The sequence below is a fragment of the Eublepharis macularius genome, chromosome 2, assembly GCF_028583425.1.
Source record: "Eublepharis macularius isolate TG4126 chromosome 2, MPM_Emac_v1.0, whole genome shotgun sequence".
NCBI lineage: Eukaryota > Metazoa > Chordata > Lepidosauria > Squamata > Eublepharidae > Eublepharis > Eublepharis macularius.
Genome location: NC_072791.1, coordinates 140,187,190 through 140,438,553, shown reverse-complemented (window position 1 = coordinate 140,438,553; position 251,364 = coordinate 140,187,190). Strand labels below are relative to the sequence as shown.

Genomic DNA, 251,364 nt, shown 5'->3' with positions numbered 1-251,364 from the left:
AAGTTGGTCTTCTGTTTCTCAATGAATTTCACATTACTAGGTTTTTCTCCATGTAAGTCACATATGTCACTGAAAGTAATTGAAGGAGCTGGTGTCCACTCGCACCTCACCCTGTAGTCTATTTATTGACATGTGCCTGAGTAGTGTTGTGCTTCTTGGTCTCTTCAATTAAAAGTTGAGGTACTAAAATTCACATACTTCACTTGGTAAATGTCTGATGATGTCCTTTCAGCCCAGCTGTTGTCAATCTGCTTTTCTTTCAGTAAACTACAAATCAACACTTAAATCTTGCTAATTTTCAAGGATGTGCAATCTGACCTTGCACAATCCTAATTTCCTAATTTCACTGGTGTACTTTTGTTCATTATCTCAGTTATCGCTGTGTGTGGTGGTATAGATATGTAGCTATAAAATAGCAATTTAAATCCATAATTCTAAGAAAAATAGAACAGGAAATTTTCAAAGATTAATATCAGATCAATGAAGAACAAATTATAAAATAAACAGTAAAATGTGCTGATGCAAATTTTGTGGCAGTGAAAGGAGTACATGAGAAAATAATGCTAAAAGTGCCAGAACAGTTGCAGTTGGGCAACCTTTTTTTTGTGATATAATTCTTTTACCCATGCCTCTTCATGTCCTCTGTGTTCCTACTGCAGTGGTAGTTGGGTGCTATCACTATGTGGTGGTTTAACTTTGCCACCTCAGTTGTGTTTAAATTGTAAAATGTCACTAAATCTCCACTCAAAAGTGACCAGGTTGGTAGCAGCACCACACTAATAATAATAAAAATAACAACATTCAATTTATATACCGCCCTTCAGGACAACTTAATGCCCACTCAGAGCAGTTTACAAAGTATGTCATTATTATCCCCACAACAAAACACCCTGTGAGGTTGAGGGAGCTCCAGAGAACTGTGACTAGCCCAAGGTCACCCAGCTGGCTTCAAGTGGAGAATCAAACCTGGCTCTCCAGATTAGAGTCCTGCGCTCTTAACCACTACAGCAAACTGACATCATTATTGATGTCTAAAATCTTGGAAGTTAGAAATAAAAATGTGGTTTTGAAATCACATATGCTGAAAAAATTGAAGTGTTAAGATTTAGAGAGCCAGTTTGGTGTAGTGGTTAAGAGCAACAGGACTCTGGAGAACCAGTTTTGATTCCCCACTCCTCCACTTGAAGCCAGCTGGGTGATCTTGGGTCAGTCACAGCACTCCAGAGCGCTCTCAGCCCCACCCATCTCACAGGGTGATTGTTATGGGGATAATGACAGACTTTGTAAACCACTCTGAGTGGGTGTTAAGTTGTCCTGAAGGGCGGTATATAAATCGAACGTTATTTCATGAATTGAGGGAGTGGGTTGACTTGTGCTTCCAGGATGTTTTGAGAGAGAAAAATACCAGCGACTATATAGTCTGGGTCCCAGGTTTAATGATCAGTAATTATGTCCAAGATAGTCTCTGCATAGTTGTATTCTTCCTTTGATGAATGTTTTCATTAAAATCTTAGCTCTTCCGCCCTTCCTCAAAATAGACATTGACGTTGCAAAAAATTACATTCATCAGCCAATGATCCACTCATGTATCAATTAAAAACAATTAAACAACCTTTAAAAAGTCATTTTTAAAGTTGTAATGGTGTGTTTAAAAACCGATCGTATTGGTGCTACTGCTAAGTCCTTTTTTGCAGGTATAGGAGATTTTACTGGTGATGTATTTGCCAGCCTGTCTGCAAGGATGGTATTGTAGTGCAAGAGATTTGTACTGACTACTTGGTCAAATACTCAAGTATACTATGTACTTGATCATAATTGTTTTGGCACAAAAAGGTTCCGTCCTTGTGGGGGTGGGCAGCTGGAAAGAAATTAATGAAGGAAAGTGGCCACACTGTGTGCTCAGAGATGAAAGCTTAGAAGTGCATTTGGAAAATGATGCTGGCTTTAAAGATGAATAATGAGATGGAAACATTGCCTTTAAAAGAAACGTCATTAATTGATCCTCTTAATTAACCCTGAATGTTCACTGTGCCACCTGCTGGCATTTGCTCACCAGAAATTCCACTAATGTAAATTACTTCTTTCTGCAAAGTATTTCCTTACCATGACACACAGCTCAATAGCACCCGCCCCACAAAAGCCAGTGTAGTATAGTGGATAGAATTTCAGACTAGGATCTGGGAAACCCAGGTTCATACCCACAGACTGCTGTGGAAGCTCACTGGCTGGCTTTGGGCCAGTCACACATTCTCAGCCTAAACTACTTCACTGGGTTGTTGTGAGGACAAAAGAGAGGCAAGGAGGAGGATGTAAGCTGTTTTGGGTTCTCATTGTAGGAAAAGGTGGGATATAAATGAAGTAAATAATAAATATAATTGAAAAGCAGGGGCAGATAAAAGGTAAGTTGGATGGTGAGTGGGAAGGAGAGAAGGAAGCAGGGAAAGGTGAGGATTATGGTTGCAACTCTACAGGAACCACTTAGAGTTCTCTTGGAATTGCAGATTTTACATTTGGCAGATTTGATGAGCACACTCTATGGCATCACATCCTCCACTGAGCTTCCTCCCCAAACCCCACATTCCCCAAGCACCAACCACAAACCTCCAGGAATTTACCAAGCCAGAGTTGGCAACCCTAAAGAGGATATGGAGCTGCCAAGAGGAGGGAAAGAAGAAATAGTGTGGGAAGAGGATACAGAGAAAAGTGAGGTGCCTCCTACAAGTCTTTGCAGGTTCTCTACTGAACAACTGGGCCCAGCTCAGCCAGCACCACATAACTGGGCCATAATTTTTTCTGGTAGGGGCTGCCAGGGGGAGAGATGGAGGAAAAGATGAAGGGAGGTCAGACAAAGGTAAGTGGCTGGGGGGGGGGGGTGGAAAGGAGACAAGGAAGCAAGAAAAGGTTATGAGGGCTTTCAGAGAAGAGAAAGAGGAAATAGTGCCAGAGAAGAAAATGAGATGCCCCCCACAAGTTCTGGTCGGTCTCTGTCTTGTCTCCTCTAAGCTTAATGTTCGTCTTCGTTCTGTGCAGTCCCACATTGGGACTGCATGCACAGGCCAGCCACTGAGAGATTTCCTTAGCTTTAAAAATCTGTTAAAGGGGGACACTCACCCTACTGCGCAGGCACAGTAAACTTCCTGCCAAAACATAGTTGCTAGGGGGAACACCCTCAGATTCCCTCAGTTCTTTTTTCGCCACCATTGAGAGAGGTTCATCTTAGCGTTGTTCACTGTTCATCATCATCATGTCACAAGGATCATTATTTTAAAAATGTTCTCAGTGTGGGACTAAAATGACCCAGACTGATAAACATCTTTGCCTTCTTTATTTATATCAAGGTCATAATGTTTCTGGGTATAAACATTGTCAAAGTTTCACTCCGAAGGCTAGGAGTGTTAGAGCCTTTCGTTTAAAAGCAGCCCTATGGGAGAAAGCATTATTGGGCCAGGAAAAACCAGCAGCACATAAATCCACTGCAAAAGGGCTGTTGTCCATTACTGAACCTTCCACCTCAGTTCCATCAGGATGACCTTCAGATCCGAAGAAACATTGATCATCGGCTTCAGGGCGATCTCCTTTGGACATTCAATCCAGAACCAGTGATCCTTTGTATAGTCAAACTCCTGATGGGAGAAAGCAATGCTCCTTGGGTCTGCACCAGACAGAACAGGCTACTTCAGAGCTATTTGGATTTTGACCTAAGTAAACCATGCATACCACATTAACATGATCCTTTGCGTCTGGCCTTCTACATATCTTGACTTGACACTGGACCATAATGTTGTTTCACACCATACCCAAAATGATCAATCACGACAAAGATAAAAATAGTGCTATTAAGCAATCTGGCTTTGCAGAATGACACCTCAAATAACCTGAATCAGCCTAGATCCAAAGCAGCAGGATTACACTTTTATCTGGAACAATAATCTGCTAAAATGCAAAACTAGCAGATTTACCTATCTGCTTTCACCACTTCCCTTAGTTTCACTGCAAGCTAGCATCAAAACTCAACACTCACCATTTTGTCAGTGTGCTTGCTCTTTGTGTTTTGCAGATTTGAACCCCTCCCTTAACTCCATCATGGCATCAGCAATCAAGATTCTTGATCCCGAGCCAGGAAGTAGGCCCAAAAGTGCTGAACAGAGAGCAGTGGTCAGGAACTCGCAAATGCTGGGCTGGATTTCAGGCTTTCCTAGTCCCTGTCTCAGAGCAGACTGTGCCTATTAAATATCATATTTCCTCTCAGAACAAAACCAGTTTAAATGCCAAAAAAAGATCTGGCTCTGGCTTGCTAAGTGCTAAATACAAAGGCATGTGCACATTGGTCCTTTCAGATCACAGCTGAATTATTTTTTTTCTGAGGTAGTGGTGGGAGGATCTAAGATAATATTAGCAGCAGAGGTTATATCCCAAGATTTTTATCTCTGCTCCTTGCCCACAAAAACTTTAAGGAAGTCCCACACCACTACAAAGTTCTCCCCTCCAAACAGACAGAACGTTATGAACAGACACCACTACCCCAGCAAGAAACTAACAAGATTAATATAAACTATTATTCATATATCTATATCTATATATGCAGCCAATGTAAAGCAGAGAACATTGATTGGGCCAAAATGGCCAGGATTTGGCTGCTGCCAGATGGGGGAGTGTTTCCCCACCTGGCAGTGGCACGATCAGGGCCATTTTGGCCACAATCCAGACAGAAAGGGGCCCCAATTGGCCATTTTGGGCACATTTTGGCCTGGATCGGGCCCCAAATGGCCCAGATTGGGTCGGTGCCAGGCAGGGGAGGGGTCCCCCACCAGGCACTGACCCAATCCTGGTGGTTTTGGCCCCGATCTGGGCCGTTTTGGACCCAATCCAGGCCAAAACGGGCCAAAAATGGCCAGTTTGGGCCTGGATCGGGGCTGATACGGCCGGGACTGGGTTGGTGCTGGATAGGAGAATCCTCCCCTGCCTGACACCGACCCGATCCCAGATGTTTCAGGCCTGATCCCGGCGGAAATGGGCTGGAAATGGCCAGAAACTGCTATTTTGGGCCCGTTTTGGCCAGGATTGGGTCGGTGCCTGGCAGGGGAGGGTTCCCCCACACAGCACCAACCTGATCCTGGCCGTTTCAACCCCAATCCAGGCCTAAACTGCCCAAAATGTCCAAAGGGGGCCTCCTGACTGTTGGGGGAACTGCCAGAATGGCATTCCTGCGTGTTCCCCCTGGAAATGAGCCCTGGGTTTAGTAGTATATTAAAGACCAACTAGATTTCCAAGGTAGGAGCTTTCAAGAGTCCAACCTCCCTTTTTCAGATACATTCAGAAGTGGAAATATGTGGTGTTTTATCCAGCCACCGTGTGAAGGATATTAAAAGTAGGTTGTAAGGTTTAATAATATTGTAATTAGTTTAATAGAGTTAGGGCATGAAAAGCAGAAAATCAGTATCTTTAGTGCAAGAAGAATCCTATGTTCCTATTAAGCCCTGAGGGGAGCCATTGTTTCAAAAGGCTACTGATCACAAAATGTATCTACAAGACTACAGTCATTATCCCAAACACACCAAACAATGCATTGTCTACAGCCAAGCTCTATGCTACAAGCGCATCTGCTCCAATCCCTCTGGCAGAGATTCTCACCTGCTTGATCTACCACAACAATTTCTGGAATTACAATACTCAATGGACGTAGTAAGAAAACAGATCAACAAAGCCAGAATGATGCCGAAGTATGATCTGCTACAAGATAAGCTTAAACAGAACAACTACAGAATGCCACTAGTAGTCACATACAACTTCCAACTCAAACCAGTTCAATGCATCATTAATGACCTGCAATCTGCTGGACAATGATACTGCTCTCTCAAAAGCATTGTCCACAGACAGCCCCACAACCTTAAACAACTTCTCACTCACAACAATGCACTTCCCAACATAGACATGAACTCTGGGACCAGGGCTGCAATAAACTAAAATGCCAGTTCTGACCCTAACACCACCAGCTATACCATCTCAGGCTCATTCACGTGTTCTTCTTCCAACATTATATATACCATCAAGTGTCAACAGTGCCCTTCAGCTCTCTATATTGTACAAATAAGTCAGTCTCTTTACAAAAGAATGAATGGACATAAATCTGATGTTAAATATCACAACATACAAAAACTGGTGGGAGAACATTTTAATCTTCCACGACATGCCATACCTAATTTAAGAGTAGCAGTTCTCAAGCAGAGAAACTTCAAAGGAAATTACAACGCACGATTGTTGAAATTTAGTTTTTTGCAAATTCAGAACAATGTAATCCCTCCCCCCCCCCCAAACCCGGGCTTAATAGCGACATTGGATTATTCACATTCTTCTAAGTTCATTTAAGTCAATGGGCTTAGAAAGGAGTAACACTACTTAGGATGGTACTACCAGGCATTTATATTTTTATTTTCATAAGTATGCCAAATAATTGTATACTAACTAAATGATAACATATGGATTTTATGCTGTTAAAGCAATACAATGGGTTTGGATTGGATAAGGAAGTACTACATATATTTCATCGTCTCTAAAATGTCCAGGGTTTTCTTTTCCAGGAAAATAACCAAGAAAAAATGTATATTCCTGTAGCTTTAAAATTTCTAGACATGTTTTATCTGTACATACAATATCACTTTCCAGGCAGGAAATTAGTAGTTTTCCATGAAAAACAAGGATGTTCACTTGCGATAAGTTGCTTTAATAATAAAAACAATCAACTCAGGAGCCCATAAGTTTGCTATACAGAACAATTCCTCTGTATTTAGCAACTATTAAAAGTTAATTCTCTCTCTCTCTCTCTCTCTCTCTCTCTCTCTCTCTCTCTCTCTCTCTCTCTGGCTGCAGTGAAGTAGTAGGAAGGGCAAAGAGTTCATATAGCTCACAGTTCACCCTATAGTTCACCCTACAGTTCACAGTTCATATAGCTCACAGTTCACCCTATTTCCCCCTTATGTACATACACAGTAGTTCTATTTCCTATAGCAGGTCACAGAGGTCTGCATTCAAATACTGCCACTTTATTTTTAAACTGAGTACCTTAGCAAAAGATCCTTGACAGCTAAGAAAAGCTATGTGCTCCGTCCGCACTAGATCCCCCTAGCACTGCTGACACATTGCTCTTCTGCAAACCAGACAGAAGTGAGACTATCACTGTTGTTCAACATGGCATTATAGTCCCATAATGCCTTTCTCTGTGGCAAAGGCAAAAGTGGGTGCTGCATTATTGTGCCCCCTATGGCAATCCTAAGCAAAAATGTTTGAACATTTTAAATTATTTAAATAATCTTAATTTTTATTTGCCCTTTAGCAAAACAGTGAAATACATTTTTTTTTAAAAAAAAAAATTAAGACAAAGACATCTAGAGGTATAAGCAATCAATTTGGGTAAAATTATGCCAGTTAGCTGTTTGGCAAGAAAGGGAGAAATGCTGAACCATGCTCTTTCTCCGAAACAGGTGATCTGTAGAATTTTAAACTTTTTGAATGGACTGTCTGGGTGGACAGGTAATAGGGCCGAGCAAGCGATGCAGGGTTTCCACAACTGCAGCAAGCAGGCTAGGTGAATCAATAATTTCTTGTTAATCCATCACACATGAGCCTGTGGCACTGAAAAAGCAAGAGAACATAAGAACATAAGAACATAAGCAAAGCCATGTTGGATCAGGCCAGTGGCCCATCCAGTCCAACATTCTGTCACACACAGTGGCTAGAAATCCAGTGCCATCTAAAGGACTGTCAGTGAGGCCAGGACACCAGATGCCCTCCCACTGCCTTCCTTCCAGCACCAAGACAACAGAGCACCACCTCCCCACAAAGAGAATACCATCTATCTCCTGTGGCTAATAGCCACTGATGGACCTCTGCTCCATATATTTGTCCAGTCCCCTCTTGAAGCTGGCAATGCTTGTAGCTGCCACCACCTCCTGTGGCAACGAATTCCATGTGTTTATCACCCTTTGTGTAAAGTAGTATTTTCTTCTATCTGTTCTAACCCGACTGCTCAATAATTTCATAGAGTGCCCACGAGTTCTTGAATTGTGAGAAAGGGAGAAAAACACATCTTTCTCTACCTTCTCTATCCCGTGCATTATCTTGTAAACCTCTATCATGTCTCCCCTCAGTCGTCTTTTCTCCAGGCTAAAGAGCCCCAAGCGCCTCAATCTTTCCTCATAGGGAAAGTGTTCCAACCCTTTAATCATTTTAGTTGCCCTTCTCTGTACTTTTTCCAGTGCTATGATATCTTTTTTAAGGTGTGGCGACCAGAACTGTACACAGTACTCCAAATGAGGCCTCACCATCGATTTATACAGAGGCATTATGATACCGGCTGATTTGTTTTCAATCCCTTTCCTAATAACCCCTAGCATAGCATTAGCTTTTTTTATGGCAGTCGCACACTGTGCTGACGTTTTTAGTGAGTTATCTATCATGACTCCAAGATCTCTCTCTTGGTCAGTCTCCGCCAGTTCAGACCCCATCAACTTGTATTTATATTTTGGATTTTTGGTTCCAATGTGCATTACTTTGCACTTGGCTACATTGAACCTCATTTGCCACATGGATGCCCACTCTTCTAGCCTCGACAGATCCCTTTGGAGTGCCTCACAATCCTCTCTGGCTTTCACCACCCTGAACAATTTCGTGTCATCTGCAAATTTAGCCACTTCACTGCTTAATCCCAATTCCAAATCATTAATAAACAAGTTAAAAAGCATTGGACCCAATACCGACCCCTGTGGCACCCCACTGCTCACCACCCTCCACTGTGAGAAGTGCCCGTTTATACTCACTCTCTGTTTCCTATTAATTAGCCAGTTTTCGATCCACAAGAGGACTTGGCCCTTTATCCCATAGCTAGGAAAGACAACTGAGGAAATACCTGGAATAACATGATTTGGAAGCAAAGTCACCTAGATTCTCTTAACAACCAACTCTGAATGGTGATACTCATGGAGAAGGCTAAGGTGGATGGGCCTTGTGGTCTTGACTCAACTCTTCCTTGTAGGCAGTAGAAACAAAAGTACTCCTCTAGACAGGCCTTATCTCTGCAGGGTTGCCAAATTAAAAGGAAAATATGGCCAAGCCCACTCATGTGACTTTAATTGCAGTTTGGTTATATGAAGCACCATACCACTGAGCCACAGCCCCTCTCCATAGTAGAAATCAGCAGGGAAAACTTTTTCACAGCATGGCCATAAGCATTAGAATTTGCTGCTGCCTCTGTGCTAAACTGCTGTTAAAGGCACAGCTTTAGACAGGGGTGGGGGCACAGAAAATTTGGGAAAGCTTTCAGGAAAAGGCGTTGGAAGCTTTAACATTCAGCACTCCTTCACATCTGACAAAAGACTGACTGATTCTCTTTCACATCTCTAGCTATGCTCTCCAGTAGAACCCACTTGTCTTAGCCTGCTGGCATGGTACAACTTATAACACCATTTTGAGAGCATGTTTTACTTCTCCGCATGGAAAAAGAAGCATCTCCCACTCACAAGCAGCATGTAGGCTACTTGTTTTTCATAGTTTCATAGCATTTCAGTAGAAACATTTCCACAACACTGGTTAACTCCTGATATAGAGACCTTTGTGTGGCCCGTTAAGTCTTTAAAAGGGCACATTGATGGAAGCCAATGGATACTTGTAGCTTACATCTCAAAGATCCCAGCATGAAAACTGACTTCACTGAAGTCAACATTGGCTAGAAGATTTCTACACTCCTATAAAGCATCTACCAATTTGTTTACCATTGGTCCTCTAGTTTTAGCTTCAAATTCACTTTCAACCCATCCTATTAAATAGGGCATTAGTACTACTGCAGAATTTCCAAGACTAATAAGTGATTGGCTGTATAAGAATCAGAACGATGATGGCTACTGCTTGCATCCTCTTAAATTAGCATGGGGTGAGGGGACACGTACTGAGCCAGGACACTGCCACTCAGACGGGAACGGGTCCTTACTTCTCATATTTGAAATAGCGACATCTAAACATGAAGCTGCCTTATACTCTCCTAGCCCAGAACTGCCAGCTGGCAGCAGCTTTGCAACAGTTCAGGCCAAGGTCTTTCCTAGCTTTGCAATCTGAGAGCCTCCTAAATTGAGATGCCAAGACCTGAACCTGGCAAGCCTCAGCTCTGCCACTGAGCTACGGGATCTTCGAAGCTGCATGTTATGGAATAGAAAATAAAGCAAGAATATGCAGTTGTGGTTTGAGTCCAAATCAACAACGATTTTCAGTGCAACCTTAGATATTCAGTTCCTCTGCATCTCAGGCTCTCCTTCCTTCAAGTTTAACATTTTAACTATTTAAATAGCATTTTCTTCATGACAGGATTTTTCTGTCTCTATGCACACCTAATGTGCTAAGCCCTAATTTCAGTCATAACATCTAGATGACACCATAATACAATGGTGCCAGGTTCAAGGGGGATCCCTCTACCTCAGTGAAACATCTGAGAGAAAGAAGAAAGGGACCAGAAACTTTGGTTGAAACAAGCCATACAACTTCAATAACAGCTGCTTTTGTGATTGTTATCCATCTCTGCTTGAGCACTTCTGCTCTGAAAGATGAAGCAGCTTCTGCTAATAGGTAGTGTGAGCAGCCAGTTCCCGCCATTGCAAAGTCCTCCCTTTAAATGAGCAGAGGATGCCACTTAGCTACAGGCTGCTGGATTGCCTGCATCATGCAATCCCAGTGATAATTCCTTTCACCAGGTCCTCTTTTCCCCAGAGCAGCTTGTCCAACAAGCTGCCTGCTACTGGGATGCATCTTGTAAATGGAGATGAGGACAACACAGTCCCACACGACAGGCTCAGGAAGGTGGAAGAGGAAAGTCTCATTGAAAACTGTAACTGACGTGAGAATCTTGGGTTTGGATTTCTGGTGCCGCTGCTTATGGAGGTTCCAGAAGACATCGATTCTTGCGTATATACCTGGAGCACAGAGAACATTAGGAGAAATGACAACAAGAGTCTCTGAATCTTGTCCCAAGATTGCAACAGTTCTGTGAACTGAGCAGAGATTTAAGAATAAATGTTCTGTATGTGATTAATCAATTTTAAGTGAAGTCGGGGAGTGAAGAATTTGTCCATTAATGGCAGCATCATAAAGCCACCCTCTGCCTTAGGTCCAGGAGACTGATATGTCAGGGCATAACTACAAGATACACCCAACATGTGTTGGGTCACAGGTGCAAGATCAGACTTTCAGACGTATATCAGGGGACTCACCTTGAAAAGTGCTCATTCTCTCCATGTTATGAGGGGGAGAAGGAGCCTCCAGTTTCACTCCCACCTCTTTTTTGCCAGCTGCTGTATCACTTGTTGGTGTATCATGTAGTATGGCCATCAGTGACAGACCAGAATAAGAGGGGAAAGTTAGGAGACTCAAGACTTGAGGTCTTCAGAGGCACATGAGTGAGTAATAAAATGTTAATGGGAAAACAGGTTGCAATAATAAACTAAGGATGGTTATAAATTTTCAACTGACATGTGAAAAAACAAAAGCATCTTACAGGAGATCTGAAATGCCTTCAGGAACTTTCTCACAGCACAGCAAAAAGATGAATCCCAGTTTTCATGTAAATCAAAAAGCAAGTTTCTAAATCTCATGGAGGCAGAGAGATGCCTGGAAATGTGTATCGGCTGAAGTCTCAGTGATCAAAGCTGGGATTCTACTTCAGTTCTCTTTCTTTCCTGTAACTTTTTATTGTCCAACATGCTCTTCTATCCACCTATCCTCCTTTCAGATACTACTGCTCTTTCTACACTAACACTACATTCATTCCCTTCAGTTCCATCTTCAGGCTTTTTCTATTATAGAGCAAGAAGTTGTTTCAAGAGCTAACAGCATTTAAAATACAGCCTGAAGTCTTAGGAGTAAGCTTGTCATATTAATACATTGGCAGGATGGTGGAGAGAATCATAATTTTTTTAGCCCTGCCCTTCACATTATTACTGCCCAAGGTCTGCTGAACTTTAATCTAGCTTTGATGACACAGAGGTCCATTGAAATCATGGCACACACTCTACAATATCTACATCTTCTCTACTACAAATCAGTCATATGTAAAGAGATGATCACGGGGGCAATAGCAAGTTAAAATATAATATCTAAATATTAACCAACTAAAAGAAAGATATTTACATTTTTCCGGACTATTGTACATGGAGACAGTTTTAACCTTTAGCAGCCCAACTTCTATCCTCTGAGAAAGAGGGAGACACTTCAGTGACACAAGCACCTCTCCAACAATGTCCTATAGAAAGGATAGATGACATAAAGTAAACATCTGTGCAAGTGAAGTGGCTCCACTACAGTATGTACCCTGTTTGGTCCTTTCTCTTTAACTTCCTGAGTTGCTTGTGATGTAGTAATTAGAGTGTCAGACTATGATTTGGAAAACCCAGATTCAAATCCTCACTCTGCCATGGAAGCTCACTACTGAGCTTGGGCCAGTCACACACACTTAACCTGATCTACCTCACAGAGTTGTTGTGAGGATAAAATGAAGGAAAGGAGCATTATGTAAGCTTTGGGTCTCCATTGGGAAGAAAAGGCAGGATATAAACAAAGTAAATAAATAAAACAATGGCTTTCAAACTTTCCATCTTCAGGTAATCTTTCCCACTCTGAGGAACGAATCCCTTTGTCTCTGTCATGGAATTCCTAAATACAGTGGATTGGATGACTTTTGTGTTCACCCAAAGTATTTGCCAAGCTTTTGGACATCATCCTCTGTGAACTGAGAGTATGTCCTTAGTGGCTGTACATTGCAGAGGAAGACTGGAAGTGGGCAAGCAAGCATCTTTCAGGAAGTTAGCACTTTGTGAGATTTGTAACACTATATTAACCATGTTTCCTTGTCAGGGGAAAATGAGCAGAAATGGGCAAAAATGGAGTAGCAACAAAAATATTGTAGCATATTGAAAAGACAAAGCTTGGAGTTATTGTATAATCTAACCTTACAAAAAATTGGACAAAAATGTATGGATCACTTTAATCACAATGTCCTTTTTTAACCATTAAGAAGTTCATTCTAGTTTCAGAGTAAACAATTACCCAAAGCTGTACTTCAGTATTCCCATTCCTGCATTCAGTGTTCATTTGTTATGGAATTACTTTCCATTTCCTTAAAGGTGTTGTGAGACCCCCTAAGAAGTGTAGCAGGACTTGAGCTGTAGGTCCCAAACTGTGGAAGGCCTAGTCAGGGCCGGTGCCAGAGGTTCTGGCGCCCGAGGCGGTGTGTGTGTGCTCTGCATGCGCGCACACGCCATGGACTGCGTGATGACATCATCGCAGATGTCATCACGTGCCGCAGGGGGGCTGGGCAGCTCACGGAGCCCCGAGCACAGAAGCTTCAAGCTGCTGCTGGGGCGGCGCACGGATGCTGCTCCATGCGCCGCCCCAGCAACAGCTCACAGCTTCTGCGCCCGGCTGGGGCAGAGGAGCGTGCAGCGGAGCCAGCCAGCCCCGTGCCACCGCCGCCACATGCCCCAGCCGAGCGCAGAAGCTGCGAGCCACTGCTGGGGCAACGCGCGGAGGCTGCTCCGTGCGCCACCCCAGCAACAGCTCACGGCTTCTGCAACCAGCTGGGGTGGAGGAGCATGCAGCAGATCTGGTGTGGCCGGCTGCAGCTGCTGCTGCAGCCAGCCAGCCAGCTCCGTGCTGCCACTGCCATGCACCCCAGCTGGGCGCACAAGCCGCGAGCCGCTGCTGGGGCAGCTCCCGGAGGCTGCGCCCGGAGGCTGCGCCCGGCTGGGGTGTGTGGCGGCGGCGGCGGCGACAGCACGGAGCTGGCTGGCTGCAGCAGTAGCTGCAGCCCAGTCATGCCAGCTTCGCTGCGCGCGCCTCTGCCCCCAACACCCCCTCCGGCGCCCCTCCAATGCCCGCGTGCCCGAGGCCACCGCCTACCTGGCCTCCATGGGCGAGCCGGCTCTGGGCCTAGTCCACAAAACTGCAGCCAAAGTATATTTCTCTGTTCATTCCCTGTAAATATTGTAAACAATCATGTATACCACAGAAGAATGACTAGGACACTGAATCATAGCTTTGGATGTTCATCATATGGGACCTTGAAAACTGGCCACCATAAAAGAAGTGAAGGACAGGTAGTTATCCACAGACCCCAACATTTAAACATAGTTGAATTAATTCTTTCCCCTAAAGCTATCAAGCCCTCCTAGTTATTAACATAGTATTATAATAGTGCCTAGATTAAACAGAGTGCTGAAGAGCACTTTGTATAAACTGGTTACTCTTAGCACACACTTTTACCATTGGGGCAGAAGAAGAGAGTATTTAAGGGGTTGAGTGTTCGTTCTAATTTTCCTGAGACCTGATTCATACATGAGAATGGGTATTACTTCCTAGTAGCTGGATCTCATGTGTCTCATGAATGATGAAACCAAATGGGGTTAGTGGGTGCATGTGGCTTACTTCACATGCCAGCATCATCGACTCACTTGGCAGAGAGATGTGCATAATAAACCATATGACCCTGGCAACCCAACATAGCTCATAAATCATGTCTCAGTGATTGAAAGAAATCTCTGTGCTATTAATCTGAAATAAAAGACATTCATCAATGTAAGTTTTGGACACATATAGCCACATAATTACCTTTGTTGCTCTGTGCAATTCTTCACAAAATTCCATACTTTGGAAAGTCTTTAATGCATTCAAGGCTACCCTCACCTCTCCCAGAGGCATATGCCGGGAATATCTGTCAAAGTGTTTAACCTGTGGAATAACAATAAATGTATATCTATATATTATATTGCCAGTGCTCCAAGAACTTTGTATGCATTATCTCAAGTAATTTTTAACATAACTCTGTAAGGTAGGATAGTAGTGTTCTTCTAGATGGTGAAATGAAGCTGAGAGAGAGGGCTTCCTTCCAATGAGATCACAGGCAAGGAGTTATTTGAACTTAAGAGTTCCATGTGTAGCTCAAGCTCTTAACCATCACAGTACACAAAAACTAAAAAAGAAAATGAAAAAAGTATTTCTGGCCATGTACCTATGTGTAGTCAAGTGCAGCATAAAATGGTGCAGTTCTCACTTTGAAATTTAACATGTTGACACCTGGACCGCAATTTTCCAGTAGGCAGCAAGTACATTTTCCAAGTGGATATTAGAAATGGATATTGTTGTTTCCTCAGTTTCCAGTTGTTGTTTCCAATTATTGTTCCTCAGTTTAATCTAGAAAGTCTGCACTCACTGGTCCAGCATACCTACAGGACCACCTCCCTCCCTATTTGCGTCCATGACAGCTTCCCTCATCTGAACAGGGTCTCTTGCAGGTGCCACCCTGCACATGGACAAAATCAACAGCAGCTCAAACATGGGCTTTCTCTGTAGTGGCCTCTTACTAATGCTGTCTTAAACTTGGCATTACCCTATTACATTGTTTATGGAAATGTCCTTGATACTGATTGTACTAATCTCACACCGTGTAATTCACCTTGAGTCTCAGTGAGAAAGGTGAACTATAAATAAATAAATAAATAAAAATGTCATACACGAGGTTTCTATGTGAATGTGCCCTCCATTGTTTCTGCATATTATCATGTGACCTTTCCTGATTGGCACTCAGTTTTTTGGAACATTTTATTACTAGCCTTCATGTAATTTATGCTTATTTAGCAATATCCATTATATTTGTATCCCATTCTTCTTCCAAGGAGCTGAGGGCAGTATTCATGATTCTCCATTTTACCCTCACAACAACCCAGTGAGGGAGGTTAGGCTGAGAGAATGTGAGAAATGGCCCAAGGAAATCCAGTGAACTTCACTGTAGAATGGAGATAGGATATCCAGAGTTTCAGGGGTGGGAAGGGGGAACAGCAGCACAACGGGGAAGGCAGGAAAGTTCTGTTCTGGGGCCAGAGTTGCACTCTTGATAATCTGGATCCAATAACAGAAACTAACCAGGATGGGAGAAAAATGTTTCAAGCAACTGAGCAGTAGAGGAGTAGGCAGGGTTTGGCTCTCCTCATCTGTGCACTTTACTTCGGAAAAAATACTTATATATGCCCTAAATACAAGTTTAGTTGGGAGAAACCCCAATTAAACTAGCTTTTAACATGTGACTTGAAGCTTACCTTTAAAAGGAGGGGGTGCAAATTGGCTCCTATGTGAGCACAGTGGCAGAAGGAGCATCTTCATTCCTTTCTTTATACCCTATATGCTTTAGCTAGCAGAGAAGGGCCCTGGTGGGAGGGCTATTTGTCTTATTGCTGGTACCACATGTCTCCCTGGGCATGATTATACAACACAGACAAATCCTGGGCAGATGCCTGGAACGGGAAGTAAGACAAATATCTCTCTTTCTAGGGCCCTTCTCGGCTAGTTTAAGCACACAGGGTGGAAAGGAGGAAATGAACGCGCACACAGCAACTGTCACATGTTAAAAGCAAGTTGATTTGGGGGTTCCCCCAATCAGACTCCTGTTTATTAAGTAAAGAGACCCTGAGTGAACACATGGATGCTCATGTCATACCTTGGCCTTTAAATCAAGCACGACCAAAGACTCACGCACTTACTTGGAATTGCCACAGGATGGAACTATCGCTCCAGCTGCAGCAAGATCAGACATAGACGTGGGAATCTGTCTGGCAGCAGGTTAATGACTGACAATCTCATGATGCCATCTAGTGCATACAGTAGCACTTGCATGAACAGTATTAAACTGAGGCCTTTTAGTTACAGGTATGTCTTTTTACTCTTTTGCAGTTTTTCTTCCTCATCTCACAGGTACCTTACCAAGACCTATGCCTCTTTAGGAAGATTTACTAATTAACTTTTTATTCAATTTACCTTAATTATAGATGGTTGTTGTGGATTTTCCGGGCTGTATAGCCGTGGTCTTGGCGTTGTTGTTCCTGATGTTTCGCCAGCAGCTGTGGCTGGCATCTTCAGAGGTGTAGCACCAAAAAACAGATCTCTCTGTGTCACAGTGTGGAATGCTACGCTGTGTGGTCCCGATGTAAACTTGTCCACAGCTGCAGGGTATGCGGTATACTCCTGCAGTGTAGCATCCAGACAAGAATAAAAGAACATGAAAGAAACTGCAGACTTGGCCATCCGGAAAAATCAGCAGTGGCTGAACATAGCCTCACTCAAACCGGACACAGTATCCTATTCCAGGACACTAAAATACTGGACAACACTTCCAACTACTTTGTCAGATTGCACAGGGAAGCCATTGAAATTCATAAGCATAAGCACAATTTCAATAGGAAAGAAGAGACTTTAAGAATGAATAGAGCATGGTTTCCAGTCCTGAAAAACACCAGGCTAACAAAATACTCTATACCCAACAATAGCCCTGCAGAGAAGATTAGCATATCAAACACCAATCCAAAAGAACCTCCTCAGGATACAGTGAAGCCTCCCTCCATTAGCATTCCACACCCTGGGAAACTCTTACAGGATGACTCAGCCCAACCCTACCTTCCTGAGTAGATATAAATTACCTGCCAACTTCTTTTCCACACTGTGACACTGAGAGATCTCTGTCTTTTGGTGCTATACCTCTGAAGATGCCAGCCACAGCTGCTGGTGAAATGTCAGGAACTACAACGCCAAGACCACGACTATACAGCCCGGAAAATCCACAACAACCATCGTTCTCCAGCCGTGAAAGCCTTCAACAATACTTTAGTTATAGTCTACCTTTCTCAAAGAGTGAAGGCAGATATAAAGGACCTACTATGAACCACACATAAAATCCCAAGAAACTTTAGTGGGTGGGTGTCACATGTCTATGGGCCAAATCACACAGCATATCTCATGATGATCGTTTTTTCATGAAATGCAACTGTAGGGAACTGTGAATTTCATTGTAGCGATGCTGCTATTTTCTTGATCCAAATTAAAATCCTGCCCACCCTGCACTGCTGCATTGAAGGAGACCTCCTTGGAATCATTTTGATCAAGCAAATGGTATGAAGAAAAAGGATTCAAAACATCCCACTCTCTTAAACAGGTAGCTGTAATTGCATTTCATTAAGACAAAAAAAAAATGGGAAATCTTGCAGCTTTGTTATTATCAGTAGCTAAGAGGACCATGAATATCATGTCCATTCTGCAATCACTCCATTGGCTACCTATTAGATACTGGGCTCAATTAAAGCATTGGCTATCACTTACAAAGCTCTTCATGGTCTAGTCTGAGACTAACAGTCTCCTACACATTACTTCTTTTATGAGTTCCCCATAGCAATCCTGTTCTCTGCACAGACACACATCAGATTGTAGATTAGGGTAAAGCACTGAGTCATTACTGACTCATGGGGGGACATCGCATTATGAGTCACGACGTTTTCTTGGCAGACTTTTTATGGGGTGGTTTGCCATAGCCTTCCCGAGTCATCTACACTTTACTCCCAAGAAACTGGGAATTCATTTTACCGACCTTGGAAGGATGGAAGGCTGAGTCAACCTTTAGCCAGCTACCTAAACCCAGTTTCCACCAGGATTGAACTCAGGTCGTGAGCAGAGCTTGGACTGCAGTACTGCAGTTTACCGATTAGCTTCTATTAAAAAACAAGAGTGTAAATGGGCTTGGAAAGCTGTTGCCAGGGGAGAAGGAGCTCCTGCCTTTCTCCCAAGCTTTTTTCCCTAAGCAAAAACAGTGAGGGATGGGAGGGTTTTCCCCTTTCTGCTGCCGCACGTGCACACAATACCTCCACATGGAGCCGCAGAAATGGGGAAATGTCTCCCCTCCTCACTGTTTTTAATGGGGAAAAAAGCTTGCGAGAAAGGCAGGAGCTTTTGCAAGCTGTTGTTTTTTATAGAAGCCAATCCCCAAGGTGATGTGTGTCTGTGCAACGTACAGGATGGCTCCGTGGAATACTTGTAAATGAAGTAACAGTGTAGAGAGACCCTAAGTCTCTAGAAGAAAATGGCTGAACTTCAAATTGTAAGTGTTGTAAGGATTTGTCGCCTAGCATAGGAATGTGTTACCAGAACTGAGTGAGAATACCTGCAGGACAGTTTCCAGACTCCTTAATCATTCGATCTTGAGAGACTGTTCTCAGCAGAGCTCTGCATTTTACTCTAAATTTCTCACAACTGTAATACCAATTAACAGCTTGATCCTGATTGGTTGCTATATTGACAGGTAGGCTGGCAAGGCCATGACGTGTGACTCAGTGAAGCCTAGAAATATGGATGATAGCAGTAGTACTGCTGGGAGCAGGAGTGCTGTTTCATTTTATTAGCCTTGTGTGTGGGTACACCCCATAAATGAACCAGAGATTAGAAAGTGTAGCCTTGAGAAAGGGAGAGCTTTCAGTCTCATAAATAACTTGAACTGTGTTCTGCCTACCAAGTCTCTGGAGTGGCTGTGGTTCAGTGCTCAGAACTGGGAGGTGTGAGGTGTGGGTTTATGCATGGTCCATCTTATCTACGGGATGACCTCTCTCCCTATGTTCCACCAGGGCCTTCTTCAGGGGTCACCTTGCACATGGGCAAAATCAACAGCTGTCCATACATGTGCACTCTCTATGGTGGCCCCCACCTTATGAAACAGCTTACCTGAAGAGGTCAGGAAAGCTCCCACTCTTCTGGATTTCCATAAACTATCCAAAACTAAAGCGCATGACATATTAGACCAGCAAAGCATCTCTCATTAAGCTCTATACTCCTCTTCCTCTTTTATTTCACCCATACTTTTTCTGTGCTTTATGCAGCAGCTGTTGGCACTCTAATACTGAACAGTCTAATTTCTTTATGATGCTTTTCATGCAGAAGACCAGGGAGTGTCCTTGGGGTAAGTGGCCCACCTCACAATTTTTTCTATAACATTAGCTTTGAGAATGGATTGCCTTATAATGGTCAAAAGTAGACATTGTTATTTTACACAGCATGTTATTCTAACCCCATATTTGCCAGGATTACACAGCCAAAGAGCACTTCCATGAATAAACTGGGTGAGATGCATGCTTAACTCTTCCTGAATTCGCATATTTTTCTTGTTTTCCTCAGGGGGTTATTTTTTGAGACTGGCTAGTGGAAGACACATTTTAAAATGATTGTGGAGGGGACAGAACTGAGGAAAAAGATAAGCATGTTCTTTATATTTCTCAGTTCTTCTCCTCAGTATGAATACGTCCTGCACACTTTTAACATCTTGCATGGCCTTAAAAAAAAGGGAGGAGGAGAATCCTCAGGTGGTATATTTTTGATTGGATGGGAGAGCATGAGAAACATTCTCCCGGTCCACATCCATTCCCTGTGAGCCCAGATATCACTGGTGTGTTGAACTCTAATGGCCCCTGTCTGTTTTCACCATAGATGGAGACAAACACAAGACTGAATTGCACAACACAGCCTCTGCTGCAATTCCCCACCTCCCACTTTCCATGAAAGAAGTCAACATAAGATTTTCCTATGTCCTACCCACTCCTTTTCTAAGGAGACCAGTTTTAGAACAGGAAACTTTCATGTAAACATTAGAGATGGGCATGAACCACAAAAAAAAAGGAACCATGAGGTTCGTGGGTTTTCACAAACCAGGCACCACGAACTGGGGCAAGTTTACGAACCAGTTCATGGATCGTGGGGTTTAAATGCCCCTTTCTGGCCGCTTGGTAGTGGCAGGGAAAGGGGCATTTGACATTTTAAAGGGCCCTTTCCTGCCTTGCAAGCAGCAGGTCCCTTTAAACTATCAGCGGGCAGGTGGCGTGGGGGGATCCCCCCTGCCACCTGCCAGCTGATAGTTTAAAGGGACCTGCCACTTGCAAGCAGCAGGGGAAGTTGATATGGCCATTTCCCTTGAGAAATGGCCATTTAAACTACCCCTTTAATATGACCCAAACGAACCAGTAGACCAGTTCGTGGAAGTTCATGAAAACGAGCTTCCACAAACCACTGGCTCACGAACCACGAACCAGCCGGGTTCTGCGTTTTTTGGGGTCGTAATTTGATTCATGCCCATCTCTAGTAAACATACCCTTGCTGTTGTTCTACAATATTATAAAATCACTTTATCCATCAGAACTCAGTTCAGGCATTGTAAATCTCAGAGCCAAGCTAGACATACAGGTTTTTAAACACAGTAGCTTTGGAGAGTAGCTGTTAAAAATAAAGGATACCTTAAATGGCCTCTGTGAGGGAAGGGGGGGCTTTTTCCTTCCCCCTCAAGCCATTTCCCCCCTGTTAAAATAGCAGGGGGGATTTTCCCCTCTGTTTTTTCTGCTCCACATGGAGTATTCTGTGCACATGGAACAGTAAAAACGAAGCATGGGGAGCTCCTCTCATGCTATTTTGACACACAGAAATGGCTTGAAGGGGGAAGGAAGAGCCCCTCCTTCCCTGTGGAGGCATTCTGAGGCCACTTTGGCTCTCTTATTTTTTAACTGCCATTTACTTTTTAACTGCTGTATGGCTGTGGAAACCTGAGTTTAAAAACCTGCACATCTAGCTTGGCCCTCAGTTTATTTGCGACAGGCACAAACCTCCTCCCATGCCAAGAATGGAGACAGAAATCTTCAGACTAACTTCAATTAATCATAATATCTGATTAACTAACTGAAATTTCTTTACTTCTCTGTAACTGGTATTTTGACCAGGACTTATGTTAAGAATCCCAAATATTGGAAAAGAAACAAAATCTGTTAGCTCATCAGACATCCTTGGAATCAAATTACATCTTCGCACATTGCACAAAGGAAGGAGGGAGGCAGTTAACCAATGTTCATACACATCATCTACAAACTGGTATTTGCTCATGATTGTTGAATTGAACCTATATCACAAACTTGGAAACTTTCAACATAGTTTTTTTTAAAAGACAAACAACACTCCCACCTCTAACTTGATGCTGCTCTTTGCCAACTCAGCCTCCTGCAGGGTGCAAGCAAACTGATCACCAAAAGTAGGGCTGGTACAGTTCCTGATCACCTGAGTCTGCCATTCATGGACAATGTGTTGGAGTCCAACGGACTGGGAGGATGCACAGCTCAGCAGCCTGACCTGGATGAAAATGTTCCTGCATCCTTGGCTGGGAAGGCCCAGCACTCCTGTGACCATCAAGAGCAGTTCCAGGCGGTTTTTGTTGTAGAGAAGTGAGAACCTCAGTTTGCCCTGGATTGGGTCGGGAACATCCTTATTATCATTACTGGCTGAGGCTGGCGAAAGGACAATCCCAAGTTTCCTAAGCTCCTTTTGGATTCTTTGGTTCTGGAGGAAAAAAGAATATTTTCTTAAATGGACTTTTTTGTTTAATATAATTTTTATTGGATGGGTTAACATACAATTAAGATTATAACAGTTACATTTTCCTTCGTTTCCCATGGTTATATGCTTCCCACCCCCTCCCCCTCCCCCTTTTCTGCGTTGACTTCCAACAGCACTCCAACCCCCCGTTTTCTAATCTTATTTCTAAATCCTAGTTGTCACTTTTTTATTACTGGTAAAGATCTAAACTGTATCTTATCTTGTTTAATAACTTTCAAAAGACCATAATTGTCCTTTAACATCCCATTTTTTCTCTAAATATTTTCTCAGTTTCCCCCAATCCTCAAAGTATCCCTTTGGATCTTGATCCCTCAGTTTTCTTGTTAATTTGTCCATTGCCTTGATACCGAAGGAATCACAGGAACTGACCAATGTTAAACACTATAGACCAATTTCGTTGATAAATAATTACATTTTCTTCAAAAAACAGTTCCATTTCATGTCTTGTTTTAATTGTGATTCTCAAGCCCTTAAACTGAAAGCTGAGCCCTTCTGGTAATTCCCATCTGTACCTGATATACTTCTTTCTTAACTTTTGGGCCAGCTCTCTATATTTTTTCCTCTCTTGGAGAATTCTTCTAGGCATCTCTTTCATTATCTTAATCCTGTTTCCATCCAGTGATAGGGGATTTACAAAATGTCTTTTAATAATTTCCTCTTTCATTCTTTTTGTTATTAGCTGCACAATAACATCTCTTGGTAGATTCTTTTGTTGTGCGTAGGCGGAATTGACCCTGTATACTAGATCCAAATTTGCTGTAATTTCTCCTGGCTGTTTATTCAGGAATTCTGCTAAAATATCCGTCATTTGTTCTTGCATATTTTGCGTAGTCAATTCTAACACGCCCTTAAATCTTAGTTGTCTTTCCATTGCTTTACATTCCATCACTGCCATCCTTTCCTGCATCACTTGGTTTTCTTGCTTTAGATTTGTAGCTAAATCATTAGTCTTCTGTTCTACTTCTTGCACCTTATTATTTGTTGCTTGTAGTTCATTTTTAATTCCATCCATATTTTTGGTCAATTCTGCTACTTCCGCCCTAATTATGTCCTTTAAATCCTTTGCCAAAGTTTCATGCATTTTTTGTATCGATTGACTCAGTTCTTTATAGCCTTCTGTAACTTTTTTTTCCAATCCTTCAATCGCTGCGTCTACTGAGGCTTGCCATTCCTTATCAGCTTTTTTCCCCGCCATTGTAGGACTCGGCTTGGAGCCATCCCACGTATCTGCTCTCCTTCTCAGATCCGTTTTGCCTTCTTTTCTTTCCTTCTCTTGGTATATTTCACTATCACTGGCCTCACTATTTTAAAAAAACTTTTTAATTTAGTCTCAACATGTCGGGTGCTATTTCTCTATGGTTGCTGGAATAGCTTCTTCCCTCAAATAAGATGGTGTGCTTCCTGTTCCTCTGGTCTCAATACTCTCACGTTGCTTCCTTTATTTTGCTTCCGGGTCTTCTTTCTTCTCGCTGTTCTTCCTGTTTCCTGGCTTCTTGTCTTCTCTAGGCAACAAGTTGTCTCCTCCCTCAGTCTCGTCCCGTCTCACAATATTGCCTGCGCTTTTCCCCAGCTTCCTCCACCTCTTCCGCCCCAGTTATCTCTCTTCTAACCGCAAGTATGCATAAACAATACTTTAAAAAAAATTTTATTGGATGAGGCAATATACAATAATTGATTAATATGTTAAACTTATCCAAATTAACCCTTCTACTTAGATATATACCCCCTCCCCTCCCCTCCCTCTTTTCTTTGTTGACTTCCAATAACACTCGAACCCCCCATTTATTCATAGCTATTATTATTACACTATATTGCTATCATGGATAAACAATACTTCTTATTGCTTTTTTAGTCCTTAAAAACTCGCCAGTATTAAATTTTTTTACTCAATAAATGTTCCTTGTTGTTTACTCTCTTAAATTAAGCCTTTAAAAAAACTTTTACTTTGGTCTTTTTGCCTCCGTTCTCATTTTAAAAGTCCGATAGCAATCTTTACCTTGTGCTGCTTTTTCAGGTTGTCTGTGTTGTTTCCTCCACTTATAAATGGTCAAAGCTGGTACTGAGGCTTGGTTTCTGACAATCTTATGCCAATCAAATGACTCCTGCGGTACTGCAGAGATAGTAGCTCACCCTTCTCTGAGGGGACCTCAAGGTGGTGGGGAGAATCCTTGATTCAGAACCCCCCCCCCCGCCACCAAGATCACACTCTCTCGGGGTCACATAGCGTTCAAGACCCCCTTCTCCCTGAAGGGGGGTCGGTAGCAGGCGTTGAAATGCCTCGCTTTCCAAAAAACAGTATCTCAGATAGCCCAGATCCCTAGGCTACTTCAGAGCGTCATTAATCCAAAACTGGAAGTCCAATATTTTCTTAAATGGACTTTCCACCAAAAAAAATTGCCCATTGCTAAGTAGAATAAATGGAGAAAATGAATAAAATGTCTATTGCCATTTCAGAAATTTAAAGTATTTTTTTTATAATTTAGTATCTGACAGGCTGAGCTTTTATCTATTGCACCATACAAGTACATGTACAGTCCTTCAAAAAGACCCAAAAAAAACCCACCAGCATTCAGTGAGTGGGCTGTCCCTTTAAAGGCTTGTGGAAGTGTCTAATGAATAGCTGAGTTTTATGACAGACAACTGCTTCAAGGACAATACTAAGCAAGCCTGACCTTCCCAGTATCTAAAAGAAAGTTGCTCTGAACTCCTCAGAAGAAGAGAAAAATGTATGTGTAATAAAAAATGGCTGTACAATCTTACAGCATTGAATAGATCTTTAACCATATGATGATATTCAGACCAGAGTACAGATGTTCAGAGGTATCTTTAAATAGTATTCACTGCCCAAATCAAGCCCTGCCAATCAAGCCCCCATCTTGACAATGTATTCATAATGCATTTGACAGAGGTACTTATTAATTTTCAAATCAGATTAACATGAACATTAAGATGTTAATTCATCACTTTAATTTTTTTAAAATGAAAACTTATTTCAAAAGAGCAAAAATACCATCCAGGCATTGGGTGTGGGTGGATGTATGATGTTGCAAGAGCCAAACTGGGCTGCCCACATGGACCAATCACTTTCCCCTGAACTCAGTCCTAGCTGCAGAATTACACATCTGTATACAACAGGGTAGGTGGACTACCATATGCAGTCATATATATGTGTGTGTGTGTTTGTCTGCACTCTGGAACTAGTGTACTTACCTTGAGATTGTAATAGGGATATTGTGCAATGTCAAGGAAAGATGACTGTATTCTTTTCCCCAGGAAGCCATTCTCTTGTGTTATCCCATTGCAAGCTTCATCGACATATTTTTTTTCTGTTAAGAACAAAAATCACTGAATGTACATTGTCAGAAACAGAGACTGTCCATAAGCATCATAGTCACGCAGAATTCACTAGCCCTGTTCACAAGTTACAGCAAATATTCATACAATCTGTATACAGTGTACATGTGATTTTTCTGTATATGTGCATTGAATAATTTTCATGTTACTTTCAATGCATGTACAGCTGAATGTGTGATTGAAATGCCACATTTATCCAGGTACTGGTCCCCAGTTTCATTTGTAATGTGAATGCACTTTGCCTCTTTCTTACAAAAAATGTACATGCAGGATGTACATGCATTCACTATAACATGTGAGCAGGTCTTCTGTAGTGGAGTGGGGTTAAAATCTCATATCCTCAGTAACAATGAGTTGAACAGTGAAAAAATATGATGTGCACACATCAGAAGAGCTGCCTCCAGGGAAGATGAGTGCATCCCTCACAAAATTAACAACAGCACATTTGTTGCTCTATGCATGATTCAGCTGGGGAGTCATTGCATGCTTTGTGTGGATATTGAGAATTCCATGTTATGCCCCACAGATTTGTATAAAACTACACATTTCCAGACTGAGGAAGCCATGACACTTAGGGCTTAATCAGACTTTATGAAGTGCACAGGGCTGATCCCTTATAATGTCTAGGCAAGCATAGCAAATGTCTGCTGAGGTAAAATCAGCATGGCTTCTGCAAATGGAAATCCCGCCTCACTAAACTTTTGCAGTTCTTTGAGAAAGTGCACAAGCATGTCAGTCACAGAACCCAGAAGATATGGTAGACTTGGACTTTCAAAAGGCTTTTGATAAGTTTCCTCACCAAAGACCTGAGTTAGTTTAGCAGTCTTGGAATAAGATGTGTCACCTTATGGATTAAAAATTGATTAAACAAGAGACTTCCGGTTTGGGATTAATGGAGATCTGATGAGCCTAGAGATCTGGGCTATCCGAGGCATTGTTTTTCTGGAAAATGAGGCGCTGAACTCCTGCTACCAACCCAACTTCAGGGAGAAGTTGGGCTTGAATGCTACACATCCCCGAGAGAGTGTGATGTCGGTGAGGGGCGGGGTTCTGAATCAAGGATTCTCCCCACCACCTTGAGGTCCCCTTGAAGAAGGGCGAGCTACTATCTCTGCAGTACCTCAGGAGTCATTTGATTGGCTTAAGATCGTCAGAAACCAAGCTTCAGTAACAGCTTTAGCCAACTATAAGTGAAGGAAACAGCACAGACAACCCACAGAATTGTCACAAGGTAAAGATCATTATCGAACTTTGTAAATTAAAACGGCAGTGATAAGACCAAGATAAAAATTTCAAAAGGACAGAATTTAACAGAGTAATTGACAAGGAACAATTGTTGAGTAAAATTTTTGGGCGCTGGTGAAGTTTTAAGGAATAAAAAAGTGAAAAGAAATATTGTTTATACATACTTGTGGTTAGAAGAGAGATAGCCAGCATGAGAGAGGAGGTGTGGACTAGGGGAAACATCGCAAGACGGGAAGTAAACAGGCGAGGAGACAACTTGGTGCCTAGAGAGGACAGCAGAGGGCAGTAAGTAAGAAGACCGACTGGAAGAAGGAAGACCCAGAAGCAAAACAAAGGAAACACTGGAGAGGCTACAAGGATTACAGGAACAGGAAGCACGCCACTTTAAGTGAGGTATGAAGCAAAGCTAGTAACCATAGAGAAGTGCCAGAGAAACCATAGAGAAAAAACACCCAACATTTTGGAATGAAGAGAAACTATTTTTAATTGCCAAATAAGAGACATTTAAAAATATTGAAAGAAGAGAAGAATAAAAGAAAAAATGGATTTAAGGAAAATAGCAGATACGTGGGGAGGCACAAAACCGAGTCCCACGATGGCTGGGAAAAAAGCAGATAAAGAATGGCAAGCCTCAGTAGATGCAGCGATTGAAGGATTAGAAAAAAAAGTTACGGAGAATCACAAAGAGCTGCTGCAAAAAATGCAAGAAATGCTTGCAAAAGATTTAAATGATATGAAAGATACTATTAAGGCGAAAGTAGCGGGACTGGCAAAAAACATTGATGGAATAAAAAAGGAATTGCAAGCAACTAACAACAAAGTTGAAGAGGTAGAGCAAAAAACTAAGGATATAGTGGTGAATATGAAGCAGGAAAACCAAGTGATGCAAGAAAGAATGGCAATGATGGAATGTAAGGTGACGGAGAGGCAACTTAGATTTTGGGGCGTGCAGGAATCGGATACACAAACTGTACAGGAACAAATGACAGAAATTCTGGCAGAATTCCTAGACAAAGAAACAGAGGAAATAACAGCAAATATGGATCTGGTATACAGAATTAATTCAGCTTATGCACAACAAAAAAGATACCAAGAGATATTATTGTGCAATTAGTAACAAAAAGAATGAAAGAGGAAATTATCAAAAGGCATTTTGAAAATCCCTTAACAGTGGAGGGAAACAGAATCAAGATAATGAAAGAGATGCCAAAAAGGATTCTCCAAGAAAGGAAAAAATATAGAGAATTGACCCAGAAACTAAGAGAAAAGGACATCGGATACAGATGGGAGATACCAGAAGGACTAAGTTTTTACTATGAAGCTTTAAGAGTCATTATCAAGACAAGAGAGCAGATGGAAAAGTTTTTTGAGGAAAATGCGGAGGATTTTCCCAGACCATTAAGAATGTAACATAATGGAATACAAATTACTATCGTGGAATGTAAATGGACTAAACTCACCCCAAAAGAGAAAAACAATATTTCATTGGCTAAAAAAACAAAATTGCAATATAATTTGTTTACAAGAGACACGTATCAAGGATCAAGACATTAAATATTTAAAAAACAAACAATTAGGAAAAGAATATATAACATCGTCCAAGCAAAAGAAAAAAGGAGTAGTGATTTATATTAAAGAGGCTATAGATTCTAATTTAATTTTTCAAGATCAGAATGGAAGGTATGTGGCTGTGGAAATTAATGTAAATGCTAAAAAAACATTGATAATAGGTCTTTATGCACCCAATGGTGCAAAAGACCAGTTTTTCAGAGAAATAATGGACAAATTGGATCAAGACTCTTATGACCAGACGATAATGGCTGGAGACTTCAATGGTGTTGTGGACTTACAAATAGACAGGAATATAAAGGGAGGTAACAAGAAATCTGGAAAGTTACCAAAAGTATTTTTTGAATTAGTCCAGCAAGAACAACTTGAGGATGTGTGGAGAAAAGAAAATCCTAAAGGCAAAGATTTTACATACTACTCTGCAAGGCATTCATCATTTTCAAGAATAGACATGATTTGGACATCAAAATAACTAGCTCTATGGACAAAAAAAGTGGAAATTTTGCCAAGGGTGAGTTCAGACCACAATCCAATACTATGGAAAGTGATAATGGGTCGGAGAAAAGTAAGATGGAGAATAAACGAAGATCTATTACAAGGTCAAGAAAATTTGAAGTATTTGAGAGAGGAGACAACGCAATTTTTTCGAATAAATAAAAACAATGAAGTTTCAATCCATATGGTATGGGATACATATAAGGCAGTAATAAGAGGAAATTTAATTTCACTAAATAAAAAGGACAAGAAAAGAAAGCAAGAGAAATGGCATGAAATACAGGAGAAATTGTATAAAAAAGAACAGGAACTAAAGAAAAAACCTGGGAAAAAATCAATAAGACAAGAGATCAAAATACTGCAGGAACAAATAAAAGCCATCAGTAACAAGGAACTAGAATGGAAATTAAAGGTATTAAAACAGAAATCATTTGAAGGAGCAAATAAACCAGGAAAGTACCTAGCCGGGCAACTGAAGAAGAAAAAGGAGAAGAAAATTATTAACAAGATAATAGAAGAAGGAAAAGAATTGAAAGACCAGCAAACAATTAAGTGTGCCTTTTACAAATATTATGCGAAATTATTTCAAAGGAAGGCAGTAAACTTGGAAGAAATAGACCGATATTTACAAAAAAGAGATTTATCAAAGATATCAGAAAAAATGAAGCAGAGACTGAATGCTCCAGTAACAGAGGAAGAAATTATACAAGTGATAGAAGCAGCAAAGATTGGAAAAGCACCAGGACCGGATGGGATCACAGCTAAATTTTATAAAGTAATGAAGGAAGACCTTGTACCGATATTAAAAAATATAATGAATGATATACTTCAAGGAAAAGAGCTTCCAGATACATGGAATGAAGCAAGCATTGCTCTGATCCCGAAAGAATCACAAGATTTGACAGATGTGAAAAATTATAGACCAATTTCACTTATAAATAATGACTATAAAATATTGGCAAGAATATTAGCAGACAGACTTAAAATATGGCTAATGGACTTTATAGGAGAGGACCAGGCTGGATTCCTACCAGACAACTAAAAGACAACTTGAGAGTGATTATAAATGCCATTGAATATTTTGACAAGCGACCAGATAAAGAAGTTGGCTTTTTCTTTGCAGGTGCAGAGAAGGCCTTTGACAACTTGAACTGGGACTTTATGTTCGCATCAATGGAAAAGATGGACTTAGGTAAAGAATTTATAGAAGCAGTAAAAACAATATATAAGGAACAAAGAGCGACAATCTGTGTCAATGACAACCTGACAGAGAAGTTTGAAATAAGGAACAGTACAAGACAAGGATGTCCACTATCACCATTCAGAGGAGTTAGCCGTGTTAGTCTGTAGTAGCAAAATCAAAAAGAGTCCAGTAGCACCTTTAAGACTAACCAATTTTATTGTAGCATAAGCTTTCGAGAATCAAGTTCTCTTCGTCAGATGCATGGTCTTAGAAATATTATTAAGGCAGATTAGAGAAGATGACAACATAAAAGGAATAAAAATAAAGGGATCTTCACATAAGTTGAGAGCTTTTGCAGATGATGTGATGTTTATAGCAGAAGATCCACTACAAACTTTGCCAAGACTACTGCATAAAATTAAGGAATTTGGAGATTTGGCAGGCTTTTTTATAAATAAAAAGAAGTCTGTCCGGGGTCTGAGCCCCAGCCCCCAGACTTGACAAAAGGGAACAGCAGGTCAGCCGGGCCGACGGGCAAACAGAGGGAGCAGCCAGCAGCCATCAGGTCCACTGGTCAGCCAGCAGACAGCAGGTTAACTGGTCAGCCAGCTGACAGCAGGTCAACTGGTCAGCCAGCAGACAGTAGGTCAACCTGTCTGACTGGCAAGCAGAGGGGACAGCAGGTCAACCCCTCCCATGGGCAAATGGAGCCAGAACCTGCCTGTGCCAGGGGCAAGGGGCAAAGGCCCAGGGCCTCAGGAGGCAGGGGGAGACAGAAGGAGGCCAGCGAGTCCCACTCCCCAGGGGAAGGAAAGGGGACTAAGCAAGGCAGAAGGGGGCAAGGGCAGAGGGATTGGGGGCCCAGCAGTCACCCACCCAAAGACCTTACCTGAGGAGGAGAAGCAGCAGCAGCCCCAACAACCCAAAGCCACAACCCAGCTAGAAAATAGTAGCCTGGCCCAGGAGTTGCCAAAAGCCAAGCCACTCCAGGTGGGGCTATTGGAGGCACTCTGCAGGAAGCCCTGGGCAACCAGCCAAGGAGCCGCAGCTGGACCCACCTTCAGCCATCAGCTCAGCCAGGGAGGCCGGGCTGCTAGCCAGGGGACTGCAGCTGGACAGGCCTTCAGCAATCAGCCAAGGCAGGGAGGCTGGGCAGCCAGGGAACAAGGCACAGCTGGTGCTGGTCAGTGGGGCCAGATCAGCTACCCCAGCTGCAACTGCTTGGTGCAGCCCAAGACCAAGCTGGAAGAGGGGTGGGACAGTAGAAGGAAGCCCTATAAAAGCTGGCTGGGAAGAGCCCTGTGGTGGTGGGTGTGAGTAGGAAGTGATGATGTGGAGTGAGAGCAGTGCGATGCAAGCGTGGAGGTTTGGAGGAGAGCTCTGGGAGGAAGAAGTGAAAGAGGACGCAGAGGGTAAGCGGGCCAGGTTGAGCAGGCCAGCGAGTGGACTGAGAGGGAGTCTGGGTGAGGTATACCGCCCCTCCTTCCACAGAGCAGGGTCCTGCGGAATTCCTGGCCCCCCTATGATGTCAGGAGCAGACTGCCCAGTGCCACGCCCAGTGGCAGCGGTGGCAAGCCCTGACAAAGTCAAAAATAATAACCAAGAATATGACCAAGAAGAAGCAACAGAAACTGAGTGAATTAACAAATTGTGAAGTGGTACACAAGACTAAATATTTGGGAATAGAGCTGACAGCAAAAAATATTGACCTATTCAAGAATAATTATGAAAAGCTCTGGACACAAATTGAAAGAGATATGATAAAATGGAATAAATTAAACTTATAGTGGTTTGGTCGGATTGCCACAGTTAAAATGAATGTGTTGCCTAGAATTATGTTTCTAATGCAAACAATACCAATCATAAAAGACAAAAAACAATTTGAAAAATGGCAGAAGAAGATATCGGAATTTGTGTGGGCAGGGAAGAAACCAAGAGTAAAGATGAAAGTACTTTGTGATGCTAAGGAAAGAGGTGGAATGCAATTACCTGATCTTCGACTTTACCCTGAGGCGATATGTCTAGTCTGGTTAAAAGAATGGGTGTCTTTAGCCAATCATAAATTGTTAACTTTGGAAGGCTATAACAAACTTTTTGGATGGCATGCGTATATGTGGTATGATAAGTACAAAATGGATTCAATGTTTCAGCACCACTATCTGAGAAGAAATTTATTGTTGACTTGGCTAAAATATAAAAAATGTATAGATCAGAAGAAACTACTGTGGATTATACCAGCTGAGGTGATCAACCCAAACCTAGAATATAAAGGGAAAGAATGGCTTACCCTCAAGGACTTAACAGAAGTAGTAGATAAGGAGGTAAAACTCAAACCAAATGAGGAGTTGCCATTTAAATATGGTTGGTTACAATATAGACAAATTAAAGACCTATTTGATACAGATCAAAGGAAGACAGGTTTTAGAACTAAGAATTCAGAATTCGAGGAACTTTTGTTAGGAGATAGTATTAATTTCTAAAATGTATAAATTGTTATTGAAATGGTTCACAGAAGATGAAACAGTCAAGGTACAAATGGTAAAGTGGGCAATAAACTGTAACAATGAAATAATGATGGAAGCATGGGAACAATTGTGGAAAAATACATTAAAAACATCAACATGTACCAGTATTAGAGAGAATGGCTATAAAATGTTATATAGATGGTATTTAACACTGAAAAAATTAGCCATAGCTAATAAGCAGCTATCCAATAAGTGTTGGAAATGTAAGGAGCATGAAGGTTCTCTATTTCATATGTGGTGGACTTGCCGTAAGGCTAGAGACTTTTGGGCTAAAATATGTGCTGAGATGTCTTTGATACTCCAGTATAATGTTGTTAAAAATCCAGAAATGTTGTTATTATCTTTGCACTTAGAAGATGTTAATAGAAATGACAAGACATTGCTATATTATATGATAATAGCAGCAAGAATATTATATGCTCAATACTGGAAGAAAGAAGAAATACCTGAAATTGAAGACTGGACAAACAAATTGTTGTACATGGCTGAAATGGACAAACTAACAAGAAACTTGAAGGATCAAGAACCAAAAATATTTTTGGAAGATTGGAAAAAGCTGAAAAAATATATGGAAAAGAAATGGGATGTTAAGGGACAATTATGGTCTTTTGAAGGGGTTTAATGATACTAAGTAAGATAAGATATAGTTAAGATCTTTACTAATAATAAGATAAGAACAACTATAATATAGAAATAATGTGATATTAATAGTGGGGGGTTCGAGTGCTGTTGGAAGTCCACATTGAAAAGGGGGAGGGGAGGGGGTGGGGAAATATACTTGTGGGAATTGAAATGGATTGTATTTGTGTTTTAATCTGACTATATATTGACCCATCCAATAAAATTTATTAATTAACAAAAAAAAATTGATTAAACGAGGAAGCAGAGAGAATGTATAAATGGAAAGTTCTTTTAAGAAATGGAAGTAAGCAGTAACATCGACATGGATTGGTGTTATGGCCAGTACTGTTTAATTTGTTTATAAATGTTCTGGAACTCAGAGTGAGAAGAGTAGGGGCCAAGTTTGCAGATGACACAAAATTATTCAGGATAATGAAAACCAAGGCCAACAGTGAAGAGCTCCAGGAGGAGCTCAACAACTTGGGTGAGTGGGCTACAATGTGGTAAATTAAATTTAATATAGGCAAAAAATTAGAACAAAAAAACTTTACTTCATCTGTAAGCTAATGGGGTCTGAACTTGCTGACACTGAGCGGGAAGGAAACCTTGAGTAGATATGGTCAATGAAAGTGTCAGTCCAGTGTGCTGCAACTCTGAAAAAGGCAAATTGTATTGCTAGGAATTATTAGGAAAGGGGCTGAAAATAAATCAGTCAATATTATAATGTCCCTGTATAGATCTATGGGGGAGCCTCATTTGGAACACTGTGTGCAGTTCTGATCACTGTATCTCAAAAAGGACATCGCAGACCTGGAAAGGTACAGAAGAGGGTAACCAAGATGATTAAGGGATTGGAGCACCTTTCTTATAAGGAAAAATTGAAGAGTCTGGGGCTTTTCAATTTAGAAAAGAGTTGACTAAAGTGGGACATGACAGAGGTTTATAAAATTATGCATGGTATAGAGACAGTGGACAGAGAGAACTTTTTCTCCCTCTTCCAAAATACTAGAACTCAAGGGCATCCAATGAAATTGATGGGCAGTATATTTAGGACAGAAAAAAAGGAAATACTCATTTATACAATGAGTGATTAAAATGTGGTATTCACTGCCAGAAGATGTAGTGATAGCCACAGGTACAGAAGATTTAAAAGCGGATTAGACTGATATGGAGGATAGTTCTATCAGTGGCTACTAGCCATAGTGACTTAAGAGATGCTCCACATTCAGAGGCAGTAAACTTCTGAATCCCAGTGCCAGAAGGCAACATCAGGTGAAGGCCTCTGCATCTATGCCCTGTTGCTGGCCTTCCAGAGTTAAGTGGTTGGCCAGTGTGTGAGACAAGATGCTGGACTAGATGGATTACTAATCTGATCCATTAAGACTCTTCTTATGTTCTTACGATAGGATGTTGCCAATATTGTGCATTGCCCTGCTCTGGGAGTAATTACATCATGTCACACATTGGATCCAACTAGACAAAATAAGAAGGAAAGGAAAGGGACATGCTAAGGCAGCAATTCCATGTGTCCTTTGTAATGTCTAATTAAGCTCTTCAACCACTTGTAAACTACTTTAACTTTCATGGCAGCCAGGGAACAAGGGATGTAGCCTCTAGGGGATTAACAGTGCAATCTTAAACAGAGTTCCACTCTACTAAATCCGTTAAAGCCAGTGGGGTTTAGACAGATGCAGGGTTTTTTTCTGGGAAAAGAGGTGGTGGAACTCAGTGGGTTGCCCTCGGAGAAAATGGTCACAATCTAAACTCCCCTCTGTCTGGAGATCAGGGGGTGGGGGCCCCAGCTATGTGACCAATTTCAAGAGGTTCCGGAACTCTGTTCCCCCGCATTCCAGCTGAAAAAAAGCCATGGACAGACGTAACTTTGAGTCTTTCTACACGTTGCAAATTACCTGGGGATGCTCAAACGCAGGATTTTATGCGTGATCCTCAAATCACATGAAGGTCATTAGGCTCCTTTGACTTGCCAATTTTTTGTAGCCTTCTTTGACTTGCCAATTTGTGTTTCTTTAAGGTGTGAGAAACTGTCCAGATCTGCATTTCAATGAATGGATGTGGGAGGAGGGGAAAGCTGGGATACTTTTAGCAGTTGAGGAGGAATTGATATCAAACTTGGGAAGATACTCATGGGGAGCAAACTGAAGTGTGACTGTGTGAGCGAGTGCATGGGAAGTTGGAGGGGGGACACATGAAATGAGGTTCACTTAAGTGTCTCTAGGCACTTTGTAATGTGTAGAGAGACTGTCTGTTTGGATTACACTGTTTGTGTCCTAATGCTAATTTCTAATCTGGGAGTGGACTCCTTTTTTCCATAATAAAATACTTTGGTGGTTTAAATGCCATATGATAAGGCAAATCCAAGTTTTTTGCTGATTAGGCAGGGGGTGGACAAAATTAAGAACTGGGGCCGCTGAGCAAGGGAGGGGAAACCAATGCTTTCTTCATGCTTCTTCATGCCGTTTTCTTATGCTAATCAACTTTGCAGGTGAATGCATGCAGATATTGTGGGGCAGCTCCAGAAGGTGATCTGCATCCATAAAACAGAGGGAAGGCTTAACCTCCTGTATCTTGATCTAAAGCAGACCTGATTCTGGACTGTTTTTGATTTTAGAATAAACATCCTGATCATAAACAGAAGTATTGTGGTACCTTTTTTATTTGATCATAAGCTTTTGTCTACAAAAATAGATCAACATGACTATTCCTCTAGAATTTGACAGTTTAGAGCTGAGAACAGGCAATTGCTTACTTCATTTCTTATATTATAACCAGCTCACCTTAATGAAAGGAAGGTGGGTTACCTTTCATAGTAATAATAATTGGATGTTTATCCCGATGAATTAGTGCTCCTGGCTAATGGAAACCAAATGGGAAGTCTTACAAAATGGCTTGTAAAAATAAAAAGCAATAAAGTATTCAAAGAAGAGAACACTCAGCCTTACACAAGGACGATAAGGAAATGTTCAGTCACTATTACAATTGCCTTATCAAAGAGACACAATGTCCAAAGTGGGAGGGCAGAAAGGTCACTTTGGGGGGGGGGGGACTGTCATATGGAAAGCCAGAAGGTATTATGTCAGTAGGATAATTTGAGGGGGCTTAAGTGGAGGCAGAGCAACCCCATGAATAAAGGCACCAAGCATGATACCCTTCTGTGGCTTGTCTGGTAGAAAACACAGTGACAGACAGAAACAAGAGATGCTTCAAATATTAAGCAGATAGAGGGAATCATTTTCTCTATAAGCAGCTCTTAACTGAAGAGTTTCTAACTTTTTTACAAGTAGGAAGAACAGTACTTGAATTTTGTTTGTGTGTAAATCCAGTGAATAGAGTAAAATTCACACAGCAGTAAAATACTACCTTTGTTATCCATGTACTTTACTTTAAGTCTCCACTATCCAGATCACGGAATAGTGGAGACTTAAAGTGGTATACATTTAATGCAAAACGCTTTGAAAAATTTCAAGATTCAGTTTTAAGTTCTTAAAAGCCAGGGTGGAGAACCAACTTGTATTACAAGGCAACTAGGTGGACCAGATGCTTTTCGAATCCCAGTTTAACAAGCTTTTTGAGATAAACAGAGTAACATCTGCACAATTGGGCTTAGCCCTTGATATATAGCCCTAGAAAAAAGAAAAGAAAAAATATGCCAGTATTCTTATATAAGGTTGGATCAATTTCCACCAATTCCCCCCTCAGGACTTGGGAGAATACCTCCCACGAAAGGTGCTGGTACTAGTGAGTACCACCACCACCACACACACACACACACACCCCTGTTGTTACTGAAACTTTTACCTTTCCTGGTTTTGCTGAGTTTCTGGTGTTCACAGAGCTGACAGGTTAAAATGATTAATGCCACCAACAGCAGAAGAATGGACAGGGCCAAAATACCATATTTCCATGTATCAGCAAAGGGTAGCTGAACACTCTGGAAGCAAAGCATTCTGGACCTTGCTTAGATCTTATCCCCTGTAGAAACAGAAAAGTCACGTCCACATTACTAGTGACCCATATGCAGATTCTGGGCATCCACTGTGTTAGATGTACACAATGCACTGAAAACCTGGGCAAAGGTATGGATTTATCTATGTAAGAGTAAATTGATGTAAGCAGTGCCTTTGCTTACATTACTTAGGCAAGCTTTGTGATATTATCAGGCTTTTTACTGTGTGCAAGGCAGGCATCTGAATATAATGGAGATGAGCACCAGCTAGAACCCTTCTATGGGTGGTGTGGCCGCCACAGGTGTAAATTGCAGCACATCTACAAGCTGGCATATGGTTTGCTGCATTCCCAAAAATACTATCTCACAATGCTAGGGGGGAAGGTCGGTGTCACTCAGCATGGGTTGCATTTCAACTTTTCCACATGGCCTCTCAGGAAAATAGCTTAAGGGCACCCAGTGCATCTCTCACAACCCCTGCTCCCTCTCAGCTTTCACTGGTTCCTTACTTGCTCAAATAGCAGACAGGGTCATTGTGAGACTGGTACTGGCATGCATAACTCCCACAGCTGTTTTCTGGAAGACTATGTGTAATGTCTAAACCTCTGCTTTCTCCGGTTCTGATGCTTCAGGCTTAGCACTAAGCCTGTGTCTAGAGCACAGAAAGCTGCCATGCTGAAGAGCTCTTCAGTGCAATTGTGCATATGAATCAATCTGCATCAATGCATACATGTGGATTCTGACCTCAATAGGGTTTGTTTCTGTGCCTGACCTTCAAGTGGTGCCTTATACTTCTTACCTCTCCAAGTCTCTTCCCAGTGACTTGCTTGGGATAACATCTCTAATGTTCTGAAGCGGCTAAAGTTACTCCTGCAACACCATAAAGGATGAATGGCCAAAATGCCTCTAGTATTTGGGGGATCTGTTCAGTCCTGTTTTGTGCAGATTTCTTGTTAATTTTGAAAAACATATATAGAGGAGCTTGGATGAGGCTTGCCAACCTCCAGGTGGAGCCTGGAGTTCTCCCAGAATTCCAACTGATCTTCAGACTACAGAGATCAGTTCCCCTAGAGGAAACGGCATCTTCAGGGGGTTGACTCTGGCATTATACCTTGCTGAGGTCCTTTCTCCCTCCCCCCCCCTCAAACTTCATTCCAAAATCTCCAGGAGTTTCCCAGAGCTGGCAATGCTAGCTTGGATCATATGACATTGTCCTCCTCATGCTTCCCTCCAGCTGCTGAGGAGGCTTTTTTCCCCTACAGAGCTCAATTCCTCTGCCCATAGGACTTCTATGTGTACAGTATCAGTGTTTCTCATGTAGCCCCTTTACACACAGAAATGCTGGCAGCAGAGGAAGCAATTTCCGTAGCAGAGGAAAGCCTCTGCAGTTGACAGAGAGAAGCACAAAAAATCCAATGTTATACAATCCAAGCCAATACATTTGCCAATACGTGGGTAGCAACCATGTGAAAAATCAGCATTTGGATAGGATTAGAAAGGAAACAAAGGCTGAAGTGAAAGTTTTAATGGAATCTTCAAGTGAAGGCAGATCAGCAAAGGAGGCTCTGTCAGTCAAGCTCAACACTGGAATACATTTACTTCCACTTGGGCAGTGGCAAACTTTGGCTCAGCTGGAGCATAAAATATGCTAGTCAAGAAAGCCTGATGTGAGAGCACTGACAATTATCAGTTGTTTTATGCAGAACTGGTGCAAGTTTTTCTGCAGCAGAGTGTATGTATCTCTGGTACTCAGTTTGCTAGTGCTATAGCAGCCCAAAGTGGGTATGAATAACAGAGCAGGCAGAAAGGAAAATGGAGGACTTAATAAGAACTCAATAGCCGAGTTGCATTCTAAGGGCATGTCCACTTGAGATTTTAATTTGGGGAAGGAAGGAATTGCAGGCCTCCTTAATTCACTGCTTCTGATTCTCAAAAGCCAGATGACTTAGCCGATATGGATGCCATACTTGTAATCAAGCAAACAGTTGCAGGTGGGGCATGAGGTGCGATAGTGCACAGAGTTTCCTCGTGCCATATTACACCTTCGTTTGTGCATATACTCCTCCCCAAATTTCCAGTTGCCCTCTAAAACACTAAATTATGTACATTAGCTTGTCAACCCATATACTCATGGCAAAACAAATATTTACATCATACTACACACATCACTGGACTGTTTCTCTGTTGAAGGAATGTGCCATATGTGAAACTACTTTACATAACAATGTGAAAAAGAAAAAAAACCAGTAACTTGGCCACCCCATAATAGCAATCCCAGGGATGGTCAGCCTAGATGCAAGCATTTGGACTGGGAAATCTTGTAAGGTACCTAGCATCCCACAAGGGGTTCCTGAAGCTCCCTACACACATACTGATTCTCACATTAATGCACATACAACCCCCTGCTACTGTTTAAATCGTACCTTTTCAGAACGTTTTCTTCCAAAGGGATCCCATGGAACTCTCAGCAAAAAAAGTAGTACAAAACTCCCAGTCCAGTAAGGACTGGCACACTGCACCAGAAAAACAAGTTCTACCTCATACAGCAAGAATGGAAGGATATCATTTATTTGGTTCCATCTTGCAGAGCTGAATAAATAGATCTTTATCTACTTTTCCTAGAGCAAAATGCATGCTTCTAGATGCTCCAAAGCACCTAGTTCTCTGCACTGCAGGCTACTTTCAGATTATAGGATTATACCCTTTAAATAAATGAGGTACTTTTTTGTCCCGATTTTATGCACAGCATTTATTGCTTGACTAACATGGTGAAAACTCAGGTTGTAGCCTGGTCCTACAGTAAAAGCTATTGTGCATTGTAAAGTAGGGCATTTGGACACCATAATAATGCCCAGTTAAATATCATGTTCAGTGTAGGAGTATATTCTGGTAATTTTCCAGAAATTAAAGTAACAGATTACCCAGGATCTAATTGCAAATACAGGAATTTAGCTATGAATGTCACAACAAGGGCTACTGTGGAATGAACATGGAAAGAGATATGTATCACAAAATATCATCATGATTGTTCTTAAGCATTTCTATAGCACTTTTTAGTGCAGAGATGAAATTGTCTCCTATCACTTTCACACATGCAAAAATATAAGGAAAGATGAGTTAAAATACACTGGGTGCCATTAGCCAGGGCGGTTTCCAGAAGAACTGTTATGTAAATCAGGCCTCAATAATTGTTTTTTAAAGTATAACTGTATGAGTGAATAATCAGGGAAAGAGACAAAGGAATGCTGACAGAATTTCTTTCTTCCTTGTCATACTTTTCTTTCACTGCCTTGCAGATCAAGCTCTTTCTGCAGCCATTCCACTGGTTAATTAAAGGTGGAAGATTGCCACTGGTCACTTGCTTATGGCCTAGTAGCAAGCTTCTCTTAAAGGTGTCTCACAGCACAGTCCTAAGAAAAATTACACCTTCCTGTACTCACTGGCTTGGATCCAGTGCAAAATTTCCACTTACCCTAGAACTCTTGCACAAACAGAAACACAAAGGAAACAATCAAACGTATTCTCATTTGCATTTCCACTTGCACAAGATCTTGTGCAACCAATTTGCTGGAGCTATAATATATAAAGAGGAAACCACTAGGTGTTGGACAAGATCTTATGCAACCAGAACTGCATTTGTGTTTCTGCTTGCGCATTGCTGAATTCAAGTCATGGACTTTGAAAAGTGTGACTCTGCTCAGGACATCACTGTCAGTCGTTTAGCATATGATTGGAAATGGCTGAGAAGTGCTGGCCTTGTTAAACTAGAACTCATCTACGATGAACAGTCAAATAGTGGTTTCCAAAAGGATTTTGCCCTTTTTCATATGTATGTACATGGTAGCTCCATGCACACTCTGGGGCACATTTGGTCAGGTGCAAAGGTCACAACATTACTTTAAAAGCAGGAAACGGCTCAATATTTGGTGTTAGAATGCAGCTTTATATTCTTATAGGCATATAAGTATGCTATATTTTATTAATGGATCTGCAGGTAATGTATGTTTGACATCTACAACAAACCAGCTACATATGGACTATATACTGTTGTTTGATCTGCACTGAAAATATTTACTGATGGAGATTACTGTAAGTAGACAGTGGCTTAAGGATCTCTTAAACACAGTAGGTATTTTCTGCTTTTCTTCTTGCTAGTTAGGCCTGTTGATTTTGACTCAATTAATGCTTTAAAGCACATTTACAATTGCTTAGAAAATCCATCTCTAATCCAGTTTAGAATTCCCAAATTAATTAATGCAAGATCTATGCAGAAGGGGAAAATTCACTTCTAATTGTGAAATGAACATGTTAAAGAGCAAATCTACATTCAATTGTGTTTTACTAGATTGTATACTTTGAAGTATACATGTAGCCAATCAAGTCAGTTAGCACAACTAATGCTTTGATGAACCTAGAAAGTTTATACCCAAGTATCAACTGAAGCAGGGGAGTAGCCTGCCCACCAGGTTACTCTGCCCCAGAGAACACAAAGCACTCATGCTTTAATGCTGGTTGACTTGCAAAGCATTCATTGATCCTGAAGATGCTTGCCAGGAATAGTAAAACAAAGAGGAGAGGGAAGGTTCAGTCCCAAAGGACAGAAAATCTAGTTGTGTTTGACCATAGCATTTCATTTCTTCTGCAGATACCCCACACATAGTAGCCAAACTGTTCTAGAAAAGCTAATGTATCCCCATAACCCCTTCAGGTGAGTTTGACAGCATAACTTTTTAAAATTTACTTCATTTATACCTATGACAGGCCTTTTCTTCTAATTGAGGGAACACACAAATGCTCTTGTAATTTTGGAAACTAGATTTGTTTCGAAATGTAAACTTTCCCCTCAACTGCCAGATGTTCCTATTATGGTAAATATAGAGGCTTTGGGTTTGCTGTTGTGAGGTAAATTTAGTATTGCATCTGAAGATATCACTGAAGCAAGAGGTTCAACAAAAGGTAAGAAGATTTACTTCTGTACAGGTGGTTTTTAAAAAACAGAACAGCAGCCCAGGTCTCCAGACACTTATAGAAGAAGCCTGGCTGAGTCTCAAGCTAGTTATGGTTTCAGATTGCGGTTTTAATTCCTTTTAATGCTTTCAGTTACAAATAGGGTTGCCAGGTCCCCTTATGCTCAGGGCAGGATGTGGAAAGCCTGGCACTTACCACACTGGTGCCCTCATGTGCATGTGCATGCTCCTGGCCTGTGCAATGACATCATTTCTGGGAAGCACTCTGCAGTGGGCTGAATAGGGCCCAATTTGGCCTGAATTGGGCCACTGCGGAGTGCAGGAGTGCTGCCAAGGCCATACAACAGGCCTTGGAGTCCTCCTGCACTCTGCAGTGGCCTGATTCAGGCCGAATTGGGTCATTGCTGCACACAGGAGCACTTCCAGGGTGGAACCACAGGCCCTGGAGTGCTCCTGTGCTCTGCAATGAACCAATTCAGGCTGAAATCAGCCTACTGCCACACGCAGGAGTGTGTCACACCACCCAAGAGTGCACCCCAGAAGGTGTGTTACTCTGCCTTTTTCCTCACCGGCCAGGTAAGCAGTAGTGGGGATGGAGGGTGGGAGTGGGGGGTCCTCCACCCCCAGCGGGGGACTGGCAACCCTCATTACAAGCAGGCTTTTCACTGCCTAGCCAACAGTTTGGATCCTCTCAGACACGGGACTCCACTCACATCAGGCTAGCATTTCCCAAGAGTCAGACTAAATAGCACCTGGTCTGCTTATCACCAAAGACAGGCCTTTAGACTGGGCACTCTGTGTTCTCCCAGAGGTAAAGTTAAACCAATCTGTCATGCCACCAGGCAGCCCAATATCTGGGCTGCAGCATTCTGTACCAACTGGAGTCTCCGAGTTGACTTTGAGGGGAGACCTATGTAGAGTGCATTACAGTAGTCAGGTCTCAATGTTACCATGATATGAATTCAGGTGGCCAAATCAGACTTATTAAAATGGGGGGAGTGCATCTTCTGGGCTAGACTGAGTTTATAGAAGGCATTTTTTGTAGATGCATTAACTTTCTTTTCTAGCAGTAGTGCTGGATCTAGACTCTTGACCAAGTCTGCAAGGGTTAACTGGACCCCATCAAAAGTGGAGAGCATAGATCCCTTCAAGATCTCCACTTTCCTTACCAACATCACTTGCGTCTTGTGTGGATCAAGTTCCAATTTGTTTGCTTTCAGCCATTTGACCACAACTGTCAGGCAGCAGCCCAAGATCTCTACTGCATCACCCAGTGATTTGGATAGTCAGACATTGAGCTGGGTGTCATCTGCATATTGATTACATCCAATTCCATAGATACAAATGATTTATCCTAAAGGCTTTACACAAATGTTAGAAAGCATGGGGGATAAGATTGTGCCTTGTGGAACTCCACAAGATAATTCCCATATTGAAAAAGTTTGTCTTCAAAAGTAACCCATTGAGTCCATTACTCTCTCTCTATGCTCTGCCACAGCAGCTTCACTCATCCGAACAGGGCCTTCTGCAGATACTACCCTACAAATGAGCAAAATCAACAGCTACCTGTATTCACATTCTTCACAGTGACCCCCACCTTATGGAACAGCCTACCAGAAGAGGTCAGGAAAGCTCACAAAGCCAAGCTACTAGTGACGCCTGACACAGGTTAGACACTTGTCAGCGTCCCTCAAGTTTTGGTGGGAAATGTAGGCGTCCTGGACTGGTCTTGCAGCTTGGCTCTCCATTTAATTGAAGTTTACAGAGCAGCAGTCTATGGGAGGGACAACATGCGGTCGGGAGGGGAGTGCAGGCATCAGGCTCTTTCCCAGAGCCCCCCTTCCTCTCCGCTGGGTGTGTGTGTGGGGGGGGGGGGAAGTTTCTGTACAATGGAGAGCCAAGCTGTAAGACCAGGACGCCTACATTTCCCATCAAAACTTGAGGGAAGCTGACAAGTGTCCAACCTGTGTCAGGCATCACTTGTAGCTTGGCTCTCACTCTCCTGGCTTTCCACAAACTTTGCAGAACCAAATTATTCAGGAATGCTTTCTTACATAGGTGATATGGCTGTGGTATAAGGAAATAATCGAAGAGATATGTGTTGGTGATTGTAGACTTTACTACTATGTACTATCTGTTGCTGCAGGTGTAGATGACTGGGGAAGGCAATGGCAAACCACCCCATAACCAAGTCTGCCAAGAAAATGTCGTGATGTGACATCTTCCCATGGGTCAGCAATGACTCGGTGCCTGCACCTTTACCTCTAAGTATGCTCTTAGTGGATAGTACTGCACTGTTTTGTTTCAGCATTTTTTCCTTCAGTTCTGTATTGAATTTCTGCTTGTTTTCAATTTCTGCTATCCTTACCTTATTGTATTTGCAAATGTCCTAGCCAATGTTCATATTGACTTATACTACATACTCTGCTTTGAGTCTCATTGAGAAAGTCAGACTATAAATAAAGTAAATAAATACTGGCACAAGATTTTGCCTCATATGATCAAAAAGCCACCTAAGTCTCCTGTAATCATATTATCCTCAGAAGTCCTACCTTACGTCTCAACTATATTATAGGATTCATCCAAGATACGGGATTGACATGTTTTCCAGCCCATCTCTCAGTAGCACTTGTATAGCATTTACACTGCAATCTTATGAAGAGTTACTCCAGTCAAAGTCCACTGAATTAATGAGCTTAGACTGGAGTAACTTTTCTTAGGATTGCACTGTTAGTCATTTGTATTAGTCTGATTCTAGTGAGCTCTTTTGAGAACTAATATAACAACTACTCAACCTGCTGTCAATGACAAGACATTCCACAACTAGCTTGCAGTTTTTACCACAAACTCATCAATGCGCTTTGGTACATGACTATTTAGAGCTGCAGCATTTGGGAGCATGGAAAAGTTTTTAGCAATCTATTTGATTTGGGTGTTTGTTTTAGGGGCCATTGAATCCACATGCCCTTGGAGCGTCCCAGTGTTGCACTAAATATTCGCTAAACACCCGGAAATATAGCGTCTTTCTAGTGCGATTTCTGAATCATGCTAGAAAGATGCTATACTTCCGGGTGTTTAGCGAACATTTAGCGCAATACCGGGACGTACCAAGGGTATGTGGATTTGCCCTAAGTTGCTTCCAGTTTATGACAACACATTAAATATTGAATTCTACATTACTCCTAGGAGCAGATCAAGTTTTAGCTACAAGTTCATAAGCTGAAATAGATCATAATTTCTGGAATCAAGTTGATCACATTCTTTACAGGCTTTTAAAAGTGATTAATCTGCATCTGGGTTTTGTGCAATAAAAATATGGCATTTAACATGCTATACTGACATCTAGTGGTTAATTCCTTCAAAAGATCATATGCAGACACAAGATACTAATCCTGGCACGAGGTCACAAAAGGGAGAAATCCCTCTATGCCAAGGGTCCACAACATGGTGCCCATGGGCACGATAGTGCCCACTGACACCTTTCCTGGTCCCCTCCAAATGTTTTTAAAATAAGAAAAGCCAGGTGGGACTTTTGCCCAACAACGCTTCTGATTGGCTGTGCCAATTTTTTAAAACATTGCTTCAAGCAGCTCCTGCCACCACAGCATAATCTATGGTGTGACTGGATATAAACTACCGCATCCATTGTGTAGCAGGCTCCACTTCCTGTGCCAGCCATTTTGTGGCAGTGCCCACCATGCTATGTCAGAATTCCAAAGGTGCCCACAGTTTCATAAAGGTCGGGGGCCCCTGTTCTACATTCTCTCTTCATATTTTGGCTGAATGGAGGTGGAGGGAGTGGTATAAAGGGCTGCTTCTACTGTAGCTTCTATTTGTTTCTTCCGAGGGTCTCTTGCAACCTGAGAATCTCCCAATCATTGTTTGTACAATAAAATATCCACCAGGAGTAAGTCCCCACTAGTGGCTCTCAACCTTTTTGAAACTTACTCTACTTTTTTATTTACAAAATTTATATCCTGTAGACCTCAAAGGTAGGCCTTGAAGGTAAAGGCATAGGCTACTGATAGTGGTTTCAGGTAAACAGAGGCCCTGGGAATAAAGGGGAGTGCAGAGCAGAGGAGGAGAGGGAAATGCAGTAGTTCCGCCCCCTTTTCTTCTTTTCCCACTGCTTTGAGGAGCAGGGCCTAGAGTCTTTTCTCCCAAGTTTGAACCTTGCAATCCATCTAAAAGTCATGACTAATTTTTGGGTGAAGAGCCACCGTTTGAGAAGCATTGGACTACACTGATGGTTTATCACGAGCCAAGATTAAAGGATAGTATTATGCTGAACTGTATCATAGCTAATGATCAAACTACAGAAGTTACCATCTGTGGTATATTACTCGGTAGAGTGTATGGGTCCAAGACATTCCTGCAATGAGTTCTTAAGCTGAAGAGGACCACAGCAAGGTTTAATTCCTTGTACTTTTTTTAAAAAAAGAGGGTATCTTTTGCAAGATAAAACTTTATTCAGATTTCTATAGAGTTACATCTGTTGATCAAAGCTCATGATGTTCACGTGTTGCATTTTCAGCAGAATACATGAAGTCAGAGATAGTAAGAGGGGGAACACAAAACTATGGCAACTAAATGAGTATTACCCCCATCTCACCCCATTAATCTTATCTAGAAGCTTCCAATACAGCTTCTCCTTGGTGAAGAGAGTTCCTTAAGTTACCTGCAAATAATCAGAAGTGCTTCATAAGACCTGCCCAAAGATGTATTCTACATTATTCTGCCTTTCCTCTTTCCTAGGTAGCAAGAAAACTCACTAATACTGTTTTATATAAAGCCAAACCCAGTAAACACTCAGATATCCAGAACTATTCTGAGCTACTGCAAAGCTGAGATGCTGAAAACACCTCTGAGACTGTTTATAGGTAAACTAGATTTGCTAAGTCCATTAAATTGGAATCAGAAGTCCACCATGATATGGTAAGCAAGTGTGGTTTACAAAAAAGAATCCTGACAGAAGAAAAAACTGTAGGAGCAGCCACACCCAGATTATGCCACTCAATAAATCACTTTAAGTCCAGGCTTTGACTCTTCCAGGGCCTTCAGTTCATCCTCTATTTCCGATGCCCAGTAGATATCGTACAAACTGCAACAGAATACAGTTCAAGTTAGCATCAATAGGGCTGACAGATAAAAGTTCAAGCATAGTGGTACAGAGTCCAAGGAATCAAAAAGGCTAAAATCATCCCAAGTCAAAAATGCTCTTCTCTGGATGACAGCATCTGGCCACCACACCTGTAACAATTCAGATGCACTCTTCTCCCTTGTGAATGCTGGAGACTGGTGTCCCAGACAGAAAGAACTATGTTTGTAAGGAAGAACTCTTGAGGTTTATTTGGGCAATTTTACTTCCAACCAATTCCAAGGAAATATTGTCATTCACAAGAATACCAAGATGCTACACTTGAAAGAGATATTGAAGATGCCAGAAGTTAGTAGCTCATTGAAATATTGTTTCCTCTTGGGATACCTGGAGTGATGGCCACTCATATAGGACCAGGGTCCTAAGAGGCATCAAAAGCAGGCTGCAATGGGGCATCCTCTGAATCCAACTGCAAGGGTGTCCTTAAGATCTACTCGGTATCTTTGAAGCCGTTTCTCCCTCCTCCACCCCCAACCCATTCAATGCCTAGCTCTGCAGGCAAGAGTTACTTACATCAGATGCTGCAGCTGACAGTTTGGATTTCTAACTGCTTCACAGAGCTTACGCACACCTTCGTCCTCCAGGGGGTTGTTGCTCAGATCCAGCTCTTTCAAGCACTGCTTAGCAGCTATGACAGTGGCCAGTTTGTCACAGCAAGCAGGTGTGAGTTCTGAGTTACCTAACCTAAAAGAAGGTAGAATAAGAATGAACCATAGCCACAAGTAAGCCATACATATGTCCCAACATACTTCCTTCATATTTTTAATTTTTACAGGTGCACAGGCAGGAACTTAAGACAAAACTAGCACCTTATTTTTATTGGTTTTTAGTCTGCAAGCGAGGGAGGGCAGGATATAAATCTAATAATAAATATGAACACCTTAAGTTCTGGCCTTATCTCCTCAAGACAAGGTCACTGCAAAGTGGCTATGCAGGGATCCCAGCTCCTTAAGTGAAGTAATTTTTTTAATATTTAATTTCTGTAATATTAAAGAGAGGGCAAGCAACTTAAATGCATCAAGAGATCCTTTCATGCCTCTGAAAGTTTAATCATTAGCATGCAAGAAATTTGCGTTCGGTGCACATCTAAGTTTGCCATGCAAGTTTTCTGCCACAGTCCCTCCCCTCCTCTCAACACACCCTTAAAAGAAAGCCCTTTCTAGCCCACAAGTATCAGCTAAGTATTACAAGTTCTGGGCCACATATGTTTAACCCTCAGAAATCAGAAAGAGCAGGGCACTATGATATCCTGTTCTTGTCTGGCTATGCTTCTTCACTCACCCAGGCCATTAAACTACCACACTGCTCAATGAGAAATCGTTTCAACCATGGCAGTTAGGAAACATGGACACTGAAAAGGTCTGCTAAGGCAATCTGAAGGAAAAATGGCACCAGAATCCCAAGCAGGGATTGGGATTCTAGCCCCACCATGTTTACAGAGGGGGCTGCTACAATACAACTGGACAGACGGGGTTTCAAGGAAAAAGGGGTAACATGGGGAAGGGGTTTAGCAACATCTGCAACCCAAAGCTCCTTGGAGAAAAGGCAGTATAAAAGTATACTGGACAGACAGATGGGAATCTGCAAGGTAACTTACCAGAGGGACTGTAAGGTGCAGTTGGGGTTCATCAGTCCTTCACAGATCTGCGCTACTCCCTCATCTTGAAGATTATTGCCACCTATATGTAACTCTTTAAAGGAACCGTTTTTGCTGAGAACAGACCCAACACTCTTACAGCAGGCTGCAGTCAAGCCACATTCTCTTAACCTACAGCAGACAAATCGGAGAGACCCATGACAATCCTGACAAGTTTGCAATACAACCAGTCTTCACCTGGGATCAACAGCTGTGTGTTGCTTCCCTAAAATCAATGAAGAAACTCTTCATTGGACTCTTATGCAGATTAACAACGCCCTCCCTTTTCATGGGTCTCAACTACCCACAACCATTTTGCTAGGTCTTGCTTCTCCATAGCAGCAAGTAGCTGTGTGGCATAAAAGGGGAGCACTGCGACTGCCTGTGCTAGAGAGAAGAGAACTGAAGCTATACGGTCACAAAGCAGGCTCCTGAAGCTAAACTGAGCCTCTTGATAAAACATTACATTTAATGACCAACACCTAAAATAAACAGAAGTGACAGAAGCCACCATCTACTTACCACAATGACTGGAGTGCAGCTTTTGGATCCTTCAGTCCTTGACACAGGTACTCCATTCCTTCATCTTTGAGATTATTTCCAATCAGGCTCATTTCCTTGAGAGTCTCTTTGGTAGCAATGACATGGGCAAGCTCCTTACAGCAAGCAGCCGAGAGATCACACTCCCATAACCTGGAAGAGTAATGAAGTGACGGGCTTCAGTGAGAAAGAATCAAAAACGTTTAAGACTTTATTTCATAATTAATATCATGTAAGACTCCTAAACCCTGTATAAAATGGACAGAGTCTGTCCAGGGCTACTTGTTTTAGCACAACTATATTCACCACTAAGAGAAGCCTTCATGTGTGTGAAGCAGAAACTTCCAAGCAAATGGGAATATATGTCCTTGACCTGAAAGCTCATTTAACCAGTATATGAACTTGTTCGATGCAGGCAACATCTAGTTCTGGCAGCCTGGCTACTATTAGTGCTAAACAGAGTTTCTGGTTTAGACCAACCAAGAAAGTCTGGTATGAGTAAAGACTGTTTCATGACAGCTTACCTTAGACAAGCTTCTGTTCTAGATAAACTACTTACCAAAGCTTTTCTAGTTTGCAATTTGGATTCAAAAGTCCCTTGCACAGATGTGCGGCACCTGCATCACCAATCTTATTCTCGCCTATGCAGAGTTCCTTCAAGGATGGCTTTGTGCTAAGAACAGTGCCAAGATCACCACAGCTGGAAGCTGTGATCCTACAGTTTTCCAGCCTGCCAGAAAAACAGAAGCAAAGGACAATGGTGAGTAAAGGACCTCCTCCTCTCATACTGTCCAAATATCTGACTCGTGCTCTCTGTCACCTGCCTTCAGAGGCAAGGTGGGTAGTAACCGGAGACAGGTCTTTAAATGAAGTGCATTTGGTTCTATCCATGCTAAAATGGATCCTGCCCCTCCAGCAATTTCTACAGTTAGAAACTGTGGTGCATAATGTCACAATGATATTAATTTGATCCATTTTTACATGCTGAATTATGGGGCAATCTGGATTTAAAAATTAGGAGGAAATCTGTTCTATGGAAGGCTTGGACAGATAGGGTTTTTTTTACTTTGGATCAACTGATAGGCTATGATGATAAGTTTTTATCATTTTCTCTGCTGAGATCTTAGATATGGATTAATATTGCCATTCAGCAAAAGCTGACAACTGTAGCACTTGTTGGTATCCAAGTATCACCCTGCAGCACTGAGTGTTTCAGAGTCTCCACCACTTTTGGAAACTCATTGAACCAATACAGAAAACCAGAGGAGTTAGCCGTGTTAGTCTGTAGTAGCAAAATCAAAAAGAGTCCAGTAGCACCTTTAAGACTAACCAACTTTATTGTAGCATAAGCTTTCGAGAATCACAGTTCTCTTCGTCAGATGCATCTGATGAAGAGCACTGTGATTCTCGAAAGCTTATGCTACAATAAAGTTGGTTAGTCTTAAAGGTGCTACTGAATGCAGAAAACAAAACCTATAATATTTCTTTATAGATATTTGATGTTGGTCAATAAATAGGATATGCAAAGTCTTAGCAACAAATAGAATAAAGACTTAGATCTTTCAATCTTGCCAAAGCAATGGGATAAGTCCTTAAATACTGTTTTTCCTATGATCCTTAAGCTGCAATTTAATCCAGCAAAAACCTATGTATATTGGACACCACTGCACTTTTTTGTAAAGGACTATGTACAGTGTCTAATTACTGGCATTGTAACTTACGAGACATATCTCATACGCACATGCTTTGGGTATGTCTAATTATTTGATCTTTTGGAGAGAAGGAAGTTATTACTCGTACCAGTTTTATATTAGAATGCCCATTATTTTTGAGAATGTTTATGTACTCTTAAACTATCTGCCTGTATCCTGGAAGTGATGGCTAGAAGACTTATATTAAAGCACTAGAAAGACAAATGCCCACCCTTATAATTCAATTGATTGATGATCTTACAACTTTAACAACATTCAGACATATGGTATATACGTGACAACTATGGATGAACTTATTTTGAGATATTTGGAAATCTTTTATAGATGCTTATATGTAGATCTTTCACTTTTGTCATTTTTATATTATATGAAGGTTGTTTTAATTTTTTTCCCTAATCGTTTTAATTCAAAATGGGGCTTTTCCAGAAGTGGCACCTTGCTTGTGGAATCCCTTCCCTTTGTGGTTTATCTGACACCTACAGGCATTTAATTAATGTGCTGATTTTAAACACTGTTTTAGTCTGGAAACTTATTTTAAGTGGTATATGATCTATTTTATGGTCAGTGTTTTTATGCAGAGCTTTTTTAAAATGCTGAATTTTAATTGATATGTTTTCTTTTCTTTTTTTCTTTTGTAAGCCACATTAGGCAGTTCCAGGAAGGGTGGCATAATTTTTTTAAAGTGAGTAAATATTATTTCTCTAGACAACCAACCAGTTGTCTTCAACTAAACAACACTTTCTATACCTGCTAGTTTCCAACAGACCCCTGGCAGGCCAAGGCTTTGAACCAATAAAACTGTGTTTTGCTAGTCAATGGGGATTACTGGAAGATTTGCCAGACAGCCTTCAATGACAGTGCCTCAACAAACGTGTACGAAAGTGGCTGTGAGGAAGACATGCAGTACGGGTTTCCACATGGTTGGCCGTGGCATTTTTCTGATCTCAAGTCAACTGGAATTGTACCTAGTCTGTTTCTAGTCATCATCACAAAGAGGTCATTGGAAGAGCAAGATAAAAATACAAAGTCAACCCGTCAGACCATGCTATTGCAGCAGCCTGCGCAGAAGAGCAAGTAAGAAATTTCTGAAGTCTCAAGTCTTCTGTGTGCAAAAAAGGGCACCTTGATTGTGGGCAACACACATGCTATTCCATGAAGCCCCAGATGAGAAAACACATCAGAAGCTGAGATAATCTGCAACTTACTGTAGTGACTGCAGGTTACAGTTAGCATCCAGCACACCCTCACACAGCTGTTTCACAGCTGCATCCCCCAGCTTGTTGTTGCTCAGGTTGAGTTCATTCAGAGATGTCTTGGTGCGCAGTGCAGCACTGAGAGCCTCTGTATTTCTTGCTGAGAGTTCACAATACTCCAATCTATGACAAAGCATAAGAGAAGCAAAGGCTTTACTAGATAAGAATGTGACTATTTTAAGTACTGAAGTACATTCTTGAGCTCTCTGAATATGCTCCTAGACACCAGTGTTGCTCTACTGGGTGTTCACTATACAGTTTTCATCACCATATGTTTCTGGGTTTAACATTCTTAGAATATTATCTAGTCACTTAATTAGATATATTTGTATCCCATTTTTCTCCTGCAAAGCAAGATTCAAAGTGGCTTACAAAAACCAAAACAACAACAAAAAAACCAGTCTAAAAAAACACAACACAAGCATGCAATAGAAGCAGCAGGTAGGAAGTGGGGCTAAGCAGCTGAAAAGAATTCAGCCCCTGATGGAACAGTCTCCCCTGGCAAGCAGCAACTATGTAAAGTGTTCTGAAAAGTACTCTACAAAAACTATTTCAAGCTATTAAATGCTATTAAATGCTATTAAAAGCTATTAAATGAAAATGAAAAGGAAAATTTTTGTTCATTATTAACCCAGAGGCAAGAGCCGTTTCCACAAGGAAGACTCACAATGAACTGTTGCATCTACTCCTCCCTCCCCTCTCCACCTATATATCTGACCAGTTTCTTCTTGCCCTCCATGCATCTGACGAAGAGAACTGTGATTCTTGAAAGCTTATGCTACAATAAAGTTGGTTAGTCTTAAAGGTGCTACTGGACTCTTTTTGAATGAACTGCACTGAAATTGATAAAGACATTTTTCAGCTGGAATGAGCTCAAGACATATTTGGTGCTGATACTCACTGAAGCTTCTGTAGTTGGCAGTTTGGGTCCAAAAGACCTTGGCAGAGTACATTGACACCTGAAGTGCCTAACCGGTTGTCTCCCAGGTGCAGCTCAGCCAGAGATGGTTTCGTACTGAGCACAGAACGGAGATTCTCACAGCAAGCTTTAGTCAAGTTGCAGTTCTGCAGCCTGCATGAACAGATCAAGACCAAGTGAGCCATTCCAGAACAAACTGTTTACACTTATGACTATATTCCCTGTCTTGCAGGCCTATACCAACTTTTGGAAAATTGTCAGCATAATCTGATGCAGTCTGGAATCATCTAATTTTAAAACAATTAGATTGTCTTTCAAGAATGCCAAAGCTCCATCTCTTGCCACATAACAGGTAGAAAAAGAAGTAAAGCTTCTCCCATCACAGCTACTCTATGCTAGAAAGCTTCATCTGTTGATTTGATCTTCTAGGTTAATGGTCTTGCAAGGCTAGCCCAGAGTTACTACCTTTTGTTAGATGCAACATACCTGCTACAAAATGCAGATGAGTTTCAGAAGAAAAAGAAATTGTATGTGCTAAGTAATACTACACAATAAGTATATAGGAAAAAGCTTCTGAACAAGCAAATCACACCTTTAACTACAGAAAGCAAGAAGAATAATAGACATGAAGTCATATTACTAGGAAGGCAATAACTGTATTGTCGAAGGCTTTCACGGCCGGAGAACGATGGTTGTTGTGGGTTTTCCGGGCTGTATTGCCGTGGTCTTGGCATTGTAGTTCCTGACGTTTCGCCAGCAGCTGTGGCTGGCATCTTCAGAGGTGTAGCACCAAAAGACAGAGATCTCTCAGTGTCTCAGTGACACTGAGAGATCTCTGTCTTTTGGTGCTACACCTCTGAAGATGCCAGCCACAGCTGCTGGCGAAACGTCAGGAACTACAATGCCAAGACCACGGCAATACAGCCCGGAAAACCCACAACAACCAAGGCAATAACTGTTCATTTCAAACTTCAATGCCTACCAAGTTTTTCAAACAGCAGCTTTCCTAACTGATCTTTTGTACAGTCACCAGAACACCATTTGAATTGCTAGTTGAAGCTAATAAACTCCTGGCTTTTGATGAGTGGCCATGCTTTTATCTGACAATAATTCCATTTCCTGAAGTACACCATTCCCATCTCTCCCGCACAGATGTAGCTGGGGAGAAGCTTACTTTGCCACATATAAAACCATAAAGTACATTTGGTGAACTCAACTCCTTTCACAGATTTTAACAGAGTCAATGCTATTCTATTTTACAGATATGACAAGCGGAACATTAAGGGGAATGAAGGATTACTATTACTATTGTCTCCACAGGCAAACCAGAGAGATACAGGGAACTGGTTACGCCATAAGGATTTCCTCTTGACTAGCAAGCCAATCTGATAAAAAGTTTGTCAGTAGTAGAGATCACCCAGTCCACCTATTTCAAGAGAAACCTTTCAGTCATAAGTGGTGGCCAAAATATAAGTAAAGATCACACTAGCTGAGCAGTAACAAAATGCTAATCATGCTGAACATTTTACTCCAACTATGCAAAAAAAATCCAAGCCACTTGATTACTCAACTTCAGATGGGAGAACCCTCTGAATTGTACAATGGAAGTTTCCGTCATATGTAAATTTTCAATTCAAGACAATTAAATTAAAAATGCCTCTACTGTGTGTTTGCATGGGGAGTACTGCAGATAATCTGGGAATTACCATAGTTTTTGAAGCTTACAACTTGGATTCATCAATCCTTTGCAGAGCTTCTCCAGGCCAGAGTCCCCCAGTTCATTGTTGTTCAGCTTCAGTTCAGTCAGATTCTGGTTGGCACTCAGAACAGAGGAGAGATCTTCACAGTGGCTACTCAAGAGGCTGCAGTCATCTAGCCTGAGAGAGAAGGTGGAAATGAGTGGCATTATTCTTAGCAGTCCAGTTCAGAGAAAGGTCCAGCATACATTGTACTCTTTAACCCAAACTGCATTAAAAGATTGCCAGGTTAGTTCAACAATGCCCTAATATAAATGGCATTCTTAATTAATACGATTACATCTACATGGACGTAATGATAAGAGCCAAACCCAGTTATATATATTGTTAGTTGTGCAGCTTTCTTAAGCAGTGTGATAGGTAATTCAACAGTTCCTATGGCATAATATTAAGTTACAGAATACACAAGACAAGAAGACTAAGAATGGCAGCCGCAGATAAGAGTGCTAACTGTGAGTGGCATCCCAAGCCCCAGGTTGGATCTCTGTCCATCAATCACACAAGTACCCCTCTTCTCCTGTCTTTGGCACCTGCAGGAGCTATGAGAACAAGCCAATAAGACAGATGATACACTAAAAACAGTACAAAGCGGCCAGCTCCCTCACTCCCCCCTTCAGAAGCTGCAGGAGTTAGTCAATCATAAGCTACCTGTGTACTGCAGTAGCAAATCATATTTACAAGATTCACACTTGAGATTCTCCATAATATATGGCAAGGAGAAGCTGTAGCATGATCCTTTTAAAAAGACTTGCTGTGGAACTATGCAATCCCAAGGACACTTTGCTGGGAGGAAGCTTCACTGTATAATATGAGACTGACTTCTTAGTAGACCTGCTTAGGAATGGTCCCAATGTGAAATGTCACCTGCCTGAGAAGCATTTCTAAATTTTCTCCCCCAAAGTGTTACTTTTTTATAGTCTACCTTTCTCACTGAGATACAAGATTACAACACAGCAAATGAAAATACAATATAATTGACAGCTAGGACATTTACTGAGCAAAGTATAACAGTGAATAACAGTTAGGACATTCAGGGAAGAAGATACAATAGGGAATAGTGGCAGAAATTTTTTTAAATAAGCATAAAGCCGAACACAGAGATAAAATCTATCCAAAACAAACTATAACTTAATTTTCATAGCATGTTTAGCAGTGTGGAAACTCGCTAGAAGGAGCATCTCAACATCAGCAGACAGTACCCAAAAGCGAAGCCTTCAGTCCTCGTCCCTACGAAGACACCTCTGAGCTATTTCTTATGACATAGTCCTGTAATGTGGGTAGAAAGCCCTCCTGAATAATCCAGGAGGCTTTCCTGACCAACTCAGACAGGGCATTCCATAAGATGGGGCTGCCACAGAGAAGCATGTCTGCAGGCAAAAAGCAACTGAAGCTCCACTAGAATGGATCTCTTCAAGTAGCCTGACCATATCCTCCCTTTTAAAAAAAAACATACAATTTACTGGAATTTTACTCACCTAATACTTTTGTACTGGTTCAGGGAAGGAAGAAGTTCTTTCCATTTTGATCCCCTGAACTCTTCACACTGGATATCAAGGTCCATTTTCAAAGCAACAGCTGCATAGGGGAAAAGATGAGAGAAATAGTGCCACATTTCCCTACAGGAAGCAAAAATCCCATTGTCTCCTTTCAAGCTAGTGGCATTGTGCTCTGTCGGCAACATTTACAACCTGTGCTATAGCTAAACAGGACTTCTCAACAGGCAGGGGTTGTTGCTCAAGAGCTCCATGCATAAAGCAGTTTGTGGCAAATGAAAGACCACTTGCATCTTAACCTAACACTACCCTAGAAGGACTTCTGTTACAACAGTTCTGCAGCACATTTAAGACTCATGCATTACCTTTGGATACCAACATGCAATTTATTACATTTACCAAAGGAATCCCTCCAAAAGGCACTGAACACGTACACTGATGTAATAGTCCCTTTTTTAAAGTTATTAATATGTATTGAAAAAGCAATAAAACATGTCCAAAAGACCATCACAAACAGGTGATCCATGCCTGCTGATCCATACCAACACACCAGCTATGGAACACCTTTTCCTCATCGATTCACCAAGAAATTGGTGAAAACATTAGCTAGCACATATTTTGCTTTGTTGATTGGTGCAAAGATATCAAGACATTTATTTTGTTTTGTTTGTTTCAGGGGGGCATTATAGAATGGACTGATAGTTATTTCATATTAAATAGGAAAATAGTTTCATTTCTGTATGAGAATTTTATTTTGATCATTTTATGGTTATTTATACATCCAATTACCGTTGTAAGCTGCCTTTGTCATTTTAAATATAATGACATGCACTATGCACATTAAATAAATAATGGAACTTGGTACCAAGCGCACAGCTTGGTTACCTAAGACTTTCTGCTGCTTAGAGAAAGTTGCTACCCTTGTGCTTGTGAGAATTATTAGCTTGCAGGCTTGCAGCTGATGCCTGGGAAAGAGAACAATGGAGTTTGTGCACAACGAACTGGATTTCTAATGGTCAGAGATGCTGTATGGAGCCAATCTTTGCTCTCAGCTAGCAAAATCAATTAGGCAGAAGTGCAGTGATCAGGCCCCAGAAACAATCTTAATACCACAGGGCTTCTGGCACCTAGCACAACTTTGTAGAGCACAGACAACTGTTGGCCAACAGACAGTTGAACAGTGATCTTAGTTCTAAGTTATCAGGTGCCAATTTCTGCCTATTCTTGATCCCTTGTTCTGCATTGAATCTCACCCAAACCTGTTTATCCAAATTCTGAAAGTATCTTGCCACCTATTACTCATCTCTGTTGAGGTGTCTGATGTTACTTGCATAGTAATTTAGTTACTCTACTAGGGCATGTGTGTTGTAAAAAGGTTTAAAATGAATAAATGAAAATAATCACAAATTTAGACTCCCCAAGAAAAAAATCTTATATCTCATTTCTTCTGACATACCTTGATAGTATCATTCACTGATATTTCAATAGCCTTTAGGCATTTGATTTTGTAAAAATCCACTTAAAAATTCTGTAAATGCTTTCAGGAATATTAATAGTTTAGCTTCACCGGGTAAGCTCAGTCATTTAGAATTATGCAAACTAGAGAAAGGAATTTCCTAAAGTTGACTAACAGCCGATGAGTTGGCAAAGAAAGCATATGCAACCAGTTCCAACAAGACCAACCCAAAACGATTTCCTTATGTAGTTACAGGCCTACAACTTTTGCTTCATAGCAAAGTTTCCTAGATCCAACACAGAAACAGAATGAGGTGATCTTTCAGGCATGTGTCATGGGCTTAATGACAAATGGCATTAATATTGTTTTGCCTTTATACCTATCATTATTGAAAACAGAATTTATCAAAACTTTACTACACTTGTAATGTAGTGTTACTCTGAGTTCCATGTTCCCCACACATTAACAAAAGCAGGCTCTGGCACCTACAATCCAAGGGAGGGTCAGTGTTTAACCCTTCCTAGACCCTACTATTTGTGAGTTGAAAAAAAATTACCTTCCCCAAGCTGCTATAACTTTCAGCTTGGAAAGAAGAAGAGGGAGAAGGGTGATGTTGAGCAGACAAATGGCAGAAAGGGAAATAGGTATTGCCTCCTCACCATGCCCCAATGTTACTTTACAGTTATAGGAAGGAGAAGAGATTAACTCAAGCATTTACTGCATATTCTTTAGTCTCGCCCTCAGACCAGGGGAAAAAAACTAGAGGAATAAAGCCATTAATCTCTTATACTATCACATTAAAAATATGGAAGAACATCTGTTCAAACCTAATCCCCGTTTCTCTTTACTCACTCTATTTTTCGGTTGCAACTACTGGCTTCTCAGTTTCCCCAAAAGAACTGATCTGATTGCATACTGCTCCCTTCCCCCGCAATATATTTGTATATACAATAGCAATTATAGATACTAGGCAACCATACCTCCAAGAGGTATCGCCTTGTACTTTATGTTGTCAGCAAAGCATGATTTAGTAGTCTGAGCTGCTGTAGCACAGTGGTTGCTGCGAAGAAGAGTGGTATATAAACACACGGTTGTTGTTATTGATCCACATGCTAAAGGAATTATTGGTTTCTTAAGCATGAAAATTCACTTTGCTATAGGAATAAATCCTAAATTACTACAGTAAGCACCACATAGTTTACAGCTTTGAAACACAACATTAAGACTAGAGAACCCTTTAGTCCTGTTGCTTCTTAAATCAAATGTTTCAGATATAGAAACCTTGTTACAATCTACCTCTTCCAGGAGAAAGCATTATTCTATGGGAAAGAAAACTTGTCTGCAACTCTATTCTGTGTTCCTCTCTAAACCTTTTTCTTAGGTTGGATTTAAATATGATGCTTACAAACACCCGCACAACACCTACATTGGCTACAGACTTCTGGCATGGACACATGTAGCTGCTTTGCACAGATAGCAGCCCAGCATAAACAAGGAGTACAAAGCCCCTTAGGTAGGTGGCTTTGCCACACCAGCATCATCATGTAAAAATCAGATCTTTTCAACTAACTGCAGATCAGGGGGCAACGTTATCAGTCATGAAACTGACACTTTTAGCAGCTATTCATTTGATATCTGTAGATGCACCAATGAAAAGATAAAGAGCATGGCCCTGTCCAAAACTAAGTGGCCACTGCCTGTTCCACCCAGTCAGCTCCCCTTTATTTCAGAGCAGTCTCCAGATTCGTTATATTCAGGACTTCCCTATAAGATTGTAATGTCAACAGGTTATAGCTATAGAATCCAGATTTAGTTATGTTCATATCTAAAGCAAAGCCAAAAACCTTTTAGACTGTTACTTTTTGTGAAACAGCTTGCAATTCTGTTTACACTTCAGATAAGTCAGTCCAATATAAAATTTGTGCTTGTAGACAGAAGGGTTGTGTTAGATGCTTTGTCTCTCCAACTAATGCCAACTACTCATTCTAGCTGGGTGGTCCAAAAGCAACTTTTGGAAAATTGGCTATGAACTTGTACCTAGAGTGAATCATGAAAAGGGAACTGACCAAGCATGAAAATCCCGTTGAGAGGAGCAGCATTAGCTAACAACAGGAAAGGACTGCAAAATCGACACAGAACAAAATTCAGAATCCCCATTCAGCATAAAACTGCCTGCTATGCAAACAAATTATAATGCAGATGTGACAGCACAGTGTAGATTACAGCTGGCCCATGACACACACAACATGAAGTACAGATGCTGGAAATGACCTCAGGAAAGTAAGTTACAGAAAGAATTTTTCCAGCACTCTTTCGAAACCAAAGTAAGCACTAGATTCCTACTTAGCCGCAAAGATTACCATGACAGTTGCCTAACTGGCAGCCGGCAGCAGATGGAATTTCACCTGGGACAGCAGAACAAGAAGCGCCTAAGGGCTGTGGTTAGATAGGCCAGCGGTGGCATTTACCAGAGGCGGAGAGTTTCATTCTTCCAGCACAAAAGTGCTTTATACGTAAGTAAGCAAGCAAGCAAGAGCCACGCCACCAAGCACTTTCCCCTCCTTCCTCTGGCAAAATCCACGGGCTTGCTCAGCAGTACCCTTGTGGGGAAGGGAGAGGGGACGGGCTCTCACAGTACCAGCTGCTGCAGTAGTAATGAACGGGGCGTCGTTCACTGAAACCAGCTGGCAACATTTTATTCAGAAGTTAAAAGTCAACCAAAAACAGCTAAAGTCCTGATCGGCGACTCTGGGTATTATAGTATATGAGGAGAAGGGCTGTGGAAGACGGAGCGTCTCTTGGCACACCAAACTTCTCCCCTTAAGCCAAAAGCGCTCGCCCGAGGCACTCAGCGTCTCATCCACACTGGGCTACGACGCGCAACGTCCCACGGACGAGAGAACTTTGCGCCTTGCCAAATCGGCCTCTAGCAGGCATCCTCCCCACGCATTCCCTGTCTAAAGCCCCGGTGCCATGGCCCTGCACTTCGGCTAGATACCTGACCGAAGGCGGCGCGTTAAGTAATGCTGAGGCCTGGCGAAAGATGGTGCGCTTACCAGATCGTCGGCCTCGGAAAAGGAGAAGCTGCGCTAGAGCCTGGCTATAAGCAAAGCGCCCCCTTATGTGACAGAAAGGCGGCCCCCGCCCGCAGCGCACACCTAATTGGAAGAGAGAAGGCAAACCTCGCATAGGGCGCGGCCTTCTCGGGGGCGGGGACGAGAAGATTTCGCTACAGGAAAGGCCAGGGACAGAGGCCCGCCTGTTCTAACCTAGGCGGGGCCCGCCAGCCCCCTCTTGGATCTTCCCAGAAACAGCACGGCTTGCTCCATTTTAGGATTCTGGTGACGCATCGCTTCCGGGTAGAAGCCTTTTCCTCGCATGACGGCCCGCTCTGCGCAGGCTGGGGAGGGGGGGGGGAGCGTGGGCGGGACTTGACAGGCTTTAAGACTTAACTTTTTTTACAGAGCAACTACGCGAACATTGGTTGTTGTGGGTTTTCCGGGCTGTATTGCCGTGGTCTTGGCATTGTAGTTCCTGACGTTTCGCCAGCAGCTGTGGCTGGCATCTTCAGAGGTGTAGCACCAAAAGACAGAGATCTCACTGAGATCTCACTGAGAGATCTCTGTCTTTTGGTGCTACACCTCTGAAGATGCCAGCCACAGCTGCTGGCAAAACGTCAGGAACTACAATGCCAAGACCACGGCAATACAGCCCGGAAAACTCACAACAACCATCGTTCTCCGGCCGTGAAAGCCTTCGACAATACGCGAACATTGTTAATACCGCCTGTTCCGGTAAAACAGACAAAAGTATTGTGACACCATAAAGACTAGCATTGTGTGGACTAGAACCCACTTCATCTAATCCACAAAAGCATATACTAGAAGAAATCTGTAAGGTTTCTTGCCAAACCTACCCAAATGTCTCAAAATGTCCTCTTCAAGTGAAAAATTGATGGTTAACATAAACAGGATAACAAAAGGCGTTTTGGGGAGTAAAGCAGTGTATTGCAACTTAATCCACTGACAAGCAATAACAAGCTGCACTTTTTCCTTAATTCGTCCTTTAAAAATTGTAGTTTTCAGTATGCTTGCAAAGAGATCTGATGTGTCAAGTTCCACCTAAGCAAACTGATTAACCCTAGGTTTCTAAATGGCTGTCAGTGGTAACACCTTCTTTGCAAAGTGATCAATGCTTCTAACTACAGAAGGAAAGAGCATTAGCTACCAGGGCCAGGGAAAATACTCCGGTGGAGATAATGAGGGTATTCATTTATTTGTGCTATTTATAGTCCACCTTTCTCACTGAGACTCAAGGTAGATTACACAGTGTAAATCAATGCAGTTAGTAGGATAGGACAGCCAATAAGCAATGTAATCATATTAGGTTCTGAAAATTAAAACCATGTAACAATCTGGAATAAAGAAATCTGTATTAACTTGGCATATTAAAGTATGCAAAGTGCCACTGACTCAGGAGCACAGAGGCTGTCCATTCCACCCATGACCCACCTTGCTCTGGACATGTTAAAAGGGCAAGGAAGAAAAAAGAGGGGGGGGGAACCCCACAAACTCAACCCAAACAAGCAGGGGGACAAAAGGGGTTAAGTAACAACCTAAAAAAGTGTGTGTGTGTGTGTGTATCTATCTATATCTATTAAATATTAAATATTTGTGTTGGTCATTGCACTGTACCATCATCTGTATCTTGAGATGTTTTAGCAAGTTTTAGAGTGTATATATATGTAGCCTGCCATTCAGTCCTTATGTTTTAAACTTGTTTTTATTCACATTGGTGCACATCTATAATAAATTTTTTAATATTTATACACACACACACACACACACACTTTTAGGTTGTTACTTAACCCCTTTTGTCCCCCCCCCATGTTAAAAGGGCATCAAGAAAGACAGTATATAAATCCATTATTTAATCGACAGCATTTGGTAATGGATTTAAGTTAGCCTGGACTACCTGTGTGGCATCAGGTATTTTTCATTCCTCCGTGGAAAATGAGTGACAGTGATCTTCCTCAGGTTATCTAAACAACAAAGCATTCTGAAGAGTAACATTACATATGTATTTTAAATTAACACAAAAGGATTTTTTAAAACTCATAGCATTATCAGATGTCTCATGCTACCTGACTAGAGTTTTATATATATTATAGTGTTTTATACTGCGTGACCTGCCTTGAGAAGGGCAGTTCAGTAAAGGTTTTCTGAGGGGTACTGTTTTTTATAAGATCTTAGCCTAAAGCATAAGTAATGCAGACACTGAAATGCAAACAGAAGAAACGGGTTAATTCTGACACGAATGACAGCCGTCCTGATTCAGGTCAAGCCCATTTTTACCCTTATGAGTTGGCGGGGAATGTGCGAGTCATCGTTCCCTGGGGCTTCCTTAAAACCACACCCTCTTTCCTTGCCGAGTGAGGCTCTCAAGCACTCCCATCCCTTGGAAATCCCCCACGAAGAACGCCAGAGCTGGGAACTTCGAGGGCTACCCTGGCATCGAAACTTAGGGTTTAAAAAAACTTTCATGAGCCCAGACTGCTTTTGCTTCCTGGAAAACGGCATCGCAATCCTTCCTCCTGCTGCCTTTCTTTAGTAAAAGAGCGTCCTCTTCAACTTCTCAGCTCAAGTGACGACGGCGGTCCAATTGAGATAAACTAGTTCCGGAATCGATTCGAGCCCGCGCGTCCACGCTGCTTTACTCCCCCCACCTCCATCTCACAGTTCTGCCTCCCAAAGCTTCTCTCGCAAGGCTGTGTGAAGCGGAAGTTCCTGGAAAGGTCAGGTAAAAACTTCCTCGGATGTATCCACTCAACCGCCAATGTTTGGACACAGAACACAGGAAATTCGAAGGGAGTGAATCTACGCTCTGAACACGGGTCTAGTAGAACCCTCAAGATGACCAAAATATTATCTTAGCATACTTTTACAGCAAACTTACAAATAGGATTACCTTTCAGGAATTACGAACATATATTTTTAATTAATCGATGACCCGATCATAAATGCAGCTAGGGTAAAATTAAATCAGTACCTTTTTTGTGGGGACTGGAGTGCCTATGGAACATTGTAAGGGGAAGAGGTGTTATGAAACTTAGGCGTTTGGCTGTTAATGTATGTGGCTCTATGATATCCCCCCTCCCCCCCCATGCACTCACTGTTACTATTTCTGAAACAACCTTCCTTTTCTTTCTCTCTCCTTCCCTGCCCCAATATCTGCAATAGCCGGCAAACTTCCATGTTTTTCTCCAGGTCCAGCGTTGTTGCTACAATTAATGATGAATTAACAGTGAACCTGCGAAGCCCAGAGTCCGGAACTCTGCGGGAACGATTTCCGAGTTCCCGGCAGATGGCGATTTAGTACCATCCTAGCTTACTCGTTCACATTCATCCTTACGTCATCGTCTAAAAGAACGGAACAATTATTAGATGCTGCCTCGCAACAAGTCTGATTGGCTACAAAGGCAGCGATTCAAGATATGACTGGTGGAACGTTGACGGTGTTCTCACAGAAGGAGGGGGCGATATTATCTAAGTTCCTGACCGTTATTTGAAATTACCCTGTGCTTGATCAATCTTACTATTACAATCCTGCCCTTTCTATAAGGAGCTCGGGGGGGGGGGGTGGTGGCGGGATTCATGGTTCTTCAGCCCTCTATTTTATTCTCACAGCAATTCTGTGAAGAAGGTCAGGTTGAGAAAAGCTAGCCCACAATCACCCAGAGATATGGACTCAGGTGTCCCTAGTCTTTGCCCAATCAACTATTACACCGCAGCCTGCATTCGTTCTTCTTCCCTCCACAGCTTCCTGTTAAGAACTCCGTTTCCTCACTGTACTATTCCCAGGGCCGGCGCGCCCATGGAGGCCAGGTAGGCGGTGGCCTCGGGCGCGCGGCCACTGGAGGGGCGCTGGAGGGGGTGTTGGGGGCGGAGGCACGCGCAGCAAAGCTGGCATGACTGGGCTGCAGCTACTGCTGCAGCCAGCCCGTTGCTGCCGCCGCCGCCGCCACCTCAGCTGGGCGCAGCCTCCGTGCGCCGCTCGAGCAGCGGCTCGCGGCTTCTGCGCCCAGCTGGGGTGCACGGCGGCGGTGGTGGCATGGAGCTGGCTGGATGGCTGCAGCAGCAGCTGCAGCCAGCCACGGCAGCTCTGCAGCGCGCTCCTCTGCCCCCACACGCCCCAGCCAGTCGCAGAAGCCGCGAGCCGCTGCTGGGGCATCGCGCCAAGCAGCCTCCGTGCGGCACCCGCCCCAGCAGCAGCTCGGGGCTTCTGCACAGGGCCGGCGCGCTGCCGCCGCCACACGCCCCAGCCGGGCGCAGCCTCTGCGCACCGCCCCAGCAGCGGCTCGCAGCTTGTGCACCCAGCTGGGGTGCGCGGTGGCGGCGGAAGGACGGGGCTGGCTGGCTGCAGCAGCAGCTGCAGCCAGCCACGCCAGCTCCGCTGCGCGCTCCTCCGCCCCAGCCGAGCGCAGAAGCCGTGAGCTGCTGCTGGGGCGGCGCACAGAGCAGCCTCCGCGCGCTGCTCCAGCAGCAGCTCGCAGCTTCTGCACTCGGCAGTCCTCCGTGCGCCGCCCAGCCCCGCTGCGGCACGTGATGACGTCTGCAATGACGTCATCACGCAGGCCGTGGCGGGCGCGCACATGCACGCCGCCGCGGGCGCCAAAACCTCTGGCACCGGCCCTGACTATTCCCCCAGTCACTCTAGATGAGTATGTGCTCCTACACAAACGGAGAGTGTCTGTTATTTGGGGAGAGAAGGGGTTATTTTTTCCAGACTGACGAATAATTGTAATGAAACACAAACGATTATATTCTTATATTTTCTATTTTTTCTAATAAAAAGTATTACATTGGTTTTATTCTTAGATTTTTCCTTGGAACTATGTGACTATTTGCAATCTCTGCCTATTTTGGAAAATAACAAAATCTACAGTGAAATCCTAAGAAGAATTACGCCAATCTAAGCTCATTGAAATAAATGGGTTTAGACTGGATTAACTCTGTTTAGGATTTCACTGTTAATAATCTAGAAGAGGCATTTTTCAAATGGAGAGAGGATTATCTGAGATGTAACTGCTTATATGGGAGGTCTCCCAGCCATCCCCTAGGTATTAAATAGTTTGTCCTCCATTGATTCTTTAGCTGAAAGCCAGTTTGGTGTAGTGGTTAAGAAGAGTAGCAGGACTCAAACCTGGAGAACCAGGTTTGATTCCCCACTCCTCTGCTTGAAGCTACCTGGGAGACCTTGGGTCAGTCACAGCTCTTCCAGAGCTCTCTCAGCTCCATCCACCTCACAGGGTGTTTTGTTGTGGGGATAATTATAACATACTTTGTAAACCACTCTGAGTGGGTGTTAAGTTATCCTGAAGGGCAGTATATAAATCCAATGTTATTATTATTATAGCTAGTAATGTGTCATCTAAATTACTCTCCAGTCTTCTTAATATAATAATATTTTCTCAGTTCTTGTCTGTTTAAGGGACTCATATGTCCCATTTCAGACTTGAAAGATCAGCTACTGATTTTTATATGTTAAAATCTTTGGTGCAATTTGATACCAGTTCCAGCCTCTACTCAGCACCTCCTAGCCAAATACAACGTATAAGATGCAGATACGAAGTCTTCACATCCTAAACATTCTCTCCCATCCCCAATATCCAACCTGATAAAAGAATTCCAGACAATTATTCAGTTGGTTCTAATATTAGCTGGGGTCTTTTTCCCCCCTCTTTGGATTTTTTGGACTAGCGTTGCTACCCACAAGATTTATTCATTTTCATTTATTGATTTAAAATATTTATATCCTGTTTTTCTCATCACAAAGCAGTTCACATCAAATTTAAAAACAAATATACATTAACATCAGCAGAACTACAAATAAAAGGAAGCAATCCACAACCTGTACTCATTGGTCACTAACAGCACTATAAATGGTTGTCATTTAGCACATGAAATGAGAGGCTATTTTGATGATCCCATTATAGGCTGGAGACTGGCATAGAATTCACAGACAAAACTTAGTGCTCTTTTTTAATTCATGTTTTTATTCATTCATACATACCCCATCTTTCTCCTCAGTGAGGATATAAAGTGGCTTACATCTTTCTCCTCTTCTTCATTTTATCCTCACAACAACCCTGTGAGGAAGAGTGTGACTGGCCCAAGGTCACTCAACAAGCTTCCATGGTAGAATGAGGATTCAAATGATCTCCCAGATTCTAGGCCAATACTCTAACCACTATGCTCTGTGGGCTCCCATGATGCTGTGTTTAATCACTTGTGCTTTGTTTGAACAATGTATAATCTCTGTATTCAAATTTAAGCCTGTTTTCAAATTTCTGCAACCTGTAGCTTAGTGTACTGTTCATTGAATGCCCTAGCTGTTGATTGTGTTGCCTTGCATTGTGTAATCCACCTAGAGACTTAGTGAGAAAGCCCATTCTGGGAGCAGCAAAGCCAGATGAGAGAGAGAGAGAGAGAGAGAAAGAGAGAGAGAGAGAGAGATCTCTTCAAAGAATTATGCTGTCATGGGGTTTGACTTCAAGATGGCAGCTAAAAGCCTTACTGAGGCTATTATCTTAAAATGAAATTATGAGAGAGCCTTGAAATAAAAACTTAATGAAAGTTGAAATCTGTGAGAGATTTTTAATGGCATAGAAATGGAATATCTTGCTATTATGTAAGTGAAGGTATAGGTCAAAGTTAGGGTTGCCAGCTCCAAGTTGGGAAATTCCTGGAGATTTGGGCGGTGAAACCTGGAGAAACCTGGAGAAAGTGGGGTTTGGGGAGGGAAAGGACCTTGGCATGGCATAATTCCATAGGGTCCACCCTCAAAAGTAGCCATTTTGTCCAGGTGAACTGATCTCTGTGGCCTGGAGACCAGTTGTAATTCTGGGAGATCTCCAGTCACTACCTGGAGACTGGCAACCCTAGTCAAAGTTGAAAATTATAGGAAAATTGCATTTTAGATTAAGTCATTTTGTTGATTATAACAAATATATCACAACAGATGAGGACAATCTTCAGTTTAGGTATGAACATAATGAGCAGCATTTAACTTTATTTCTGAATCATGTAGTAGTTATTGTACAGTGGGATCATAAACATTACATTACAGAAAATTCTTCTGCATATAATATTTACATAACATTGAGGAATGAGGAGAACAGGAAACCCCTTTCTCATCCTATAACTGTTGCCCAGTGGCATCAGTGCAGTCCTCTTTACACTACGTTCTGATGACTCATCAGTCACTAAGAACTTAAACATTTACCACCTGGCAGAAACTCAATGCAAAATAAAAATTAAACATGTATTTTATATCATAGTTCAACATATTGGTCTGAGCCATTGATTTAAGTACTGTAGAATATTAAAGCACATCCACTTACTCACAGAATTTAAAGGCTATGACCGTGCTAAGCCAACAACCTAGTGTGTAATTTTTGAAATGGAAATTTTATGGATTCTGTATTTATTAACAGCATCTTCATTTGTTTAGTGATACATTGTTCTGTGAAATAGCAGCCCCTCCTCTTACTATTGCCTGATATTGATTTTTGGAGCAGTTATTATCATTATTATCCTGATAAGTGGATCACATTCCATTGTACTAACATTTCTGATGATTTCCCAAGAGACTTTTATTTTTATTGTTTCTGTTGTAAAACACTCTTGTAGAAGTAGAATGTTCTGAATTGTTCCTAACATACAAAAAGCATCTGTAGGTGTCTCTGCTGCTTGTTGCATCTGGAATACAAAGCAAAAACAGTCTGGAAGATTTTGTCAGAAAGCACACTTCTTCCTTTTATTGACTAAGAAATGTTTACATGAGAAAAGGGTGTAAAGCAAACAAGAGCCATATGCCAGAACAACCTACAAGCTTTTCAAGGCTATATATTGCCTTTAAAAATGTGGGTTGATTGCATTGGCAGAATCCACTATTACAACAAAGGCCATCAGTAACAGCTGCTCTCCCACCTACTAAATACATAACCACTCTCATACATTTGGAGATGGGGATATGACTGAGGATTAATGTCTGGACATTAAAAAGAGTTTCAGAGGCTGTAGTCTTTTTTCCTGGGAATAAGCTCCATTGAATAAAATGGGGCTTACTTCCAAGTAGATATTGAAGCAGATGTGGCCAATGATGAATTAAAGGACCAGACTGTAGACACCATTAGCCCAAACTAGAAAAACTGACTGTATTCCAACAGTTCCTGGAATTGTGAATTATTTCACAGAGTATTTCCCACACCTTTTCTGAAACCCAAGACAAAATTAACTCATTTCATTTTGAATGGACGGGCTGTGGCTTAGAGCCAGAGCACATGCCTTGGCATATGGATGGTTCTAGGTTTGGTCTCCAGCTAAGCAGCATCACTAGCAGGTACTGGGAAAGGCCCTTCTTTGCCTGAAAACTTGGAAAGTTGGGGCCAGTCAGAAGAGACAGTAACGAGTTAGATGGACCAGTAGTCTGACTTAGCATAAGGTAACTTCAACCCAGAGTGTCAAAGAGGTGGTTCTTGGAATCAAGGGGGTTCTTAGGAAGTAGTGTTAAACAAGATGGTTCCCAAACCAGCAAAGGTCACAACATCACAATTCAGATTCACAAGTTAATTGGCTTGAGAATAAGGTTGCCAGCTCGAGGTTGGGAAATTCCTGGAGATTTGGGGGCGGGTGGAGCCTGGGGAGGGCATAGTTTGGGGAGGGAAGGGACCTCAGCAGAATATAATGCCACAGAGTCCACCTTCCAGAGCAGCCATTTTCTCCAGGAGAACTGCCTTCTATGGCCTGGAGATCAGTTATAATTCCGGGAGATCTTCAGCCACCACCTGGAAACTGGCAACCCTACTTGAGAAGGTCAAGATGGCGGCTACACTTCTGGTTTTCTGCAAACTATGTAAAACAGAACTGTCCAAGAGGGCATTTTTTATAAAGGAATAGGGATGCATTATAACAGAATGATTCAGGAAGACATTTCATTAGCGGGAACAGACCTGTGGACTATACTACCAATATGTATTATCTGTTGCTGTATGTTTTTATCTCGCTCTCACATCATTATAGTTCTGCTCATGTAATATCATTTATTGCCCTGCTCAACATGTCATGTTTAATATGTACGCCTTACTGCAGATTTCTGCTATGCTAGCCCTATTACACTGTTTGTTAGATATTTCATCATCCTATTGATTGTACTGACTTACATTATGTAGTATTCCTTTCAGTGAGAAAGGCCAACTATAAATAACAATATAAATAATGATTAGATGCTGAGCTTATTACTAGTGTGTTAATAATAGTCGTAATGCACCATACTAACGGGCAGACAAAAGTTATAGTTACTAGCTGATGCCTTGTTAAATGATGGTGGTTTACCCTGCCTCTTTGAAGCTTCAGGTGAGATTGCACACACCATGGGAACAAGGGACAAATAACCCCTGCCATAAGTACTTATCTGGGCTCGTGGGGCTTATAGTGAACATACATACTCAGGGATTGAGTGACGATGGAATATGCCTCCAGTGTGAATATACATATTCATGTGCTTGTGCTCATACACCCATAATGTATTGTCTATGCAGATGCAATAGATGCTTCAACTGCAGAAATTAGCCTCCTTCATAGTGTTAGTTCAAAGGTAATCATCACAGGAACAAAGCTGATTTCCTGTACCACCAAATTCATACACCTATTGTGGCTGGCTACCTGGCTATATATTCACAGGTGGTGCAAACATTCCTTACATGCCAATAGGGTTAAGTTTCTCCTTGCATCCCATGTCAACTAAAGTTGTTTTGTTAACTGGTACAGGGCACATTTACCAATGAGTAATATCCCTATTTCTCTGGGTCTCATGACCCTAACCTTGTGATTGGCTGATATGAAATGATTATTTGGGAAAGAAATAAGAAATTTCAGAATAATAACATTTGATTTATATGCCACCCTTCAGGACAATTTAACATCCACTCAGAGCAGTTTACAAAGTATGTCACTATTATCCCCACAACAAAACACCCTGTGAGGTTGAGGGAGCTCCAGAGAGCCATGACTAGCCCAAGGTTACCCAGGTGGCTTCAAGTGGAGGAGTGGGGAATCAAACCCAGTTCTCCAGATTAGAGTCCCGCTGCTCTTACCTACTACACTATAAACTACAAGCAGTTAAAATATTGAATTGAATGCATTGGTTTAATATTTGACCAATGATGAATTTAAGATGATCAGTTTAAGATTCTATGTATTATCTAGATATGAGTATAATATTTTTAATTGTTAAATCTTTTTGTTAAAGCTGCCAGTACTCTTATAGCCTTTTAAAATTATTTCTAACCAAATACACATTACTAGTACTATTGGTTTTCTAAAATAATTTCCCCTCCTCTCAAATAATATTTTTGTTTAATTTTTAATGTAATCCAGTAGAAAATAAAATGTGTTTAGTAAACATCTGTCTTTAAAAATCTTTTAATTATTGAAAACTTTGTAACTGATTGAGTTTCTAAAATAATGGGAATATTGATCTATGGGAAATATTTATCTGTGACACACAGTTTAGTGTACAACAATTTGTTTATTGTTTCCAGAGTGCTAAACATCAACAGCTCTGGAGAACCGAATAACATTTTTTAAAAAAACATGTGGTTTGCACTGGAATAATTCATCCCTTTAACAGAAACACGATCAGGACTTTTAATCTAAGGAGGAGAAACACTATATCATAGAGTGTGATTACTGAGGGATATTTCTGATGCTGTGCAGATGCTATTGATTATCTTGGAATATTGGTTCAAAGGAATATTAAGGACATGATTTCGTTGAATTTTAATAAATTGATCTCGGGTATATCCTTGAATTTGGATAGATGGGCAACCCTAAAGCTGTCACTATAGTGTAAAGTAAATACACTCAAAATGAATATTATACCTCAAATTAAATATGTTATGTGAGCAATCCCTTTTAATATACCTTATAGATATATTCATAAAATTAATACTTTGTTTTGGAAATTTATGTGGGATTCAATACCACCCAAGATTTCTTTAAAGAGGATGCAACTTTCAATTAATGAAGAAGGATTTGCAGTGCAATCCTAAAACCACTTTCCTGGGAGTAAGCCTCACTGAGTAGACTTAAATATGATTCTGAGTAGCCCTACTTAGGATTTCTCTCTGGCAGCTCAATCCTAAACTGTGAGGCAGTGCCACTGCTCGCATGTCGATGTAAATGTGGCTCTGCCCCACCGCTCCCTGTGGACTTTTTCAGGAAAGTCCCACCTGTGGCTGAGCTCAGCAAGGTGAGGCGCAGCCACTGCCAAGAGCATCCATCTGCCGTTCCCCTGGCACCCCCGCTCACACCAGCCAATGGCCACACCGCTCTCCTGACAGGCAGGTGAGGGGCAAGTGGAGCGCAGCCAACGGGGACTCCATGATCCCTGCTGCCCACCAACAGCCCCCTTCGGTCAGGGAGCAGACATCCCTGGTGGGGAGGGGGGCAGAGGTGACAGAGAAGGTCCTGATCGAACACTCACCCTCTCACTGTCCAGGCCCTGTTTCCAATGAGGGCCAGGCCAGTGGCTGCAGCTCAATGCACCTGCAAATCCCCCCCCCCTCAGCTGCTGCTGCTACCACGAGAAACAGGTTCCCCTCCCTGAAAAGTGGGACCAGAAAGCCTGCAGCACTTGGGAGCAGCCCCCAGGATCCAGAGAGGCAGGTGTGGGGGGGGGGCAGGTTCTTCAATGAGTGACAGGAATGCCCATTGGAAATCACACGAGAGGCCAAAAGAGAATGCAAAGTGCCCACAGACTTGTGGCAGTGCCATTTGAACACATCACTGCATCACAATTATGTGAGAACACGGGTTGGACCTCAAGAGCTACACCCTGGTCCAGGGTGCCCCCCCCCCCCCGCAGTGGACTGACAGCCCACAGGAGCAGAGAAACTGCTCTGAGGGCCACTATGTACCACCTCCCCATGCCAGATTTCCCAAGTCCATCCCTGCTTCCACAAACAGCAAAATGGAGGATGGTTCATCTTCCCAGTGGAGGAGCCCTGGAGATCCTAAGATGTTGGTCCACATCCCCACCTCCCAACAGTAACTTCTGCCTTCCCCTCTGCCTGACTTATCAGACGCCAGCAGCTCAGTCTGTCAAAGAATGAACGTCCTCAGTGGAGCCTCCCCCTCTGCCCTGCTAGACGTTCATGGGCCGCACTTCAATTCCCACCCCACTGCCTGAAGTTACATTGAGGGGAGGGAAGGGGGCAGGGAAGACGGACAAGGCGCCACTTGACACCTGCTTCTCCTGGCAGCAGAGCCCACCCCATCGACCCCAGCCCCAAGCCAGGAAAAATTTGTAGGGATGTGTGAGAAGATGTTCCGACATGGCGGCGGTGGCTACTGTCAATGTCAGGGGAGCAAGTGAACAGACAGAAGTTTCTTGTTTTTCAATATATATTTTATTAAACTGGAAAAGGTGCAGAGGTTCTCTGGACTTATTTCCTGCCAATGTGGCTGAGCCGCAGGCTGCCTTGGTAAACTACTCCCTGGGCTGGACCTGAACGGCACTCGTGGAGGCTTACAGGGGGCTCAGACAGCCATGCTTCTTGGTCTCCCGGATGAGTGGCGATCTGCCTGCAAGGGAAACAGACACATGTGTTGCACATGACACAGGCCAGTGTGCAGTCCAGCCCAATCTGCAGTGCCTGGGAAGGTGTCCATTGGTTGAATGCTGGGCGGCAACTCCACAGGTGCAGCTCACAACCACATGATGCATGGCCCTCTGGTGAGACAGTGCTCTGCCTTGGAGTGATCTTATTCTGTGAGGGAGAAAGTTAAGTGTTTGAGCACCCTCCAGCAACAGTGTTACAAACACCCAGTCAACCCAACCACTGGTCGTACTTCCTTCTCTGCCAGGAGGGGCCCCACCTGAGGGAATCTGATCAGAGCATCCATATGGGTAGCCATCCCCCATTGGCTGTGTCATGAATAGTTTTCTGGGTAACTGCCTCCATAGCAGGCAGGGCCTGCCGCCACTGCCCCCTCCCCTGCTGAGCCTCACCTGAAGAGGCTGGCAGTCAGGCAAGTTCAGGTGAGGGGGGCAGCTGGCACAAATCAGCAAGCCAGGTTAGCCACTGTCCTAGCTCCTTCTTACCTGTCAGTGCTCCCTTGCTCCTTACTGAACTGGAACTCCAGAGTCAGATAACATGCAAGGGACCTGGGTGGTTATTGTTACTTAGTCAGACATTCTGGACGTTGTCCTTCTTCCCTTGAGCGAGTGCAAAGTTCTCCCAGTTTTCACGCTACGTCCCCCCAGTGCACTCATGGTCCACCACTGTGATTACCCATTCTCCTGCCTCACACACAAAGTCCCTGTGGAAGGAGGCTGTTGGCCAGAGCCTCCAGCCTCCAACTACTTACCTGAGTTCATGAGTGGCGTAGCCGGAGGTTTTGTAGGGTACATGGGCAGGTGATTGGGCACAGGGAGGGGGGATTGCCCACCCTGGAAGCACACACAGATTGGTCTGCCTGGTAGTCACCATCCTATGCCCCCTTTGGGCCATGGGGCGGGGCTGGGCACAAAGAGAGGGGCCCAAGTTTTCCCGTTCAATGGGTGTCTATGAGCTATGCCTGCTTTTTTCATGGTGTAACTTTCAGCCTCTGCAGGGGGCGTTTCTAGACCTGGGGAAGCTTAGGAAGCCGACTAACTTGCGGCCCACCCCTACCCTGCCTCATCCAGCACCAGTGCAAGGACTTGTGCCTCACTTATGTGTTCGTACGGCTGCCTGGCGTCGCCATGGACGGCGGCCCACCCACGGTAGCAAGCCTTCCCACCCGCCAGCAGAAGGGAGGGTTACGCCAGTGTAAGTGCAAGTTGTGCCCATGTAAGCCTTAGTCCTCTTCCTATGCATTTTCCACCCCCATCCCCCCCACACACTTAGGATTGGGCTGTTGGTCTTCCAGACCTTAGTGCTTATCATCAGGCATATTAGTTAGCATTTACAAATTGTTGCGATCCTTCCTCTCACTTGGAGTATCCACCGTGGGCTCCTTTGGAGGCCTTTTTTTTGGAACCACTTTTTCAAATGGAATGCATTAGAGTATACCTATGTTAAAATGGGTTTTTTTCCTCCAACAATTACATCAGCTAGAGAAATACGGCATATAATATCATGGCAATATCAATTTGACCCGTTCTCACATGCTAAACTAACATTATGATCAAATCCTGATTTAAAAATTAGGAATCAATCTTTCTTATGGATGGCTTGGACAGATAAGGGAATTTTTTACTTTAGATCAATTGATAGGTAATTATGATGAGTTTTTGTCATTTTTCCAACTGTGGTTTAAATATGCTTTGCCAACTTCTGCCAAATGACAATATTTACAATTGCAACAGTTGTTGGTGTCCAAATGTGGTCCGGCAGCTCTGAGCATTTCAGAATCTCACCCACTTTTGGAGATTCTTATTGAATCAATACAGAAAGCAAAATCTACACTATTTGTATATAAATATTTGATGTCTGTTAATAAATATGATACACAGAATCTTAGAGATGAATGGAATAATGATCTGGAGTGTCCAATTTTATTAAAACAATGGGATATAAGGCCTTAAGCTACTATGGCTCTTAAGGTGCTACTATGAATCTTGTGACTTATTCAGCAAAATATTATCTTTAGGGTACATTGGACACCATAGCGTCTTTCTACTCAAAGTTTATGTACAGTGTCTGTTTATTTATTTATTTGATTTGATTTATACCCCGCCCTCCCCACAGATGGGTTCAGGGCGGCTAACAACATTAAAAAAATACATAAAAAGTCACAAAAACATAAAATCAATAATAATTTTTTAAAAGTCATTAAAATAGTCCAGGAGCAGGCTATTTAAACAAATATTGGGAGTCTGTATACAGGCATAGCAGATGGCCAAGGATAGCCAAGAAGAAGTGGTGGTCTTAGATGGAAGAAGGAGGACACCCGCTGGCACTCAGCCAAAGGCCTGGCAGAACATCTCTGTTTTACAGGCCCTGCAAAACTGTAACAGGTCCCACAGGGCCCGGATCTCCAGCTGGAGAGTGTTCCACCAGGCTGGGGCCAGGGCAGATAAAGCCAGACGGCCAGATGGATGTCCCTCGGGCCGGGGACCACCAGGAGTTGCTTGTCTGCAGAGTGCAACACCCTGCAGGGGACGTAATGGAAGAGACAGTCCCGCAGGTATGCAGGTCCCAGTCCGTGAAGGGCTTTAAACACCAAGGTTAGCACCTTGAACCAGATCCAGAACTCCACTGGGAGCCAGTGCAGCTGACACAGCACAGGATGAATGTGCGCTCAGATTGGCATTCCGGTAGGATGTGTGCTGCTGCATTCTGGACCAGCTGTAACTTCTGGGTCAGGCCCAAGGGCAGCCCAGTGTAGAGTGAGTTGCAGTAGTCTAGCCTGGAGGTGACTGTTGCATGGATTACTGTGGCCAGGTCCCAGGGCGAAAGATAGGGCGCCAGTTGCCTGCCCTGTCGAAGATGAAAAAAGGCAGACCTGGCAACGGTCACAACCTGGGCCTCCATTGAAAGTGTGGCATCCAAGGTCACACCCAGGCTCCTCACCTTCAGTGAAGGTTTCAGTTGTACCTCATGGAGGGCTGGTTGCTGGGTCCCCAGCTCAATCGCCCCACGACCCAGACACAGAACCTCCATCTTCAGGTGATTCAGGCTCAGGTGACTCTGATGTAACCATACCGTCACAGCCTCAAGACCCTTGGCCAAGGAATCTGGAGTGAGATCAGACTGGCCGTCCATCAGCAGATAGAGCTGAGTGTCATCTGCATACTGGTGAGAACCCAGCCCAAAGCTCAGGACTAACCAGGCGAGGGGGTGCATATAGATATTAAATAGCATCGGGGAAAGAATTGCCCCCTGAGGGATGCCGCATACCAAAGAATGGCAAGCGGACATCTGTTCCCCAAGTGCCACCCTCTGTCCCTGATTGCGAAGGAATTGCAGGGCCATTGCAGGGTTCAGCCATTGCAGGGCTGTTCCACGAATCCCCACATCGTCAAGGTGGTGGGTCAGAAGATTATGATCGACTGTGTCGAACACTGCTGTGAGATCTAAAAGTATCAGCAGTGCCGCCCTGCCCCGGTCCAGGTGTCGCCACAGATCGTCTGTGAGGGCGACCAGAGCTGTCTCTGTACCATGGCCAGGCCTGAAGCTGGATTGGAATGGATCTAGGATAGAGGCATCATCCAGGTATACCTGCAGCTGTTCTGCTACTGCCCTCTCAATTACCATACCCAGGAAAGGAAGATTCGAAACAGGGTGGTAATTGGCTGGATCAACAGGATCCAGTGATGGTTTCTTTAATAAGGGCCGCACCACTGCCTCCTTCAGTGAGTCTGGAAAAAACTCAGAACTCAGAGAAAGATGAATGATGTCAGCTAATGATGCCTGAATCTCATCACTGCCAGTTTTCACCAGCCATGATGGGCACGGGTCCAGTGGGCATGTGGTAGGTTTCACAGCATGCAGGACCCTGCCCACCTCCTCCTGGGAGAGTGGCCTGAACTGATCTAACATCAACCCTGAGGACGACCAAGGGGCCTCCAGTACACATACTGCATCAACCGTGGTGAACAGATCCCGGCGGAGTGACAAGATCTTATCCGCACAATAGTCTCGAAAAGCCTCACAGCTTATTACTGAATTTACATTTTTATTTGTCCCATGTGTGAGGGACGTTAAAGACCAAATCACTCTGGAAAGTTGTGCTGGGCGAGAACTAGTGGATGCAATGGAAGCTGCATAGTAGTCTCTCTTTGCAGCTTTCACTGCCATCTCATAGGCCTTGATAAACATCCTATAAGATGTTCTTATAACTGTTGGCAGTGTACCTCACAAAATGCATCTCTTAAGCATATGATTTGAGCATGTTTAGTCATTTGGCCCTTTTGGGAGGAAGTTATTAATCATATTAATTTTATGTTAGAAAACTCATTTATTTTTAAGGATGTTAAAGTACTGTTGCCTGTCTCTTGAAATCTAACCAATGGTCAATGGAAATGGACCCTTTATGCCCTTACAATTGCTAAAAGACTTATACTTCAATACTGGAAAGACAAAAGCCCACCTCCTGTAAATCACTGGATTGAAGACCTTATAAATTTATCAACATTTGAGCATATCTCATATAGAAGGCAACTGTGCATGGACTTATATTTAAATATTTGGAAATCTTTTATACATACCTATGTATGGATTTGCTGATAGTATTTTTGTAGGCAGCACTGTTTTCTTTTTCTTACTTTTCTTTTTCTCTCCTCTTTGCTTGTTTTTTTTTAAATTGCACTAATAAATAATTTTTTAAAAACCTAGGGAGGAGAAAAATGGACAGATAGGATATCTACATTTTAGCAGTTTTCACGACAATTTACAATGATGAAATTTGGCAGTTACAATGTAATGAGATATATAGAAGTTAACAATTGATTTTAGTGGAGAAAATAAGCCCAGTTTCCACTTTTGGAGCATTGCTGTCTTTCAAACAAAATTTTACATCAGGGTACTCTAAAAATTTCAAAGCAACCATGTATGCGTGGTGGTGGTATGGATATATGTGAAAGAACTAGCAAAGATCATGAATTTTCCTAGAGTTTCCAGATAGCATGTTCAGTTTTCAACACTGTACTTGATTATTTTTCAGACTGAAAACGACTCAAAATGCCAGTGACGTAAAAATATATTATGGAGAATGCGGGCATCGATCCCGCTACCTCTCGCATGCTAAGCGAGCGCTCTACCATTTGAGCTAATTCCCCTATTTACTGTTGAGATTGTCACTAGATGCTATTCTTCTGCAGTGCTTACAAAACCAGGTCTCTGTAGGGTCTTGTCGATCTTGCTCTTGCGTAGCACGAGTGATCTTTCCATTCTCCAGACTCTTCGTAACAAAACAAGAAGGGGACTGGTTGTCCTGCCACCCCGAAGGGGACTTGAGAACTAGACTACATTTCCCATGATGTCTCGGAGTGCGTCTGCGTGGCATGGTCCGCAGGCGGGGCAGTGAGGAGTTCTCTGTTGGGGGAGGTCTGTTGGCGTTACGCGAGGCTCTCAGCGCACAGCGGCATCTTCGGCCAGAGAAGGATGAAGAACGCGCCCGCGGAGGGAGGAGGGCTACCCGCCAGCTCCAGCACCGCTCTGAGGTAAGGAGAAACGAGCCGGCAGCGCCCGGGCTGTTGTCGCCGCCTTACCCTCGGTCAAGCGGTGCGGTGGCTGCTGCCAGGCGGGGGCTACGAGGGGCTGCCTGTTAGGCGAGGGGACCAGCGGCTGTTGTGCCTGTGGCGCCTGTCGGGCCGCAGGGGCGAATTCTGGGGTCTTTGGAAGGGGTCGGGCGCTTGGCGGGCGGACTGGGGTCGAGGTGAGTTTGTATTGGGGCCGAGAGAGGCTGCTGGCGACTCCCTATCCGAGGGTGTTGCGGGGCTGGGAGAGCCGCGAGCGGCTCTTCTGGTTGTGAGAAGGGGGGGACCCGCGTGTGCTGCCGAGGAGTGGCCGGCGGTGCGCTTGTGTTGTGTACGAGGCTGTGAGGAGGGTGTGTGCTCAGGAGTGGGAGTGCGGAATTTGTCTCCAGGGGACTTAGGCATGTTTACGAAGAAGAGGTGCCTTGTGCCAGTGGTGGAGGGCTGGAAGCGCTTCAGGTCTGAGATGCTGGGGGTGGCTCGTGGGATTCCATCGATATCTTGCCTGGCTTGGACCGGGAATAATGGAAAGCATTGAGTGGTTCAGCTATTAGGAGTAGAAGTTATAGCACACTGAAAGGTAAATAACGCGCAAAGTTGCGCTGCAGATGGCTTATATGTATGTTTAATTACACCCAGAGGGTGGTACGCGGGTGAATATGTTGCTAGTGGGACCCAGGTGAGCATATTACTGCTATTTAGATTTCATGCTTGCTGTGCTTACTAGGCACTTTGTAAGGAGAGAGAGGTTGCATACGAGAGTTCTATTATGGTTAAATTCCTAACACTGGAATAGAGAGGATGCATTTTCTTTATGAATAGGCTCCTCGGATATTAAAGAAGAGAACGCAGTATGTTGTTTCTGATACCCGGGGGATATCTCTGTAGCTGGTCTCATCAGCATACAAAAAGTTTGCTCTTCTCTACAAAGCATGTTGTAACAGCGGTATTTCAATTAAGGCTACTGCTTGTTACATTTTAACAGAAACCTGCAAACATTGATAGGTAATCCAAACCTTGTGCTGTGTGAAATGTTTGTGTGCTGGTCATGTCTGTGCCACATGGCTGTATACACTCACATAGTGGAAACTTTAAAACAGCTCATCATGAAGTTTTAGTTCTTCCTCTTACTAATAGTAGGTTTTAAACTTTTTGAAACATGAATGTTAATGTAGGATTATTTATTTATGTCATTTAGTGAAATAGATGAATTTTTATAATACAGATTATTTTTTAATGATTGGAGGAGACTGTTTATTGAAGACCTAGACTGAAATAATGTAATTTATTGATTTTGATTTAAATCTATTTTTACATGAGGAACTGTTGCAGTATGTTCTAAAACAATTAAAATTGTATGCAGCAAGATGGGCAGAGCTTACAAGCCAGAAAGCAGTGACCAATTTAACCAATTGTGTTACATTTCATTGGTTTTGTTGTAGCAAGTTCATTTCACATGATATCCATTGTGGATATCAATTGGCAATATAGTCAGGGGTCATTTTGTAGAAAAAGAGCTGGAGGAACTTATTAGAATAACTCATTAGTATATGCTACGCCCTTGCCATCACCAGAAGTGTGTCATTAGCATAACTGATTTGCACATGCCACACCCTTTGACATCACCTATCCTGGCTGTTTTGGACCCAATCCTGGCCATTCAGGGCTAAAATTGGGCCCAAAATGGCAAAAAGGGGCTGAAAATGGCTGAAAAGTGGCCCCAAATGGTCAGGATCGGGCCGCTGCTGAGTGGGGGAGTGATCCACCACCCATCAGAGGCCTGATCCAGGCCGTTTCAGCCCCAATCCAGGCTGAAACGGGCCCAAAAATGGCCGAGAGTCAGGTGGGCGGGGCCACCTGACATGTGTCCTCTTTGGGGAACTGCCAGAACTGCGTTCCTGTGTGTTCCCCCTCGAAATGAGCCCTGAATATAGTTATAATAGGATGGAATATCTGATGAGCCCATGAGGTATGTATGAATGAAACTCTCAAAACACTGAGTGCAACTTACAGAAATTAGGTAAGTCTAAGTCAGACCTTGACACATTTTCTTCAGTTTTATGAATCATCACAAAAATTTAAGCACCAGGCTTATATTTAAGCCTTCAGGAGTTTATATTGTTATAACCATACAATTTTTCATATTTTTCTCTTCATATTTTTAAAGCAATAGCAAAAGTGTTTTATCTGATAAATAAGCATGGTTGTCATCATAACAAGAAACTAATTTCTATTCCTCAATTAAATAAACTTTGCACTTCTGCTGAAAATCACCAAAAGGCGCTCTAGGTTAGGTGCCACAATGAAATTTCTTGCCTTCCTGGTACCTGGGATTTGTTGGGCTCTGGTCTAAGTGCTCTTTATGTTCCAGTGGTAAGTTTAGAGGATGCTATTTGCGCATCAGTGCCATTGAAATTGGTGGTTCAAGTTACATTAAACTAGCTAGATTGTATTGGCTTCAGATACTTTATGACTAACTTTAAATTAGAGCCTTCATATTTTCCAGAACGTGAAAGCATACCTAGTTTTTCTGTGTCTTGTACTTTGGGTATTCTACATTTGCATCTTTATATACTACTTTGTTCATGAGATCAGCAGGTATTTTCTTTTTGTATCTACTTTGCTTGGCAACAATTCACACATTTTATCCCGGTTTTTAATTAAACTGTTAAATTACACCTCTTGCCAAGTATGTTTCCGTTATATTATTATCAGCTACTTAAGTATTTCCCATAGTTATGCAGTTATTAAAGAGGTAATCTACTTGATATACTCTTTTGTAATAATGCTATATTGAACTTGCTTTTAAAATATACATGTTTGTGTTGTCAATTTGTGGCTCCAGTGCCCTTCTGACTAGTATAGGTTTTCACAACTGTTGGTTTATTAGTAGAGCCGATCTCTATGTATGATGGCTAGTCTTTTGTTCACTGCCTTTTTAGAGCTATAAGAATGTGAGAAGTTATGAAGTGCCTGGATTGGCTGCATCACATGGCTGTTGGTCTATAGTTGATTTTGTGGGCTGCATGTGGTACATATCCAGCTGAGTTGGTGATTAGCATGCACTGTGAAGTTTAGGAATAAGTGGTGCTACCTTAACCATGTTAACTGAAAATTGCTAATCTTACTCCTGTGTTTCTCATCAGGATTTTACCATTCTTTCCAATAATTCTTGGTTAAGGTGCTTCATTTTAGTTATCATATTTTAGCCTTGCAGATAATTTTGTTTTAATTTATCTAATTCCACTGCCTGCACATAATTCATGTGTGTTAAGGTGGCAATGAGCCTGGCAAGAGATCCACCTAGAGTAACAGTTACTCATCTTTAGAGTGTAACCACAAAGCTGTTATATTCCAAGAGAAACATTACAAAAATGTGGGTGGAGGCATTTCAAAAGCTTAATCATATAAGAAAGCAATTCATGTAAACAAGATAGATATGCTCAATTTTTTTTCTTTTGGAACTTCATTGAGAACATGCTCGCCATGTTGATCTAGAAGCTGATTCTCATCTGTGGTAGGTGAGCCACCACTCTGTCTTCATGCTTTACTTGTTTTTTGTCCATTACTGATCCCTGGGGCATTCTGCTTTAGTACTTTTCTCCACTGAATATAAAGGCTAACCTGCTGAGATATTCCCACTTAATTATCTTGTGAGGAAGGAAGCCTCCATAACTTTTCAACTTCCTTCCGTTGTCTTATGCTTTTTATTTCTTCCTTGCCCTGCTGATGGAGACGAGCCCATGGGCTTACCTGCGGCCTTTTTCTTTTGTTGTACCACTGTATTATGCATGTTCTCCTTATGCTTTTACTGTAGGCATAGTACATGGATAATACCTCTTTACTGAAATTCTTAAATCTAGTAAATAAGCTTAACAGGTAAAATGGGATTAGAGTAATTTTTGAGCCCTAAGAAATCATGTATAGTTGTAATGCAGTTTGCTCAGAGAAGATTAAAGTACTTTAAATTACTGCATAATATGTGTGATTCTTATTTCTATGAATTCTGTGGAAGACAAAAGTGTTTATGTGAATTATTGCAAGTGATGAAGTGTAAATGTGTCAGGGTATTAGTTGACTTTCTTCAAACCAGATTGTTGCCTCAAATATGCACATACAGCAGCCCTTTGTCTTTGCACTTGCAGTGGCTTTAGATGGATATAAGTCTTGTTGCATGCTTGATTTATTTACTATGTTGTATTATTTAAGTAGATGGGCATGTGTGAAAATTATGCCTGTTTTTGTTTGTTTTGTTACTGTTAATAATCTTTTCCTACAATTTTTTCTTTATTGCCCATTGTTAATAAGTAAACATTTAGTTTTGTACAGCACCCAGCTATGTTACATAGAGGTTTTTGCTGTGGTTTGGCCTTCAAACTGGAGTATTCTTAGAATATCAACATAATGTCTTTCCCAACCATGCTGGTATAGTGATCCGCAAGGTCAAATTTACTTGGTAAATACTTAAATATTAAAGAACATGACAAAGGAGGAGCAGTTGTCATGGAAAAATCTGACTACATTCAGTAGGCCTGAAGACAATTTTCCATTACTACTTTCTACAAACAACTAACCTGAGACCCCACTCAGAAATACCAAAATGAACAAAACAGGATTATAACAGAATTACCTGCATGCATACAGGGACAAATCTGTATCGACACACTACAGGAATCTTGACCAGGTACTTTTTAGTTTTTGCCCAAAATACACAAAACTGGCAACCCAGGACATCTTGTTGTATCAGGCATAGGCACAATCACTATTGGGGTGTCTGAATACATAGACTCCTTTCTCAGACCATATGCCATCAATACTCCCAAGTATGTGTGTGATGCCACAGACTTTGTGAGAAAAATATAATCTGTTGACAACTTTCCAGGTAACACTCTTTTGGCCACCATGGGTGTTAAGTCTCTGTACACCAGCATCTTCTCAAAAATTTACTACAAGTCATTAGGATCACCATCTTTGACAACACCATAGCTGACCTTACTACTAGACTATGCCAATCTGTCCTCACCAACAATTACTTCAGGTTGGTGAAGATTTATTCCTTCAGCCATGGGCACCCACATGGCATCACAATATGCTAACATTTTCATGGCTAACCTGGAGCAATGCTTCCTCAGCTCCCACTCATTAACACCTCTCTTGTACTTGAGATTTATTGATGACATTTTCATCATCTGGACACATGGGAAAGAAACACTGAAGAAATTTCACCAGGCCTTCAGCAGCTTCCTCCCCATCATCAATCTGACCATGAATCAATCCACACACAAAATATATTTTTCTACTGTACAAATATATGATGGAAGCTTAAGAACCACCTTATACTGAGAACTCTGGCAAATATATCGACATGCTTCCAGCCATTATCCTGAACACTCCAAACAATTCATCATCTACAACCAAACTCTACACAGCAGCCACATCTATTCCAATCCCTCTAACAGAGATTCTCACCTGTGGGATCTATAACAATCATTTTTGGAATTACAATACCCACATGATGTAGTAAGGAAATAGATTGAGAAAGCCAAAATGATATATCAAGGGATAACCTGCTACAAGATAGGCCCAAGAAAAATAAAATAGAATACCTCTGGTTTGCATACAGCTGTCAGCTCAAACCAATTCAGCATATCATTAATGACCTGCAGCCTATACTAGACAATGATACTCCTCTCTCAGAAGCATTGGGAGACAAACCTTTTCTTGTCCACAGACAGTCCACAACCTTAAACAATTTCTCACTGATAACACTATAATTCCTAATGCAGGCACGACCCTGGGATCAGGGCCTGCAACAAACCAAGATGCCATCTCTACACCCATATTCACTCAGATAACACATTCACTGGACATAACAACACTAGTTATATCATCTCAGGTCCATTCACTTGTTCACCTTCTAAAGTTACATATGCTATCAAGAATCAACAATGCCCTCTCACTCTCTACATTGGACAAACAGATCAGTCCCTACGCAAAAGAATAAAAGGAAATAAATCTGACTTTAAAAATCTCAACTTTGAAAAACCAGTGGGAGAACATTTTAATCTTCTAGGACAGGGGTGGGCAATTGTTTTGGCTCGGGGGCCACTTTGTGGGAGTGGAGGTTAGCGGAGGGCCACACCTTTTAAAATGATTGCATTCATTAGTTAACTTTGCATTTCAGAAAAAGTATAAATTGTATCATAAAAATCAATAAATATAAATTAAATAAAATACTGGTAGTTTTATTCAATTTGTTTACTGTTTTACTGTTGCAAAGACAAAATTGAAATTAACCAGATAAACCAGAAAAGCGCGTATCTACACTGCGCATGCGTATTGACGTAGCCGTCCTAGTGGAAAATACGAGACGAATCTTCGGTCGCGCACGGGAAGGAAATCTCGGTTCAAGGCGGATTTTTCTGACTGTCTTGGCGGGCCACAAAAAACTCTGCAGCGGGCCGCATGTGGCCCGCGGGCCGCAATTTGCCCACCCCTGTTCTAGGACATTTCATTGCTGACCTAATAATGGCAGTCCTCAAACAGAGAACCTTCGAGGGGAGATTACAACACGAGATTGCTGAACATGAATTTGGTCACAAATTCAAAACAATGGACCCCACCCCCAATCAGGGCTGAATAAGAACATAGAATTCTTTTCTCACTACAGATGTGTATTTTCTGCCTTTCCTACCCTAAGCATTTCTCCTCTTCTCTAATCAAACTGTGTTGTGCTTTTGTATCCTGAGCCTCTTCTTTGCAATGCCCCTCCCACTACTGGCTGAGATATAAAGGCTCAGGGATGTCCATTCCTGCTTGTGTCTGACAAAGGGAGCTTTGACTCTTGAAAGTTTTATACCCTGAAAAAAAAATTGGCCTTAAAGGTGCAACTGGACTTGAGTCTTGCTGTTCCACATAAATCAGTAAAATTGTAAAAGCCTGAGACTCAATTTTACAGGTTTCGTGACTCACTTTGTGGTTGGGATCCACAAGTTGAGAGAGACTGCCTTAATAATCCAGTGTCCAGGTTTTCTTCTGAGTTGCTCTGATTGTTTCCAAGGCAGGTTTGGAAGATTGCAGTAAAGGCATGTTGGCACGCTATGAGCATTTTTACAGGTCTCGCCCACATTAGCTCCCATTTTCCTTGACTCAGCCCCCACCTGCCACCATTCCCCCCACTAGAGGTTGTTTTTTTTTTTAATCCATCATGATGTATTGCTATAGCCCCTTAGAGATAGGGCAATTATTCTTTGTTTAATGGAATCCTGGAAAAGCCCTCCAGTAGCTTGTGGGGGTGGGGTGGCTGCAGAGGACTGATTCAAGCAGAGCTTAGAAAACCACCATGTATTTATATGAGCCATTGCTACTGCAAATCCCGCAGAATTCCCAACAGTAAATGGCAACTCTGTGGACAAATTGTTACCATGTGGAAACGACCACAGTTGGATAAGATTTGAAGCTTAGCCAAATTACTCAGATTTTTATATTTCTATTGGTCAGCATTTCCTGTTTTCTCAGGAGTTATCATATGAGAGAGAAAACTTAACTGTGCTATTTTTAGGAGATACTAAATGGACAAAGTGTAGCCTTATGCAAAGCTTACTTCTATAGGATAAAAATGTAAGGTACAATGGGCAATGAAAAAACTCTATCCTTAGCCAGTTGATACAGTTTTCTGAGACCAATGTGGTGCATATGTGTCTGTTATTGAAAGTCAGACTAATCATAATATGGAAGATCTGTGATGGGAATGCCTGATTTCTTTTTAAAAACCTTTAAATTAGGTTCTGGGAACTTCCAATGTGATTGTAGCAGTGGCTCTGGGGAAAGAACCCCTCCCCCACACCACTTATTTGATTCAATTGCTTTCCCCCAAAGCTGCTGCTAGTCCCCACAATGGGGGAAAAGTATACTTTGTTTCTTTCCTCCCCTAGCATCATTGCTTTGATAAAATTCATAGCGCTCTGTGGCTGTTTTAAGTTTAAAGATAACACAGGAGACCCAATCACAGATAAGCTGCATGATGTTTGGTTTGGCCTTATGTGATTTTCCCTTTCACCTGCAAGTTTGATTTGACTGGATATTTTGAACATAGTAATGTGCAGCATTGTAGAAGTAGGTAAGAACAGACAGACTAGGACAGAATATTAGCAAAACATTTTAAAGTTCCAATAAAATATTTCTCATACATCAGCCTTTGACACAGTAGACCATGCCATCCTGTTGAGGCATTTAGAAACAGAAGCGGGCATCAGAGGATGTGCCCTGGACTGATGTATTGTTGAAGGCTTTCACGGCCAGAGAACGATGGTTGTTGTGGATTTTCCGGGCTGTATAGCCGTGGTCTTGGCATGCCAAGACCACGGCTATACAGCCCGGAAAATCCACAACAACCAATGCCCTGGACTGGTTTAAATGGTTTCTTATGGAACAGTCTCAAAGGGTTATTGTTGGAGATCAGCTATCTCCAGAATGGGAACTATCTTGTGGGGTTCCGCAAGGCACATTCTTATCTCCCGTGTTATTCAATCTCTGCGTAAAACCTTTAGGAGAACTCATTTACAGCTTTGGAGTGGGATGTCATCAATATGCAGATGACACCCAACTTTATATTTCACTATCCAGGTTCCCACAGGATGCAGTAGAAATCTTAGATTGCTGCCTGACAGCCATGGTGAAATGGCTGAAAAATAACAAATTGAAATTGAACCCAGACAAGACTGAAGTGATGCTTGTTGGGACGGCAGAGATCTTGAAAGACATTGTACTCTCCACTTTCGATGGAGTTCGTCTGACCCTTGTAGACTCAGTTAAGAGCCTAGGGGTTATACTGGATCCCGCACTACTATTAGAAAAACAAGTTAAGGCAGCAGCAAAAAATGCTTACTACAATCTCACTCTAGCCTGGAAGATGGCTTCTTACATCGACATGGCTGACCTGGCCACCTGCTATGGTAACATCAAAACTTGACTATTGTAATTCACTATAAATTAGTCTCCCATCTAAGTTAACTAGGAGGCTCCAATTGGTGCAAAACACTGCAGCTCAACTGTTAGCAGGAGCGAGCAGGAGCATGAACATCACTCCCATCCTACAGTCACTCCATTGACTACCTATCAGTTACCGTGCTCAGTTCAAGGTATTGGTTATTACATACAAAGCTCTTCATGGCCTTGGTACAGCATACCTACGGGACCACCTCCTTTCCTATGTTCCTCCACAGAACTTCGCTCATCTGAACAGGGTCTCTTTCAGGTGCCTGCCTGCACATGGGCAAAATCAACAGCAGCCCACACACGGGGTTTCTCTGTGGTGGCCCCTACCCTGTGGAATGGCCTGCCTGAGGAGGTCAGGAGAGCCCCCACTCTTCTGGCTTTCTGCAAATGAAGCAAAACCAAATTATTCAAAAAGGCTTTTTACTCAGATAGAAGGGCTGTACTGTAGGGAGGGGGTCTCAGATGCTTTGTTGATGAGATAGGGACCATAGATTTCACCACTATGTTGCCTTGCTTTGAATATACTACCTATGCTTCATGTTAACTAATGTCAGTCCTAGAACTGATTGTTCTGTTGCAGCAATTCTTCAACTCTGTATTGGATCCTTGCTAATGCTATGTACTTGTAAAATCCTATGACATTGTTTATGGAAATGTCCTTAACACTTTGGAAATGACCTTGTTACTGTATGGAAATGTCCTTGATACTTGTACTCATCTCACACTATATAATCCTCCTTGAGTCTCAGTGAGAAAGGTGGACTATAAATGAAATATATAAATAAATAAAATTAAACTTGAGTTACTAGTATAAACGTTTTCTGTTACTCCTACTTTGGCTCAGAGTCTTACTGCAATTCAAGTTAAGCAGACAGAAAAATTAAATCTTATTAGATATTGTAGAAATTGGTATTTTTCAATGGAACTCTGTAGTTAAATCAGGCATGCATAACTGAAGGAAGTTTCCCATATGGGATCCAGCTGTGTTGAGATTATAGGACAAAACATCCATGGAAACTGGACTGTACATGGAAATAATCTGAAGCTATTCTTGTGGTTAGGCAGACCATTGTAAAAAATGGCTATGAACTATTTCCATGTATAGCCTGTCAAGGTTTTCCACACCATTCTCTATGCATGGAGGAAAAGAAGTGGCTAGTTCACATGTGTGAACCTACTTTGGAATTATATGGGTACTAAGATTTTATAGTAAGAACTAATGGATTATGTGGTAATTTGGGCTAGTATGCTTGCTAATTTTTCTGAAATAGGAATTTCATAAACTGATAATGGCAACTGACTATTAATGTTATAATATTCCAGACAGACCAGCGAGATAAGTTTTTATTTTGGAGACAAGCTGCTACTTTGCAGATTTTTTTAATAAACCTAACATTTTTATTTGTTACGTATGGTCCACCTTTCTCACTGAGACTCAAGGCAGATTACATTGTATAAGACAGTACAATTGGTGGCTGGGACATTCAATAAACAATACAATAGGGCATGCAGAAAACAAACACAAATTTGCATACGGAGCTGAAACAAAATATAAGGATTTTGGCATGACATATTAAATTATGTGGAAATTACTCTGTAGGAGCATTCTTACAGCAACAGACAGTGCACGGTAGTTTAGTCTATAGTTTCTATCCCTTTACAAAAAACATCACTCTGAACCATTTCCTTACAGCACAACAGTATTTCCTGTGTAAAAATGCCCTCCTGAATAATTCAGTTTTGCGTAGTTTGGTAAAAGCCAAGAGAGTGGGAGCTTTCCTGACCTCTTCCAACAGAACATGGATGGGCTTCTGTTGCAGCTGTGATCACAAAATACTCTTCAGTTTGCTACCTTCAGATGAGGGTAGAGGCTCATGAATGAGTCCTCTAAAATAATTTGCTTAGCTTTGAAAACAATTGTTAGTATATTTGATATTGCTGTGTAGGTCCCAGGAAATGAGACATACTATATCATCATCTGCTGGTGGAAGCTTGTCTTTTTCATTGCTGGAAATTCTAATAAAAGGCATTGCCTTCTCTTCTTTATGTAGTTGAAGCTGCACAGGTTTGTGTTTGTTACCTTTCTTTGTTTTGTTACGGTCTCCTCAGAGCCCTCATACAAGGTGCCTTCAGAGATATTTTTCCCCTGGAAAGAGGACTTAATGGAAATCAAGAATTTTTCTCTCTACTTCTGATATTTGGGCACTCTGCACAAAAGGAAAATAGCTCTTGGAATGACAATGTTTGCTGGTTTTGGGGATCCTGGCAAATGTCAGATACTGCATTTCTCTGGAAGCTGGCTGTGCTTGGTTTTTTCAATTTTGAGACACACAGCTGGTTTATGTTTTGGTCTGCTGTACTGTAGAACCACTAACTGTATGACTTACCTTATAGTTCATCAGTGCTTATACAGATGATATGTTTCAGTTTCAAAATGCGGAAGCTTTCTTATTCTCAAATTGTGCAAGATACACTTTTTTGTTGCTGATCATTTCTAGTGCACTATCCATTTCAGGGCTTTTGTGGCCCTGGAAGGCACTTACTGAGACCAGAGATGAAATTCTTAGAAGTGCAACTAGAACTGCAGAACTGAAGCATTGATTTCTGATATGTTACTTTCATAGACATCTATTGACACTCACCTTCAGCTTCACTGGTAACAAGCAAAGTACCCAAAGTGCCTGGTGCCATTTTGGAACCATTTAAAAGGGTTTAGTTTTTTTTTTAAGTTAAGGTTGAAGCCCCTCCCCTTTTGCTGGATGTAATTTTATCTCTTTACTATACATGGGTTAAATTGGGTTGGGAAGTAACTGCCAAAAAATTTTCTCAATTTCCAAAAGTGTACTGACTGACTTGGACAGCATACAGTTGTTTCATTTGTTCCTATCCTGATGTTAGAGCTTGGATAGGAACTACCCAGGAGAATCCAGACTGATAATGATGAGTGTAGTGGCAGGAATGACACTGTTCTAGCAGACATCAGCACAAAATGCTAACCGAGAGATAAAGTGCTGTTTAATGCTATTGATGGAAATTTAGTTTGAATGACAGAAAAGTAAAATCAAGGATGAAATTAACAGTTGTGATGACTTGTCTGCTAAACTTCTGATAATTAGACAGTAAAATAAATGGAATTTGTCTACACCTGCGTCTTGTTATAAATGTTTGTTTGTTTATTAGATTTTTAGTCTGCCCTCCCCTCCAGGCAGGCTCAGGGTGGAGTACAACATTTCAGTTTACATAAATAACAGTTAAAACAAATAAAACATTATACAAATAACATTAAAACAACTTTATACAATAAATACAATACAGCTCTTCAGACGGCAACAATAAAATACTACATTTCAGGACCTAGCTCATATATAAGATCATATATAGGGTGCTGGACAGATCTTTAGTGTGGCCAGTGGGGGCCCAACCTAGCCTCCACCATATGCCTGGCGGAACATCTCTTTCTTACAGGCCTGGCAGAAAGATAACAAATCCCGCCGGGCCCTGGTTTCCTCAGACAGAGAGTTCCACGAGGTTGGTGCCAGGACCAAAAAGGCCCTGGCTCTGGTCGAGGCCAGGTGGGCCTCCCTTGGGCCAGGGACCACCAACAGTTGTTTATTTGTTGAACGAAGCATCCTCTGGGGTACATATGGGGAGAGGAGGTCCTGCAGATATGCTGGGCCCAGTCTGCACAGAGCTGGGCCCAGTCCGCACAGAGCTGGGCCCAGCATATCTGTTCTTTAAAAGATGGCATTGGCATTTAATTTATTATTAAGGAGAACGGCTAATTGAGTAATAGCAATGGAACTGTTGGAGTATTTCTTATTCCAGGGAATCAGAGTTGTATGTGTAACTTGTGTTACAGACTCAAGTTATTTTAAACATTTTATTGCATGGCCCATATAAAATATATAGAGTGTCGTCCAACCATAGTTATCAATCTACCAAGTATGTTTTCATCGTACTAGCCCCTCAAGGCAGTATATGTTACTCTCTTCTCTCTATTATATTCTTACAAAGAATGCTATAAGCTAGTCTGGGCTGAGAGTGACTGGGCCAAGATCATCCATTAAGCTTTGTAGAACAGGGATCTGAACTCTCCTGTCCAAGTCTGTCAGTCTAACCAATATACTGCACTGGCTTGGCACTTTAGCTAAACATGTTTGAGCCCCACTGATTACAGCAAGCTAGGAATAAGCAGAAGCATAATTTTCTCTTTGGAAATCAGTAAGATTTAACCGTGCTTAACATTGGCTGAATTGTATCATAAATGGGATATAATGATGTCAAAGACAACTAATTATCCTTCTATGCTCTTGTTATTTCTAATATTTTGTGGCTATTTGATTTTGCTGTAGGAGTAAGAAAATATTGGGTATTTTAATGACACATAACCATCTAGAACTGGGAATGAAGCACTCTCCTATACATGGAGCATTGCTATACACTCCTCATACATTACTAACATGAAACAGCAGGATCCTCTACTGTTGAACAGATGAAGTATTTATATCCTTTCGTGCAGTACAAACTTTCCCTGTTTTGGAAGTTGTTTGGCATTAACCTGGGGGAAATGACCCTGAGGGATGTGGTGTATCCCTTGAAGAGGCCCAGAGGACATATAAATCCCAGATGGAATATTTCTCTTTGCGTTATGTAATTTTTGCTAAACTCAATTTTTGTTGGCCCAGTTATTCTTGACATTCTCATTCTCTCTTCTTGCAGATCTATCTATTGGTGAATCTATCCATAAATAACCTTCTGCATTAGCTGCCTCAGTTGACTTTTGTACTGTTTATACCTTCTGTTTCTTTTAGGAAGGAATACTACTAGCTTTCTTCAGTCCTTTCTGTTCCTTTTGTACTTGAGAAGCTATTATTTGCCGAATCAAGGAACAGAAGGGATAAAAGTGATGGCTCTAGACATCTTTTATTGTTGATCACTGAATGAATATGGGGCCATATGAAAGCTTTCCAGCTGCTGAAGTTCTCCCACATACTCTAATGTAGTTTAACCAGTGTCATAGAGCATGACATGTAGGAGTTCTTGGATATTTAAAGATAAGTAAACTTAACATCACAGCATTAGACTTTGTTCTGTAAATGTCACGTTCCCAGAATGTCAGACCCTACTGATATAATGGAAACAGAGCTGAATGCCAATGTGCTTTTTCAATTACCACTTTTATTTCTTTACTAATCACATTTTTGGAGCCATCCAGTCATTGCTGTGTGTGTGAGAGTGTGAGTATGAGATTTCCTGTATCCCGTAAGGTGGAGAAATGCAATAACTGAACAATATCTAAACATTGTTTAAATTCTCATTTCCTGTGCACAGGACTTTGTAGCAGTCATGTGAACCTGTAAACATCTGAATCTCCTGCTGTTCTAAAATCATAAAGTTTGTTGCTCATCTTGGGAATGATAAATGTTCTACTTGTTGATTTAGAATCATAGAATCATAGAGTTGGAAGGTGCCATACAGACCATCTAGTCCAACCCCCTGCCCAGTGCAGGATCAGCCTAAAGCATCTCTGACAAGTATTCATCCAGCCTTTTCTTGAAAACTGCCAGTGAAGGGGAGCTCACCACCTCCCATTTTAGTTCTGCTGTTTCATGGTGGCTTTGGTTTGCTTCTCTAATTTATTGCTGCTTTTTGATTATATTTTTTGTTTGTTTTATAATTCAAATTTGTTAGAAATAACATAAATAGACTAATTCTTTAAAGATGTTAAGTATAAACTAAAGGCAATGGAAAGCATATAACAACAACAACTGTGCTTATATAATATGATTAAAATATGATTTTAAACTTGGTTGTAATCTGCCCTGAGCCTGCTGATGTGGGAAGGGCAGAATATAAATTGAATATAAATAAATAAAATACCACTCTTCTAGACAGATTAGTGCCTCACCCGGAGCAGTGAACAAAGTCAGTGTTGTTATTATTCCCACAGTACAGCTGGGGAGCTGAGGCTGAGAGGAATGGCTTACCCAAGGCCACCTACTAAGATCATGGTAGTAGTGGGATTCAAACCAGTAGAGGGTTGATTTGCAGCTGAACCACTTAACCAGTGTGTTCAAATGAGAACATTTTGAAATGAATTAAAACTGGAGCATCCAAGTATGAACATTTGTACTCAAATAAGAACAATATATTTAATAGCAGGCATTATATAAAATTTTGGACAGAATTATTGCCTACCCAAGTTAACAGCATTTGTTCTTCCATCTATCTCATCATCAAGTTAATTTGGTAAGATGTTCATGAGCTTTGTCAGTCTAATTCAAATTTTAAAATGTGAAGCTTTATGTAGTCTCTTGGGAGTAATATGATACAAAAACACAAGCAGCAAAGAGTAGTGTTTTTCTCAATGTGTGATTGATGTTAGTTCCTTATGGAGAGTCTTGCTTGTTGATTTGGATCTCTACTGTCCCTGAGAATCTAGACACTCTTTGGAGATAAATAGGTTTTACCTGCTTCTCATAAAATTCCAATTTTTGGTAGAACACTAAGATGCTAACAATGTTGTCCATTTAACAGTGTAAATCCTCAGAGCAGATTCTGAAGGGTATGAACTATAGATTGTCAAACTACAATGATGTGTGTGTAGACTGCAGACAGCAATATATCTAGCCTGCCACTTGTTTAGGCTTAATGCATGCAGTGGTCTAGGATGAAAGTTCTTGGGCCAGTTCCTGTGAGGCACCTGGATTTTTACTACTCATAAGTTTTTTTTATTTTGTAGTAAAGCGCAGTTACTAGTGATGGGTTAAGCTTGGGATCATCTCCATACTTTCAGGTCAGTATAAGCAGTTCCAAGTCAAATGCAGGCTAGGTGTCATCATTTAAAATCTAAACCACTAATGGGATGGGGAGAGAGAGTGTGCGTGCATGTGCATGCACATTAATCAGCTTCAAGAAATACCACCTCAGTGATTTCCCCTAGATTACTAGTGAAAATAGACAAAATGAGTGATGAAGCAACCTGAACCTCCACACGCTGAATTGGTTTAATGACATTGTTAAGTAGCCAAATCTGCATTGCAGTATTGTGAGATCATCACTGGCTGGCATCACTCAAGCAAGAAGAAAGCTAGAGGAAGTGGTGCTGCAGAAGCCAAGAGGGGAAATGGTGGTGTACATGCCATTTACAAAAGGTATAATGAAATGGGTTTGGGAAAACATCCCCCAAAGTACCCTTGTCTTAAAAAAATTTGTGAGCAAATGTTTAGCTCATCCCTGTTGTCCTCAAGACAATGTTGAGTGTGCAGCGATTCCCCCTCCCCCCAAAAGTGGAAAAATCACAGAATGTTTGGCAGAACTCTGTTTCTTCAGAATCTTGGCTTTCAATTGCCAGAGACTATAGCTGAGAAAGATTTGGCCATAGGTTCCTAATGAGCTCATTTTTTAAAGACAAATTTTTGAATTCACAATAGCCTGATGACCTCCTGGGGTCATCATGGTTGTTCAAAGAGTAGAACATATGTTCTGTGTATTTTTATCTTACATCTTCCATGGCTGCAGACTAGATTTCAGATTCCTCCAACCTCGACTAAAACGAATAGATTAGGCCATATACCAAATTTATTGGCGTTCTTAAGTTGTAATTTTAAGTCATGGTCTTTTAATATATTTTTTGTTTGTTGTGCTGTTTATATTGTAAGCCTCCTTGAGAGCCATAAATATAATAAATAGGCAGTGTCATTTACTCCATGTGAACTAACATAAATATTCTCAGTTTGAATAATTTAATCCAAAAATTTAATTTGGGTTGTTTGTAAAACTCTGGAGTTTTGACACAGAAGTCTAGACTCCTCCTGTGCTGTTGCAAGTATAGCCTTCTTGAAGAAACGTGTCATAAAAGAATGGGTTAGTTATTTAACTCCAGCTGTACTTTTCTGGGAATTTTATGAACAATTGCTTTTACTACACCAAAGTTGAAATGTTTATTATAGGTAGCAGCATGTAAGATGAGGTTAATTTCTAGTGTAGTCCACTTCTTTATACTAGGCAAAGTATAAAAGGAATACATTTGATATTTGTGTGTAATGTTGTAAGACAAATGTGAGAGAAATATATCACCATATGTCTTGTTACCAGAATGTTCAAAGCTGGTTTAGATATGGATATGGATATTGAGAACTCTGTGTTTGATCCTTTAGCTGCATTGAAGTTCGGTGGTCTTGAAAGATCCTGTTTAGCCCTCATTAGGTCACGCATAAATTTCGTAACATCCATCATGCCACAGAAAACTTTGAAAAGTGGAAATATCTGATAAAATATCTTGTAAGAATAGTTGCTGAAACAGCAGCTCTGAAGATTGTTCAACTTTTCTGTGAATTAAATTTAGCTAGTTCCTTATTTGCCTTGACCTGGATGGCCCAGGCTAGCCTGATCTCTTCAGATCTTAGAAGCTTAAGCAGGGATCAGCTGGCCCTGATTAGTACTTGAATGGAAAGTCCAGGGTCACTATGCAAAGGCAGGCAATGGCAAACCACCTCTGAATGTATCATTTATTCTTTGTTACACATTTTACATCTTTTGAAAAATACCTGTTTTGCTGATGCTTTAAAAGGAAAGGCCACTGGATTGACAGAACAAGAGGATTAAAGTTGTGTCTAGCGTTGCTAGATCGTCTGGAAGGAATTGCAATGGTGGAATGAGATTGACTGTTACTTTTTCTATATCTTGCCTATGAAGAAGCCTTTGGGGCAAAACGGGACTGGACTTTTTGCATGCCGGTGAACCCCGTAGGCAGCGTACATTACTCAAGAGAAGACTTCTATAACCTGGATACTACATACCTGTGGAGAATCCTGGTTTTATATTGGACTATTAGGTCTTCCAAGCATTTTTTGTATTGTTTACATGTATTGCCTGAAGAAATCAGGTGACTTTTATACCACCGTTGATGTCTAAAGGAATTTTGTGATTTCATACCATCGCTGATATTTGTTATAAGACAATTTGTATGATGGAACAATTCATATGATGGATTTATTTGCACTGAGCACTTTAAGCACCTTAAATATATGAATTTGGGATAATTGTTGATTGCATTTTCCTAAGGGCTCTTTGTAACTTCTACTTGTTTGGTGCCCTTGGGACAGCTCTCTTGTTACCTTTGAATTAAAATCCTTAGCAATAGATATAGTTTGTTTTAACCAAGACTTATATGCACTGTTACAACTTCTGTGAAGTTTTGCACAGAAACATCACAGGCGGTACCGCTTGCATTTCAGGGTCATGTAACACCGCTGTTAACAATTTCCCATCTGTATATCTTTGTGTTTTCCTATATTTGCTAACTAAGGATTCATTTCATACATCTGATGAAATAGGCTCTAGCTATAGAAGATTTATGGAGCAGATTATTTTAAATGGCACAAGATTACTTTTTGGTTTTGCTACAATAGAATAACATGATTCTTCCCCTCTAGAATTTGTTTCTGGAATTAACTGTTTAATTTGTGTTAAGACTTCAGCAGTGCTTAGTCCAAGAGTCTATTTTCATCACTAGGATTGGAAGTAAAATACCTCTGAGGGCGTAAAGAGGGCCTTGCTATCACAACTGAATAATTGCAGTCTCCTAACTCCATGTACACTCAGTAGTTTGGGAGCTAGTTACATCTGAGCAAAAACGTAGTCAGGCTTTCCTTGCCAACTCCTTTCTTCCAAGGAAGGGGGGGGGCAGAGATCCCTGTCTACTACTGAATTTCTCTACTACCTCCTTTTGCAAATGTCAAGCCACTTTAAAAATGCAAACATGGCTTTAATCAATAAAGGCATTTTTAGAATTATGAATTTTAACCCCATTTCTTTTCATGCTTCTGTAACTTAGGTGCATCTGTTATAAGGAAAAGGGGAAGAGGAGTGGAGTTATGTCAGTATAATTTTGATGGCCTTGAGTGCATACATACCACCTGAAAAAGCAAGATGTGATTGGCTTCAATTTACTCCTTATATAGTGGGGGAACCTTTAAAAAGTGATTCCCCCTATTGGGCAGTCCTCCACAAGTGGCCAGATAGCTCCCAAAGGGAGGCAGGAACAGAGCAGAAGCAGTAACTGGAAAGGCAGCTGTGTTGTCCCAGGAAAGTAGCTTGTTTTGCTCTGCTGGTTTTAAGGGGATGTTTTTGCTCATATGCTCTTTAAGGTTACAGATCTTGTAGCTTTTAAGGGATCATGTTTTAACAAGGAAAGGGGTTGATAAATTACTTTTATTTGTGGCTGTTACATAAGAGCTTTACATCTTTTGAAAGAAATCATCATGTTTACTGTTTTTTATTATTGTTTGATTAAGCTTGCTGTATTGACAGCATAAGGCAGAGATCTTCTCAGCTAAATAGATACCTTGCCAGCTGCTGAAAAGTAGTTTGTTGCAGCCCCTGGAAGACCCAGGAAAAGGCTGTAAGAGAGAATGCTATGCAAGAGTAAAATATCTGGAAATGCTCAATTAACTGAACTTATGTGTTCTTTATGCAAAGGGAATTGGAACCAGTGCAGCTGTTAGATCTTTCCCAGTTCTCTGTTGACAGTGGCCAGGGAAGGAATGAAAAAGAAAGGGGATAACTTCCTTAAGTGGTCATGAGGAAGGAAATCTACCCTGTCCAGCATGGATCGTGGGTTTGTGTTACTTGAAAATGTGGGAGGGAGAGATGTGGCTCACAACATAGAAGGGGCACTTAGGAATGGAAGGCTGTGAGGTCATCCTCTTGGGAAGCAGTAGTTTGTCTTTTTGTGATGGCAATCATTATTTTTACCTTTTCCACAACGTCACTGCTATCAGACATGCATTTCTCTGCTTTAGAGCTATCTTTGTAACAATCTTTAGTTGAACTTTAGCAATAGTTTTACCGTGGTTTTGGGATATTTTCCTTCCTTTTAGCAAAGAGTTGTAACATGTTAATCCAGGCTTTTATGGAAATGTAGCCCATTAACCCTAGCCTTTTTTTCAGATCAGGAAAATAGCATGGCTTCAACCCCTTTTCCATGCGCTACAATCCTAATCTGAATTGGACCAATGCATGTCTGATTTTTCAAGAAAGACTGCTAGGAGCTCAGTCGATAGAATTTGCAGCATCTCACGTGGTTGAGCTCTATCTTAGGCAAGTGTGAGCCCTCAACTCTTTCTTGCCTTTGAAGGTTTAAACATTTTCTTTAACAAAGTTCTTTTATATATAATAAAGAATATACAAACTGAAGAAAAAAGAAACACTGTTAGAAAATAACATATCTAAGAACCTAGTATAGATGTAGTTAATTAGCAGAATAAACAACAACCAAACTTAGACAGTAACTGAAGTATTGGGGGGGGGAGTGTCACCCTTCAGTATAAGTGCCATTTAATATTAATTGAATCTGTTTTATCCAGGTCTTGTGTAGTGTTTATTATGATGAAGTTAGTATGGGACTATTTCTGTTATTTTTTATTCCATCAAGAGTGAACAGGAGCATGAACCTGTAAACAGGGGCTAGTGGTGTTGATGGGAGTAGCAGTTGTCCCGGGGGGCTGGAAGGAGAAGGCAAGGGAGATCTTTTGTGGAAGCTGTTGCTACTACAGATCTTAAGCTGCGACTTATTCAGCAAAAAATTATGTTTAGGGTATATTGGACACCACAGTGCCTTTATAGTAAAAGATTAAGTGCAGTGTCTGATTGTTGGCATTGTAACAAAATATGTGGTCTCTTAAGCATAGGTTTGGACCTGTCCTGTTATTCAGCCCTTTTGGGAGGAAGTCATTACTTATATTAATTTTGTATTAGAATGTTCATTTAATTTTGAAGATATTTATGTACTTTTAAACTATTTGCCTGTCTCATGGAACCTAACTGATGGTCAATAGAAATGGACCCTTCTGTGCCCTTATAATCATTAAAAGACTTATACTACAGCACTGGGAAGACAAAACCCACCTACTGTAATTCATTGGATTGAAGACCTTATAAATTTATCAAAATTTGAATGTATAGCATATAGACAACAATTACATGTGGACAATAAAATCCTTCTTTTACAAAGCAGCCTTGTTAGCTGCTTCTAACACTACGCACTTCTTGTCAAGAAAAAGCAAGGCAGGACATGTGTATTCTCAGATCATAAGGAAGGAAATGGAGATAACAATACGGATACACTATTTCCTCAGGAGAATTTGAAATTCTGGGCCATGTGAAATTGAGGTCGTAAAACAGGTCTCTTTTTCTCTAGAATAATGTCTCCAATATTCTAATGCACAACCAGTCCAAAACTACTTGTAATGCTGCATTATATAGCCCAGGTAAATCCTGTGTTCATGTTTGTAATATTTTTTTGAAGTGAGATTCTTTTAATAAGATGTGTGTTGAGCAGCAGGAGAGCACTTTGAAGACGAGACAGTGCTTATTTTTGTATGTTGCTTGTTTAAAATTAGCTTTTCTCACTAAGCTGAACCGTAGTTCACAGTAAATGCTAAAAAAGAGCATTCGTACTTCCTTTACATAGTGCGGTTTTAACAAGCATGCTTCTTCTCCTTCAAGGAGGACTGAAATAGTCTGACTGTTCTGAGTTTTAACCCATTAGTGTGGGCAGAATGATTCAGGGCGGCATGTTTGCCAGTGCAATGGTGATGTTAAAAAGCTTGTGCTTCACACTTAAAATGGGAGGGGTGGGTTTGGGAACAAAGCTGAACTTCCTATTTTCTTCCAGTCTAATGCTATAAAGCCTAGGCATGGCCATCAGCAGGAGCCTTTTGCCTTGAGCCAAAAGTCACTTGGTCTTCGGTTCTTAGCACATGCAGCCCATGGCCCATAATGGATGAGCGCACTGGACCCTGAACCTGTCTGGAATGTGGTTTGGTTTTATTTGAGTTGTATTTTGCTTAAGTTGTTTATTTAAACTGTACTTAGATATGTTTATAAGCAGTCTTGTGTTCTCACTGGGGTCATAAATTGCCTATATAAATTAAACTCTGGGTTTTGATAGAAGAGATGCCAGCAAGTTGCAGGCTGCTAGACAGTAATACCACAAACTGCCTGATTATCTAACCTTGTTCATTTTCATCTATGGGAATGGCAGAGAATAATGTGGAGGGTCACTGCCGATTATTCCAGCATTAAACCAGCAGCTGAACATTTCTTGTATAGTTGGTTGGAAAGAATTGCAGAACACATCTAAACAGATTGTCTCAGAAGAGGCTGCCAGAGATGAGTGTTCATATGTCTAGCCTCTAGTTCATGGGCTCTGATTCATGTGTCAAATCCATTCTACAGTAATTTCCTATGAATTATTACTCAGTGCTCATTTGCACAACCATCTTTATCATGTGATAATTGCTACTGTTATACAACAAAAAGTTACAACATAGCTGCCATGACTGGAGATTTTGTAGCATAAATGCAAAGTTACATTTAGAAGCAAACTTCTTGAATGTGTGTTACTTTATCCACAATACCTCCTGATCATGTAAATTTGGTCCATTCTAATGAGCCCTTTCCATGTTATGGCATACAATAAGTGAAAGAGATGATCTGCTGTTTGTTGCATGTAACTTGTAATGCCACTTTGTGACATCCCCTTTGGATGGTCATTATTCTGAATCCTGGAATAGGTAGTGTAAGCATGGAGGGTAAAAGGAAATGTCCAATAAATGTGTGATCATCTTAAACCAGGGTACTTGGGCCAGTTCAGATATTTGAAATCTGGTAATCATGTACGTGTGATGGAGCAGAAGGCTTGTTGCATGTATAATGTGACATGGGGTATGCCACATTCCTGCAGTCTTTCCATCCATTTTTTGAATTGGAAGGATGATACAAAATGACTTGGATTCCGTGGAAGATTTCCATAGGTTGGAAGAGAGGCAATTTTTGCTGATTGATCCCTCATGCTGTTCTTCTGTGTCCCCCAGGAGCAGCTTTGGGGAGCATTATGGGCCACAGCAGGGGGTGGGTGGGAAAATTGTGTTGTGCAGGCAGAAATGCCTTCAATCTGCAAACATTTTCAGTGGATGCTTGCACATCTGTAAGCATATGTATGTTTCATGTTGCTTGGTATGTGCAGTGGGGAGGCATACAGACAAGATTGTTAGATTTCAAGTATCTGAATTGATCTCGCATTACTTTGAAGTTGTTCCCAAGCCCTTTGCTTATGAACAGTTTATATAGTCAGCATTTGTCATCATAATCTAGCATTTTGAAGTGTTATGTGTTAAGTTTGTATAGAAAATGCTTTTGCTTGTTTCTTAGCCTTCTGGTCATACTCTTGTGGTTTTACATACTCATGAACAGGATGTAACAACGGTTGCATTTGATGAAGTGTAGAAGTTACCTACAAATAGAACATACTTTGCAGGCAAAGCAGGCCGATTACACTTGTCCAAATTGGAACACACGGTATGAATATTACCAATGCCTTGTATGAGGAAGCAGGAAAGGATAGTTTAGCAAATGATTAAAACAAGTTCGGGTCTTGTTGTAGTTGGAAAGCATTTGCTGTTGATTACCGAAACTCTAAAGTGCTCTTCCAGTTCCATTGAAACCGAGTCTAGTTGCTTGGTTTCTTTGAAAATGGAGAACAACTTGTGGTAAACAAAAACAGTGTATTATTTAGACAAACTGTCTCATACAGTTACAAATAGGACTAGCAGCAGTAGTTGAATATAGAGTATCCTAGATGTTATAGTTGGATTAACAAATCTCAGGCATTAAGTTGCCATAGAGCCTTGTATTTTCAGCAATGATTTTTCTCAGCTGTTCTTATTAGAAGTATGAAGCGAATATATCATTTCACATCAAAATGTTTTGTTTCAGGTCATAAAGATATATGTGTCTTGTCATTGCTTGTGTACTTTATAGCATTCAATAGGCCCTTGCAATTTTTCTCAGTGGAATAGTAGGAGAGCTTTGAGGAGCACTGGAAAAAAAACCTCCTATGAGTTAACAAATGCTTGGAATGCTTTGTAAGATAAGGCTTTAACCAGAGAAATGTATGTCAAAATTACAACATTATCTCTAGAAATAACAGATGGAGCAGTAGCCTTCTTAAAGGGACAAACTACTTCCATTCTTTCAAGTAATGATCTTCATGCTTCAGATGCTCCCATGCAGTATTTTTGTTTGTACTCATTTATTTCAGGAGTTGACATGTGTCTGAAATTGATTTGCTAAATCTCTTATCATTCCTGGGAAGGAAGATGCTCAGTATAGATTTGGTTAATCATTTTACCATGTTAGTTCATATTTCATTAATTTAGAAACTATGCAACTCAGTTAATGAGGATTAGTAGTGCTAGCCTCAACATAGGGTTACTGTCCAGAGAACTAGAAAGTAAACTGGCATGGGGAGAAATTCTAGGAACAATGAAGAGTTTGATATAATAAAGTAAAACTGAGGATTTACTTCCAAAAGGTAATGCAATTCATTTGTCTGTTTCTCTTTGCTGCAGGAAAACTACATTTTGGCATCCCAATGTTGTTGGTTTCCTAATGAATAGTATGCTATAGTAGTGAATGTGAAATGGAGATGACCTGTTCCATAGTCTTACATGTTTAATGTCTAAAAGGAACAGATTCACACGATTTAGATGGGAAGAAAGATTCCTACTGAAAGTAGCATATGCATCTGGCAGTTAAATATCTGTGGGAAATAATTCTGCATGCTCTGGGATTTTTAATGCTATATTAACATCCCCTAAAGCTTAATGATTAAGTGAAGCAGTATTTATTGTAAACCTGGTTTGGCTATAAATATGTGCTGGCTATTGAGGTTTAATTTGTTGCAGCTTCCTTTGTGGGATAGGAGCAGGGAATGTCTGTACTCACTGAGTTCTTAATGCAGTTCAGTATTTGGTATACATCTAGATGGATTATACTTAGTGCTTGTGTTTCGAAAAGAACTAATTGCATTCTGAAAACAGCATAACCTTTCTAGCTGGGTAATGCCGGGAGACTGCACACTTTGTGAGTTCTTTGAGCTCAATTAAAAAGGGCAGCAATAACAGAAAATCCCAAAAGTAAATATTTCATCCAGATGTTAATAATCTTAGTTTAAGCTTCTGCTTGAGTTGCATCAGAATGTGTGCCAGCCAGCCAGTTGAATCAGCAAGGGACCAGTGAAACCTTGCTTGTTGCCAAGACAGGAGGAATTCTTGTTAGAGTCTAGAGCTCACTACTGTTGTCTTGAAAAATAATTGGATCATTCCATTACAGAATGTATTTAAATAATTATGCATATTGTGTTTCTGCAGCAGGTAATAAAGATGGCTCTAAGCCAATCAAGTAATTGATATGGTGTATGCTTCAAGACCTCATGTGAACAAAAACTAAGTTACTGGTTATTTGGTGACTGCTGGGATAGGAGCAGGATTTAACAGCTCAGCCTTGCAACGCTTCTAAAAGAATCAAATTTCCTTTGTTCTGCATAAACCCTGTAAAATGTGGCTTGTAGAGGCATCATCAAGTGTTATTAGGACTCACTTAGCTCTAACTGCTGTCTATGCAGAATTGCCCAATTATCCCAATAAGCTTTGCCATTGTAGCATAAGATCTAGGTGGGGGCTAATAGCATGCATATTAACAAAAGAAACTAGGAGATGTTGAATACGTGCTCTGTTTTGACACTTTTTAGACAGGCATGCACATATATCCCATATTTACCCTAGAAGGAAAATCATGTCCAATGTATTACTATCATGGTATCCAAGAATTCCCCTCAGCACGTTACACAAGATATTGATGAAAAAGGTCTTAAGTTGATGGCCTGAGAAATCTTCCACCTTTTAACAAGCTTCTTGATGGAAGAACTTGAAAGCTTGCATGCTGTTATTTTTGTTTATCTCAATAAAAGATTTTTCATTTTGGATTTTGCTATGGACCAATAGAGCTATCTATTTTATAATCCTATGTTTCGTAGTAATGTCTACAGAGACATCCATAGAAAGGTTTTGAAAGGCCTTTAACAAGTAACATTCTTATACCCATCTCTTGCCCATGTTATCAGTCATTGCATAGTGTGTACTTTCTCTAATTCTCAAATTAGCGAGACCAAGCAATTTCCTGTTATAGCACAAGCTTTAATAATTAGCCAATAGAATGAATAGCCAATGCTTAAAGTTACAGTGCCCCCCATGAATGTATATATGTGTATTTTTAAAAGCTCATCAATTGTTTCTTGGAGTTCTTAGGACATTTCTTTAGTAATTTATATAGGTACTTGACTACATTTAAAGTTTCTAGCGGTTTGTACTCTGAAAGCAGAAAAAATTAATAATTAAAAGGAGTTGGGTTGAATAGGTATTTTCATGACGTTGACATTTTAGCAACTGCCAGAAAACGCTCAGGAAATTATCAATTAATTTGACAGGCTCTCATGTTGAGGCTCTGATCAAATCTTGGAATAGGGAGCTGTCCCAAGCCATAAACTCAAGAACTCTGAATTGTCCTTTCCCAATTTTAAGTTCAGTGTTGCTTCCTGGTTTATAATGGATCTACTGAAAATAAAACAGTTGAGATAATTAGGCTAGAGTTATTTTATTGTAGCAATTCTTAGTGAAAGTAGAAAGCTTATTTATCATTTCACTCAGAATGTTTTGTTATGACATTAAATATTATTAATTTTCTTTCATTAGTTATAGTCAGCCTTTCTCACTGAAACTAAAGGTGGATTAGACCATGTACATGCATTAACTTCTTGTCATTGCTTATATATGTAACTTGACACCCTTCAATGGGGATGAGTAGAGGAATTAATTTTTAATCATTTGCTTTTTTATTGACTCCAATATTAAATTAAATGGAACTTTTAAAAGGCATAATGGAATTATGAGAAATTGGGAAGAAATTACATAAGGGTTAAACATTAGTTTTTGATTGTAATGACAATCAGGATGGCTCCTATATTGTATGTCTAATCCTGACTATTGGCCCCAGAATGTGGAACAAAAATATTTTAGAGCCAAGTACAGGCTGAGAGAATTTTTCTGCAAAACTATGAGAACTCCTAGGGAGAAACTGGGAGAAGGGAACAGACAGAATATCCCTCCCTTACTAATTTTGCAGATCCCCCACTTGTTTTATTTTGTCACAAGAAACTGCCAAGAGGTTACAATTACATTTTGTGGGAAGAATGATTAGAAAAATATGGTGATTAAAATACAAAACCTGGAAGAACTGGCTCTAAAAATTTCCTTGCTCCTAGGGCCAGAGAAAATTTGTCAAGGCCTGAGTTAGAATTACGTTTGAGACGTAGATGTCTTTTCCTCAAATGATATTGACTTGATAGTCCTGGAAGTAGAATTTATCTATAGAGGTAATTTTAATAATGATGTAAGAAGACATCTGTGCATAAGAAAATTGTTCCCATTCTTAAAGTTGAAAAGCACTTGCATGCTATCACTCACACACTCTCACTTTTGTTAAACTGCTCTAATGGTGATAGGTAATGAGGGATTGTATCGTAAGTAAACAGTATCAGGAAGGGAGAATGTTGATGAATGATGTATTGTCGAAGGCTTTCACGGCCGGAGAACGATGGTTGTTGTGGGTTTTCCGGGCTGTATTGCCGTGGTCTTGGCATTGTAGTTCCTGACGTTTCGCCAGCAGCTGTGGCTGGCATCTTCAGAGGTGTAGCACCAAAAGACAGAGATCTCTCAGTGTCACAGTGTGGAAAAGATGTAGGTATCCCATTCCTGGATACCTTGGTCATCCGCAAAGCAAACTTTCAGTTAGGTCACAGGGTCTACAGGAAACCAACTCACACTGATCGGTACTTACACAAAAACTCCAATCACCACCCCCGACAGAAAAGAGGCATAATGAAAACATTAGTGGATCGTGCAAGACGGATATGTGAGCCGCACTTTCTCAATGAGGAAATTAATCATCTAAACCACGCACTTCAGGCAAATGGCTACTCCAGAAATGAAATCCGAAGAGCAATCAAACCCAGGATGAATCAAACAACCAAGGAAAAACAGTCTCCCACAGGAAAAGTGTTTTTGCCATATATCAAAGGAATTACTGATCAGATGGGAAAGCTTATGAAAAAGCATAACCTTCAAGCAGTATTCAGACCCACCCGAAAAATACAACAGATGCTACGATCAGCAAAAGACAGTAGAGACCCCCTAACCTCTGCAGGAGTATACCGTATACCCTGCAGCTGTGGACAAGTTTACATCGGGACCACAAAGCGTAGCATCCAGACAAGAATAAAAGAACATGAAAGACACTGCAGACTTGGACAACCGGAAAAATCAGCAGTGGCTGAACATAGCCTAACTCAAACAGGGCACAGTATCTTATTCCAGGACACCAAAATACTGGACAACACTTCCAACTACTTTGTCAGATTGCACAGGGAAGCCATTGAAATTCACAAGCATAAGCAAAACTTCAACAGGAAAGAAGAAACCTTAAGAATGAACCGAGCATGGTTGCCAGTTCTAAAAAACACCAGGCTAACAAAACACTCCACACCCGACAATAGCCCTGCAGAGAAGATTAGCACATCAAGTACCAATCCATATGCAAAAGAACCCCCTCAGGATACAGTGAAGCCTCCCGCCATTAGCATTCCACACCCTGGGAAACTCTTACAGGATGACTCAGCTCAACCCCACCCCTCCTGAGTAGATACAAATGACCTACATCTTTTCCACACTGTGACACTGAGAGATCTCTGTCTTTTGGTTCAAAGAAACAATATACCATGCAGACAAGCTTAATGTTCTTCATAGGCTGGGGCAATTTCCTGAATTAAAAATCAAAGTACTTTTTATATTTAGAAAAGCATTATGGATATGCAGCTGAATCCCTGCTTTTCTTCAGCTTAATATGCTTTAAAATGAGAAGATGAACATTGAATGGATATTACTGCTTCCATGTGAGTTTTTTTCTTCGTTTAGCTTCTCATGTTACATGGGAAAAAATACAGGCTCACTCTTGGAGCTTCATCCATTTTAGTTATTTTTTTTAAAAAAACCCTCTGAAAACAATGCTTGGCCAGTGTGCAATATACATACATGATCTTAAGATGATACACCTCATGAATGTATAGAATAGGGGTCCCCAACCTTTTTGAACCCGTGGGACCCTTTGGAATTGTGACTCAGGGTGGTGGGTCCTGTTGTTTTTAAACATTGAAATTCACAAGCATAAGCAAAACTTCAACAGGAAAGAAGAAACCTTAAGAATGAACAGAGCATGGTTTCCAGTTCTGAAAAACACCAGGCTAACAAAACATTCTGTCCCCGACAATAGCCCTGCAGAGAAGATTAGCACATCAAGTACCAATCCATATGCAAAAGAACCCCCTCAGGATACAGTGAAGCCTCCCGCCATTAGCATTCCACACCCTGGGAAACTCTTACAGGATGACTCAGCTCAACCCCACCCCTCCTGAGTAGATACAAATGACCTACATCTTTTCCACACTGTGACACTGAGAGATCTCTGTCTTTTGGTGCTACACCTCTGAAGATGCCAGCCACAGCTGCTGGCGAAACATCAGGAACTACAATGCCAAGACCACGGCAATACAGCCCGGAAAACCCACAACAACCATCAGTAGAAAAGGTGTTGGTGGGCACCATGGTGCCTACAGGTGCTGCGTTAAGGAGCCCTGGTATAGCATTTTATTTTCAGTCAGTCAGTATTGTGTCTGTGAAAGAAAATATATATTCTCATTTGAGGAGAAGAGTACATCTTGACTCTTGGGTACTCCTTCTGTCATGATTTCTGCAGGCAGGATATTAGGTAATTCTTTGCACCTCTGAGGAGAGGGAGTACCCCACCCTCAGTTCTTTTCCTGATTCTTCTGCAACTGCAGCTCCTTAGAGAAACTCTTAATGTCTTTTGGCTTTTTTCTCTGAGTAGTCCCTAGATCTAGTTTTCTTTCCCTCATGTACTTTTAATATTCTGTAGCCTTTGTCTCTGTTTAAAAGGTGAGTTCTCTCCCCACCATGTATTCATCCCCCTCATCCTCCATTTAAATGATCTGCAGCCTGAAACCCGGTGGTTATGTTGCTGGCATCTCCAACAGCAGAATTTGCCATGATAGTGAAAGGAGACTTTGGTGCTGTGATACCCATCAACAGAGGGCTGCTGAAACAAAGGGAGAGAAGTAAACCAGCCACTTGGAGTGATGTTACAGAGTGACAGGCAGGAACTGCAGTCCCATTTGTTCCAAGGAAGATTTTGGCACCCCACACCTCATGCCTTGCTGTAGGCATTACCAGCAGCCTGCATTGAGTGCCCCTTCCCCCACAGCCCAAATGTAAACCATTCAGAAAGTGGTCAATGAGTAGAGCAATCCTGCTGCTCCAGGCCCTTCGGGTTGGAGAGGAGATGTCTTCAGCCCTTGTGGGGTTTCAGAAGTGGATAACTGTTGTATCTTCTTGAATACCACAACACGCCAATTTTATATAAAATAAACACGTTTTTATTCAGCTTTCACTTGGGCTCATCCTGAATTTCTAGTCAGCCTCTCAGTCAAGCCTCAGCAGCCACCAGTTTTCTATAGGAGCTCTGAAGGGCCAAGACTCAAGAACACACAAAGCAGAAAGCTGTGCCCTAGATGCTGCTTGTACGTATTTATTTAATAATGAAATGGTCAGAAAAGAGCAGTCTAAGGAGTCACAGCCCTTCTTCAGGTGACCCTCTATCTTCCATCATTCTTCCTAAAAGCCAAACCACCCCGGAGAGCTTAGTTAGTTTGTGGGCCAGGGTCAGACCACTAGAAAGTCCTCATGGCCCACTAAGGCATCCACGGGGGGTTCATCACTCAGATCTCATTTGGGAAGGAGGTTTCCACTACTGAGTCAGGGAACTCCAAGTCTGAACTGAACAGGGAGGAAGGGGAACTCTCAAATGAGGGCCTTCCTCAGCAGACCCCCCTAGTTTCATAGGTTTTCTCACAGAGAGTTCCCTCCCTTACTGTACAGGGGCTTGAAGATTCTGCAACTTTCCACTGCTATAGGAGATCCAAAGCCCGTGGAGGATGTGGCCACAGAGGTGCTTGGTATGACAAAACTGTAGGCTCGTCCTTTGTCCTTCCTTCTTCACCAAAGGGGTCAAAGAGGAATGGATTGAGCCTTCGGTTCAACATTTCCACATCTGTCACACTAAGAAACATTACTCCTTTCATCCAAGGTTTTAACTTCTCAAGATTTTGGTGATGAGTGCCCCCAGTGACTAGCCTGGCCTCAGGTGTGACCTTACCTAAGGTCAGGGAGATCTCCTTAAAAGATTCTATAGACCAAACAAGTACACAGCCTAGCATAGCCCACCCAAGCCTGGATCAATTAAAACTGAAACTGACAGGCGTGAGATGGTTTGCTTTTTAAAGTGAACAAGAACAGAAAAAAGCATACATCTTGAAGTAAATATTAACACTTAAGCAGGAGTTGTGGGGTGTTAAATGTTATAAAGTACATGCACTCTCTCAGGCAGGTTCATGTCATATCTTAACAACACTCTGCTTTAACTAAGTTATACATATGGACCAGCAAAAGCCTGGTGGCCTGTTGTAACATCTCAATACACTCAGTTCCTTCAGCAAGGAAACTTAAACATCTGGCATCCCTTTAGAGTATCTCTTCTTTCTCAGCCTTCAGAACCTAACTTCTTCTGACAGCCTCCTCTGTCAAACTTTAACTTTTCTTAGTACAGCACTGATTGGCTGCAGTGTCTCTAGGAAATATTTCTGTGCTCTGCCTCTTGCACCAACTTTATAGGAATTACCAAAAATTTGGTAATATTCATGAGAGTGTACCAGCTTTGTCTGTTTGATCTTACAAACTAAAATCTGCATTGCTATTTTTCAAAACCATTGCCTCCATATGTGTCCTCTGATTTTTATCAGCCTACTCCAACTTTTCCCTGAGGAACTTATGTGAAATACTGGTGGGGTTTTCTTGGTCAAAACATAATGTTCTTAAATGTGTACAGGAAGAAACTTGTTATGAGATTGCTTCAAGACAGAAACTACACATTGGACAAATTTTAAGTTTTCATTTTTCGTGAGGCAAGCAGGGCAGCTGTTTAAAATGACACCAAATTAAAACTTTTCACTAAACTCCTCTCTTTATCAAAATGTAAATCTCTTGTTTGAAACTATCACAACACAATTTTGTCAAAACACAGTGGCAATTGATGGTGTAAATGAGGGCTTTAAAAGATTATTTTGGAAATTTTAAAAATGTTTATTACTGTGAAGCTACTCAGGTTCTTCAGCTCCTTGTTAAATGGATATTCTAATTTTGCAGGAAAGTAGCCCCTATACCAGGGCAGGATCAAGGGGGGCAGGGGGGTAGCCTGCCCCCAGCACTGCCAAAGAGGGGACGCTGGGCGCGGCTGCCAGCCACCCGGGAGCACGCCGCAGCTTGCTGCACGGGAGGCTGAGCGCAGGGTTGGGAGGCCCTCGCCAGCCCCGCTGATGGGGCTGCTGGCTTGCTGCCTGTGCAGGACCTCCCAGCCCTGCGTTCAGCCACCCGCGCAGCAAACCAGCTGCCCCAGTGCATGCCCTCGCTGCCGCTGCCAGCTCCACGGCACACTGTGCTGGGGCGGCCAGCTGCCGCGGGCTGCACAGGGCAGCGGGGCATGTGAACTGCGCGGAGGGCCTCCTAGCCCTGCGCTCAGCCGGCCATGCGGCACGATGCGCCACGGAGCTGATGGCGTCGTCGTCGTCGGTGTGCACTGGCTTGCTGCATGGGTGGGCATGCCTCCTGCCCTGCATGATGATGTCACAAAAGTGATGTCATCACGCAGTGCTGGAAGCGCACATGCATGCTGTGCACACACGCAGAGACCTGGGCAAGGGTTGCACTGGGTGCCCGTACCCCTAGATCCGGCTCTGCCCTATACTAAGCTGTTCATTCTTCATATATTTAAGTTTAATGTATGTGTGCGCACATGTGAGTGTGTATAAGCTACCTTTCAAGCCGAGGAAAAATATCCTTATTAACTAGGATAGTATAGTGAAGATATTACCAGTGTGGCTGATGGTCGCTTCCAATTTCTTGCTTCAATATTTTTTTCTTATAGTGTAATATTCATTAGTTGAGGATGAGAGGATCTGTCTTGCAGACTGGTTTTGGGTTGTTTGTTCATGCTATATATTTAAACTTTTTTTAAGTTTTCAAGTATTTGAGTAAGCAAAAATACACAATGAAAACATTTTGAAAGCTACACAAAATATTACTAGTCACATTTTAAGTTAATAGCGTTCAGCTTTTCTAGACCTGGAACTCATCTTTAATTCCCAGACAGCAGCATGGGAACTACTGAGTCATGTTACATGACTCATAACAAGATGAAAAGTTAGAGTTATGATCTCACTAGTGACAAGACAAGGACTGAAGGTAGCAGGCCAAGAGAACTGCTGGAGGAGGAAATGCAGGCACCAGGAGATGTTCTTCCCTGACCTTCCTCTTCCTTAATTGTTGTTGTGTAACAGCCCCCTTTTCTCAGTAGGCTCTTGCTTGACCAGGGTTCTATCTTACGGCATTTTAAAGCACACTTTATACCTTTGCAGTCCTGATGATGCCATCTCTTTCAGTCTGGTGCTCCATGGCTTTCCTTTTTCTTTTAAGCTCTGAGACTCTAGTGATGTTTTCTTTCTTGGGTTAGGTATGATTCAAATGTATCCTTAATATGCTAGTATAGTGTGTGTGCATTATTTATTTTTATTTATTTATTTGATTTATACCTCGCCCTTCCCACGAATGGGTATGGGATGGCTCACAACATCCATAAAATAAAAACTATAACATCAGTAGCAATCTTAAAACAGTTGTTAAAATAGTCCAGACGCCTTATACAAAGGCTACTTAGATAAACAATCAGGAGTCTGCATATAGGCATAACACATGGGCATAACACATGGCCGAGGGCAGTCACAGAAAAGGTGGTGGTCTTAGGTGGAAGGGGGGTGGGATGCCTGCTGGCCCTCAGCCCAAGGCCTGGTGGAACATCTCTGTTTTACAGGTCCTGTGGAATTGTAACAGGTCCCGCAGGGCCCGGATCTTCAGCAAGAAAGTGTTCCAACAGGCCGGGGCCAGGGCAGAAAAAGCCCTGGCCCTGGTCGAGGCCAGATGGATGTCCTTCGAGCTGGGGATCACCAGGAGTTGCTTGTCTACAGAGCACAGTGCCCTGCAGGGGACGTGACGTGTGTGTGACACTATATATTTAGATCTCCACTAGTCATCTAGATACAGAGATACATTTCCAGCATTTTATAGAAAATCAGTGATACTGTACAAATCAGATTTGGTCACTTAATGCTGTTTTAAAAGAAAATGATGGCTAGATCAGATCATTCTCCCTCTGAGGCGGAGGACATCTTGGGTGATTCCCACCGTCCAATCGGGGAGGCAGGAAGTTAACAATCTTGCTTCCTCTTCCTCTAGTAGGTGGGATCACCCTCTGATCTCCAGTTCTTTTCCTGCCTCAGGGGAGAGCAGTAGTGCTTAGGTTAGCTTAGCTACCCTGTCTACCAAGATTTTTTCCTTTCGACTCTATTCTTCCCTTAACCTTTCCTTTCTTGTTCCCTTCCTCATTTCTCTCTTACCTTGCACTTCTACCCTACTCCCTGTCCTTTCTGCGAGGAGCCCTAGTCTCCTCAAGAGTAAGAAATGGCCTGCAGGGAGTCATCCGACTCCGAAGAGTCCTTTATGGACAGAGTGGAGAACTGCAACGCCGGAGCTGTTCTTCCAGCGACGGGAGAAGGCTCTGACAGACCAGACGCGCCGCGGAGGCTCAATCGGTCCCCGGGAGAAGGCCCTTCCAGAGGAGAAGAACAGCCTTCCAACAAGCGCCCTCGTCTGCTGAGCAGGACGTCAGAGGGGGCAGCAAGAAGAGCCAGGTCGTCTGGAGGCGGCAGCAGAAATCGCGGCTCGGATTCGGCGGGAAAAACGGCCAGACGCGATTTCCCGCCAAAACGCATCTCCGTGGTTGCCAACCTCCCGGCGGGAGAATTTGAGCAAAACATCGCTTCTAACTCCCAGAGTCACTCAGAAGGCACTCCAGGAGCCCAAGTAAGTGGGGATGCGGAGACCCTTTCTTCTCAGATCCGGGCAGCCATCAGGGCGGCCCTCAGGGAAGAGATATGGTCAATTAGCCAGGGGCAGGCTTCGGGCTCTCATTCCCCAGCAGCCACCCCAATACAGCCTGCTTACCACGATCCTGCATCACAGAGAGCTTCATGGCCCACCAAGACGGCCAGAAAGCAGTCTCTTGGTCAGACAGTCACTAACACCTCTCCATGGCTGGATGAGGAGGGCACGGTGAGCGATGTATCGGAGGAGGGAGCATTCCTGTCCGAAGAAGAACGTGAGTCTGACTCCAACCTTCCCCAGCAGTCTAACAGGCTTTTCCTGTTTGAAGACTATAATTACTTGCTATCCAAAACCCTGTCTGCCCTTGACCTGAATGGGACAGCCGAAGGGGAAGAGGAGGGGGAAGAGGCCTCTAAGGCGTCTAGTCATAAGTCCAGACCTAAGGGAAATAGGGAATTCTTTCCCAGATCAGATATCCAAGCCAAAGTATTCCCTTTCCCAGACTACTTTGAGCGTCTACTTCGAGCAGAATGGGCTATGCCTGCGACGCCAAAGCAAATGCCTAGCCTTATAAAAAAATTGTATGTGTTACCTACCTTTGTAGATGAGTTCCTACAGGTACCCATCATCGACGCTCCGGTGGCGGCACTTCAATCCCAGGGACTCCTATCTGAGGATGGCCATGGCACCATTCGAGATGGTCTTGACAAAAAGGGTGAAGCGGTCCTGAAGAGGGCCCACGAGGCCATGGCAACAGCTATCAAAGCCTCAGCTATTGCTTCCATGGTCTCCAGAGCCTCGGTGGTGTGGGTCAGGAGACTGATTCAACTTCTTCCTGACAACGATAAACACCTGCGGGACGGAGCAGACAGAATTCTCAAGGCGTGCACCTTTGTGGCAGACGCTACGCTGGACACCCTTTCTCTCTCTTCCAGAGCTATGGCATCAACGACTGTGGCCAGACGCCTACTATGGCTGAGAGCGTGGCAGGCCGACGTCCAGGCTAAGCTGATAGTCGCCTCCTATCCCTTTCAGGGGAACAAGTTGTTTGGGGATCAGCTGGACAAGATCTTAGTGGAGACTAGGGACAAGAAGAAGGCACTCCTGAAGTCTCTAAAATTTGCCCCAAAGAGACCTTACAGCAATCAACCTTTCCGCTCTCAACACACTCTACCTAGAAGCAGACAAGATTACAAACGGCCTTGGAACCCACCCAGGAACCAGGGCAGGCGCTCCAACTTCGCTTCCAAATTCAGCCGCCCCCAAGGCTCTCGTGGAAACAGGCACGAGTCGGAGGATAAGGGGCAGAAGCCCTGACTATCAAGGGACCTCGGTGGGGGGCAGGCTGCTCCTCTTTCGACAGGCCTGGGTGGACTCAGAGGCGGATGCCTGGGCCTTAGAGATCGTTTCCAATGGCTACTCCATAGAATTCGCCTCCATTCCTCCAGAGCGCTTCGTTCCCTCACCCTCGAAGAAGGACCCGCACAAGAACACCATAACACTACAAGCCGTGCAGCACCTCCTAGATATACGGGCCATCGAGCCGGTACCACCACCAGAGAGAGGTCGCGGTGTATATTCAATATTCTTCACCGTGCCCAAACGGAACGGAGATTGGCGGGTCATTCTCGATCTCAAGTACATCAACAGGCATATTCTCCTGCGCCACTTCAGGATGGAGACTCTCAGATCAATTGCGGAGGCACTGCAAGAGGGAGAATTTCTGACTTCTATAGACTTGACAGAGGCTTATCTCCACGTGCCAATCTCTTCTTCTCATCGGAAGTTCCTCAGGTTTTACTTCCAGGGAGAACATTTCCAGTTCAGAGCACTTCCCTTTGGTCTGGCCACGGCACCCCGAGTGTTCACGAAACTCCTGGTGGTTCCCATAGTCAAGTTGCGAGAGAGGGGTATTCATGTACATCCATACCTCGACGATATCCTGCTGAGGTTCGCCTCCAGGCAGGACGCTATCAAGGACCTGGGATTTGCCCTGCGCTTCCTCGAGAGCCATGGGTCACCTGGCATCCATTCAAGCGGAACATATCAGAGGTGTTCAGAATGTTCATGCAGACTGGTTGAGCAGGGAAACACTGCACCCAGGGGAGTGGTCCATCAAGAAGGAAGTCTTCGAGACCCTAATAGAAAGTTTTGGCCGTCCAGAAGTGGACCTGTTCGCGACTCCAATGAACAGACATGTTCAGAGATTCTTCTCCAGATATTTCCATCCCCTGGCGGAGGACGCAGATGCCTCACAGCTCCCTGGCCGGAGGCTCTCCTGTACGCTTTTCCCCCTCTACCAGTACTTCCGCGACTGCTTCGGAGAATCATGGACCTGGGTGCCAGAGTCATTGTGGTAGCACCCTGGTGGCCGAGAAGACCGTGGTTCTCCACTCTTCAACAATTGTCTGTCGCCCCTCCATTACGTCTGCCGATCCTGCCGGATCTACTACAGCAAGGCCCGATCTGGCATCCTCGACCAGAGTGGTGGGCCCTAACCGGATGGAAGCTGAACGGAGCCACTTCCTAGGCCTAGACCTTCCTCTTCAGGTAGTGGACACCCTGATGGCGTCTAGAAAAGACTCCACCAAGCGGATCTACAACTGTACGTGGAAGGCGTTCCACAGATGGTGCCAACGGAAGAAGAAACAAGGAGCAGAATTGTCCTTACAATCTGTACTAGGGTTCCTTCAAGAAGGCCTAGATAGAGGCTTGAGCTCGACAACGCTAAAGAGACAGGTTGCGGCTATTGGCTCGATCTGGATGGACGAGAAGGGCACTTCCCTATCCTCTCACACGTTAATTCACAGATTCCTCAGAGGAGCTACGCTACTACAGCCCCCGACGGTTCGTTTTCCCACATGGAGGCTTAATGTGGTCCTTTCGGCCTTGACTAAGGCTCCCTTCGAGCCTCTCAGAGACATTCCTATTAGATGGCTGAAGCTCAAGACAATCTTCCTGGTAGCGATTACGTCAGCGCGCAGGATCTCGGAGCTCGGCGCCCTGTCTACTCGCCCTGATCTGTGCATCTTTCATAAAGATAAGGTGGTATTACGCACGGATCCAACTTTTCTGCCTAAAGCGTCTTCCGTCTTCCATTGCTCGCAGGAGATCAGCCTGCCATCCTTTGCACCTAATCCCGGGCACCCAAAGGAACGGGAATGGCACACTTTGGATGTGCGAAGAGCACTCAAGGCCTATCTAGTCCGGACGGAGGAATTCAGACGGTCAGATTCTCTATTCATTAATGTCTCCCGTCCCAAGAAGGGACAGCGCATGTCTCCGGCGGCCATAGCCTACAGTATCAAGTCGTGCATAGAGGAAGCCTACAGGACCCTCGGCCTGGATGCACCGCAAGGCATTACAGCACATTCCACCAGAAGTGCGGCTACCAACGCGGCTCTGAGAAAGAACGCGTCAGTGGAGGAGATATGCAAGGCCGCCACGTGGTCCTCTCTCTCTTCCTTCATCCGTCACTATCGCTTACATTCTAGCGCATCGGCTGACGCAGCGTTTGGACGGAGAGTGCTTCAACATGTGCTAACAGACGAAGAGGCATTCCCCCCCGATGCCTGACACACTGCTTTGGGAGCACCCAAGATGTCCTCCGCCTCAGAGGGAGAACGGCCCCTTGGATACTCACCGTGAAGGGTCCTTCTCCTCTGAGGACAGGAGGACATCTTGCCCTCCCATTGCTCTTCGTCCCACGCTGACAGCCCATGTTTTTCTGTTTCTATTTGTATTGTATTGCTCCCACAAGTCTGACTGCCTACAGTGGGAAGCGTACTGTTCTTTCCTGTGTATGAGTGTTTCTCGTAACTGCCTTATGCTGTTTTCTACGAGTTTTTCCTTACACGTTGAATGTTACTTACCTGTTTCAAGTTCTATCTTCTAGTTTAGTATGTTTCTTCAGTGAGGGAGTGAATGATACTGCTGAGGGGATTCACCCGAACTGGAGATCAGAGGGTGATCCCACCTACTAGAGGAAGAGGAAGCAAGATTGTTAACTTCCTGCCTCCCCGATTGGACGGTGGGAATCACCCAAGATGTCCTCCTGTCCTCAGAGAAGAAGGACCCTTCACGGTGAGTATCCAAGGGGCCGTTTACAGGGAAGAAAGAGAGGGTGAACTTCCCCGTTACTTGAAACTTAAAGAATTGAATTAATTTGTCCAGCTGCATAATTTCTGGTTCCATCTGCTTCTTCATAGCTGTAACCCAATGGCATTTTGTCCAGAGGGCTCCCATGTGTCTGAGCATTAACTTTTTGGAGCTCGTATTAGGCTTCTGGGGGAAAGAGGAGATGGGAAATATACTTGGGGGTTGGGCTGTGGCTCAGAGATAAAACATCTGATCTGCATGCAGAAGGTCCCAGGTTCAATCCCTGAAACCTCCAGTTTAAAGCATTAGAGAACGGCTGATGTGACAGACCCTGTCACTCTGGAGAGCCACTACCAGTCTGAGTAGACAGTATTTACTTTGGTAGACCAGTGGTCTGGCGGAGTGTAAGGCTGCTTCCTGTGTTTGTATGTGTCAGTAAACAGCTTCTTGAGGATAATATCTGAATTGTTCTTATTCTTTACAGAAAAACTGTGTTCAGTTTGCTTCAGCTCACATTTGGATGCAGCTATAAGAATAACTGAAAGCAACATCTTGAATAAAGATTTAAATGAATATTGTTAGTTCTGTAGTGTTAGCCCATCTGTTGTAGATACTCTTAAAGGCAGCTGCTTCTTAGCTGAATCTGACTGAAACAGTTGGGGGGATTTCCTGGCTCCCCCGCCCAGCTGTGCTGTTTTGATTATTCCTCTCTTTCCCTTCTTTGTACAATTTGTAAGTCCTTTTCTCAATCTACAGTGTTATATTATGTTCAAAGCAGAATGAGGTGTGTCTTATTAAGTGGGAGATGAATTGTAGCTCCAACTTTCAATTTTATGCTCACCATTGTATATTCCAAGTATTTTTCTGTAATGTTCGGCTAGTATTTGCAAGTGTTCTAGTAGAGAAAACCTTGCTTTGGTGTTCTCTTGAATCATAATAACTGCACTTATTTTAGTTAGTGCCATGCTCATAGTGGTGAAAGCCAATATATTTTAATCCCCGCAAGATAGCAGGGAAGCTGGGGCTGAGAGGAGTGGCTTACCCAAGGCCACCTACTGAGCTCATGGCAGTAGTGGGATTTGAACCAGCGGAGTACTGATTTGCAGCTCAGCCACTTAACTGCTGTGCTACAGCAGCTCATTAATATCTTTGAGCTAGAATGAAAATGTATATTAGCTACATTCTCCCTATGTCACCAAAATTTTAAACTGCTATACACTTTACAAAAATCTTGGAGAAATATTTAGAATTCTGATACAATATGGAATTTCTTTTTCCAAATTTCCTGTTTGGTTGATTATAGGTATGTTCATATTTTCTCCAAAATTGACATCATTTGCTCATGTTATAGTTTAGGAGCATACATTGATTACATTAAAACAGCAACCCAAATGAGGTACATGAAGTTATTTCTCTCAGACTCAGATTAATAGATATTGCTTTTCTGTAATGGACCAGTTACATACACTGTTATCCACTGATGCATTGGTAGCAAGGACAAGCCCTGTGCGATGTCAGCAGGAAAAACACAACATTAAGTGCAGTGTGAAAGCACAGTTGCTATGCTGCATTCAGCTGATTGTAAGCCAATAATAACTGCACAGTTCTAATGGATTCTGATGTGAAAATGTTTTAAATATTCTGATATGAAAATATGTTTTAAAAGTCAGCATTATAAAATTATGTTTTCCTGCTAAATATGCCGTGCAAGTAAATTAGTCTTTCTAATGGTCAAATTTTGGCACAGACATTTGTTTTTGTTAGTGTTCACTTACCACAACAGGAATTTCTTAAAATACCTGTAACATATAGCACAAGATATTCAAATTTTGGTCAAAAACTAAGTCACCATAACCAGCTCACATGAGAATATGCAAAAATAACATTAACATTAAAGAATCCTTTACATTGACAGTAAAGTACACGCAGTTTGGTGTAGTGGTTAAGAGCACGGGACTCTAATCTGGAGAGCCGGGTTTGATTCCCCACTCCTCCACAAAGCCAGCTGGGTGACCTTGGGCGAGTCACAGTTCTCTTGAGCTCTCTTAGCCCCACCCACCTCACAGGGTGATTGTTGTGGGGTAATAATAACACTTTGTAAACCGCTCTGAGTGGGCATTAAGTTGTCCTGAAGGGCGGTATATAAATCGAATGTTATTATTATTATTATTATATACTAACAAGTACCTATTCGTTAGCAATTGTGGACATTTTCTGTGAAGGAAGTATATTAATGAATATACCTTTGGATGCATAGAGTCCGCAAGGCATATTCTTGAAAAAGATCTCGAAACAAGGGAGCAAGCCAGCTCCTCGTACTGCACAGCCACAGGAGCAGTCTTCCTTCATCTGCAAAGGAAATAAAAAAGAGACAAGGTGTATTGACACTGTATGGAAATGTCTCATACTATGTAATCCTCCCTGAGTCTCAGCGAGAAAGGCAGGCAATAAATAAAAAAATAAAAAAATAAAGGATTCTTTAATGTTATTTTTGCATATTCTCATGAGTGAGCTGGTTACGGTAGGAATTTCCTATGTATTTTTCAGTGCTTTACTGTAACTCTCTGTTTGTTTGGCTTGTCAAAAACTAAGCAAATTTATCCATATATGTTTTTCATGAGGCAGTTTTTTAACCTTCCGGATTATTGGTATAATTTAAAATGATAATATTCCCCATGGTAGCAATATACACCTATAACAAATTAAATTGTCTCAAAGACATTGTGCTGCATCCACATGTTGTAAAACAGGAGTTCCCAGTGTGGTGCCGACCAACACATTTCCTAAGAGTTTCCCTACGTATTTTAAGAAAGTGGGTGGAGCCAGGTGGCGCTTTTGCCTTGCAGGGCTTCTCATTGGCCATTGAAGATCTTATCGGCTATGCATATTTTTAAAAATGTTGCTATGGCAGCATCTATCACTACAGCATAAGGATTTTCACTACATGCCTGAAGGCAAGCTGTGTATATTCAGGGAAGAATTTTTAAAATAATATGTTCATTTAAAAAGTTTCCCTGGTCTACAGAGTTGCTTCTTGAAATGTTGAAGAATTACTAGTAGTTATGCATCACCTCACTCACTGATATTCTGCAGTTGGCTCCACCTCCTGCAGCAGCCATTTTGTAGTTGCACCTGCCACTGTGTGTCAGAGTTCTAAGTGTGTCTGTAGGCTCAAAAAGATAGGGAACCCTTATCGTTGAATAATGTACAACCAAAAGTTCAATGCTGATTCAAACCTTCAACACAAGCCACTCATCGTAGTTACTTCAAAAGAAGTAAATAGTAACCATTTTTACATTGTATCTAGTTAATGATTTGCTGAATGCATGATTGAATTGATTTACAGAGCATAGCAAGAACTGAGTAATCCTGTTGAATTGAGCTGGGTAGGAACTTTTTAAATTCGTCTCCAGCTACCTCTTGTCTTGTCTAAGGCACAAAGGCTGTGAGATGACCCTTTATTTTGGAGAGGCACTTAATTCACTGTTTTGTGGCTGCAGAAATTGTAGCGGAACTGCTGGGCATCAAATATTACAGATGCCATTAGATTCAGATTTCAATTCCATCCTTTCACAATTGAGGGTATTTGGTGTAAATTTAATCCAGCACAACCCTACCAGGAGCCGAGAAGTAAAAGGAGCCTAGGGAGACTGTCAGGCAGTTGCCCCAGTCTTTTGCCAAGAATGCTTTCAGTGTGTTTGCTAAAGGGGCTCTAGCAGCATATCTCTTCTCTGTCTTTGGTCCTGTCTTGTCTCTGTGTCTTAGAAGTTCTGCCTTAGATTGATAAATATGGGATTGGGGTAAAAACATATTTTGGGACCAAGTTAATCTAAGATTGGTAGAGAGATGAGATTAAAAGGGGATGGTCACACTCATCTGCCAAATACAAGTCTCTTTCCCTTCCTGGTGTCTTTGGGAAGTTCTTAGGATGTCTGATACTGATTAGTGGTTAGAGTAAAAACTTTCTCAGGGCTTTAAACCTTCAGTTTAAAGAATAGATGCTCTCTTGGTAACACTAATCTTGAAAGTGTTACAGATACAGTATACAGAGGGCTGACTTTTGCAACATCAGCTTGAATTCAAAGAGATGATTATCTTCTCTGCACTCCTGTAACTGAAGGAAAAATATCCCACTGTTAACAGAGCAGTCAATCTGTTAGATATTAATGTAAAATTAAGAACAAAGAAGTTCAATGACTTGCTCATAGCAATTCAGATCCACAAAATGAAGAAAAAATAAAATGGAAACATCTGTTGTTCAAATACTGCAGAAGATATCCAAAGCTTTTTAAGTAGTGCAGTACTTGACAATATGCTAGTCATGGAGAGATCCAGCTTTATGGTTTCACCTGTATAAAATTTTTAAAAACGTAGTAAACTTTTTAAATATATGGAGATAGCAGCAAGAGGAGTGAGTATATGCAACAAAGTGAATGGTAGAATCCTGTCCAGATTAGACAGAATGGATAAATAAACTATATGAATATGTGTCAATGGCAAAATTAACATCTTATATAAATCCTAAATTAACATCTTATATAAATCCTAGAATTTCAGAAAAGTAAAGCATTTTTGATTATGTAGCTGAAAATTAAGACAAACTAAGAACAATCAATAAAATGGTTTAATTATGAAATAAGTAATTTAAAATGTTGAATATAAAATGCTGAATATAATGTATTTTAATATAAGTAAGTAAGAGGATGGAGAGGAGAAATAGTCTGTAGTTTATATGTTTTGTTATATTTAGTTATTCTTGGTTTATATAACCATGTTAAATAATTTTCTTTTTCTTTCAGTATTGTTTCTTATTATTATTCTGTTTTTCAAATAAAATATATTATCAGGAAAAAAAAGAAATGGTTATCTTTCTCTGCACCCATGTAACTGAAAGAAAAATATCCCACTGTTAACAGAGCAGTCAGGCTGTTAGATATTAATGCTAAATTAAGAACAAAGAAATTCAATGGCTTGCTCACAGCAATTCAGATCTGTGAAATGAAGAAAAAATAAAATGAAAAAATCTTTTGTTCAAATACTGATGCAGAAGATATCCAAAGCTTTTTAAGTAGTGCATTACTTGACAATATGCTAATCATGGAGAGATCTAGCTTTATGGTTTCACCTGTATAAAATAAATGGGAAACAGAGAAATGGACAGTGTTTAACTTATACCATCTTTTCCCCACCAGTTGTCCCATCTCTTTGTCCCCATTGCACATTATTGGAGGAGATAGTAGTTGACATCTAGGTCCTCACCATCATCATGCTGAGTACATCATAGAGTTTACTTTGTTACCCTTGTTCAAAATATTTAGGTATATGCTCCTCTCAATCCACTCTTCTCCAAGTAAAGGGTTCCTTCCTGAAGAAAAAAGGCTAGATGCATTACCCAAGGGATCTACAATTTTACACAAGATACTCCATCTCTGCCCCATTCTCAACCTAAGGAGAGGGATCAACAAGTACATCACACCAAGATGTTCAGGATGATGACTCTTGCATCTGTTTCTCCTTGTAACATCAGGAGTTTGGTTTGCTTCTGTCGAATTCAAAGATGCCTACTTCGACATTTTAGTCTGATCACAAGTTCCTCTTTTTTGTCTTAGAGGAAACCTAATACCAAGAACAAGAGGCTGGTCTCTCCATTGCCTTTAGGGGTTTTACCAAGTGCATGCAGTGGCAGCAGCACTTCTTAGACATCACACATGCCGTATCCTATCTTGCCTCTTCATTCCTCATGAAATGCAAACAGCTCTACATATCATGCCTACTCTTGGCCAGCATGTCAAGAGGGAAAAAGTCATACCTTTACCTTGTTAAGAACTTTTCAATTCATAGGAACATCTCCAGACTTTATGATGGCTGACCTCTCTTGGATAGAACTTGCATCATCTGCCTGGTGAAGTTTCTTTTCCCCATCATCCACTGTTAGAGGCCAGGCAGATCCAGCTGTTACTAGAACTTGTGCCAACCTTCATAGCTGTAGTTCAGCTCACCAGGTAAAGAACGAGAACTCTTTAGTGCTGGTTTAACCACAGTTGCCTGCTTCCTTGAGATTCCTTGAAAGAACTTATTCACATTCCATAAGCGGTGCTCAATACTCCTCAGTGGATTTGCTATTGCCATCTGTGCCAGGAAGTCCTTTTATACCACCATTACCTCAAACAATACTTATAACAGATACCTTATTGTGGAGATGGGATGCCACTGTGGCAGGCACAACTTCAGCCAACCATAGTCACCTCGAGAGATCTCAGCATCAATCATCTGGAGCTCCTGTCTACAAATTCGTTTGTCTACAAGTCTCTTCCCAGGCTTCAAGACAAAGTGCTGAAGCTGACCACAGAAAACATGATCATAAATAAGGTGACACAACATCCATCACCTTGAACCGCCCGCCTGCTACCTGTGGGTGACCTCTGTCAAGTATGGTGTCGCTCTGACCACCATCCATATGGCAGCTAAAGATGACACTCTGGTTGACTCCCTCAGTTGCGGGAGGTGGTTAAGCATTAGCGGTCTCTGAACAACATTTACCTGCAGTCAGTATTCCTTCACTGGGACACACTAAAAACAAGGGTAACTAAAAACCTGTCTTTGCTACAGCACCAACCTAGAGCACATTTTAAAGCCTACTCCATGATAGTAATGGCAACAGACAAACAATATTTCTTTGCCACCATTGCATCTGCACAGTGTAGACCAGCAGAACTCTTTTTGGGTGGTCAGGGACCTAGTGAGCTTTGGCCTTTCAGGGTTGCAATGGGAGGCATTGTTTTGTGCTGTTTTGGGTCCTACATTGAGAGTAGGTGGTGCTGGGGAACTGCTGCTCCAACCTTTGTCCACTGGCCTATGGGTTTCAGTAGCGTTGTATCTTGTCTCCCATGCTTTTTAGCATTTATGTAAAGTTGCTGGAAGGGGTCATCTAGATATTTGGGCGGGTGACACTTAGCTTCCAACACTTCCAGCAGATCCCAGGGAGAATGTGGAAACCGTGAACAGGTGCCTGGAGGCAGTTGGGATGGATGAGGTCTTATAATGGATTCTTTTACCCATGTCTTTACCAAAGCTTCCGCTATCCCAGAAGAAAGATTTATCTTTACTCTTGGATAGCTTTCAGCAATTAGTTAAGACCTGCCAAACAGGTCTGCTCTATGAACAAGTTCTGCTTATCAGTACATTATTTACAGGGTTCTTCTTGCTAAGCTTTTTCTCATCAAGGCACACAGAAACCTAGAGTTTATATATTTCTTTTTATTGAAATTATACTCTAGTCTTTTAAAGAAGCAAGATATCAAACATATGATCATTAAAATAAATCCTACAAAAATAGAGCACAGAAAAGCAATAAGAATTAGGTTTGCTAACATTTCCTAATTGACTCTAAGTTTAAAACAATCAAAAGTGTCTATGAAATGCATTAAGATTCCCAGTTATGTCTGTATGTTTTGTTTTACTGTTCAATATACATTCTAATTGCTATTTGGGTAGAAATGTAGCATATATGTGTTTCAAAATGAATACAATAAAAGAAGTCCAAACATACTGCAACAGGGCAGGAACTGGTCATCACTTCTTGGGTGATGTTCTTGTTCTCCAGTTAATGGGATGTCTTTGTATTCTTCGAATCCCTCTCCTAACATTATTGGAAAAGTAGTCAGGGGCTGCACAAACTTCTCATCACTTTATTATGTATAAGGCAACCATGGTTTACCAAAGACCTCTAGTAGTCCAAGAGCAATTTCTCCATCTGCCCCATGTCCAAACTTCCTATCACAGCAACATGGCAGGGCTCTGCAAGTACAACCAAACAGCATGAATTAGTAGTCTGGCATATAGTTCCAATATACCACCTTCAGAAGCTTTGAGGGAAGGTAATATTATAATGCAGGTAAATACTTGGGTCAAAATGTGCACCATTTTCCTTAATACTGAGGTACATTTTCTTCTGCCTGCAACCTCTTGAAAGCACAAAGGCTCTGGATCCTACAAAATTTGGCAGTAGTTAACTCTTCAAAAGTGGATAGAAACTGAAATTTCTCATTGAAATGAGGACTGAAGTAATTTTAGATCTAAAGAGCTGCCTTCAGTATGCATGCAAACACAATCAAAGGCAGCCTCAGTCCAAAGCCAAGCCAAACAACAGAGGAAAAACCTCACCAAGGAACACACTCACTAAATACAGTATTCAAAGTATGTTCACAGCTCTAAACTGTTTATAGTGCTATTATGGCACTTATAGTGCATATTTATGGCACTTGAGCACTCTACATAAACTCCTAATAGCATCAAATACTACCAAATATCCCTACCATATTACAATAAATATAATAAATATGAACAAGTACAATGAGTATAATAAATACACAATATATCATTTACAATAGATACTAGTCAAAAGATACAAATCCATAATCTAAATCTTTCTTCTGGTTCACAGATATAAAGATTCCAACACATCTCAAAGTTTCTGTCGTCACCGCAGGTAAGTCCTCCGTAGGTGTTAACAGCGTGGATAAATATGTTCTTTTTTTTTTTAACAGATACTGATCTGATGATGGCTAATTACCAGTAATTGGCTGTCATCTGGTAACCAGCCTGTTTCTATGTCAGAAGTTTCTCTAAGACTCATAACAGCCTTCATGCAATTTTTTCTGCCCTTGATGAAGTTACTCTAAACTAGTTTTTTATAAGCTAGCAAACTTGTTTGGGCGGGGCTGCTGTTTTTTCACAGCAGTCTTTCAGCAATTGTGCTTTAACATCATATCTAAAGTCTTATACAAGGATGCTCAAGTGTAGGGAGACGCAATGTTAACTGGGAAGCCTAGTTAAAAAGGCAGAGCCAAAGGATCTGTCAGTTTCACCTCTCTACACAGAGCTTGCAGAGATCACTACTGAGAGGGTTTATTTCATCTTCACCTCCCCGAAGGCACTGTCTTTTAAAACTATGCTTCCCAGCAAACATTGCACCTCCCTATACTTGACATTGCATCTCCCTATTCTCATGTAGAGAGACTTCTTGTATCACCCCCAACTTGACTGAAGCTGAATCAAACAGTCTTTGGTTTAGCCTAAATTGAGGAAAAAATCAGGATAATTGCTTTTGTTAGGAGTGGCTGCACTTGCAAAATTTAGCTAATTGTTTGAGTTAAGAGCAAGAGTTCAGTTGCACCTATAAGACTAACAAAATTTGTGGTAGGGTATGCACTTTTGTGAGTCACAACTCACTTCTTCAGATACATCACAAAAACTCATATCCTACCAAAAATTTGTTAGTCTTATAGGTGCTGCTGGATTCTTGGTCTTTTCTACTGCTACAGGCGGGGTAGATGGCTGCCCATCTTTCTCCATTTAGATTAAATATTTGTAACATTTAAATCTAGGTCTCTTATTCAACAATGAAAGCAAAGTTTGGCATTTTCCGATTCCTGTTTAACACTTAATAGTATATACTAATGCAGAGTTGGAAGGGGGAGGGTTTGTAGTTTTACACCGCTTTCTTTCCTTACTGGATATGGAATAAGGCAAATAAAGGCAATGCTAGTGTTTAGGCATGTGCCAAAGTGCTGAATGATCAGTATAAAGAGAAGATCATTTGATCTGCCAGCATGATATAGTTCCAGCACATTGAGTGTGTGACAGAGAGGACAGACTGCTTATATTGGCTTTACTGTCAGTTCTCATTTTCACACAGCTCAGAGACTATGAATAAACAGAGCCCACTGGCAGGATGTCCTGGTTTTAACAGTTTCATATGGTAGGTTTGTCTGCCTGGGAATAGAAGATGCTTTACATACTGGGCCTTCACTGTAGTGTAAAACAAATCCTCCTCTGTTGCAGGGAATTCCATTCCTCTTCTTTCATGCCGTTATACAAAGAACTGGTTAGATATGTTATATGCATATTTGTAGTGCTTTTTAGTAGTGTGTTGGATCATAAGGCTGTCAGCAATATCATTCTCTTTGACTCCTGGTGGAGTAGCTTATTGTTTACAGTGTCTCTGGCAACTGCTGCTACTCCAGAGCTCCAGCCAGTTCCTTCAAACTGTCCTCTTTGAATTCTGTGGCTTTCCTATTTTATCCTCCCCAAATCCATAGCCTAGGCAGAGGAAAGATATACTCCATGCTTGGTTCTTTTCAGGTCTTTTGGAAAAGGCTAAATGTTTAGTTACTTGATATATGTGTGAACACTTTGTTTCAGGGTATTAAGATACTTACGAGTGTGAGCGTTGATGATCTCAGTTTGCCTTTCTGGTGGTGCTTTGTACATTGTTGCTGTCCTTCAGAATGCACCTCTTAGATGGAAGGAAATCACTGTGGAAAGCTATCAATTCTTTTCTTTAAAAAATTGCATTTATTGGTACAATGAATTTTAAAATTTGTGCTCTGTGGTTGACTTTCACCTGGAATGACTTCCCTTACACTTTTTCTGGTGGGCATCAGATGCTGTCTGTTTTCTCTGCTCATATTTCTGAGTCTCCTACTGACTCAGTAGTAGACATCTTTTGAGGATAATGCACAGTCAGAACCTGTGTAAAGAGATGGCCAACTATTTGTCTGCTTATTTTCGTGGGTGCTGTTACTTAAACTATTCAGATTAATGTAAAATCTGTCTGGCTAGGAGTTAAGTTGCCACTATCAGAGTCTGGCTTCTTGAGTATCTATTCCCTAGTTGTCTGGTAAAAATGTGCAGTTAAAATATGTGCTACATAATTTCCTCATCTTTTCCTTTCCCCAGCTTTTCTTTCAGCTTTATAGCCTGGACAATCTTTACAGTGCAGTCCTAAGTAGAGGTGCTCTAGTCTAAGCCCATTGACTAGAATAACTCTTTTTAGGATTGTTCTGCTGGTCCATTTTGAGCATGAAACTTTTAAACGAAGCCTGTACAACTTACCCAGCCAAATGTAGTCATGTATGGTGGTCTTCTAGCGGGCTGATAAACCTTTAGTTCTTGCTGCTTGACTGGAGTTGTGAAAACAGAAAGCTGTCAAACAGCTCAGGCCATACATACCGTAGATTGGATACTGTGTTCAGTTTGGCTTCATTTTGTACAGATGTGTTACAGCATGAGCTGGCATGGTTTTAGGCAGATTATATGGAGGGGATTAACAACAAAACACTTATTAAGAAAAAAATAGCTAGTATAGAAAAGAAGGCAAGAAACAATACTTGCCATATAAAAATTTTTTTAAATTGCAATTCAAGAGAGTCGGCTTTCCATCTAAAATCTGTACAGTCAGATGACAATTCATATAACCACTGGGAGCCTCATGGCTGGAGGTTGTCTTCTGCTTGTTCACTTGTGCTTGGGATTGGCTGTGCTCAGCCCTCAGAGCCCTCTTCAGATGCAGTGTTGGTCTGAGCAATTGGCAGGCAGTAGAAGGCCTATGGATTGACAAATTCTGGTAGCCAGGCCTTTTGCCACTGTCTGGTCAAATGAATATGTTTTTGCCTGCTGCACTTTACTGCAACGTCCATTTCAGCAACTGACCTTTGAGAATACAAACTCCGGGCTCAATTTCTGTATGAGTGGGCTTGGTCTGGCTATTATGAATATCTTGCATGGATTCTCTTCCCATGCAAATTCAAGTAAAGTTTTTTCCTACTTTGCCTTACTCTATTTGCATATCCATCCAAGCAAATCTCATTTAAATCAAAAGGTATCCCTTTTTTCTTCTTCTTACGCCTCTAGGTTAAACAATTGACCATAGGAAGACCAAGATTACATGCAAATATATATTTAAGCAAGGAGAAATGTCTATATGAATATAAATTACAAGATTTCAAGACCGAAAAGCATAGTACAGATTTAGAGGTATTGATAATTGCGTTGATATGATAGCTAGTATTCAGCACATGATTTTAGAAGTGGCTAAATAAGATCTTCAGTGTAGCATGAAGAAACATTTGGAAAGGGTTACATTTTTAGACACACAAAAATCCATGGAGCCATTTTTAACATAATTCTAAAACATAGGTAGATCATAAAATATTTATACAGGTATTCATAGAGTGATCTGTGGCTCGTTTTCTGTGAAGGTGGTGGTCTGCTTGAGGCTTTATTCTTTGAACCCTTTTAGCTGGTCTCTAGCATGTGAATATCTGTGGCTCAAAAGTAAATGATACTCTTGTGACACAGATAAATGAAATTATTTGGGCAAATCAATCCCCCCCCCCCCCGCAGTGTTAACATCATCCATAAAAATAGCTCCCTTCAGGGTGAGTACTCCTTTAAATTGAGGAACAAACCTTTGGAGAATAAGAGAGGACCATGATTTGATATGAATGTTGTTCCTTGAAAAAGAAATTATGAAACAGGAAATAAGCTAGCAGCCTGTTGGGACAACAGACAAGCTGAGATTTTTGCACCCCAGTCCTGCGGGGCGTGCACAGTGGTCCTTGTGGATATACACGAAGAGCGGTGTCTTGCCAGTTGAAAGACCTAAAACAAACAAAGGGATATAGTGAGAAACTAGGACTAGTTGAACTTACCTTGCAGGAATACATCTCTTATCTGCCTACATCATACTGTAAGGAACCCTTGTACCACTGCATCCACGACTTTATCAACACAATTCTACAGCACAATAGCTTATTCAATATTTATTATGTGCTATTTATTGTAATATTACGGAAGTATTTATTATAGTATTTATTGCATATTTATTCTTGCAATCTATATTGTATCCATACATATTAATGAATAACCACTCAGTGCAGATTTACGAATGAAATCGCTCGTGAATACAATCTACTTTCTATGTATGTCAAGGTCTTAAACAGATGCATCTCCAATATTAATTGTTTTATATTCATTGTTATTTATATTTGAGTACCTTGCACTTTAAAATTTAAAAAAATTGTTAAAAAGACTTTTGATGTGATGATTGTACTCCATGGGGCCTATTTGTCATTTGGTCAGTTCCCTTCAGGGTGAGAGCAGCTTTAAAGTCTTGTTGTACAAGTCAGAGCCTAGAAAAAAATTCTGTAAACACAGAATGGAGCTTGTTCAAAGGAAATACCATGAAACAGTTTTTAAGTTGTGCTGTTTTTATTGCCGAGATGCATTAGTTCACTTGTTTAGTCATGGCGTACCAGTAAGTAAAGGAAACAGAATCTTTTTTTTTCTTCTGTCCGCCATTGGAGAGATTGTATGGTTATATAAATCGAATGATGTTGTTTTGTTACCACAAACTTTCAGTAGTTATAAATGTCTTACTGCTTTAACTTAGTGCTGCGGGTTGTTATGCAGCATTATTATACACACATCCTTTATGCGTGTGGCTGTTTCTTGAGTAATCTAGATTTGAATCCAACACAAAATTTCCACTTGCACTAGAACTCTTGTGCAAGTGGAAATTTAAGAAAGACCATAGTAGCTGCTTGTGCTAAGTCAAATTTAGTGTATCCCCTCTTGTGTTTCTACTTGTGCAATATTTTATGCAAGTGGTTTCTGGGCACTAATATATAGGCAAGAATGTGCTAGGGGTTGCACAAGGGCTTGCTCGAGCAGAACTGCACTACATTCATTTATGTTTCTCTTTGCGCATCACTGGATTGGTTGTAGAAGGTGACCTTTCTTTCAAGAGTAGCTAAATATTCAGCGACCTTCACAGAGAATAAATTTGGAGCTTTTATGTCCATAATCAGTTAGTTGGGGAAATAAGAAGTGTTGATTTGTAATGACATAGATATTAGATCTAAGTAGGTTTAAGAAGCTGCCTCTGTGATTGTGACATTTGTGCTTATTTTCACAGGTATTTCTAAGAATCTGGCTTTTTAACACCTGGATTTGGGATACCACTAATTTAATGCAAAGATTCATTCATTAATACGTGGGTAGCCAAACTCTGGTTGCTAATCCACAAAGAGCTGTACGTTGGAGGAGGGAGGGAATTAAAGCTGTAATTATTCTAGGGACATTATAGACCAGATTGCGCATTTGCCAGTGGAATATGTGAGGAGGTGGTGACAGCAGCTCAATATGTGGGACCTCACGACTGGGAAGAGCTTGCAGATTGTGAGCTGGCCTGGATGGAAGAGTTGCTTGGGTAAAGAGATGATAAATAATGAAAGAAAAGTTACTGGGCCAGAGAAAGTAAGAAAGCAGCTCCTGGGGAAGTGGAATGATGGAGATTTTTGGTTCAAACTCTAGCACCTTCAGTTAAAAAGATCTTGGGGCTAGGAAAAATTTATGCCTGAAGCAGAGTAACTACCAGAATTATTGCCAAGATAGAGTAGATAGTAGTGGACTAGTGACTGTGCTGTGCTGTGCTGATATACAGTGCTGTGACTGTATATCTACATTTCATGATTCTTGAATTTAGTTTCAGGTGTGTAGTCTTAATGGTCTGTAGTAGAATAGTAAGATTCAAGTCCAGCTGCACCTTAAACACGGACAAGATTTTTGGAGTATAATCTTTTAAGAGTCAAGGTTTTCTACTTGTATCTGATAAAGGGAGCCTTGGCTCTCAAAAGCTTATGCTCTGAAAATATTGTTGGTCTTTAAAATACTACTAGACTAGAATCTTGCTGTTCATGATTCATGAGTGTCTTCTGTAGGCTGAGGAGTAATACAAACAGAGGCTTCATGTGGTATGGTGCTCACCTCCATGATTGTCTTGGTACACATGAATCGCTGTATTTGCTTTAAGCATTTTTATTTTATAATTCCAAAATGAGTATCATTTGCTCATAGTCTATGAACCAGTATGCCTGTGGCATTTTTCTCCCTTTAGGAGACTTCCCTTAGATTTTTGCTGCCACTAAGGCTCTCACCTTAGTTTTCTCTGTTTGACCCACAGTATAGGAAGGTTTAGTTATATTTGGTAAATGATTTCAGAGTACTTCATAATGGATTCAAGATCAGTACAGATCTTCAGATGTTCATCTACAGTCTTTGGTGCAGTCCCACATTGGGATTGCACTTGCACAGGCTGTCAAGGAGTTCCAGACCCCTGGGGCCCAGCCCAGCTAAGGGGAAGGGACACAGGCTGCCTGGAAGGTCCTGTTGCAAATAGCAAACCAGATAAGCTGCCACTAGCTCCCCAGTCTATCCCTAGGCTAAGGAGTTAGGGAGCAAAGCTCCAGAGCCTATTAGGGAATTTAGCCAAAGCAAAGTCTACCTTGCAAGGGTAAGCTTGCAGGCAGAGTTCACAGCCAAAGAATAGTTGTTTGGTAGGTGGATCTCAAGCACACATAGGGTGAGTTCAGCAAAGGTTTTATAACAGCGAGGCTTCAGAGCCCTAATAACCCACACAAGGTAAAAATATAAAGGTTTATTAAATCAAAGTGCAAGGTTATCCCACATAAGACACAAGGTGAGTACAAAAAAAAAAAAAAAGATCTACAGCAGTACGCTCTACGTACCACACTGAATTCTTAGGAGGCAAAGCAAGTTGGTTTCTCAAGCATAGCAAGCAAAAATCCCTGGTAAAGAGTCCACAAAATAGCTAAAGCAAAAGATGGAGCTTCAGTCCTTCTCATCAGATAGAGCCAGAAGCAAAGCAAAAGGGCGTGGGCAGAGGTCTGAGATAGACACCCACCACAAGCTTCTCCATGGTGGTTAACAGCCGGTTTATATTGGTTCAAGCTGGAACCAAAGTGAGGCAGGCCTGACCACACCACCTGACACATGCAAAAAGGGATGTGTGACAAGTCTGCAGCTCTTGGCACACAACCCCAATCTGTAGGTGCATAGTTTAGCCAGCAAGAACAGCTTATCTTGACTCAAGGACAGAGCATACATAACTTACTGCTAGCAAAAGCGAAAAGCCTCTCCAAAAAAGGAGGGGAGGGAATTTCTCCAGCCAAGGAAGCCTCCAAACCAGCTCTCAAAAGGGCTTCCCATACTCTTAAACATAACGTTTTTTCTTTACACAACCCAGCCACACGGAACAGGACTTTTCTCATCTTAAAGGCTATTAAGGGGGGGCAACCTCCCCCACAACTGCTCCAAGTTGGTTCTTCCCACCGAAATGGCCACGTGATCGGGAAGGTCTCCCCCTTCTTCCCCAGTTTTTTTTTTTGCTGCTGCTGCAAAAGACAGATGTCTCAACAGCTCTCTTAGCTTCTATCAGCTTGGTTTTTCTTGATATTTGTAAATAGTTGTTAGTCAGTAGTTGTAGTTTTAGATAGCCTTTAGGTATTCTTGTTGTGAGAGAGAGAGAGAGAGAGAGAGAGAGAGAGAGAGAGCATTGTGGAGATCATGGGGTCGGTGAGTTGCATTGTTGCATTCACATCCATTAGTCAGCTTATCCCGATCCCTGAAGAGTTGCAATGGCAGACAAATCGCTGTTTAAGAAGTGCACCCAGTATGGCACTAAGATGGCCAAAATGGACAGACACTTGCTTTGCCTAGTGTGTCTAAGAGAGAGCCATGTTGAGGAGAGGTGCAAGCATTACCAACTGTTCACCCCCAAAGCAAGAGGGGATTGTGCCTCCTGATTAAAAGCAGTGTTATGGGAGAAGGCCATGTCAAGCACAAGTAGTCCGGCAGTGAAGGTATCTGCCCTGGTGGAGCGCACAGCCCGACCTGTTTTGGAGCCAGTACAGGAGTTGGCATCGACATCGGAGCCAAGATCCGACATCCTGTCGGACCCAACCATTCAACCTCGAGGTCAGCAGCGAAAACGGTCACAGTCTAGAGAGACTTCCACATCAGCCTGCTCTATCACATTGTGGAAGGTGCAGCTGGATCCCTGGCACTGATGGGACTGGAGAGGAATCCTTCAGACCCACCACCAAAGAATCACAAGGAGAAAACTAAACATCTAGAGAAGCCATGATGTAAGTCCCAGAACTGTGATAAATCCATCTCAGAACCTGCACTGGAACTGTGCGTGGAGAGACGACACACTCATTGTTGGAGATCGAGGTCACAGTCCCCTTTGCCTGTGGATGACGTCGAGATGGAAGTAGGCTCTCAGTGACAGGGCTACCCACCCATGGACTGAGACAGGCAGGCTCATCAATGCCCACCATGGGCACCAGCCTGATATCCCAATGATTGTGACATGAACCCGCCTTTCCTGTACACATCGTCAGGTTTGGAATGGATGGTTCTGACGAAGCTTCCTCACCAGTCGGAGTCAACTTGGTATACTTGGTTGCACACCATCACCTCAGAACCGAGATCGGAGTCGGGGTCAGAGCCGGAGATGAAAGGGTCGGAACGTAGCCCGATGGGCACCTCGGATCCATCACCGGAGGAGACTGTGGGGGACTTGGAATGGAACTCCCCCAATATTGATTTTAAGCTTTACTCTGAGCAGATGCTTTGTATGGCTAAATCGCTGAATATTGACATCTCGACAGTGCTGCAGAAGCCAAGGGATAGCACCCTGAAATATATTTACTCTGACACACAGGACACAGTGGCTTTCCCTATGATTGAAGGCTTTGTGGATATCATGGATAGCCTGTTCCAGAAACCTACCTCGACTCTTGCAACTGCAAGGGAGGTGGAGTCTCTGTATAAAATTAAACAGGATAAATGCCCTCACCTCTTCACACACCCTCCAGCCTTCTCAATGATTGCAGAAGAGCTTCAATCCAAGCACAGGCAAGGCAGTATGGCGAAACTGGTGGATAAGTAAGCCTGATGCAGTAGGCAGGAAGCTTTACTCAGGATCAACTCTGATTAAGACCACGCCCCGTGTACCAGTCTTTTACATTCTTCCTAAGATCCACAAGGGTCAATTCCCTCCCCCAAGGAGACCTATTTTTTCTGGTGGTGGCTCAGTTTTGAAGCCACTAGCCATATATCTTGATACATTACTCCAGCCAGAAGTCTCAAAGATAATTGCTTACATTAAAGACATGAGTCCTTTATTAAATTGATTGAAGGGACACCGATAGAAGAGGATCAGGTCCTATTAACTTTGGACATTTGTTCGCTTTATATATCTATTCCTCATGAATCAGCAAGAAGAGTGGTGGAGTCAGCGTTAATTTCATGTGGTTTGGACTCACCCCCCCCCCCACGGCTTTTTTACTTCAATTACTCGATCTGATTCTTGAGAAAAATTATTTCAAATTTCTTGACGCTTATTATTATCAAATCAGGGGAGTAGCTATCGGGTGCGCCATGGCCCCTAGTATTGCTAATTTATTTATGGCTGAGTGGGAGGCGATACGTATATATGATGAGGTGATGAATCCTTACCATCAGAACATCTGCCTGTTCAGGAGATACATAGATGACTGCTTTTGCATATTTAAAGAAGCCCATTCAGTTAAAGACTTTTGTGAGTGGTTAAATACTGTAGATGGTAACATTAAATTTACTTGGCAGTTTGATTCTCATCAAATTAATTTTCTGGATGTAGTTGTATATAGAAGCAAGAGTAACACCTTACAGGTACGACCTTATAGGAAGAGCATGGATAGATATTCATATCTGGATTTTGGGTCGTTCCATCCCCGACACGGTTAAATATACCTGTTGGTCAGTTCCTACGGATCAAAAGGAATTCTTCTAGAGTCCAGAACTTTGAAAGGGAGAGCAAGGTTATGGTGGGAGCATTTAGAGAAAGAGGTTATCCCCTAGAGATGTCCTTAGACGGGCACAAGTTAGAGCACATTATATTGATAGAGAGGATTTGTTTTCATCTAGGACCAACGCCAGGGAAGATAGAATAAGGAGGGCACTAGATTAAACCCCACTGTCGGGGGCAATCAGTAGGATTGTTCGCAAGCACTGGCAGCTTCTTACTGAGATAAAGGGTTGTGAGATCCCACCCACCATTGGCCTCAGGAAGACCAAGAGCACCAAGGATTTGGTGGTTCACTCTGATCTCAGGCAGTTGGACATTGTAGAGCCCATTTCCATAGGTCATTATAGATGTGGCCATTGTCACGTGTCTCCCTTAGCATTGATGGGGGGTGCAGGTACAATCAATCAACAACAAGAGGCCACCAGGTTGAGATATTTTTCTACCTGTCAGACTGCTGGGGTAGTACACCTTTTGATATTTCACTGCCAGAAGCAGTGTAGGAAGCACAATGTGCTCACTTAGAACACAAATTTTGGGGATTCGGTTTCGTTTTCCTGGCCATGTCGGACGCTCCTCTCCGCAGGTCCGGGAGGAAGCGGCCGAGCAGCCTGACCGGGTGGTTGACCTGCGAGGGTTAACCCCCAGGACTCCCAGGTAGGGGGTCAGGGTCTGGAGCGCTGCGGGGAGAGCCCCCTGAAGTCGATCCAGGGGTAAATAGCCCGTCTGCTCCTATGGAGGCCGGCAGACTTGCGCAGCACATCGTGTGCTGCCGGGCCATGGAGAACGGCAACAAGATTTAAGGTGAAAACCTGTAAGTAAGTGGACCCCTTCTGTTACTTTAAGCGTATGCGAAGGATTGGTGGGAGTTGAAGCTTAAGAAGGTTCGGATATCTTCCCCTTCATTGAGTTTTGGAACTTAGTTGGCGGACTCCCCCCCCCAAGATGGCGACAAAAAAGCAGAGCCCTGCTGTGGGCAAATCGGTTTCGGCTGCGTTGCAGGGGAAGGAAGAGACTCTTGAAGAGGTGGTTAAACGGTCGGTCATTGAAGCTATGAAGCCCTTTGTTGATAGGCTAAATGAAATCGGACAAAGGGTTGGTTCAGTTGAAAATGAAGTGAAAACCACTAAAGAGGTAGCGCTCGAGGCAGAGAAATCTACTCGTGAAAATGCAACACTCATGAGAGCTACAAACAAAGAAGTAAAGCTTTTGGAGAATCAACTGATAGGACTACAAGTGGATCGTGCTCAGACGGTATTGCGTTTACAGAATGTGAAGGAGGAGGAAAGTGAAAATTTAAAGGATCTGGTGTTGGAACTTTTGGCGTCATTCGCAAAGGCAACTAAAGAAGAGTTAAAAAGCGATATTCTGGAAGTCCGTCGGACATCTTCAAAATATGCAACGAAGCGTCAGCTGCCTCGCGAGATTATTATTGACTTTTCATCTAAGAAGACTCGGGACACCATTTTATATAATTCGACTAACGTGGACTTGGACTTTCTTGGCAACAAGGTTAAGATATTGAAGGACGTTCCATTTCTAGCTCGGAAAAGAAGATTCAAATACAAAAGGTTTGCAGCTCTTCTGAGAAAGCGTGATATAAAATACAAATGGTTATTTCCGGAAGGTATCTGGTTTAGATATAAAGACCAAGCCTACAAGATAATATCGGAAGTACAGCTGAAGGATTTTGTGCTTAATCATCAAGAGTTCGAGCAAGAAGAAGATCCAGAATCTGAAGGGGGGAGTGGGGAGGAGGGAGTGAGCGCAGCTATTGTAGCTGTTCAAAGAGAACTGAGACCGAGACGCGGGGGGGGGGGGGAAGAAGACCTGATCCTGACTGTATTTCGTATCTTATAAGATCTACCAATCTAATAGCATATTAGAAAGTTTAACTTTAAATAATTGTATTATGAAGGGAATACAATACTTGTAGTTGTAGTTTGTGTTCTTATGTTGTTTTTTCCCTCCCCCCTTGTTTCTTTTTTCCTTTTTCTGTTTGTAGTTTTGTAGTTTTGATGTTAGTAATTAAAATAAAAAAAATTAATAAAAAAAAAAGAACACGTATTTTGGAACACCTCTCTAGATTTAGGAACAAGGTTTGGGAAGTCCCCCTGGTACAGCATTTTGTGGAGCAACATCAGAGAGAAGATGAATTCAGATTTACAGTCTTATATGTATCCAGACGGGGATACCAACAGGCAATTCAAAGAGATATGTTACTTAAGGAAGCTAAGTGGATTTATAGGTTTAGGTACCTTAAGACCAGTGGGCTTGAATAATGATTTGACACTAACCTGTTTTTTGTAATATTGCTTCTTTGAAGCTAGATTCTCTAACAGTACATTGCTTTGGTACGTCTTTATATATGTTTAGCAGTGCAGTGATGTATTATTTAAGAAAATGAAGGGTTTGTAATATAAAATGGAAATCGTACAGTGGTGGTGTGCGCTCGACTAAGGGTCACGTGACACCGCTCCTCGGAAATGAGTTTGTACAAATCAATATGAGAGTGAGTAACATATACTGTTTACAAGCAGGGTGGTTTCGTGATTTTGGATTATATATGCTATTATGAGTTTTGGTATTGATTTATTTGTCACAGCAAATGAAGTGTGGATTGGTTCCTTGCCCCTGAGGAAGTCATTGACGAAAACTGAGAAACGCAAGCCGGCCCCAGTTTGGGCAGAGCACGGATGGGCTTGGACTCTCCTTATTTTCTTATCCACGCTGTTTTCCTGTAGAAAGAAAAAAGTGAAAAAGAAAAGCAAGAACGGACTCATGAACTTTATAACATCATCACCAATTCTTACCTGCTTTGTCATGTCTTTTGTGGAGCTTTATTCCCCGACTTGGATGTAAGGGATTTAAAAGGATAGCTTTGTTGAAGTTTTACATATTGCTAGTCGGGTTGATATTTGTATGTTGCGTGTACATATGGTTAATTATTGTTGTATGCATACTTTTGAATGGATGCTTTATGATATATATCTATTTTTCTATGAATTTAATATTTATAATAATAATAACAACCATCACCACCACCTTCGATTTATATACCACCCTTCAGGATGACTTAACACCCACTCAGAGTGGTTTACAAAGTATGTTCTTATTATCCCCACAACAAAACACCCTGTGAGGTGGGTGGGGCTGAGAGAGCTAGAAGCTGTGACTGACCCAAGGTCACCCAGCTGGCTTCAAGTAGAGGAGTGAGGAATCAAACCCAGTTCTTCAGATTAGAGTCCCGCGCTCTTAATCACTACACCAAACTGGTGTATAAACTGTATTTATAGTATCTTACAGCACTGTGTTGGTAGTCACTTTAAAAGTAAATATTTATTATTGAATGTCTAGGAATTTACATTTATTGTTACTCCTGATTGGTTTCTCATGGATATTCCAGTTGCTATAGTCAGGAGAGCCTTCTTTGTGTTGCTGACTATCAAGATGGCAAATTATCTCACTATCATGAGTGGATACCAAGCTATGGCAAAAGATGGCTGCCTTCATGTAGAACTTGCCAGAGGAAAAGAGATATCTCTCTAAGATCATTTATGAGGAAGCCTTGGTGCTGTCTAAGCAACAAATCAGTGCCAGCAGGCATGTCCTGGATGCTTCAGCAAGAGGGCTAACACTACAGTAGTGTTACATAGACATGCATGGCTTAGGTTGATGGCTTTGCCTCTTGAGACGCAAGCAAAAATTGAAGATATGCCATTCAAGGGTGCTTCCTTGTTTGCTGAAAAGACCAATGAATATCTGTCTAAAAAGAAGAAAAATAGACAGACAGCTAGATCTTATGGATCTTACCTGCATTAGCTGGAAGCCCGATGTTCAAGCATTCAGGGAAGCGGGATTACCACCAGAGGCGTGATTTCCATTCTTATCAGTTCCAACCTAATCATCCATAGTATCCATATAGAATGCCATACACAGGCCAAAGTCAATCAAGAAGGAAGCAATCTGGGCATCCTAAAGCTTTGCACCAGAGCCAGACTAACCAGTTCTGACTAAAGGTGCAGGAGCCGCCGGCTTCAACACTGTTTGAAGACAGACTGTTTAGGTTCTACTAGGCATGGCAAAACATTACATCTGATTGTTGGGTGTTGTCAATAATTAAAATAGGCTACAGGTTAGAATTCTATTCCTTGCCTCCTCCTTGTTTACCATCAAGGGTCCCTAACAATATTCTACCTGAATTACAAGAGGAAATTCACACTTTGTTACAAAAGGGAGCTCTTCAAAGGGTACCTGAATCAGAGACGCCCTTTGGTTTCCTCTCACATTTCTTTTTAGTAGACAAAAAGGATGGAGGAAAATGGCCTATCTTAGACCTCAGGGGTTTATGTGCCCATTTGAGGGTTCCAAAATTTAGAATGGTAACACTTCCATGGGTCATAAACAGAATTTCATCCGATGCTTGGTTTGCGGTCTTAGACCTGCAGAATACGTATTTCCACATCTCAGTACACCAAAAGCATAGGAAATACCTAAGGTTTGTGTTCAAAGGTGAAATTTTTCAATATTTAGCACTCCCATTTGGCTTGGCCACAGCGCCTTGGGTATTTATGAAATGCGCAGCAGTTGTGGCTCACCTAAGGCGACTGGAATGTTTTGTTTACCCCTACTTTAACAACTGGCTTATTACTGCTAGTTTGTCAGGGGAATTGGAAGAACACAGAGACATTGTTCTGAATACATTCAATTCATTGGGGCTAATAATCAACAGAAAGATCAGACCTAGCACCTAAATGCACCATAAGGTTTATAGGAGCAGTGCTAGACTCAATATCTAAAAGGACAGACATACCTCTTGATAGACTTACCTGCTTGTCCAGTAAGGTCCAGTGTTTCCAGACCAATACGTTCCAATCTGCACAGTCCATACAGGTCTTGTTGGGGCTGAAGGCTTCTACCACTGTGGTAGTCCTTTTGGCATATCTAAAAATACGAACCTTACAGTTATGGTTTATTAGACATTTCCACCTGGGGATTTAATCCCCCCATGCCAAGTTGTCAATTCCTAGGAAAGTCCTATGATCCTTGGTGTGGTGGTTAGATAGTAATAACTTGTCTAGAGGGGTAGAATTTGGCATGTATACTCATGAAACCACAATTACTACGGACGCCTTCCTAGAACGATGGGGAGGGCACTGGGAAGATTTATCAATGAATGAGGTTTGGTCTGACTCTGAGAAACAGAAGCATATACATTTTTTGGAATTACAAGCAGTTTACTACACGCTTAACTCTCTCTCAGATATGCTTTCGGGCAAGAGAGTGCAAGTCCTGTTGGACAATACAACCACAGTATATTATATAAACAAGCTAGTGTCAGACTATGGCATTCCAGACACGAGAGTCTGCCTTACTCCCTTCTGCAAGAAGACAAGGTCTTTTGATTTCAAAAGGTTTTGTTTTGAAAGACAGCATTCAGGCCTAGACGTCCATATTCCAGGATTTGAGACCCTGGCTGAACAAGGCATTGTTAGGAATGAGATACAGAATAGAAGTTGTTACATTTCACACTCTCAGAGCCCAGCCTCCCCCCCAGAGTTCACATAGCAGGAGAGTTCTCTGTGGGAACACTAGTCAAGGTCGACTCAGCTTGCAGAAAAGATAAGACAGTGTCTTCTCCCATGGAAACGGCTCCTCGCAGGTGGGGCCTAGAGGGAAAAGAAGACTAAACAACTGAAGAATTAAACATAGCGTTAGTCAGGTTGCTTCCTGTCAGGCAACATACAAACAGACCCTGACAGCAAGAAGGAACGGCCTCAAAGAGGCTTCGTGAAGAAGCTATTATTCATCTGTGAGAATGGGCCAATATGCAAGGCTTTCAGCCTTGCATATTGCCGGAGTAGACAACATGAAAGCAGACTACCTCAGCAGAGTGGGAAAGTCTCATCACGAGTGGGTCTTAACAGACAAATATGTACACCAAATTTATCTTCAGTGGGGGTTTCCACAAATCGATTTATTCACCACACAGAGCAACACGAAAGCCCCCAGGTTTTGCTCCTGGGGGGAAGACAGGAATTCTTTGGGAGATGCTTTTCAGATCCAATGGACAGGGAAACTGTTTTATGCATCCTTTCCCATTCTACTGATCCACAAAGTGGTTTGCAAGGTGCAAGTAGGCCAGACTACATGCATACAAATAGATCCATTTTGGCATTGTCAGCCTTGGTTCCATAATACTGAAAAATGCTTAGCCAAAGGGCGTTATGTTCACCTACCACTGGCTCCGGACTTGCTTACCTATGGGCGCACTCATCACCATGATTTGAATAAACTGCATCTAACAGCGCGGTTCATAGGGTAGAGAGCATGCAGTTTTCAAGTGAAGTGGCAAATGTTCTACTTAATGCTTGAAGGTTATCCACCAGAAAGTCATATGCTTATAAGTGGAACAGACTTGTGCTGTGGGAAAACGCTAGAACAATAAGTCCAGAGACATGGTCCCTGTCTAATATCTTTGACTATTTGGTATCCCTACAGAATTCAGGGCTGGCACCTTCATCAATAAAAATTCATTTAGCAGCCATATCGGCGTTCCATAAGGGTATTGATGGAAAGACAGTTTTTTCACATTACTTGTCGAAGTTGTTTTTGAAGGGTTTGTACAACCTTTACCCTCCCAGAGCCCACCTAGTTCCCCAGTGGTCCTTATTGGTAGTCTTGGCTAAATTGATGTTAAAACCATTTGAACCACTGGCAACTGACCTTCTGTCCCTTCTGTCTGCAAATATGGCATTCTTACTGGCCATTAAGTCAACCACAAGGGTTGGGGAGCTCAGAGCACTTAGTGTAGACCCTTCCTTTCCTACAGATCTATCCAGATAGGGCAGTAATGTGTACCAGTCTACAGTTTTTACCTAAAGTGGTTTCCGGGTTCCATGTGTCACAAGTGATAACTCTGCCAGTATTTTTCCCTGACCCTACTACTCCCCAAGAAAGGACTCTGCACGCTATTTTATAAGGATTTTATAAGACTATTTTATAAGGATAGGACACAAGCATTCTGCAAGGAGTCAACGTTCTTTGTCTGCCACTCAGGTCCTGATAAAGGCAAGGCTGCATCATCGCAAATGATCTCTAGATGGGTTGTGACAGCAATTAAACACTGCTATAGAATGGCCAACGTCCCTTTCCCCTTTGTTCTCCGGGCCCATTCAACGAGGGCTCAAACAGCATCGGCTGCTTTCCTGTGAGGAATCCTGATAGCTGACATCTGTCATGCTGCTACATGGTTGTCGAGAGAAACCTTTGTAAAACACTATGCTGTAGATGTCAACTCCAGGAGAGAAGCAGCAGTGGAACAAGGAGTCTCACAGTCTCTCTTCATCTTGAGAGTTTTCTTCCCACCACCGGGTGAGTAGCTTGCTATTCTCCCAATGTGGGACTGCACCAAAGACTGTAGATGAAAACAGGGACTGCACCTACTTGTAACGGTTGTTCTTCCAGGTCTTTGTGCAGGCACACATTACCCCCACCCCCTGCCCTGTTGTAAACTCTCCGGCAGTCTTGAGAAGATTGCAGCACCACAGGAGAACTGGGGAAGAAGAGGGTGACCTCTCTGATCACATGGCCGTTTCAGCAGGAAGAACCAGCTCGGAGCAGTTGCAGGGGAGGTCGCCCCCCCCCCCCACAATAGCCTTTAAGCTGAGAAAAGACCTGTTCCAAGCGTCTGGCCTGCACAACCGCAGTCCCAATGTGTGTCTGCACAAAGACCTAGATGAACAACATTTACAGGTAGGTGCAACCCTGTTTTTCAAACAGACTCAGTTACAATAACTTATTTCCCCCGTTTTCCACTTAGGCTATGTCTACAAAGAAAAGAACACACAGATTTCCTTCAGATTACAGCAGTTCACCACTTCTTCCTTCTTCTTCAGAACTGTTCTAACCAGTGCTTGAACAACACACTGAACTCTTTCCTTCACAACACTTTGGTCTAAACTGTAATTCACTTTACCCCCTAAGGTACAGTTACCACCAACTAATCATAACACACTCCACTCACCCATCATCTCTCTCTTTCTTCTCTTAGAGGTTTGCATTTTAAACTCCAGTAAACATATATTCAAACCCCCACATTAGTTAGCTGAAATAAAAGACACAAAAATATTTACATGGCAAAACATTAAAATTACATAGTGGATATTGTTAGAATAGGACCTGGGAGAGGGTCAAGCTCAGGCAAGCCAGATTTGTCAGATCTCAGAAGCTAAGCCGTGTTGGCCTTGGTTAGTAATTGAATGGGAGACCTCCAAAGAAGACCAGGGTTGCTATTCAGAGGCAGGCAATGGCAGACAGATCACCTCTTGTTAGTCTCTTGCCTTGAAAAACCCAGCAGAGGTCACCCATCAGTCAGTTATGAACTGACAGCGCTCTCCACAACCAACCAGGACATGGGTGAACTGTGTTCAAGTTCCCTTTCTTCCATGAAGCTCACTGGATGACATTGAGACAGTCCCAGCCTGATCCACAACAACCTTATGAGGCAAGATAAAATGAGAGGGTCATGCATGCTTCCCTTAGGTCCTTGGAGGGGGGACAGGGATAAAATTCACAGATGGGTCAACGTGGAATAATAGTACATTTACAGATAGACTTAAAGTCTGGCACTTTCTTTCCTGCCATCTAGATTATGCCTGGGGCAATGGTAAATTCCCTGAATATAAAAGTACTTTTTAGAAAACTGGGCAAAATCTTGCAGGGAAGGAGGATGAACTAAGTTTCCTTCCTGACTACTTTTGGAAATGAAGATTTTGAATGGGGTGGTAGACCCCATTGTTCTAGCATCAGGGTCCTGCAGGTTCTCTCAGGGGCTGTGGAGCCTGTTTCTTATGCAGATGATTGGCATCTCAGAGGGGCCTTCACCTGCAAAGTCTTCCTCTGTGGTCTCCCATCCAAGTACTGACCCTGCTTAACTTTCGAGATCTGACAAGATCAAGCTATATCATGCTGCCTTCCCTCCCACCATATATTGATAGTCACTTCATAAAAATATTGGGTTGGATCCCATGATCTGTGGGCACAAAGAATAGGGACTGCACATTCCCCTCCAGCAGCAGTGCTAATTCACCTTCTTCCATAGGGCTGTTAGTCCATGGCCTTTTCCTCACAACTGCATAGTCTGTCTCTCCCGGGCCTGGCTCCTTTAATTTTTCCAGAACAATTATAAAGATTCTGTGCGCTTCTAGAATCCAATCCTAGTGCTGTGCTAAAGTTATTTAACATATGTACTAGCCTTACACTGGCATCTAATTTTGGTCTTTTCTAAACCTTGTTTCCCTAGTGCTTTAAATTGGAGTCTTCAAATAATACTGTACATTAAGTGTCTAGATCTCTCCACTGTTGTGTACAAGGTGCTGCATTGAATGGACTTTGAACCTATGTTGAATGAAAGTAAAGAGATTATACCAGATTGCAAAATTTATCATGTGAATAGCTCCTAAGAATACTATGGGAGTTTATACAGAAAGCAACATCTTCCATTGTAAAAAGCTGGAAAGGGGGTGTTTTTTTAAAAAAATTCACAAATCTAAGATATTTTGGCTAATGCTTAATGCCTTTTACAAAACTGTTCTATATTGGCTGCTTATAGTTAACATGGCTTGAACAAAGGTACATTCTTGAGTATGTTTGTGCCATGACAGATGCTATCTTCAGCTGTACAAGTATTGACAGCCAGAGCTAGTTAATTCACGCTTATTTTGTTTGTACTTGTCTTTGTCTGGCCATATGAAAAATGTTATTGGTAGTGAACAAAACTACTCCACATTTGTTAATTGGAAGGATCTCTTTAATTCTGCAACCTAAAGGCTGATCGGGCTGCACAGATCTGACTACAGAGGCTTTTAGTTTAGATTAGTCTGTGTCAGGCACGTTTGTTGACAAATAAAACTTTTTTTCCCTCTGAAATGCCAACAATGAACTAATGTCTCAAATGAGCTATCTTCATTCAATACCCACTGGTTTGTCTATGTAGATTGTTAGCGCCTCTCTTTATCTCCCTCTGCCTCCAAGTTATTAATTATAGAGAATCATTGCTTTGGGGGATCAACACAGCCTCTCTCCAGGTGCCAAGGAACCAATCCAGCTATTATGCCAAAAGCAACATGCTTTGATAGCTTATACCATCAGTCTTGGGGGGAATTGTTAAAGGTATTAATAGCTCGTTCATTAACTCCCAGCTTAGTTTTCTTATTCTTTTTCTCCTCTGCTATAATATGAAAGGAAATTACTGGTAATATTTTGTTTGGTCCTAATAAAAAGCATTGTACAACTTGTTTGGAATTTGCCTGTAGATGAACATGGCTTCTTGACAACCTTTCCAGAGTTACAGAATCTCAGAAGAGATTGAGCCTTCTTCTACTATTGCCCAGAATAGGTGCCTATATTTTTCTTTTTCTGTTGGAGTGAATAGTCCATATGGACGTAGTTTTGATTAGAAAAATGACATGAGACAAAATAGGTAGCCCTCAATGCCCAAGTTGCAGTTCAACTCTTCATCTGATACATGTGGAGCTGATTTTAAAGGCAGAACTATGATCCTGGGAGAGTCAGTTACTGCTTCCCAAGGTAACATGTAGCTTGACCCTAAAACTCTCAGGATGCAAAATTCTACACCTAATTCCAAATAAAGAACAGAAGTGCCCTGACAGATCAAACTAAAATGCATCTAGTCCAGCCTTGAGTTTCCCATAGTGATAAACCCAATGACCCCCCAGGAACCCTACCAGTAGTGGTCAAAATCCCTCCCTCACTGTGGTCCCCTGGCAACTGCTATTCGGTGGCATGCTGTATTTAATTGTTCAGTGGTCATGGGCAATAGATGCTGTTAAATCTATCTTCCATGAATATATCTAACTCCTTTTTATAAATATCTAAGCTCTTAACCATATCCTGTGGCAGCAAATTGCATGAATTAATTATATAACATTGATTGAGAACATTTCTGTATTGCCTCTTCAGATGTCCTGCTCAGGGTAGTTTACAAAGTAACACATAATAAAAACCAAACACCATAAAAATTAACTTAATAAGCTATTAAAAACCCAACCAGAGCATAAGTACAGCATAAAATGTTAAGTGTTAAGCTTAAAACAAGTCACATGTTATCAAGTTAGGAGCAGACAAAAACTATTAAAAGATCGAAAGCTTGATTAAACGGGAAAGTTTTGACCTGAGCCCAAGAGGGAGTAGGGTAAGAACAAGGGGTGTGCGATTCGAGCCTTGTGAACCAGCTAAATAGTTGGATTTATACTGATCTGGCATAATCTGGCTATGCCAGATCACATTGGTGAATCCTGGATCGCATCTGGGAAGCCAGATCATTCAGCCACATGGCTCTCGCCTCGTGGAGAAAAGCAGGCAGCCAGCAGAGACAGAGCAGCAGTGAGCAAAAGGGCAGTGGCATGGAGGCACACCACAGCAGGAGAGTGGCACAAGGCTAATGGGGGACAGGAGGTAGCAGGAACAGTGGATTCCCATCCTATCCCTCCTCCCCTACCCGTGCTCCTTTTAAAGTCTGTGGCTCAGGCTCACCTTACCACTCATCCTCCCTTTAATTTGAGATTCTCTGGAGAGAGACAAGGTGGCTGCAGCAGCAGTGGTCAGTACAGTAACAAGGACCAGCTTCAGTGGCCTGCCTGGGTGAATCTGTTAGACTAAGGATGCAGGTGAGAAGCAGGCAGGGGATCTGCAGCCCTGTTGGATGCAGCCAGCCTCCAAGCACTACTGCTCAGCTCAGAGGGAAAAAGCCTGTTTGAGGAAGGGTCGGGGACTTGGGGCTACCACGAAGCAAGTTTAGTTTCTGGGTCAAGTGATACTACAATTCTGCCAGCTTCAAATTCAGAGCTAAGCTACAAGTGACACCTTACACAGGTTGGACACTTGTCAGCTTCCCTCAAGTTTTGATGGGAAATGTAGGCATCCTGGTCTTGCAGCTGCAATGGAGAGCCAAGCTGTAAAACCAGAATGCCTACATTTCCCATCAAAACTTGAGGGAAGCTAACAAGTGTCCAACCTGTGTAAGGTGTCACTTGTAGCTTGGCTCACAGTGAATCTGGGGCAGGAGAGTGATCCCTCCTCCTAGCTCTAAATGAACTCTTCAAGCTTCTGCCAGCAGCCTTTTAAACTCCACATCTCCAGCAAGCTCACCCCATCCCCACACTTAAGTTTGGGATTCTGTGGTTTGACATTGGCTCCTTGATGTAGTTTGATTCTGTTGGGCTTTGTTGTTTCAGCATTGAGAGTGAGACATGCATTTAGGACTGGCTTTTGGCTGGGGATTGCCTTGCTTAAGGTTTCCCTTTGCTTGGAAAACCTTGGAAATTTCCCCCCATAGGAAACAATGGAGAGTGGCTGCATGGACCTTGTTCAGGGGAGGCTTTAGTGAACAGTCAGGAGTAGATTCTTTGCAAATTTGGGGGAGTTTACTTGAAAAATGCTCTCCCAGTCCTCCAGATAGCTTTCCCCATAGAGATAAATTTGGGATTCTCTAACCAGATTTGAGAATCTGACAGATTTCACATATACCAATTTTTTGTTGTTGGTATCCTTGAAACCTGGTTCTGTGTCAACTGGATTTGGGGGGACATATACACCTCTAGTAAGAAGTAGGCAAGCCTTAAGGGGAATGGCATGCCACATGTGAAGTGCTGCTGCTGAAGCAAACCTATTTCTGTTCATTACCTGCATCACCTCTGAAGGCAGGGGCACCGAGAGCAGAACTTGTGAGGAAGATCTTGGCTAGTGAACTGGCAAGTGCTGGAGGAAGCAGTCCTTAAGGTACCCAGTCTGCAAGCCATTTAGCATTTTAAAAGGAAGGACCAGTGCTTCTAACTATATTGCATGCAGAAGTTCTCTCTCTTGTCAGTTGTGAGTCTACTGCCTGTCAGTTTAATTGACTGCTCCCCTGGTCTAGTGTTATGAAAGGAGAGAAAATTCTTTTTATCCACTTTACACAATGTATAATTTTATAAAGTTATATCATACCTTCTTGTAGCTATACCCAAAGTCCAAATCTTGCCCCTTCCCAACAGCAAAAAGTAACGGAATCGGACATTATTCGGAAAAATCTGTCTGACTCTTCTCAACTCCCATTTGATGCAAAGAATGCGGAAGTAGCATAAAGAAGGAAAGTGCTGTAGGGGAGTAGGGAAGCAAGAGGGGTTGATAGGAAGGGTTATATATATAAAATGAGAGGGAAGATAAGGGTGGAAGGGAATAGAAAACATTGGGGAGGAAAGGGAATGGTTTGGAGGAATGGGTAATGAGATGATAGGAGCGAGGAGGAGAAGAATGGATAGGGAGAGGAAGAAGAAAAGGAGAGAAATCAATAGAGGATGAAAAGAAAAATAAAATACTTAGAGAAGGGTGAGTGGAGATTGAAAGCAAGTAGGAAATTATTGTTTTTGACTTGTTTCCCATTACTTCCTGAATTCACACCTCATACTGTACATATGAAGATGGATTTGAGGAGAAATCTAAAAACCATCTATGGTATGTTGTTGCAGGCCACCTGTGTGCTTTATCCTTTCCTCATAGAGAGGGTGAGCCAACGTTTAGCTCATTTTGGTTCTGCCTGAGGTCTTGATTTCATTCATTATAAAAACTTCTGTGTGAGCCCACTGCATGACAAATCATTGCCCATGCAAGCCAAGCACCAAAAAGAAGGAAAATGGTAAACTGAGAGGAGGTAACAGGTATGTTTTTGGCCCATGTTTGTCTCTCAAACTTCTGCTGCAGCTGCTGCCTCTACAGCCATCCTGGACCTCATTTGACTGCCACAGGAAAAGGTGCCCCCTCACGTCTCTTGCCTACGTTGAGGTTGGGCTGCAGAGGCACTGGTTCTGGTGGTTGTCCTGGACCCTGCAGGGGTATCACAAAATGGGACACTTGGAAGCAGCTTAAAGAACTTAAGCAGGCCCTGCCTCACTTTCTTTCTTCCACTACAACTTCTGCAAATATAGTCAGGGTTGTATGCATTCTGTATCTCCAGCTCTTGACAAATTGGATATGAACACTCCTTTGTTTCTTTTTTTATTTCTGCGGAATTTCTCTCTCTCTTGGTTCCCTGTCTCACAACCTAACTTTTGTATTCCCATGAACCCTCAAGACATTTAAAGTTTCAAAGGCTTAACTGGGTTAATTTCTGCCATATTTTGCTAATGAGTAATTTCCAAATAATACATTTGGAATTAGGGTATATGTCTTACTGACTTCAGTGGCACTTACATCTGCTGTACAGTGTATTCAAGACTGGGATGTAAGGATTTTATTTTATACTAACACTAGAGTAATTTTATTTTTATTGAACTTCTTAGTTTTTATAATCTATTTCATTCCTGCATAGAAGAAACTGAAGTATATTGTGTTACTTTCTCACAGCTTGTACAGCTCAGTAACACTTTGTATCTGCAAAAGATGGTTTGCTTTCTTAAACATTCATACTCCAAGCAGCTGAGTATTACAAGTTACTTGATCATCATCTACTCTAAAAATACCATAAAAGGCCATGGGATTTTTTCCCACCCACATTATTGCAGCATGATTCACATTGCTGGAACAGTTTTTCTTCTATGGTGTATATCCCATTAACCCTCATTGTAAGAATCTGCAGTGCTAGTTAATGTGGAAGAAACAGGAAGAGGAACAGTTCAGTGGAAATAGTCATAGGGTGCTTAATAAAATGACTTTGGTTTTCTAATTATTCTCCCAACCCCCCTTGGCAACAGTACATGTAATTAACTGCAAGGGTTATTTTTCTGCTGTATGAAACCTTAAATATCTTCCCTGTTTGAAAACATAAGCATTTCCATTTTGTTACGATCCTTGAAAAAAAAGTGCCTTCCCACCTCCTTTCAGTAGTACTAGCTCAAGTGAATCCTATTGATATTAAAGTTTAGGTATAAGCGGTCAAAGAGAGGGAGAAGAGAACTATCCCATAAGCTAGTTGTGTTGTCACGTATTTTGAATATTCTTTTATGTTATAGTTCAAATGTAGTAATTTGTATTCTGTATAAGTTTCTATGCACGTTGGATTGTCATTTCTATTTCTTTTTCCAAATAAAACTAAATAAATAAATAGTGACTTCTTCTCTTAAAGAAAGCCCTTTGCCTGGACTCTGGATGCAGTTTTTATGGTATATTATGATCTGCTGAGACTTCTAACAAATACATTAATTTTATCCATTTGTTTGTCTCTCTTGAAATAAGATTTGACATGGAGGCAGATTTGCCAACAGGTATGCATTTTGTGATGGGGAAGTTAATTGTGTTGTTTCCTGGGATGGAGGAGGATTGCTCTAATTAGCAAAAGCATGGTAGTGCCATATTTTTTAAAAAATCATAAACAGGCTTACTTATATGCCTGATGCTGCCCTAAATTCATTTTATATTATGATACAAATGAAATTATAAGAAACTCTCTGTGATGTGATTGATTTAGCCTTGACGCTAAATATTCAAGATACTTTAGCTGTAAAATTTATTTAGTTAATAGGTATTTTATCATCCTTAGCAAACAGATTAATCTATTGTGTAAGTTGATACTGTCACCTGATGAAAGCCTAGTTATCGAGTGTGTAGTGTGTTGGACTAGGACCTGGGAGGCCTAGGTTGGAATCCCCACTCTGCCATGGAAGCTTGGCTGGGTGACATTGGGCTAATCATGCACTTTCAGCCTAACTTATCTCACAGGGTTGTGAGGATAAAATGGAGGAGGAGGGAACAATGTAAGCCGCATTGGATTCACGTTGGGGACAAAAGCAGGGTATAAATAAAGTAAGTAAATCTGAATAATCAGAAAAAGCTTTCATGAAGGTTTATGGGAAGGGCAGAGCATACTAGTGCTATGGGAATTCAGGAACATCATTGCATACTTTCTAGTATGCATACTTACAGTGCAATCCTAAGTGGAGTTACACCAGTCTCCTCCTAGTTTTTGTTTGTGGTGGTAAATTTTGCAATAGATGTCAGTGAATAATTTTTTTGTAATTATTTTATTTACTTAAGATTCCTTCCTGAGACTCAAAGGTGGATTAGTGAAATCTAGACTCATAGAGCTTGAAACCTCCACAAAGTGGAGGATTGTTTAGAGGATCTGCCCTAAGAGGCTGGTGGATCTAGAGGGTTTCCTGGCATGTCTTGGGGATTTTTTGGTCAGCAGGTTTGGAGCTCCTGTCACAATCCTGTGGAACATCAAGATAAATTGGGCTCTAGGGCACTCTCTTTCCTCCTGCATAGCCCAGAATGCCCTTGGGCTTACCAAGAAGCTTAGCACAATGAAGCAGTTGTGCAGATGGTTAGATTACAAGTGGAAGAAGACTCAGTATAGGTGCAACCAAACACAGGTGAGAGCACATTCTCCGGTGGTTCCAGGAGTGGGGCAGTCCTTAATTTTGGGATATAGCTCCTCCTCTCCGAAGGCAGGGTAAGTCAGCTGATTTTGATCCTGGAGGGGAGAGGCTTGTCCCTGGAATCACCAGTCTTTCTGGCCCTGCCATCCAAGCAGGACATCTTCAGCAACACTCTGCAGACTGCATTGATCCTGGTGAAGAAGAAACTGCCAGAGATGAGCCAGGTGTGGCGGTGCACACCTGTAATCCCAGTACTTGGGGAGGCCGAAGTCATAGGCAGGGGGAGCTCACAGGGGAAAGGCCCTACCGCCTACCCCACCCCCATTTCACTTGGAGCAATGGTGAATATTAGAGCCGATGGCCCTAGGTTGCTCCTAGGTTCCACGGCCACAACCGCAAAACTCTACCGAGGTTCCCCACCTTCGGGTTGGAAGGAAACCCCCCTTCAGATGGCTAGAGGGTGTGGTGTTTTAGTCCGCAGTAGCCTGTTGTAGAGACCGATATTATCGGGAACTCCCTCAGACTTGGAAGGAGCAGCCTCCAGCAGCAGCAGAGGACCTGCTCCAACTGCAGCCCCGACTGAACTGCAGTAAGACTGATCCTGAGGGTAACGGGGGCAGCGAAACTTGCCCAATTCCCAGGCTTCGGCCTACTCCCGGGCGTCTCAAGAGACTAGTGAAAGGGAGAAGGTCTGGGGTTTGCACCCACCAGGCAAGGAAACCTGAAATGAGTTGCTGTAATGTTGTGGTTAAGTGCTGGGCCATGAATCATTACATGCTGGTTCGAGTCCCATAATTACTTGAACTCGGTGGCTGACCTTGGGTAAAAGTCTCAATTACCTAACGGTTCTGGGGGAATAATGATGATTCTGACCTTATCGCAGCCTCTTGACTGTGATATCACAGTCCAGGCAAGCCAGACCTCATCAGATCTCAGTACTTCAGCAGGGTTGGCCTTGGTTAGCAATTGGATGGGAGACCTTCAAAAAAGACCAGTGTTGCAGAGGCAACTATGACTGGATGACAGTTTCCACCATTAAGGGGAAAGAAATTACATGCCCCCTATTTACATAGTCACAGCCATAGTTACTATTTAACAAATGAACTGGCATGGTCCAGGATGGAAATAAGGAATTCAGAGAGGTCCTGAAGGCACACCAATAAATAGTCTAGCGGCTGGACTCTCAGATGGGCAAGAGAGGCATTCCAGTATGGGAGTCTGACTCCAGATAGGTAAAAGGGTGCCCCCTCCCCAGATTAAAGAGGAGGCAAGGCCCATTAAGAGCACAGACCTCGGTTAAGCCTTCAACCTGAGGACCCTGACCTATCAGTTTTCTCCCTCAGCCAAGAAGAAAGGGGAGCTGTTAAAAGAAGGGAAAATTCCCTAGCAGGTCTTCCTCAGGAGCCGTATCCTAGAAAGCTCCCTAAGGTGATGAGTATCCTGGAGTCTTCTCCCTCAAGGACTAAGGGGTTGGAGAGAATCCTCCCTAGAATCAGGAATAATCCCATCAGAGATTCCCTTCCAGTAGTCTCTCATACTTGTGGAAGTCTAAGATGGAAACTTTGGCAAAACTAACAACTCTTATTTCCTCCCCCCCCCCCCAAGTGTTATACATTAGTTCCAGGGGTTACTGAGAGGATCAAGCTGCCATTGGTGGATGATCTGGTAACCAGCCTGCTGTCTAATCCTGTGCTGCCCGTTGACAAGGACAGACTACCTAAGATTCCAGCATCAAGTGGTTTGAACTGGCTGTGTGCAGAAAATTGGAAGTTTCTGCTACATCCTTCAGAGCATTGGTGACAGCTCCACTCCTTCCTAGAGTCACATTCTCTCGGGTCTCAGACCTGGCTGCAGTGAGCAGTAAACTCCTGCCAAAGAACAAAACTAAGAAAATAGCCAAGGCAATATGCTATGCTGTGGTCAACAAGGACCATGATTTTCAGGCAACCAGGCACAATGCTTAGCTTAGAAATTGGAACGTGTACCATTTGCCCCAAAGCCAAAGTAACCGTGGTTCCTTTCAAAGATATCAATCTGTCTGGAGAAACTCTAAATAAAGGAAAGCAGACCAAACATCGAGAGGAGGGTAGTACCTTCTCCCTCAACAAATCTGATCAGAATACTAAAGGGAACTCAGTGTATCTACACCAAGGCGGTGGGCACGATGGTGTTTGGGGGATGCTTACAATGTTTGACAAACCCTTGGCAGCTAATAAGAAACAGGCGTGTGTTGGATACTGTGATCAGTGGAATTCAATTCTGTGCCACCTGGTCCCTTTTCCCCTAGATCCAAAGGAATTTGGTCAAATAAAATAGATGCTTAGGAACAAGAAGGTCGGAATGGAAAGGCTAAAATTTGTCATGACTGCTGTTCAGAAGAGAGATTGTCTGGCTTCCATCAATCTCTCAGAGGCACTTCTAACATTGGGGCCTTTCCTTTGAGCTGAAAACGCCACCTATGGTGTTCTTCAGAATCCTAGTATCACTGATAGCATGGCTAGGCCACGGAGAGTGGCTCCTTTCCCATATCCAAATGACATCTTGATCTGTGCACTTCAGAAGTGCCTGTTGCCATCCCATGGGGTGTTAGATCACAAGAGGTCCAAGATAGTTGAATTGCCAGAGATCCTCAAACAGGAAAACAACCAGTGGCTGTACCTCATTCAGTCCCACAATGGTGTCCCACTCAAGGAACCAGAGAGAACAGTGATGACCATGGACATGTCTTTGGGGGTGGGGATCCCACACCCAAGGAAGAATGGCATAGGTCATCAGGCTGAAGGACAAATGATCAACAGGGTAAACCTTTTGGAACTCGGAGCCATCAGACACGGTATGGTGGAATCTCAGAATCTTCCCACAGGTCACTATATGTTTATACAGAGGACAACTCTGAGGCAGACTGGCTAAGCCAGAGAGTGATGAACCAAGCAGAATGGATGCTATCCAGAGAGATTCCCCAACTGGTCTACCACAGTTTTCAACAAGGCACAAGGAGAAGAAACCCTCCAACCATAGGGATAGATGATGTGAGCAGCAAGCTGCCTTCACACGTTCTGTATGTCTTCCACAGTACAGCTATTTCACAGAGCTGTTCATGAGATCACACAGTAAAGTGCAGAAGTGATGCTAATAGCAACCTTCAGGTCCAGAAAGACACGGCCATTTCCACACACGTTGAATAATGCACTTTCAGTGCACTTTAGCAATACTTTAGAAGTGGATTTTTTGTTCCACACATGGAAAAGCAGTTCCAAATGTTTACTAAAGAGTATTGAAAGTGGATTAGCCAATGTGTGTGGAAGCAGCCATGGTCTCAAAACCTGAAGACTCTTTCAAGCATAGATCCCTGGCACCTCCACTGCAGGAGGGCCCATTGATGCAGGGATCAATACGAAACCCCATACCAGCTCTGACAAGCCTCACAGTGTGGAGGTCGAACATAAACAGCTAATAGGGTTGGACTAAACAGAAGTACTATGATTGGTACTAAACAGATACTAAACAGTATATGTACTAAACAGTACTAAACAGATTGGTACTATGCTAGCCCCCAGGAAGAGTTCCACAGAGTCTATAAAAATTCCTGCCAAGTTCCCAGAAGAGTGCATGGACAGAATCATGTAATCTTTTGGGGCTAATTAGGGAGTTACTATCCTTTCTTCAAGAGGGGTTGAAGAAAAGTCTTAATACCAGAGCTTTTTTTCTGGGAAAAGAGGTGGTGGAACTCAGTGGGTTGCCCTCGAAGAAAATGGTCACATGGCTGGTGGCCTCGCCCCCTGATCTCCAGACAGGGGAGTTGAGATTGCCCTCCACGCCGTTCAGCAGTGTGGAGCAATCTAAACTCCCCTCTGTCTGGAGATCAGGGGGCGGGGCCACCAGCCATGTGACCATTTTCAAGAAGTTCCGGAACTCTGTTCCACTGCGTTCCCGCTGAAAAAAAGCCCTGCTTAATACCAACACCCTTAGACAACAGGTAGTGACCATCCCAACAATTAGGGGGGTTCTAGGAAGGGACGTTCCCTTATATGGCAATGGATTCTAAAAGGGGACCTATCCAGGATAGGGGTCAAAGGGGGTACCTCCCACCTGCCGTTTCAAGTGCTGCTTACAGCCACTCAAACCCCTAGCAGGCCTCCTGGAAGAATAGCCCTTACCCCTCCTGTTGAGACTCACCGGTCTCTGGGTTCTTTTCCAACCTGGGGGACTCTGCACACACTTGGTCAGACACTCACAGACATAAGGCTTACATAAAAGCTATTTATTACTTCAGAAGAATGTGTGCAAGTAGCGGGAACCACTCTACTAAGGCACAAGCAAAGGGCATTTAAAACAATAAAAGCTTGTCTATTGTAACTATAGCTGACTAACTAAAACATAAAGCTGGCTAACTTAGCATTTCTCTGAGGAAAACTTGAGGCTTATACTCAGTAACATACTCCTTAAACTATACCAGGCAGGTCTGGTAGTCAGGCCTGGCATAGAGCAAAAATCTCCCTCATGCTGATGGAAAAGTAGCCTGGAGCAATCTGAGGGCTGAGAGGAGCCAACCTCCCCCTCTCAGATTCCTAGCCAATCAGAGGTGCCATCAATCAGCATTGCTAGGCGGGAACTGAGAGGAGTACATGCAGAGATAAGACTCCCTTGTTTCTCAAGGCCCCCTCTCTCGGCAACAGCTTGCAGTTGCAGTTAATTAGCTGAGCCAGACTTTCTGCTCCCAGGAAGTTAAGCTAGAACTGGGCCTGTGGAAACTTAGAAGCCTGAACCAATACAGGCAATGAACTTAAAGGGGCTCTGCTAGACAGGACCTCACTGTAGAATCTTCCAAGGATTCGCTGGCTTTTCCCCACGTGAAATCTTAATTTGGTATTGAGAGCATTATACAAAAGATGTCTTGAGCATATGACCTCATGTCCCCAAAGGAACTGACCTTTAAAGCCATCTTTCAGATGAGAATAAAATCAGCTAAACAAGTGTCAGAATGGCAGGCACTAGCAGTAGATAAAGAGCCATGCCCTTTCCTCCAAGATGGTAGAGCAAATTATGAACAAAAACAACTTTCTTCCAAAGGTGAACTTCATGTTTTCATAGGACAGGAGAGATAGTACTTCTTTCCTTCTAATCTAATTCAAAGCACGGGAAGTAAATAAATAAATAAATCTCACTACCTTGATATATGTAGAGACGTCAGATTCCACTTGGGTAGGACTAAACAGTGTTTCAGAAGTCTGGGATGCTAGTTGTGTGTTTGCAGGAGGTCCTTCTTGGGACCCAGAGTGTCATTGGCTAAGTAGGTAAAGCAGAGGGTAAATAATTCTGCCATGTCAAGCCAGAGGTCTGGAGATGCCCATAGTTGTCAGGGTGCACTCACTAAGGGAAACAGTGACACACGCAGCCTTTAGTCGTTAGAAACGATCGATAAGGTGGTCACATGGAAATCAGTATATTCTCTCATCAAGAAATACAGGATAGATAAGTTGTCTTCCCCAGAGACAACCTGTAGCAGGAGGGTACTAATACACACCCTCTAGGCCTGAAAGCCGGACTACCCACTCTGGAGTGCACTGCTCTTGTATATCCCAAAAATAAGGACTCCCCCACTCCAAGGCCACCGGAGAATGGAAGATTTGTATTCGCTTACCGTGAAGCTTCCTTTCTCGGTGGTTCAGGAGTGGGGCAGTCCTGCCCACCTGAGTTTCTTTTGGGGCAGCTTCTAGGATTGGATGAAGAGTTAGGACAGTAGTCTTCCTCCCAGTGGATTAAGGGAGGGATCTTTCTATTAAAAACAATTGAGGGGAGTTATTATTTTCCCTTCTGGTATCGTGATGGGAACAGGCTGGTGATTCCAGGGATAAGCCCCTCCCCTCCAGGATCAAAATCAGCTGACTGACCCTACCTTTGGAGAGGAGGAGCTATATCCCGAAAGTAAGGACTGCCCCACTCTTGGACCACCGAGAAAGGAAGCTTCATGGTAAGTGAATACAAATCTTCCATTATCATGCTTAGTTTGGCAGTGGCAAAGTGAACGCATTTCTCTGCCACCATTACATCCATGCAAAGCTGCTTGGTAGAATTGTGATGTGGCTCTTTTCTTGGGCCACTGAGCATATAGACCTAGAAAACTTGTAGGCCCGCTGTGATTCTTTTGCAGATAAAATCATTTGCATCTGTCATGACTAGGGTTGCCTGGTCCCTAAACCCTCACAGCAGGAGTGGGAGGGGGAGGGACTGGCACTTGCTTGCAGGTTTTTTCTTTGCATGCACATGCTTCTGGCACCAATGTTATGATGTCAATTCCAGGAAGTGACATCATTGTGCTGGCACGAGTGTGCTCCTGCCCTTTGTGTGGGGCCGATTTAACCTGTTTGGGGCCAGAATTGGCCCCTGAGAAATGACATTGGTTGTGGAAGCGACATTTATTTATTTATTTATTTGATTTATGCGCTGCCCTCCCCACAGATGGGCTCAGGGCAGATAACAACATTCAAAAAATACATTAGAAGTCAAAAAACCATAACATCAATAATTTTTAAAAATGGTTGTACCGTGGACATGGACATGGTTCTACTGTGCTGGGAGTGTGCTTGCTGCACGCTTGTCCAGATTTTCTGCCAGTGGCAGGCGATCGCCAAGGGGTTTGCCACTTCCCACCAATTGCCAGCAGTTGACGGACAACGGGGCAAACCACTGGTACTCAACTGGGAACCCTAGTTGTGATGCCACAGTTGATAAAGTTCAGTCTCAGGATGCCATTTCAGTGTAATCTAGTCCTCTAACTGTATGCATATTTATTTCTAAATGATTTACAACAATAATTAAAACCATGTTTAGCCTTTTTGACTCTGAAGGGGTCAGGTTCTAGTGCTGTTAGTGATCACAGAGGAGCTGCTGCCCCATTCAGACCTGAGCTATAGACCTGGGAAGGAGTTTTGCCTGTAACAGAGGTAATGTAACATAGTAATATACTGAGTAGTCCCAAAGTCAGTTTGAGGAAAGAAAGAAGTCTTTTTACTTTCTGGGACCTCCCCACAAGCTCCAGAAGTTTCTGAATGAGGTCAGCTAGGAAATATTCCAGCAGAGTCACTGTTGAGGTAGGATGCTTATAGAGTTTCTGTTCTTTAAAGACTCTCAGGGGCAGATTTTGCTGACAGCAGAAGTCCAGTCAAAACTAAGGGACAGCCAGCTTCTTAGACTCAGCATGGGTTGTCTTCTCCTTTGGAGCAACTGTACCACTCCAGTAGAAATGGTAACAACATCTCAGAAAATGTCTTGTCGAAGGCTTTCACGGCCGGAGAACGATGGTTGTTGTGGGTTTTCCGGGCTGTATTGCCGTGGTCTTGGCATTGTAGTTCCTGACGTTTCGCCAGCAGCTGTGGCTGGCATCTTCAGAGGTGTAGCACCAAAAGACAGAAATCTCCAGAGAGATCTCTGTCTTTTGGTGCTACACCTCTGAAGATGCCAGCCACAGCTGCTGGCGAAACGTCAGGAACTACAATGCCAAGACCACGGCAATACAGCCCGGAAAACCCACAACAACCATCTCAGAAAATACTCAGCATCTTCTCTCTGTTCCCCAAAGGCTCTCCCTTCCCATTACCTTCCCTGTTTTTCTGTTGTTGTATAACCCTTCACAGAGGCTTTCCAGAAATCACCCCCCACTAGATGGCAATATTTCCAAATCAGTACCCACTATGCAGGGAAAAGCTGGCTATAAATGCATTAATAAAATATTTCTTAAAGCTTACACACACAAATCACAGTGCAGTTTAAATAAAGCATTTCAAACTGAGCAGCTAGCAAAGGTTGCATACAGATATTATGTGATTCCACTGGGAAACTATTCACCTCACTCTAGCCACACATACAAGCCCTGTTCACACAGTGAACGTGCATATATCCTGCATACATCTTACCTGTTTGTAAGAAAGAGCCAGTGTGTGTTTGCTTTACAAATGAAACTGTGGACTAATACCTGGATAAATAGTAGTAGTAGGGTTTGTTTTACACTTTCAGCTGTACATGCATTGACTGTAACATGAGAATTACTCAATGCACATACAAAGAACAAGTGTACTGTGAGCAGAGGTTGAATGTGCATTTACTGTAACTTGTGAATGGGGCTACAATTTCCCACAAATTGAGTTCAAGTGATACCCACTTTTTTAATATTCAGAAAAGGATGGATTTGTCCATTGCCGACTGGCCAGCTCTTGATTTAATTGTGAGTTTACCTGCCCCATTTTGAGGGCAGTTTTTCAAAAGTTTCTTTAAAATCCATATGTCTTGGATTAACATGTTTTTGATCAAATAAATGTGGAAGGTATTAGGGGGTAAAAAGGAGAGATGGCCTACCTGAATCATGGCATGGAGAAGAGGAAGAAGCAGCCTTTGTTTGATTTGGAATCTGTACATATGTCCTTGGTGGCTCTGGGCTTGGTGGGCCAGTGACTGCAAGGCTCATTGGCTGGCGGGAGGGTCCAATTGAAAGTGGGTATGAGCAGTCGAGGCAGCGGGCTGGCCAGGCAGGTTGATTTGACTATTGAGCTGGTCTAGAGGCCTGGAACTGAAGCTGGGAGCCTGGAGCACGTGCAGGACTTGGTCATCGTACTGCATCCTTGCTGCTTCCTCATTGCTTACCGTCACCCTGCTGTTCCATCAGAGCAAGGTGCCATGGCTAATTGGAAGGTCTGGATGATGCTGGGGCCCTTGGGGGAATTTTGGGAATTGTCAGCTGCCACCAGAGGTTTTTGGAGGTGTTGTGGAATGTCAGAGGCTGTCAGGACTATTGGATACCCCCTGGGCCCCTGGAGATACCAACGCCATCAGGGCCTGCTGGGGACCAGCCACTGGCCTTATTATGCTTAGGTCAGGGAATCAGACTGTTGTAAGTGGAAGCCTCTGCCAACTGTCAAAACTAGCAGGACTCTTCCTGGTTTGCCCTCTTTTGTTATATTTTAGGATGCTACACATCATTTGTTGTATATTATGAGTGCTTGATGGGTTCCTTGGTGGGTTCATTTTTCTGTTGATTGGTTTTTGATTGATTGTGAATTAATTATGTATTGATAATGAATCCATTATGAATTAATTATGTATTAATTGGGATTAGTTTCTGATTGCTTATGAATTGATTGTGATTAATTATTAATCTGACCTGTGCAGTCTAGGCTAGGGAGAGAGTGGGATATTTGTGGCATACACATAAGCTGTAGAGGGAAAGTAGATACTGGAGTGTATGGTGAATTTAAGGAGATTATTGTGGGTTTATACTGTAGGTCATGGGGTGGTAATTACTGGTGAGGAGGCTGGCATGGATTGGGGATTCCAGTACTCCAGGAACAGAGGAGGTATGGCGATGGGGCAAGGTCTAGGAATGGAAGTACGTGCAGATATGGTATGGCTCAGTGCCCTTCCAATCAACAAATAGCCGAGGCTCAGGGAGGTAGAAAATGGGGTTCAGTCAAAACACCCTATGCATATATAATTGGTCAATTACAACATTTATATTTCACACCCCGTGTCTCTATTGTAATTTCATTGTACATAAATAAATAATCACATAGTCCTTCCCCCCCGAAAACTAATGGGTGAAACTCCTTATTTCTTGTCTTTTTCTTTTCTCTATTGCCTCTTGCAGGCATGCAGTTAGGTAATATCAACTCTACGCGTGCTGTTGGTGTTCCTCCGGTGCTTTGCGGACCGGAGGAACCGCAAAGCACCGGTTCCTCCGGTCCGTTCAGTTGGTCTGAGGAGCCAGTTAAGGTTCCTTCTGTCACTTGGCTTCTCAATGTGAGCACCTTCTCATTCAGTACAACTACTACTAACAGTATGAGCCTGTGAGTAGAGGTGGGCAGTGGGCACGAACAGCAGTATGAACAAAAAAAGCAACAAACCGCCCAATCAGCTGTTCACGAGCAAGCTGTTCATGAGGCCCTGTTCCCCACGAACATGTGTTCGTTCCAAGCCCTGTTCATGGTGTTCATCAGCCCGTCAAGCCAGGGCGCCTTTCAATCTATTCCCTTGACAACAGTAGGCATGGACTTTCTAAACTTTGTCTGAACTCCTGTTGCCCTGGAAACCCCAATCTAAGCCCAGGGGCACTTCTCCCCCAACTCAGCTGCTTGTCAGGGAAAAGCCTGACAAGGGCTGATTGCAGCCTGCTGGGGTTTAAATTTCCCTCTCCCTGCTGCTGCGCAGCGCAGGAAGAGGGACATTTAAATCCCCCACTCAGCTGCTTGTCAAGGAAACTCCTGACAAGCAGCTGAGTGCAGCCTGCCAGAGTGAAATGCACAGCAGCAGGGAGAGGGGCACTTCACTCCCGACTCAGCCGCTTGTCAGGGGTTTCCAGACAAAGTCTCCCTCCCCCTCCAGCTGGCTGGAAGGAGGGAGACTTTGAAGAGAAGGAGGTTCCTCATGCCTTGTCAGCTGGAAGGAGGGAGACTTTGAAGGGAAGGAGGTTCCCCACACCGTTTGCAAACGGTGCAGGGAACTTTCTTCCCTTCAGAGTCTCCCCCCGTCCCTCCAGCTGGCTGGAGGGAGGGGGGAGACTCTGAAGGGATGGAAGTTCCCCACGCTGTTTGCAAATGGTGCAGGGAACTTTCTTCCCTTCCAAGTCTCCCCCCTCCCTCCCACCAACAGCCAACCATGAAGATGTTCGTGAACAGGGTCAGTGTTCGTGGTTGTTCATGATTCCCTGTTTGTGGATGGCAACGAACAATGAACATTGTGTTTGGTTTTTTTCCCCTGTTCATGCCCACCTCTACCTGTGAGTTCTGCTAAGCCACTGGTGTCCAAGCCATTTGGCCAGCTGCTTTGAACACAGAAGAGAATTTTTAAAGTAAGTTGCAATATAGCATGGTTGGTTAGTTGTTGAATGAGAGAAAAGTAAAATTCTTTCAGAATTTGGGACCCCCATTATTGCATGCATTATGAACTTTGTTTGTTTTAACACAAATGTTATGGTTTTTAGAAGTATGATCTTTTGGCACACTGTAGATTTTAAGTCTTGATATTCTATTAGTAGTTATTTAACAGGAGATCAGTATGATTCAGATAAGGGTAGACTATGTATGCTTATTATGGACTTTTCTGTTTTTAAATGGAAGACTCCAGGTATGCTGCACAACAGGTGACGGGGCAGATGAGATAACATGGGGAAAAGTATGTTAGAGAAGCTACAGTTCCTCACTTCCCACTACAATCAAGAGTTTAAATATCTCCGGATTATATACAGGCATTCCCCCACCCCATCCACACATACCATTGTCAGGATTTGAAGGAAATAAGACAGTATGCTTTGCCTTATTAGCTATCCTGTGTTAAAATTGATAATTTTGGCATTGAGTGGACAGCTGCAGAATAATGAGGTAGATCCTTTATTTATTTGTGTTTATGTTATTTATAGATGAGTGCACTAAAAATGTATTTTTCAGATCTGGGTAGCAGAAATCCAATAAGTATCAGTATTCCTGATATTCAGGTCCAAAAGTACTGGTGTAGTATTAAGATTTAATTTTTTTCTGGGAATCCGAATATATACAGCTCCATTACTCCCTATGAGGGAATTTTTCTGGGGGGCTGGGGGGATCTGGTTTTAATGCAAACGACACCAAAATTGCAGCATAGCGAGCACTGCCTATACTTTAAAGAGCCCCCTACAAGTTTCAAGTGAATAGGGCCAAGGAATTCAATTCTACAGGCCCCTGACTGAGGTCCCCCTGCTGCTCTCCAGTGTAGCCTGTGTGTGTGTGTGGGGGGGGAATCTCCTTTTTCCACTCCTTGTATTTAACAAAGGAAACTCTGACTCTCAAAAGTCAGAGAAATCTAGCAAGTCTTTAAGGTACTACCTGAGTCATCTTTCTACAGGACATAGCAACTGTTAACCCAAAGATTGTCCAAAAGAACTAACAAAACCCATCAGAATTGGAGAATCCCAGTAGGACCCATCTTGCAGAACTCCTTGCCCCTTCCCCATGAAAGTGCAGCTCCCCCTCCTTCTCTTCCCTTTTCATTGCTTTTCTGCCCAAGGAAAGGAAAGGAGGCAACTCTCAATGACAAATGGTATTGGATGTGAAGGAGAGCTACAGCACTGGTTATTCAGCCGTGACAATTCTTTGGTGAGAATCATCATGGTTGGAAAGACAGTGCAGCTCTCTAACATGTAATGCTATTTGTCTTTGAGAATGGCCTCCCTCATCCCTCGCTTCCTCCTCTCTCTTTGGAGTGGGGGGGAAGCAATGAAAGAGAAAGAAAAGGGAATAAAACAAGCTGCACTTTCAGGGCACAGAGTGCCTGCCTGCCTTCTGCCAGATGAGTTCTGCTGGGATTTTGCCAATTTGCAGGGTGGCACCCACAGAAGGCCCTGTTCTAATGAGTAAAGCTGCTGTGGCGTAGCATAAGGGAAAAGGGAGTCCCAGAGATATGAGTGACCGAGGCCATGAAGAGCTTTGTATGTGATAGCCTAGTAAAGTTATAAAGTATTTGATTGATGTTTCTGCATTTGTAATGTGAATATAAAAAAATTGGATAGAATGTACTCACATTTTTAAAAGATGCTTTCTTCTGCTTTATTGTCCAAATTAACAATATGATGATTGTTTAGTAAGACTAAAAGGTGTTTTAGTGTCATCTGAGAAAATGCCATCAGTTAGTTGCACATTGTAGAAGTTGAGTATCTATATTTAGAAAATGTTTCCTCTGAGCAAATTCTTAATAGATCTGTGAAAAACAAAGTGCAAATTTAAGTATGGAAGATGTTCCTATGCAATACAGAACATTACTATTCTACATGACGACAGCAGCAAGACTTTTATATGCGCAGAAATGGAAGGTGCAAGAAATACCAACTATTGAAGACTGGATGTATAAATTGCTGTACATGGCAGAAATGGATAAAATGACAAGAAAGCTGAGAGATCAGAATCTGGCAGAATTCTTTACTGATTGGGGAAGACTGAAAACATATTTAGAAAAGAAGTGGGACGTAAAAGGGGAAAAACAGGGTTTCTCACCTGTAACTGTTGATCGTCGAGTCTCTTCTGTGCAGACACACATTGGGACTGAGCAGGCGCAGGCCAGCCGCAGAAAAGATTTTTCTAGCTTTTAGAGATGTGAAGGGGACGTTCGGATCCACCGCGCATGCGCGCCGGTGTTCCCCCAATTTTGAATGTATATATATCCGAACGTCCCCGGCATTCCCTCAGTTCCTTTTTCGCCGCCGTCGAAAAGGTTCTTCTTGTCTAGCGTTATTTGTCTCTCAGTGTCTCTTCGGAATTTATCCATTGTTTTTCTGGTGCTGTACGATGTTTCCTGGGTCCATCTTGAGGAAAACATCTCCCGAGATGTCTCAGACGGCTTTATTTAAAAAGTGTCTGAAGTGCTGCACGAAGATGACCCACTCGGATGGCCATGAGCTCTGTCTCATCTGCCTGGGCGAGGGGCACATTGTGGAGCGTTGCACAGTGTGTATGTCCTTCACCCCGAAAGCGAGGAGCGATCGGAAGGCCAGACTCCATGCCTTCTTGTGGGATGCCAACCTTCTCCCCCCCAAGCCATCGGGTTCATCAGGAGATAGGCCCCGCTCCGCCACTCCTTCGCCGGCACCGTCTCGAAAATCGCCGGAGCCGCTCCCCTCGGAACCGACGGGGCAACCCGTTCCGGAGGGCCGATCTGACTCCGGTTCCGTGGATCGTCCTTCTAGCCGGAAAGCTAAGAAGCGTTCCTCATCGAAGCCGTCATCGAAGCCCTCGTCCAAAGCTTCGGCCACAGAGGCTTCTTCGGAGCCCCCACCTAAAAAGGCCAAGGCCAAGTCGAAAGCTAAGGGCCGTGTACCATCCCTGGCCCCGACTGTGCAGCCCGGTACGCCATCCAGGCCGGTTCTGATTGACGACAATGTGGTGAGTCTTCACACCCCGTCGCCCCCTTGTACGCCTCCTCCAACAACATCGGAGGATTATGTACCATTCCCGCCTCTCCCGGAACCGTATCAGTTGTTTGAGCGTTCCCTGCCGTCTGCCCCGGCGCCTTCTGAGGCCTCCGTTCCGATGCAATCTACCTCATCGGTTCTGGCGCCGTACCACTGGCCTGCTCCGGTATCTGCTCCTCTACCTCCTTGGCAGCCTGTCCCAGGGATAGGAAACATGACCTCCTGGCAGGATTTTGTGGCCTGGTTCCAGCAGTCCGTGCCCTTCCTGCAACACCCTTCGGTTCCGCTGCCTTCCATTCCGGCTCAGCCGATCGTGCAACCTGCGCCTGCTCCTCCTGCGGCTAGAGTGCAACTTCATCCCTCGGTTCCCGGGCCTTGCCCATCGGCTCTGGCCGGACGCCCGGCTTCGGTTCCGACGCAGACCCCAGCGGAATTTTCGGATTCCGAGGATGAAGAGGGCCTGGCTTCTCCGTCCGATTACTCCTCGGATGTGGCTTCTGACCCTTCCCCGGATGACACCGTGGGTGAGCTCCGTTCGTCGTCCCCAAATGACGACTACAGAATGTTCACCGAACAGATGGTCAGGATGGCCGCTGCGCTGGAGATAGATGTTGCCTCCACGACCTCTAAGCCTAAGAGCAAGCTGCTGGAGGCGTTGTATTCGGGATCCCCCGCATCGGTGGCGTTCCCTCCTGTGGAGGACTTTGTCGACAATGCTCTTGCGCTCTGGCAGACACCGGCATCACTGCCGCCAACGGCAAAGAAGGTCGAAAGGTACTACCGCTTGAAACAGGATGACTGCCCATACCTTTTCACCCATCCTAAGCCCTCTTCCATCGTGGCAGAAGAAGGTCAGGCTCGGTTCCGATACGGTTCCTCTTCGGCTCCGGCAGACCGGGAGGGCAGGAAGCTGGACGGCATGGGCAGGAAGCTTTACTCATCCGCTTCCTTGGGATTCCGTATAGCGAATTTCCAAGCTATAATGGGATCCTACAACCTCTTTCTATGGAAACGGCTGTCCTCTTACCTCTCCGACTTCCCGGAGGATCGACGCCACCTGGTTAAGGCCCTTCAAGCTGAGGCCGTGAAGCTGTCGAAACAGCAGATGACAGCTGGCAAGGACGCCGCAGACTCTGCAGCGCGGGCAATGGCGACTTCGGTGGTCTCGCGTCGGCACGCCTGGCTCCGGTCCACGGCCCTGCCACCAGAGAAGAAGGCGAAGGTGGAGGATTTCTCGTTTGAGGGGCCCCAGCTCTTTTTGGAGAAAACAGATGAATCCCTCTCGCTGATGAAAAAGAACCAGCAAACAGCCAAGTCCCTGGGAGTCGCTCCTTCAGCTCAGCCGTCGGGTCCAAGGTACCGTTACGGTCGGTTCCGATCCAACAGACCCCTTATCAGCCTTACCAGCAGCGTCAAGGGCGATTCTTCTCGGGCCAGTCCTATGGCCACCGATCCTATTCTACCCAGCAGCGTCATTCTTCCAGGCGCTCCGGCCGGTCCAAGGGGAGGCAGCAGCCCTCCTCGCCTAAACCATCGACCTCCGTGCAGAAGCCTTCTGTCTTCTGACTAAGCCTGGACGCTCCCCAGTTGGCTTCCAAGGACACTCTCGCTACTGCCCGGTTCTTGGACAGGCTTCGGCCTTTTTTGCCCTGTTGGCAGCTTGTTACCTCTGACACTTGGGTCCTGTCTATTGTGACCCATGGTTACAAATTGTTATTTTCTGATGCACCTCCCCTTTCTCTCCCTCCCCGTTGTTCTCCATGTTGGAATGTTGTTTTACACCATAATGTTATGGAGTTGGTGAACAAAGGTGCTGTCCGGGTGGTCAATGTCGCTACTTCCCCTTGGGGATTCTATTCGAGATACTTTCTCGTAGATAAGAAGGATGGAGGGTCCCGGCCCATTTTTGACCTTAGGGGCCTCAACAGTTATTTAAAGGTTGAGAAATTTCGGATGCTGACCCTGACAAGGGTCATAGAGCTCTTGGAAGCAGGCGTCTGGCTAGCTATTCTAGACTTGAAAGATGCCTACTTCCACATCTCCATCTTTGAGGGCCACAGAAAGTACCTGCGGTTTGTCTATGGGGATTCTGTATATGAATATACGGTGTTGCCTTTTGGGCTGGCCTCTGCGCCCAGGGTTTTCACGAAGTGCATGGCCACCGTGGTGGCGTATCTACGGTCCAGGGGATGCTTTATCTACCCTTACCTGGATGACTGGCTCCTGGTGGGACCCTCAGCGGATTCTCTCCAGGCCCATATTGCCCTCACCTTATCTGTGCTGGCTAGGTTGGGCTTGGTGGTTAATGGGGATAAGTCTATCTTAACTCCGGGCACTGCCATTAGGTTTATTGGGGTCCATTTCGACTCGCCACAGGGCAGAGCCTACCTACCCCCGGATCGCTTGACCAGGCTTTCCTCCCTAGCCCGTCACTTCTTGCACAACTGTTTTCAAACTGCCCTCCTAATTCAGACACTGCTAGGCCTTATGGCCTCCTCCACAGGGGTAGTTTTTTTTGCACGCCTGCATATGAGGCCTCTGCAAAACTGGTTCATCCGGAGGTGCAACCCCCTCACTATGGGCCAGCATCAGAAGTTCTCCATCCCCAGGGTGGTACAGCGTTCCTTGGCCTGGTGGACTGTCCCTGAGAACTTGTCCGAAGGTTGTCCTTTTGGTCCTTTCCTGGCAGAGGTCACCGTCTTTACTGACGCCTCTAACTTGGGATGGGGAGGGCGCTGTGGGCAGCTCTCAGCCCAAGGCATCTGGTCTCCAACTGAGGCAAATATGCACATTAACCTCTTAGAGCTTAGAGCGATCCGTTACTCCCTTGCTTCTTTTGCAGATGTCATTCGGAACAGGAGGGTTCAGGTCCTGTCGGACAATACCACGGCCTGCTATTACCTCAACAAGCAGGGAGGAACGGTCTCGCTCAAGCTCTGCAGGGAAGCAACAACTCTCTGGAAATGGGCCATGGTCAACAACGTCCTTCCCAGGGCCGTTCACATTGCAGGGGAGCTCAACACCGCAGCGGACACGCTGAGCAGGGTGTTTCTGCCTCAACACGAGTGGTCCCTCAACAAGGCTTATCTCCATCTAGTCTTCCACACATGGGGTGCACCGCTCATCGACCTATTCGCCACGGCCCACAACAAGCAGGCCCCGCTGTTCTGCTCCCGGGCCAGAATTGGCCGTCACTCGCTAGGGGATGCCTTTCAGATCCCTTGGTCCCCAGGGCTCTTTTATGCCTTCCCGCCCTTCCCGCTCATGCACAAGGTCCTCTCCAGGGTCAGGGCCTTCAACACCCATTGTATCCTAATTGCCCCACAGTGGCCTCGCCAGGATTGGTTCCCTCTCTTGCTCTCCCTTTCACAGGGACGATGTCTGGCACTGCCTCCTGCCCCGGACCTATTAATCAGGGACGGGGTCAGGCACCACAATGTGGCAGTTCTGAGTCTGGCTGCCTGGCTCCTGTGCGCTCCGGAGTAGGCCTCTCCTCAGAGGTTCTTAAGGTCATTCTGAATGCCCGGAAGCTATCTACCAGGCTATCCTACCAGAGGAAGTGGTCACGTTTTTCCAGGTGGTTGGCCCCAAAAGGGGTTTCTCCCTTTGATTGCCCCTTGCCTATCATTCTGGACTACCTCCTGGACTTGTGCTTGCAGGGTCTTGCCTTCTCGAGCATTAAGGTACACATGGCTGCAATCTCTGCTTTCCATGAGCAGATTGATGGGAAGACCATTTTTACGCACTGGCTTTCCAAGCAGTTCCTAAAGGGCCTGTTCAAGACCTTCCCTCCTAGGGCCCCGCCGATTCCTCAGTGGAGTCTGTCCCTGGTTCTCTCCCAACTGATGCTCCGGCCCTTTGAGCCCCTGTCTGCCTGCCCCCTACCTTTGCTCACACAAAAGGTAGCCTTTCTTGTGGCAGTCACGTCCTCTAGACGTGTTGGGGAGCTGTCTGCCCTGCGGTGTGACCCTCCCTTCCTACAGTTTTTCCCTGATACGGTCATGCTCCACACTAGCATGGAATTTCTACCCAAGGTGGTCTCTAAATTTCACCTGCAGCAAAAGGTGTTCCTCCCTTCCTTTTTTCCGACACCCTCGTCCCCAGGGGAACGGGCACTGCACACATTGGATGTAAAATGTGCTTTATTGTTTTATTTACATCGCACCAAATGTTTCAGGAAATCTCCTGCTCTGTTTTTGTGTTACTCTGGCCCTCGCAAGGGCTCACCTGCTTCTGCCCAGTCCATCTCTCACTGGATTGTGTCTACAATTAAACTTTGTTATCGGCAAGCTGGAGTCCAGTGCCCCTTGTTGGTTACTGCTCATTCCACTCAAGCGCAAGCTGCTTCTGCTGCCTTCCTGCGAGAAGTGCCACTCCGGGACGTCTGCCAAGCTGCGACATGGTCCACTGCAAACACTTTTATCAAACACTATTCTGTGGACGTGAATGCACGGCGTGAATAAGTTGTTGGCACGGCTGTCCTGCATTCTTTGTTCAAGTAGACACTCACACCCGCCCCCATTGGTGAGATGCTAGTTATTCTCCCAATGTGGGGCTGCACAGAAAGACGACGACGATAAACAGGGTTTCTCACCTGTAACTGTTGATCGTCGAGTCTCTTCTGTGCAGACACACATTCCCTCCTGCCTACCCCGCTGTGAGTGCTTGGTTAACTGAGTTGGTTCTCCAGCAGCTCAGGTGAACTGAGGGAATGCCAGGGACGTTCGGATATATATACATTCAAAATTGGCGGGAACACCGGCGCACATGCGCGGTGGATCCGAATGTCCCCTTCACATCTCTAAAAGCTAGAAAAATCTTTTCTGCGGCTGGCCTGCGCCTGCTCAGTCCCAATGTGTGTCTGCACAGAAGAGACTCGACGATCAACAGTTACAGGTGAGAAACCCTGTTTTTCCCCTTTTACGTCCCACTTCTTTTCTAAATATGTTTTCAGTCTTCCCCAATCAGTAAAGAATTCTGCCAGATTCTGATCTCTCAGCTTTCTTGTCATTTTATCCATTTCTGCCATGTACAGCAATTTATACATCCAGTCTTCAATAGTTGGTATTTCTTGCACCTTCCATTTCTGCGCATATAAAAGTCTTGCTGCTGTCGTCATGTAGAATAGTAATGTTCTGTATTGCATAGGAACATCTTCCATACTTAAATTCAGTAGCAATAGCTCTGGGTTCTTCTTTATTTTGGTCTGTAAAATCTCATTTATTACTTCTAAAATATCTCCCCAGTACTGTCTAGCTACATCACACGTCCACCACATATGATACAATGATCCTTCATGCTTTTTACATTTCCAGCATTTTTCTGACATATTTGCATTTCCAAGCGCAATTTTCTTAGGCGTTAAATACCATCTATAAATCATCTTATAGACATTCTCTTTAATACTGGTACAAGTTGAAATCTTCAATGTAGTTTTCCATAAATATTCCCATGACTCCATTGTTATTTCTTTGTGACAGTTAATTGCCCACTTCACCATCTGTACTTTGACTGTCTCATCCTCTGTATACCACTTCAAAAGTATTTTATAAATTTTAGATATCTTCTTTTTACTTTCTTGTAGTATAGTCTCTTCCAGTTTTTCTATTTGATTCCTCCTTTTGAACAATCCGAATTGTAAAGATCTCTAATCTGTCTATATTGGAACCATCCATAACAGGGAGATAACTCTTCTTCCGTTTTGATTCTTATCATTTTTTGTTCCATAATCAGTATCTCTTTATATGGTAGACATTGTTCTTCATTATAAATAGCTCTCGGATCGATCACTTCAAACGGTACCACCCAAGAGGGGGATACCTTCACCCAGATATTTTTTATATTTTTTCCAGACCGTGAAGAGGCTCCTTCTAATATAATGGTGCAAAAACATAGAGTCAGCTTTTATTTTATCCTGCCACAAATAGGCATGCCATCCAAACAACTTCTTATAACCTTCCAATGTTAAGAGTTTGCGGTCTTTCAGTGACATCCACTCTTTTAGCCAAACCAAACATATTGCTTCATGATATAATCTAATATTCGGCAACTGCAGTCCACCTCTTTCTTTAGCGTCACACAGAACTTTCATTTTTACTCAAGGTTTCTTGCCTGCCCACACAAAGTCAGAGATCTTCCTCTGCTATTTTTCAAATTGTTTGGTATCTCTAATAATTGGAATTGTTTGTAATAGGAACATAATCTGTGGTAACACATTCATCTTAACTGCCGCTATTCTTCCCAGCCATGACAGATTTAATTTATTCCATTTAATCAAGTCTCTATCAATCTGTTGCCATAGCTTTTCATAGTTGTTCTTAAATAAATCAATATTTTTCACAGTTATCTCAATTCCAAGATATTTAACTTTATGTGTTACTTCACAATCAATAAGTTCCGTTAACTCTTGTTGCTTTTGTTTAGTCATATTCTTGCATAGTATCTTTGATTTCTTCTTATTAACATAAAATCCAGCCAGATCTCCAAACTCTTTTATCTTATCAAGCAACTTCGGCATGTTTTGTATTGGAACTTCCACTATAACCATCACATCATCCGCAAAAGCTCTAACCTTGTAGGTAAATTCTTTAATCTTTATGCCTCCTATAGTATCATCTTCTCGTATTTGAATCAGTAGCAGTTCCAAAATCAAAATGAACAACAATGGAGATAATGGGCACCCCTGTCTTGTACCCTTTCTTATTTCCAATTTTTTTGTTAAATCGTCATTTACTACAATTGCCGCACATTGGTCTCTGTATATTGCTTTTACTGCTTGAATAAAATCTTTTCCCATTTGCAGCCTCTCCATTGTGGCAAACATAAAATTCTAGTTCAAATTATCAAAAGCTTTTTCTGCATCCACAAAGAAGAAACCAACTTCCTTTTCACAGTGTTTATCGTAGTATTCTATAGCATTTACTACAGTTCTCAAATTGTCTCTAATTTGCCTGTTTGGAAGGAACCCTGCCTGCTCTTCTGCAATAAACTCGACTAACCAGTCCTTTAATCTCTCCGCCAAAATTTTTGCAAAAATTTTGTAATCATTATTTAACAATGAAATAGGACGATAGTTCTTGACATTGCTTAAATCTTGATTTTCTTTTGGTATCAATGATATGTTGGCCTCATTCTAAGACTCTGGTATCTTTTGTCCTTTTAAAATTTCACTCATTACCACTTTCAAAAAAGGTGCCAGTTCATTTTACAATAATTTGTAGAACCTAGCCGTAATTCCATCTGGGCCTGGTGCCTTCCCTAACTTAGTTGTCCGAATAGCCTCTTTTATTTCCATCTCTGTTATTTCTGCATTCAGCTTTTCCTTCTATTTTCCTGATAATATTGGTAAATTGATCTTGTTCAAATATTGATCAATAGTGTCGAGATTCTTTTCTTTGATACAGTTTTGCATAATACTTAAAAAAGCTCTACTAATAGCCAATTGATCTGTTAACGTCTTACCATCTCCTTGAATCTTAGTTATTACTTTTTTCTCCCTTTTCTTTTTCAGCTGCCCTGCTAAATATTTCCCAGGTTTATTCGCACCTTCAAATGACTTTTGATTCAATTTTTTCAGTTCCCACTCTAATTCTTTATTATTCATTACTCTCAACTGTTCTTGCAAAATTTTTATTTCTTGATACAGCTTCTTCTTCCCTGGTCTTTTCTTCAATTGTAACTCCTTGGCCTTTATCTTTTCCATAATTTCTTACCTTTTTTCTTCTTTTCTCCTCTTGTCTCTTGCATTTAAATCCATTAAAGTTCCTCTAATCACTGCTTTGTAGGTGTCCCAAACTTTGTCAATTGAAACATCTTTATTTAGATTATATTGTATAAAGAATTTGGTCTCTCTTTGTAGTAGCACTATATTATCTTCTAATTGCAGCAAATCTTCATTTATCCTCCATCCTTGTCTTTTGGTGCCTTTCCCAAATTTCCACATTACTGGATTATGATCTGAGCCTACTTTAGGCATTATTTCCACATCTTTAGTCCATACCGCCAAATCTTTGGAGGCCCAGATCATATCAATTCTTGATAATGTCGAGTGTCTCACAGAATAGAACGTGTATTGTTTTGTTTTAGAATTACTTCTTCTCCATACATCTTCCAAATTTTCCTGATCTTTAATTTCAAAAAAGGATTTTGGCAAAAGTCCTCTTTTTTTGTGAGCACGCTTTGTTTTTTTATCATCGTCCAAATTTGTTACTCCATTAAAGTCACCTGCCAGAATTATTTGAGCATATGTTAGTCCATCCAGTTGGTTCTGTAAATCTTTTTAAAAAATTCTCTTTAGCACCATTAGGTACATAAATCCCAATCAAAAGTATTTTCTTTGTATTCCAAATTATTTCCACTGCTATATATCTAGCTTCCGCATCATTTAAAATCATTTTCGGTTGCAGCTCATCTTTAATATATAAAACAACTCCTCTTTTTTTCTGATTTGACGCAGCTGCAAATTCTTTCCCCAGTTTAGCAAATTTTAAATATTTCACATCTTGTTTCCTAATATGTGTCTCCTGCAGACAAATTATATTACAATGTTGTTTAGATAGCCAGTGGAAAGTGGTTTTACGTTTAGAAGGTGAGTTTAGTCCATTTACATTCCAAGATATGATTTTACACTCCATAGTCAAATTTTAGATCTTTTGGGTAAGCCTTTTTCATAATCCTTTATGAACATTTCCATCTCATGTCCAGATCTGAGTGTTCTTTTAATCTCACGAAATTCAAAACTCAATCCTTCTGGTATTTCCCATCTATATCTAATGTTCAATTCTTTCAGCATTTGTACTAGTTCTCTGTATTTCTTCCTCTCCAACAACCCCCCCCCCCTAGGCAGTTCCTTCATTATTCTCACTCTTTTTCCATCAATTTCCAGAGGGTTTTGAAATTGCTTACTCACAATCTCTTCTCTTATTCTCTTTGTTGTCAATTGGACTATTATATCTCTTGGTAAATTTTTTTGTGCTGCATATTTTGAGTTGATTCTGTATGTCACATCTAGAAAGGCTGCCACCTCATCCACTTCTTTGTTCAAAACTTGTGCTAGTATTTCTGAAATCTGCTCTTGGGTTGATTTCCCTTCCACTTCTGGGACTCCGTGAAATCTAAGTTGTTTTTCCATATGTTTACATTCCACCACGGCCATTCTTCCTTTCAAACCTGTGGTTTCTATCTTGTGTGATACAGCCAATTTGTCAGTTTCGTCTTCCACTGTTTTAACTTTCTGTGTCGATTGTAATTCTTTCTTGACTTCATCAATATTTTTGACCAGCTCCACCATCTCTGATTTAAAAGTCTCTTTAAGCTCCTTAATGTCCTTCACAATCTCTTGCATCATATCTTTGATCTCCCTATTCCCCTCTGCAACTTTTTTATCAAGACTGTCCAGCGCCGTTTGCCATTCTTTCTTCGACATCGTGGGGCTTGCTTTGCCTCGCTCCCATGAGTCTGCTCTTTTCCTTAGCTCTGTGGTGTGGCTGATTTACTTTTCTCAGTATAAATGTCAAGATTTAACAAAATCTTTTAAAAATTAGCGATCCTAGTGTCCAAAATGTCGGGTGTCTTTTCTCTATGGTTTTTACTTGAAGTTTATGCCCTTTCCCTTATCCAAAATGTCCTACTTCCGCCCAATTTGAGGTCAAGCCCTTTCCCTTCTCCAAAATGGCGTTCTTCCTCTTCCGGTTCATCAAAGGCCGCTTCCAGCCAGTCTCTCTTTTGCACTGACGCACTTCCGGTTCCTCTTCTCAGCTCAGTGTGTCTCGCAATTTTTCAGCTTTCTCACACTTCGCTATCTCTTTCAAGCAGCAGGTATGTAAACAATAATCTATTTTCCGCGTTAGCTCTTCTCTAAAAAGTTCTTTTCTCTCAATTACTTTGCCGGAACATTCACAGTAAAGTTTTAAATTTTTTGCAATTTTTATCTTCTACTTTAATTCAGTTCTTTTACCAATTTTCTTCTCAGAAAGAGAGATAGCAATCTTTACCTTATTAGTCCTTCTTTACGGGTTGTAATAGCTGTTTCAGTAATTAAAATAATCCAATCTTCCCAATTTGATGCTGAAGCTTGGGTACGGAGGTGTAATGATTCCAAGTAAATGTGTGCATGTGTCTTTAAATGCTTGGTTTGAGCTAGGTGAAGAGTGGCGGTGAGAGAGGGAAGAGTGAGTGATGTGATTGGTTGATGACTGAGAGTGTGGGCGGAGTGAATGCAGTTTAGACTGACAGTGCAGGGAGAAAGGTTTCAGTCAGAAGAAAGCAGGCTAGCTGTGTGCTGCCTGAGTATACTGAAGTATTCATGAGAGAAATATAACCTGTGTGGAACCTGAACTGAGCATGTTTGTGAAAGGACACTCAGTCAGGGAAAGAGAGGCCAGCTGTGCGCTGCCTATATTTGAAGTATTTGTGAGAGAACTATTGAGTCTAGTGAAGGAGGCTAACTGTGTGTGAAGCCTTAGAAGAGATCTGTGTGAATGAGTTTATAGGAAGTAACTTTAAGAACTAAGAACTACTTTTATGAAACCAATACGCTTCTTGAAAAATAAACATTTGTTTTGTTATATCCCAGTGTAGCTGTCATTGCTATATCCTATTCATATCCTCAGGACCACATAGAACCACAAAGGAGCCTGACGCTTAAACACGTTACCGAAGGGGAAATTTGAATACAATATTTTGGAATAATATATTCCTGGTGGCAGCAAACTACCCAGAGGGTGTAAGGGGAAGATTAAAAGAAAAATCTACCCCAAAGAAAGTACAGGTCATAACAGGAGGTCTTAAGCCAAAAACTTGACTCCAGAGCTGCTGCAGAGATCTTTGCCACCCGTCTACGAGCGGGACCTCAAGGCTGGGTGGGTTATCATTGCGTAGATCCCCCCCCACACAGCCGAGATCAACTCACCCTCGGGGTCTTAAGCGTACTTGCCTGTTCTCCGCCTGAGAACAGGGGGCTGCGGGCGATCAGCACCCCAGTAGCCCTCACAAACAGCAACACGGACAGCTCAGCTCCCCGAGCTGCGTCAGCCCTCCATATTCTCCAAGCCGGAAGTCCTAAAGGTTCATATTTTAGAAGATGTCAGGATACTTTGAAAAATTGGAATGGTCATGAACCAGCTGATGCAATGGTTTCAGAGAAATAATATTTCTTTGCTGTTTTCATTGCCACTTCATGGGTCTTCCAATCGCCTCTGTCAGTTTCTCTCTGCTCTGTCAGTTTCAGCGCGAGTTTATGGCAGTGTCTTTCTAGATATCTTCCAGCCCACTTTAGGTCAACCAGCTCTTTTGTAAACCATGGGGATGGCTTTTGTCCTAAGGGTTGGAGAAATCAACAAGGAGCAATGTTGTCAATAGCTTGGAAGAACTTCACATTTCAAGCCCCTACTGCAGCCTCAATAGAGTATGTGTTTGATATATTTATGTTATATGTGTAGATATATTTATGATATATAATATGATACACAGATCTATGTGCTTGTTGGCCAGCAGCCATCTCTTTAATGTTAAGTTTGATTCCAGTTTGCTGACACCTTTTAAGAACCTGGAGAAATAATCTAGGATCTGAGATTTTATAGAACAATTCTCTTTTCCTTGCCTTTGAAAACCTTTTCTTGCCATTGAAAACCATTCCAAGTGGTGAGGCTTTCTAAAGTTCTGCATACCCCTCAAAGTTCCAGCTTGCTAGATGTAATTGACATCCGCTTAAGTATTGATATGTATATAGCTTTGCTGCTTTTCACATAAACACCCATTCCAAAATCATTTGGACTGTGCTTTTCACATTTGGAACTGCTTTTCCATGTGTGGAACAAAAAATCCACTTCCAAAGGATTGTTAAAGTGCATTGAAAGTGCATTATTTAATGTGTGTGGAAATGGCCGTAGAATCAATTTTTCCCCGTCTTTTCCCTGATTTTTTTCCCTCTGGACTTACCACAATTTTTTTGAAGCTGCTGCTGAGTCACCACTGCTGCATCTTGTGTGTGTGCAGAACTCTGACTCCTGTTCTGCTTCTCTTCTCCCCCCATTCCTTCCCTCAGGAACTGATTGGTTGGCCACCCACTGGTAATCACTCCCATCCTCTTCAGCTCTCTGAATTCCTTTTCTGTCATTTTTTTTAATTAAAAGAAAGAGTAGTAATGCTGAAACCTTACCGCATTAATATTCCTTTTAAAGTGTCACAACGCTGAAGCATTTTTTAAAAGGGTTGAACTGCTGCTGTGTTGTGACCAGCCTATGCAATAAAAATACATTTTATTGCGGGTTGTGCAGACCACACATCCATACACCTTTGGTTGAAAATTTCATTTCTTTCTTTCTTTCTTTCTTTCTTTCTTTCTTTCTTTCTTTCTTTCTTTCTTTCTTTCTTTCTTTCTTTCTTTCTTTCTTTCTTTCTTTCTTTCTTTCTTTCTTTCTTTCTTTCTTTCTTTCTTTCTTTGTTTGTTTGTTTGTTTGTTTGTTTAAGAATTCAAAGGACTTTCCAGGTTGTATTTTATGAGGGCTAACAAAATGGTGGATGCTGCAGCAATGGAGGGTTGCTTAATAGATTGCCCCACCCAGCCATGATCACATGACTGGGTACGTCCAATAGTGAAGCTTCATCGCTGAGCACCAAAATCTTGTCCAATCAGCCAATAGTAGAACTTGTAAGGGGAGGGGAATACTGGGCATTTCATGCAACATTGCAGTGTTACAACGCATTGCAAAAGTATGTTACAATGCATGCACAAAAGTAAAAAGAAAAATTGTGATATGGATCACAAAGCCCAGAAAGCCTGATACTATACCAATGCTTCCTTAAACATCTGGAATGAAAAACCAGACACTAAATCAAATCTGCACTGCACAATGTAGAAGGCAAGAAGCACAAGTCAAATCAACATCGATCCGAGCAGCTACTTATAGCTGGATTTAATCTCATGTGCAGAAAGAGCTCTCGTTTCTTCATTTTAAACTAAAGCAAGGTTGAAGCCTTCCTCGTGTCCTCAAGAAGACTGTTCCACAGCACAGGTGCAGCCACAGAGAAATACCTTTAACATGAGAGATTAGTTTTACATTAGTGATTAATTCCAAGTAGCTGTCCCCTCTACTGATCTGCATATTTGTATTCAGTCTGGTAGGGATGCTGGTTTATACAGGCACAGCCACAGAGAAATCATGAGCCGAAGCAGCAATAGTTCTTACTGAAGTAAGAACTCTGGTCATCTTACTGATGATGACTAGAGCTGACTTGTGGGAAGCGGCTTCACAGATCATGAAGAGTTTTAATGGTTAACAACAGCACCTTGACTTGAACACAGAAACAGACTGGCTAATGTAATGATCTTAAGCTTGAGGTGACATGTTCAAATTCAAAATGCCCGTCATCATATTAGCTGCTGTATTCTGCACCATCTGTAATTTCCTTGTTGTCTTCAAAGGCCAGCCCCACATAGAGTACATTCTAATAGTCCAGTTTTAAGGTTACTGTATCATGGATTAGCAACTGAGTCCAAAAAAGGAGGTGGTTGTCATGCCAGATGAAGCTGATAAAAGGTGCTTTTTGCCACCTGATTTACCTGCTTTTCCAGCAAAATGTCTTGATTCAAAAGAACTCCCAAGCTCTTAACTGTATTTGTTAACAATAAAGCTTTACCCTCCTAAGTATGGCTCCCTCCAGCTTGTCCCAACCAGCTTGCCCAATTTCATCTTGCCCAAGCAGCATCACCAGGATTAAGCTTCAGCATGTTCTTTCTCAATCACTTGATCACAGCTTCCAAATACTGTCCTAACACGGATATGACTGCTTCTGGGGGCTTATTTAATGTGATCTAGAGCTGGGTATCATCAGCATATTGACAACAACCTGATCCAAAGTTTTGGACAGTCTTAGCCAATGATCTTAAATAACAGTAATAATATTGAGCCTTGAGGGATGCACAAGTTACATTAATACATTTACATGTTTTAAAAGCTGCAACATTTTCATGCCACATCTATGATACCAACTCCCATGTTCCAGGCATTTCAAATCAATGGCATGATCTACAAAAGAGGTCCTCAACCTTTTAAAGCCCATGGGCACATCTGGAATTTTGACACCAGGTGGTGGAGCTAACCACAAAATGTCAGGGAGTGAGGTTATGCAGAACTCTAATAGTAACTCTTAAACATTTCAAGCAGAAGCTCTGTTTAACAGGATGCCACTTTAAATGAACATACTGTGTTAAAATATTTTCTTACATATACACAGTTTACATTCAGTCATGCAGTCAAGGTCTTTGTGCTGTCGTGGCAGCTGTTGCCAAAGCAACTTAAAAAAAACCCTACACTGCCAATCAGATCTCCAGAGGCCAATCAGAAGCCCTGTTGGGGGTAAAAACCTCATTCTCCCCCCCCCTTTCTAAAAAAATACTAGGTGGATGGGGACCCCTAATCTATAGTGTTGAAAGCAGCTGGTAAATCCAGCAGGATTTACAGAAGAGCATTGCTTCAAGATGGAGTCCGTCAGAATGATTAAAGCCATCTCTGCACTGTGGCCAGGCCTGAAGCCAGACTGAAAAGGGTCACGGGCAGATGAGTCATCCTTCCAAAGACCCCTGGAGTTGCTGTGCAGTTCTGTTATGTTCCCTACAAAAGGTGGATTAGCAACTGGCCTATAATTGGCCATATGAAATTCATGCATCTCTTCTTTTTTGGCACAGGGAACTTTCTGATCTTAAAATAAAGCTCAGTCACTTCTGAGCATGAATGAACAAATGAGTTGGGACAGTGCATCATGCACTTTTACAAGTAGTTCTGAAGGATGTTGAATCAGGTGATTTAGAACCTGTGAATGCTCAGGATATACAGTATGTACTTGAACGATATTACTTTAAATGAGTTGGATGCTAAGTCTTGAAAAACAAGAAGGAAAGCTTTTCTTAGACCTTTAGACATTTTCACAGTGGCACAGTATTATCCTTACAAAATAAACAAGCGATCTGTTTCCAGTAATGCCCTGCCTCTCTGAAGACTTCATGAATTTACATGGGGCAGGGGTGTAAAAGAATGAGCAATGTGGTGCTGAATTCACCTCCCAGCTGGACTTTATTATTATTAGTATTAGTCTGGCTGGGGGGAAACCTGATTTTTGGGGAGGTGGGAACTAGGATTAGATTGTGAGGTGGAGCTAGGATATGCTCACCCAACCAGCATCTTTTGTGCTTTAAATTTCACCCCTCTCTCCTTCTTTACACATGTGTGGAGCAGACCTGCTTTTAAAGATAATGGTTCTGTTGATGTAATCTATTTGACCTTTACTAACACAGCACAACTCCATCCTTCTGTGCATCTTTCTAGACTAACTCTTCTTAGGATTGCACTACAAGAATTAATTCCAGATGTTTTGTTTTTCAATATGTGTTTTAAGTTGTATGCAATCATAATGAGGGAAGGATAATGCTGGTCTTTATATGCTAGAGAGAGGACTCCTGGGTGTGTACACCAACACAGAAATCCAGGCACGTGTTAGGGCATATCCAGAAAGATTTTGAAAGGGCTTTGCTCATATGCAATTTAGAAAGCTGCTGTTAGCATGCACTGTGGTACTATGATTTTCCTTTCTCCAGTTCCTGGAATGCTATACCCTGGCAAAGGATCAGTCAAACCAGAACTAGATTAAGGAAAAAGAAGTGTTGAATATTCACATCAACTTTTCCAGTTCAACACTTATATTAAATTTGTAAGTAGCCACTCACCTGGTATTAGCAGCAAATAAAAATAATTTTTAGTCAACTAGATGGAGCTACACTTTTAAATTTGAAGAAAGTTGTCTCTGTTTTTCACGCTGAGCAGCATATAATCAACACAAAAGGACCAGTAAAATTTCCAAGGCTAACAGCTTTGTAGTTAGTTGCAAAGAAAATAGTGGTACAGAAAATTGTCACTAGTATCATGTTTGTATAGCATGTAAGAAAAATTTATGTTAATTTGAGGAAAATGCAGTAATGCTGGGAAAATTTATATATTATATGTCGAGAGTCTAAGAAAACCATATTTCTGGATGTTTTCAGGCAACCCAGTGGACAAAGGAGAAGTTCTGCATAGAAAAAGCTAGCAAAACAGTGCTTCTTTCAATTTCACCCAATGACAAACGGGGGAAAACTGCAGACAATGAAGATAGGCTTGCTCTGACTATGGCATGCATGGGCAAAGCTGAGAATGACCAAGCTAAGGACTGTCTGAAAGACTGCTGAAGAGCCAGTGGTGGTGGCAATTGCTGTGCATTTGAAATGTCTTCTATTGGGTAGCCTCAAAGCAGGAGAGGCTACCATAGCCTCTCCCCGTGAAGATACCCACCTCAGGTAAGGCTTGCTATGTCTTAGTTTGCATTATTATTTTTTTAAAAATCTAGGGAATGTTTCTGTGAATGTAATGCTTTTGATCCCAACAAAGTAATGCTGAGAGGACAACCAGTATGAGTGTTCTTGTCATCCTTTGTGAGTTTCCATGCTTGGTATCATATGGAGAAGGGAGGTGACTTAGACTGTGTTCCTGGATAACCAGTTGCACTGGACCTATCCCTGATCCAAAGACTAAGAGCTAAGCTATAAGTGACACCTGAGACAGGTTGGACACTTGTCAGCTTCCCTCAAGTTTTGATGGGAAATGTAGGCATCCTGGTCTTGCAGCTGTAATGGAGAGCCAAGTTGTAAAACCAGGATGCCTACATTTCCCATCAAAACTTGAGGGAAGCTGACAAGTGTCCAACCTGTGTAAGGTGTCACTTGTAGCTTGGCTCTGAGACCTCTGCTACTCCTGTGACTGTCTTGGTGCATGTACAGCCTTATAACAGAGAGCTTTTGTTTTTTCTGTGCTCCCCAGCTCTTCTGCTGATCAATATGGGGGCAAACCATACTTTATGTGAGAGAGTTATAACTCAATTATTTAAAGTTTTCTTTGACATTAACCAAAACTGCTGCTGGGGAGGCATGTTTCGCCCTTTCCACTGTGCCATTTCTCTAATAGAAATCCCCTCAAACTACTGTTAGCTGAAGTAGGGGAGAGGATACCTGTGTTATACCTGTCCTTTCCTGTGCCACTTGCTCGAAAACAGCAGCTGCATTTTAATGATGAGAGTTCTAATCATTGATCTGCATAATGTGTAGCTTAGTCCCTACAGTCCTGAATTATATATCTGGTCTAGTCTTTTATACTGAGGAACCCAGGAAACCCCAGTCTTCAATCAACAGAGTGTTCTCAATGTAGGAGAGGAGGACAGGGCAACAAGTTGACCACCATGTGAAACTGTATGTTAAACTAGATGAAGCAGTGGTCTGGTCCAGCATCTCGCTTCTTTTGTTTTAAGATATCCTGATATTCATGTATTATTATTATTATTTCATTCAATTTATATTCCGCCCTCCCTGCATCAGCAGGCTCAGGGTGGATTACAATATAGTAATTTAAAATACATATAACTTTAAAACCAATAAAACCACATAAATATTTAAAGCACACAGCAGCAGACTTCTCCAATAACCACCACCCAACCATCTCCAAAGTATTTAACAGGCTAGGTGGGTAGGGGGGCATGTTTTCCTCTAGTCGGCCAGCAGGCAGGCAAGTGCTAAGTGGGGGAGGAGAGTGGGGAGGGGGGCACGGCGACAAAAACACACAGACAGTGCTGGAGGTAAAGAGGCCACAACTTTATTGAGATTACAGCTCAGGGAGCAAAGGCACGCATAGGCAGGGCTGGATCGAGGGGGGGCAGGGGGGTAGTCTGCCCCTGGCGCCGCCAGGGAGGGGGTGCCGGGAGCAGCTGCCAGCTGCTGGGAGCGCGTGGGCAGCAGCGTGGGCAGCCTCCCAGCCCTCCGCGCTGCCTTTCGCCTGCCCTGCAGGACAGGGGGCTGCCAAATTGCCGCGCGTGCCCTGTCCTGCGGGGCAGGCAAAAGGCAGCGCGGGGGGGCTGCGAGGCCACCCGCGCCATTCGTCTGCCCTGCAGGACAGGGGGCGGCTGGCCACCCCCTGTCCTGCGGGGAGGTGAATGGTGCGTATGGCACGTTCCCCCCTGCATGATGACGTCAAAAAAGTGACGTCATCACGCAGTGCCAGGAGCGCACATGTCGGACTAGGGTTGCCCTGGGCACTGGCAACCTTAGATCCGGCCCTGCACATAGGGCACAGATCCGAATATCGGCTGACCCGCCTGCCAAGCCGATGACCCATACACCCTCTCAGATGGCTGCTGAGGGGGGGGGGGAACGATGGGAGGACAGTCAGTGGGATGCCATGTGGGTATAAACTCCTGTGTGAATCATCCCCTGCCACCTGGGAGTGAGGCGGACTGACAGCCCCCGACTGGGCATGCACCAGCCGTTCCTCACTACCCAAACCCCTTACGAGGATCCTCAGCCTAGGGCCCTGTTTCCCCACAAACGGATTGGTGCTCAATGCCCCAATACACCACAAGAACCACAAAATGGCTCACCGCCAATGCTCCTAAAGCTGCAAAACCAAACAATCAGTCCCCTCAGTGCCCCACGACCAGACATCCAGACCCCAGCTGGATGGGTATCACCAGGCAAGAACCAACACCGTTCCACAAAAGCCGACCAGGGAAGAATCACCCCACGGGACTCCACTGGCCACCCCACAGCCTCTGCCCCCTGCATCCTGTGTTATCAAGGCTGGGTACTATGACCCACTCTAGGCCATTGTCCAAAGGAGGCTCGTCTCCTGAGGAGCCTCCCCACTAGTCCTGATGAACTGCAGGATGCCTGCATGGCCCTGTTAGGATCCACCATGCTGGCACACCCCTCCAAGTCCTGGCCACCTCGTCACCACCGGACCTGGCAGTCAGCATTCCCCTCCAGTCAGGCTGCACAGGAACAAGCTCAGAACCTGCAGCTAAAGAGAGAATCAGTGGGGAGCTTGGGCTCCGTCAGTGTAGCTCGGCACCTCCAGCTGTGCAAATCCATCCATCCGCAGCAGGGAAAAGACCCCAGGCCATCCTGCCAGCAACCACCTCCCCCAGGAAACAGGGGGAGGGTGGACCATAGCAATAGCAAGGACATGCACTCCAAGGGGGGGATCCTGGATGACACTCCCCCCATCCACAGTGACCCTTGCTCTATGCCCAGAGGAAGGCGAAAAACCTCCAGGACCCCAGAGCTAATCGAGCCTGGAGGAAAATTCCTTCCTGACCCCAAATTGGTGATCGGCATTTCCCTGGGCACATGAGATGGGGCCACATGAACTAGACCTTGCACACACCCCTCTAGATGTTGGGGGCAAGGTCCCATGCCCCCCAGGAGGATCAGCATATGCATAGCTATGGCTACGGACGTTGGATGACTAAGGCCAAATACAAAAGCCATATCTGAGAGGGCTGCATGGGTGGAGGGAGCAAACAATCCAAGAACTCCCTTGAATCTGTGAGTGGTTACCAATTTCCGCAGTTTGCTGGCAATGGGTCCGGCCCATACTCCATCCAGGATGCACTTGAATAACCAGTCTCTTAGGGTTGCACAGTGCAGATTCCACATCCTGCAGCATACTGGGCTGAAGAAAGCTTGTTAGCTGACAAAGCCAGGTGAACTCTTGCATAAGGTATATGAATAAGAATTCAGGAATAATGGTTGTTGTGGGTTTTCCGGGCTGTATTGTCGTGGTCTTGGCATTGTAGTTCCTGACGTTTCGCCAGCAGCTGTGGCTGGCATCTTCAGAGGTGTAGCACCAAAAGACAGAGATCTCTCAGTGTCACAGTGTGGAAAAGATGTAGGTCATTTGTACCTACTCAGGAGGGGTGGGGTTGAGCTGAGTCATCCTGTAAGAGTTTCCCAGGGTGTGGAATGCTAATGGCGGGAGGCTTCACTGTATCCTGAGGAGGTTCTTTTGCATATGGATTGGTACTTGATGTGCTAATCTTCTCTGCAGGGCTATTGTCGGGGATAGAATGTTTTGTTAGCCTGGTGTTTTTCAGAACTGGAAACCATGCTCTGTTCATTCTTAAGGTTTCTTCTTTCCTGTTGAAGTTTTGCTTATGCTTGTGAATTTCAGTGGCTTCCCTGTGCAGTCTGACAAAGTAGTTGGAAGTGTTGTCCAGTATTTGGGTGTCCTGGAATAAGATACTGTGCCCTGTTTGCGTTAGGCTATGTTCAGCCACTGCTGATTTTTCAGGTTGTCCAAGTCTGCAGTGTCTTTCATGTTCATGGATTGGCACATCAAGTACCAATCCATATGCAAAAGAACCTCCTCAGGATACAGTGAAGCCTCCCGCCATTAGCATTCCACACCCTGGGAAACTCTTACAGGATGACTCAGCTCAACCCCACCCCTCCTGAGTAGATACAAATGACCTACATCTTTTCCACACTGTGACACTGAGAGATCTCTGTCTTTTGGTGCTACACCTCTGAAGATGCCAGCCACAGCTGCTGGCGAAACTTCAGGAACTACAATGCCAAGACCACGGCAATACAGCCCGGAAAACCCACAACAACCATTGTTCTCCAGCCGTGAAAGCCTTCGACAATCCATCGAACACCTCTACGGGGAGGAAACATTCCAACAGACCCGGAGATTGGAAACACTTCGGAACAAGAAAGCACATCTACTCTGTTCTTTAACCTTTCTCCTACGCTGCAGGGACACAAGAACCATTCCATCTTTTCTCACAACTAAAAGAATCTTCAAAACCACACAGGCGAACCGCATTTATGACCGCCTAGAACAGGCCCTCTTACGTGAGAGAATCCACACTACCCGCAGAGAACTTGCTGCCACAGACAAGGAGCTATTTTGCGTGCATATCAACACCAGCCATAAAATGAGAAGTCAGGATTGGGACAAGGTCGATAATCTCACCTACAGGAAGATGGAACAAGTTTTTACCAACCACACATCCAGACAGAAGCAGAAGTTTAACAAACTACAGGAAAAAAGACAGACAAGCCCAATGCTCGACAATGCACGCATTGTCATCAATCTGACAGACCGTCAACTCTCAACAGAAGAAACCTCCATCTTGGCAAAAGGAGGAAACTTTGCAGTCACCCCCACCAGAATTCCTGTGGAAGACATCATTGCAAATGTAGAAGCTGCCATTCGTCATCTACCTGAAGAGGAAGCTGAGGAAATAAGAGGAGAGACAGCCAGGATTCTACGAAAGGCAAAGCTTCCCACCAGCAATATAACACGCAAGGAGAGAAATGCCATCAAGATCCTCAATGCAGATCCAGACATCATCATTCTACCAGCTGATAAAGGCAATGCTACAGTGATCATGAAAACAGAGGAATACAAAAAGAAGATTAAGGAACTCCTGGACCCCTCCACCTACAAAAAACTAAAACGAGATCCCACTTGCAAAATCACCAGGCTAACAAATGCGCTGATCAAGAATTCCTCACTACATCCCGACACGCACAGAACACTATGCAAGACTGAAGCACAGCCACCTAGACTATATGGACTCCCCAAAATACACAAGGATTCAGTCCCACTCCGACCCATTGTGAGTGCCATTGGTTCACCGACATATGAATTAGCTAGACATCTGGCAGATCTCCTGCAGGACCACATCGGGAAAACCTCGTCTTACATCAAAGATTCAGCAGATTTCATCAACAAAATCAGTTCTCTGAAATTCAATCCACAAGACATACTTGTCAGTTTTGATGTTGTATCCCTGTTTACCAAGGTTGCAGTAAAAGACACTATTGCACTTATTAATCAGATTTTCCCAGAGGATGTAACAGCCTTATTCCACCATTGTCTGACAACCAGTTACTTCCAATGGGACAACGAATTCTATGAACAGATGGATGGGGTGGCCATGGGGAGCCCACTCAGCCCAGTTATAGCAAACTTCTACATGGAATATTTTGAAAAAACAGCTCTAGAATCAGCACCCCACAAACCTAGTGTATGGTTCCGGTTTGTGGATGATACATTTATCATTTGGAGCCATGGGGAGGAAGAATTGATGGGGTTTTTGAATCATCTCAACAACATCCACCTGAACATACAATTCACAATGGAGAAAGAAATCGAGGGAAAACTCCCATTCCTGGATACCCTGGTCATCCGCAAAGCAAACTTTCAGTTAGGTCACAAGATCTACAGGAAACCAACTCACACTGATCGGTACTTACACAAAAACTCCAATCACCACCCCCGACAGAAAAGAGGCATAATGAAAACATTAGTGGATCGTGCAAGACGGATATGTGAGCCACACTTTCTCAATGAGGAAATTAATCATCTAAACCACGCACTTCAGGCAAATGGCTACTCCAGAAATGAAATCCGAAGAGCAATCAAACCCAGGATGAATCAAACAACCAAGGAAAAACAGTCTCCTACAGGAAAAGTGTTTTTGCCATATATCAAAGGAATTACTGATCAGATGGGAAAGCTTATGAAAAAGCATAACCTTCAAGCAGTATTCAGACCCACCCAAAAAATACAACAGATGCTACGATCAGCTAAAGACAGTAGAGACCCCCTCACCTCTGCAGGAGTATACCGTATACCCTGCAGCTGTGGACAAGTTTACATCGGGACCACAAAGCGTAGCATCCAGACCAGAATAAAAGAACATGAAAGACACTGCAGACTTGGACAACCTGAAAAATCAGCAGTGGCTGAACATAGCCTAACGCAAACAGGGCACAGTATCTTATTCCAGGACACCAAAATACTGGACAACACTTCCAACTACTTTGTCAGACTGCACAGGGAAGCCATTGAAATTCACAAGCATAAGCAAAACTTCAACAGGAAAGAAGAAACCTTAAGAATGAACAGAGCATGGTTTCCAGTTCTGAAAAACACCAGGCTAACAAAACATTCTATCCCCGACAATAGCCCTGCAGAGAAGATTAGCACATCAAGTACCAATCCATATGCAAAAGAACCTCCTCAGGATACAGTGAAGCCTCCCGCCATTAGCATTCCACACCCTGGGAAACTCTTACAGGATGACTCAGCTCAACCCCACCCCTCCTGAGTAGATACAAATGACCTACATCTTTTCCACACTGTGACACTGAGAGATCTCTGTCTTTTGGTGCTACACCTCTGAAGATGCCAGCCACAGCTGCTGGCGAAACGTCAGGAACTACAATGCCAAGACCACAGCAATACAGCCCGGAAAACCCACAACAACCATCGTTCTCCGGCCGTGAAAGCCTTCGACAATACAATTCAGGAATACCTCCTTAGAATGCTTGATATAGTATGTATAACATTGAACAGTGTCAAATTGTTCCAGACCCCCTCCCCCCGAGAGCATTTCGCTGCAGTGATATCCCATTTCCAAAGTAAATAATTTAATGCATGCTGCAGCTGGATATCAATGTCTACCTGCCTCTATATTTATCTATCTATCTACCTATACAAATATATTTGACTGATCCTCAAAGGAAACTCGGAGGTGAGAGAAGAGAAAGCTGGGGATTATTTACTTATGCTCAGAGAATGATAAAACCTGGAATATGAGGGGGGAATGACTATGGTGGCAAAAACCTCCCTGCACTCCAGGTGAACTCCTATCCCTCGTTTTATTTATTTATAAGCATATTACAAGCTATGTACCAGGGTAAGCGCCTTACAGTAGGAACTGCAACCTAGTGTTCATGTTCCGAACATCAGACTACAATTTTGTACCTGTTCCGCTGGGAATATGTCCATGTAACAGAATTAAGGCTAAGGCACTAGCTCACTACCAGTGTTATGTGCTCCTATGGAGCACAGAGCACAGAAGCACCTGACACTGAATCCCTAAAAGGGGTATGGGACATGCTAGTCTATTATTTCCATTTTACACAGAGGCAAGAAACACTGCGTCTGATTACGAGGAAGCATCTGCCCTTCCAGCCATGGTTATGAGGATTTTAAACCCTTCTACAGCAGCAAATGCTGTGCCATTCCTTCATAGGGCCTTACCATAATGCTCCCTTCCAGTTTAGAGAAGTTGCAATGTGCCATTACTGGCCACCTCCGTGCCCCCAGAAATCCACCAGTGCGTGCTAAGGGTAACTGAATTAACCAACGCGCATTAACTACACAGCACTCAACACGTTCTTCCTATTCAGGGTATTATACTGTGAAGTAAGGAAAAATGAGAGACTGTTTCACTGTGAAATCTTCAGAGAAGTGTTGGAGAAACTATAATCCATTCCCCTTTGTGGGAATGAGGCAGTGGGTGCAATAGGAAGAGATATGTCCACCTTGTACAATGCCACCAGGAAAGGGATATTCCTGGCCTAAGACACTAAAATGGTGGCTATGCAAATAGTCCCATTCACAATATTACAAAATAATCACTTGTGAACATAGCCACCTGCATTCTTCCTGGCCAGCAGTTAGCGTAGCCAGGGAACAAGACAGAAGCTCAAGATGCCTGTATTGAACCTCTTAGGCAGCTAGCTGGCTTGGAATCCCTTTTCTAGCCAGCGACCTACATCTGATATAGAAACCATACCAGAAATTTTAAGTGAATGTGTCAGAACAACAGGACCAATTCGATACTGCAAAATTAAAACCCGAAGCTAAGCGACACCTAGACCCCAACAAAATCATTCCAGTATAACTCTGTGGGGTTTGTTTGTTTGTTTGTTTGTTTCTCAAAACTCCCTTCACTGAGATGCACTCTCCAACTCACGTGCTGGAAGTTAAAGGTTTTAAGTGCCATGGCCATCTATTTCATTTTATCTGTACAGTATGCCTGTATTTTATCTCTGCAATTTAAAACAGAATTCCTTGACATGCAACATACTTTAACCAAGTATATTATACTTATTTAAAATTCCTGGACAGCATGACTACAGCTTAATTATTTTAATAAATGCTGTCCTGTCTGCCTGCCCAGTTGGTGACCCTGAGACTTAAACCCCCTCTGAATGCTGGTCACAGGTTTAATTCACATTATAGCTGTATCTGAAAAAGTGAGCTGTGGCTCACAAAAGTTCATACCCTACCACTAATTTTGCTAGTCTAGTTTGTGCTACTGGATTCTTCCTCTTTCTACTGCTACAGAGACTAACATGGCCACCTCTCTTGACAAAGCAATCTGAGAGCATCTATTCTACCTTGGGAACCACCGTAAACCTGCATCATTAGTCTGGGACACACCAGCTCTTTTCCAGCCTGTGCAAGAATGTCAGATCTCTCTAATGTGCCTAGTGTCACAAATACTGCAACAATGTATATGAAATATGTGGGACACTGCACTCTATGATAGCTGAGCCTGAGCAAGGTACAATGTCCTACAGCCAAGAAGCAGCGATCTTGCTAGGGAACTGACCCTGCCCAGTTGCAATACCAGGAGATCTCCAGTTACTACCTGGGAACTGGCTGCCCCATCATTTCAATAAAACCCACCTGCAATATAGTCAATGGCTACTTCTCAGCAATGAATGACTCCCAAATGTTTGAATTGCCTTCCCTTTTGGCAATGCTCCCAAAGTTACCAACACTGGGCTGGGGAGGATAGGATATGAGGAGGTGAGGCAGGCATTTTAAGCCAGTTATTAACCCTGTACTTGCCAGAGGGCAGCCAGCGCAGGGACAGCATATATCTAAACACACGATCCCAGAGAAGTGTGGCTCTGTTCCCACACAAGTGCACACATCCCTTTCAGGTTGCAACCCCCGAAACAAGGCATAGCCTGACATTCCAGGGGTAGAGGTGGGGTGGGACAGCCAGTCCGCAGCAGCCTATCATGGGCCGCTCGCCATCATTCCTCTTCATCGTGGCCTCGCGCGGCTTCTTGCCACCATCAAGGCCTCGCGCAGCCTCTTCCTTGTGCCACCATGGGCCAAGTGCTGAGGGGCAGGGGCCAGTTTCTCAGACCAGGGGCCCACACCGGATGTGCCTGGGCGAGCTTCCTCAGCCCTGGGCATTCCCCGCCCTCCACAACATGGCGGCTGCCATGCCACCTCCCCGCTTGCCTCCCCCGCATCGCCTGTGACTCAGGCCCCCAGCTGAGTCTGGGACCCGTCATTTCCCCATGATTCCTGGAGGAAAGAAGAAAGTTGCTTTTTCAATTTTTGATGGCGGTTCATTGGAGAAGAGGTGAAGAAGATACATTCCATGCTAGGCATCCCATTTCTATGTGCAGTGGAAATAGTGATGATTTTCATTTTATATTCCTTGTTCAAAGACTTGATCTGTTAAGCATTTTCTTTAAGTTGCAGGAATTCGGTGCATGTGAAATTTTTAACGGTACTCTTTATGTCTCTGTTTCTTTAAAGAAAGATTAAACCAATTCCTCTGATAGTCATATTGTATGTTAATTACCATGGATGATTGTGTAACTTTCTATTTGTTGGTGTTTCATTCTGATTAAATTAAGGATGGATGACCTTAACTTGTTTCAATGCAAATAAAAAACCAAACATAGCAGCTGTGTTATAGTTGTTCCTGGCATATGTCATGAGCTATATCAAATTACATCCTGAACTTCAAGGCCATAGTTAGTTTTCATGATTTTTGTAGTATGAATTTATCATAATTTGCATATTATGCCCATGAAAAATAGAAAAAATGTAACAATGTTCTAAATATATTTTTGTAGCTGCAAGGATTAAAACATTGGGATATCTACCCCACAAATTATGACAGTTAATTGAAAGCTACATTAAATTGCTCCAGTTGGGCATCTAGGGAGCATAGGCTGTCTTAATATGTTTTGTTGCTAGCTTTATATAACTCCTACCAGAATTTTAATTGTTTTTATTATATGTATTTACATGTTGTTAATCTGCTCTGAGCCTGCATGCAGGGAGAGCAGACTACAAATAAAATAAAATAAAATAAAATAAAATAAAATAAACAAATAGCTACCTAGTGGAGGCCTTGTAATGTTATTGCCATGTATTAGATTGCAGTACTTCACCATGCACCCAAATGGACAAATGAAACTCCAATGGAATGGGGAAAAACTGTCAAGCCTGCATGTGCAGGGTCTCTTCTTACTGATTTTCTGTTTACAGTGGGAAGTAGGTGGGAAGCCTCTTTATCTGTATTTGTCTGGGCATACGGAACAAGTTTACCATGTATCTTCAACCTATCAGAAATCTGGAGGAGCATGGGTGTGAGCAATTGCCTCTCACTACAGCAAGATGCTACGGAGTCCATATGGTTGCACACATGTACTGCATTAGTATTTCTAGAAGCAAAATGTTGTAAATAATTTGATGTGCATTTTCAGTGAGATTTTTGATAGTGAATATTTGTTGCTGTGTACTTTCTAATTTCCCCCTATGAAGCCTTAATTTCTTACTCCTTGTTCACCCACTAACTTATACTGCATTTGATGTTGCATGTAACTACAGTTAAGGAAGAATATGCATGGTCCCAGCTAGTTGCTGGATTCATGCATTCACCTCCCTCCTGGCACTGACAATCATATTTACAATACATTGATTAACCTGCATACCTAGCAAGTAGTACCCCTGCATTCATGCATCCTGAGTAACTGGAGTTAGTACTTAACCGCTATTCTCAGTGGAAAAGGAAGGGGGAAGGGGACAACTGAGGCATAAACATGAGCCAAGCAACAAGCTAGTTCATGCACATTTTTCTGTAACCACAGTTGCCTAGGACATCTGAGTGCCTGCCCAGACACAGCATAAGATTAGTTTTCTGTTAGTACCTTCTAGACAGAATTAAAAGGTTCATACTTGATGACACATAAAGATGTATGTGTGGGAAGAAGTGTAATGTATAAAGCAGGAGAGATGACGAACTCTCCTCCCGCCCTGAAACTGCTTCCTCCCCAATGCAGGAGGGGAAATTTTGAAACTGGAAATAGCCCTTAACAGGATTAAAAATTACTAGAGCAAAGTGTTTCCAGGAGAGTAACACATGACTGAGAAGAGTAGTCCAGCATCCTTCCCATACATACTGTATTTAAAATTGATTCGGTTTCGTTTTCTCAGCCATGTCGGACGCTCCTCTTCGCAGGTCCAAGAGGAAGCGCCCGAGCACCCTGTCCGGGCGGCTGATCTGCGAAGATTAGCCCCCAAAACTCCCAGTGAGGGAGGCTGGGTCCAGGACGCTGCGGGAAGAGCCCCCCGGAATCAATGCGGGGGGTTAATTGCCTGTTTGTCCCTACGGAGGCCGGCAGACGTGCGCGGCGCCTCGAGTGCTGCCGGGCCATGGAAAACGGCAAAGAGCAGAATTAGGCAAAAGCCTGCAAGTAAGCGAATCCCTTCTGTTACTACAAGCGCACGCGAAGGAGTGGTGGGATCTGAAGCTAAGAAGGCTCGTTCTTCCCCTTCGCTGAGTTTCAGAATCTGGTTGGCGGTTCCCCCCCCCCCTAAAATGGCAACGAAAAAACAAAGTCCCGCTCTGGGCAAGTCAGTTTCGGCTGCCCTGAAGGGAGAGTCGTTGGAGGAAGTAGTGCGGAGGGCGGTTGGTGAAGCCATAAAACCCTTTGTTGACAAGCTGAATGAAACAGATCAAAGGGTGGGCTTAATTGAGAGCGAAGTGAAAACCATTAAGGAAGCAGCGGGGGGGGGGGCAGAGAAGTCTGCTCGGGAAAGTGCGTCACTCGTGAAGGCTACGAATAAAGAGCTAAAGCTGGTGGAGAACCAGCTGATCGGGCTACAAGTGGAACGAACACAGACAATTTTGCGCCTCCAGAATGTGAAAGAGGAGGAAAATGAGGATTTACGGGGTCTGGTCTCGGAACTACTGGCGACACCCGCGAGGGCAACTAAAGAAGAAGTAAAAAGCGCCATTTTGGAAGTCCGTCAGGCTACTTCAAAATATGCAATGAAGCGTCAGCTGCCTCGCGAGATCATCATTGATTTTTCATCTAAGAGGATCCGGGACACTATCCTATATAATTCATACAATGCAGATTTGGACTTTTTGGGTAATAAAGTTAAGATATTGAAAGACGTCCCATTTCTAGTTCGGAAAAGACGTTTTAAGTATAAAAAGTTCGCAGCTCTTCTGAGAGAACGTGGAATAAAGTACAAATGGTTATTTCCGGAAGGAATCTGGTTCAGTCACAAAGATCAAGCTTTCAAGATATTATCAGAAGATCAACTAAGGGATTTTGAGGATAAAAATCCGGAATTTCAGTGCACCAAGCAAGACGAAAAGGAGAAGTCTGAGGGGAGGGGGGAGGAAACGAGCACTGCGGCTGCAGTTGCTCAGAGAGAACTGCGTCCGGGACCCAGGAGGGGAAGGAAAATTTAATTTGAATTTAAATTGTAATTTGCATTTAGTAAGGTCAACCACTCCATCAATATAACATAAAGCTTTAACTTTTGAATAATGGCAGTATGAAGGGAAAACATTTTGTGTAGCATAGTTGTTACATGTTGTAGTTGTTGTGTTTTTTTTTCCTTCCTCCCCTTGTTCCCTTTCTTCCCCTTGTATTGTTAGTTAATGTAGTTAATAAAAAGAATAAAAATTATATATATATAAAAAAAACATACTGTATTTAAAATTGTCTCCACTCTTTTTTAAAAGGATTTGACTGAACCTGTATTCTAATACAGTGTAGTGTAGTGGTTAAATTAGGATCTGGGAGCCCCAGGTTCAAATCTCCAATTGGTCTTGGAAGCTTGCTGGGTGACCTTGGGCCAGTCACACACTCTCCATCAAGCCTACCTCACAGGGTTATTGTGAAGGTAAAATGGAGGCAAAAAGTACAATGTAAGCCACTTTGGGTCTGCTGCATTGGGGAGGAACACTTAATGTAATTCACAAAAGGTGATATAATCACACATGAATCATGTAATAAACAAGTCAAGGAAACAGGTGCATGTATCCACGCTCAATCACCAAATGAGTCCATGTAAGTACAAGTATGAAAATCACAGTCCATATAACAAGGAGTCCTGCTGAAAAGCAGGTGGAGAGAAGACACGAGGCTGCACAAGGCAGAGCTACGTCACCCTACAAGCAGCACCAGCGACGAAACAGGACGACAAAACAGCAGAACAAGCCGCTGGGTTCAATACTGAACCCAGAGTATGTGGGTTCAGTAGCGGACCCTTCAGAGCACCTGCTGTGCAGCTTGGGGACTGGGAGACAGCAGCAAAAAGGGGGAATAGGCTGAAATCTCTTTCTCCTTAGTCTTGCACGAGCTCCTATAAAGGGGGGCATGGAATTTAAGTTGTTTTCCCATTCTTGCTGTAGCCTCCCTCTCCTCCCCCCCCCCCCCCGGGTTGAATGGCATATTATTCTTGTGGGTCCTCTGAGCCTCAACAGCAATTTTTCTTGGTGCAGGAGACTGCTGGGGAAAGGGAAAGTCAGGAAAGATCTACTTCTACAATGTTTCTATCTATTATAAAAGAAGCAAACAAAAGAGTATTTAAATGCAACACAAGTAATTAGCAATGTTTTTAAATTAGCCACACCATCTTGAAGGCTTACAAAATAAAAAGGTTTTAATCGGCATTTTAAAAGCTAAGGGAAAGCTGCCATAGGAAAGTCTTCAATTGTAAGAGTGCCACTGATGAGAATTTGATTTCCTTGGTCTTCAATCTAACTCAGTGGTTATTAGCATTTAATCTGCTACCACTGCCACCAAGTACACAAGATTTTCACTGAATTCCCCCTCTATTTATTAATGATTTAAAATATAAGTTGGCTTTCCCACTGGGTGAAGGAAGCTTACAAAAAGACCTGATCCATGGACAATAAATAATTAAAAGCAAAAAGAAAAGAAAACAACCATAGAACTTTCTTCCAAATTAATACTCTTGCAAGAGGAGAAGGGAGTAAAATCCAAGGTGCCCTGCTATTTGCCCCCTTTGTCCTGAATGCTTACCAAAATGCATAAATTCCCTCAGCATGGTCCCAGATAAGAATCACTGGTATAATTTCATTGGACTTTACTATACACATCCGACAGTTCTTCTGGATTGTTCCAGTTTATTATGCATCTGCCATTGAGGAAACCTCTTTTGGAGGAAGAGACATTGATTAGAATTAGGCTTCTTTACTGTTTGGCCGGTTGCCTTTGTATACCAACGTTTATCTCTGAAATTTCTATTATGTACTGTATGAGAATCTTTTTTTGTACATTGTATAGTTATTTAAATATTTGCACTGAGTCACTTACAATTATTATTATTTTTTTTAATAAAATTTTTTATTGGATTAGAAATCTCTATAATATCTATTACAATCAATTTCCTTTAAATATTGCAGTTCTAACCCCCTCCCTTTCCCCCCCCTTTTGTTGACTTCCAACAGTTTTCCAACCCCTTATCCGTTTTTCCCCCTACTCATTTCAAACTTATTTTATTCTATTAAACATATACTTTCACTCTCTTCTAAGCTTCTATTATAACACAGTGCTATCTCTATTCCCTTTCCCACTTAACTTATCGACTAAATGTTACATTCCTGGCATATATTCTTTAATAATAACAGTCATTTGTCTACTTTTGTACTCCATATTCTATCTTATTTCATTCTTGTCTCGTCAATATGGGGCAAACAATTTGTCCCTTATTCTGCATAACTTTAAGTACTTCTATAAGCATTGTATACATTCACTGTAAGTCAATCAATTTAACTCATACTCTATATGTTGCTCTTTACTCCCTTCTATCTTATATTCATTCTATCTTAGTTATATAATTTCACAATTATTTATTATCATAGCTTTTGCAAAAAAAAAAAGAAAAAGAAAAATTATATTTCGGTGTATTTATGTTCCTGTCAGTTCCTGGCAGGTAGATCCCTCAGTCCCTCTCCAGTGAACACACATTGGTTCCAATAGAAAAGACTTTATTCAGGATTTTACAGTTCAGGTCTGAACTCCATCATGGAGCTTGGTAGAAGTGACAATTCAAAACAAAAGGTCAATATTATACTTGAGTTTTCCCATGCTCCAGCAACGGTTGGTTACTTTTTGGCATGTAGGGTTACACTGGTTCTGTGAGAACCCATTAAAGTTATGGCTAAACAGTGATTATACAATACTAGATTCCCAGCATCTGGGCAAAGTAACAAATTCAGGCGCCTGGAGTCTTCAAGGTCGTCTCTAGCTCAGAGATGCATAGTTCTGTGAGATAACAGGGGGGCCCATCCTGTCTGGAGGAATAGCAGTTATAATATGGAAGGAACATGGCTAAGGAGAGAATACAGCAGGTTAGCAATAGACATTCAATACACTGTGGCCTCAGGGATATAACAATCATGGCAGGGCTGTACACAGTTCCTTTCAGTCTTTTAGCCTCCAAGTGGTGGCTGGAAATCTCTTGGAATTACATTTGATCTCCAGGCCACAGAGATCAGTTCCCCTGGAGAAAATGGCAGCTTTGGATGGTGAACTCTATGACATTATATCCTTCTGAGGTCTTTCTTTTCCCCATACCCTGCTGTCCCGAAGCTCCACTCCCAAGTATCCAGGAATTTTCCAATCTGGAGGTGGCAACCCTACCTGTTGTGTTCTCCTGGAATTACAACTTATCTCTAGACAACAGAGATCAGGTCCCATGGAGAAAATAGGTTAAGAGGGCAAACTCTATAGTATTCCATAGATTCTATGTGAAATCCCTCCCCAAATTCCCTTGCACAGGAACTGCTCCCAAATCTTCAGGAATTTCTCAGGCCAAAGTTGGCAGCCCTAGTTATACTTATCTCCAGAGGTATTACAGTATATTCACAAAAAACACAGCATTGTGTTGGAGATAGTGTGATAAACTAGTCACCTTTTAATCACACTTTGTGGCTACACATCAAAGCTTGCTTTTGGAATCAGACAATGCCAATTCTGTGGATAAATAAATCCAGAGATTGCGGTCATCCCAGACAAGAAAGATCTTTCTACAAACCTGAGAAAAGCCCCATGTTTGCAGGAAAATCTAAAATCTTAAAAAAGGGAGTTAACCCTCCCCCTCCAAATAATAGAAGCAGTGATTGTAGCTTTAAGAAATGGACATCCACGGTGGCTATTGCTAAGCAACCACAATAGTATTGTCAGTCTTCCAGACTTGGTTTCTATCAGTAAAAGGTAAGGGAGTGGAGGCAGGGCCATTTCCAGGACTGCTTTGGCCTTTGATGGAAGAGTCATCTGGGCCAGGCCTAGCAGCAACCGCAGGGCAAGTTAATAGCATGTAACTTCCATGACTCACCCAGGCCCAGCTGCTCACTACTATTCAGAAGCAGCCACCTCATGATAGCCAGTGTAGTGTAGTGGTTATGATCCATGTTTGAATCCCCATTCTGCCATTAAGGCTGATTGGGTGACTGTGGGCCAGTCATACACTGTCAGCTTAACCTATCTCACAGTGTTATTGTGAAGATAAAGTAGAAGAGAATGATGCAAGCTGTTTTGTGTCTGCATTGTGGAGAAAAGTGAGGTATGAATGAAATAAATACTTTTTATTTATTTTTTCCCCTTCATTTATATCCCACCTTTCTCCCTAGTGGGGACCGAGAGAGGCTTACATCATTCTCTCCATCTCCCCCTCACAACAATCCTGTGAGGTAGGTTAGGCTAAGCGTATATGACTGGGTGAGGTTACCCATCAAGATTCCATAGCAAAGTGAGGAATTGAACCTGGGTCTCCTAGATCCATCACTCTAACCACTACACCACACTGGATGTCCTGGCTCCAATAAATGTAGCTGAAGATGGGTGGAAAGATAAGAGAGAGGTGGGTGGGTGGGAAGGAGAGAAGGAAGCAGGAAAAAAGAGGCTATATGGGCTTTCAGGGGAGGGGAAGAGGAAACAGTGGGGGAGGGGAAATGAGATGCCTTTGCATGAGTCCTTGCAGGTTTTTTGCTTGTAGTGTAATATTGTCATATAGGAATAATTATTCTGAGTTCTTTTTGCTTCTTTATGTCTCTCACAATTTTTGTATAATGCTTAACTCTCTTTGTAAGGTTTTGGATCTTTTATAGAATATATATTGTGATATATATTGTGATGATATTTAAAAAAAACCCTTGTTTTTAAAGAAGTGGGTATTCAAACTGTGATTTGGGTGAACTCCTGATCCATGTTAACATTAGCATAGATGCACTAGTGTACCATTATATCAGTTCTGAAAAGGGAAGATGAGAAAGAAGGAGTGTGTGAGTCCCCAGGGTACTCCCAATCTTTTATCACAGATAGATGGTATACAACATTGCCTTCAACAAGCCAATTTGTCCACTGACTAGCCTTGTAGTCATGAAACTTTCAGTTCACCCACCAAACTTAAAGGCAGATTTTATGCTGAAAGTAAAACACTAGTTAGACTGGCAACTTTGTATGCAAAGCTTAATTAAATAGATTTCAGTGGCATCTCATTCTTCATGTGTGTATGATATTACTACTGTTAATATTAATAATGGTACTTCAGTACATCTGTCTCAAAAGTGGTGTTGATACTTTGCTTTCTTCATAAAGAAAAAGGCTTTTGCCATTGAATTAGTTCTGAATTTAGGCTGAAGCAGGTGCTCAAGTCAATAGGTTAAATCTAGACTAAATTTTCCATTAGCAGAATGGAACTTTTTTACTCCCCCCTGCCATTATATAGCGCACTGATCTCCCCAAACATAGCTCCTGGAGGATAGGAGATCATAAGGAATTACATGAGAGAGTGCCTCAGCAGAATGGGAGAACTGGTAAATGTTGTCAATTTAGTCTGGATCCAACCCAGAACTTCCAGAAACATATACAAGCTTCAGGAAGTTAAACCTGTTATATGATACTGATTATTTTTAACGAACCTGTATATCTACCTGTCAAGTGGCTAGGCCCTAAGCTGATCATTGCAAGTAGCAAAAATGGGTCATCCAGCAAGACTGGTTCACTGACCAAGTGGGAGGCGGCGGCTGTTGTTGCTGCTTCTAGTGCTACTGAGTGCAGGGCAAGCTTCTAGGGCAGTGCTGTTTTGGGCTCATCTCTTTCCACTGGCTTGGGGGCAAACCATCTCTCAGACGTGCCACACTTGGAACAGCCAAATACCTTGGTCTAGCCTTACCACCCACATAGATGATAGCTGTATGTTCTTAGGAAAACACTCCTGATATGCAGAAAAAATAAGTGCGTGTGTGGAGGGATGAGTTTACAAACAAGAAAAGTACTGAATATACTTCAGGAGTAGGGCTGCCAGATCCCCTGGTGGGGTGTGTGTGTGTGGAATCCTCATGGCCAGTTGGGGGGAAATACCCTGGGGAACAAGGCTGGGAGGCAAGAAACCTCCTGGGCCAGCATGCAGAAGGTACTCTTCCAGTAGGGCATGATGATGTCACTTCTGGAAGTGAAATCATCACACCCGGTGGCGGGCATACTCCCATCCTTCACAGGGGCCAATTTGGCAGCACGCACGCACTTCGCACATGAGAGAGAAGATCATTAAGGTAAGTGCCAGTTTCACCCTCTTCCCTTGGGGAGGGTAAGGGGACCTGGCAACTCTAGGAGGTATGGGATGTTAAGAAGCAGATAATCTGTTAAGGGAGGAAGGATTAGCCTGCTCAAGCCCCTGAGAGTGTATAGAATCTTGGAAGAGGGGTGGAGGGATTTCAAAATTGGTCTCAGCTATTGAGATTTTTCACCTGCTCCAAGCAGGTGCCCCAAGAAGGTACCTTCTTTTATCAGAAGGTACAGGTTTGGATATTCTCTGCTACCCTTTTACAGTTTTGTTGTGATTTCATGTGAATTTGGATCACATTTTTAAATGATGACAGAGAAAATGTGTATATGAAAATTGGGAGCAGTTGCAACAGTTAACCAGAAGCCTGTTGAATCAGGTCTCCTCCAGTAAAGTGGGTCTGATGGGCTGCCTCAGGGGTACTAATACTGGCCTTGTTGCCACCCACTTAACTTCATATGGCAGGGGCACTCATAGGAGAACTTCTGCTAAATAATCTTGGAGTGTGTGGAAAGCAGGTATTCCTTCATGTGCCCTGGGTAAAACAAGATGCTAAGATGAGAAATTGTTTGAACTGAATTGAGGTATGTGCCTAATTTCCTCATTCTGTAGAAGCAATCAAGTTTATTCATATACACTATTCATACTTAGTGTTTACATTGTTTGACAAAAACTGCATATAGGTGCACTTTAGACTTCACAGCTTCCATCTAATTTTGATTCTAGGGTAAGGTTTGGATTTTTTGACTTGTTAACAAAGCCTTTTTCTGTTAGCACTTTTCAAAAGTATTACCTGTGCTTCTTACAGTGTCAGGTTTCTTAGCTCATTGTTGATTTTTCATTTTACTTAACAGTTTCTGACATGAAGAAAGATATAGATGCCTTAATAGCAGAAGAAAGGGTGGAAATTATTGCAAAGTATGAGAAGGTAAGGTTCTTGCTTTTGTCAACTAATGTACTATTTGGCCCAAGGTTTTCTGTTAATTGTCTGCAGAAAGCAGGCCTTTCTTTTTCCTGCCAACTAGATGGCTATTCAGATAATACCCAGCAAGCAAGGTTAACAACTCAGCATGTAGCAGCTCTGTAGACATTGCCTGAAGCTGCAGCCACATGGCGTGGCAGCTGCCTCCAAGTGGCAAGCTTCATGTGAGCACTGACTTGCCCCACTGACTGGCTTCCACTGTCTCTGTGTAGCCACAAGCCACAGCCAAGAATGTTTAGTGGAACAGTTGTCAGATGGAAGCAATTATAGGTTCTGATGTAAATTTTTCAGACATAGCTTAAAATGACCACCACCGTTCTGATTTCCTCTGACATCACAAATTGTCAGATTGGCTTAGAACATCCTGTTTGTTTATTCCATCAATATTCCAAGTCTTTGTGATGGTGGCCTGCAGTTTCTGTATGTCTGCTGCTTATGTATGCAAGGCACATAGCTCTGCTGAAGAGGCATCAGATCTGAGCCACAGTCAAGAAGCTCTAGAAGTCCTTCTCAGGTTCACCAGGTTTAAGTTGGTACCGGAGTAATTTCAGTTCACTCTTCTGTATTACATTTAGGAAACAAAAATAATAAAATTAGAGAAAAACTGAGAAATTTTATGTCTAGCCCACAGCCTTTTAAAAAGAAAAATGTAGTACCTAGATGGATACCATCCATTTCCAAGGTATTCTTATTATTCAGTTTTGCATTTGTCTTTTGATGGGCTGTAATTTCTTAATAAGACAGGAATATGTAGAGTCCAATACATGCTGCTTGCTTTGACTGTGTACCTTCTGTCTCTACCAAAAAAAGTCATCCTCTTGTCTGACATCAGAAGCTTCAGTAAGGGATTCCAAGCCTGAAAGCATGATAGTAGGAAAGTTGTTAGGAGATCTTCATTGCCTCTGCTTCTCTTTGGTACTTGCTTTGTGCTGCCTGGAATATATCATCCAGAAGAGTGTCCTGTAATGGCAAATTCAGGGCACAATTTGGAGATAGTTGCACACAACTACAAAAGGATTGTGCAAAGCACATGCCCATAAACGTGGAAAAATGGCTGCCACTGCACAGAAATGCATATTGATAACTGATACCTACCCTTCACCTTTTTACCTATCTTGCCTTTATCATAGTACAATATAATTTAAGGCTTATTTTGTAGTAGGAATCGGTATTATCAACTTAAGCTTTTAGATTATTGTTCAGAGTAATGCACATAAATATGTCAAAATCTTAATTTTGTTAGACTCCACCATAGCAGGCTTATTGTGCTCCTCCCTTTTTATTACAGGGAAGACAGGAAGGGGCTGAGATTGACCCATGGGAAGATGCTGACTTCACTCTCTACAAAGTCACAGACAGATTTGGGTTTTTGCAGTAAGTTTCTCTTTTCCTGTTTGCTTGATCTTTTCCTGAAACAGGTAGTTGTACCTTTTTTTTATTATGGTTTTGATCAGCTTCCATGTGTTGCACTTATCATCTTCTCAGCTTATCTCTTATCTCAGCTTCTCAGACACATCACTGTGTCTTCAGAAATTAAACTGTCTTCTGTAGGCATATTACATGCTTGCAGTATGATCAGAGTTACTATAAACTTTGAAACTTCATTAAAGAACCTTACAGTGTTTCAAAACCATTAGAGCAGTGATGTATACATTTGGGAATATCATAAGTTTTTGTTTTGACATCTTTTTATGGCAGCCATAGGTTAATTCACAAATTCGTTCTTTTTTTGTATCACACATCGATTTGTGAGCAGGAGCCAGATGGAAGTCTTGCTCCTTGAGCTCTTTCTGAATAAACAGGAAGTCGGACTGTCATTCTAAAAATTTATTGTACATTAAATAAATAAATAAATCTCATTAAATAGGAAAACTCCTTGACAAACAGACCAACATGGCTGTTAATTTTTGTCCATCCTTTGAGGCAAGAATTCAGACTTCTTTTCTATACTGTGCATTTTGCTTTTATGGTCTTATATATGACACATGGTTTGATTGGAATTTTTATTCTTTTTTTCAGTGAGCATGAGCTACCACTCCACAGTGCTTTGGAGGAAAAGGTAAGAGCTGAAAGCTTTACTTTTCTGTGGTTACCCTTGAAATTGTGGGTGCTTCTGGGCATGGTATTAGTAGTAAATGATGAAAAGGGATCGCAACATTTAATAGATTAAAATATTAAATATCTTTGTCATGTGGCCCCAAAACTATCATTATTAAACCATAATTGTCATGACTGTGTACCTTATGTGCGGCTGTTACTTGCCAGGCTGCTTCATTTTAAGGCTAGCACTTGCCATGCCCTGAGGTTTATGCAAACACAGCTATTTGGTTATTGCCTGGTTGGTCCTTAGATCACCTACCTACATCTGCTGTATTTTAATCTTTTATAACCCATCGGTTTACTTGCTATGCTGACTAGGGTACCCACTTCTTCCTCTCTTCAAAATGCATAAATTAGAGCCCTGTAATCTTCTTTTCCAGCAAAAACTTCAGGAGATTGAACGAGTGGACAAATGGTTGAAGATGTTAAGAAAATGGGGAAAATACAGAAACAGTGAGAAGGTGAGAAACAGAACCAAGGCCTATTTCAGTGGTGTCATAGTTCTTTTTGTTTCGGCCTTTGTTGTGCAGAAAAAGTTTGAGTAAGACGTCTTATGCATCCATTCTTTTAAGCAGTGGTAGGGAAATCAGTGAATAGGCTGTTTATGTTAATAATTTCACAAGCTGCAGTTTCTATCATAGCCAGTCTTGGCCATATGTGTGTGAGTGAATTTTCAGAAGATTGTCTTGAAGGTAGATATCTGGCGATCAAAATGATGCTTGATCCTCAGCAGATAGGTTTTATTTGGTGCTTTACAGATACAACCATTTTTCTGCAGTTGCTGAATTCTGAAAAGTTCTCAGTGATTTTGCTGATTGCTGAATGCTCAAGTCCCTAGTCATATATGCTGAATTTTTTCCCAGTCACTCTTCATTAATTAGGATAGTAGCTGTAGCATAATATCGTTTGCTGAATCTTATCCTAGGAAAGTGGGAAATGAAGGAGCAGAGCAATCGGAGTATTTTTTCTCTGGTGTTGTTACTCTAGTAGTTGAGCTGCCACCAAGAGGAGTCTCCCTCTCCCCATTATGCTTTTATCCTGGTTGTTTTGTACAACAGAGGTTTAGGGGGAGATGTTCAGGAGGGTAAGATGGAGGCGTTCAGGATTTCTGTTCCCTCCCTCACTCTCTCCATTAGCCTTCATATTCAGTGCTGAGTGAGCTGGTCAGTGTAACCTAGTAGTTTTCAGCATCCCAGGTAGGATTTTCTCAACAGTCAGTTCATACCCACAAATTTTATGTATTTGTTTCATTGGCACCCTACCTTTTTCCCCAAAGGGGCCCCAAGGTGGCTTACATAATTCTCCTCTGGTGGTACATAGATTCAAGTGGTCAGATCAGGTGTGTCAGGGACCATCTTCCAGGCTAGACAGAAGTTGTAGAAAGTGGTTTTTGTGGCTGCCTTAACTTGCTTTTCTAGCAGTAGTACTGCATTTGGTATAACTCCCTAGGCTCTTATTGGAGTCTGCAAAGGTAAGATGAAAGTGGGGAGTACAATGTTCTTCAAGCTCTCTGCCTTCCCTATAAGCATCACTTATGTCTTCTCTGGGTTCAGTTTCAGTTTGTTCACTTTCAGCTGTCAGGCAGCAACCCAATTTTTCTATTATATTATGCAGTGATCCTGAATCATTTCTGGATTCTCAGGTGTACCAGTAGATGCATTCATGAATAATCTGGAAATATTTGAATTATTTGGAAATTGTGGGACAACCATTTTCAAAGTTGTTGGCAGCTTGTCCTCCCCTCCCCCCGCCCTTTGCAGGTTGCCTGGGCAACAGGAGGGAGGAAGGATGAGGCAGCTTTCTGGTAGTAGTAAATGGGATCTCATGTTAAAAGGAGCTCTAACTTTGTGGCCAATCACTGTTATTCTCTCAGTAGGAGCCATTTTCAAATTCTTTCTGGCCATGGGCAGAAATCACGAAGGCCGCAGCAGAACTCCATTACAGACTGAGAGCTAAGCTACGAGGGACGAATTACACAAGGAGGAGCACATGAAGGGATTCGCAGTGTTAGCCAGGAAACTGTGTTTTAAAAGAGATTGGAAGGCTTTGTCAGTTTCCCCTCTCTACAGAGCCAGGGAGATCACTGCTCAGAAGGTTTGTTTATTTCCTCTTCCTCTCTTAGAAGGGGAGGTGAAACTGACAGAGCCTTCAGGAGTAGAGGTAGGCACGAATCACAATACAAAAAAACCCCACACGAACCAGGCCGATTCGTGGTTCGTGAAAACGCGGTTCGTGGGACCATGTTTTCCACGAACTCCACGACTTTTTTTACCCATTTCGTGCGATTCATCAGCGGTTTGCAAAAGCCAGACAGGCTGGCACTGCTGATCATGTGTGAAACTAACAGCCTCGTTCTCCTGCCACTCGGGTGGCAGGAGAATGGGGCTGTCAGTTTCACAGACCCCGCTCTGGATTCAGCCGATGGACTGAAGCCAGTGCGGGGTGAGTGAAGCTGACACCCCCCACTGAAGCCGGTGTGGGGTCTGACAGCTCCTGTTCTCCTTCCACCCTGGGCAGCAGGAGAACAGGGGCTCACAGCTTCACTCACCCCGCACTCACCCTCCACTCTCCTAGTTTTCCACAAACGATGCAAAACCAAATTATTCAAAAAGTCTTTTGTGTTGGAGGAAGGGGCTTTCAGATGCTTCGCTAATGAGTTAAGGACCATAGACTTCACCACTATGTTCCCTTACATTCTACTTTTGTCTTAAATATGTGCTCCTATGAGGTACTTGTGCTTCATATGGTCTAATGTCAGCCCTAGAATTCCTTATGTTCTATTTCAGCATTTCTTCAACATATTGGATTCTTATTAATGCTATGTCTTTGTAAAATTGTGTTTATTTACCCTATGGCATTGTTTGTGGAAATGTCTTTGAAATTTACTAATCACACACTGTGTAATCCACCTTCAGTGAGAAAGGCAGACTGTAAATGACATAAATAAAATGAAATAGTTCAGTTCAGTTCAGTTAACCTTTATTGGCATCAGTTGGGACAATGTTCCCAATACAAGAAACAGAAAAACAACGCTGCTGCGGCCAGGGATGGTGTGGCAGCCACAGACATGCTGGCAGAGGCCTCTGGAGCCGGGAGGCAAGCAGCACGGGTGAGAGACCCAGGTGGCAAGGCTGCCCCAGTGGAGGACGCCACCAGAAGACAGGCCCAGGAGGCATCCCACGCCATCAGGCGGAACAGGCTGAGGATGGCTACGATGGGCTGCAATGCAGCTGCTGGGCCCAGGGGAGGCCCTGGCGTGGCTGCCGCCTGACCCAGGCTCAAAACAGCCGAGCCAGCGGCACAAGACCAAGGTGGCCCCCATGCTCCAGGCTGCTCAAGTGGGGAAGCCAGGAGCCGCCCACAGAGTGGCCCACCGTACCCGGCCCTCAGTGGCTTCCCCAGCGTTGGCAAGGCCCTGCCAGCCCCAAGCTGCAAGGAGACAGGGAAAGGCAGGGGAGGCACCTTGAGCAGGGAGAGGCCAAGAGCAACCCTCCCAATGGCCAGACGGGCCGCCTGTCATGGGGGGGAGGGGAACAACTTAGGGCATAGGGCGGAACCAGGAGGGGAAGGGGAGGAGATTCAAGGGCGGCCCCATAAAAGCGGGGGAGACAGGAGGACCAGGGGGGAGTAGCTAGGAGAATGTGCAGGCACAGAGAGAGAGCTAAATAAGAGGTCTGACCAGCGGGGAGAGAGAGGGAGTAGAGTGCTGTAACCCCCCTCCTCTCCCCAATTCTGAGGTCAATCCTGAGCCCATGACAAAAAGAGGCCAACTTGGCAACAGTGCCCCCCACTGGTTCCGACACCCTGGAAGGTGAAGCTCACAAAATTATTCTTGGTGTTGGACATTTTTTCTGTTATTTTGGAAACTGGTAACAGTAAATGTTTTGAAAGCTCTTGATCTGCTGGAAGTACATTTTGAATTTTAAAACATCAAAACAACTTATGCTGCATTTTGATCTGGAATGTTTTCTTTCTCTGTGTAATGAAAAGATCAGTATTTTGAATAAACCAGTCAAGCTGACTCTCAACTGTTTTTATCATGCATTTAAAAGGAAATGTTTCACTGATCACCTGATCTTAAGCACACACCTTACAGAAAATCACAGCCACATTCTTTTATCTGATAGCTGCTTTATCTTTGTAATTATCCTAGCATTTAACATTTACATCCTATCAAAACTTCCATTCTTTTTCCTGTAACATGTTTCCTTGAAGAAAAAAGCCAACTTTTCATGCTAGTCATCCCTCTTTGCAGGTTGAGAGTAATAATGTAGATAATTCTTTAGCACATGTCCAAGGTTACAAAAATTTCATTGACAATCAAGCACTTGATCAGTGAGCTGATAGACTTTTCCACAGTTTGCGGATTCCATTTCTCATTGGCCTATCTAGCCTCTTTCCTGCTTGATTCAGCTTCACTGCTTGTATATCATGACATCAACTGGGTTGTGGTTTGTTGGCAGAGAAATTGGATTCTTCCTTGCCTGCTAGCTGGAAAACAGCTTATGAATTCTGGAGCTCTTTATTTCATGGTTCTCTGCAGAACATCAGTGTTTCACTAAAAATTTCAAGAGCTGATGGGAGTCCCAGATCCAGTGTTATGTAAGATTTCCATGTTTTTATGTATATGCGTATTTTACCTAAATCCTTACCTCTTTTTTTCCCCATGTTCTTTTCGGAACATACCTCCCAAAATAAACTTGTGCTTGATTTAAGGGAGCAATCCTAAGTAGATCTCATCAGAATTAAGTTCCATGTAATTCAGGAGCTTACTCCCACTGAAGTATCTTTAGGATTTCAGACCTAGAGTACCCTGTTGAGGCCAACCCAAGATATTTTGGTGCCTGAGGCAAAAAATTCTAAATTTTAGCACAAAACCCTCTAATTAATTAGCATAGTTCACAGTCTGCCAAGAAATTCTTTATGAGCTCGAGTGAAATGATCATGGCCAGCTCCATTCATTTTTGTGTAAAATAATTAACAGTAGTTATTAAAAAGTTGATTGCACCATAGTTTTAAGGATAGTGAACATATATAGCCTGGAAGCCAAATAAAGATATTTTTTTTCTAATTTAGCTCACTCTAAATGCCATGTAAGAAAAAGGGAAGCAGCTGAAGTGCCAAAGACTGTGGACTCCAAATACCCACTGCAATGTGCAGCTAAATTGCTTTTGAAAATCCTTCCCTATTGGAAAGCATTACAAGAACAGAATAAAATGCTAAAGGGGACACTGAATTGCTCCCTCAGTACAAACCATGTTATCTCTTATTGTGGATCATTTTTTTAATTCTAAAATGATTAATGGTGCACAAATGACTGCTGTCTTTTTATTAGTGATGTTGGGCACTGAGTTATTTTATCTCTTTCATTTTGTGGGCAAAGTATATAAGAGTAAGAATTTCAACAACAACAAAAAAAACCCCTAGAAGCACTATCAAAGCCAAATCAATTCCTATCTCTGTACTCCCTAATGTACCCCAACAGACTTACCACCACCACTGGATTCTAAATTCTGACAGAAAGGATTTGAATTGGACTTGTGGAGAGAAGGAGTCTTGCATTCATCTCCTTGTTTGTAAAGCCAGTGAGCAACCACTCATGGTTTTATTGGCATATTTGTGGCTTAATTTTTGCTTATCTTTTCAGGAAATATTTAGCATACCTATCTTTCTCATTGAATCAGAAAATATACACATTATTTAGAAACCATACTGTACAAATGCAGAATTTAATACTGAACCTACATTTCAGTATCTTAAACCTCTTCTGGGTAGGGTATATGTGTAAAAGCTTGTATCCCAGTGATTCTTCATGGGTGCCATTTGAAAGGCATTCTGAACTTTTGGGAGCAAATGAACATTTGGGCTTTCTTCCCACTTGGCAATGGCTTTTAACAGCAAGATTTGATTTACACCATTCATGCTGTCCTAGGGATAAAATCCTAAGCTCTAATGTTCTTGAATGCCCCTCCCCGAGAGGTGTGGCAGCAGATCCCTATGCTGTCCACTTTCCAGAAGAAATGGTAGCCAGCAAACAGTCCGTTGGAAAGCTTGTAGTAGAGATAGAATATGATCCAGGAGGGTATGTGACCAGGAGATCTGCATTTTTCAGTGATTGATGTGCCCAAGGAGAAGTGTTTTAACACGAAACGGGAATTGAAAAATATACGTATGCACTAGCCCGTCGGCACAGCGATTCTCCATCCCTGTGTGGATTGTGAACTATTCAACTGGCACCTTGGCACACTGCTCTCCTGCCTCTGGATCTCCCACTGTGGACTATTTATGTATTGCTCATACGGACTTTGAATATTTATTTATTGTAGGTTTTTTAAGCTGGTCAATGTACAATTAATTTCATATTATTTTGAGGGAAAGTTATGTCTCGTCTCTTTTGTTTCTTTTAATTGTTACTAGTGGGTCAACTTTTTTGTAAGTTCTTTAAGCTGACATGGTCATTAGAAAAGGAAGTAGTATAAAAATATTCTGATAAAGAAACTGGAGGGACCCCAATGGATTAATGGTTAAGAACTACAGTTCTAGATGGTATTACTATGCAGGCTTTAAAGTATATGGGCAAGATCTAGTGAAAGGTTGGGGGTGTAGTAGGCCTTCAGTGTCCTGCAAAGCTCCTTGTCCCTCTTGATGATTATCAGGGGTACAATAAATTATGTAAAATAAAAATATTTTGGCATAATTTATGCTAGTCATAGTATAACTTTTCTTGGGGCAAAATTTGACTAGAACACAAACTACTTCACAGAGTAAGTAATAATTTTGTTAGGTTTACTATCACAACCATGCAATACAAGGGTTTTTTGTCATTGTCTTGAACAAAAATGAAACAGATTTGTGTTGTGATATATTTGGATGTGGTGGCAGCCACAGACTGCATTAATTGGATGACAATTCATATTAATTATTCATATTAGCTAGCCAAAGTTAATAAAGGGACAAGTTAAAAGTAAATCTAGTAATTCTTAATAAAGAAAGTATCCTGTGCTCCAAAGCAAACCTTAAGTTGTTCTATCTGCGCGTTGCCGAAATGGTGTGGAATACAAATCTAAAGAATTATAAATGAATAGGGGTGCCAACCTCTAGGTGGGATATTTAGTACTACTAGAACTACAGTTGATCTCCAGACTAAAACAGATCGGTTCCCCTGGAGAAAATGGCAGATTCAGAGGAGAACTGTATGGTATACCATAGGCTAAAGGTGAACTCCCTCTCCAGATGCCGCCCTCCACATGCACTGCCTCCAAATTTCCAGGAATTTCCCAGGCTGGAGTTGGCAACTGTGTGTGTGTATGTGTGTGTTCAGATTATATATGAAATACATTCACATTAATTGAAGCCCATTTTGCTTAGAATAGTGCTTTAACTTTTACTATTTTGAGCTAGACAGTTTTCCATGCAAACTTAATAAGCTGTCCAGTCAGTGAAAAAGAATACTAGTGGTGCACCTCAAATTATACACTTCCTTTCTCCTTCCTATATGATTGCTGCTATTCATACTAGGTTACAACTACTGAACAAAACTCAAGAGCGAGAATATAACATTGAGATAACTAATTTTAGAATTACTATACTGTTATGTATCAGTTTCTAATCTACTGTGGGATATGTTGTACTTGATATATGCACATGCTTCTTACAACAATTGTGTTAATTTTCATTTATGTAACACTTTGTAGATGTTTCGAAGAGTTTATAAAGGGATTCCGCTCCAAGTGCGAGGCCAGGTTTGGTCACTGTTGCTGGACATCGAAAAGATTAAAGCAGAGAATGAAGGAAAGTATGAGGTAAGGCATTTTTATTGCATATAACCCAGAAGTACAAAATGTACTGAGCCAATTTCCAAATTAATAATTGCTTTTTAGATATCAGAACATTACAGTGCATTGATTGAAGACTGAAGGAATGCTTCAGACTGTCATAATTAAGGTTTATGTGATACTTTGTTACACTTCTCTAGCTCAGTTAAAATTCCAGCTCTTGGGAAAGTTATAACATGAAATTGTGCTCTATTCTGAACAAGAAATCAAAAGCAGGCAGGCTTATTCGACTGCCACATGAAATTATTTGAAAGCAGTAGAGCTGAAATGTAAGCATTTGCTTTCCCAGAATTTGTAATATATGAATCTATGAAAGTGGCTGAAACTAAAATTGACTGCCGCAACTAGTTTAATCAAACATATAAGAAATTTTTAGCATCCTTTATGTGCAGCTTATGTGGGCATTAGAACATTCTCCATTCTTCTAGATTATCCTGCTGAGTACTTGGATCATTGCATCATGTATCACTGGCTTCCATGAATGGCTTATCCTGTGAATTGTAATCTCCTGTCCACTTCCAGCTTGATCTGTGCTTGGATAGCAAATATCTGATTAGCAGCATTTCACCGTTCCTGTTGAGCTGTCACTATGGAATAGTGCCACAACTAAGCACAGCAGAGATATGGGGAGATCACTTCAATTTCCAGGTCTCTAAAATACTCTGAGGTTTTCTGTTTTCTTCAACATCCTTGCCAACTGAAAACTAGTGGATTTTTATGTATTTTGTCATCCAGAGTAGTTTAAAAATCTCATCACTGGAAACAAAGCATTATTTTTCATTGTCATGACTGTGCATGGATAAAATTACAAATAAATGTGGCAAAAAGTAACATCACGCATGTTCATGGTCCATCTTCTGTGCAGTCCCACATGGGACTGCACACGCACAGGCCTGCCAATCGGTAGGTTTTTCCAAGCTAAAGTCTGTTAGGGGGTGCTCACCTTACCAGTGCGCATGTGTGGCTTTTCCCGTTGAAACGGCACTGGGAGGCAGCGCCCCCCCCCAACCTCCAGTTCCTTCTTTGCTGCTGATCGGGAAGGTTCTACTTGTGTCTAGAAAGAGGAAGGAAAAAGAAAGAATTGTGAGATTGTCCTTTTATTATGGCTGATAAAGCTCTGTTTAAGTGGTGCATGACTTGTGCCATCAAAATGCCTAAAACAGACAGCCATTCCATCTGTCTCAAATGCCTGGGGGAAGGGCATAATGTGCAAACTTGTGAGCACTGTCGGAACATCACCCCAAGGCCAGAGCGGAAAGGGCAAGAGGCTCAAGGCTCTTGTGGGAGAGAGTGATGAAGGCATCGGATATTCCTAAGATCGTGTCTAAACCTTCACCTAAGAGACTGCCCGACTTCAATCCCAGCTTCAGCTCCAACTATGGAGCTGTCTCAGATCCAGTGCCTGTCTACCCACTCAACAACAACTGTCATCGAATCCATCTCAGAACTGACTTCGACTCCAGAAGCTCGAGACTCAGAGCCTCACTGAAGTTTCCCGTGACCACAGACCGCTGTCAAAATCGCCAACGAGATCCAACTCGATGCCAATGACCGTGGTGAAGTCGAAGAAGACGCACTTGGATCCAAGGTGCTCAGAGTTGAAGGGGTGAGAGATGAAAAGACCAGCTCCCAAGGCTTCACATCTGAACAGCTCAGATCTGAGGGATATGGATCTGAGAAACACAGACCCGACAGCTATGGATCCGAAGAGCTTGGATCCAAAGATCACGGATCGATCTTCAGCATCATCGGAGTTTGCACAACCCCCTTGTAAGAAGGCTAAACATAAGACCAAACATTTGAAGCCTGATACCGAACCAGCAGCAATTGTTCCCAGGGACAGACCTCGAACACCCTGCTTTCATTTGAGATCCCCTTCATACCACTCCTTGGCTGAGGAAGGGGAGCTGCAGGAGTGCTTTGCCCCTGAACAACAATGGCACTCTGGTCCAGAGGACTGACAGTCCTACTACTCCCATTGGCAATCTTGGTCATGTCGAGCTCCATCAAATATGGTCTGGATCTTGGGGAGCCACATCGCACACACTCAATTGCATTGGGTTTCGAGACATTCAAAGAATACAGAGGGTCTAGATCCCCCTATGAGATTCCTGAATCAGCGCTGTCTTACCAGTTCTCAGAAAGGGCAGGAAAAGGAGCCCCGGCCCAGCACCAGACCCTTCCCCCAATGAAGCAGTCATGGAAACTGGCCAAATCTCTTCCAATGAGGACTATTGCCTATATATGGAACAAATACTAAGGATGGCGCACTCACTGGAAACAGAAGTTTCAGCTGTAGACCCCAAACCAAAGGACAAGATCCTGCAACACCTCTACTCAGGGAACCCCTCTAATGTGGCCTTCCCTATCATTGTGGGACTGGTGGAGGTGATCAATACTGTGTGTGAGAAGCTGGCTTCAACGCATCCAACTTTTAAAAAGTCAGAATATAAGACCAGGGAGGACATTTGCAATTTTCTGTTCAGTCACCCTCCTTCATCATCACTGGAGACGGAAGAGATGCAAACATGCAGGAGACAAGGATCCCATACTGCTCCAGCTGATAAGGAAAGCAGAAAATTGGATTCGTTGGGAAGGAAGCTGTACTCTTCCGCAGCCCTTAATGTGAAAATAGCAAATTACACAGCTATCATGGGAGCTTATAAAATTTTTCTATGGAACCGACTGACATCTTTCCTTGAAAAATTACCAGAAGATCAAAGAATATTAGCCAAGGTCATCCAGGAGGAGGCCTTGAAGCTTTCCAAGCAGCAAATTAATGCGGGATGCAATTCAGCTGACACATCGGCTAGGGCCTTGGCATCTTCTGTGGTCTTGAGAAGGCATGCTTGGCTGCGTACCACAGCCTTACCCTTGGAGACAAGAAATAAGATTGAGGCTCTTCCATTCGAAGGGGCAGCATTATTTTCAGCCAAAACTGATGGTTCTCTTTCTCAAAAGAGAAAAGATTGCCAAACAGCATGCTTCTATGGTGTACTTCCACCTACATAGCCAACATCTCAACGGTACCAGTACAGGCACCAGCAACCCTATAAGGGTAAACCATATCACTACCAACTGTATCCTCAGTACTCATATAGATAATCCCAGTCCCAGCAGGGACAATACCAAAGAAGGCGGTCCAATAACCATACTTGACAAGGCCAGCAAGCAACCTCAACCAAGGAAGTGCAAGGGCAAAAGCAGTTCTGACTAGAATTGGAGCGGCCGGTCCTGTTTGGGAATAGACTGGCCAATTTTTAATTGGCTTGGGAAGAAGTAACTTCTTACAAATGGGTTTTACAGATTGTTAAATTTGGTTATAAAGTTGAGTTTGCCCATTACCCGGTACAGACTCTCCCTGATTTTTCCTCTCACTCCCCTTCGGATAAGTTACAAGCAGAAATAGTGGAGTTAGTTGAGAAAGGAGCTAAACAATGAGTCCTCCTTGATGACTCTCAGTGGGGATTCTATTCCAAAATGTTTCTAGTAGATAAGAAAGATGGAGGGGTGAGGCCCATCTTAGATCTCAGGGGATTGAACAAGCACATACGTGCCAAAAAGTTTAAGAAGGTAACTCTTAATACGGTTTTACAACTGTTACCCTACAACACATGGTTTGCAGTATTGGACTTAAGGGATGCATATTTCCATATTGTGATCCACCTATCTCATAGATGTTTCTTGCATTTTATTTGCAATAACATCATTTTCCAATACCAGCTGTTACCCTTTGGCCTCTCCATGGTCACGAGGGTCTTTACGAAGTGCATGGCCATGGTAGTAGCTTGCCTGAGGAAGCAGGGATGTTCTGTCTACCCCTCTCTTGACAACCAGCCTCATCTTGTGAATACCTGCAGAGACATGTAGAGCTGGTGGTTAATACCTGTAATAAATTGTGACTAATTGGGAACTGCAAGAAGTCCTCCCTTACATCATCCAGAAAGATACAGTTTATTGGGGCCATTTTGGATAGTACTAAGAATAGAGGCTTCTTGCCTCAGAAGAGGGTAGATAGAATCAATAAGATGGTGGAGCATTTTAACTGTTGTAGGTTTCAATCGGCTTTGAATGTTCAAACCCTCTTGAATTTGATGGGAGCCACCATATCAGTCACCCCCTTGGCTAGGCCCAGTGCCAGTGCCAGAGTTTCTGGCTCCTGACGCCGGGGCAGCTTCAGGGCTGTTGCCACCCCCCACGCGTGTGCGCACCCAGACAATGTGATGTCACTGCATGTGACATCATCACACAGCATGCCGCTGTGAGCTGGCCCCATTGGCATGGCAGGCAGCTGGGACGGCGCACGGGTGGCCTGCCAGCCCTCCCGATCAGTTGCCCCCCACTGCCCCAGCCACCTGCCATGCCTGGCCTGTGGCTGTGTGCAGGCGGTGGCAGCAGCATGGGGCAACTGAGCGGGACTCGGGAGGGCTGGGAGAATGCCCGCTCAGACTGCCCCACGTTGCCACCGCCAGCATGTGCTCCCACCCAGGCACAGCAGCTGAGGGCCAGGTGCGGCAGGTGGCCAGGGCGGTGCACGGGCGACTTCCCAGCCCTCCCGTTCAGCTGCCAGCTCTGCTGCTGCCAGCTCTGTGGTGCATGCCCCCGCCCCCAGCGCCCCCTCCAGCACTCGAGGTGCCTGTCGGACCCGCCTCCATGAACGCGCCAGCCCTGGCTAGGCTACACATACGCAAGCTACAGTTATGGGTTTTGTTGGTACATGATTTTGAGTCCCAAAACCTGATAGGAGATATTCAATCCTGAGAGCAGTGATTAGATCCCTGAGCTGGTGGGAAAACGATAGGAATTTACTGAAGGGTGCAGAATTCGGTTCACAACAGATAGACATTACTATGGGGTGGAGGGCTCATTGTGGTACTCTCAGCACTTATGGGAAATGGTTAAGAAATGAGAGTCAATTATATATTAATGTTTTGGAACTAAGAGCGATCCATTATGCCCTTATCACCTTTTCAGATACCATCAGGCAAAAGAAGGTCCAAGTGTTGACAATTACAGAGCTGTCTTTTATTTGAATAAGCAGGGAGGCATCACCTCCAGAATCCTGTGCAAAGAAGCATTGATTATCTGGGAATGGGCAGTAGAAAGAGGTGTCTCCCTACAGGCCATGCATATACCTGTCAATACGAATGTGACAGCAAACAAATTGAGCAGGCTGAATGCAGAGAATCACGAATGGTCCCTAACAGACGCTTACCTGAAATAGGTGTTCAAGAGTTGGGGCCATTCTGAGATCAGAATGCAAAAGAGGTGAATCAGAAGGATCTGAGTTTTTGCTCCAGGGGAGGAATAGGATACAACTCTTTAGGAGATGCCTTCCAGATGACCTAGGAGGAACACCTACTTTATGCATTTCCCCCCGATTCCCTTGATTGCCAGAACGATCAGCAAGATTCAGAAAGACAGACTACATATTATTCTGATAACACCCTTTTGGCCCAGACAACCTGGTTCCAGCATGTGATGCAGCTTTCCCAGGGTTCTCTATATCACTTTGGCTTGGAACCGGATCAACTGACAGACAGACAGAGGGGTATGGTATCACGACCTACCCAGACTGAAGCTAACAGCATAGCACATAATGTAACATGGACCCTCTCTGAGAGAGTGATTGAAGTTGTGCCTAATGCTAGGAGGGAAAATACTAGAAAGTCCTCTACATTTAAATGGGAATGCTTTAGTCTCTGGGTGGGTCAGAAAGGATTTAACTATCAAATTTAAGACATATTGGAATGTTAGCTATCTCTCAAAGATGATGGACTTTCTATTGCATCCATTAAGGTATGTCTGGCTGCCATTTCAGCCTTTCACCCCAGAATCAATGGGAAGACGGTTTTCTCCTATAGCATTGCCAAGTCATTCTTTAAAGGTCTTCAAAATATGTTTCCACCTGTTAAGGAAATATTTCCTCCGTGTTCTCTACAGCTAGTACTAGCAGAGCTGATGCGACCTGCCCCCCATTCGAACCTTTAGCTAGTTGTGATCTTAGATTTTTGTCAATGAAGTTTGCCTTCTTAATGGCTATTACCTCTAGTAGAAGAGTGAGTTGGCAGTGTTGCGGTCTGAGCCTCCCTTTTTGAAAATTCATCAAGGGAAGGTGGTTATGAGACCGGACCTTAAATTTAGGCCTAAGGTGGCAAATCAGTTTCATTTGTCTCAGGACATTGTTCTTCCGATTTTTTTCCCTACACCATCTATGGACTCTGAGAGGGTTCTACACTGCTTGGATGTTCTCAGAGCTCTACTCTTCTGCAACATTTAGGAAGGATAAGCATTTATTTGTATGTTATACTGGGCCTAAGAAGGGGATTAGGGCTACAGCTCAGTCGATAGCACATTGGGTGACATCAACCATTAGATAATGCTATGACATGGCTCACTTACCCTGTCCTTTAGAAGTGAAGGCTCATTCTACAAGGGCCCAGGCGTCTTCTGTGGTGTTCTTGAAGGGAGTTTCTTTACAAGACATCTGCAGTGCAGCCATGTAGTCATCATCAGACACATTTGTAAAGCACTATGCCCTGGACGTGATGGAGAGAAGAGAATCAGCTGTGGGACAGTTTGTACTTCACTCGTTGTTTCAGTAAGATCACCCCCACCCCCAAGTAAGAAGCTTGGTAGTCTCCCATGTGGGACTGCACAGAAGACGGACAATGAAAACAGAATTGCTTACCGTAACTGCTGTTCATTGATGTCTTCTGTGCAGGCACACATACCCTCTCTCCTACCTCACTGTGCTCTTCAGTATTTACCACTGAGGGGCCGGCGGTTCAGGAGAAACTGGAGGGTGGGGGGTGCCACCTCCCAGTGCCCTTTCGGTGGGAAAAGCCACACATGCACACTGGTGAGGCAAGCACCCCCAGTGGACTTTAGCTTGAAAAACCTACCGATTGGCAAGCCTGCATGTGTGTAGTCCCCTGTGTGCCTGCACAGAAGACGTCAATGAACAGCAGTTACGGTAAGTGCAACTCTGTTTTTTTCTTAGTTGATAACCTATAAAGTATTTCAGAGGGTTTGTCTGAAGCAGACTTCATTACAATTTATTCTAGAAGACAGACATATTTCATTCTTTCTGAACATGTATCATGAGGAATGAAACAGGGACTCCTTCAAAATCAAGAAATAGCACCACCTCTTCTTAAACCAGCTATTTCCAGGTACTTTAAGAGATGTTAACTGGTTTGATCCATCTACATTCATCCAGAAAATGAAAGAACAAGCCAAGAGTTTCTCATCAGAAATCAAGCAGATAGACCTAGATGTCAACCGCACCTTTCGAAATCACATCATGTTCCGGGATCGCTATGGAGTGAAGTGAGTTGCTGATCCACAGACCTCATTAATTTATATTTAACTGCATTTCTCTCATCTTTTCTTAATTGAAGCTGGTGTTTGTTGAAATCTTCTTGTTTCAAATCCTTAAGAATCTAATGGAAGAACACAAAACATAAGTGGGTCATTAAGTATCTCCAGGATTGGCAGGGAGATGATTATTTAAGAATAGGTGGTTAATTAGGAAAGAAACCTGAACACTGGATTTAGACTCTATGGAAAGAGTTTAAGTAAAAAAAATAAATTGTAAAAAATGAGTATTTCTTCATGATACCATAAAAGATTCAATAATTTCCCCTCTTTTTCAGACATAAGGGGCAGAGGGGGATAGGACTTTGAAAGATGCTGGGATTACCAGAGACAAGCCCATCCCATTTTCCTGGTAATCTGGAGAGAAACCCAGAAATGACCAATCAGGGCTGTCATGATTTGAGTCAGAGAGGATTTAGAGATTCCTTAAGAAGGGAGGGATCTTGCAGTCACTTGAGGTGAATGTGTACTATTTAGTGTAATGGTGTGGTGCGTACTGGAATATAGAATGGATCTCATAAGCCCCTGTGCTTTCCTTAGACCTTATAGCATCTGTGCTTTTTGTATTTGGTTATGTGCCTTGTTGCTTGTTGCAGGAGGGCACTGCAGTGCTGAGAAACATCTCAAACCTATCACAGTGTTTCTGCGAGCCCTTTTCCTTTCTTTTGGTACCATACATTGTAATGCTTAAGCGTCATAGTTTAACAGATAGGATGGAAGGGGAAGAACTGGCAGTGCAACAACCTTGATAGAGTTGTGAGGTAATCTATGATTGAGCACTAGCACTGCTTGTGAAGGCACTCTGAAATGTATTGTAGATGGAATCAATGGAACAGTGCATTGTGTTGTACCAGTACTGTATAAGCAGAATTGGTTTCTGCTACTGCTTATTTGATCATATGGTTCTAGTATCTCCTTTTTAAAACACAAAGAACACCTTGGCAGTTTATAAAATTCTAACTAAACTGCAACTTTTAAACCCTACTCTGTAACATTTGTCCTATTTGTTCATCTTTTATAGGCAGCAAGCGTTGTTTCATGTTCTGTCTGCCTATTCAGTTTACAACACGGTAAGTTTAATCTGGAAATAGAAAGTCTATGAATTTAGTCCATAGCTGACATCTCTTTAGTGGGCAAAAGGAGGGAAATGTCATACAGGACTTTCAGTATGGTAGAGTGACTGGCTTTAAAAGCATCATAAAGAGGAGCACCAAAAAAAAAACACACCCCTGCTAAAAACAGTATACATCATTTTCTTGCACGTTTGTATTTTAAAAATTACTTTAATCAGTAGTTCCAGCAGCTGTTAGTAAAACAGCAGCTGAGGCAATCAAAATTTCTGTTCTAGTGTAACTTATGAAGAATCGGCTTCAACAGAATGGAGCCCTCATTTTGAATTTTATTTAATTTATTTGAGAAGTTTATAGGCTCTCTCTCTCTCTGGAGATCTACTGAAGGTGAAAGTGCTGTCAATGTGCCTTTCTCTTTCACAAAGAAGAGCGCAGTCACATAAACAGGTCTTGCTATAGCTCTGCTTTCCAAGCAGCTTCTCTGTGACTCTGGCCATTCTCCTAGTGTCCATTCTTTTAGTTGCTACATTCTGTGGTATCTTCATAACTGAGGATTCCAGTTTGCTACCGTCTGTTTTACCAGAATATGCTTACATTAGCTACAGAATTTGCTGTTTCCATGTGCAAGCAGGGGAAGAATTGATCTCATCTTTGTCTGAATTCTCGAATACTATCCAGTGAAATTAGGGGAAAGTTGCATCTTGTGTTTGCGTGCCGTACAGCTGATTGTGTGTAATATGTGTTTGAATCTTTCAGGAAGTGAGCTACTGCCAGGGAATGAGTCAGATTGCTGCTATCCTCCTGATGTATTTAAATGAAGAGGACGCCTTTTGGGCACTGGCTCAACTACTTACCAATCAAAGGCATGCAATGCATGGTAAGGTGTAGCTGAAAAACTTATTCTCCTCCTTTCCTACAAATTTTGCATGGCTTTGGTTTGCTGAACTTAGGGGAAATGGGTCGTCTTTGAGTTGCTTTTCACTCCTTTCTCATTCCTATTGTATTTACTGCAGATCAAGTTTAGTCACACTGCAGAAAAACTTTTTGGTGGAGCCATAGTTACTCCCTGCAATTTTATGTGTATTTTATAGCCCTGTAAAATAGTGTAGTACTTAGGGTCATGCTTCAGATATGTAGGAGGGCACAATTCTTAATGCATCTGGCCAGGCCAACCAGAAAATGTAGCCCATTGTTTAAAACCTGACCACTTTAAAGCTCCTTTCATCCTGTTAGAACTTTTAGATGAAATAAAGAATAATCTCTGCACATTTTATTGAAAAGGGAAGGTGGTGTATATTTTCCTTACAGCAACAGTAAATGCTAGTTTGAAAGAACACTCAGATTTGGGCAGCTCTTTTATCCTTCTCGATATGTAAGATCTAGGCTTATAATGGGGGACAAAAATCCCACCAATTATTTCATACTAGCAACAGAGCCCATTGTGAAAATAAATACAATGGGCTCTATCAGCGGGGCCTTGGGAGGGCCGTGCCGGTACAGCCCTCCCAAGGCCCCACCGCCACCACGGAGGCTGCAGCTCCCCGCCAGCTCCACAGCCCCTCAGAGGCCTGCTGCAGGCAGCACACAGAGGCTTGGTGCAGATCTCCCAAGGTCCTGCAGTGGCCGTGGGGAGCCCTCCCTGTCGTGGCCTTCCCACCATCTCGGCGGCAGCTGCGGGGCCATGCTGTACCTCCCTGCTGGCTCTGCAGCCCCTCAGAGGCCTGCCATGCCAACAACTCACCTTTTATCCTGGCATAGGCACACCCGCAGGGCCCTCAGTGTGCCTGCACCAGGATAAAAAGTGAATCGTCCCCAATAAGGCTCAGCTTTTATGTATATGATTATTAAAAAATCTCAAATAAAATAAATACTCTAGATTTCAATGGTGATGGAATCTCATGATTCCACATTACAGTAATTATTATTGATTTAACATACGGATGCTCAATTTTATAACTAGCAGTATCCAGGTTTTTGTAAGGTGATTTGAATATAGATGCCGGATCTTTGGTATTTTATTCTGCCACAGCCTCATCTGTTTTATGCATTGATTTCAGATCCTGTCCAAACCCTATCCCATAAAAACCTAGAAAAGATGGGCACTTGGAAAAGATTGGTTCATGTGCCTTGTGAACTGCTAAATTTGGTGCATCTTGGTTGATTAAAACCCTTATTAAGTACCCTTATTAGATGTTTTACTACTCAGCTTTTATTTCTGTTTGCTTCTGCCTGGGTGATGTATGGTATTTTCTTTTCCAAGGGTTTTTTATTCCTGGCTTCCCAAAGCTGCAGAGATTCCAGGCTCATCATGAGGCAATCTTAAGCAAACTTTTCCCAAAGTTGAAAAAGCACATGGTAATCTTTCCTGACACTAATAATATGTGGTAAATGTTCACTTTAACTTCAGAATGATGGGAATGTCTGATTCTGCTTATAGACTCATTTGCTAACATGCATTTCTGACTATGCACTACTTCCTTTTTAAACCCCCATTGCTCCAGACAGTGGAGGAGATGTTCAGAAAAACAATTTACTTAGTAATTACGAGTGAAGGGAATGGCTAAAGTAATATAAACATTTTTAAAAATTTGAATGTTGTAGTGGAACCAGAAGCAGGTGAAATATTTCAAGCAATGACAGAGCATTGCTTTCAGATGCAAGCTGTAATATTTGCATAGTGATATTTAGAGTTTACTTAAGTTGTCACTGCTTCACCAAGGAATTAACATTAAGGCAAGGAGAGATGCCATGTAAACTTATACCTACAGAGCTTCCAAGCCTGATCTGGAGTTTGTGCCCTTTGTTTTTGGTTTTACCAACATGACATTCAAATTCCCTCAGTTTATTATTCTATAACAGAACTTTCTGTGTAGGGGTGTGCACAGGAAAAAATTAGTTAAATTCAGTTTGGTAATACTGAGCTGAAGAAAAAATTAGATGTTCTTCAAATACTGAATTGATTCTCTAGTTCAGTTTGGTATTCCAGAATAAATTTGGTAAAATTTGACTATTGTTGTCTATGGGAAATTCAATTTAGGTTTATCTGGTGGCCGGGGATATGTCATTTTTTGACAAAATTTCACCAAATTTGCAGGGGACCTACTCCTGACAGTTTTCTAAAGGACCCCCCCCCCAAGTGTCAGGGAGATTAGACCCTGAGGCACCACTTTATGGTCGCCAAAAAGGTGCCCCCAGCCACCTCCAGTCTCCATTATTCCCTATGGGGAAAACTGTCTGGGTGCTGTCCAGGGGCCATGGGGTGGCATTTTGCAAGCAAAATCCACCAAAATTCACTCCTATTGTCCTCTGAAGACCCCACAGGTTTCAGGGGGAGGGGACCCCAGGGTCCAATTCTGTGGGCCCCTGAACAAGGTGCCCCCAGCCACTCCATTTGTTCCTGTTGTGGGGAAAAAATCCAAGATGACTCCCACTGCAGAAACACACAGACCAAGGATGCCAGGTCCAGAGGCACACTCCCAAATCCAAGCTGTACATCAGCCAGTCAAACAGAACCAAATTGACACCCCTGCAAAAACCTCAGTGCCCCCTGACAAGGCTGATCATCCACTCTCCATTGTTCCCAATAATGAGTTCTTTCCCAGGGCAAGGCAAAGGATGCCACAGCCAAGGTGGCTCCCAAATGCAAACTCATCCCTGGGGAAGCCCAACAGAACCAAACTAATGGCCCCCCCCCAAACCCCAGTGCCCCCTGACCAGGCTGAGCAACCATTCTCCATTGTTCTTTATGAGGACCAACATTACATCAGAGAATCACCCAAACCAAACTGAAGCAAAGGACAGTCTTGCAAGTAGAAGCAGACTGAAACAAGGGAATGGAATCCCCCGAGAACCAAAATGAAGCAAGGGGACCAACTTCAGAGAACCACTTCCATTCTACCCAAACCAAACTAAAATAAGAGACTCCCTTGCAACTTAGCCCAACAGAACCAGTGTCATTCACAGCAGCCAAGCACTGGGTTCAGCCAGTGGGGGAACACCACAGAACAGAACCAAGAACTACTCAGCCACGAACATAAGTTGGCAAGCAAGCACAGTTGCATAAGATGGATCCCACCCACCTGGCCTCAGGCTGACAGTGAGAGTGAGGTGCTTGGGAAACCCAAGTAATCCTCTCTCTGCAGCAGCCTTAATCACTGTCCCCATCCAGTCCCTGCAGTGAGGAAAGTTTACATTAGAACAACACATTCCATTGGCTGTCCCTCCCACCCTTGCAATGAGGAAAGTTGTTAACATTAGAACAATACATTACATACATTATATTATACAACATTCTGTACTGTAGCTTCATTTGGGTGTTTCTGTGTGTTTTCCTCTGTGACACATGGTGTGTCATTCTCTGCTTTCTTTAACAGCTCTCTCTGACTCTTCCCATTTCAGTGGCAAGAGAACAACATTTCTGGGGCCTCTTTTCTCAATTATCCGCAGAAATTTGTGCTAACGTGGGCTGGTGGTTTTGCAGTGTGTGTGTGTGGGGGGGTCCAAATTGCAGTGTGTGTTTGTTGTGCCAACTGAATTAACTGTCCTCCTCCTGCTGATTTTCTACCTAACCTTTAAGTCTTGGAGGAGTGTTTTCCCCCACCTCACAGACTCCCAGAGAATGCAAGCTACAAGGGGGGCTCACCTCATTCACTCTCGAAATCCAAAGTTGGGAAATCGAAAAGTGGCATGTGACCTTTAGGAAGACCAACTGCTCAACTCTCCAGGGAATCAGGCGAGTGCAGTGCGAGCTGACGATGTTGCCCACATGGGAAAAGACGTGCTCACTCTCTACACTCGTCAGAAGGCACGAGAGGAACTTCTGAGCCTTGAGAGAGAGGTCTGGCCAGACTGCCTCTTTCTTGGCCAAGTAGCAAAGCAGATTGGTGGAAAGCAACTCACAGGGCTCTGAAAGGTAGTCCCTTTCTATTGCCTCTGCTGAATCCTGGCTCATATGCCTCATGTTCCTAGAGGGGCTGAGGGCATGCCGGAGTGTCTCCATCTCAGTGGACATCCTGACGCTGGCTGTGGAGAAAGCCTGCTGAGAAGGGGTCCAGCTCTGCTGCTGGCAGGAAGACCCTCTTGGCCTGTCTATGCCACACTGTCAAAGAGAGAGCACGTCTTGCACTGGTGAGGTTCCCAGCCTCTTGGCAAAAGTGCCCTTGATGCGTGGGTTGCACATGGTCACCAACATGTATGATTCCTTCTTGATGAGAGGCTGCAGCCGAGACACGATGCCCTCTTTCAGCTTTCTCACCAGCACTCACACACCTGGAACGAAGTCTGCACATTCTGCCTCTGGGTCCTGGAAGGAGGCCATAGCATTCTGAAGCGTATGCACCAGAGGAATGACCAGACTCAGGGTTGCAAAGTCAGGCTCTCGGACCAGACACACTGTGTCTAGGCTAGGCAGAAGGAAGATGGCTGAGGGTGAAGGGGTAGAGATATCGAGGTTACCACTTCCACAATCTCCACCATCCTCTTCTCCTGCCTCTCCTGGAAAGGCTTGCTGTTGGCCTCAGAGAAAACTGGGAGAAGCTCACCAATGGTGGGCCCCTCCACCAGTTCCTCCAACATTATCTGAGTCCCTAGGGTGAGCACAAGGGACAGAGAACTCACATCCCCCAAGCCCACCCCAAAAGATATCTCATGCTGCTCCTCCTCCCACTGCTGAGTCTCAACAGCTGGAGGATGGGAAACTTCAGCAGCAGGCCCCTGCAGAGTGCTAGCTTCTGCCTCCGGCACTTATGGCGGGTGTGGTGCTCCTGCAGATGCCTCAGGAAAGAGGGCCTTACAAACCCTCTTGCTGTCACCAGAAGCCAACAAAAGTAGAGCAACACGGTAATATTAATGTCAGAACAGAGAATTTCCCGTGTGGTAATAATGTCTCCACGATTATTATTAATAAAGAATATATTAATTAAGCATATAACATTGTTTCACTGATTTATTTTCACAGAATAAGGGATGTAATGAATGATTTTATATATTCATTTGCTTCTCTTAACACAACCAAGTACTATACCATATACTGCAACCTCCCTTGACCTCAATTATACAGGCATCCTACACGTTCTAAAAACAATTCATTAAAGTGTCCCGTGCTCAAAGTGCTATAATTATCGTTATTAAAGTGCAATTGCTTTATGGCATCCTATGACACTATTTCTCATATAGAACTCAATTCGCCTTGCATACAGGTACAATACAGGTATAGTCCAATGGTGATTCCAGACACTGTGAATGTCACAGATTCTGAGAAGACCTATATTCATAGGTGCACGTAGGTAGTTCTGTGACTACGTTCTCTAACGGACGGTCCAGATCCTCATAAGGTCCGTTTCCAAGGTTCTTTTTCAAAGAGCACAGATGCTGGAAAATACACATAAAACAATATAGAGCACCCCCAATATTTAATACATACAATAATACATTCACACTTCAATATACTCACTCAAAGATTCATTATAGTTATCCTTCCATATCCCTCTCCGATTTGTCAATTCCATCTGTGTCATATTAGCTAACAACCGTGTTATCTACAGAAAGCCATCCACGCCCTAATCACACAGTATCCGTCCTTAAAGTGACATTATTATTACCCCAGAAAGCAGGTATAATCGTTGGCTATATTTAAGCCATTGGGTATAAGAGTGTTAAGTTTGTATATCCAAAATGTCTCCTTTTGACGCAACTCTCTATTTGCAGCTATATATTCTTTCTTCCGAGTTTTAAATAAAACAGTGAACAACATTTCCCTTTCACTATGTTTTTTATCTGAATAATGTTGAACTAAGGGAGCCTCTAGTACATTGTTCTTAATCCTAGACTGGTGTTCACTAAGTCTTGTTCTAATGGAGCATGCAGTACTTCCTACGTATAATAATCCACATGGGCATCTCAGGACATATACCACTCCTTCGGTGCCACAATTGACAAATTCATGCGTGGTCTCAATTCCTAGTTGGTTCAAGTCATCTGCGGTCATTATTAGGGAGCATTGTTTACATCTTCCACATCTGTACAGACCTCTCGGTAGTCCTGTATCCCTTGGGTCGTTGTCATAATTCAAATCTGAATGTATAATCTGGTCTTTGATATTCCGTGTCCGCCTAAAGGCTACTAAAGGAGGGGTCCCGCAGCCCGGGATGTCGTTAACAAGCGGCCAGTACTTCAAGATTGCCCTTCTAATAGCATTGGCTTTACTGCTATAATCAAAGACCCCCACAATGCGTTCCCCTGTTGTTCGTTCCTTTGGTATAAATAAATCTTTCCTGGCTGTTTCATCAGCACGTTGTCTTGCTTTAAGTAAAACCCTATCGGGGTATCCCCGTTGTTTAAGGTGTTCCTGTAAGATGTTGCTTTGGGCGATATAATCAGATTCCCTAGTGGAATTTCTTTTGAGCCGTAAAAATTGTCCAAACGGTAAGTTGGCCCTTAGGTGTCCTGGATGAAAGGATCCATAATGAAGTAGTGAGTTCTTGTCTGTTCTTTTCTTAAATGGTTTTACCGCCAAGGTTCCATCCTCCTTCTTATATACTGTCACATCCAGATAGTCCACGGACTCCCTACTTGTATTCCAAGTGAACTTGATGTTGGGATGTATACCATTCATCCAGTCCCCCAAGTTCTGAATATTGACGTTCTCATTAGTCACCAGGAAAAGGTCGTCTATAAAACGGGTAATAATAATGTCACTTTAAGGACGGATACTGTGTGATTAGGGCGTGGATGGCTTTCTGTAGATAACACGGTTGTTAGCTAATATGACACAGATGGAAGTAATTGACAAATCGGAGAGGGATATGGAAGGATAACTATAATGAATCTTTGAGTGAGTATATTGAAGTGTGAATGTATTATTGTATGTATTAAATATTGGGGGTGCTCTATATTGTTTTATGTGTATTTTCCAGCATCTGTGCTCTTTGAAAAAGAACCTTGGAAACGGACCTTATGAGGATCTGGACCGTCCGTTAGAGAACGTAGTCACAGAACTACCTACGTGCACCTATGAATATAGGTCTTCTCGGAATCTGTGACATTCACAGTGTCTGGAATCACCATTGGACTATACCTGTATTGTACCTGTATGCAAGGCGAATTGAGTTCTATATGAGAAATAGTGTCATAGGATGCCATAAAGCAATTGCACTTTAATAACGATAATTATAGCACTTTGAGCACGGGACACTTTAATGAATTGTTTTTAGAATGTGTAGGATGCCTGTATAATTGAGGTCAAGGGAGGTTGCAGTATATGGTATAGTACTTGGTTGTGTTAAGAGAAGCAAATGAATATATAAAATCATTCATTACATCCCTTATTCTGTGAAAATAAATCAGTGAAACAATGTTATATGCTTAATTAATATATTCTTTATTAATAATAATCGTGGAGACATTATTACCACACGGGAAATTCTCTGTTCTGACGTCACCAGAAGCCAGGCTGGTGAATAGCAGTTGTGCTGGGGCGGGCCTCCTCCACGCAGGTAGAGGGAGAGCTGCAACCCTCCCCCTTCCTTCCACCCCTCTAGTCTTTTCCCTCGCCTTTTCCACAGGGCCCCTTTCTGGTCTCCTGTAACTCATTTTTCTGCTCCCTGTAACCTACTCTAGCTAGTAACTAACTTTATTAAACAGTTAAATTACCAATCCACCCAAAGCACCTAGCCAAAAATGAGAATTTCTTTAAAAACCTTCCTACCTACTCTGAAAGCTTGCTTTTTGTGGGTCTAAACCTGGATATGGACGCACAAATTTCTTTTTCAAAAGCCCTATTTAGGTATGTAGTGGCACCGCACTAGCAAGCAGGTTAATTCCTTTTCAGGAATCAAGCTACCCAGGAACCCCAAACTACAGGTAAACCTATAACAAAAAACTAATGTGCCTGGCCTGGCTCCAAGGAAACTAGAGGTGAGAAGTGAAAGCCTAGTTAAATGTCACTAATGGGTGGCCTGTTTATCTACAGAATTTGACTAGAACCTGACATTTTCTTAATAAGCCTCTTAAAGGGGAAAAATTTTGGTCCCTGAAAGCTACCAATTAAGTTCTCCTTTACAAGACCTGAAACTAGCCTATCTTTAAAACATTTTTTAAAAGTTCACAACCCTCTCAGAATACCCAAAGTACATCAAAACACCACTAGTTAATTTAAGCTAACAAACTGAACCAAGCACCCCAGCAAACACGCTCCCCCACCAAATACCAACCAACCAACTATTGAACACGAAACCAAACTTCTGACAACAGAAAACAGAACCCAGAAAAAAACACCCAGCAAAAAAACAGTATAAAGAAACAGCACCCCCAGCCCCAATAACAGGGGAACCCCCCCCTCAAAGAACATCCAGCAAAAACAGGTGTATTTAATAAAATTAACTGGAACTGTAAAACACCAAACAATAAATCACCCACAACAGGATAAAACAAAATGACCCCCCCAGAAAAACAAGTGGCAAAATGAACAGTAAATATAACCAACCAACTTCAAACCAAAGCCTCACACAAAAGCCCATCCAAAGCACCCACACACAGCAAAAAAGCAGTTCTTAAAATGTAAAGTTAAAAAAAAGCTTTCCCCTCCCCCCTGAACCTTATCCCTCCCGGAACCCAGCCGAACCCCCTCCCCCCCAAAGACAGAAAAAAACCAGCATGTCTGTGACTCTCAAACCAGCAGATGTTATTCAGATGCAGAAGTCCTCCAGGTGCAGGTCTCAGCAGGCAGCAGCAGGAATCCACTAGGCAGCAGGATCCAGTCCACATTGTGTCCAAAATGCACAGTACACAAAATAGAGGCTGCTGTGAGGTATGCCTGCCTATTTAACTCCTTGCAGGGCAGTTTAGAAAAGGCACTCTCCTCCTAGAGAATCCCATTGGCTAGGGAAGGAGAGCTCCTGCAAGGATTAGCCACTCACTCCCCCCTCCCTTTCTCCTTCCCCCTCTCTTCTTCCTCTGCCCCGTTCTCTCTTCCTATTTGTGAAAAAGGTGGGAAGCAGTGTTTCTTTGCTGTACCATAGCAAAGGAACAGCAAGGAGCATCCCAGCTGCAATTACCTAAGTTTACCGAATTAAGCCGAATTAATTTGGTAAACTCAGGATCAGGAATACGGAATCTGATTCAGTATTCCCTTTTGAGTTCGGTAATACAGAATCTTACCAAATCAAGTGACATTCAGTATTTTTAAAGGAATATTGAACCTAAATTGAACATCCCTATTTCTAGGTTTTTCTTGGTAATACTTTGTAGTCTACAGAAAGTGGGTGTAAATTCTGAAGCAAACAAATAAGTTGTTCTCCTTCAGGTTGATGGTCTTGGTAGCCTTGGTCAGTGACAATGGTGATAGTGCCAGCATGAATGTATGAGAAGGGAAAATACATACATTCATAAGGAAGAAATGAACAGGAGTTACTTTTTAAAGGGGGCATCTGGCAGTGGTAGATACTGCTTCAGGAAGTTGTTGTTTTATGGAAGGACCAGATTAATGCTCTGTGTGTTTGGGAACTCAAGAATATTTCAAGAATGGGAATGCTAGTTTCCAGCTTTAAAACTGTTATTTGTAAGCCTTTGGCTTGTTTGCTTAGTGAAATGAGTTTTGCATTTGTTCTCCCATTTAGGACAAGGAACAGATGTCTGCAGGGATTTATACAACAAAGTGGTTCCTGCAGTGTTTCATTGACAGGGTATGAGCCTTGGGGAACGAGGACTTCAACATGCTTACAACTTCAGTTTCTTTACTTGCATTATGTTTATGGCTGTTCAAAATAACTATTGTGTTGCTGCTTCTGGTATGTATTCTCTTAGTGTAGGAAAATTGCATAAATTAAATTGCCAAGTTGATTTAGGGAAAGGTCATATTATCCATTGGATTGAAATTCTTCGCTTTTTAATATTAAAGTAGCAAAAATGGAAACCATGTTCTTATCTATATCTATATGTTCTTGAGAATGTATACAGTCTTTAAAATATGTATAGATTTGATAAAGGAAGCTGGATTCCTACTCTGCATGCATTTTGTGGGAAGGTACTGGTATAACATCTGATTTATTCTTAAATATTGTAAACAGACTCCATTTACTCTAACTCTACGGCTATGGGATATCTACATCCTGGAAGGAGAGCGGGTTCTGACAGCCATGGCCTACACCATCCTCAGATTGCATAAAAGTAAGATATTTGACTTGACTGTTTAATGTCAGTGATGCTGAGATTAGATTTATGGGGAGAGTAAACCTGTCTTTCAAAGGCGAAGTTCCACTGGGTTTTGACTTTGTAATTATTGGATGAAATGTAGAATAGCACTTTCTGGACTTTATATTACATGTTACTGGTTCACACAACTTGAATCAAAGTCCTTTATTTTTTTTACATCCAAGATTTGTTACTTGCTGATTGGTGCTAGCATGTACAGAGGCCTTGTTTACAACCAATGACATCTTAGATTTAGCTGTGCATTCTCAGTCTTTGGGTATCACGTTTGAATTTTCTTGCACATGCTCTTTCTGGTGTGGAAGGCATAAGCAAAACTCTTGGTGAACTATGAATCTGACTTGAATTCATTTGTGTCTAGACAGTCAGCAAAGGTCACCAGATGGTCTCAGCTGTTAGTTTGGTGTGGGCGGTGGGGGGGGGCACTACCTTACACTTTGCAGTTGTATAACTTGCAGAGCTTAAAAGCAAATTGTTTCGGTAAACTAAAAATGTCTTTCTTAAAAATTAAGGAAGGCACTTCTCCTTTGGTTTTAAACATCTCCTTTGATAGAATTTACTACTTATGACATTATGAGTCAGAGAGGGAGTAGAGGACATAAAGAGAAAGTAACTTATTGGACTCTTTTTGTTCTGTGGTTATGATTCATACACAGTATTTCTTTTTGTTATTATACCACAACATATGCAACACTCTAGTTTTCATCTGAGCTTACCTCAAAGACTGAGTAAAAAGTAGCAGATTTGTGAAATGTATACATGAATGCTCATATGTGAATGATCATTATAAACTCATAGGTATGGAATTTAATTCCTGTGAATTTGCTTGGCAAAATAAAATTGTAAGATTGAGCTCCTGCAGGCTGCATCAGGACAGGTTCTGCTTTTAACAGTTTATAAAGGGAAGCTTGACTTGATGGGGCACCGTTAGTGCTAGTTCCGAGGGTTAAGAGCCTGGGGGTGATCTTGGATGCCTCCCTGAAAATGGAGGCACAGGTCACAGCAGTTGTCAGGTCCTCTTTTTTCCATCTGCGGCATACCAGGCAACTTGTCCCTTACCTGTCAACCCGTGACTTAACTACAGTGATCCAAGCAACGGACATCTCTAGGCTAGATTACTGTAACTCGCTCTATGCGGGGCTGCCCTTGAGCCTGACCCGGAGATTACAGCTGGTACAAAATGCAGCGGCGTGTGTTATTGTGAGAGTGCCAAATAAGGCGCATATAACACTGTTCTTACGTAAGCTGCATTGGTTGCCAGTGGAGTACTGGATCAGATTCAAGGTTCTGGTATTGACCTATAAGGCCCTGTGCGGACTGGGACCAGCATATCTATAGGACCATCTCTCCCCATATATTTCCCAGAGGACACTCCAATCAGGGGACAAACACCTGTTGGTGGTCCCTGGCCCCAAGGAGGCCCGCCTAGCCTTGACTAGAACCAGGGCCTTTTCGATCCTGGCTCCTACCTGGTGGAACGCTCTGTCTGTTGAGATCAGGACCCGGCAAGACTATCCTTCCGCTGGGCCTGCAAGACTGAGTTGTTCCACCAGGCATATGGCTGAGGCTGGGCCTCCGCCGGCCTGGAAAAAAGGGGTGTATAAATCTTAACCGTCCCTGTGAAGGCTGTCCACCATCCTGCTTTAAATGTATTGTTTTTAATGAACATAAATTTTAATTGTATTTGTAATATGTTGTTATCTGCTCTGAGCCCGTTCGCGGGGAGGGCGGAATACAAATCTTAAATAAATAAATAAATGGAGTTTTAACACACCCTCTGAACTGTCCTGCAAATGACTGTAGTGAGTGCACTATGCAAACATTGCTTTATATATGTGAAGGGTTTCAGTTACTGTGCATACCACAGTGGTTAAAGTATTCATCGCTATAAATTCTTGCCACAGAGAATGTCAGGAGATTAATTTGAGAGTGCATTAGAAGTCCCAGAAAAAGAGAGAGAGGGTGCATAAATGACCTCACTTGATGCAAATATGGCATCATCTGTGCTCATCACTGCTAGCTGATTATCATGTTTTAGTATCCTTCAGTAGAATATTGTCTGACTTTTTTGCTGCTTGCTAGAACGCTTGTTGAAAATGTCCCTAGAAGATCTAAGGGAATTTCTACAGGAAAAAACTGCTGCTTCCTTGCAGTTTGAAGATGATATAGTAATTGAGCAATTGCAAGCATCCATGGCTGAACTACGTAAAATGAAATGTGACCTTCCACCCCCGGGTAAGTAGTAGTATAAAAGCTTGTGTGACTTTTCTTTTTAATGACGTGCAGTGAAGCTTAGCTTTAACTGTTCCTGACTGAACAGGACTTCACTAACATTGTGATCCACCTGTGAGCACTATGCTGTGCATATTTAAGTACCTTTACTGTCTGTGGTTTCTGTACATGTCAGTTAGACATGTGTCATATATAAATGAGCCTGCTTCCCAAACTGGACTCAGGACAAAATTTTCAAGCATAAGAATCCAATACCAAAATAATGAGGTGTATGTGCCTGTTATCCATCCTGCAAGTCTGTCCTACACCATTCGCTACCCCCTCCCCAATACTATAGCTTTCTTCATTTCTTTTTGTAAAGGAAAGGTACAGAAGCATTTGAAATATGAAGTGGCTGAAATAGAAAATATGGCATAGCACTTATCTGTTGACTGTGTACCACCAAACACTTTGTACAACATCAGAGAATTTTGTGATAGTATGATATTTGGGTGGCATATAAATATTTGGGCACATCTGGATTTCTTAAAAAGCATCCTCAGGACTGTAGAGCTGTGAGGAGCCTCTGAGTTCCTGATATGGACTGCTTGGCACTATTGTAATCATACAATTCCTAGGCACTTTGGGGAAGCCATGTCAGTTTACATTTGTAGTATTGATATAAAACATTCTCACATGAGACATTAGGAGCCCCACTGGTGCCTGTGTGAATACTAGTGCATGAGAGAAAGCAGCATAGGGTCGTTTTAAGCTCAGATGTGTGTTCTAATCAATGTGGGTAAAAATTACAATGATCTCTTGTGCGAATTTGAAACATAGAGATTAGAAATTGTTGCTAGTGATTAGCGTAGATTTCAGTTTGATTTTTTTCATATCTGTCTGTCAAATGAAGAGAATTCTTATTTCTCCTTCTGAAACCATTGACAAGTATGCTGCTTTAGATGCTCATCTTGCCAGATCCTCCCTAAATTGTACTAAATAGGATCCATCCAATTGTCCATCCTGATTGCACTTGGTTTGAAAATAAGAGGCTAATGCATTTGTTTGTGTGGTTTTTCATTACAGCAAAATCTGAAGAATTTCCCAAGAAGCCACTAGGACTAGAGCTCTCTCTAAATCTAGTATCAGTGAAGCCCACTGTTGCATCTAACGGCCAGAAAAAGGCTGCCAATGATTTTGACCTTGAAAAAGATGCTGTTATACAACCTTCTCTAGATAAAAATCCTTCTCACCTGACGGGAACAATTGGTAATTCAAATTTGGCAGTACATGAGAGAGTCTTGATCCCACAGCCCAATAGACCACCATTGCAAGATGAACCAACTGACTTGTGCCACAATCTATTCCAGAATAACCAGCCAAGCCCAAACTCTGATGTAGAGGAGAAACAACAAGAAAATAGGGTGCAATTGCCAAACGAGGATGCCAATAAAATCCCATCTGAGGATTTCCCAGCAACACTGGATGAAATTCAGGTTATTATAGAAAGTCAAAATATGGCTACTGCACATAAGGGGGAGGATTACTTAGAGAGCAGCTGCACAGAGAGATGCGGTTTACAGGAAAATAACCCCTCTCTTTCTGTAGATGATAAGGATCATGTTGCTCCCCGCGTGCTAGAACAAGCAGTAATTGACATCATGTTAATGGACAGCTGTCTGTGTGACCCTAACATGCAGAGTCAGGCCATAGAATCAGACCTGTCTATCACTTCCAACAGTACAACAGCGTTACTGGAGCAAGATTCACCAAGTCAAGTTCCATTGCTTCTCTCCCTTGAAGGGCAAAGTACCTTGGAATCACTAACTGTGCAAAATGCAGCTGTTCTTCAAGACGGGAGTGTAGACTGCTTCTTTGAGGATTTGTCTGGAGATACAATGCTGCTTCCAGATCACTTGTGCCAGCCTACAAGTACAGACTCCTCTCCCTGTGGATATAGCCTGTCCTCAGTGTGTGATGTGCCAGAAAACTTAATAGTGCCACCTACCGTCAAAGCACTTGCTCGTCTCCCTCTCCCATTCCAAGATGGAAAGCGACGGCCTTCTAATGTATCTCAGTATGATAACCTGGCTGAAGATGAGGGTGGAGATGAGAAATCTCCCACTCAGGTTTCCTGTTCTGAAGAACAAGAAGTCTCGGTATCACAGACTGGGCTCTGCACTCCAGTCTTAAAGTGCAGAGTGCACAAATCTGCATCTGTTGGAGAGCTAGAAAATCTGCAGAGACAAACTGGGCAAAAGGTAGATTTGGTGCAACACCTAGAAGGACTTGATGAACCCCTTTCATTTCACATCCTGCCTCATCAGAAGAGACTCTCTAGTGGGGGCAGTGTGCCAATCTTATTTGAGCTGGACTCTGGTGCACTGTTACTGTCAGAAGATTTCTGTGCTCGACCCACCTCATCTGCAGAATTACAGGAGCAGTGCAACGAGTTCAGAATAGTAAAAACTAGCACCCCTCTTCACTTGGCTCATGCTACAGAGCAAGACTTCTGCAGCAAAAAACAAGTGGCCCTGCCTTTGGCAGAGTCCAGCCACCTTGATGTGGCTGATAGTGAGAACCCTATTCAGCCAGCTGGAGAAGCTAAAGGTGGAACTGCTAGTGAGTCTCTTCAGAAATCACTAAATGCTTTGATTGACTTACCTGCTCCTCAAAGGCCAAAGCCAAAATTACCACTCAAGATTGTCAGAACCCATTCCGATAATTTCTATTCAGGCTGCTCCCCCCCCGTGCAGATATCTAAATCAGTGACATTCTAGGAGAACTGAGAAAATGGGAGTGGTGAAATTACAGTAACGCAGTGCCCTTTCATGGGAGATTGCTAGTGTTTTGCAATGAGAAAACAGCTCAATGTATGATGAGGGAGGCAATTGTACTGCCAGTCAAGCTGAGGGTAAGATTTTGAGACAGGGCTTAGATACAGGCCAGTCTTCAGTAGGCAATTACTGTGGGTAATTATTTAAAAACTTGGATTTCCCCCTCCAGACTGTTCCCACAGTGCTTTTGAATCTGCTTTTCATATCTCCTCCCTCATAACTGGATAGAAGTCTAATGGATTTAACCTGTCAAAACATTTAAACTGTTTCCTTCTAGTATCTTACAACTGAAAAAGTGAGATTAACATTGGAGTAGACAAGAAACAGAAGGAATTGTTTGAGGAAACAGATGACAACACAGTTGCAGGTTTTGGCCAGTAGCACATTTTTCAGTAGCAATAGTTGTTTTTTTCCTTAGCCAATGTAGTCCTATAAGTGAGGCTATAGGTTATTAATGATGGGGAAGCAAACTTTCACTTAGCATCTATGCAATATCCAGCACCTTTTGTGCATATGTGCCATATGGCTCATGTTTCCTTTTTGCCCTCCTGTAGTGAAACCAGGCATTAAAATATGCCTCTTCTTCATTCTTCAGTTCCTTCACCCATTTGCAATGATGGGGAATATCAAAGATGAGTAACAGTCCCATGCAAAAGAATTATTTTCCCTTCAGTTGAACTCTGAAATATGTTATATAGGAAGTAAAAGTAGTTTCTGAGGGAAGCAGTGGTGGTAGTGTAGATTGCCTGCCTTTCATAGCCAGGTTTATGCCAATGTGGTAAATCCCTAGTGGTGTGCTTGATGATGCTGATGCACTTGGACCATGTGCATCCATCTGGAGGAGTAGCAATAGCAGACAGAAGAGGAGCTGTTGCCTGTGTGTATCTGTCCTTGTGCAGATTCAGGGAAATGAACAACCTAGGCTTCCAGGGCACAAGAACTGCCCTGCCTGGTATTCCATTGTAGCTGGCAAGCCCTAGAAGCATCATAGGATCAATTCCGCTTCATTATCATCATGCCTACTACAGCCTTGTAGCCAGTTTGTGGGCAATAATGTGCAGCCCAATCCTTTGCATTCTTATTCACAGATCAGTCCTGCTGAGTTCAGTAAGGCTTACTCCCAAGTAAATGTGCCTAGAATTGCAGGTTAGGGTTGAATCCAGCAGAAAAGCTTGTGGAAGGAGTTGGCAGAATGGCTTTCTTCGCCCTCCTCTTTCCCCAGGCAGCCTGCCATTTGCCCCAAACATCCTCTCAGGGGTCAGTCTCCCAAATAAATGCACTAAAGGACACCGCAGCAACAAGGAATCCGGTAAAATTGCCCCCTCTTCTGCTGGTTGCTTACCTCAGCAATTTTACCTGCCTCTGTTGTCATTGCAGTGCCCTGTACTGTGGTACGTTTTGTTTGCAAGGCTTTCCTGACCCTCAGAGAGGATTTTCAGATAAGTTGCAGGCTACCCTAGGGAAAGTGGTGTGGAAAGATTTGCCCTGCAAACTCTTTCTGTGAGTTTTTCCGCTGAGACAACTCCTAGCCTTTCTAGTCTTGATTCCACTCCTTCATAGTCTCAAGTCCGCTGTTGACCAAATGCACAGGTACAAAGACTAAAACCTGAACTCTGGAAGCTAACCTTTTTTGAAAAGGTGTGCTTTGCAAATGTGTTACTGAAACCTTAGCTTTAAAAAAGAAATTAACCAAGATTGTTCAGAAAAAAACGTATTGCCACTGGGGTTTCCTGGGGTCAAATAGCTGTAGTGAAAAACGCAGCACTATTGTGCATCAGTATTTGCACTCTCATTTTTGGTGAATAACTGGGTACTTTGAAGTAGAGGAAGAGGTAACGGCTGGACAAAAGCAGTGAAGGCCCCCTTGAAGCCAAATTGAATGGTTATCAATTTTAAGTATTTCTGTCAGGAGTGAATGTAAGTTAGAGAAATGCAGACTGCAGCAAGCAATTTGAGTTTCCTTTCAGCATCCACAGGGGCAGGCTATATAAGCACAGCACTGGGAGCCAGAATCGCCTGTTTCTCACCCCAACTTCATCCGTAGTGATGGTTGTTGTGTGTTTTCCGGGCTGTATTGCCGTGGTCTTGGCATTGTAGTTCCTGACGTTTCGCCAGCAGCTGTGGCTGGCATCTTTGCCAGCAGCTGTGGCTGGCATCTAAGATTCCAGCCACAGCTGCTGGCGAAACGTCAGGAACTACAATGCCAAGACCACGGCAATACAGCCCGGAAAACACACAACAACCATGGTTCTCCGGCCGTGAAAGCCTTCGACAATACATTCATCCATAGTCTTGAGGGTGATGCATAACTGGTCTGTTCTTCCTGTCTGTTCTACAGAGCTGTTTTTCTTGCAGAGCACTTGAAGAGGACAAGGAAAAGTTGCTAAATTGCGGTGCTCAAAAGGATGAGGCTTGTGCTCGAGTGTTTTTTTTTTCACCTGCTGTTGAGTGGTTAGGAAATCGTGTGCGTGTGCACATACGCAAATAATCTTAGCAGGATAGTATATCAGAGGTGAAACTCAGTGGCCTTCATTTTCTGTTGCACTCAGTGGTTTCTACAGCACATGAAGAAATATTGGAAAACTATTTTAATTAAGCTGAAGCTTTCCTTAAAGTGCACATAACTCCTGTTATGCTTAACAGTGGCAAGAAAAGGTCCTGTCTAGTCAATCATTTTTCCTACTAGCTTGAGCCTTCAAGTTCCTGTATCTTTCTGTATTTGTTTGTGTGATACAAGAGGTGTTAAGACAATAGTAATCTGTTCGGTTAAAGGGGGCTTGGCTAGAAACACTTTACAGCTGTCAAACGCACATCCAAGAAAATACCTACAGGCCTTGAACTCAAAAGGGACATTATCCTGTTAAAAGAGTAAGTGATAGAGAGGGTGTGCTCTGAGTAACTAGCAGGTGACTCATGGATAAGAGGGATCCCAGGGCTCTGATAAGCCTTGCAGCATTGCACAATGCAGCTTCAGTGAAAAATCCCATGCTGGAAAGAGCAGACAATGTTCCATCTAGATTTGAGCTACCAAACACCTTTTAGATTCACACCCTTGTGTACAAATACAGGACATCCATGGCTTGATTCATACTGTTTTGGCAGTCTTCGTATGTTGCCAAGCTAGAGAGACAGCTGTAGCTGCACCCAGAACTGTGGTAGTATCAAACCATCTGGTATCTTTCTGGAACAGGATATAGTTGAGAAATAGATAGGTATGACTTCTCCAACAATATGGCTTCCAGACCTGACTAGCAGTGATTATTACTAGTAATACTTGCATTTCTCCAGTACATGCAAAGTCAGCGGTCAGAATTAATCTCCACATTGGAAAGTGACATGTATTTGATAAAATGTGGGTGAAGCTGCAAGTGCATTTTTGGCACATGTTTACATTTTAGGAAGCCACTGCATCCCTTATCCCATGTAGATTTGTAAATACGATGCACACTGTGCAATAAACTCTGAAAAGGTAGTTGGACAGTCACAGTTGTGCAAGTGCTAGTTAAACCAGAATGGCATAGACAATAACTATTGTTAGATGTGTTCAAAGTATAGCATTTTCCTAGCCTTAGTACAGCCACTGAAGTAAAAGCTGAGAGTCAGTGTTTAAGACTTCTCAGCACAGTACCAGAGACCACCCTTTTTGGTTATGCTTCTAATATGCATAGCCATGGCATTCTCATACTAAAATTTGATGGAAGCAAATTCATATACACTCTAACCACTATGGATGCCTTTACTGCATTTTTAATGTTGTTTGTTGTCTCAGTCATGGTTAAAGAAATCTGTTTTTTGTCTGGGGCCCTTGTTGTGAAACCCATGTAAGCACAAAGCTCTCTCTACCACTGCCACCATCACACCTGTTGAGGTGAACAAATGTGAGGCTGTGACTATGAATAGAAAGGTTCAGGTGAGGATGCAGCTCCTTCCTTTACCTCATCGAGGAAACCCCCTAGACTCCGAGACATCCCACTGCGGTAGTGTTGGAGCAGTATCAAAATTATAAGGGACAAGAAGAGGCTAATTTTGCCCACATGCCTGAAGTTTTCCAGCATTAAGTGTTGGCTCATTGTTGCATATCAGTAGAGCAAATAGATTTCTGGAGATAAATATCATGGTGCAAGAGAGCTCTAAAATGGACCAGAGTGCTGAAGAATTCATTTGGGTAATCTGGAAAATGGAGAAAATGAATAGGATATAAGAGGAATCGACACAGTGCAACTGATTTGGAAAGGGTGATGTGGCAATATTTCGACAGGAGTTGTACAAAACTGTTTTATTTTTGGGTTCTCCCTTCTGGAAGCTCCTGGTCAGGAATTAGAAGTGTAGCACCTTTTATGCTGTATTCTGGCAACATTAGACACATTCTTTGTTAATGCCATTATTTCCCATTCATGTTTACTGCTTATGGTATATGACCACTCCTGCTGTTAAGTAGAGATGGGGAAAGTACATCATCTGTTTTGAAATTGTGTGACTGCTTGGTTGGGAGCTGTTGTTTTCTAAGCTAAGAACAGTGTTTTATTTTCAACCCATGCATACGAAGACTTCATTCAGCAAACTGTGTGAGGCTCCAAAACATTCCTATACAGGAGAGACAGAGCTAGTATTGCTTTATGTGAACTCAGGAAAGATTACCCTAGCCCAGCCTCCAAATGGTGTGATTTACTTGGATGTATCTAGTTTTTAAAGTCCACTGTTAACTAAGTGTTGAATCAAATCCAACCCTCTGCATATCAACAGAGCAGCCAAGGGACAGGAATTCAACATAGGGGTTCTGGAAACCTGCCCACTGTTGAAACTTGTAACCCCTGCAGTTCAATGTGTTGGTTCTTTTGTGCACTTTGATGGCTCTGCTACCATTATCTTTTTTTTTTAAATGCTGTTCTTGTTTACATCTTGGAGTGCTTCCTCTGTAACTCTTTGTGTTATATTATTATTGCTTTTATTACATTTTATGTACATGCTTGGGGGTGGAGAGGGATTTTTTTAATGTGATCCAGAAGGGGTGTACATATTGTTCAAATGCTGTGTTTTACATAGTTGTAATAATAACAGTTAAACTTTAACACACACACATGGAGATTTCTTTTAGAGTTGCCTAAACTGCTCAGTTTTGTAGCATCACAAGTTGCCATAGGCTTCTCCTTATGACTGCTGCAAGAGGTCAGTTATGGAGGGTGGGCTTAGAAATGATCCCTTCTGCTGTTTTTTGGGGAATTATGGGGCTTAAAAAACTGAACCTGTGGGAGGAAGGGCTGCAGTGGCAATTGACATTAAAGGGACTGCCCCTCACTGTGGACATCTTCCCTAACCTGATGGGTCACTCTGTGCTCTCCTTATCTTTGCTATGTTTGGAAATGGTATGTGGAAGCTAAGCTGCTATGGTTTCAGGTAATCAAGGGCTGAGAGATCCTCAGGATTTCATTCTTGGGATAAACATCAGGTTCATGGCTTATGGTGGCTGATGCACTTCCTTCACGGATGACTAAGAGATGGTAGCTTACTCCTGCAATATTTCATGCAAATAATTTGCAGTGTGGCATAATTTGAGAAATTAGGAAGTAAAAGTGACATGGGTAAGTTTCTTACAAATTCTTCAGTTTTATAAATTAACAGGCTTCTATGGATAGTTTCAGATGTTAATTTCTACATATATTTTAGATGAACTTTGTTTCTTCCACATGTAACCAATTCCAGCATCTGTCATCTCTGCTGATACCATTAGGTGATGCAGAAAGCTGCAAATGATGGATGTAGCACCTGGAGCTGCATGGTTTTTTTTATCCGTGTTTCACAGTAGAGTTTTCCGCATGGTCACTTTACATTGTTTCAGAACCTATTCTGCTTCCCATGTTCTCCCAAGTTCTGCACCTGCAAGGAAGTCAGGGGAAGCAGAAACCGTTTTTGTCTGGTTTCCCCTCCTTTTTTCCCTACGCACATTCCATGATTTTTTTTGAAGCTGCTGCGCAATCGCTGCTGGCGTGCGTTTGTCTGCTGTCTCCAAGGCAGGCAGGTGCCAGTGGGTCAGCATTCTCCCAAGTTGCCTGATCTCTGTAGCACTCCCAATGGGAACTACCTCACAGACCACAAAACTGCCTCTGGCAGACTGAAGGTATGTTAAAATCCTACCATTTGTCTAGACTACTATGTTATGTGGTAAAGCAGCCAGAAGAGGGCACTCTGTAGTCATTGTACTTTTAGTATTTTACGTTTTCAACACTGTGGCTGGGGTATAAAAACAGGGCTGCTAGACCTAGCAAAAATTAAACCCCCCACCCCTGAAAACCTTCTGCGGAGATCATCAACCAGAGGTTTGGAAGCAGTCAGCAGTTTTCACATTCCTGTAGGTTGAGATGTGCTTTTTTAAAGGGGGAGATTGCTCCACAGCACAAGGGCTGGTGAAAATAGAAGCACAAAGATCACCATAAAGCAGCTCTTACTTTAGAATCTGAAAATTTGCTGTTTGCAGGCTCTTCGAAGCCTTGTCCTGACTCCCTGTGATTAAAACTGCAGTTAAAGGCACTGACAGCAACTAAAATCAAGTCTCCCCTTCTCCCCACCCAATTCTTTTGTTAAGAGCTCCGTAATGCTATGGCATGTTTGGCTAATGAATTACCAAGTCACTGCTAAATAATTAATGCTAAGTGAGGCCTGGCATGGACTCAGGACAAAGAGCTCTACTTAGGCCTATTTTTAACGTGCATGCTTGGGCTGTAACTAGAGATGGGCACAATCTCCATTATGATAAAAAAAACCCCACGATAATGGCAATCTCCCAAGCGTGACCCGGTGGATCATTGTCTTCCACGGCAAACGATCCAGCAGTCGGGAGGGGGCTGGACCGGGGCAATCGTGATAGGACCGGGAGGCTAGACATTCAGGCGCCAACAATCTATTCCCCTGGCAACGGGCAGGGGAATGCCTGAGCTCTGTTTGAAACTTGATAATATTTCCCCTAGCGAGGAAAAGCAAACAGTTGTGAGTGAAAAGGTGGCTTCCTGAGAAAAATATAAGCAAAGTGATTGGGAGAGGAATGGGTTAAGAGAGAGAGAAAACTTTTGAGTGCGGCTATCAGCAGAAGCTGTTTTGCGCTCCTCCTGAGTTCATTCAGTGCGTTGAAAGAGTTAAGAAGAGATCTCTTCTCAGTGTTAACTCTTTCAAAAAACCCTTGCTTTGAGAGCAGCTATCAAGCTGTTTTGCGCTCCTCTCCTGACTGAGTTCGTTCAGTGCGTTAACTGAAAAGAGATCTCTCTCTCCTCCTGGCTTCTCAGCCCAGTGCCTGCTTTTTGCAGGAAGTTGGTATGTGATTTGATGTTTCATTTGTGTTTTTCCTATTTAAAAAACCATAGGATACGCGAGGATCCGTGTGGATCCTGGTTTTACTTTCTTCCTGTTTAAAATATGCTTTGGGAAGACTGGCTGCTTGCTTTTAAAATCGGGTGGGAAGGAATGGATTCTATCCCTGCTTTTTTTAAAAAGCTGGCTGAAACTTGTTGACGGGGTGTCTCTCTCTCTATTTGGAGAGGCAGGGATGGGTTAAAAACTCCCCCCCTCTGCTCTAAGTGCATGCGTGTGTGTGAGAAAACGTCCCCTCCCTGAGGGGAGGCGGCTTGTCGCCAGGTTAAAACTTTTTTCCCCATCTGCTCCAAGTGTGTGTGTGGGGGGGATGCCCCTCCAATCCCAGATCGGAAACGGGACTTGATCGGAGTGAATCGGTGATCTGGGGTCGTCACCAGAGCAGATCCACGAACAGCTTGATCGGTATATTTTTTTTGGATCGTGCCCATGTCTAGCTGTAACAGTAGAAGACAAAGGGAGTAGTTGTTCTCAGGCTGGGGGCAAGGATACATTTTTCCCCATCTCAACTGACTTGAAAACATCACAATATCCTCAAGTGGCTAACTGTAAGCCTTTTGGAAGGTGAAGGATTGGGGATAAAATGGGAGGGAAAGTTCATAGATGGGACTAGATCAAGATGGGTAGCCGTGTAAGTCTGTTTGCAGCAGTAGAAAAGAGTAAGAGTCCAGTAGCACCTATAACAAAATTTGTGGTAGGGTATGAGCTCTCAACTCTGAAGAAGTGAGTTGCGACTCATGAAAGCTCATACTCTACCACAAATTTTGTTTGTCTTATAGGTGCTACTGGGCTCTTGCTCTTTTCTACTACTATAGATTCTGGTTAAAGGGAGTCCAGTTATAGGGCAAAATGCTCCCTGGAACAAGCTGACATCTTCACCCCAAAAACAATAACTTGATGAGTTGTGTGGAGGTTGGACAATAAATTGGGAGAGGTTTGACGGGTGGGGTGGACTATAGGTGAAAAGGTGCTTGATGACCCTGTAAGTACCGGATGGGGAAAGCTGCCAGGTTTCTTAAATAGCTTGATTAGGATCAGTGGGTGCAGGGAAGTAAGATCAGGCGATGAGATTAAGTCAGGAGTTTCTTGGGAGACCTCATTGTCCTAAGTTATGTGTGTCTCTCCAGGGCATCAGTCAGCCTCTCTGACTCACCCGCTAGTAATTTTCCAGGCTCCTGCCTGGCTGGCATCCACTGTAAGTCCGACAGGGCCTTGGACTTGCGATATATGGGGAAAGGTATTTATTGTATTCCATCTATAAACTGCCCTCATAGCAGCGAGGAAGGGGTCTGACTGCTAACAATTCTGTAACAGCTGAATATCAAACAACAGTGCATCTCCTAGTGCCTAGAGTCTGTATGTTTCAAGCCTGAAGGAGAATCAGATACATAGAGGTACATCTAACACCCACCATTCAACTGGGTTCATTGTAGTATATAAATCAGTATACATACCCTTCAGCTTATACTTGCTGCCAGAATCACATTCTGCCATGCATGACAGAATGTGAGTGAAGGCTGTACAACTGTGGCAGTACAGGGATGAAAAACAGAACTATTTTTCAGGAGTTGTTCCACTACCTTGTGAACCACCACAATCAATTTTAGAGCACATATAGCTTTACAATTTGCCTCCCTCTGTTAACAGACAAAGAGAGATTCATGGGAAGAGATGAAACGAAAACATGTACTGTGAATAACTAACTATACAAGTATTTCCTAACCTGTACTATACAATGAATAATGAACAACAATATGTCAAAATAGATTTTTTAGTATTTTTCAGTGCAAAATAAGGACTTCATAAAGTGCTCCCTTCGACACTGATGTTGTGCAATGCCAGGTCCTGCAACATTGTAAGACTTCTTTGCAGTGAGTAATATGGACCTGGTATGTGTGCCCGAGACCTGGGCGAGGAAGGGTGAAATGGTCGCCCTGGGAGAACTGACCCCCCTCAGAGTATTTGGTCCTTCATCAGTCCTGAATAGGAGGCTGGGGGGGGGGTGGCAGTCCTCACTCAAGAGTCTTTCTCCTTCGCTCCCCACCCCTGAGATCTCTGGCACTGAATGTGTAGGCCTGGTTTGGGGTGCCGAGGAGAGTTTGGCCATCTGCTTGATGCACCCACCGCCTAGCGCACCAGCAGATACCCTGTTGCGCCTGCTAGAGGTGGTGGGGTGGGCCTTGGAGTACTCCAGAGTGATGGTGTTGGGAGACTTCAACGTCCATGCCGAAGATGCCTCCTCTGTGCAGGCTGCGGACCTGGTAGCTTCCATGGCAGCACTGGGACTCTCCCAATTTGTATCGATCCCCACACACAAAGCAGGCCACATGCTAGATTTGATCTTTGGGATGGGGCTCAATGTGGATCTAGTGGCAACAGAAGCAGTGCCATGGTCAGACCACTCGGTTTTGAAGGTTCAACTGGGGATACCCCCCCCCTCTGCAAGGGCGATGAGCTGATTTGGTGGGGGCTAGGCTGTCCTCTCGCTGGCCATACCACTGAAGACCTTCCAACACCCATGCAGGACAATGCTGCATTTTAATATTTAATATTCTACACCCGCCAATTTTAATGGTTTTTTATACGATGTTTTAATGTTTTTATAATGTTTTTACTGTTTTTAATTTGTTGTCAAACCGCCCTGAGCCCGTCTGACGGGGAGGGCGGTCTAAAAATGTAATTAAATAATAAATAAATAAATTTATGCTCACCTGCGGAGACTTATGGATCCAACTGGATTCCAGAATTCTCTGTGGGATCCAATGCTCCACGGCGGTTCGTTAGATGAGCTGGTGGAGGACTGGCAATGCCGGCTCTCCGAAGCCATCAACAAAATTGCTCCCTGCCGCCCTCTTTGCCTTTGTGTAAGACGGACTCCCTGGTATACAGAGGAGCTTCGAGAGAAGAAACGGGAGCTAGGGTTGAGTGAGTGTGGCGGAGATCTCGCGACGAAGAGGCAAAATCATCTTATAGGATGTTTATGAAAGCCTATGAGATGGTGGTGAAGGCTGTGAAGAAAGAGTTTTATACAGCCTCCATCGCATCAGCTAGCTTGCACCCAGCAAAATTGTACAAGGTGGTTCGGTCACTGGTCTCCTTCCCAGGGGGAGGCCGTCAAATTCAGAATTTGGACATTAGCTGTGAGGCTTTTGGGAGCTTTTTTGCTGATAAAATTTTCTCTCTCCGCCATGACTTGCCAGCCACAGTTGATACAGTAAAGGAACTACAGACCCCTTGGCCGTCTTTGGGGTCAATATTTGATCAGTTCAGTCCACTCTCTGGCGAGGAGATTGACAGGACCCTGTGATCAGTTAGGCCCACCATGTGCCCCCTGGACCCATGGCCGTCGTGGCTGGTAAAGGCCAGTACTGATGGTCTACAGTCCTCATTGGAGGCCATTATTAACACATCCTTGGGCACCGGGGGTTTTCCTGGGCCATTAAAAGAAGCCGTGGTGAGACCTCTCTTGAAGAAACCATCACTGGACCCTACTGTCCTGGTCAATTACCGCCCAGTTTCGAACCTCCCGTTTCTGGGAAAGGTGATTGAGCAGGCAGCAGTGGAACAGATAAAGTTTCCTGAAGGACGTCTCGGCCCTAGATTCCTTTCAGTCCGGGTTCCAGCCAGGACATGGGACGGAGATGCTGCTGGTCGCCTTCACAGACAACCTTCACAGACATCTGGATCGAGGCGGTTCAGCGTTGCTGATACTATTGGATTTGTAAGCAGTGTTCGACATATGTATTGTTGAAGGCTTTCACGGCCGGAGAACGATGGTTGTTGTGGGTTTTCTGGGCTGTATTGCCGTGGTCTTGGCATTGTAGTTCCTGACGTTTCGCCAGCAGCTGTGGCTGGCATCTTCAGAGGTGTAGCACCAAAAGACCAAAGTTCAATATGCAGATGACACCCAGCTGTATCTGATGATGGATGGCCAGCCCAACTCAGCCCCAGATGACCTGGAACATGTGTTTGCAGCCGTGACTGATTGGTTGAAACAGAGTCGACTGAAACTGAACCCAACAAAGACGGAGGTTTTATAACTGAGCCATGGGGGACTGGGTTCAGGTCTCCGGCTCCCAGCCCTTGATGGGGCACAGTTTGTGTCAGTTCCGAGGGTCAGGAGCCTGGGGTGCCTCCCTGAAAATGGCCTCCCTGAAAATGGGAGGCACAGGTCACAGCGGTTGTCTGGTCTTCTTTTTTCCACCTGCAGGTCATCTCTAGGTTAAATTACTGTAACTCACTCTACGCAGGCCTACCCTTGAGCCTGACCCAGAGATTGCAGCTGGTGCAAAATGCAGTGGCGCACGTCATTATAAAAGCACCAAATAGGGCGCATAAGACACCAATACTGCGCCAGCTGCATTAGTTGCCAGTGGAGTACCGGATCAGGTTTAAGGTTCTGGTATTGACCTCTAAGGCCTTGTGCGGACTGGGGCCAGCGTACTTGAGGGACTCTCTCTCCCCGTATATTCCCTGGAGGGAGAAAAAAAATTGTTATCGGTCCCTGGCCCCAAGGAGGCCTGCCTCGCCTCGCCTCGAGCCAGTGCTTTCTCAGTCCTGGCTCCTACCTAGTGGAACGCTTTCTACTACGCTCTGGAAGACAGAGTTGTTCCGCCAGGCTCATGGCTGAGGTTGGGCCTCCGCTGGCCAGAGGATGCAACATCTACCCCCCTCCCTGTGAAAGCTGCCCACCACTTGTTTTTCAGCTGCTCTTACTGTGCTGCTATATCTAGTTGTACTGCTGTATTGCTCGTTAATAGTTGTATTGCTGCCTCCAGACAAAGAGTGTTGCTGTTTTTATATGATGTTTTAATGTTTTAATATGGAATGTTTTTAAATGGTTTTAAAGTTGTTATCCTCCCTGAGCCCGCTTGTGGGGAGGGCAGAATACAAATATGAAATAAATGAATAAATAGTGTCCAAAAGTGCAAAGTACATTTCTGGCTCAAACAATTCTGGCTTATAACAAGTTGTTATAGATACAGCTCCTTTAAATCTACAGTTGATAAAAATGTTACCAAAGTTAAACTATTCCACCTGGACTTAAATCGGTAAATACTTGGATATAAAGTACACCAAAATTAAAGTCCACAGAAATTAAGAATAGGAGACAAATGTGGCTCCAGAGAAAAGCTGTAGCTGGAATGCAACTGACAAAGGAAGTACATGGCGAGAATTAGTGATGGCTTAGCAAATTCCTTGAAAAAGGTAACTGAAACAGACTCGTGAGCCAGCTACCTATAGGACTACGGAGCTGTCCTGCATTTCAGCTACAGCTTTTCTCCAGAGCTACCTTTGTCTTCCATTCTTAATTCCTGTGGACTTTAATTTTGGTGGACTTTATATCCAAGTATTTAGGGCATCCAAGTCTGGATGCCCTAGTTTACAGGACACATATTACACCAATCCTACAGCAGCTTCACTGGCTCCCTGTGGAATTCCGGATCTGTTTCAAGGTGTTGGTTTTAACCTTTAAAGCCCTAAATGGTTTGGGACTAGCATACCTGAGGGACCGTCTCTCCCCGTATGTGCCCTGGAGAGCGGTTCGTTCAGCGGGTAAGAACTTACTGGTGATCCCTAGCCCTAGGGAGGCTCGTTTGGCCTCGACCAGGGCCAGGGCCTTTTCGGTCCTGGCCCCAACCTGGTGGAACTCTCTTTCTGAGGACACTCGGGCCCGCCAGGATCTTGTATCATTTCAGCAGGCCTGCAAGACGGAGATGTTCCACCAAGCTTATGGTTGAGGCCAGTGTCAGGACCATCATTGAGCCTCCCACTGGTCTCCGGTATTCGAGTACAGCTCGT

The 251,364-nt window shown here is 42.7% G+C and overlaps 3 protein-coding genes and 1 non-coding gene across 6 annotated transcripts; 1 reads left to right on the top strand and 3 right to left on the bottom strand.

Annotated features, from left to right (window-relative positions):
• Window positions 1-10,643: 10,643 nt before the first annotated feature.
• On the bottom strand, window positions 10,644-37,222 carry LOC129323474 (synaptotagmin-1-like). The gene is made up of 6 exons (XM_054970012.1): window positions 37,075-37,222; window positions 25,477-25,592; window positions 21,838-22,209; window positions 14,641-14,760; window positions 12,166-12,277; window positions 10,644-10,952 (listed from the first exon to the last, which is right to left on the bottom strand). The coding sequence occupies exons 1-6, from the start codon at window positions 37,220-37,222 to the stop codon at window positions 10,651-10,653; spliced, it is 1,170 nt and encodes a 389-aa protein (XP_054825987.1). The 3' UTR covers window positions 10,644-10,650.
• Window positions 37,223-46,638: 9,416 nt separating this feature from the next.
• RNH1 (ribonuclease/angiogenin inhibitor 1) lies at window positions 46,639-61,317 on the bottom strand. 2 transcript variants are annotated; one of them, XM_054972547.1, is made up of 10 exons: window positions 61,170-61,317; window positions 56,640-56,739; window positions 55,114-55,284; window positions 53,390-53,560; window positions 52,441-52,611; window positions 50,083-50,253; window positions 49,506-49,676; window positions 48,945-49,115; window positions 47,861-48,031; window positions 46,639-47,290 (listed from the first exon to the last, which is right to left on the bottom strand). In XM_054972547.1, exons 1-10 carry the CDS (start codon window positions 61,300-61,302, stop codon window positions 47,203-47,205), a joined length of 1,518 nt encoding a protein of 505 aa, XP_054828522.1. In that variant the 5' UTR covers window positions 61,303-61,317; the 3' UTR covers window positions 46,639-47,202. The 2 variants fall into 2 exon arrangements, with proteins under 2 accessions (XP_054828522.1, XP_054828523.1); XM_054972548.1 differs by lacking the exon at window positions 61,170-61,317 and adding an exon at window positions 59,094-59,160.
• A 17,552-nt stretch (window positions 61,318-78,869) lies between these two features.
• Window positions 78,870-78,942, bottom strand: TRNAA-AGC (transfer RNA alanine (anticodon AGC)). The gene has a single exon. It is a non-coding gene; the product is annotated as a tRNA-Ala (tRNA).
• A 307-nt stretch (window positions 78,943-79,249) lies between these two features.
• On the top strand, window positions 79,250-240,323 carry LOC129323326 (USP6 N-terminal-like protein). Of its 2 annotated transcripts, XM_054969845.1 has the most exons (16): window positions 79,257-79,326; window positions 126,922-126,966; window positions 183,308-183,598; window positions 203,438-203,511; window positions 204,854-204,939; window positions 205,585-205,624; window positions 206,046-206,126; window positions 213,360-213,467; window positions 220,723-220,832; window positions 221,902-221,950; window positions 222,707-222,827; window positions 224,211-224,305; window positions 232,564-232,629; window positions 233,014-233,113; window positions 235,238-235,390; window positions 236,453-240,323. In XM_054969845.1, the coding sequence occupies exons 4-16, from the start codon at window positions 203,446-203,448 to the stop codon at window positions 238,144-238,146; spliced, it is 2,769 nt and encodes a 922-aa protein (XP_054825820.1). In that variant the 5' UTR covers window positions 79,257-79,326; window positions 126,922-126,966; window positions 183,308-183,598; window positions 203,438-203,445; the 3' UTR covers window positions 238,147-240,323. The 2 variants fall into 2 exon arrangements, with proteins under 2 accessions (XP_054825821.1, XP_054825820.1); XM_054969846.1 differs by lacking the exon at window positions 126,922-126,966 and having other exon boundaries at window positions 79,250-79,326.
• Window positions 240,324-251,364: the final 11,041 nt, after the last annotated feature.

Coding starts and splice junctions, on each gene's coding strand:
- RNH1 (XM_054972547.1), bottom strand. CDS start 61,302: ATGCGAGGTTTGCCTTCTCTCTTCCAATTAGGTGTGCGCTGCGGGCGG. Junction 52,612..53,389: donor TGCCAACTACAGAAGCTTCA/GTGAGTATCAGC, acceptor GCTTTGTCATAG/ATTGGAGTATTGTGAACTCT. Junction 47,291..47,860: donor TGTCAGCTGCAGCATCTGAT/GTAAGTAACTCT, acceptor ATTCTGTTGCAG/TTTGTACGATATCTACTGGG.
- LOC129323474 (XM_054970012.1), bottom strand. CDS start 37,222: ATGCTTTGCTTCCAGAGTGTTCAGCTACCCTTTGCTGATACATGGAAA. Junction 25,593..37,074: donor ACTCAGCAAAACCAGGAAAG/GTAAAAGTTTCA, acceptor TGTTCTTAACAG/AAAAAAAATATGTCGATGAA. Junction 22,210..25,476: donor ATCCCTATTACAATCTCAAG/GTAAGTACACTA, acceptor TTTTTCCTCCAG/AACCAAAGAATCCAAAAGGA.
- LOC129323326 (XM_054969846.1), top strand. CDS start 203,446: ATGAAGAAAGATATAGATGCCTTAATAGCAGAAGAAAGGGTGGAAATT. Junction 205,625..206,045: donor ACAGTGCTTTGGAGGAAAAG/GTAAGAGCTGAA, acceptor CTTCTTTTCCAG/CAAAAACTTCAGGAGATTGA. Junction 222,828..224,210: donor TCAAAGGCATGCAATGCATG/GTAAGGTGTAGC, acceptor TTCTTTTCCAAG/GGTTTTTTATTCCTGGCTTC.